Source organism: Balearica regulorum, chromosome 20 (genome assembly GCF_011004875.1).
Source record: "Balearica regulorum gibbericeps isolate bBalReg1 chromosome 20, bBalReg1.pri, whole genome shotgun sequence".
Lineage (NCBI taxonomy): Eukaryota > Metazoa > Chordata > Aves > Gruiformes > Gruidae > Balearica > Balearica regulorum.
In genome coordinates, this window is record NC_046203.1 from 12,586,923 (window position 1) to 12,856,799 (window position 269,877).

At 56.8% G+C, this 269,877-nt stretch overlaps 19 protein-coding genes across 31 annotated transcripts; 13 read left to right on the forward strand and 6 right to left on the reverse strand.

Annotated features, from left to right (window-relative positions):
* Positions 1–239: 239 nt before the first annotated feature.
* Positions 240–13,485, reverse strand: FBXW5 (F-box and WD repeat domain containing 5). Of its 2 annotated transcripts, none has more exons than XM_075772045.1 (9): positions 13,341–13,485; positions 12,875–13,088; positions 10,159–10,316; positions 9,348–9,522; positions 8,316–8,464; positions 6,568–7,048; positions 3,531–3,678; positions 2,706–2,918; positions 240–2,226 (listed from the first exon to the last, which is right to left on the reverse strand). In XM_075772045.1, the coding sequence occupies exons 2-9, from the start codon at positions 13,065–13,067 to the stop codon at positions 1,980–1,982; spliced, it is 1,764 nt and encodes a 587-aa protein (XP_075628160.1). In that variant the 5' UTR covers positions 13,068–13,088; positions 13,341–13,485; the 3' UTR covers positions 240–1,979. The 2 variants fall into 2 exon arrangements, with proteins under 2 accessions (XP_075628160.1, XP_075628159.1); XM_075772044.1 differs by lacking the exon at positions 13,341–13,485 and adding an exon at positions 13,181–13,316.
* A 231-nt stretch (positions 13,486–13,716) lies between these two features.
* Positions 13,717–17,883, forward strand: C8G (complement C8 gamma chain). 2 transcript variants are annotated; one of them, XM_075772384.1, is made up of 7 exons: positions 13,848–14,116; positions 14,797–14,936; positions 15,808–15,878; positions 16,210–16,317; positions 16,623–16,724; positions 17,045–17,083; positions 17,619–17,883. In XM_075772384.1, the coding sequence occupies exons 1-7, from the start codon at positions 13,985–13,987 to the stop codon at positions 17,630–17,632; spliced, it is 606 nt and encodes a 201-aa protein (XP_075628499.1). In that variant the 5' UTR covers positions 13,848–13,984; the 3' UTR covers positions 17,633–17,883. The 2 variants fall into 2 exon arrangements, with proteins under 2 accessions (XP_075628498.1, XP_075628499.1); XM_075772383.1 differs by lacking the exon at positions 14,797–14,936 and having other exon boundaries at positions 13,717–14,116.
* A 2,652-nt stretch (positions 17,884–20,535) lies between these two features.
* On the forward strand, positions 20,536–23,513 carry LOC104641893 (lipocalin-like). Of its 2 annotated transcripts, none has more exons than XR_012838459.1 (7): positions 20,536–20,699; positions 21,871–22,010; positions 22,133–22,209; positions 22,367–22,480; positions 22,703–22,859; positions 23,024–23,049; positions 23,348–23,513. XR_012838459.1 is itself a non-coding variant. In XM_075772047.1 (7 exons), exons 1-6 carry the CDS (start codon positions 20,601–20,603, stop codon positions 23,047–23,049), a joined length of 558 nt encoding a protein of 185 aa, XP_075628162.1. In that variant the 5' UTR covers positions 20,536–20,600; the 3' UTR covers positions 23,348–23,513. The 2 variants fall into 2 exon arrangements, 1 of the variants encoding a protein (XP_075628162.1); XM_075772047.1 differs by having other exon boundaries at positions 22,703–22,804.
* A 360-nt stretch (positions 23,514–23,873) lies between these two features.
* LOC104641568 (lipocalin-15) lies at positions 23,874–26,757 on the forward strand. 2 transcript variants are annotated; one of them, XM_075772048.1, is made up of 6 exons: positions 23,874–24,539; positions 24,885–25,024; positions 25,255–25,319; positions 25,604–25,717; positions 26,199–26,300; positions 26,416–26,757. In XM_075772048.1, the coding sequence occupies exons 1-6, from the start codon at positions 24,444–24,446 to the stop codon at positions 26,439–26,441; spliced, it is 543 nt and encodes a 180-aa protein (XP_075628163.1). In that variant the 5' UTR covers positions 23,874–24,443; the 3' UTR covers positions 26,442–26,757. The 2 variants fall into 2 exon arrangements, 1 of the variants encoding a protein (XP_075628163.1); XR_012838460.1 differs by having other exon boundaries at positions 23,875–24,539; positions 25,604–26,300.
* Positions 26,758–27,957: 1,200 nt separating this feature from the next.
* On the forward strand, positions 27,958–31,655 carry LOC104641566 (extracellular fatty acid-binding protein). Its single transcript, XM_010310249.2, has 7 exons — positions 27,958–28,179; positions 28,454–28,593; positions 29,158–29,228; positions 29,885–29,995; positions 30,539–30,640; positions 30,857–30,882; positions 31,476–31,655. The coding sequence occupies exons 1-6, from the start codon at positions 28,084–28,086 to the stop codon at positions 30,880–30,882; spliced, it is 546 nt and encodes a 181-aa protein (XP_010308551.1). The 5' UTR covers positions 27,958–28,083; the 3' UTR covers positions 31,476–31,655.
* An 11,357-nt stretch (positions 31,656–43,012) lies between these two features.
* On the forward strand, positions 43,013–44,091 carry LOC104641567 (olfactory receptor 1E16). The gene is given in 2 exon segments (XM_010310250.2): positions 43,013–43,049; positions 43,052–44,091. Coding segments are annotated over 2 exon segments (1,077 nt in total).
* A 9,619-nt stretch (positions 44,092–53,710) lies between these two features.
* Positions 53,711–78,317, forward strand: NPDC1 (neural proliferation, differentiation and control 1). Its single transcript, XM_075772238.1, is given in 9 exon segments — positions 53,711–53,882; positions 68,002–68,145; positions 73,987–74,094; positions 74,228–74,407; positions 74,534–74,600; positions 75,065–75,264; positions 75,267–75,384; positions 75,504–75,600; positions 76,599–78,317. Coding segments are annotated over 9 exon segments (1,086 nt in total). The 5' UTR covers positions 53,711–53,788; the 3' UTR covers positions 76,677–78,317.
* Positions 78,318–82,379: 4,062 nt separating this feature from the next.
* Positions 82,380–87,600, forward strand: LOC104632241 (POU domain, class 5, transcription factor 3). Its single transcript, XM_075772237.1, has 5 exons — positions 82,380–82,874; positions 84,713–84,824; positions 85,250–85,380; positions 85,909–86,073; positions 86,333–87,600. Exons 1-5 carry the CDS (start codon positions 82,380–82,382, stop codon positions 86,582–86,584), a joined length of 1,155 nt encoding a protein of 384 aa, XP_075628352.1. The 3' UTR covers positions 86,585–87,600.
* A 2,449-nt stretch (positions 87,601–90,049) lies between these two features.
* FUT7 (fucosyltransferase 7) lies at positions 90,050–93,068 on the reverse strand. The gene is made up of 2 exons (XM_075772222.1): positions 92,981–93,068; positions 90,050–91,420 (listed from the first exon to the last, which is right to left on the reverse strand). The coding sequence occupies exon 2, from the start codon at positions 91,373–91,375 to the stop codon at positions 90,344–90,346; it is 1,032 nt and encodes a 343-aa protein (XP_075628337.1). The 5' UTR covers positions 91,376–91,420; positions 92,981–93,068; the 3' UTR covers positions 90,050–90,343.
* A 4,645-nt stretch (positions 93,069–97,713) lies between these two features.
* Positions 97,714–133,529, forward strand: ABCA2 (ATP binding cassette subfamily A member 2). 3 transcript variants are annotated; one of them, XM_075772711.1, is made up of 49 exons: positions 97,714–97,987; positions 106,442–106,535; positions 108,937–109,048; positions 109,460–109,626; positions 109,842–109,969; positions 110,222–110,326; positions 110,774–110,959; positions 111,073–111,291; positions 111,876–112,207; positions 112,522–112,681; positions 112,923–113,051; positions 113,342–113,509; positions 113,816–113,912; positions 114,299–114,472; positions 114,559–114,661; positions 115,315–115,429; positions 115,774–115,964; positions 116,194–116,344; positions 116,658–116,862; positions 117,385–117,549; positions 117,846–118,026; positions 118,318–118,530; positions 118,807–119,060; positions 119,146–119,328; positions 119,771–119,955; positions 120,057–120,177; positions 120,445–120,735; positions 121,674–121,880; positions 122,064–122,166; positions 122,539–122,867; positions 123,420–123,633; positions 123,814–123,919; positions 124,316–124,427; positions 124,845–124,905; positions 125,159–125,333; positions 125,419–125,534; positions 125,796–125,943; positions 126,173–126,296; positions 127,110–127,242; positions 127,434–127,551; positions 127,696–127,874; positions 128,191–128,332; positions 128,664–128,798; positions 129,033–129,136; positions 129,423–129,515; positions 129,746–129,848; positions 130,007–130,144; positions 130,391–130,597; positions 130,845–133,529. In XM_075772711.1, exons 1-49 carry the CDS (start codon positions 97,922–97,924, stop codon positions 130,878–130,880), a joined length of 7,578 nt encoding a protein of 2,525 aa, XP_075628826.1. In that variant the 5' UTR covers positions 97,714–97,921; the 3' UTR covers positions 130,881–133,529. The 3 variants fall into 3 exon arrangements, with proteins under 3 accessions (XP_075628826.1, XP_075628828.1, XP_075628827.1); XM_075772713.1 differs by having other exon boundaries at positions 120,445–120,654; XM_075772712.1 differs by having other exon boundaries at positions 118,864–119,060.
* A 413-nt stretch (positions 133,530–133,942) lies between these two features.
* Positions 133,943–137,409, forward strand: CLIC3 (chloride intracellular channel 3). The gene is made up of 6 exons (XM_075772723.1): positions 133,943–134,079; positions 134,898–135,007; positions 135,343–135,468; positions 135,605–135,711; positions 135,953–136,128; positions 136,485–137,409. The coding sequence occupies exons 1-6, from the start codon at positions 134,044–134,046 to the stop codon at positions 136,644–136,646; spliced, it is 717 nt and encodes a 238-aa protein (XP_075628838.1). The 5' UTR covers positions 133,943–134,043; the 3' UTR covers positions 136,647–137,409.
* A 224-nt stretch (positions 137,410–137,633) lies between these two features.
* On the reverse strand, positions 137,634–140,087 carry PAXX (PAXX non-homologous end joining factor). Of its 5 annotated transcripts, none has more exons than XM_075772718.1 (7): positions 139,950–140,087; positions 139,806–139,866; positions 139,663–139,697; positions 139,400–139,590; positions 138,508–138,690; positions 138,189–138,282; positions 137,634–138,069 (listed from the first exon to the last, which is right to left on the reverse strand). In XM_075772718.1, exons 1-7 carry the CDS (start codon positions 140,051–140,053, stop codon positions 138,030–138,032), a joined length of 708 nt encoding a protein of 235 aa, XP_075628833.1. In that variant the 5' UTR covers positions 140,054–140,087; the 3' UTR covers positions 137,634–138,029. The 5 variants fall into 5 exon arrangements, with proteins under 5 accessions (XP_075628833.1, XP_075628836.1, XP_075628832.1 ...); XM_075772721.1 differs by lacking the exon at positions 138,508–138,690 and adding an exon at positions 138,753–138,824; XM_075772717.1 differs by having other exon boundaries at positions 138,508–138,824.
* Positions 140,048–141,943, forward strand: TMEM141 (transmembrane protein 141). The gene is made up of 5 exons (XM_075772722.1): positions 140,048–140,176; positions 140,292–140,358; positions 140,478–140,561; positions 140,852–140,983; positions 141,633–141,943. Exons 1-5 carry the CDS (start codon positions 140,123–140,125, stop codon positions 141,710–141,712), a joined length of 417 nt encoding a protein of 138 aa, XP_075628837.1. The 5' UTR covers positions 140,048–140,122; the 3' UTR covers positions 141,713–141,943.
* Positions 141,944–143,600: 1,657 nt separating this feature from the next.
* Positions 143,601–155,152, reverse strand: ENTPD2 (ectonucleoside triphosphate diphosphohydrolase 2). Of its 2 annotated transcripts, none has more exons than XM_075772714.1 (9): positions 154,865–155,152; positions 148,540–148,657; positions 147,874–148,024; positions 147,080–147,239; positions 146,753–146,980; positions 146,067–146,336; positions 145,751–145,870; positions 145,351–145,485; positions 143,601–144,758 (listed from the first exon to the last, which is right to left on the reverse strand). In XM_075772714.1, exons 1-9 carry the CDS (start codon positions 154,973–154,975, stop codon positions 144,558–144,560), a joined length of 1,494 nt encoding a protein of 497 aa, XP_075628829.1. In that variant the 5' UTR covers positions 154,976–155,152; the 3' UTR covers positions 143,601–144,557. The 2 variants fall into 2 exon arrangements, with proteins under 2 accessions (XP_075628829.1, XP_075628830.1); XM_075772715.1 differs by having other exon boundaries at positions 146,067–146,333; positions 154,865–155,112.
* Positions 155,153–176,397: 21,245 nt separating this feature from the next.
* Positions 176,398–188,681, reverse strand: SAPCD2 (suppressor APC domain containing 2). The gene is made up of 6 exons (XM_075772298.1): positions 188,237–188,681; positions 183,358–183,491; positions 179,594–179,740; positions 179,344–179,445; positions 178,693–178,806; positions 176,398–178,250 (listed from the first exon to the last, which is right to left on the reverse strand). The coding sequence occupies exons 1-6, from the start codon at positions 188,637–188,639 to the stop codon at positions 178,122–178,124; spliced, it is 1,029 nt and encodes a 342-aa protein (XP_075628413.1). The 5' UTR covers positions 188,640–188,681; the 3' UTR covers positions 176,398–178,121.
* Positions 188,682–194,297: 5,616 nt separating this feature from the next.
* On the forward strand, positions 194,298–214,561 carry UAP1L1 (UDP-N-acetylglucosamine pyrophosphorylase 1 like 1). Of its 2 annotated transcripts, XM_075772053.1 has the most exons (9): positions 194,298–194,631; positions 203,362–203,566; positions 205,211–205,386; positions 206,536–206,708; positions 207,482–207,675; positions 208,488–208,628; positions 210,225–210,410; positions 211,181–211,247; positions 212,218–214,561. In XM_075772053.1, exons 1-9 carry the CDS (start codon positions 194,355–194,357, stop codon positions 212,302–212,304), a joined length of 1,506 nt encoding a protein of 501 aa, XP_075628168.1. In that variant the 5' UTR covers positions 194,298–194,354; the 3' UTR covers positions 212,305–214,561. The 2 variants fall into 2 exon arrangements, with proteins under 2 accessions (XP_075628168.1, XP_075628167.1); XM_075772052.1 differs by lacking the exons at positions 210,225–210,410; positions 211,181–211,247; positions 212,218–214,561 and adding an exon at positions 208,693–210,218 and having other exon boundaries at positions 208,488–208,560.
* A 2,004-nt stretch (positions 214,562–216,565) lies between these two features.
* Positions 216,566–238,115, forward strand: MAN1B1 (mannosidase alpha class 1B member 1). Its single transcript, XM_075772534.1, has 13 exons — positions 216,566–217,057; positions 219,327–219,435; positions 220,125–220,261; positions 221,343–221,503; positions 223,252–223,361; positions 226,346–226,531; positions 228,692–228,840; positions 229,469–229,657; positions 230,655–230,845; positions 232,120–232,240; positions 234,036–234,233; positions 234,542–234,673; positions 235,522–238,115. The coding sequence occupies exons 1-13, from the start codon at positions 216,911–216,913 to the stop codon at positions 235,723–235,725; spliced, it is 2,034 nt and encodes a 677-aa protein (XP_075628649.1). The 5' UTR covers positions 216,566–216,910; the 3' UTR covers positions 235,726–238,115.
* Positions 238,116–241,605: 3,490 nt separating this feature from the next.
* Positions 241,606–265,374, reverse strand: DPP7 (dipeptidyl peptidase 7). Its single transcript, XM_075772536.1, has 13 exons — positions 265,163–265,374; positions 264,848–264,961; positions 261,149–261,288; positions 260,264–260,427; positions 258,290–258,425; positions 255,350–255,431; positions 253,457–253,623; positions 252,189–252,249; positions 244,070–244,188; positions 243,830–243,986; positions 243,462–243,526; positions 242,553–242,623; positions 241,606–242,039 (listed from the first exon to the last, which is right to left on the reverse strand). The coding sequence occupies exons 1-13, from the start codon at positions 265,236–265,238 to the stop codon at positions 241,898–241,900; spliced, it is 1,494 nt and encodes a 497-aa protein (XP_075628651.1). The 5' UTR covers positions 265,239–265,374; the 3' UTR covers positions 241,606–241,897.
* On the forward strand, positions 245,205–251,580 carry LOC142604645 (kelch-like protein 13). The gene is made up of 4 exons (XM_075772535.1): positions 245,205–246,263; positions 247,542–247,794; positions 249,637–249,797; positions 250,968–251,580. Exons 1-4 carry the CDS (start codon positions 245,205–245,207, stop codon positions 251,364–251,366), a joined length of 1,872 nt encoding a protein of 623 aa, XP_075628650.1. The 3' UTR covers positions 251,367–251,580.
* Positions 265,375–269,877: the final 4,503 nt, after the last annotated feature.

Sequence of the window (269,877 nt, forward strand, 5' to 3'; positions counted from 1 at the left end):
CTTTCCTGACACTGCTCCCCCTTCCCCAGAGCTGCCCCATCCTCCTTTGCGAGGGCAAAGATCAGGCACTTCTCTGCCTCTCCTCTCGTTTTACAGCTGGCTGCCTGCCCTCCCCAGCCCAGGGCAGGTAACTACAAGCTGGTCAGCAACTTTGGCAGCGGTACTGCAGGCTGATGCTCCTGGCCTCAGCTCTGCTTCAGTAGAACAGCACTCGGAAAAACAACCTCGCATTGCAGAGATGCTTTAGCAGAATATTTATTCAATGCCATAGTGAAGAGCAAAACTCGGTACAAACATAAACCCTCAGTGCCTTGCTCACTACTACACCGAGCCAAGGGAGAACGGACTTCACAGTCTTGGGGGAGGAGGGAGGAAGGTAGAGGCTGTTCCTTTGCCGTGTGACTGGACAGAGCTGGATGTGGACCCTGTGTGCGCACACACAAAGAGCTCCCTTGTTTCTGGAAGTCCTATGATGACAGAAAACCTGAGTACAGGGATTTTGGATAAAGCCATGGGCTCCTGCTGGGCAGAGCAGAAGGAGGGTACAAACCCTTCCGTCAGGGGCGGTTAAAGCCATCAGTGCACGTCAAGACGGTATCTGCTGCCTCCATTAAGTCTATTTGCAACCCAGGGCTGTGAGTGGCACAGACAACTGCCCCAGTGCTCCCAGGGGAGTCCCGAAACACCTCCCCAGCCCCTGGCTGGGACCTGGCTCCTTTCCAGATGCAGCCCAGCTCCCAGAAGCAGCTGCAGCTCTTGGGGTCACCGCCGGCCCCAGCCATCTAGGCCAAGTCAAGATTAGGAGCTTAATTTTAGACTCTTACATTTGGGTACCTGCTGGAGGGAGAAAAGCTTCAGGGACAGATGCAGAGTAAACACCACTGGGTTCCCAACAGCCTTGAGTGAGCCAGCTCCACCCTCGGGGGGTCACGGGAGGAGCTGAGCACCAAACCCACGGCACGTCAGCCCAGGTGGAAGGAAGCTTATTCAACTGTCACTTCAGGCAGAGGACGGCTGCGTTCCCCCGTCACCTGTGGGTGAATACCTGCAGCCACCCTTGGGTGCCTACAGCTCTTCATGGAGAACATACCACGAGAACCTAAAGTGCCACAACTTGAGTAGCATAGGAGGGAGGTGACCATGAGCCCCACCAGCCGCCCTCACGGCTGCCCCTGTGGGAAGGGGCAGCAGATCCCCCAGAATAAATACGTTACCAATGCCATAGCTTATTTAAGTGCTACTTAGCAGAGGAAGACAGAGGCAAAGCCAGCACCATGTCACCACCTGCCCTCCCCACTCTCAAGTTTGGAAACCTGTGATGCCCACACATGGTTGCTAACAGAAGGCACGGGCAGGCGTCCCCGGGGGCCGCACGAGACGCCAGCCCCAGCCCTGCCTCTCCCCCACTGCCCTCTCGCTGCCCTCTGGGGCCAAGACGCTGTGTGGGACGAGGCACTCAGCATTACCCAGCAGCCAGACAAGTTGCCCGTGGAGGTTTGGGACAAACAAACATTGATAAAACTACTATACTAAAAGAGTCCTGCAGTAAGGCAGCACAGCACTGTACGCGGCGTCTGCCAAGTGCTCTGCAGCCAGTAGCTCTCAGCAAGGCCGGGCACATCACAGGCTCACACAGTACAAATGCTGGAGACATGCCTCAGTCTGTTCTCAGAGACCAAAGCTCAGAGAGAGCTGTGACCAAGTAGCAGCGTTGGTGAGAAGCTGTGGGGAGCCCACCCCGCAGTGACCAGCTCGGGCTGCTGCCCGCCAGGCCCAGGAACAGGCCCTCGGCTCTTACATTCTGTCTTTGAAGCAGATGCTCTGAGAAAGAAGCAATTCCTGCTACCAGGGTCCCTCCTGACTCAGCAGACGGGATTGGTGGGCCCAGAGCTCGTCTCCATTGTGCAGGGCTCAAAGCTCTGCAAGCTCCAGAGGAGGTGGCCGCAGTGAGGAAGCTGCAGGAGCAGGTGTACCTGGGTTCAGCTTTTCTGGTTCATGAGCCAGGAGAAGAGCAGTTTCCTGGGCCTGGGCTTCCTGGCCTGCTGGATGCGCACGGTGCGAGGGGAGCGCCACACCTTGATGGTGGTGTCATCGCTGGCTGTCAGGAGCAGCTCCTGCTCTACCGGGCTGAACGCCACCGAGTTGACTACGTTGTCGTGCTGCAGCTTGGCCAGGCAGATGTTATAGTGCCGGTCCCAGATGTAGCCATGGCGATCCTCTGCCCCGCTGCGGCGGACAGGACACCAGAAAGCATATCACCCCCGCAGCCCCAATGACCTGCTGCTCCCAAGCCCTTCCTTCCACGCAGATGGAGGCAGAGGGTGCCCCAGCCTGGCCAGAGGCCCTAGCCTCCATCTGCAGCTCCCTCTGGGATCCAGAGGCTGTTTGAGGAGCCCCCCACTCCAACTCCCCCCATAGCACCCACTGCTCACAGCCCCCAAAGGCATTTGCCACCTGCTGCCAAACATGCCACAACCCAAAGTTTCCCCTTTCCTCACTGATTTCACAACAGGACCAGGGTGGACAGCACCCTCTGATTCACTCCCTCTGCTCTTCATAAACCTCCCGTTTCCCGCAGCGCTTACAACACACAGGCATTTCCAGCTCGCAGACCTGGCCCACTTGCACAAGCCATGCTGCAGTGCTGGCCCCCAGGTTCTCCCGAACATGGTGTCAGCACGCTGCCCACCCCTGTCACCACGCACCTTGCTACGAAGTCCTTGCTGACGTCCAGGAAGATGAAGAAGCACTCCTCGTTGGGCGTGTAGGCCCGATGTGCGCGGAGGGCTCTTTTCACCTCCTTCATTGTCTTCAGGTCAAACACGTGCAGATCGATCTCCTCAGCAATGGGGGGCGGCTGCATCGGGTCGGAGATGATGCAGTCCCGAGGCCAGGCACGGCTGTTCACGTACAGGTACCTTGGGGAGGGGAGCAGAGGGGTTACCTGCACCTCACCACACGTGACGAAGCTCACAGAGCCCCAGCTGTAAATGCACAGCGCAGTCAGGCAGGGCAGGGCCCGAGCAGTTGCTCTGGTCCTTAGCAAACCTGCAGCTCCGCTCACTACAATCCAGGCTGAAACACAGGAACACGTTGCTGAACCACATCCTGCCCTGTTTGGAAAGGCAAAGGCCACCACGAGTGGGACGGTGGGCCCTAGGGGTGAGGGTCAAGCCTCTTTAATCCCATTAAAACCAACTTGAAGGATGGTGGTGGATTGATCTGCCTCGGGAACAAGACACATCTATGTGGGCATCTCCGTCGCTCTCACGAGGCTCCTTGCCTGACCCTACCCTGAACCAGGCTCAGGGGCGCAGCGGGAGGACAGCACTCCTGGGGAGACGCTGAGGCCGTATGCACACCATCAGCACTAGGATGTAAATGGGGTGTGAAAGAACAGAGGGGCCTCGGCAGTCACCCTGCTCCATCCACTCCAGTCTTGTCTTCTGCTCACCCCACAGAGGCCCTAAGCAGCTGTTGCCCACCCCCTGCACCCCCTGAAGCTGGGACTGCCACCCCAGCACACTCACCTGTGGTCAGGGGAGAGGCCCATGCCAATGATGTGCCCATGGATGTCGATGACATGATCCAGTGAGTCAAAGAACTCATCTGAGCGCCTCTCCTCCCCAAGCACCGGCCCGGCAGTTGTCATCTGATGGGGCAGGATCCTTTTAATCCCTTGGGGATAGAAAGCAGAATCAGGCGGTTCTGCAGGCTGCTGCCAGCAGACAACAGGGCTGGCGGAAGTCCCCAGGCTTCAGGAAGGGGCTTCCCTTTGCGCTGCTAAGAAAGGAGAATTGCCTCACCTGCAGCAGAGGACCAGGACAGGGCTGCTGTCCCTGCCAGGTTCCTTCAAGCTTTCTCAAGTGGCGCTTTTGGCCAGGACACTGCCCAGGAGGGACATGCTGGCACATTCAGCCCCAGACAGGGAGATGCCCAGTGCCGGCTGGTGCAGGCACACCTCGCTCCAAGCCCCCCTCCCTCCAAGCCCAGCCTGCAGTGCACTCTGAAGCACAAAGAAGCTGCGCTGGCCCGGGAGACGCTCTGGTTGCAGAAAGGTTTTTCTCCAAAAATGAATCTTTGGGCCAGGCCCATTTCCTGCAACATCCAGCCTGGAGAAGGCCCAGACAATGCGCTGGCTGTGGCAGGGTTTTCCCCCGCCACTGTCAAGTGTAGGTGGGGGTCAGGCCCAGAAAGCTCCACAAATAGGGGTTTAAACCCAAACTGGGCTTAAGTGCTTTACAGCTTTTGAACTTCCTAAGGGAGACACATGCTACGGGTCAAGCCCTCTCCCCTTCCTGCTCTAGACAGAGGTCCCAAACACAAACCATCCACAACAACTTCCTAGGAGCCTCAGCAGCTCTTGGGCACACGTGGGCTTAATCCTCAGCAGTCCAAGAGGAGCTGGAAGATGGCCCATCCCATCGCCCCTCTGAGGAATCACTGTCCAACACTCCTGATTTTAGCCCTTTCCCGCAGACCCACGTGGTGGGGGTGACACCACGCCGTGCCTCAAGTCTGAGGCCCTTCACAACATCGCTGCACCTGAACCCGGGCGCTCAGGGCCTTTGCTCTTCCACCCAACTGGCATTGCTCGCCACATCTTTTGCCTCATTTCTGCAGCACTAAGCTCTCAGCTACGTAGCCCCCACATGCACAAGCCAGCGGAACAGGCGGCTTCGCCTGTGACTCAAGCCTGCCATCAGCACGAAGAAGTCAGGAGCTCGAAGGACACTCCTGCAGCAGTGCTTGCGTGTCGCAGATCAGGTAAGATAGCGCCAATGCCCAGCAGCCGGGAGCGTGGCTCCCACCAGCAGCCTGCGAGGGACAAGCACAACAAGCTCTTTCAAGTACCAGTTCTTTGGGGGCAGACAGCAAATGCACAAAGGCCAGTTCGACGCACAAACCGATGGGCAACCGTAACACTTTGCAGTGACTCACGGCTGGGAGAGGAGCCGAGCCAGAGTTCGTCCCTCCACACAGCCAGTCTGTGCCGCAGGCGCTGGCTGCCAGCCAGGGAGCCACTGGAGTTCAAAGGCACCAAAACCCACCAAAGCCTTGGGAGGCTACACTGGAAGTCAGGAGAGTCCAAAGGCAGACACTGCCTCTGCGCCACACTTTGCCTTCGCTTGCTGCAGGTTCCAGCCTGCGAGGCAGCGTTTGCTCAGCCCGGCGGATCAGGATGCGGCGCTGCGTACGGGGCTGTCAGGGCAGACTGCCCGCCTGCCGGCCAAGGCCCACCATGACTGTCTGCAGACACGGACAGGAGCACGGAGCAGAGCTACACTCAGCCCACGTCGCATTCCTGACTTAGGTGGGCAATATCCAAGTGACTCTTCTCCGAGTTGCTTAAAGATTTGGGAGTTGCCTTTCCCCATCTTACTGGGTTGTACTGGTGCAGGACCAAGTACCAGGAAGGTTAGAAGAGCCTGCAGCAGGAAAGCGAGGCTGTCATTGTGCAAGCAGCAAAAGGAACTGAAACTGTCTGGCTTTACAGAAGTCTTCTTGCCTGGAAGCAGCTCTCCTTCCCTCCCCACACGTCTATGGATCTGCCTGGTCCTTTCCACTGACCTTCTCGGACAGCTTTAGGGCGTTTTGGAAAAAAGGCTGCCACACTACCTGCTTCTGCTCATCACTGCACCAATTTCCCATAAATTCAGACTCTGCTAGTCCCAGTGCCTCAACAAGACAGCCCCGGATGAACACGGGAAGTCCTAACCCAGAAAAAGGTCACTGGCAGCACCATTGCCTGGCTTGTGCTGCAACTACAGCCCCTTGTATGCCACCGAGCAAGGCAGCTAGGCGCCAGCAAGCAGCCTGGCATCGGCCTGCATGGAAACACCTGCTGGGACAGCCAGTAACCCACCATGAAGCCTCTCCAGGACCAAAACAGAGGTGCCCAAGCGTCTCACTGAGGCTGAAGGGCCAACGTGATGTCAGGTGACCACACACCGGACAGCAGGGCAGGCAGGGCGGCACAGGGGCAGGCAGGGCGGCACAGGGGCAGGCAGGGCGGCACAGGGGCAGGCAGGGCGGCACAGGGGCAGGCAGGGCGGCACAGGGGCAGGCAGGGCTCCGTCTCCCAGAGCTGAGGGGCACTGCATAAGCAACATGTAACATGTGCTCCAAGCTGCCCGAACTAGTCTTGCCCCCGTGCCCTCTCCACCCCACAAGAGAATAGGACTGAAGCCCCTCCACACACCACCATCAGCGCAATCGCTGCCCTTCACATCCACCCCCTGGTGTGCAACTCATGGCTGATGTCATTAAGTCAGGAATTCCTTCTCGATCTTCTGCTCAGCCCTCGCCACAACTTTCTTGTTTGGCCACGTGTCAAGCCTAGGAGCAACAAATCAACCCTCAGGCAAGCGTCTGCAGGGTGGAACCCCCTTCAGCGACTGGGGGCATCTCAAAAGCCTCCCATATGGAGAATCCAGCAGCCTAAGCAAAGCTGCAACTCATCACCAACAGGCAGCAAACAGAACAGGTCGTTTCCAGATTCAGAGCGGAGCTGCAGCCCAGACCCCTGGAGAGGCTGGTGTGCCCAGGCTCAGACCACAGCCTTACCTATCTGGTGCGGGGAGTAGGTGAGGCATCCTGTGGTGAAGATCAAGTATTTTGTCTTGCTGTTGCTGTCCGTGGAGAGCAGGTTCAGCTCGGGCGGTTTAGTTCTGTTGCGTACAAACAGCTCAGCCACCTTTGTCTCCAACTCTGTCTCGGTCATGGCAGGCCTCACACGGCCCTCCATGATGTCATCAAAGAACTGCTGCAGCCCATCCTCTGCTGTCACACCCCCTTCATCCGGCAATTCCTGTACTGCTGGCTCCGGAGTCTGCTTGGGCTTGGCCTCCTCTTCCTCGCTGTCGCTGCCAAGATCAAAGACTGGGCAGGTGGAGGAAGCAGCTAGCTGCTCCTCGTAGTCCAGGAGCAGGTCTGGGGAATCGTACCGGCTGCAGTCAGCCACCATCACGGTCCGGATAGTGCTCGCATTCAGGTTCTGGATTTTGAACAGTCTCTTCACTACATTCACATTCTCGGACTCTATGCCCTGCAAGCAGAAGGGAGAGGTAAGCAGGAACCACCTCACAGGAGGGTCACGCCTAGGGCTCAAACCAAGAGCTGCCTGCCCAGACCTTGAGCCCACACACCAACCCCTTTCGCACTGCTATATGGAGCACGGACTGTGAGAAGTGGCCCAAGAGGCTGGCCAGCCTCGCTGCGCTCCTTCCCAGCTTGGAGGTGGGCACACCAAGACTAAAAGCTCCTGCAGGCAGACAGCAGCGGAACTGGGAAACTCCTGCCCAAGGTCATTAGCCGGTGCTGCTTGGCGCTTTACTAGAATTTCAGGAACAGGCCTCTGATAAACAAGGTGCAGTGTGAAGTGCCATCCTTCTGGCCTACAAGCGGCCAAGGACCTCGTGCCCTGAAGCCTGCCTGTCCCCTCAGCAGGACCAGCCTGGTTATCTGCACCCAGGCACCAGGTCTCTTCCTGCCCAGCTGCTCTGGCAGTCTGCGGCCGCACTTCAACACCCCCTGCCAAAGAGGGCAGGGTCCTTCCTCGCCTCTGGAGATGGAAGAGCTAACGCTGTAGTGTCAGCACAGAGGGAAGGGTCTCTGCTACCAGAGGATTTCACCCAGGGCCAGCATCAATCACGTTAAAAAACACAAAACAGCAGGATGTGCAGCTGTTACACTGAGACAGAGGCACAACATAGAAGAGGAACATGTCTGAGCATCAGAAGTGCCAGAGAATGAACAAGCAGCAAAGGAGCAGTCTAGGGCCAGCACACTCTGATCTCCAGGTCTCATCACAGCATCAGAGACAGTGCCTGGCCCACAGAACAGTCAGCAAGGACAGGCAGGGCTGAGCTCAGCCTCTCAGCTGCCTCCGGCTCCCAGAACAACACACGGAGCTGCCAAGTGGGGGAACAGCTGTTGCTCAGACACGTGCCGGACTACAGCCATCCCAGGCCCAGCTTCATACTGTCAAGGAGCTCAGCAACGCTGCTGGGGTTTGACCACTCTCCTGTCAAGCAATGCACACTCTAGGGCACTGCAGTCGAATCCTCATCCCAATTAATGGGGGAAAAGTTAATGGAATCTGGGAGTAGAGTTAGAATATCACAACAGGTACCATAACCTCACACAAGGGTTGCCTCAAGCTCAAGATCCTGAGGGCAAGTCAGGGGAGACAAACAGGGAGGACAGGAGGACTGGGGCATTCTTCCCCACTCACGCCGCCTCCTCCGCTTTTCCTCCACCAGGAGTCAACAGGAAGCTGCAGTGCATGTGGAGCCAGAACAAAGGCACCTCACCTGGAAAGCGTTGTTCAGCCACAGCACAGAACAGGAGGTTATACGCCCAATCCGATGCAGATTCCCAGATATCAAGTTGGTTTCATTCAGCCAGCAGCCAAACACATCATAGGGTTTATTCCTCACCCTGGAAAGCAGCGTGAAGTTTTCTGGAAGGGAGCAGAAACACAAGCATGAGGTGACAGCCCCCAGCAAGGGCTTGGGGAAACCCGGGCAGAAGACATGGGAAGCAGATTCAAGTCTCCACAGGAGGGGCGCTGATGCAGCACCTCCACCGCAAGCTCGGCAGACACTGCCCAACCACCGATCAGTTCCAGACACTACTATGGAGAACGGTTATTCCTCTCTTCTACAGAGATGTGCGCACAAGGGAAACCAAAATAAAAGGGTAGCCAGACCAGAGAGCAATCTAACCACGCAGCCTTTCTCCAAGCGTGGCCCAAAGCAGACACCCCAGGGGCAAGAACAGGTCAAACACGTACAGAACCTCTTCACTCCTGCCCCTGGGCCTCAGGGCCTTTCTGAGCAAGACAGCTGTGCATTTGGCAGCACTCCTTGATTTTTGGCACAGTGGGACTGGAGCACAGAGACAGCAAGAGATAAGGCAGTTGGGTTCGGCGAGTTCCACAGAACTGCAGCAGAACAGGTGAAGCAGGCCCGGACGAACGTGCCTCAAAGCCACGCGAGACCTCAGGGTGGGACCAGCACCACTCGAGTCGGAAACGGTGGGTTCAAGACAATGGGTAACACAGGTGACTCTTGCCTTGCCCAGACTGTCACTTAGCGCAGAAGTTGAGCGCGAACAAACATACCCCATGCTGCCTTTAGGTGATGACGTGGTGACCAGAGCAGAGTTAAGGCTATCTGGGAAAGTCTACCCGATGAAACTGCGATTGGGACCCTGTGCACAGATGGTGGGAGGCAGGACAAGCAGAGGTCAAGGCCACCGCACACCCAGAGGGGAAGGGAACCCCAACAGCCACCGCTTCACACCTCCCAGGAAGCCCCAGTGAAGGCGAGGGCGGCATTTACCCATGCTGATCACGGCAATCTCTCCTGACGAGGAGTTGTGAGGCCCCACAAAGACACCGGACACCAAAAGGAGGGAGTCATCCGAGTTGAACTGGGAGAACTGCGTGTAGCTCCAGTTGTATGGCCTCATGTTGGAGCTGTGCTGCAGGGAGATGTCCAACTCATTGCTCCAGATCTACGGACAGATGGACAAACAGTCAGGAAGCTGTTGAGAAGCCTGAGAGTGGTTCCACTTTATCTGTTCCACTAACACTCACCAGGACAAGAAAAAATAAAAATCAAGGACTCTAACTGCCTCCCAGTCCTGATTTCCCTGTCAATTCTCCTGACAGAAAATGGCCAACAGCTTTGGAGAGTTGCTAAATGCAGGACTGCTGCTGCATCAGCCAGTGGAGATGGTGTTCAGGCAGTGAATGGTAGCGTCACTGCTGGATTTTTCAGCATGTTCAGAGAGATTTCTCCCAAGACAACCACTCATGCAAGACAACTTCTGCAGCAGATCATTATCTCCACGGTCTCTGTTAGACCCACAGCACAATGGGACTGATTTGCACCTAGACAGCAACCAGAGCCAGGCAGGCACCTCGGCCACCTTCACATGGAGCTGGAACCCATAGCCCTCGAGGCTACATTTGCAAGAATCATTAGTTCTATGGCTTTGAGAACAGCTCAGCATCTGCAGGAACCGGCCTAAGTCCAGGGACGCCTGGTCAAACCTCTCCTCTCCACAGACTTCCTAAAGGCTGCTCTCACAGCGAAGCCCCACTAAATCACAGCTGGGAGGGTTGTGTGGGGCAGGCTGCCACTTTACCTTGACAGTACAGTCTTTGGAGCATGATGCAAACAAACAGCCAGAGTGGGAGAAGCTGAGGTGCAAAACCTGGTCATTGTGCTCCTTCAGGGCCTGCACTTCCACGCAAGGGATGGTGTCATAGAGCCTCTGGAACTCGTCATACCAGGAGACGGCAGCTGCAACACAGGAGCGGGGACACGGCACAGGAACGTAAGCAGAGGGAAGCGACAGACCCGAGTGAAACAGGGCAGCCACAGAATCAGTCTTTAATAAAGCGCAGTCTCGACTGCTGCCAGCAATGCCAGGAGCAACGCTGGGGTCGAGGTCCCTACGGCTTCGGCCGTGCTAGCAGGGCTTAATGCTTTTCTCAGTAGCTTCCCCACTCCCACAGACAGAAAATCTTTTGTTCCCGTAAACACACAACTCTGTACCATGTCACTACTTCCAAACCAGTACAGCCACTGCAAGAACATCCAGGATGTAGCTGTTAGCTATCTAACGAAAACCTTGCTCAGGACAAAACAGCCATCAGAACTGCAGACGTGCTCCAGCACAACACAAACAAATAGATCATGTGATGAGAGGGAAGCTGCCTCTCAGGGTACTCGGCTCTGCTCTGATTATCTTTATCTTGACTACCACAGAATTAAGAAGGTTCCAGAAAGGGTATGAGACCAGGAAAAATGATCTCCATGAGATAAGAGACTAGAGAAAGGAGGAGAGAAGAACAGGAACTGGACACAGCGTGCCAGGACAGAGGAGCCCTGCACTAGAAGAGCCCAGAGCACACTCGCAGAAGTCACAATGACAGCCGACAGAGACAAAAAGAGGATTTTTAATGAAGTGCCGGGTAAGGCAGCCTACGGACTTCTTGCAGCAGCAAATCCTGAGGAAGCAAAGAGGATTAGACATGTATATGGATAAGGGCCAATTTCCCTAGTTACACTGAACAGGACTGAAGGTTTTTGTGGAACTTGCTGCAGCCCAGGAGGCATCTGCTCCTACAGGCAGAGAGCAGCTTGCTGCCAGGACATCCCACTGCTCCTCACCAGGCAGGGGGCTTCATCTCCCTCTGTAGCTCTTGGTCTTGGCCTGTCTGGCTGGGAAGCAGTCTGGACAGATTCCATCAAGCCAAGCAACCCCAACATTTCCTCATACAAGAGCCACTGGATCCCATTCCCCAGACCAGAGAGCTGCCTGAGGAATGTCCCCAAACTCCTGCTTCAGCCCCTTCCTGGGCTTGTCAGCCATCTCTGCCCCTGCTGCCTCATGGAGCTGCCTCCATGAGCTCCAGAAGCGCAGCCTGGGAGGTGCCCATATATATTACTGAGTTACACTGACTGCTCAATCCCAATTAGTGCTAAAGAACAGGGCTGGCAGCTTACTAACTGCAGGAGGCTGGAAGCGAACGAGCCTGGTCAAAGAGCCTCAGATAAAGATAATGTCCTAAACCCCACAGAGCTCCAGGGTCTGCACGAGCGAAATCACGCAGGCTGAGTCATCTCCTTCACAGCTCATCTCCTCAGAGCCCTTCTGCACTGGTGTTCCCCACTGCAGGGTGACAGGCTCCCGCTGCTTGACCCTCAGCATTTCTTCCCATCCTCCCGCAGGAGCTGCGACTCAAGAGCGAGAAGCCAATTCCCCCTGCCATGGCCACCGCCGGGAGCTCCACGCGCATCCTCAGGACAGAGGACGGAGCGCAGCCCTCCCGGACCTCTGTGGCACGCTGGGAACGGGCCTTTTGGCCTCCAAGAGAGACCCATCTCAGCAGCAAGGGCTCCTGCCAGCAGGTCCCCAAGGCCTGTCTCAGGTGGTGCGACAGCGTTGGGTTACCCTTCCAGACCGCACCAAACCACTTCCAGCACCCGATACTCAGCTGAGAACAGACCTGTGACTGTACGAACGGATGTATGACTGCCGACAGCTCTACCCAGGGAAGGCCCTTTCAAGCTCAGCTGACACCGACTGTTAACGGGTCATTTTTCCACCGCAAACCGAGGCCACGACCAAGGCTGACCTAGCCTCACCAAAGTGGGTCAGCTACTGCCTTAGCACCTGCCCACTGTGAAATTCAATTGCTGCACACCCACCTCCCTGCCCAGACAGCGGGCACACGCGTTCTCCCTCCACAGCCAGGCTGCAGCTGCTGCCCACGTCTTATGGAAATAGTCTGATCAGCTAATGTGAGCTTGCAGCTCTTCCCAGTCCGGATGAGAAAGGGACAGAGCCTGGAGCAGCAGCTTGCTGTGAGGTCTGATCAGGAAAAGCCAGCAGTGATTATCATGGAAGCCAACTGGGCTGCGATGTAGCAGCGCACAGTGACTCACTGCGTCTCCTCGGGATCTCCCTCAGCGGTGGCAGCGCCCAGACAAGCTGTGCAGCAGCTACCAGAGAGAGCTCAGAAACCACCTTTCTGCGAAAGAAAAGGGAAGTTGAAGTATTTTCAACCACGGGACGGCCCTTTCTGAAGGGTTTGGGCAGCGGCAGAGCCCTTCGCCTGCACATCGCCACCAAGCCTGCCCGCTGCCAACGCGACAGGTCAGCGGCTCCCTCACCCCCAGCCCGGCGGCAGGGGATGTTCCCCGCGCCGGGAGGCTTCGGGTGCCGCTCCCCCGAGGAGCGGCCTCCCGGGGCCGAGCAGCCCCCTGGCCCGGCACCGCTGCCCCGCCGCGTTCGGGAAGGCCGCCGGCCCCGCGGGCAGCCGCGCCAGCCCCTTCCCCCCGCGGCAGCGCACCTGGGTGCCGGGGCACCTCCCGGGAGACGCGGTAGTAGCGATAGAAGAGCTCCTTCCAGAGGAACTCGTCGCGGGCTACGGCGTGCCACTGCTGGCACACCAGCCCCACCGAGAGCACGTCTACGTGGTCCAGGTAGAGGAAGATCTCGTAGAGGACGCTGTCGGGGAGGAGGGGGCCGCCGCCCACGTCCATCGTGTCATTCTGCCGCCGCGCCTGAAAGCAAATGGGGGTGAGGCCCGGCCCGGCCGCCCCGGCACCCCGCGGCCCCGCACCGCGGCCCTGCCGCCCCCGCCCCCTCACGGCACCTCGGCGGCTCCGCTGCCCCCGCCTCCCGCGCGGCGCTTCCGACCTCCCCGCCCCGCACTTCCGCTCCGGCCCCACGGGCCGCTCTGGCCGCCGCTCTCGGTGGTTGTTTCTTTTTCCTCGCCCCCTTCCCAATCACCGCGCACGCTTTCTGCCGCAGACCAGAGAGCTCGAGTCCAGAGCTCCTCACAGCGCGCTAGGCGCAGCTAGCCGAGCGCGGGCACGCTCGCTCACGATCGCCCCTACAGCGGCAGTTCCGCCCCGCCTCGCCTGATCAGACTCCGCCCTGCCCGAGCAGACCACGCCCCTCAGCGGACCTCCGCCCCTCCGGCACACGCCACGCCCCTCACCAGACCCCGCCCCTCCGCAACAGGCCACGCCCTCTCACCAGACCCCGCCCCTCCGCAATAGGCCACGCCCTCTCACCAGACCCCGCCCCTCCGCAATAGGCCACGCCCTCTCACCAGACCCCGCCCCCTCCGCGATAGGCCACGCCCTCTCTGCAAGACAGGCCACGCCTACCCCCGCGGGGCTGGACCCCCGGGACCCCCCGGTCCGTGACGGGTCCCCCGCACCCCCGGCCCGCTGCACCCCCGGCGGCCCGGCCCCGCCCGGCTCATGGGGACCCCCAGCCCCCGGCCTGCCCCGGCCTCCCCGGGCCTTGACCCCGGCCCTCGCGGCCTACCCCGGCCTGCAGGTCCCGGAGGCTCCGCCTGGCCCGGCTCCAGGCCGCGCTGCCCTCCCGACCCCGCCGCCCTCCCGCCCCCGTCGCTTCCCGGCAGAGCGGGCCCCGCCGGACCGGCACCATGGTGGCCCTGGGCGCCCTGCTGCTCTTCGGCCTGCTGCTCACGGCCCCGCAGGGGCTGGGGCGGCGGCCGCCCCCTCCCCAGAGCCCGCTGGAGAAGGTGGCGGTTCAGAGGGAGCTCAGCCTCCCCCAGGTGAGGGGCCAGGGCCGGGCGGGTCCGTGGGCTCCTGTCCGTCCCCCCAGTTCAGGGCTGCAGGCGGGCAGCGGGGGCTCCATGGGACAGGTGCGGGGCCCGGAGCCTCACCAGAGACCCCCCCATCCTGGCCGGCTGCCGTCCAGCCGGACCCCGGCTCCCACAGCCACCTCCATGCTCAGCCCCAGGGCCAGCACAGCCATTCTCGGTTTCGGGTTTGGCGCTGGCTTCCCCCTGCGGCGCTGGGCACGGCCCCCGGCCATGGCTCCAGTTGAGCTCGGGGCTCTGCTGGGGGGTCCAGACCGGGGCTGCAGGGTCTGGGTGTGGGAGCAGAGCGCTCACTGACCACACGCCCGGGGCTGCACTGGGGTCCTCGTGGCCCCCTGGCACTATGAGGCGTGGGTGGGTGCCCCAGACACCCCCTCTCGACAGCCCCCCTACTCCAGCCTGTCCCCATGCCAGGCTCCTATCCGTCCTGCTCTGTCCCACCTGCCAGCTCCCCAGCAAGGGCAGTTTTGCCCCATGGGCACACCAAAGGGACAGGCTGTGGGCAGAGGTGCCAAGCAAGGGGACACAGCACGGAAGAAGGCTGCTCGGGGCGGTGGGTGTACAGGGTAGCAGGGTGGTGGCACCCCAGGGCAGTGGCCTTGACCGACGGTGCCACCCCCTGTGCCATGCAGCTCGCAGGGAGGTGGTTCCTGGTCGGCATGGCCTCCCGCTGCAGGTACCTGGCAGAGCACAGCCACAGGCTGGAGGCCACAGTGGTGACACTGACCGTCCTGGATGGGCAGAGCCTGGCCATCAGCACCTTCAGGAAGCTGTGAGTGATGCGGGCCACTGGGGCCACAGGCAGGTTGGAGCAGGGCCAGTACTCTGGGATGGGGACGCTGCAGGCAGGTCGGAGCAGGACAAGAGCCCTGGGATGGGGATGGGGGACGCTGGACAGGATGGGGACGCTGCAGGCAGGTCGGAGCAGGACAAGAGTCCTGGGATGGGGGCGGGGGACGCTGGACAGGATGGGGACGCTGCAGGCAGGTCGGAGCAGGACAAGAGTCCTGGGATGGGGACGGGGGACGCTGGACAGGATGGGGACGCTGCAGGCAGGTCGGAACAGGACAAGAGTCCTGGGATGGGGGCGGGGGACGCTGGACAGGACGGGGATGCTGCAGGCAGGTCGGAGCAGGACCAGATCCTCTGGGATGTTTTGTGGTTGAAGCCCTGGCCACGGCAGGCTGGTACCCTGCCACCTGTACAGCCACCAGGCGGGGGGGTGGGCTTAGGCTGCCCGGGCAGGGCGGGGGGCAGCCACGCTGGGGAAACCGAGGCACCAATCAGGCACTTGGTCACTCCATGGCCGCCCAGCCAGGGCCCGGCTCTCAGGGCCAGCCCAGCAGCAGCGTGGCTGAGGAGGGAGGGTCTTCGGTGCATCTGTGGGCGCTTCCCCTGGCCCAGGGGGCTCTGAGGGGCTGAGCCAGGCTCAGAGCTGTCGGGAGGGGGCTCAGCAGGTTTTGGGGCTCTACATCTCTTGCTGTGTCTCCACAGGGTTCTGGGACATCCCTTCACAGCACCTACCCTGGGGAGAAAATTCCAAAGGAAACAGGTCCATGTGTGCCCTGGCAAGCAGGGTGGGCAGGGACCTGGGCTGGACCCTCCCCAGCCTGTGCTGACAACCTCCTGCTCTCCCCATACAGGGACGGGATGTGCTGGGAAATCAGGCAGCGCTACCTCCCTGCCCAGGCCCATGGACGCTTCCTCCTGAAGGGTGAGAGAAGCTGGGCTGGGGTGGCAGGGGAGGCTGTGGGGACTGTGTAGCTGGACCCCCTACTCCTACCCTCGGCAGGGCTTTGCTATGGGTGTCCTCCCTCCCAGTATCTCACCTCTGGGGTCTCAAAGTGCCCCAGTGCTGGATGCCATCATGGGCAGCATTGCCGGCTGATGCCCACTGGTGGGGAACGGCACCCTGTGGGGCTGCGTCTGCTCTGGCCCTGATTTTCACCCCTTCGCACCCTCGTGGTGAAACGAGGCCCCTGGATGGTACCGGGGCTAACCAGGGGTAACCGGGACTAACCAGGGCTGTCCTCTGTCTTTCCCAGGCCGTGGCTATGGCAGCAAAGTGGACGTGGTGGTGGGCGAGACGGACCACAACAGCTATGCCATCCTCTATTACCAGAAGGGCCGGAGCATCTCTGTCAAGCTCTATGGTGGGTCGGCGCCCAGGGGCTCGTGCAGATGAAGGACAGGGGCGGCAGAGGGACGGGAAACCCGTGCTGGGCTCAGCAGATGCCCGCCGGAGCCCCGGAGGATCCAGAGGCAGAGATGGGGTCTCCCTGAGGGTCCCGGTCCCCAGATGGAGAGTTTTGTCCCCAAAGGCTGCGGGGAGGAAGCTAGTAACCCGCTTCTCTGAGCTGAAAGACCCCTTCGCCCTGAGCTTTGCGGAGGGGGGGGGGCACGGGAGGGCTTTAGGGCAGAGCTTGAGGCTGCTGACAGCATCTCCCTCCCCACACAGGACGGAGCAGCCGGGTCAGCGATGCCGTCGCAGAAAAGTTTGAGCAGCACGTCAGGGCTGTGGGCCTGAGCGAAGATGTGACCTACTACTTCCCCACATACGGTGGGTGTCACTCGGTCCCCCGGGAGCTGGGGACACCCGTGGCGAGGGCCGTGCCCAGGAGGGGCCTGGCAGTGGGGGCTGGGATCCGGCCCTTCTAGTGTGGGGAGGGGGGCCACATCCACACATGTTTGAGCAGCTTGTGGCCTGGTGTCACCCATGGTAGGGCCATGTGTGGAGTCTGTCCCCGTGCTGCGGCCACCCCAGGGACAAGGATGCTGGGTGCAAGGCCTGGGCTGTGCCCCACAACATCCCTGGGGTGTGGGGCCCGGGGATCCTGGGTGCCCAGGCAGGGTGACCGCCCCAGGCTCTCTCTCTTGCAGGGTTTTGTGACTCCGCAGACGAGTTTCACATCCTCGACGGTGAGTTGCGGATCCTGTGCGATGCTCTGGCTGTGCCCTTATGGCAGGCTTGGCCCCACCTGGGCACCACATGGGTTCTCCCTGCCTGGCTGCGGGCTGGGCACCCTGGGCTGGACCCACACTGCACCACGGCCGTGTGGTCCTGCCCCAGGAGCGCAGGTGGGCTGGTCTGGCACAGGGGGTCCATGCCTGACCATCCCCCGGGCCAAGGTCCCTCCGTGCCCCTCTGGGGAGGCAGAAGGTGGCAGACCATCACCCAGGACGAGCACCAGATGGACCCTGGTGAAGCAAAGCCCTGTTCGCCCCCTACGTGGGTCAGGCTGGGCTTAGTGGCATCTGTATTGGTGTTTCCTGGGGTGAGGGCCGGTCTGGGATGGGGTATCCTGGGACAGGGATACCCCGGGTGAGGACTGGGGTCCCCAGGGACAGTTCCATTGCTTGTCGTGGGTGCTTGGGGAGGCAGAGGTGGGTCTTCAGCCCTGGTGCTGGGCTCAGACATCTCCCCAGCCCCTCGGCATTTCTCTTTCCCTTCCAGAAACGAAGCCATAGGTGCAGACAGAGTTGCCAGGAGGTCCTCAGAGCTCAGCCTTCACCTCATCCAGCTGTCCATGGCCACACAAGACTGAGCTAGGGTTTGGTCTGACCCCACTGCTGCTTCACAGCCCTGGGGCTCTCCAGCTCCTCCAGCTGTGCTGGCAGCTGTCCTGTCCCCCCCACAGCTTTGTCACCCCTCTGCTCGGCGCTCCAGTGCCTTGCAGCAGCCAGTGACACCCCAATAAACGCCTCAGAGAAGAGTTGCAGCCCTGCCATCGTCTCCCTGAGCCTCACCCGACTGTGGGATAACGAGGCAGGAATCGTGGCGGTTCCTGATTTACCCTTGGGTGCCATAGTGCACGTGGGTCTGGCTGGTTGTGAGGGAAAGCCCCAGCACAGGTGGGGAAAAGCACTGTGCCTGGTGTGGTGAGGCTGCATGGGCTTGGGGGGTGCTGGGGACCGGCACTGGGGACGGTGACAAGCCAGGAGATCCCTCAGGGACCCCAGAGGACTAATCGGCCCTATGGTCGTCCTGCTTCCCATCCCCAGGGCCTCTGGGGCAGTGAAACGCCCCATTCCTCTGCCCTGGCCCTGCAGACCGCGTTCCTGAGGGCTGCTGCCAGGGCCGGGCCCTGCCTGCCAGGGCTTCCCAAATGCACAACCAGCAGCGGAGAGCCAGGCGGGGCACGTCCCTCGCACGCTCTGAGCAGGCTGCGGGGGGTGTGGGGGCTGCGGGGGCTCGGACCAGGGGTGCAGCCAGGGGAGGGGGGTTGCAGCCCCTTGCAGGACCTCCCTCCCCTGCGTGCCGAGGCTGTCCTGCCACGCGCCCCGGCCTGGGTGTTTGGGGCGCGGTGCCAATTCCCTGGTGTGGGCTGGACGGTGGCAAGGGACAGGGAGCAGCCTGTGGCAGCTGGCTGGTACGGTGCTTCGGCCACCCCGCAGCCCCTGGGGCGGGGAGCAGCCCTCTGCCCCCAGTGCCGGCGTTTTGCAATCCTTGTGGAAACTGGTAACACATGTTGTTTATCAGGGACTTATGTAAGGGACCGCCACGTGACTCACCCGAGGCCAGCCCTGTCCCTGCTGCCCACGTGCAGGGCAGTTGTGTCCGGCCATGCTCAAAGACCCCCCCAGCCCACCCAGTTCAGCCTGGCAGAGTCGGGGTGTTATGGATTTGGCTCGCTTTCTGCACCGCACAAGTGGCTGTGCTGTGCTGGAGCTGCAGCAGGGCGAGGGGAGAGCCCTGGGGTCCCCAAGGACCACCCTGCACCCCGGTTCAGCCCAGCCTGCGTTTATCTGGCGTGAACCCGTTTCGGGGGTGCAAACGCCCGGGTTGTGCCAAGGGTCTGTGTCCAGGCACCACGGGGATCCACAGCCTAAATGCCTCCGTCCTGCCCGCGCCCCCCCAGCTCCGGCAGCAGGCTCAGCCTGCCCCACACTGCCGCCGGTGCCCCCACGTGCTGCCACGTGCCCCCGCGCTCCTGAGCTTGCACCCAGCTTCACCTCCCAGCTCCTTGCGCTGGCCCCCAGCTTTGACACCCCTAGGAGAGCTGGGAGAGTGGGTAGCCCCTGGGCACCCCCTCCTGCTGCCTGGGCAGGGCGGGGAGCCAGGGACACCCGGGCAGCGGGGGGGTTGTGTCCCTGCCCCAGCGCAGAGCCACAGGGACAGGTGTGGGCACTCGGTGCCTCTCATCCCGATGGAGAGAGCGCCTCCCAGCACCCTGCACGCCGGGGATGGGCTCAGACAGGGGCTGAGCCCCCAGCCCAGCATGTATGGGTGCCCCAGCCAGGCTCTCATGATGTTTGGTCCTGCCCAGCTCAGCTTTTGTTTTGTTTTAATAAATCCGCGGAGCTGGGGCCGGCCCGGCGCGTGGTGTGCAGGGGCAGGCCGGGCTCGCAGCTGGGTGCGGGGAAGGGAATGTGCTGGGGCGGGCAGGCAGGGTGGGCTGCCAGAGGAAAAAACCAGCTGTTGCGAAAAACACACTCCTTACGTAAAGTGCCTTGGCAGGGCCATGCCGTGGGGAGAGCCGCCCGAGTTGATGCTCTGCCCGGCGTGGCCAGCCCTGCCCAAACTGTGCCAGACCCATGGGTGCTGCTGATGACACCCAGTGTTCATCGCCAGCCCTCACCCTGCAGGTGCTCACAGTGTCCCCAGATTAAAGGGGGGCAGTTCAGGGCCCGCTGGTCAACCCCAAACCAAGGGGGAGGACATCTTCCAGCCCCTCTTGGCAAAGGGTGCAGGGGCAGCACGGCGGGGACAAAGCGCTGGGCGTCTGTCTGGCTGCCCGCTGGTCCTCGGGAGCCGGGCATCTGCCTCCCCCCCAACACCTCCAGCCCCCCAGCTCACCATCGGGGTGCACCAGAGCTGCACCTTGGTGGGACGTACCCCGAGGGGTGGCGGGGCCAGCCGAGATGCATCCTCGGGTGATGCAGGGACTTGGGTCAGGGCAAGGCGTGGGGTCCCGCAGGAGCACCCAAAGGTGTCCATGAGTCCTGTGGGTTGGATTGGGACCTGGCAGGCACTTGACATTCCCTCCACCTCGCTTGGGCCCCTCTCTGCATCTGAGTGAGGCCATCCTGCGAGGACAGGGCAGCCAACAAGCCCTGGCCCGTGGTCCTGGCCCCCTGCCTGTGCCTGTGGACAGCCCCGGCTGCCTGCACCGGCCCCGGGCTCTGCAGCGCTGGGGGCAGGGACAGCCGCCGTGCTGGCTGCGAGCTGTATTTTTGCTGTGGAGCAGTTTGGCACCCCGAAGCAAACATGTCATATCAACAGGAGGGAAACATTCACAGGTTCCCCCGCCTGCCCTTTGGCTTCGGCGCTTGCCCCTGCTCTTGCTTGCATAACGGCACGGGGGGGAGGCAGGGCTGGCCCCCCTTGGGGCCACCGCGCAGCCTGCCCATAAATAGGGGCCTGCCTGACTCTCCGGCACTGCAGCACTCTGCCTGCTGCTCCTCTCGCTCGGCTCGGCTCGACTCGGTGGGAGACATGCACGCCACACTGCTCAGCGTCCTGGGGCTGGCCCTGCTCGGGGCCCTGCACGCACAGGATGGCGTTCCTGTGCAAACCGACTTCCAGCAGGACAAGGTGACCCAGCTCGGCCGGCATCACCTGTGTGTGGGGGGGGCGGGTTGTTTTGGGGGATCCTGGCCCTGAAAATGTGCAGAGATGGTGTTGCAGGTGGATTTGGGGCCCGGCCAGCTCCAGCACTGGGAGGGGCAGGGTGGCTGGTGCACCCACAGCCCCCGGTCCCTGGGGATCCCCCAGGGCCTGGGTTTGGTTGCTCCCAAGGGGAGGCAGGACCCAGGCTCCAGCCTGTGGGGCAGGACTGAGAAAGTGTTGGGGCCGGGCCATCCGCTGTGCCATGGGGTGGGTGTGGATGCACAGGGATTTTATAGGAGGGACTGAGAAAAGCAATCTTAATTTGACAGACAGCATGGACGTGGGCTGTGGACACCCCCTCCCCAACAGAGACCCCATCCACCCCCAACCCCAGGCCCCAAAAAAAACCAAGGGCTGCTCTCCTGGGGGGTCCCATGCACCCCTCTGCCCCCCAGTGTCTGGGTGCTGGCATGCTCAGGGTGCTCGCACTCCCCTTCCTCCCCCATGATGGGCAGGACCCAGAGCAGGACAGCCCCAGCCTGGCTGCACAGTGGGGGGCCTGGCCCCACAGCCTGGGGTCCCACTGAGCCGGGGCAGGGGTCACACTGCCTGCTCCCCACAAAGGGGTCCTGGGGGACACAGGCATCCCAGGGCGGTGATGGGGATGAAGTGACATCCTGCAAGGAAGGAGATCTGGCATGTCCTGCAAGGGTGGTCTCCGCACAGCCCATCTCCAAGGGTGACAGTGCCTCTCTGGGTCCACCAAGCTGGTAGAGCCCCAGGTACTGGGCTAGGATGGGCCGTGCTGGCTCTGGGGTCCTGACCCCTCCTCGCCCCCCCAGATGGATGAAAATGGCATCTGAGAGCCAGGCAGTCCTGTCACCCCCTCCCTGGCCTTGGGGCGAGGAGGAAGGAAAGACACCAAGTGCCAGGCAGTGAAGGGCATGTCATAAACCAGGGCTGTCCTGGCCGCTTGGTTTTGTGGATGCCGAGAGCTGTCGCAGCTCCCTGGCGGATGAGAACCACGGGATGCCGTCCTGCCATGAGGCACAGGCTGGCAGGAGAGGGGGAGGTGGCCTGGGCTGGGGCTGGTGGGCGGCTGAGGGGCAGGATGGTGTCTGCGCCTGGCTGGCAACTGAGCAGAGGTTGCTTGCAGCTCGTGGGGAGATGGTACAGCATCGGCCTGGCCTCCAACTCCAACTGGTTCAAGGAGAAGAAGCACCTGATGAAGATGTGCACCACAGTCATCTCTGCCACCGCAGATGGGAACCTGGAGGTCACCTCCACCTACCCCAAGTACGGGCAGGGGGAGGGGGTGGGCGAGCAGGGGGTGCTCCCCAGTGCTGCCATGCCTGGGGCTATGCGTGGGCTGGAGAACCCCCCCAGCCCCTCTGATGTGCTGGCACTGCGCTCCCCAGGGGTGACCAGTGTGAGAAGAGGAACAGCCTTTACATCAAGACGGAGCAGCCAGGGCGGTTCAGCTACAATAGCCCACGTGAGTGCCCAGCTCCCAGCCCGTCCTGCAGGACAGCCCCCGATTTGCCCCCAGCTCCCAGCCCTGCTGTCGCCTGTCCCTGCTCCTGCCCTCGCCACAGCACCTCAGGGCTGGCTCGGTGCCCGGGACTGAGCCGTGCCCTCCCTGTCCCCCACAGGCTGGGGCAGCAAACATGACATCCGCGTGGTGGAGACCAACTACGATGAGTATGCCTTGGTGGCCACCCAGATCTCCAAGAGCACCGGCTCCTCCACCATGGTGCTGCTCTACAGTACGTCCACCCCGGGACCCCCGGGGATGTCCTTGGTGGGGGATCTCTCCCATGGGAGAAGGGCAGCACCATCTCCCAAGCTGGGGTGACCCATGGGACGGCTGGGTTGGGACCTTCTCCGTGGGGACACTGGCCCTTGCTGGGCTGCCCATGCCCTGGGTCAGCATGACCCCTTGCTGGGGAGTCCAGGGGGGCTGCCTCTCACCCTACTCTCGGCTGCAGGCCGGACAAAGGAGCTCAGTCCCGAGCGCCTGGAAAGGTTCACCCAGTTCTCCAGGGAGCAGGGCCTGACGGACGAAGAGATCCTCATCCTGCCCCGGACGGGTGAGAGCAGCTGGCGGGAGAGGCTGTAGGGGCAGCGGGGTGGCAGGGCACAGGGGTGAGGTACCCTGGGGGGCTGAGGGGGAACAGACCCTCCTGCCTTCTCCCTGCCTCCCTGTGGGGGCAGCCATGGGGTGCAGATCCCCATGCAGGGTCCCTCAGGGGGGTCAGCAGTCCCCCAGCCACTGGATGAGCTGATCTCTGCTTTTCTTCCTCCCACAGACAAATGCATGCCAGATGCTGCCTAGGTGAGTCCTGCCTGCACTGCGGATCAGACCAGTCCTGCGGGGGGATATGGGGGGTGCTCAGAACCGCTCTACCCCACAGACTGCCCATTCCCTTCCACTGGCTGCTCCTCTACCTGGGGTCCCCCTTACCCCTGGCCAGGATCCCCCACCCCGTCCCCGTGGGGTGGATCTTTTGTAGCCCTAGGCCCTGGGTGGTGGGTGCCCACCTGCTCGGCACGGGGCTGGCAGGGCCAGTGTCCCCCCCATCTGCCCCCCATCTCCACTAACTCAGCTGTGCTCGCCCCTCCATCTCTTCCAGGCAGACCCACCAGCTGCTGCCAGCCGGAGCCCCGAGAATGCCGTGAGCCGGCGGCCACCCCGTCCTGTCCTATCCCCAGTGCACCCCAGCACCGCAGCAGCCTTCGCTCCCTGGCTTCACACCCCACACCTGTATCCCCGTCTCCATTAAAGCCCATACAAAACCAGCCCCCTGCCCTTGTCTGCTGGGTCGTTGCAGGGGGAGCCCCAACGGGGCAATGGGGAGGGGGAGGCACGGCTGGTGGCAGTGGGCTGGAGCTGCTGCCAGAGCTCAGGGTTGATTCCAGCTCCTGGCCGTGGGGCCAACGGGGTGGGACCCTGTGTGCAAGCCCACGCCGTGGTGCTGCCTGGCCACCAAACCTGCCCTGTGCAGGGAGAAGGGGTTCCTGGGGCTGGGACCCACTGGGGGGATCTGCTCCCGTCTGCCCCCTCACGCACCCTGGGCTACCCCAGCCTCCCTGCCCCAGTTTGGGGGCAGCATGGGGATGGGGCGATGGGCAATCGTGGGGGGGGGGGGTGTCTCCAAAAATGTGGGGGCAGGACGGACATGAACCAGAGTGATGGCTGTGAGCAGTGGATGTGGCTCAGCCCCGGCCACCCACCTGCCATGAGCCCGGACCGTCTCCAGGAGTGAGGTCTGTGCCCACCACCAGCAGCCAACCCCTTCTTGGGGGCACCGGGCTGCGGCTCACTCCCGGCCTAAAACCCCATCCCAGCCATCCTCCTCCTTGAGGCAGGATCTGTGCCAGCACTGCCAGACCCTGGGGCTGGTGGGCAGCAGCCAGGAGTGGGGCACTGGGGGCACCCTCATCCCCTCCCCAGATACAGCACCGGGCACGGGGCACTGCCCAGTCCCCAACGTGCTCCAGGCTGGGTCTCACACAAGGCTCCATTCATCCCGGACTAGGCAATTAGAGGGGGAAGGGGCCAATGCTGTCACCTAACACGGGTACAGGTTATCCCTGCTCTTGTGTAACCTGTTGCATAAAGTGGGGGCGGGCAGGGGGTGCCGCCAGCGGCAGGGGCTATAAAGGTGGGTGTGGGAAGGTGCAGGTCCGTGAAGCCTCTCCTGCCCGTGTCCAGCCTCCGGACCCAGGATGACGGTGGTGCTGCCCTGCCTGGTGCTGGCCCTGCTCTGCCTGCTGCGGGCAGGGGCTGAGGTCCCTGTGCAGCCAGACTTCACCGCTGAGAAGGTACTGGCACAGGGTGCCCCCCAGCTGGTCCTGCTTGGCTGGAGGGGCTGCCTGGGGTGGGGTGCCCACGCTGCACCCCCAGGCACCAGGGCAGCTGCCAGGAGGATGTGGGTGCCTGTGCAAAATTGGGTTAGCCCTGGCCACCTCCTGCCCACTGTGGGCAGACTCAGCAGTGGCCCAGCTGCCACCATGTCCCCCAGCGTGTGGCGCTTCCCCAGACGCTGCGCCCACCCTCCTGGCACGGGGCAGGGCAGAGTGTCCTGCATGCAGTGGGTGGCAGATTCCTGTGGTAGGCTGAAGGTCCCCACGGCTTTCCCAAACCCCACTGGTGATGTTCTGCTACAGTTTGCAGGGATGTGGCATGTTGCAGCCACAGCTTCCAACTGCTCCATGTTTCTGAAGATGAAGGACGGGATGAAGTCGTCCATTGCCACCATCAGCTTCACGCCAGCGGGGGAGCTGTCTATGAAGCTTGTCTGGCCGCTGTGAGTGCCCACCCAGCTCGCCATGTCCCTCTTGGGCCCTGGGACTCCCCTCCCCACCAAGGCGGCTGGGTGAGGAGTATCCTCCCACAGACCCGCTGCCCCGTGGCGCCCAGTCCTGCCTGTGCCCTGGTGTGTCCCTGGGCAGGCTGGGCTCCCCCTGGTGCCCACCACCCTGCTGCCTTCCCGCATGGCATGCAGCCACATTTGGCGTTTCCATTTTCCCTTTCCAGGCCAGATGGATGCCAAAAGTTTGACCTGCTCTTCCAGCAAAGTGGGCAGGCAGGGCACTACGTGGGTACGTGTGGGCAGGGGGGATCAGAGCCATGAGCGCCTTGAAATGGAGGGTGGGCTTCACCAGTCCCCTGTGCCTGGGGGTTTGGCCCCTATGCCTCCATCGCTTGGTGAGATGTCATGCTGCAGGTGGGCACACGGCTCTGCCAGATCGCACCAGGGTTCCCTTCTCATACCCCCCTTGGGCAAATTTGGGGCTCAGGCCCTGAGCCCTGAGCCCCGTCGGGGGCCGCAGAGGTGCCTGGGCTATGCCATGTTGCCCAACCAGGCACCATCTGGGTCCTTTAGCAGCACAAGAGAAGAAGGACCTGCGTGTGATGGAGACAGACTACAGCCACTATGCCATTGTGCATGAGCTCCAGCAGAAGGGGCAGGAGACCAACACCGGGCTGCAGCTCCTCAGTGAGTGTCGGAGTGGGAACGGGCACCCATGGCTTCCCAGGGAGGGACACGGGCACTGTCGAGGGGCAGGGGCTGGGCTCCCCACTGCTGCCCAGGGCCACCAATGTCAGCACCCAATGTGCTGGCACTGAGGGAATTAATTTTGGGTTGAATGAAACCTTGCACCAAAAATATCCCCGGTTGATTGTGGTTTGACCCGAAGCCCCCTGCAGCGTGCTAGTCCAGCTGCAGACCCCCAGCCCTGCCAGCCGCCCTGTACCACCCCAGGCAGGTAGGTTGCTCATCCCAAGGGGCCTGTGACCCTTTGCCACCAGCCGAGGGCAGCCGTAGAGTGCTTGGTGTCCACCCTGCACCTCCATGGCTTCACCTTTGCCCTTCCCTGGGGTCCCGTCTCTGCCCCATGGGAGCCAGACCCCTGGCGTGGGGCTCGCTGCTGGGTCCCCCCCACTCACCAGCCCCTGCTTTGGGTGTCTGGCTGCAGTGAGGGAGCAGGACACGAGCCCCCAGCTCCTGCAGAAGTTCAAAGAGCTCATCCCCACTGTGGGCCTGACCAAGGACATGCTGGTCATCCTGCCCAAGTCAGGTGAGTGCCAGGAGGGTGGGGGGGTGGCACGCACAGCCCCTCCACGTGGGGACGCTGCGCAGGGGCTCAGGGCGCTGCCCAGGGCATGCTCACCCCTCTCTTGGCTTTTCAACAGATCAGTGTACCGAGGCCATCAGGTGAGCGTGGCGGCGGAAGCCAGGTCTCCCAGCAGGGCCTGGGCTGCGCATGGACTCACAGCCCCCTGGGGAGCCCCCCACCTGCCCCGGGTCTCTGCCTCACACTGCTTTCCCCTGCTCTAATGGCCCATCCATCTGTCCTGCCTCCCTGCAGCTGAAGGGGCCAGCACCACAGCTGTGCGTCCTCCAGACCTGGTGGAAACCCAGCTCTGCTCCCCCCTCCCTGCTGCTCCTTCCCATCCTCCCTGGCTGGGCCCTGCAGACCCACTGCCCTGTGCCACAATCACACCTCACCCTCCTAAATAAATAGGTGCAGAAGCCGCCCCAGAGCTCGGTGCTTTTGTTGGCGGGAGCAGGGGTGCTGCTGGGGTCCCCAGGCACCCTTAGCCTGGTGGTCCTGGATCCCACCCGTGCTCTCAGCACCCCAGGAGTGTTGGGGGGCTCCTCTGCGGTGCCCGGCATAGGGAGGATGGGGAGCCGAGGATGGGGAAGGTGCAGTGGGGCAGCTGCCAGGGATGTGGGCAGGGGAGAATCAAGCTGCCATGAACAGAGCTCGCACAGCGCGGCTGGGTGGGCAGCAGGTCTGGGCAGGCAGGATTAGGCAGTCGGGCTGCCCAGCCCTGCCTGCACAGGCTCTGGGTCCCAGCATCAGCTCACCCCTAGGACACCCCGTTCCCTGCTCAGTGCCTGCCCGGGGCCACCCAGGCAGGAGTGGGGCTGCGCTGGGGCTGCCCAGGGTCAATGCACGGCAGCACTGGGACCCCCACGCCTGTCTCCCGGCCCCCTTGGTGTCCCCATCTGCCCACTGACCGAGGCAGGACCGTGCTCCAAGGGCAGCCAGCGCCCTTCCTCCTTCCCCCTGCACCTCCTGTGGAGTGGAGGCAGCCCCTGGTCCCTTGGTCCCCAGCTGGGTGCGGGGCTGTGAGGAAGCAGCACGGACCTTTCAGGACTGTGACCCAGGAGCCCGTCACAGCCAGGGCACAGGGGACAGCACACCCTGGGAAGGAGGGGACACCCCCGCAGTGACAAGAACCCCCTTCTTCTGCCTACCCCACTCGGGGTGCACCCCACTTTGTGGAGCCTGTGCCCCAGAGTGGGTGGGAGACCCTGCGTGGGCACCATGAGGTCGGGTCATGCCAGCAGCGTGCGGGTGCCTGGATTTGGGCACGATCCCCGAGGCAGCGTCGGGACAGACGCCAGCCTGGCCCAAGGGACAGGTTACCCAGCCCCTTTGGGGTGACGGTGCTGCCGTGGCCCATGCCGGGAAGGACGTCCCCACTCCTCCTGGCAGCCCTCCAGCAGTCAGTCAGGAAACAAAAGCTCTTTCTGTTCTTTCACAACAACTAAAGAAACTGGGAAAATCCTAAATTTCAGCACTGATGCAACAGCTCCTGCAACTCCGCTTCTCAACCCCTTCCCCGGGCACTTTCCTTCTTCCGTGAGACCGGACATTGTTTACCCCTGGGGTGATTTCAGCCCTACAAAACCACCACCTTCCCAAAACCAACGCCGGCAGCGTTATCCGTGCAGCTCGGCACGCAGCAGTGCCGGGGTGGGCAGAGGGGGGCAGAGCACAGCCCTATAAAGCCGGCAGCCCTGGCACCGCTCTCCATCCTGCTTGCGAAGCCAGAGGAGGCTGCAGCGAGATGACGCCCGTGGTGCTGAGCCTGGGGCTGGCCCTGCTCTGCCTGCTGCGTGTGGAGGCTGAGGACCTCGGGGCTGCAGGGCTGGACAAGAGCAAGGTGATCTGCAGCATTCTGGGGAAGGGAAGGTGGGAGTGTGGCCTCCGGTCACCAGGGCGGGGGCTGGAGAGGTGTTTTGGTACTGGGGACAGCTGGGGACCCCACAGCCACTGCCTGCTCCGCTGTCACACCCGGGTGAGGGCAGTCACCCAGCTCCCGCATAGGTGCCTCAGCAGGGTGCCCGGAGGGGACGTGAGTTTCCCATGGCGTGGTCCCCGAGGGGGGGACAGCCCCTGCCTGCTCCTCCGAACTCACAGCCCGCCCTCATTGCCAGATTGCAGGGAAATGGCACATCATTGCTCTTGCCTCCAACTCTGAGAGCTACCTCCGAAAGAAGGATCAGCTGAAGATGGCAATGGCCACCATCGCGGTCCTGGGGGAGGGCGATCTGAAGGTCTCTTTTGCCATTCTCACGTAAGTGCCAAGCGCATCTCTCCACAGGCTTCACTGACGGACCTCCTCCTTGGACCTCCTCTGGTGGGTCTCCACGTGGGTGCCTCCACCCAGCACCCACCAAAGACCTGGGCAGGGCATGAGGCAGGGCCACCAGCCCTGTGGTTTGAAACAGGGACTTGGGAGAGCTGCATCATTGGGGACTCCTTCTTCAGGGCAGGCCAGGCAGGCTCAGGGCAGCATCAGCCAGGAGCGGTCCCACCATGGCGGCTGAGGCACCGCGCTGCTCCCAACAGGGATGCAGCAGGATGATAAGGGACCCTATGATTAAAGCTTTCCCAGCAGGACCAGCCTCATCCCACCAGCTCAGAGCATGTCACCCATGGGGTGATCCTCGGGTGCCAGCACTGTGCCCTGCCAACCCAGGCACCCGTTGCGCCAAGGGTGGCATCTGTCCTGGTCACCCATCTCATTCCTAAACAGCAAGTCCCACGTTTGGGGTAGTGACCCTGGAGCCAGCATCCCCAGGGGCTGGGAAGGGGGAGTCACTTCACCCCAACTGCAGCATCCTTCACTGTTTTGCAGCCCGGAGGGATGTAAGAAATTGGAGTCAATCTACAAGCCATCAGGTGTCCCGGGTGAATACTACAGCTCTGGTGAGTGGGGGGGAGCCCGGCCCCCAGGATGGGGCAGAGGCACTTCCCGTTCTCCCTGTCTGAAGCAGCTGGTTGTCTCTGAGGATGTGGCCCTCGGGGGTGCCTGTCTGCCTCTCCTGAGGTCCTGGGGTGGGACAGTCCTCTGCAGCCGGTCACCAGCTGCAGCCCAAGGCTGGTCCATGCCAGCCCAAGGCTGGTGACCCTCCAGCATGGTGGACCCCCTGCTCCTTCCCTGTGGGAAGCTGCTCTGGGATAATACAGGTGTGTTCAGATCAAGCTTAAACCCTGGGGAAAAGCAGGTTCATTCTGCAATGGGGCTGTGGATGGGTGTTTCCAAGGGATGAAGCAAGAGTGGTTTTCCACTGTCCCCAGCCCCTGACACTGACCAAGCTACTCTGCTGTCTGCAGTGACCATCTCCAGCCCCTTCTGTGCTCATGTTCTTGTCCCTCTGCTCTGCTGTGATCTGTGGGCTCCCCCAGGCTTTCAGAGGAGCCTTAGCAAGAGAAAAAAACAGGAGGGGGAGACACAGAAGACAGACATGCTGGGCAGACCTGGCCCTGGCATCCTGATTCACCACTCTTACAGTCCTTTTGCAGAGTGAGAGTTCTCAGGAGGAGGTAATTAATTTTTCTCTTTCCTCCACATCCTTTTGCAGACAGAGGCAATAAAACGGCGCAGGTGGTGGATACCGACGGCAGGACGTACGCAGTTATCTTTGCCTCCAGAGTGAAGGATGGGAAGACCTTCCACATGCTGAAGCTCTACAGTGCGTAGCCAGTGGCGGTCTGACTGGGGTGGACAGCTCGGAGGTGTTGGGGTGCTTTGCAGTGTCCTGAGAGGCCAGGAGTCAGGGGGCCTGCAGGCGAGACCCCCTCCTCACCACTGCCCTCCTGCTGGGACCTCTTGCCGGGTGCAGGAGTGGGGCCAGGGAAGGGACAGCGATTTGGGGCTGGCAGAGGAGGCTGGGGCTCAGGCTTCTGCACTGTGGCAGGAGTCCGTGGCCTTGGGTAAGTCTCTTGGTGAAACAGGGCGAAGAGTGGGGGTCCTGCTGCAAGGGGGCAGAAACAGTGGGGATGGGAACCAAGAGAGGACATGCTGTGCTTGTGCCAGGACCTCTGCTTCATCTTGTCCCCTGGGAGGGGTGTCTCCTGTGCCTGGCCACCACCGCCCTCCAGGACCTCCACCACTGCCTCCAGCCTTCTCCCAGGGACCATTATCCATCCCATCCTCACCTGGACATGTTTGCCAGCTGCCCAGGAGAGGCAGGGACAGGCCACAGCCTGGAGCTAACTCGTGTCTTTGCCTTTAGGCAGAACCCGGGAGGCGAGCCCCAAAATCACTGCGCTGTTCAAGAAGCTTGCAAGGGAGAAGAGCTTCACCGATGAGATGATCAAGATGCTGCCCAGCCAGGGTGAGCACTGCACAACCCCATGTCGGGATGGCACAGTCGATACGTGGAGCCGGCAGGGACCAGCTCAGCCCATCACTGCCACCACTTTGTGGTCTGAGCTGGCACGTCATGGCTTTTACCCTTGCTCAAGTTCATTCCTGGGTTGTCTATTTTGGGTGCTAAATGGGACTAGTCAGACCACAGCCCTGAACTCAGCCTTTCTCTTTATTTTCACAGAGGAATGCAGCCTCGATGAAGCATAGGTGAGTTGCTGCAGTGCAATGTGGTGTTTGCAATGTCCTCAGCTGGAAACTGCCCCCCCCCCCCCGCCTTGGTCAAGGGCCACCATCAACTCCCTGAGTTACTATGGGGGCCAAGTTGTTTGAAGCTGTGCTGGAGCTCACACCCAGGTAGGACTGTTCCCTTTGGAGCTGCTCTGCAGCAGGGACGCCCTGGGTGCAGCTGCCTGGCGGTGAGCAAGGGCACTTCCACCAAAACCACTGGTTCAGTGGAGAAACGGCTGCAGAGCTCATCCAGCAGCAAGGGCCAGGACACTGGCTCTTGCCAAGGGGGCCTTGGGGTTGTGGACCAGCAAAACTGGCCAGAGATTGGATTGGTGTCTCACCATGCAAAACATGGTTGTTGTTGGTTCACCCTGGCATGTGATTTCCTACCACTCTGGCACACAGTCAGTTGTAGGGGTTACCTAGAAATCCATTGCTGGAGGTGTCTCACCGTACAGTGCAGGGGAGAACTGGAAGTGAAAGCACTGATCCTGGTGGAGAGCCCTGCTGGGCCCTCTCCGTTGGCCTCCTCTCCTCAAATACTCAGCCCACCTCTACTGGATGTTTTCTAGAAGGCGCGGGCTGGCTGGTGGATGCTCCTGCCGAGCAATGCAAGACCCACTCTCTGAAGCCCCAGGCTGCTGCTCTGCCATCCCTCTTCCCAACTCAGTGGTCAAGGCTCTAACACGTCTCCTACTCGTCCAGCGTGCAGTCCCTCCTTTTTGCTGAATAAACAGAAACTCACCCTTGGAGCTTCATGTAGCTGCCTGAGGCGAACCCGGGGTGCTCAGGCACGTGGTCCCTCTGTTGTTCTCCCAGGGTCTGTGGGTGGTGAACAGCCAGGGGTGATCCTGGGCTGAACTCACACAAGTAAGGGTATTTTCAGAGCCCACCAGGATTGTCCCTCCTGGGTGCCTCCCATGGGGCAGGACCACAGCCAGGCAGAGATGACAGAAGGGGTGCAGTGAGGCTGGAAATCCCGTGGGCATGAGGGGATGGATGGAGAAGGGCCATGGGACTCGGCCACAGAGATTGAGGTTGGAGTTTGGAGGACTGCGACCACTGCTGCCATCCAACTCTCCTTCCCTCCGCTCACCCTCTGCGATTGCAGCCCCCCGCTGCCTGGAGCCCTGCTCGTCCACCAGCTCAGGCAGGGGCAAGGCTCAGCTTTGGGGCATCTCCGCCCCGTGGTGCTGCAGGGCTGGTGGAAGGTTGGTGTCTGAATCCTCCAGACCCAAACACGGAGAGCTGGTGCAGGGCTGTGTGTGGTCTCTGCCCCTGGGCACCGCGCAGAGAAAGCGACTCCAGAGTCAGATTATCTGGTGCTGGTGGTGTACATCTGCCTCCAGAGACTGTCTTGCTTTGAATTTATATTTCTGAAATCCCACTCCATCCTTCCCTTCCTGCCCTGTTCAGCTCCCCAAATCCATCTGGGAGAAACCACAACCCTCCCAGGGTAAACTGTGTCCCCAGAAAAGCCCCAGCACCTTGTGCATGCTCATCTCCAAGGGCTCAGTCAGTGCTTGCAGGCACTGAGGTCTGGCAGGGAATGAAGCAGCTTGTGCCTCTCCTGGAAAAGGAAGTTCCTCCAAAATCCTCTCGGCTGGCCTTTCCATCCTGCCCATCCCCGGCCGGCCTGGCTGGTCACCCACGTGTTCATCTCAGCCCAGGATCTGCTCTGCTGCTACGTGACGGTAGCAGGGACCCCAGGAAGGTGTCCCAGCAGCCAAGTGCCTCGGGACATTCCCAGGTGCTGGGAAAATGCATTTGGGAAACTGCCCCTCCTGATCTTGAGGATCATGAGAGCTGGCCACTGGTCAGCAGCAGAGCAGGGACCTCACTGGGACTTCCCAACCCAGTGTCACCTCCACCCTCTTTGGAAGGAGCCCAGTGTTTCCAGCAGGAATTCTCCCTGGCTGTTTGGACTGGAGCAGTTCAGCATTTCCTGCACTCCCCAGAGCACCTGGCCCACACGCAGCTTTGCCTCTAGGCTTGTTTTCGGTACATGTATTGATTCAAACGAAAACATCCTGCTGCCAGCAACACCCTTCACCAAGGGCTCTGTGTGACAGGGAGTCCTGGTGTCTCCACATCGTGTTCCAGCCAAATATTTCCTTCCTGCCATGTGCAGGCATCACCCTGCCAGACGGTGGTGAGATCATTTCTCTTTGCCACCAGCATTTTCCACACCTTTTGCTCGTCTCTTTTCTCCCCATGCCCCGGCACAGGATGTACACAGGCTGCAACTTCAGACCTCTTCTGGGAGTGAGTCTCCTCCACACAGAGCAGGCGGGGGGTCCCCACCACAGCCCCCTGTGATCCCTCAGCCCTCCCATCAAGCCTGTCCCTGCTGCTCATCCAACACTCGTTGCACCGCACAGCCCCTCTCCCAGCACCCCTCAACAACAGGCAGGGACAGGGGCAAGGAGAAGCGCACAGGGACAGGGTGAAAACAGGGTTGTACCTGCTCCCCTTTTTCCCCCCGGCAAACCTGGCCAGATGTCATTGTATATTTAATGACGTGGGACTTTTCTTCCCTGAATGTTTCCAAGAGCTTCCTGGCATGAGGCACCTTCTTGGCCCTGGTGGCATCTGCAGCGAGGAGCTTCCTGGCCCATCTCTGCACTCCCTGTTGCTGTCACGGTGGTTCCACCTGCAGCTGTGGAAGCCGGTGAGACGGGCTGATGGGAGCCGGGTTGTGCAGTGGGGATCAGCCCCAGCAGCTGGGTCCCAACTGGCCACTGGAGAGAGCAGAAGGCTGTTGGGGCAAGGGAGGTGGACCAGCCTTTGATGTGTGAGGAGCAATTTGGAGACTCACAGCCAATGGCTGTGGTGCTTGCTGGTGATGTGACACTATCTTCTCTATTAATCTTCTTTGTGCTGTTCCAGATCTTAAATCTTTAACAAGTCTCCTTGCTGTCCCAGCTGTGCCTCTCATCCTTCTCTCTACCTCCCCTGCTTAGGCCATATCCCTGCTGGGGCTGGGTGACTGGACCTGGACCTCCACCCAGCTGAGAAGCTGTGGGTACAGCTTAAATTTACATGGTGCCTTGTCCTGTTCCCTGATCTCATCCGCATGCAGCAGGTACCAAAGGCAGCAGCATTCAGGAGAAGATGTTTTACAAGACATCTGTTGGCACAGTGGGCTCCCTGGGTGATCTTCCTCCCTTTTTCTCTCTCTCAGCCACTCACTTATTGAAGTGAGGATCTTCCTCCCTGGCCTATGGCAGTTTGTCCCCCACAAGCTTTGATGAAGACCCTTCCCAGCTGACCAGGGGATGTCCAACACCCATATTTTGTTGACTCCTCCAGAATCAGTATTTCTGAGGGGTGATGTTCCTGCATAAAAGTTGGATTCAGTCTCCCCTGTGACATAATTTGTCCATACATTAACCAGGTCTGCCATTTATGACAGCTTTTGTGAGTATCTGCCCACACTGCATAGTAGATCTACTTGTCTGTCGTCTCTTTACCTCCAACAGCCTCTTTAAAAGCCAGCATATTTACTTCTTCTAGTCTTCTGGTGAAAACCAGAGGCAGCAAAGAAGAGTCTAAGCAGCAGATGACATGCTGCAGTGAAAACTGAGTTTCATACCTGATTTACTTTGACTGGAAATGTCATCTCCTCTGTCTTACTACTCACTTGCACTTGTGCATTGGTAGGACAGATTTTGTCAAGCGTTTGCAAAAGAGCCTGCAGATCCACCAAAGCTCCTCTTCTGCCAAGGCAGACATGGAATATCTTCACTTTCCTATCAGCTTATTTTCTTTAAATACTCACTCTGAATTTGACTGGCTACAGGTCAGACATTTCCTACTGTTAAACTCCTGCTCCCTTTTGAAGACAGGAGTATATGTAAGTGCAGATGTTACTCCTCAGAGTAGAGGAGCAAGGGGACAAATTCTGGTGTCTTCGTTGTTTGTCTTATATTGCCATTTAACTTGCCAAGGGTCGTTTTATTGTCCTTATGTGGATGTGGCTTCAGCAAGTTTAAGAACATTTATCTTATTTCTGATCAGCTTCTTTAAATTGATCTAATCGTGTTGACTTTCATTTAGACTTTCCCTCTGTAACGTTGTTTAGAGTTTGTATTTACTAACATCAGCTTAAGCGCTCAGAGTGAAGCTAAGCTGGTCTTTCCAGACAATCTCAGTGCCATATGTGATATTTAATCCTCTTGACTTTCCTTTTTTCCCCCTTTTAAATGTGACTGTATTGGATCGTCTCTGGTTCTAAGCGTAGCACTGGCTGTCACAAGGATGGCGTTTTGATTTCAGCCCATGAGCCAGATCCCACTGGCTGCTCAGGACCTGTGGCCGTCCCACAAACCCGAACTCATGGGTGCCCATCCAGCCTGCCTGGAACAACTCTGTGCTAGAGCCTCGTGGATGTCCCTTTGCGTGTGACAGGTGCTGGCACCACCATCACCAGCTGGTGGTAGGGTCACCTCAGCAGGAGTCACGCCAACATCATGCAGTCACCAGGTCTATTCTGTCCATCTTGGGTGATGCAGAGCAAGACCGTGGTGTGGTCCACTGCCACTGGACATGGGACCTGGCGGGTGCCAGCCCAGCTGAGTCTTTCCCCACCCTCCAGTCTCAGGGGCAGCCCCTTACCAGGATCTGGGTGATGGGCATCGGCTCTCAACAGCACGGGCAAAACCATTCGAACTCCCACAGGTCAGCAAGTCACCTCTAAATTGCCAATTACTGCTTGTAGACACCTCTGTGCTGGGTCTGAGCCTCGCAGAGGAATAAACACTGGGTTTGCTCCGTTTTGGGAAGGGGCAAATATAGCTCCTGTCTCCAGGTGCTGCAGTGGCACAACAAGCCCCCTGGAGCCTTTTCAGGAGTTAAGACTGCAGAAGTTCAGAAACTTTTAACGACACAACTGAGACCCATTAAAAGTGAAGGAAAAAATTCCATGCTGCTGGGGCAGCAAGGTGTACTTCTGGCCACGACGTCATGAGGCACTGGCACACAGAACACAACTGGCTTCGGACATTCCTGCCTCCCCCAGGTGCAGAAAGCTGATGAAAGCATGTGCCTATTTTCAACCTGGATTATCTCAGGATGAGGCGTTATACCCTGGCTCCATGACTGGCTGACCCAACACGGCTGATGGGAACTGGCTGGTGGCCTGAAGGTGGGCAGCAATCTGGCTGGGGACTTCCCAAGCTGCCAGGGTCAGCATCTCCTGAAATGCATGAAGACCATCAGTCCCAGCAATGCCCAATATGAGTGATGATGCGCAAGCTTTGGGCACACGTTGTTATGAGAGGCCTCGAGCAGCCCCCAGAATGGGGTAGCACAAACGTGCTGACATCCAGCCAAGGTGAATGCAAAGTCCTGCCGCTGGTCTGGTCTGACTCCATGCAACTGGGCAGACTGGGCCTTCAGGACCTTGCATGTCCGGTGGGCAACAAGTTGAACATCAGTCAGCAGACTGCCTTTGTAGCAAAGGCAGCCAGCTGCATCCTAGTCTGGGTTAGCAAAGGGCAGCCATCAGCTCAAGGGAGCACTTACGAGACCGTGTTGGGAGAGCTAGGTCTGGTTTAGGGCTCCCTGGTACAAGAAAGGACACAAAACTGGTCAGAGCCTGGAGCACGGCGTGTATGAGGAGAAACCGAGGGGGTGGGCTGGTCCAGCCTTCAGAAGAGATGGTGGAGGAGACATCTGGCTGCTGTCTCCAGCTGCCTCAGGGGAAGATCTGGAGAAGACGTGGCCAGACTCTGCCTGGAGCACTCAGTGGTAGGATGAAGGGCAACAGCCACAAGTTGAAACACAGCAAATTCCAGTAGGACAAAAGTAGAAAGTTCTTCATCATGAAGGTGGTCCTGCACTAGAACAGGTATCCAGAAATGTGGTTGAGTACCTCCCCATGCTTGGAGGTACCCAAACTGAGGTGGACAAGTCCCCCGGCAGCCTGATCTAATTTTAAAGCTGCCCCTGCCCTGAGCAGGGGCAGGACCAGTGACCCCTGAGGTACCTTCTAACCAAAATTCTCCTGGGCTCCCCAGACATGGAGATATGCAAACGGGACTGATAACGAGGAACCCAGCTGAGCACCAAATGTTCATAGAAGTTTTTTATTCATTACTGACTGCCCATAAATTAATTATAATTGTGGCCAATACCAGCGAAGATGCCCACTCCTAACACGTGTGCTCTCGGTGTGCACTCAGCCCTTACTCCTCTGCCCTGTGACCATCCCCAGCACTGCCGACTGCTGCCAGACACCAGTGGGCAGAGCAGGAAAAGGCCGAGGCTGCTATGGTGAAATAGAAGGAGGGAGACTTTAGGCTCCAAATCACACTTGTGTGCACTGAAAGCAGGAAGAGGGGTTGAGCTGGAAGGGCAGGGAGAAGTGCTGCATCAGGGAGAGGTGCTTCTGCATCTGGCCAGCATCCCCATCACTCTCTCCTCCCCAAAGATGTGGATGCTCTCTGGCCCCACACTGACCTTTGCAGACTGGTGCATCTGGGGGAAAACTTCCAGATTCCCAAACCTCTCAGAGGTGGAAGATCTCCAAGCAGCAATTCAGAGAAGCAGCACACCTTACACCTGCCAGAGCCCCTTAAGTCACTCTTAAATCTAGGTGAGCTTGTCTAGAAGAAGCCAAGGTTTTCCAGCAAAGCAGGAGATACATTCTTGGTTGTAAAAGTGGGGAAAACAAGCTAGAGCAGGAAAGCACAGGCTGAAGAGCCAAACTCTGACATATTCCTGGACTCAGGCTCTTGCTTAAGGGTGTCTCTGAGCCGCTTTGGCTGCAGAGCCCACCATGTTACTCCAGCTCCACTGCGGGACCACCCCTCTGAGTGTCTCTAGCCACTAAGAAGTTCAAAGACAACTTCAGACCTGCCCTCCAGTTCTGGCCCCTGGAGGTTTGGGGCCCTCTTCATGCAGATGCTGCTGGAGCACCCCTCAGGGGGATGTCCGCAGTCAGGCACTGAGCAAAGGACTCAGCACACCGTATTCCCTTGCAGTGTGCTTCCCTGCTCCCACAGCATCCCAAAGCACCATGCCCAAGGGACTGTGCGGAGCAATTATGGACTGTGCTGTATCAGGGGATCTTTTCCCAGGTGCATCCCAGGAGTATATTGAAATCACTCTGGCATCCCAAACCACTGGTGCTGGCAGATACACCTGGTGTGAAGAGAGAAAGCATCTTCTCAAGGTAAACCGTGCAGGCGCTGGGTCACCAGTGTCCCCAACATCTGTGCAGGGTGAGTGCTTGAAAGCAGGACAGCTGGAGGGCAGCTCAGCTGGAGGGTCAAGAAGGGAAGGAGCCAGCCCCATGCCAGGGTCCTGCGAGGCCAGCTCTGCCCTGCTCTGTGCCCCTCTCCCACAACCAGCAGACATGTGTGTCCTCACAGTCCCTCTCATGGCCCAGCAGCCAGATGAGTACCCGGGTGCCTGGTACACATCTCAAAGTTCACAGCACTGCAGCTCACCTGCCCACAGCATAGCAGGAGCCCTGCCCCTACTGCAAACACAGCTCTGCCCAGCTGCGGACGCATCCCTCACTCACCTGTGCCACAGCCTGTTTCTCATCAGTGTTCCCGGTCTGCCCAGGACACGGCTCTACGAACACAGCAAGGCCATGGTATTGGCCACATACTGAGCAGCACCCATCAGCCGCTCCCAAGCCTACCTCAAGCTCACTTGTCTCATTAGATCTGATTGCAAATCAAATGCAATTTAATCAGCAGAAAGGCAAACAGACACTTCCAATGACTGTCTGATCATCCAGCTAATGACTATCAGATCAGCAGTTTTAATTGCAAACCCCTACAGTTATTGGAAAATGAAATGAAGATGCCACTCACATCCCAGTTGCACACCACCTTTGACATCTCCTCCTTCCCTGGCTGATGGGCTGGAAGGCACTGCTGGGGACACACATGATCTGCCGTGCTTCATCCCTCCTGTCCCCTCCACCTCCCAGTGAGGCAACTGGTGACGGAGATGCCAAGCTGGTTTTCTGATGGCCCAGGCTGTGGCGGTACCCTGGAGAGACTGGATGCTGGGTATGCTCCCGGTCCTGGGGAGGCCATGGGGTGCAGGGAGGGAGCTGGGGGTGGGTGCCCTCCCCAGGGGTCTGATGCCAGGTTTGTCTGTGTGCCATCCTCAAGGTGAACTGGGCATGTGGTTTTCCACCTCTGCTTCATTAAACAAATGCAAAGGCTCTGTGGACACCTGCTTATATTTAGAGCAGGTTTATTTTAGGTAAAGGGAAAAGTTTTCAGTGGTGACAAAGAGATTTAGGAACCAAACTCTCTCCTGTGTTTGCCCCATGATGTGAGCACTTTGGGCCCCAAACCTCCTGAGAAGGCGCGACATGAGACCTTGGCTCCTTGTCCAAACCTTGGTGCATTAGATCTAAGGATGATTCCTGGGTCAAAGTTGTTTTTGAAATTGGGGTTAAGCTGCTAGCTCTTGCAGGCTTGCCTGTGCAGCTTACCCACAGCAGCGTACTCAAGTCTAGAGCTCTGCTCCCTGGTGCTGCAGTCATCTCCCTGTTTGGCTTTGCTTCTCCGGGCACCGTGTCCTCTCTGATGGACTCTCCCGTCTCCAGGCATCCTGGCAGCCTGGGTCAGTTCCCTCCTCCTCACGTGGGCTCCCCGCTCCCTGCGCACCACCCAGCAAGGTCTCACTAACATACCACAGCATCGTTATTTTCCCACATAGACTGGAAACCTTTCCGCTGTCCTCATGGCCAGTTTGGCACCCTGTGCCACACTTACGACTCATGACAGCCCTGGGCTGACCAGACCACTGGGTTTCCAGCTGAGGACCCTGTAGGCAGGCAGACTGCTCCATAGTCCCAGAGCGCCTGTGCCCACCTCGTTTTCTTTCTTTTTCTTTCCCCTAAAGCCTTGCAAATGCCTGGTGCTGGATTCCTCTTCTCCCACCAGACCTAGCCCCCATCACAAAGACGCTTTGCACCCTCACTGCGGGAGAAGCAGCATTCGTTCCTCCCAAATTCAGGTGTAGCCACGCTCCCCTCCCACAGCCTGCTGACACACAGCAAACCTCTGAAGAGTCTCCTCCCTCCTTGATGCCGCTGTTCCCATGCCCTCATGTTGTCACCAGCCAGCCTGCCTTTGCCATAAATTGTCTGTGTCCTCCTGGAAAACTGGGAGTGGGCGATGTCTGACCTCCAGGGCACTGAGCGGAGATGCACCACAGGGCTGTCTGTCCTTCAGCTACGCAGTTGAAGGTCGTACATTAATCTCCTCATGCTACAAGCAATTTTCACAGACCCCCCGCACTCCTTCGTCTTTCAGTGCAGACTTTGCTTACCGCTTTCAGGCTCTTTTCTTTCCTTGCAGACTTTCCACTCTTTCCAAATATCCTCCTCGGTGTATATACATTGCTCGTTTGCTAGGGGAGAAGCCGTGCTCCGCCAGCCTCTCCTTTGTGCTCGGGAGGGAGTTTTTAGCTGGGTTTTGCACCTTGGCTTTCATAAAATCCTAGCTCTTTTCTACATTTGCATGCTTGACTTCCCAAATCTGCCCAGCTGCAGTAACCAGCTCTCCTCACTTGTCCTGATTTGTGCTTGTTCACAGCCACCAATCTGCTCCTATTGATCTTCCCATTTACGCAAAATGGCATTGACTCATGCCTTCTCTAGCTGAAGTTATTTTCTCAAATAGCTCTTCTAAAAACAGCCTGTTTTTCAGGAACAGGTACAAAAAAGCCCTGTTAGCTCACTTTATGCTGTGACCTGGTGAAGAGATACGTGAGATGTCATATCTGGAATGACCATTACAGACAAAGCTGTGATTTATAACCCCCTTCACCTCCAAAGATTTAAGAATTTTTCTCCTGGGGCTTTGTCCTCACCCCAGTCTGGCTAGGGGATCTGTAACAGACTCCCAGCACCATCCTGGCAGATCTTCCTTTCCCTCCTTCCCAAGGCGATTTAGATCCAGGAAGATATTTTGATGGTGCCTTTCAATGTCTTGTGCTGTGCTACTTGCCCTCCTCGCTTCCCTTTCTTGCCATCTCCTCCTGTGACTTCCATTGCCTCTGCTCTGGTCACACCAGATATTTCTCTGACCTCTGGGGACATCTGCTGTCATGGGTGGCTCCATGTAGTAACTTGAGTTCCTCCATACCAGCTTTGCATGAGGCCACAGTCGTTTGTGTTGTTTCTTATGGGCCACCCGCTGTTCCTGAGCCAGAGGAGTCACCAGCCTTGTGCTGCCTGTACTGCTTCCCCAGCTGCTCTTATCCCTGCAGCTTCCCTTCCCTCTGTGGTTATGCCCTTGTTTACCAGCTCCTACTCTTCCACCACATCCCAAAACAGCCTTCCTTCGACCTCCATTCCGTTTGTGGTTCAAAGCCTGGCATCAGATCCCTGAAGGATTCTCCCCTCCTACTGGCACCCCTCCTTGCTTCAGGAGGAGAGTGTCTGTGGAGCATCACAGATTCACAGATTTGTAGGAGTTGGAAGGGACCTCTGGAGATCATCTCGTCCAACCCCCTGCTAGAGCAGGATCACCCAGAGCAGGTTGCACAGGATCGTGTCCAGGTGAGCTTTGAATCTCTCCAGAGAAGGAGACTCCACAACCTCTCTGGGCAGCCTGTCCCAGGGCTCGGTCACCCTCAGAGTGAAGAAGTTTTTCCTCATATTGAGTTGGAATTTCCTGTGTTTCAGTTTGTGCCCGTTGCCCCTTGCCCTGTCACTGGGCACCACTGAAAAGAGTCTGGCCCCATCCTTTTGACACCCGCCCGTTAGATATTGATAAGTATTGATGAGATCCCCTCTCAATGTTCTCTTCTCCAGGCTAACCAGCCCCAGCTCTCTCAGCGTTTCCTCATGCCAGAGATGCTCCAGTCCCCTCCTCATCCTCGCAGCCCTCGGCTGGACTCTCTCCAGTAGTTCCCTGTCTGTCTTGAACTGGGGAGTCCAGAACTGGACACAGAACTCCAGATGTGGCCTCACCGGGGCAGAGTAGAGGGGGAGGAGAACCTCCCAGGTCCCAGCTGCCCAAGCACCCCAGCCCTTCCTGTGGCACCAAGCCTTGGTCTGGCTGTCCCTCCCTCCCTCCGTCCCTCCCTGCTCACACACTCACCCCGACTGCTGGGCACCAGGACAAATCCCTGAACCTCCATGTCGTGGAGCACATCCCCAGCATGGTGGGCTTGTCCTTGTTCCCTCTTGGAAGGAGCTTGCAATGTCGTTCAAGGGTGCTCAAATCTTAGCCTGGCACCCATCTCCTCTTTGCACCTGGCAGATGCTCCCACACTTCTCCCTGGAAGGACCTGGTGAGAGCTCTGTCAGTACCAACAGCTTCTTGCATGCTTGCATGAACATCTTGCTTGATCGCCTCCTTACTGCTCTTCCTGTGGATTCAGTAGTTTTAGAGTCACACTCAAAATCTTCTGTATCTCCATTTATCCCTGAACTCCAGTTTCTCGTTGGATTCAGAGTCTTTCCCTTTTCCTGAAGGCTAGTGGCTCTGCTTTTCCATGCCACCCTCAAGCCTGTTTGAGTTACAAAATCACCTTCAGATGTCTTTCTGGTTCTCCTGTGATCTCTCAGAGGTCCCTCCCTTACATTGCTTTCTAGGTGTGAGCATGAGGCTGACACCTACCACGCAGTATTTGCTTTGTCTGTAACTTTTAACAATTTCTTTTTTCCTTTTTTCTTTTTTTTTTTTTTTTTTATGAGGGGTAAGGTCTGCTCCCCCAATCTGTGATGGAGAGGGCAGGCAGGAGATCCTTCTGTGTCTTCACTAATGGTGTAAACACAATTTGCTCCCAATAAGGGCAGCAACTCTTCAGCAAGGGTCCAACCTGTCACGTTTTGTGGGATCTTTAGACCACGCTCCAGTTGCAGCCCAGGAGACCTGGAAGGGGGAGAGGAATTGCTCTTGTCCACTCTCATTTACCAGTCCCTGGGATCCTTACTGACCACAGTGGTGAGGTTCCAGCTCTCTCTGATGCCTTTCAGGTGACACAGAGTTGAGGGTTGCCTTGAGGATTGAAACCCTGTGGGCTGAGACTTGCCACCTGCCCCCACAGGTGTGTGTCCCCCAGAGCCCCTGAAGCAAGGTCTGAGCAGTGCTGGGGCAGAGTGGAGGGCTGGTGATGCCCCATGGCAGGGTGAGCGATCATGGTCCTTCTACCTGTCCTTATCTCCTGCTTTCCCTGTAGATGAGCCCTGAATCCCTGCAGTGGGGAAATCTCAGCAGCCCCACCATGTTCCTTCTCTTGGGGTTTTCGAATGCCTACAGAGCACAGGTGACCCTTTGCCTGTGCTTCTCGCTCGTTTACCTGGTGACAGTGCTGGGGAACCTGCTCATCGTGACCCTCATCTGGCTGGATGCCCATCTGCACTCCCCCATGTATTTCTTCCTGGGCCACCTCTCCTTCATGGACATCTGCTACTCCTCTGTCACGCTCCCCAAGATCCTCGGAGACTCCTTCTCACTGCGGAAGACCATCTCCTTTGCGGGCTGCATCATGCAGATCTACTTCTTCCTTTGCTTTGGGGGCTCTGAGTGCATGCTCCTGGCTGCCATGGCCTATGATCGGTACCTGGCCATCTGCCACCCCCTCCACTACTCAGCACTCATGAGCAAGAGGAGGTGCCACTGCTTAGTGGCCATTTCATGGCTGAGCGGGTCCTTCTCATCTCTGATTCAGGCCTTGCTCACAGCCCACTTGCCCTTCTGCAAGTCCAACATGATCGACCACTTGTTCTGTGAGATGCCCTTCTTGCTGAAGGCATCCTGCAGTCCTAACGCTCCCCTCAATAAAGTTGCCTTGTATGCTTTGGCTGGGACTATCGCAATGGGCTCTTTCCTCCTTACTGTCGTGTCGTACATTCACATCATCAGGGCTGTCCTCCAGAAGGGAGCAGGGATGCGGAGGGCCTTTGCCACCTGCACCTCCCACCTGACTGTGGTGTCCCTGTTCTTCGGTGCTGGGGCTGTTGCATACCTGGTGCCTCACTCCAGTGGCTCCAAGGAGATGGACGAGGTCATCACGCTGCTGTACGCCATTGTGACCCCCATGCTCAACCCCGTCATCTACAGCTTGAGAAACAGCGAGGTCAAAGGGGCCATCAGGAGAGCCCTGCGCAGGGAGGTGTTACAGATGTCCACCAAGGGTGCAGGCATTGCCGCTGAGCCACCCCTGCCCTCCCCACGGCAGGGATGCCACTCTCAGTGACCCAACACAGGAGGGGCCTGGGGCCCCTTGTCGGGTGGTGCTGCATGGTGCTGGGTGGGGGGGGGCACAGCTGGTGGCTCCTCGCTCTCCCTCACCAACGCATCCAATGCTCAGACCCGTTACTGCCCAGCAGAGACCCAGGGGCTGGGTACCTCCTTCACAGCATCATTTCCCTTTGTGTCTGAAAGCCCCCGGCACAGCTGGCTTGAACTTGCACTGTCAGCTTCGGAAAGCCCATCTCACGCAGGTATGACCCCGGGCAGGTGAGCTGGGTCTGACCCCATCCCAGGAGCTGGGTTCCATCCTTCTGGTGTGGAGCACTGCAGAGTTCTTCACCGTCTCAGAGTGGTGGCAGAAGAATGGAGACCTGAATTGCTTTATCTGTAACTTTTAACAATTTCTTTTTGGTTTTGGAGAGGGGTAAGATCTGCTCCCACAATCTGTGATGGAGAGGGCAGGCAGGAGATCTCTCTGTGTCTTCACTAATGGTGTCAACACAATTTGCCCCCATGAAGGGCAGCAACTGTTCAGCAAGGCAGGGTCCAACCTGCCACGTTTTGTGGGATCTTTAGACCACGGTCCAGTTGCAGCCCAGGAGAGGAGTTGCTCTTGTCCATTTTAGGAGGGGATTTTGTAAAATTGCTAATTGCTTGCCCATGGGAATTCTCCCAATAAGTAATTCTGGGAACTTTTTTCCTGAGAAGTAGGTATTGCCCAGGCAGAGAAGCTGTACTGGCTGGCCACACACTGCCTCTGATGTGATGGTGCCCTCGGTAAGCATTTTTTTAATCATTTATCTACACCAGGGCTTTGTCAGGCTTTCTGGAAAGAGCTTTTATTGCTAAGCAGAGCCCTTTCTGAGGTGAAACACTGTGCAAAGCACAGCAGTGATGCTCGGCTGTTTGCATCTCCTGTTAAGTGGTGGATAATCTTGTCTGGGCTGGACTTGCAGACACTACAGAGCCGGATGTCTTTCCCTTGATGCAATAAAGTATGTATAAGAAGGAAAACCATTGTCAGGGGATTGATCTTTGTAGTTTCAGGAATCAAAGTTAATCCTGGGAACAGAGAGCTGCTTCCACATGCAAAATGGTGGTGATAAGGCAGGAAAGTGGGTGGGAGAGCAGATGAATCTGATTCATGACGTGACTTCAGGAAGGGTGCGGGGGCTCTCAGCGGCACACGGAGCTGGGAGGGTGTTACCCCGTGATCGTAAATAAAGGGGTGTGAAAGGATGCTGGGACCACTGCTCAGTGTGTGCAAGAAGATACGCCTACAGACACAGGGAAACAGGTCCTCCTTGGACCTTGGCCGAATGCTGGGTTGGGATTTTTTTACAAGAAAGACTCTGTAAGACTCCTACATAGCAGAAATTAAGGGAACTGGTTTCCTGTGATTGGAAACACCCCCATTCCTGACGCAGCCAAGGATTTCCCAGTAGGAACCCAATGTGCCTTTTCCTGCTCAGGTGAGCGTGCAGCATGTCCTCCCAGAGCACGTGGACAAGGCAGGGCCAGTTGGGGAGCCCAGTTTTTAGGACATCTACAAAATCAACAGCTCCTTTGAAACTAAAACAGGAATTTCACATCCCTTCCCACCTACGGTCCCCAGGGCAGGGTGAGCCAGAGCTATCTGCCACCCGTCTGCTCTCCCTGCTGACAGGGATACCTGCGATTTCATGACTGCTCCTGCCAGGTGGAGCTACGTTAGTATTTGGCCGGGTATGGACCTCTGGAGGTGACAGATAGGGAAAGAGGATGGGGAACCCCCCGTGGCAGGGGGACCTGGGGCGATCGTTCTGTCTCAGACCTCAGTAGGAACACACCATTTGGCTGCAGGTGAGGAGAAACCCAACTAATGATGTTATCTCGGCACTGGCCATCACACAGATAGAGGACGAAGGAGGGTTTGCTCTGCTGCCCCTGAGGATCCATGCGTAGGGATAAAAGCTCTGAGCTGCCAGTGGAGCTCATCTCTCTCACAGGTGTGCTGAAGATGAAGGTCATTTTCTTGCTCTGTTGCTGCTTCAGGCCTGGGCAAAACCCCTGTGAAATAATATTTTGATGGAGAGAAGGTAATGCTGCTGGAGGGAGTTTTCCCATGGTGGAGGATGGGGAAGGTGCTTTGCTTGGACATGGTCTCCACGAGGGAGCAGAGGTCAGACAAAACCCACCTGCCTGTTTTTCCAAGAACCCTGGTTCTGCTGGAAGTTAAAGTCCCTCAGGGCTTCTGGCGTTCAACACCACCACGTCTGGGTGCTTGAACACCTTAGTGGGGGAGTCAGTGGGCTAGTGAGGGTCACAGAGTACTTGGGTTTGGCCAAGTGGATCTTGCATCAGGTTAGCTCTTTATGGTAGACCACTGCTCTGCCTGGCAGAAGAGATGCTTGTCCACCCATCAGCAGCCTGGCAGAGGAGGGAGTGGGGCGTTCCTGCTCTATCCCTGAATCTCTCCTTGCTTTCTGTATTCATCAGTGCAGAGCCGTTCTCTCTCGCTTGCCGGGAAGTGGCATACCATTGCCATAGCTTCCCAGTCCTGCTGGATCAAAGACCTCTAGAAAAATGGGAAGATGTCTGCAAGCACCTGTGGTGGGCTGACCCAGGCTGGAGGCCAGGTGCCCACCAGCGCCTCTCTATCACTTCCCCTCCTTAACTAGACAGGGGAGAAAAGTGTAACAAAACACTTGTGGGTCGAGATAAGGGCAGGGAGAGATCACTCACCAATTACTGTCACAGGTAAAACAAACTCAACTTAGAGGAAAATTCGTCTAATTTATTATCAAGCAAAACAGAGCAATGAGAAATAAAACCAAATCTTAAAACACCTCCCCCCACCCCTCCCTCCTTCCCAGGCCCACCTTCACCCCCATTTCTCTCCCTCCTCTGCCCCAGCGGCACAGGGGGACGGGGAATGGGGGTTGTGGTCAGTTCATCACACGGTGTCTCTGCTGCTCCTTCCTCCTCAGGGGGAGGACTCCTCACACTCTGCCCCTGCTCCAGTGTGGGGTCCCTCCCATGGCGGACAGTCGTCCACCAGCTTCTCCAACGTGAGTCCTTCCCATGGGCTGCAGTTCTTCATGAACTGCTCCAGCGTGGGGTCCCTCCCACGGGGTACAGACCTTCAGGAGCAGACTGCTCCAGCGTGGGTCCCCCACGGGGTCACAAGTCCTGTCAGCAAACCCGCTCCAGCGTGGGCTCCTCTCTCCACGGGGCCACAGGTCCTGCCAGGAGCTTGCTCCAGCACAGGCTTCCCATGGGCCACAGCCTCCTTCAGGTGCCTCCACCTGCTCCGGTGTGGGGTCCTCCACAGGCTGCAGGTGGAATCGCTACACCCCCTCATCCTTCCGCCATGGGCTGCAGGGGGACAGCCTGCCTCACCATGGTCTTCACCACGGGCTGCAGGGGGATCTCTGCTCCGGCACCTGGAGCACCTCCTGCCCCTCCTTCTGCACTGACCTGGGTGTCTGCAGAGTTTCTTACATCTTCTCACTCCTCTCTCCGGCTGCAAAAGCTCCTGCTAGGTTGTTTTTTTTTTTCCTTAAATGTTATCCCAGGGGCACTACCATGCTGGCTGATGGTGGTACCCACCTTGGCCAGCAGTGGGTCCGTCTTGGAGCCGGCTGGCATTGGCTCTGTTGGACACAGGCGAAGCTTCTGGCAGCTTCTCGCAGAAGCCACCCCTGCAGCCCCTCTGCTACCAAAACCTTGCCACACAAACCCAATACAGCACCATATTTCACTGTGATGGTGAAATAATCATCAAAACTTTAATTCCTGGGTAAGTGTCAGTGCAAATCTTCTCATTCACTATGGCTTTCACTCAGGGCTCCTCTCCTTGCTCTTCACCTCAGTGAGTTCTTCAGTTCTTCATAAAACACAGAAAGGCAGAACTACATGGGTCCATGGGCGAGGGGGTTGCTTCACCTGGAATGGTGATCAACCAGCTGTAGAAAAATACAGTGGACATGGGAACACTTGCCATGTGGCTGGAGACTTGAGGAGGTGAGACCAGAGGGGCTGCTGTGCCAGAGCTCTGCACCCAGGCAGGAGATGTCTGACAGCTGCTCCTGCTGCCGATTTGAGCTTGAGGTACAGCCTAGTTTGGCAAAAATGGAGCAAGAGACTGTGCCAGGAACCCCTCCAGCCCCGGCAGGAGCTTTGCTCCTTTGGGTTTCAGGTGGCGTCAGAGAATTAATTCATCCCTTGGTGTTTGTAAAGCACCCTCGAGTGGGCAGTGTCGGGGACTGGAGAAACATCACTAAATCACAGAAATTAGACAGAAATACCTTTGTATTTGATCTACCTTTACCAGTGCAGGACTCTCTTCAATCCCCATTCTGGGAGCATGTCTGAGAAGAGAGGCCAAAATTAACCAAGCTTCTTCTCAGTGGAGATGACTGATGTGGTTTCACATGCTTTAAAGACCTGATGAGGAAATTTGTTTCTTCTTTTGTCTAGCACTGGCTAGAGGATCCTCCCTCCATTACCTCTGCATTCAGTCCAATTAATTGGGTGATGACCCTGTTCCTCCTAGTAAAGGTGTCCAGTCTTGGTTAGAAGATGATGAGATGGAAATCTTAGCATTCCCTTGACAGGTTTCTCCCAGACACCCCTGACATTGCTGATTATGCCTTGTCTCTGATTGGAACTGCCTGAGCTCAAGCCCCAGGTGCAGAAGCCTCTCCAGAAGCTACTTGGGCTGGAGCAACCAAATGACCTCTGAAGCTGCTTTTTATGGAGGCCCACTGGGAAAGCTGAGGGCTTTGCATGCCATCAACTGGAGTCCCATGGTCTTTATTTGCTCTCCAGCCCTGCAGGATGTGATGGTCCTGAAAAGACCCTGATCAACCCAGTCAATACACAAACTCCTGTAAGTACCAGGGGGAGGGAGGAGATGGGACCTGACCCAGCAGCAGGGCTTAAGTCCCCCTTAGGACAGGACCCCTCCAAAGTGCAAACATCAGTGTGGGTTATTCCCCACTGTGTAGGTGGCAGTTTCATGTACCACCACAATGTGTATCATGGGGAGTAGAGATTTCCATGCCATGTGCCCTGGGGTCCCCATACCAGACTCCTCAGATAACGGTGCCACCCCATGAACATCCCCACCCAGGTGCAGGGATGTCTGTCCCAGAGCCCAGCCCAGCCCTGCACGCCCTCCTGGCTCTCCCTGTGGAGCGTGCTGGAGGCAGTATTTGGGGGTGTTGCCATCTGGGGCAGAAAGGTCCCTTTGCTGTAGGGCACCATGGGGCCACATCGCATGGTGTCCCAGGAGAGGCAGTGTGGTGGCGGTGAGGACATGCCAATCTGGTCATTGGTGAGGGTCAGTGCTGGGTTAAATGAGGAACAACCAGGAAAAACCTCAGAGAGAGCCCCAACCTCCAGCACGTGAGATGTAGTGGTGGGGGACCCCAAACTCTCTTTTGATGCAATTGAGTCCCAGAGGGTCCCCCATGGAGGGGTAAGATCCTAAAGCTTGCAGATTTGGGCTGTTAAAAATATCCTTTGTTCCAAAGACTAAATCAACTACTTTCTCCAGGCTCATCAGGGCTTAGGAGCCCTGATGATGGTCTGGAGGAAAGAAGTGATGCTTCTCACAAGCACGGTAAGAACCAATGGCTTTTAGGGGGCTGCAGCCCTGGGTGGTCCCAGGTCCATGGGATCACCCTGAGAGGGAGATGTTCTGGCTGGGGGAGCTGGAAGTGACCGTGTCCCACAGCTGGGGACAGGCACGAGTGGTCCTGGGGACAAGGCTGTGTGCAAGGAGGTTCCATGCTGTGCCAAGGTGGAGGCGGTGGGGATGGTGGGGAGCTGGGATCTGGAGGCCAGTGGGGTGGCAGAGAGAGGGACTTCAGGGAGTCGGTCAGGGGTGGGCCAGGGGTGCACAGGAGGTGCAGGGTGCACAGGGGGTGATGAAGAGGGGTAAGAGATGTGCGAGGGGTGCTGAGTATGTGGGGGGTAGGGGAGGGGTGTAGGGGATGCCGGGTGCGGGGGAAGGGTGTGAGTTGTTAAGGAGGGGTGCAGGGTGTGTAGGGTGGAGGGGTTTGGATGCGGGGGGTGCAGAGGAGGGGTGCAGGGTGAGTCCCAGGCAGGATATGAGGAAATGTGTGGCAGGTCAGGGGTGCCTGAGGCTCTAAGACCTGCCAGAGAACCTGGAGCCACAGGCACAGGGAGGCTCAGCCTGCATCCCTGCGGAAGGTGATGTCCTGAGCTCATCCCCAAACCACATCTAGAACATCCCACCATCACCAGATGTGGCCTCATCGATCTGGACTGCGCCAGCCACAACATCCCCCAGGGTCTGACCAGCTCAGTGCTGCTCCTCTACAGGAAGTGCTGGTGGAAGCATGAAAAGGTGAAGCGATTCCCAGGCAGACAAGGGGCGTGGGAGGCAGACCCCCCAGCAAGCCCCTGCCAACAGGACACTTTGTCCTGCTGCTCTGGAGGTGTTGGGGGGCTGGGTGCTCTGGCAGGGCTGCATGGGACCCCAAAGTCATAGAGATGGCGACTCTTCCCTGTGGGTGGGTGTGATGCTGGGGAGTGCTGGAATCCTCACAGAGGTGCTTCAGGGTCTCAGACATCCCCTGTCTGGAAAGGCAGCATAGGATGGGGGGGTCCTCCCTGCCTTACCAGGACTTACAGACTCACCTGGTCACACACCAGTGCCCCTCCAGTCACCTCCCACTGGCTCCCACTGCTCTCGCCCAGGCAAGTGGCCGCAGGCTTGACACACACACGGAGAAGCAGTTGTACCACTGTCCCCACCTGCCTCCCCCACAGACCCCCTTGCCCAAGTGCCCCCGCTCAGGGCTGCCCTGGCCCCAACACTCCTGCGCTGGCCCGGCACTTGCCAGGTTTGCCTCTGCGCAGCCCCGTGGCTAGTTCCCAGCTGTGTGCAACAGATGGCTTTGCTCCTGGCCACAGCCACGCTGCCGACTTGTGGTCCAGGTCAGCTTCGTAACTCCTCACTGCTGCAGAACTGGTTCACATGGTCCTCACCCCCACCAGGAGCCAGCCCCTGGCCCCGACATCGAGAGGAGGAACCCCCAGCAGCTATGGGGCTCTGGAGAGCCCACAGTGGGGCAGTGGCACCAACCACCCTGCTGAGGGTGCACAGCCCTGGCAGGGCCAGGTTGGCTGCGGTGCTTGGGCACCTGTCCCAGCCCCACGGGTGAAGGGTCCTGACCAGCCCCTGCCCCGGAGGTGCCAAGCCCTGGCCATGCGATGCCACCCTCGTGCTGCACAAGGGAGCACCCATCCCCTGGGTGCAGCCAGAGGGGCTGGGTCAGTGACGCATGGGGACAGGACCTGGCGGGGACTTTGTCCACCAGCTGAGCTTGGTGACAGGGACAACGCAGGGCAGAAGAGGAGCTCAGGTCCTTCAGTGTATTAAAGCTACTCAGTTTATTAGGGAGTTGTATCAGCATAAGCAGGACCAGTTTGTCCCAGTAACCCTGTGGTTTGGACCAGTATCTGTCCCAATAATCCTCCAACCCCACCTTCCTGCAGGGCAAAAAGCAGCAGGATAGAAATGTGGCTGCTGGGCCGGGGGCGGGCACTTGCCCCAGTTCTCCCAGCACCATCACCTGGTGCGATTGCTGGTCCCAGAGGCACATTTTAAAACTGAGAAGCAATTAATGAGTACGGAGCTCCAGAAAATTAGAGAGCAAAGAAAATGCAGGGTCTTTCCTTTGGAAGTAAAATCCCTGACAGCTGGCAGGAGCGAAAGGCCAAGGAAATTAAGACAGACAGACAGACAATTTTAAGAGATATCTATTCTGCTGGAGGCAGATGACAAGGCTGCAAAGACCATTGTCCCCACGGCTGGCCCCACACCATGCTGTCATCCATCTCTGCCCACACCTTCCTGCGCAGCCTTGGTGACAGCAACAGCCACGGGCAGGCGGCAGCCCCTGCCAAAGCCCAGCCCGGCATCCCTGGTGCACTGCGCCCCCGTCCACTCACTCTCGGCAAACCTTGGAAAGCCACAGAGCCGGCTGACATCTTGCCAGGGCACTGCTGACGCTCTAACGGGGCTCCCACCGCGAGCACTGTCAGTTGGGGCTGAGCCCAGCCACGTGGCGGGGTGCTGGCTGTGGGAATCCCTCCACCGAGAATTAGGGACTGAAAAGGCAGCACATGTTGGCCAGCAGGATCCCGGACAGTGGATCCCATCGAACATCATGTCATCTTGCTCGTGCCAAGGTCTCAGGTCTGTGCCCAGCATATGGGGACAGAGATCAGGTGCCTGGACTTTGCAAAGCTGTCTGCCTCGGTATCCCCTGACTCCGCAGGGGAAACCCTCACGCAGCCCCGAGCAGTTCTGCAGTGCACAGGGACAATGGGGACAGTAACCTGGGACCCCTGCCAGACACGGCGGTCAGCATGACTGGGGTGTCCGTGGGGCATTCCCAGGGCTGGCAGCTGCAGAGGCACGTCTCCACCAAGCACCCGCTGTCCTGCAGCCAGCTGGGACATTTGTGCTCTGAGGAGGGCCCAAGAGCTGGAAAACAAACCTGCAGACGTGAGCCTGACCCAATGTATGTGAAGAGTGCTAGGAAGGGAGCTCACCCTGTAGGGACCTGGGGATGTGGCTGTGCCTGGGAAGGCAGGGGGTGTTTCGGCCATGCACGGGCTCTATCCAAGGCCAGAGGCTGCAGCTGAGGTCTGACAAACTCAGCACTCGCAGCCAGGTGCTGCAGCTGCCTGGCAGGCAGGGACATGGTGTCCCCTGTTATCAGCCCAGGCATTGCCCCAGCAGCAATGTGACCCCCCCACGGGATTTCTCAGCCCCTTGTCCCCAGTTCACGCCACTCCTGAGGGAGCGGTAACTGGGTCCCAACATCCACCAGCTTCCTCTGACCTCTGCTCCTTGAGCTGGCCATAAGCAGCATCTCTGCTGTCCCATGTTCCTCAGCTCTGTGCATGCAGGTTGTGTTTCTGATGACAAGATTTAATGTTATCTTTCCTGCCTGACATGCAGAGATACCACCAAAATAGTGATGCCACCAAGCTAACGAGTGCTCAGAGCCACTGTCCCACCCCAGCATTTTGGAAAACACTCGTGTTTAGAGGAGGATGGTTTTGAGGGCAGAATAAACCCAATTTAAACCATTTTATAATTCTATGATAAAAGAGGGGAGATTTAGATTCGATGTTAGGAAGAAATCCTTCCCTGTGAGGGTGCTGAGGCCCTGGCACAGGTTGCCCCGAGAAGCTGTGGCTGCCCCTGGCTCCCTGGCAGTGTTCAAGGCCAGGTTGGATGGGGCTTTGGGCAACCTGGGCTAGTGGAGGGTGTCCCTGCCCATGGCAGGGGTGGGACTGGGTGGGCTGTGAGGTCCCTTCCCACCCAAACCGTTCTAGGATTCTATGAATTTAGACACCCTCAACATCTATGGAGGGATCTGGTGTCCGGCACGCAGCCCCTCCGCCCCGCAATTTGGCCATCAGGGAGGTGGACATCACGCACCGGCCCCCTCAGAGGGCTATCCCCCCCTCAATCCCACGGGTGGGCTGCGGGGGGATGCTGGCAGGAATGGGGGCTCCGGCGGTCCAGTCACGACGCTGCAGAAGGGGCGGGGCTAGGCCCGGGCCCCGCCCCCTCTGAGCCCCGCCTCCTCCGCCGGGCCCCGCCCCCTCCGCGCCCCTCCACCGCCCGCAGCCGCCGCGGCCCTCACGCCCGCCCGTGTCGGTGGAGGATGGTGGCGGCCCGGGGTGCTGCCGCCCGCCGCGGAGCGCTGCTGCTACTGCTCACCGCCCTGGGGGCCTGCCGCCTGCGCCTCGCCCGTGCCGGTGAGTGAGCCTGCGTGTGTGTCGTGTGTGTGTCCCCCTCCGTCGTGTCCGTGTTGCTCCCCCCCCCTTGTCAGTGTGTCCTCCCTCCCCCGCGGAGGACCGTGGATGATTGTGTCCGCTTCCCAAGGGGCCCGCGGGGCCCCTCCCACGCGAACCCGGTGCGGTTGCCCCCCGTCCCCACCCCCGCGAGGGCTCCGCATCCGTGGGTGCTCAGGCTCCCAGCCCCCGTGTCCCTCCCGTGCCCACCCCGCCCAACGTCCGGGAGGGGGCCGAGAAGCCGCCGTGGGTTAGGGGCCGCTCAGCATCCTTCCCCCCGGGCTGCGTGGTCCACACGTCCCCACGGCCTGAAAGCACGGTGGGAAACGGCCCGTGGGCTCCCCCCCCCCCACGCAGCCGCACTCCCAGCCAGGCCCCGCAGTGCTCCCCGGGGGACGGGCAGTGCCGCGCCATCGCCCTCCTGCCCGCTGCTGCAGGCAGGGCCCGGGCAGCGGGTGGCACGGGCACAGGGCTGGCCCCGCAGCGGTTTGGGGTGGCAGGAGGCACCCACGGACGTGTGCCTGATCCTGGGGCGGGGGGGGGGAGCGGGGGCTCGTGGGAGCGGCCCTACGCTGTGGGCTGTGCGAAGCGCCTTTATCGGGGAAAAAAAGAGTCAAAACCAAAACCCACCCAAACAAACAAAATCTCCAGTAAAGGTGCCGTGGTGACCCAGCCGTCCCGGGGAGCTGCCGGGGCACCCCAACAGCTCACCTGCCTGGCGTCGCTCCCTCGAGGGGAGCAGCATCGTCGCACCGCGGGGCTGAATCGGTGTCAGAGGCGTTCCTCCTCTCTCCCAGGGCAGAAAAAACCGTGTGGCTTTCATTTCCCTCCCCGCAGCACCGCCTTCAGCCTTTTTACTGTTTTCCTAAGCGTTGTTTCGGGGGTTTAGGGTTTGGTTTTGTCTCATTTTTTTTTTTAGTTTTGGGGTCTAGGTTAGTGCATTTCCCCTCCCGGTGGGCCTGGCACTGGACGTGCGCCGTGTCCCCTTGCTCTGTGCCCGCTGCTGGGGTGCGTGGGGCTGCGATGGGCATAAACACCACCCCTCCAAAAACCCTAGCCAGCTCCGAGCGTTCCTGCCTGCGGGGAAACCTGGGGCTGCCCGCTCTGCCCGCACGGGCAGGGAGCTGCGGTGTCCCTGCCTGCGGGACAGCGTGTCTCCGGGCAGGTGCTTTCCGCCTCGCTGGCTGCGGGAGCGGGGAGTGCCTCCTGGCTCCCAGCATTGTTTGCCGATCCGATATTGCTCTCCCTGCTCTGGCTCACCGGAGGGGCGGACGCCGGGCAGGCAGCCTGCCATGAGCCGGGGACGGCGCGGCCTCGCCGTGCTCCCGCCTGCTCTGTGGGAGGGAGGGAAGGTGCAATGGTGGTTTTTTTTTTTAATCTCCCAGTGGTTCAAAACATCCGGGTCTCCCCATGCTGGGGAGCTGGCGGCAGAGGTGGGGATGCTCCTCTGCTCTCCTTCTCCCCGCGTGTCGAGGTGGCCTGGTCGGGGGTGCCGGTGACGCAGGCTGCAATGGGAGGAAGGAGATCCGGGCGGCTCTGATGCATCTACCGGTGATCCGGTGCAATCTCCGCCGCCTCTGAATTTAAGGGGTTGAGGGGATAAGCTGGCCTGGCCGTGCTGCTCAGGGCCGCTGTGCCTGTGGGCTGTCACTGTGCCGGGGGGTGAGGGGGTAGCAGAGTTTCCCCTTCCCTCCCTTCCCAGCCCCAGGGGCGCCGGAGACAAGGCAAGAGCGAGGGGCCTCGCTCCAGCGGCTGGGTTATCGCACGCTCTCGGCACAGGCGGGGTTGGGATGGACGGCTCAACCTCTTTCCCCCAAGCGAAAGCTGGGGATGGTTTCTTTGTGCTGTTTCCAATCACGTTGTCGTACCGCCCAGAAATGCCGGCAGCGGCATCCCACTGGTGGGAGGTCAGGTTTGTGTGGCAGGCAGCGGTGGGGAGCTCTGGGCTGGTTTCTCCTGGGGATCCCTGGGATGGCTGGGGTGCCTGGAGGAGCATCCCTGGGATGCTGAGCAGGGAAAGGAGTTGCTGTCCTGTCCCCGCAGCCTTCCTCCCCGAGCACAGTGGGGCAGGGGAAATGTTTATAATTTCCCTTCCTGGGCAGATGGGGCAGAGCTCGGCTTTGTCTGGGGACGGCTGCACGGTGGAGGCGGCAGGGCCAGGGCCAGCTCGCGCTCTGCAGCGTGCAGGTGCAGCTGGCTCCTGGCGAGGAGAGAGCTGGGAGAGAAGGTCCTGGACCACCGTACCCACGTCCTCCAGCCCCTGCGGCTTTGGCAAAGCTTCTTCAAATGGGGGCTGACATCTCCCCCTCCCTACCTTCATCTGCCGGTGCTGCAACCCAGAGGCCCCTGCAATAGGTGCCATCTCCCAGGATGCGGCGGCACATGGCACGGTGACATCCTCGTCTTGCCGAGGGCCTGATCCCAGCTGGAGGAAGGGCAGCTGCTGGCTTTGGAGGTGATGCAGCTGGTGGTTTAGTTTTGGTTGGTGCTCCTTAGTTGTGGTTTTTCCCCACGTGTGTCTATCCAGCACACCCGCAGAAATGCTTCCTCGCCTGTTTTCTGGCTGCATTTCCTGGAGCATTAGTGAGAGCCGGACTTCTCACCCCTTCTCAAGTAATTTGGTTGCCAAATTTAATCTATTATTAACAAAAAAAGATTTTCCAAATGGGATAATGGGCAAGAACCTCTGTTTTTAATAACCCTGAAAACCCCGGCCCAGCTGCCGCAGCCAGCACTTTGCATCAGAAACACCCAGAGAAGCTGTTCGGCAGAAAACGAGTGGTCCTTTCCAGTCCAAGTGACCCATTTGGCCACATGTGAACTGCCGGCTCCTCACTGCCTTTCCTCCTCATGCCGCTCCCCAGGGATGCGGGTGGGACCACGGGTGCTGGCACTGATAGCGGCTGCCCCAGCTCTGCGGTAGTGCAGGGACTTCTCGAGGTGCAGAGCTGGGCACAGCACGGCAGGAACCATCCCCTACGAAGTCCTCACGGCTCAGCCTGTGGTGGAATTGTCCGTGGCTTTTCATTTGCGTGCTTTGCAATCGCTGCACTGGGGAGGGAGCCACGGCGGGGCTGGGGGGCAGCGGGCTGTCCCCAGGGACCGCCATCCTGAACGCTGAAGCTGGGGCGGCTCCAAGCCCCTTTGGGAGCGTCGCAGCGGTGCCCAGTGCTGTGCCCGGGGCCTTTGCAGGGGAGCGGCTGCCCTGCAGAGCCTCCCAGGACCCTGCCCCGCAGGTGAGCAGGGGGTGGTCTCTGAGCCCCCCGACATTGCACGGGTCGGTCTGCAGAAAGCCGATATTTCCAGCCCCAGCTTTTTTTTGAGATGCACAGAAGGTCGCCGGAGTCCCCCGATAGCGGTGGTAATGGTGGGCAACGGTCCTGCTCAGCGGTGTACAGCCACCCTGTCGGGGTGTCCTCTGCCACGCTGGTGCAGACCAAGTGTCTCCTGCGTGGCAGCTGGGGTGGCACTCCCCTGGGAGCTGCCTGTTGCTCCCAAGTTTAATTTTCTGTGTGATTTTATTCTTGGAGATAACGTTCACCCCATGTTCTCTGGGGTTACATTTGCTCGGCTGGCTCCCGCTATGAGAAATGAGCCCTTGTGGGTATTGAGGTGTGGGGGGAGCTGGGGACATGGTGCATGAGCAGCCCACTGGGGCTCCGTGGGTCGGTGCCTGCCCCTGGGGCTCTGTCTGCTGGCATGGGGAGGGGAAACTGATGGAAAGAGAGCTCCGTGATCCCTGTGGTCCCAATTCCTGACGCAGTCAGCATCAGGGAAGAGTTTATGGAAGAAACGCGGTGAAAGTCCCTCCTCTACTTTCACTGCAGCTTGTTGGGGACCCACAAACCCATGTGAGCCCCCGCTGTGCCCTGTGGGTGCCGGCGTGGGGAGGGCTGGAGCTGGGGGTGGGAGACCCTGGTCCCGCAGCCCAGGAGTCGCTGCAGTTACACTGTGCGGGGTCGCACTTTTCAGATCTGCAGTTTCCCTGGCGGCTCTGGGTGCAGGTTTGGGGTCCCTCGAGGATCTGGAGCGGGACCCTGGCCTAGCCCCAGGGCTGCGCTGCCTGGAGGGGGCTCCCTGGGGCTGCCTTGGCCCCGCAGAGCCGCCCCCCTCCCCAGGGACCCTCGCTGCCCGGGGGGAGCCTGGGCCCTTCCGCAGCGCAGAGGGGAAGACGAGTCCAGGACGTTCGCCTGACATGTCTCTTCTGGACCATGGGCGTATTAAGGGAGGTAATCAGCTTAGCTCCGCCGCACGCTTACGGGGGAGGCTGGGGACGGGAGGGGTGACAGCGTGATAGGAACACTGGGGACAGGGAGGCTCGTGGTGCTGGGGGGACTAGAGGGGTGATGGGGATGTTGGGGACAGGAGAGGGGTGACAGGGTAGCAGGGGTGCCAGGGACAATGGGGACAGGAGGGGTCATGGGGTGGCCAGAGTGCTGAGGACAGGAGAGATATGGGGATGTTGGGGACAGGAGGGGTGACAGCACAGTGCGGGCACTGGGAACAGGAGGGTTGATGAGGGGTGCTGGGGATGTTGTGGAGCAGAGGGATTGTGGGGTGATGGAGGTGCCAGGGACAGGAGAAATGACAGGGTGGCCTCTCCCCAGGTGTGGGGTACTGGGTCCCCAGGCACTGGGGACAGGAGCTGCCATTGGTCCCATCCCTGCGTTAATCCCATGAACAGGGTGCCCTGGTGCGTTGTCCCTACAGGGGGCTCTGGGCCTGGTCCCCAGTGGGTGCAGTGGCTCTCCTGGGCCCGGTGCCCCCCAAAACCCCAGGGCACGGCCCTAGCACTGCTGCCAGTGCTGGGGCATCTCCCTCCCACGTCCCTCATCTCTGTGGCCTCGCCTGGGCTATACTGACTGCCGCTGCTGTGGGGGTGACCAGAGCACTGAATAGTGGCAGCAGGCCTGTAATTAGCCACTACGTAAGCTAATGACAATTGCAACGGGAAGAAACTGGCCATTAAGTGCACTTTGAATTGGAGGAAGGAAGCGCAGCCTGAGCAGGTCACGGTCTCTGCCTCTTCCCGTCCCAGGCACAGTGGTCTGGCAGCTGCCTGCCGAACCAGCGCACCCCGTGGCGTGTTGCTGGGGTCTCCCCTGCATGGGTGGAAGGGGGCAAAGCCCTTGCAGGAGGGAGGCTTGCTCTTTGGTGGGGGGACCCATCGCTTCAGGTGGGTGACACGAGTTGTCAGCTGGTGTGCTGGCGGAGTCCCTGGCTCACCGTGCCACAGGGGTCCCCCGAGCCCGTGGCCCCTGCTCCCTACCTGTAGAGAGGGCCATAGAGGTGGAGGGAAAGAGGTGCCAGCGCTCCTGGGGACCCCGTGGCACTCGCATGCGGGAGGAGCAGCTCTGCCCTGGGGAGCTCATGCTCTCGCATCTGTCAGGGATTATTTCCCAGCCACCCGCTAAGCCGGGAGAGAGGGCGGCCCCGGTAAGCTGTCGGTTACATGACCCATCCTGCGGCCGTAATTCTTGGCTTCCTGGCTGGAAAGGAGAGGGTTTCCCTGAGACATCCGACTCTTAGTGGGGATAAAACTAAAAGCCAAAAGAAATCTCCAGGTCCAGCTGTTTTGGCACCATCTGCAGCCCTTTTCCAGGAGCCCTGGGATGCAGCTGTCCGTCCCACGGGCCCCCCATTTTCTAGGCTCTCTGCCCCGGTGGGACACAATGTCCCACAGGTCTTCATTGCCGGTGGCTGCTGAGTCAGCGTGGGTGCAGCTGCGGGTGCAGCCCGAGTGGGGTGGGGTGAGGCAGCCCCAGCTTTTCCGCCTACCTCTCACCTTGCATGTTCATCGGGGTGCAGGCTGCCTGCCCAGGGGTCCCCGTTCACGAGCCATTGGAAAGCCATAAGGGTCGGCCCCGATAACCCTGGCACCTGCTGATACGTGGCTGTGTCCCCAAACCACCGTTTCAGGGTGATGGGCTGGTGGGAGCAGGGTGGACGGACTCCCCACCCTGAGCGAAGCCGCGTGTGCTGCTGCCGCTACCTCTGAGCTGCCCGAGGGTGTTTAATCAGCAAAATCGTGCTGGTGCATCTTTACCAAGGGCTGCAAAATGGCTCCCAGCGGCGTGGGATGGCAGCGAGGTGTGGGAGGGTTTTGGCTTTGCCAAAGAGCATCTGGCCCCAGTGGGCGCGGCGGTGCTTCACCGGGGAGCTGCCGCTCCGAGGTTTTATTCCCAGCCCGGCGGTGGGAGCGCACAGGAGCGTGCGGCTGCTTGCAGATGACCGAGCTGTGCCGGTGCAGCTGTGCCGGCCCTTGGCCTGGCAGTCCCTCAGGTGCTCAGCTTGGTGGGGGGGCTGCCATCTCCCACCTCCCTGCTGGCAGCAGCGGGTCTGCAGGGAGAGCTCACCGGTGGTGGTGGCTCTGCTCTGCCACGGCTCACCGGGCGGGCAGGTGCCCTGGCAGACCGGTCTTTGTGGGTGCTGCCCTGCTGATGGGTCGGTGCCCAGTCAGTGCCAGGAGGGCAGATCTGGAGCTGAGCCCTTCGCTTGAGGCTGCTCAGGGCTTCAGGTGGGTCCGTGCTAGGAGCAGAGCTGTAAAGCCCCCTGCACCGCAGGGCGCATCCCGCCCCGGTGCAGACGTGGCGGTGGTGCCAGGGCTGTCCAGCCCCTGCGATGCCAGCACAGTGAGGGTCTGGCACGTCGCACCACCCATTGGGGTGTCCCAGAGCAGCGTGGGGATGTGAGGAGGGGTCCCCCCTCGCCAGTGGAGCCGCCATGCTGTGCACCTGGCGTCAGCACGCTGTGCCCGTGCGGAGCCAGCCCTGGTAACCCGCTTGTGGCGGCGCTCAGACCACCGGCTGTTTCACTTGTCGCACTGTGCCAAACCTCGGAGCCCAGCCAGTAAAAAAGGAATTTAAAAAAAACCCAACCCGTGCCCCAGCGAGCTCTGGGCAGATAACGAAGCCCGTTGGTATTTGCGTGAGCAAAACCTGATAAACAAGACCGAAAGCGGGTGGTTCAAGCTGCAAAGAACAGCAAGGTGCTTTTTGGCATGGGGTGGCAGCAGGGACAGCCTGGGGTCCCCGATATGGGTGGGTGCACACCCAGCCGAGCTGGGGCTGGCAATGCAGAGCCAGCAGCAGGTTTGGGCAGACAGCACCAGGGAAATGGCATACGGCGTCTGGTTTTCCTTTTCCTTTTTTTTTTCTTTTTTTAATTTCTTCTCTTCCTGAATATCTGAAGCAAAGCACTTGTGGCTGGAGACAGCCCTGGCACCGCGGGGTCAGCCAGCACGGCTGCCCTGAGCAGCTGGAGGGGGGCAGCGAGCCAGGGCCAGAGCCGGCAGCACCCAGAGCCAGCCAGGCTGGGGGCCAGGGGGATCTCTCACGGCTCGGTGCCCCCCTCACCTGCAGTAGGTGAGGAGCTCACGTCCTCTGCTGCCTCCTGGCTCTGCCCAGTCCCTGCTGGGGTCTGGAGCTGCGGTTTGCCAGAGCTGTTTCCATCTGCCTGGCTGCCATCTCCCCTTCCTGCAGCCCCATCCATCCAACTCCTCTTCCTCTGGTGCACCAGGTGGGTTGCCAGGGCAGGCAACAGGGCGGGCTTTTCTGGCCGGTTAAGGGATTTCAGTAGCAGTGACACAAAATCCTGCTCCCTTGGCCTGGCAGAGGGAGGGTGCCTGGTGCTCCCCCTTCTCCCAGTCCAGCATCACAGGAGCAACTTGAGATTTTGGGGTGCTTGTAGGCAGGTTCTGCTCTAGAGCGGGGACGGGCTCTGGGGTAACGCCAGCTGTTGGGGATGTGAAGTGTTTGGGGTTGCCAAGGGTTTGGCATCCCCCCACCTCTGGGGAAGCCTGGCTCAGCCCCTCCTGGCCCTCCGTTCGCCCCTCGGCATTGAACCTGGAGGGGGACAAGGCTCTGGGAGCCTGGCGTGATGGCCTCAGGGCTGCAGCCGGTAGCTGCCCGCACGCGGCTCCAAAGGCCCCTGCCCACCCCGCACTCGCTCCGTCTCTTCCTGGCACTGGGTATACACCACGCTGCCTGTACTGCGGGGCTCCAGCGCGGGGAGCCCTCCCTGCTGCGCCTGCCCCTGGGGCTGGTGGCTTGGGAGCAGCCAGCAGTGGCATTTCAGCCAGGTGACTGCCTGTGGTGGCATTTTCCATTGCTCCTGGGTGGGGGACGCTGCCCGCGAGACCGTACCCTTGGTGAGAGCACAGTGCAGCTGAGGTGTTTGCTGGGCAGGCAGGGCAGGCAGCGGGGATGCTGCCGGGGATCCCCATGTGGACAACCCTGTCCCCCAGCCTGCGGTGCGGGGCTGCCGACACTGTCTCTTAGCCATGACGTAAGCCATGCTGGGGACTGTCTCTGCTGGGGTGCTGGGCCAGACCTCGGTGCCCACCTGGCTGAACCAGAAAAGCTGGAAGCTGGGACACGAGCCCATGTGGCCTCGGGGACAGGAATCCTGGTGGCGCGTGGCCTTTGCCTGAGCAAACCTGCTGAAGCAAAACACCAAGAAGCGCTTTCAGCTGCAGAATGCTCTCTGGTGGGCTGGCGCACGCCGGGGCTGCTGCAGGAGGGGGTGGCGGGGTGAGCGCCATGACGTGGCCAGCGTCCCCCCCGCTCCTGGTTTGCCGGAGTTGGCATTTGTGGAGAGCCCCGCTGTGCCGCCTCCGTGTGCGGGAGGGGTCTCCGTCTGCTGCATTTTCGGGGGCAGGAGCACGGCGGTGACGTGAGCAGCTGGAGGCAGCGGCAGGGCTCCCGCGGGGGCTGCCGAAGTGGTGGCAGAGCTGCGCTGGCCGGGGCTGTGATGCTGGTGGCTGTGCCCGGGGAGGGGGGATCGTTGCTGGAGGTACGGCCGTGCTGGGAGCCCAGCTCCCTCTGCCTGTTTTCGGGTGCAAGCAGCAGCAGGGCAGGGGGGACATGGCTGAGTCAGGGAGCCCGGCAGGACTCAGGGCCGCCGGCACGGTGTCCGTCCCGCAGTCGGCATGTGCAGCGGGAGCAGTGCCAGGCCTGGGGCTCCTGCCTGGGCAACCCCAAACATCCAGCCCGGCTTTTGCGGCATTCCTGTGGCTGCTGATCGTCAAGGTGGTGGCCGGCCTGCCGGCTCATCCCAGGGGCCGTGTCCCTGGGCACGGGGGCAGTGAGGCTGTGGCTTTTGGGTCTTCCCCTGCCTGCTGCTGGACAGGAGCACTGCCCCGGCCTGGAGTGGCTGCGGGGCAGAGGGAAGTGAGACTTCAGGGGCTGGCGTGAGGTGTGGGGCAGCACGCCTGCCTGCCTGCCTGCCTGCCTGCCTGCCTGCCCGGGGCTGGCTCCAGCCCTGCAGAGCCAGGAGCAATTTGCAGAACAAGGAGAGCCTCAGACGGTGCCAGCTCACAGCCAAAATGCTGGGAGGGCAGGCAGGCTGCAGGCAGGTCCCACAGCAGGTCCTACATCACCTGGCTGGAGGAGGGAGTGACCTTGGAGTGGAGCTGGCAGACACTGTGCTGCTGTGGGACCCGGACCGCTGCTGGCAGTCTGTTGTGCCCTCCTTGGCCGTAGTTGTCCCTCCGGCTGCAGCCGTGCACCAGTGTGCAGAGGCTCAACATGGGAGTGGAGACCCGCACGCCTGTTCCCTGGGCACCCCGATATCCCCCCACACCCAGCGTGGCCCTGTGCCCTTGCTGCTGTGCGGGGCCGGACCCCCGCGGCCCAGAGGCAGACTGCTGCTGGCAGGCAGGCCTGAGCTCTGCGCCCGCTCGTCCGCTGCGGCTGATGCCCAGTGGGCTCTGCCAGCTCATGCCGCTGGCACCAGGGTCCTGTCAGCCGGGAGGCTGGGCGTTGGCGTTGCAGTACATGGAGCGTAAGCACTCGGACCAGTGTTCAGCGCTAATTAATTATCCTCTTACGTTAACTTTTATCTCTCTATCTGTGGCAGTGACACTGCGGGAGCAGTTCCTGCCTTCCCAGCCACCCAGATGTCCTCCCTGGTGTTATTGTGGGGTTTTTTCACCTGTGTGTTTTGGCACAAGTATTGAAAAAACACCTCACATGGGGCCATGACTGCCAGCAGCTCTGTGCCCTGCCCGGCCATGGTGAGACGCTGCTGGACCCTACGGCGTTTGGAGGGGTGCAGTGGGCACCCCCTATTGCAGGCGCTCTGCTTCTGTTGGGCCCCATCCTGGGTGCCCGGCACGGCTCTCCCCAGGCTGGGTCCTCAGGACTGGGGGTGTTGTGCTGAGCTCTCCCCCTCGGATAACTCATCCGGGGGTGTGCGTGTGGAGCTTGCACGCCAGCGTTTCCTCCTGTGCACAGGGCTGTTCCCGCTCCCACGCCTCCCTGGCTCGCACTGACCCACTGTTTGTCTTTCTGTGCCGGCTGCACGTGTCCTGCTTGCCTGCTGGCCTTGGGCTCAGCTCCTGCCTGCACTTCTGCCTGCAGGGAGCCACCCTGCCTTCCCCAGCACCGGCAGCTTGTCCCAGTCCAAATCCCTGTTTAATGGGTTACCGCTGGTTGCGCTGAGCTGGGCTCACTGCCCACCTGCATGGGAGGTTTGCACCGTGGCAGCCACGGTGGGATGGAGCATCCCCCCCTCCACGCCCCCCAGCACGTCTGGGCTGTGGCGTCCCGGCTGTGCTGTGGCTGGCGCTGGCTTTGGACTCCGTGGTGTTGCACGGTCCTTTTGCTTCACCTTACAGCTGGTGTGCACCATCCTGCCAGTGGGTCTGTGCTGCCCTGCCATGTCCCCGACCCCTGGGACCAGCCTGGGCCCCTCCTCCGTGTCCCACCCGTGGCCAGGCTGTCCATCCTGCCCCAGCAGCCAGTGGAGCTGCCATGCTGGGCCGCACTGATCCAAGCAGGGGGCATGGTTGGGGCAGGGGAATCCCAAGTTCTCCCAGACTCAACAGCAGCCCCAGGGAGCAGAGGCAAGACTGAGGAGCTGCAGCCTGCAAGCTGGCACTGGCGCAGGTGGGCGGTATGGCTGTGGCACGGCCACTGCTGGGGTGCAAACAGGACCCACGTGCTGCGCCAGCCCCAGCACCCGCCTTGGGATGCATGTGTAGGAGGGGGGACCTATGGCCAGGGTGCTGTGCTGGGGAAGCCAGGTGGTAGGGAGGGTCAGGTACACCCCGAGACGGGAGCTGGACCCCACCATCTGCCTGCTGCGGCGCCGGGCAGGGTGGCATTGCCCACCTGGGACACATGTGGGTGTGCAGAGCTGAGCACGGAGGGCCAGCGAGGGGTGGGGAGTGGCAGCCCCTCAGGGTGGTGGTAGTCGGAGATGCCCCTGTGACTCCTGGGTGCCGGCACACACCCAGCCTGGCCAGGGAGCAGCTGCTGGACTTTGGGGTGGGCTCAGAGAGTGGCAGAGCCCCTGCAGGACCCTCACCCTGCAGGGTGCCCACACCCAATATCTGTTTGCTAACCACCGATTGATTACAGATGGGGAGCTTAATTAGATCAGTGCCTGCCTGTCTCGCTCTTAATCCCAGCCTGTGACAGCTGGGCAAGCACAGCTCGTTCCTCAAACAGAGATAACGACCTTTTATATATTCCAGGCTGGGGTTTATTTAATCGGTTGCTGGGCACTGGCTCGGGGCTGTCCCCTGCCTCTGCCCCCCCCCATCTTGCCTCCCACTGCCCCAAGGTGGCTCTGAGGGTCCCGCCGGGGTCTCACGGTGCTGCCTGGCTGCAAGTGCTGGGTGACCCGCACTGGGTGGCTTCCTCCCACCAGTGAACAGCTGTCAGCAGCACCTGTTTGGGGGGGACGTGTTTCCATGGACCCATGGCGGGGGTCTCTGGCATGTCCCCTGGGGATGTGGCGTGTCCCCGCACCTGGGGCTGCACAGCACCAAAACCTCCTCCTGCCCCCGAGCAGCCACAGGTTTCAACTGTTCTGTGGTTTCAAAACAACGTGGCCTTGACAGCAAGCCTGGGGCAGGCAAAGCCGGCAGCCGAGTCCGGTTTCTGTGCTTAAATGTCCGATTATTTTCCCATTAAGCATTAATTCTTCCCCAGCCGCCTGGCCGAGCCCTGCACCATCACTAGGGAGCAAACCTGGCTCCTGGGGGCATGGGTGGTCTCTGACCCCCACGCCAAGTGAATTCCCTCCAGGGTGCTGTACCTGGCACGGGGTTCAGACAGCGCTAATTGCTGCCCTAATTGCAGCTGCTAAGGAAACCCTGCCCGCAAGAGAAACCACTGCGGCAAACCTGGAGGGTGACGAATGCAATGCCCCGTGGGGTGCAGTGGGGTCCGGGCAGCCTGGGGGCCATTGGTAGGGGTCACACCCTCCGGTGAGCAGTTTTAGGGTGAAATAGGGCCCCGCAAAGGGGGACTTGTAGGTGGCATCCTGCTTGGCATCCAGCATGTGTTTCTTTGGGGTGGCATCCTGCTCGGTGCCTGCGCCCTTGCTGGGGGAGCAGAGCTGCCGTGGTGGCTCCATCCTGTGCTGGGACTCTTCACCACGCCGTGCCTGGGCACAGCAGCAGCTGCCCTGCACGCCCCCGCCGTGCTGCAGGGATGGGGATGTTCAAGATCACCCTCAAAGTCGGGGTGCCCCCTCTCGTGGGGTGCTTGGTGCCGTGCTGGGGCTGTCCCCGGTGTTGTTGCCGTCCCCGGGGGACGGGCAGATGGAGGGCGCTTTGCCCGCGGTGTGGGCGTGGGTGGCCGAGGGCTGGCGGGGATGGCTCAGGGAGCGTGGGACGGTGCTGGGACCTGGCTCCTGCCGTGACTCATCGTGGGGCCGGGGGCGGCCAGGCCTGGCCCTACTCCCGGTGAGAGCCCCGCCACGGTGCTCTCCTGCCTGCTGCTGCCTGCGGGAAAGGTGCTGGCATGGCCACGCCTGGCAAGGTGGAGAGTGGGGCTAGGGCAGCTGTGTGCTGCACCCCCCATCCAGCTGTGCAGCCCCCATCCAGCTGTGCCCAGCCCAGGACATCAGTGCACTGAGTACCTGACTCCGCACTGCCACCAGCTCGCAAGGGAGCGATGTCTGTGCTCGTGCCATGGCAGTGCCAGCAGCGTCACCGTCCCTGACAGCAGCTCCTGCTGCTGTCGCTGAAAGCCAGGACCCCAGACTGTCCCTGCAGCCCCACGCCACAGGTGAGACCTGTGTGCTGGCCCTGCGTGTCACCGTCCTGGCTGGTCACGGTTCTCTCCATCTCTGCGCATGGTTTGCCGCCATCACCTGGTCTCAGGACTCGGCTTTGCATAGGACCCAGGGACTTTGTGTCCCCCCAGGCGGCTGGCTGCCTTGAGCCAGGCTGTGGTAAGGAACTGGGGCTGCTCCTGGCCATGACAGCACTGCCACAGCGTGTTGGGTCTGGATGAGGTCAGAGCACGGGGGGCTCGTGCCTGTCCCCAGGCAGTGAAGTCTCCAGGTGGAAACAAGAATGCCCCATAAAGCCACAAAGGCGGTTTGGGGTGCGGTGCATTGCCGGGGAGGGCTGGGTCCCACCGGTTTCCCGTCATGATGTTAAAGAGATGGAAACCAATGCTGCTGCCTGTGATGACCTGTCATAGCCGTGCTGAGGCTTGGGGGGGGGTTGGTTTGGGGTGGGGTTTTTTTGTTTGACAGCTACCACAGGAGCATTGGTTTGTGTTGGTTGGATTTCAGCCATCAGCCGGCTCGGCCACTGCCTGCGTGGTGCAGGCAGGGGCTGGACACTCTCGTTGCTGCCCGCTCTGCGGGACTTGGGGTGTCCTGCAGCACCCTGGGGCTTGGGGTGTCCCATGGGATGGTGACACCCTGGGGCTTGGGGTGTCCTGTGGGATGGTGGCACCCTGGGACTTGTGGCACCCCACGGGATGGTGGCACCCTGGGGCTTGGGGTCCCATGCGGGAGGACGGGCACTGCCTGCTCTTCCCTGCACAGGTCATAAAATCATGGAATATCTCAAGTTGGAAGGGACACATAAGGATCATCAAGGCCAACTCAGATCGTTAGAGCCCATGTTTGATTGCAGTCAGTAATGGCTTTGCGAAGGCAAAGGGGGGCTGAGGGGCAGCTCTGGTGAGGCACATCCGCACCCGTTAACCACAGTGGGACCTGCCCTCCGCGGGGGCCCGGGGCAGCGGGGTCCCATGCCAAGAGGCCATGGACAGACCCAGCGGAACATTTGACCCCTCTCCTCCTCCTGACCTGTTTTCTCCTGTCCCCACAGCAGCGTCGTGTCCCCGGAGCCTGGACTGTGTCCTGCAGCGCCGGGAGTTCTGCCCGCCGGGGTCGGGTGCCTGCGGCCCCTGCCTGCCCCCCTTCCAGGAGGACGACCGCGGGCGATGCGTCCCGAAGCAGCTCTCACCCAGCGGTAGGTGCATCCTCCCTTCAGCGGCCCCTTCTGCACCCCCTGCCCTACGCTGCCTGCAAACCTGCCTGCAAACCTGCCCCGCACCTCTGCAGCTCCAGGAGGTTCCCATGCCTGGGGGGCAGCCCCCCACCCCAGCAGCAGCCCTGCTCCCTCTCACCCCAAGCCCCAGCTCGCCACAGTTGTGGGGTGGTCATGGGACTGGTGGGAAGCGTGTGGGCCCGACCCCTCTCCTTGTGCATCCTCCTGCAGCTGTGCTGGCGACCAGATGTGCCGCTGGGCCCTGCCAGCACCCAGGGGTGCCCAGGAGCCCAGGGATGGGAGGGGCCCGGGTGGCTGCGAGGGCACTCTGGGCTCTGCCTGGCCGCTCGGGGCTGGGGTCTTTTCAGAGTCGGGGACGTGGCCACACAGAGCCCCAGGCTTTGCAGGAGCGGGGTAGTGGCTTTCGACGCGCAGAGCTGTGACTCGTGCAGACCCCGTGGCTGAGGGCAAAGAGGCGCCTCCCCGGTCCCAGGGCTGAGCCATGCCCGTGTTCGGGATTTCCCTGGTTCCCGCTGGTTTGAGATGTTGGGCTGCGGTTCGAGGCTGCCATGTCCTCCCCTGGTGACATCCAGCATCCATGCCGGGAGGGCTGGAATCGGCAGCACGGGGTAAGAGCCCTGCCTGGCTGCGTGCGAGGGCACCAAGGGCTGCACCGGGTGTCATTCCCCAGCTCCCTTCCCGAGGGGCCTGTGGGGCTCTGGCAGCCTGGGTGCAGCTGTGCCAGTGGGCAGAGAGATGGGCAGAGCATCCCTGGGGAGCAGCAGCCTGTGGTCACCCATGCCACCCTGCACAGGGCTCTCCCACCCACCGTTGCAGCGTGTGGAGGGTGTTCCTGGCGCAGCCGCAGCACCTGGACCCCAGCACGGCCGCACGGCGCTGGGGGCTGGGCACGGGCATTTTTTAGGGTGACGCTCAACTCTTCGTGCAGCTCGGAAAGCTGTAGGCGGAGCTGCTTCTGTGCCCCCCACCTTGTGGTTTTTCTTGCAGATTCAATGAGCAGTCAAACTAAGACTGTAATTATGGCTCTACCCAATTATTTTTGCTTTAACTAAAGTGGAGCGTGGGGAAGGAGTCAGGACCCGGCCGTGCCCTCGCACGCTGCTCCAGAGGACCACCTGGGTGCAGGGCGGGGGCTCTCGAGATGCATCAGCATCTTTCTCCAGCCCACCCTTCTCTGCCTGCTTTTTGCTCCTGCTGCCCCCAAACCCCTTTTGCTAAGGGGGGGGTTGGTTTTGCCATGGCGGGCAGAGCCCATGGTCCCTCCTGGAGCCCAGCTCCTGCCTGTGGCATTGCCCGCCCCCACCCCAAGGCCTGGGGAGCTCCTGAAATGGTGTGGGGGGGCTCGTCCCATGCCACGTGGTGTGGCTGGGGAGGACAAGCAGTGTCTCGCCGGGCCGTGGCAGGACCCAGAGAGGTGGCTCCCCCCGCACCTGAGCCGCCACCTGCATGGAGGGGTCCTCTGGGTTTTTGGGGGGGGTGCTTTGTGTTCTGGTTCCCATGTCTTGGGCCCGCCACCACACAGCCAGAGCTGCCCTTTGCCCACGGCTCAGCCTGTGCTTTGCAGCGGGTGGGCACATGGGGATGGCAGAGCCCTTTGTGCCATCAGCCTCCTGGCAGGAGGATCATCCCTTGAATCAGAGGGGAGACCCCCAGAGCGGAGCCCTGGCTCTGTGCAGCCCTTTGCCCCTCAGGCAGAGGGGCCGGGCTGTGCTGGTATGGGGGTGATGGCAGGGGGGATGAGAGACGGGATGGGGTTTGGCAGCGAGCAGGGACGCAATGGGCAGATGTTCCCTGCCACGGGCTCCACATCCACCAGTACCAAATGGCTTTAACAGTTGTTTGTGGTTTATTTCTTAATGTGAAGTCTTGGGAGCAAATTCCCCTCTCAGAAGGGCTGCATATGCACCGGCATCTCCATAGCAGCCCCGCTCCATGCTGGCTTCGGCAGGGAGATGCAGCCATGGTAGTATCCTCTGCCGACTTCTCTGGGACCCTGGTAGTGTCCTCTCCCAGCTTTGTCAGGGAGATCCTCTGAGAGGATGCTGGAAGGATGGAGACCATCCCAGGCTCTCTCCCGGCCCTGTCTTACTGCCTCAAGCAAAGTCACCAGCTTTTGGCAGCAAAAGTGTGGGTATGGGTGGGGGGGAAAGGGGGCTCCCCTCCTAAATCCTCTGTTTTAGCATACGGGGGAGCAGTAGTGTCCTGAAAACGCCCAGCTCCTTTTGGCAGGGAGGCACCGATTTTTTCCACGAGTGCTTTTGCATCCTACCTGTACCTCGGTCTGGTGGCAGCACCCAGCTGCCTGGTGCAACCGGGGGACCCTGCAAGGATGCAGAGGGGCTGCGAGAGCTGCATTTATGGGGGGAGACGGAATGCAAACGGGGGGGGCTGCCAACGCTCAAGGATGCCTAACCCTTTAAAGGGGCTGCCCACGCAGCCCAATACAGTTAGGCATCCTAGAGCCCCTTGCGACTGCCAGTGACGCCAGTCCCGGGATCCCAGCTGCCACCGTGCTTGCTGCCGCGCCATCCCCGCAATTGGTTGCAGCTCCTGGCAAGAATGTGGGCAGCAGCTGGGGCTTTTCTCCTCTAGCGTACCTGTGCAGGCAGGCAGGTGCCAAGAGCAGGTTTTTTTGGGGTGAAAAGCAGCGTTTTGGGGGTCTCAGGAGGGCAATGCACATGAGCGGCATGTTCCTGCGATTGGTGACAGTGTGCACGAGTGTCTTGGCGTACCTGGCACAGCACCAGCATGGAGGTGAGGCGGGATGCGCGGGACCTCATGGCACGGTACATCCCACTTCAGCAGCCGGCTGCCTGCACCTCACTGGCGCTGCCTGCGCAGTGGTCTCAGCCCCTGAAACGCTGCCAGCGCCGTGGTGCTACGTGCTGTTTGAACACGCCGCCGTGGGTTTGCATGATGCGGTTTGGGCTGGTGGGTCCTGTCCCTGCTCCCACTTGATCCTGCTGGAACAGAGTCGGGGCTGAGCCCCATCAGGCTGTGGGAAGCACTTTGGGAAGAGGGGGGAAAGGGGGGGGGGGCAGCTTCTGGGCCTGAGGATTCCCCCGTCCCTGCTTGCTGTGCTGCCAGCAGCCAGGAGAACATCAGCCATCCTGGGGCAGCATTAGAGAAATAAGTAGATTTGTAGGAATTTTGTGCCCTCCTGTGGAGACTGTCAACATCAGGTTCCCTCCAACTGGGATAGAAGCTGCTCCCTGCTGTCCCCAGCCCCTCAGGGTAACAGGGGAGACCCCTGCATGCATCCCAGGGGTGAGCCCTGGGGACCCTGAGGAGGGGAAAGCCCCGGGGAGGGGCCAGGAGGGGGAGAGCGGCTGGGCTGGAGCGCTGAGTGCCACCCTGGCTGTGCCCTCCCCGCTGCAGGCGGGTGGTGGGACTTACCATGAGAGGGCACCCGTGCCCTGTGCCTGCCCAGCGTGCCAAACTCGCTGCAGGAGGGCTGGGGGGGCTCTGGGGCACCCCCATCTCCGCTCCTCTTGCAGCAAGAGCCAGGGCCTGGGGCAGCCAGGCAGGAATCGGGGCTCAGTCCCTGTTCCCTGGGGAGCACCCCTGGGCCGGCATTTCACCGCAGCGTTTCACCCACCCACGGTGCCGGCAGGGTCTGGCCATCGGTGCCAGGCTGTTTGTGCCCCAGAAACATTGTGGGGTGGCAGATGTGGCATCACCAGAGGAAACCTTGGCTGCCAAACAAAACAGGGGTGCGAGGGGGGTTAGTACTGAAAGGGAACTTGGTACTAAAGCTGGCGTACATGGGAGCAGCACGGCCCGGGTGCTGCTGGCAATTGCAGAAACCACAAATGACACAACTGCCTTGGTTTGCCTTGTGCTGCTTCGCACGGCGGGAGGCTCAGAGCTGCTCCTGCTGATTTTCCAGCTTTTTTTTTTTTTTTTTTTCCTTTTCCAATCACATCACATTCATCCTCTTGAAGTGTCAGTGGTTGCAGCCACATCTGCCCAAGGCCAAGGGGTGTCGGGGCAGGGCTGGGCTGTGCACCCTGTTACCGGCAGCACCAACGCAGCCTGTTCCCCCAGGCCTGATGGTGACACACGTGGGCATGGGCAGGGCTGCGCCCTGGGTCCCGTGGGAATAGGGACGGGCCTTGCACTGGGTACAGCAGGGTGCTGGTGCTGGGCTGTCCCCTCGTGGGCACCACGCTGTCCCCATGGGGTGCAGGGCTGTCCCCATGAGGCACCAGGATGTCTCCCTCCCGGGCACCACGCTGTCCCCACGGGGCACCGGGCTGTCCCACTCGGTCCCACGCTGCCTGCCCTGCCCAGTGGGATCGCCTGGCCCCGTGTCTGCACCCCGGCACTGTGGCACTTACCCGTTGGGCACAGCCCCAGACCTGGCACCGCCTGGCCGTGGTGCTGCTTTGCAAACCGCTTTGGGGGTGGAAATAATGGGGTGCAAAGAGATGGGGAAACCCAGGGCATGTGGGGCACTCTGGCCCCTGCCAAAGACAGGAGGCTGGGGGGGGGGCAGGGACGGTGCATTTTCATGCCTTTGTTTAAAGCAAGTGTCTCCTTTTAAACTGGTTTTTGGCTTGCATGGCTCTGAGTCACAGGCAGCTGAGGGGCCTTTGTGCCCAGCTCCGGAGGGAATTGGGGTTTATTTCCAAACCCTGGGAGCAAGGACAGAGTCCAGAAGAGCTATAATTGTTACCACCTTGAAGTGTCAGGGAACTGAGCTGCTGGTACCACCTCACCTTTGTGTGTCTCGATTTACCCCTCCAGGGCTTCCCGCTGGGGACAGCCTGAATACAGCAGTGCTGGGGCAGAGGGAGCAGGAATGGGGACAGGAACGTCTCTGGCCTTTGAAGTTGAGTTTAATCCTGTTAAAAGCAGAATGCTGAGCGTCAGAGCTGGACTCTGCTCGGTGAGCCTGAGGACAGCAGCTCCATTCCTGCTCCCAGCTGTCACCCTGCGGGTGGGCACCCCGGGCCGGGGTGGGGGTCCTGCCCGTGCCCCACGCCACAGGGGGACCCGGCCCTTTGTGGGTCCTTGGTGTGCACTGGGCACAGGCATGGGCTGGAGCAGCCACCCATGAAATGCCCAGCCAGCCCTGGGGATACCTGATGGTCCTCACTGAATGGGGCACCCCGACCCCCTCCCCAAAGGGGCCGCATCCTGCCAGGCACTGGGGAGAAACTGGCCTCTCAGCTGGAGCGAGGGTTCCCACCAGCTCCTGGACAGCCCTGGACAAGCCCTGCTCTGGGGTGGCTCCAGCCCCTGGGGCTGTACAGAACAATTTGGGGTGAAAACCAGCATTCAGGTGTCCCCTGCCTGCTCTTGAAGTGGCCCCCCGCCCACAGCAGACCTGCGGTTCACCCTGCCAGAGCTGCCCCGCACACCCTGCAGCAGTGGGGCAGCTCTGGGGTGTCTCTCCTGGTGCAGCTTGTGTCCCTCCTCGCTCAGGGCCGTTGTGTGGCCGCAGGTGCAGGGACACGGGGCAGGTCCTGAGCAGCGGGAGCCAGCAGCCTGCCTGCTCCTACAGGGCTCTGCAGGACCCACTGGCACAAGGGCAGCTGCAGCCGCTGTTGCTCCTGCAGCCTCCAACGTTTGTGGGGTAAAAAGCATCCCAAAAGCAGCGAGGAGACGTGCAGGTCCTGGGTGTCAGCTTTGTGTGTCAGAGGGCTGCATCCGAGTGCGGTTGGACTTCAAACCACCCACGTTTGCTCATGCTGGGTCATGAGCCCCTTCTCGGGGAGATGCTGGGTCCAGCCCCGGGGCTGGACACGCAGCCACATCCCGGGGTGCCGATCTGATGCCCGCTCTCCCCCCGTGCAGGACGAACATCCATTCCCAGCTTGGAGAAAGAAATCGATTTTCTGGCGGATGTGCTGGCCAGGCAAGAGGCTCCTCGCCCCCACCCGCTGCGGGATGCCAAGCCCAGGAGTAAGTGCCTGCTCCCACCGCTCTCCACAGCGGTGCTGGGTCCTCGTGGCAGCCAGACCCTGCACCCCGGGCTGGTTTGCCCTCCAGAGCTGCCTGGGTGCTGCTCTGCTCACAGCTCTACCTTCTCCTGCAGCCACTCTGGTCCCTGCCGGCAGCAGACAGCACGTGGCCAGTGGGCTGAAAGAAGGGCTTCTGCAGCGGGGTCACGCCAGCGGCAAGGCAGCTGCCACCCTCCCCACCTTCACCACTGCCACAGTCCAGAAATACCCAGTGGAGGCATCCCCCATCCCTTCAAATGATGGCATGGTGCTCGGTGAGACCCCGGGGTCAGGCGGCTCGTGGGACGGGGTTTCACGTCCTTGCTGGGGAAGCGTGGGCTGGTGGCACTGTGCCACCGGGCTCACCCACTGTCCCTCTGTCCCCCCCTCCACCTCTGCAGGGCTGATCGTGGTGTGCACGGTGGCTGGGATCTCAGCGCTGATCGTGGCTGCGGTGTGCTGGTGCAGGTGAGCCAGGGGCTGCTGGTGCCAGTCAGTCCTTCAGTGTCCTCATGCCCACGGGAGTGTGTTCCTGTGCTTCCCGGGCATGTGGCGGGGTTTGGAGGAGAGGTAATAGCTGCCCTTGCCAGTCCCATGCAGACGTGCCATGGCGACTGGGACCACTGGGATAGGACGTCTGCCAGTCGGGGCTGGAGGACAGCAGTGGGACACCCTCGTGCCCGGCACAGGCTCCTGGGAGCAGGTGGCACCTGGTTTGGGCATCACTGTGGCGCTGGGCACTGACACCCTTGGCATGGCGGTGCCTCGTGCCCAGGCCCCACAGGATGGAGGTGGCTGTGCCTGGGGATGCCGCCTGTCGTGGGTGCCATCGCAGGGAACAGGGATGCAGGTGGGAGGACTGAGACCCCTGGGGGGTTGCTGGCTCCCATATGGAGCCGGCTCCTGGCGACCGCTCTCCTCTCCCCTGGCAGGCTGCAGAAGGAGGTCAGGCTGGCGCAGAAAGCAGACTACTCAGCACAGAGAGTGGCCAGTCCCCTACCCTACGACAAGATCTCGGTAAGGCGCCCGCATCCCTCCTTTCAGGGTGTTTGGTGCTCGGGCCAGGCATGTACTCTGCTTGAGGGGCTTCCAACATGGTGGGAGACACCCGCCAGCTGGGCTGGGGGCTCTCCGCAGCCCTGCCTCCACGGCTGTCCTTGCTCTCTCCACAGCCCGGGGACAAGACGCTGGCTCAGAGTGCCCAGATGTACCACTACCAGCACCAAAAGCAGCAGATGCTCTCCATGGAGAAGTAAGCAGCTCCCGGGAGCAGACAGCAGACCCAGCCACGTGTCCGTGCCCTGCCTTTAACTGGGGTGTCATCAATCTTACCCCTGGGCTTCACACCCTCTCTGCATCCTCTCCCCCCAGGCATAAAGAGGAGCCCAAGCTGCCGGACTCGGCATCGTCGGATGAGGAGAACGAGGATGGAGACTTCACTGTGTATGAGTGCCCCGGGCTGGCTCCGGTATGGCGGGTGCAGAGCGGCCGGGGGACACCCCGTGCATGCAGGGTGGGATCCAACACATGCCCGGGATGTGCAGTTCCTTGCGAGGAGCCTTTTACACACATCCTTCATCAAACCCCGAGATGGTCCAACCCCTCTGCTTCCCCCCTGTGCCTTGGCCAGGTCCCACTGGAGCTCTCCAGTGGGCAGGAGTGGGTGCCCTGGCATGGGTGCCCCAGCACGGGCCATGCCCTGGGGAGCACTGCCCCGTGGCCCCAGGAGTGGAGAGCTGGAGCAGCCCTGGGCAGACCCAGCCCACCGTCCCTGCGGTGCCACAGACGTGGTCACCTCGGGCTCCTGGGCACCGGGACCGGGGAGCTGGTCCTGGTGCCTCCCCAGTGCCTGGGGACGTGGGACCCCTCAAAGCCAGGGGGGACTTTCCTGGTGGCAGGATACTCTGGGGAAGGGCAGCTCCTAACAGCCCTGGGTACAAAGAGCACAAAGAGACCCGAAAGGAGCCTTTCACATGGTAATGGCTGCGGAGCCCGGCCATCAGGCCCCAGATTAAGGGTCATCATTAGGTCTTTACAGGCCCATTAAAGGGCACTTGATGGCAGGCAGGCAGTCTGGGCAAGGAACCCCATTTCTGCAAACCGCCCCCCCTCCCGGCTGGGAGTCCTGCCTTGCGGTCCCCAGTCTGGGCAAGGAACGCCATTCCTGCCATCCAGACTGGGGGACCCGTCGGGGGGTCCCCAGCCAGACTGGGGGGGTCCCATCCCACCCGGGACCATGGGTTTTGCACACCATCATCCCATCCCAGCATCCCTGGGGTGACAACGGGGTCCTGGTGTGTGTCCCCCCAGCCCAGCCCACGAGATGCCCCCCCATCCTCCTTCCTTCCTGCTGGGCTGGGGTTCAGACCCAAACACCTTGGGACAGGGAGGCTTAACCCCAACCCCCAGCTGGTTTCTGACCTCCTGCCTTTTCCTTCCCCCATCCCGCTCCCTCCACCACCGCAGACCGGAGAAATGGAAGTGAGGAACCCGCTGTTTGACGACTCCTCCTTACACCCCTCCAACCCCAAGTCACACCAGTAACACCCCTTCTCTCCTCCGCCCGAGCTTGCTACGGACTGTATGCCCAATGCCGAAGCCCAGCGGGGCGGCCGCACCGGAGGGGCACCCGCAGCCGGGCGAAGGGGCGCAGGCCCTGCGCTGCCAGACTGTTCGACGCCTGCCCAATAAACACCCACTAACAGCTATGGGAGGGGGGGATCGCCCCCATTTCCAGCGTCCTTGTCCTCTTTGCTGCTGTGATCGTGTCTCTGCCTTGCCCTTGGCTCACTGCTCTCGGGGACATGCCAGCCCCTGTGGGGGGGGCAGCCACTGCCTTGGCACGGAAACTGGGGGGGCCACAGCGCTGTCTCTGCATTTGGCTTTGAGGAGAGGGCTGCCGCCCTGGCTGCGGCTGGGCTGATGCAACAGCAGCTGGGAAAGGGCTGGAGAGGGGGTTGGAGAGCGAGAGAGGGCCCAGGGTGGTCTGGGCACACTGGTGTCTGCAGGGGAAGGCATCAAGGCTGCCAGCCTGCCCAGAGCCCCCCTGCCAGGGACAGAGACTTTCCCCGGAGTGGGTAGCATCGCTAAAGGCTCTTGTGCCTGGTCAGCCCCCTCCGCCCCAGCCCAGGCAGCCCCTGGGTGCAGGGTCCCACTCCGGGAGCCAGGGGCAGGATCAAGCTCGGGCAGGCGCTGGCATCGCTCCCTGGGACGCGCCTTCAGATACCGCCCTGCACGGTGCCTGGCCAGGAGCACCTCTTCTAGGGGTGCTGGTCCTCGGGGGCCCTGGGGCGCAGACAGTCCCACTACCACTGTGGCCTGGGACCCCATGCTGGGCTGTGCCAGTGGAGGTGGAAGCTTTCCTCATGGCACCCCTGGGTGCTGTCTGGGCTCTCACCCTGGGCCTCTGTGGGGTGAACGCTGAGAAAAGGCTCAGGGTTTTGTTTTTAAGCCTGTGTGGCCGTGGGGGAGGAAGGAGCAAGACTGGGGGCGGGGGGGAGGCTCAGGAGGCTGGGAGGGGTAGCCAAGGCACAGTGGCTTTGCTGCGCTGCTTCTCTGGCCCATAGAGCCCGTGCCCTTTGCAAGCAACCCTGTGGAGCCCGGCCCAGCGCTCCCTCCGGGCATCCCCCCCGTGGCAGGGGACAGTCTCCACGGCACCATCCCGGGCACCTCCTGGGCTCCAGAGACCCCCTGCACCCCTCCACTGCCTGTGTCTGCATCCAGGCTCACCAGCCCCCACCAACAAGTCCTTGCTCAGAGCCCAGCACCGTTCCCCAAAGCCTCCCCGGTGTGTTGGCCACGACCCCTCCAGCGTGAGGCCTGGGTCATGTTTTGGGTTGCTTTTCACAGATGTGGCTTCATGTCCGGACCCTGGCACAGATCACCACAGGTGGCCTCATGAATGCATGGGAGCTGTTGCACGCGCGGGAGCCATTGCACGCTCAGGAGCTGTTGCATATGCAGGCAGGCATGGGCAGGGCAGGCAGCAGCGGCAGTGCCGGTGAGCGGTGGTGGTGTGGGACTGTCGCCGGCGGGGCCGCTGGCAGAGGCCGTCACTGCACAGATTGTTTCCCTGCACCCTGCTCCCTTACCCCTGGGCTGCTGCCCTTCTCCCCACGCCCCTTGTTGTTGTATGGATTGTAGTTCTTTTAAAAGATTTTATTAAACGACCATGTTTGAGACCCATGCGAGTGTGTGGTATGGGGCCAGGCTCCCCGCTGTGGGGCCCTCGGCTCAGAGTGCCCCTTTCAGGAGTGGGGTGGGATGGGGGGGACAGAGAGGGAGGGTGCTGCGGGTCCCCCATCCCAAATCCTTCCCCAGGAAATAGCGAAAGCAGCTGTCCTGCTGCTGCAGCTGGTGTAGCCTCTGAACCCTTCCCAAGGGTTTCCCCAGACCCAGCAAGAACCAGAGGTTTTTTTTCCTTGCTTCTCAGCATTTGCCAGGAGAGGTTTCCCCAGTGAAGGGCTGGGTGGGAGCCCCTGGCTGTGCCTGCCTGCACCCAGCCCTGCAGCACCCAGCGCCCACCCGCCCCCGTCGCCCCTCCCGGCTCCCAGGGCTGGGCCCTTCACACCTCGGCCGGGCTGGCAGATAAGGGCTATCTATGGTGTCCCCGCATTGTGTGGAGCCTGAGCTCCTCTCCCGGCCCTTTGATCACGCCAGCCCCCCATCAGGCTGATACAATCTCGTCTCCTCCTGGTTTCGGCAGCCTGGAGGGTGGGTGCTGACTCACCACCAAAGCACCCGGGCACCATCCGGCATGGTCCCATCAGCCCCACTCGTGGGTGGCACTGGGGTCTCCAGCTGCAGCCCCAGGCAGACAGCATTGCACCCCAGATCACCCAGGGCCACCCCAAGGCTCACCCCTGGGGCAACCCAGCCTTGCACACCCCTCTCTGAGATCCTTAAACTCGTCCTCCCTTTGCTCTTAGAGCCCAGCAGCTCTCAGAGCATGCTGAGGCTTTTTGGGAAGCTCTAGCTTTGAGAAAAACCCAGCTGCTCTTCCTGGGAAGACGCCCCTTGCTCAGGGTCCCCCTGGGAACCTGTCCCCCCACTGCTTGTCTGGGGACAGAAGAGTCATTTGTCCTGGGATGCTGTCTCTGCCGCAGACATTCCAGGACAGCCCGGGGCTGGGTGCAGGGTCTGTGCTCAGCCCCAGCCTGTCCGTGCCTCGGTTTCCCCAGCTGTAAAACAGCAGGGAGAACCAGCTGATGTGTTCAGGCACTGCGGTGATATGGGTGATACCCGAATTACACCCCAGGCTCTGTCATGCAGAGGCCTTTTTAATGAGGGCACAGATCTGGACCAGACCATCCTCCAGGACTTTCATCTCAGCTGGGTTTGGAAGCATCAATCCTCAATCCCACCCACCCAGGCCAGCAGCCAAGCAAACTGCGGTGCCACGGAGGAACTTTGGCGTTCCTCCCAGGGACGGGGCTTCTGAAGCTGAATTCACCACCCAGCTCTGCTCTGACAGACCTGGGGTGAAGACTGCGGTCGGCTCCTGACCATGAGGGCCCAACCTGCCACGTGCAGGGCTGCAGCCCACCAAGGTGTGACACTTTGGGGGGGGGGGGGTCCAGCACAGCCCCGATGGCTTCTCCTTCACCTGCCCCAGGACAGAGGGTGGCCTGACAGTGAATAAAGCATCACCTGTGGTTGTACACTCTCTTAAAATCTTGTCTCCAAGCCAAACCACTGCCAAAAGAGTGCACTCAGCCCAGGAGGACAAGCAGATGTGCAGCTCTGTCCCCCTCAGCCTGCTGCCATCTCAGGGAGCCGGGGAGGAGAGATGCATTTCTTTCTGCTCCCCTTTTCCTAGCAGGATCCCACCCATCCCTGGCTGGGTTACAGATGGCAGAGCCTGGAGCACAAGCAGGCTCCAGCCATGGAGGGACGCAAGCAGGAGGCTTTGCCCCAAAAGAGATGGATGGCCAAGCCCCGGCCATCGATGCACAATGAACCCGCACAATAACCGGGCACCTCACACAGCCCCCCCCAAACTTGTCCCATTGAAATGTATGGGGGGGCACACGCAGAGAAACCCCACTGACTCCCTCCACATCTCCCAGCTAAAACCATCACTGCCACAATGAGCCCCGCTCCTACAAAGGGTCCGGTTCAAAGTCAACGTCTCCCTTCCCCTCCGCCTGTATATGAAAGGGACAGGAATGCGTTTGAGGCCTTAGCGGGCTGGGGGGGCCAGGGGGCTTCCTGGGGGGATGGAGAGAAAGAGCAGGTTGGCAGGAGGAGGGGGTCCAGCCCAGGAACAATAAATCAAAGGGAAGGGGAGTTACTGCTCGGCCAAGGATCTTCTGAAACCCTGGGCCACAGCGGGAGCCCAGGAGGAGCAGGGCTGATGGTTGCAATTGGAGTCCCACAGCGAGACTTCCTCTGCCTGCTGGCAGAAGGCAGGCAGTGGGGCAGACCTGCCTGTACAGCACCTGGGTGCTGGCACCCCCGGCAGCGCAGCCCGGGGCCCGGCTCTCCCCTTGGCATGGCCGAATCCAGCACGTGCCGGGGATGGTGCCCCACTGGGTCTGGGCAGCGGTTTCCCCAGGCAGGTCCCGCAGCCGCGGTGCTCACTCAGGGCCACCCACATCCACATCAACGGGCTTTTTGCACGCTCAGGTTGTATTGCTGGGGCTGTCCTCCCTGCCCAGAGCAGTCTGGCACAGCTGGCACGGGCAGTTGGGCACATGCCCAGCCAGCGGTCAGGACAGGGCTGTAATTCCAGCTCATCCTCTTCGCCATTTTTTTATTCCTTACAGGAATATCAGCGGGGGGGGGGGGCTGTTCCACTCCCCCCGATGTGCAGCAGTGCCATGTGCTGCTCCAGGGGCTGCTGTTCACGCTGTAGGTACCAGCCCCTGGGTGCCAGCCCCTGGGTACCCGTCCCTGGGTACCCGTCCCTGGGTACCCGTCCCTGGGTGCCAGCCCTCTCAAGAGCCAAAGCAAGTGCTTCATAACCAGCGCCCACCCCCAGGCCCACCAGCAGCCCCATCCCACCGCCACGGGGAAGGCTCCTCCAGCCTATCTCTGCAGCATATCTCCAGTGCGAGACGGCAGGAGGCTCCCGGTAATCTGGGTTAATAAACAGGGAGCAGTGCTGGCAGCAGGATTGCCCCTCACCCTGCTCTGGCTGGGGTCAGAGGCTGCCTGTGCTGCCGGTGCCTGCCTGTACCTGGGAGCCGTCATCGGGCTGGTAGATCCCAGCAGAGCCTGATGTGGAGGCAGTGTCCGGCTCAGGGAAGCTCCCAGTGCTGGGGCGGGAGCGAGGGAAGAGGGAAATGCCTGGAGCTGGCCTCGATAGCACCATTGTGAAGGGCAGCTGAGAGGAAAGCTCTTTAGATAGAGAAAATATCAAGCGTGCTCAATTGTGGAGCAGATGGGCCCGATAGCCAGGGCTGTGATTAGCTCCCCAGTGGCGCACCCAGTGCTCCAGGGCCCCTCTGCCTGCACAGGCCTTCGGGAAGGACACACTCACTCCGAGTCACGGCCTTCCTCTGCAGGGTGAGGAAGAGGAGAGTGACAGTGAGGGTGTGAGGGAGCCGGGGAGCCCCAGCTTTGTCCATGAAGCACTCTGCAGGAGCCGTGAGGCTCTACCACTGGGACCACGCATTGCGAGGGACGGGAGGGGACAGCCGAGCCGACGTCCAGTCCTCCTGCTGCACGATGGCACCAGCATCCCCGGAGCTTGTCCTCTGTCCTGCGGGCAAGAGGCTGCTGCGGCCGCGGGCAGGCTGCCATCCCCGCCTGCACCCCCAGCCTTGGCTGGCACCATGGCCGCTGCGCCTGTTCCCCAAAGCAATCCTGATTCCCTGCCCGTGCCCTGCGGCGCTGGGGAGTTCCCAGGTGGGGAGACCCTGGGGCTGATGCTGCCCCCACCTTTGGGTCCCCTCGAGCTGCGCGGGGGGCTCTGCCCTTCCCGGCAAGTGGGAAGCGGGGTCCCTCTCCCGCCCGCGGCCCGAGGGAAGGGTGCGGGCGGGTCGCAGCCACCTTCCCTCGCACCTTCCCCCCCCCACCCCGGTGCCTCCCCCCCGCCCCCCTCAGGGGGGGATCAAGTTCACGCCCGACCCACCGGTGCGGGGCCAATGGGGCCGGGGCCCATTTCCATACAGCCCGGCCCGGCCCGGCCCGGCCCCGCCGCCCTCAGAGGCCCCGGCGGCGCCGCAGCAGGGAGGCAGCGGCCGGCGGGCGGCCGGGCCGAGCCCCGCAGCCCCCGCATGGAGCCCTAGGGCCGCGGGCAGCATGTTCAGCCCGGACGGGGGGCTGCCGGCCGCCCCCTTCGGCCTCCTGCCCGACGCCGGCCCGCCCTTCCCCCGCGGCGGTTTCGACGGGGCGGCCGCCCAGCCGCTCTTCTTCCCCTTCGCCGCCGAGCCCGAGGCCGCCCGCGACCCGCCGCCGGCCCGCGCCTGGCTGCCCCCGCCCGCAGGGCCGCCCGCCAAGGCGGAGGCGCGCCCGGGCCGGCCGTGCCGCCAGCCCTCGCCCGAGCCCCGCGCCGCGGCCTGCTGCGGGCCGGCCTGGCCCGCCCCGCCCTGGGCCGGGCCCGCGCCCCCCGGGCCCGCCAACGCCGCCCTGCCCGGCCCGCCCTTCCCCGGCACCGCCGCCGCCGCCTTCCCCGGCCCCCAGCTCTGCCCCGCCGCCCTTCAGCCGGGCTCTGGCGGTGTCTCCGGGCTGGGCAGCAGCGGCAGCTCCAGCGGCGCCGCCAGCGAGGGCGGACACTCCAGCGACAGCGGCGACGAGGTGAGACCCGACGGGACGGGGACGGGCTGCCCCTGCCCCGCCGCCCTCGGCCCGGCGAACCGGGCGCTCCGGCACCCGTCGCATCTAACGCGCTCCCCTCCGTGCCCCGCTGCGGAGGCGGGGGAGCAGAGCCCGGGCTCGCTGCCTTGCCGCCCCGTCGGAGCAGGGGGACTGCCTGGCGGCTCCCGGCCATCGCCGGCCGGGCCCGGGCAGGGGCAAAGCGGGGGCCCCCGCCGGTGTCGTCCTGCCCGCCCCCTCCGCCGGGTGCCCCCCGGGAGAAGCCCCAAATCGGCCCGACGTGTCCCAGCGCCGGGGCTCGTCCCGGCTGGGTCAGGTGCTCCGTGGGGTAGCGCCTCGGGGAGGCTTCTTTGGGGTGAGAAAGGTGCTTTTGGGGGGCTGGGGGCGGGGGGCGGCTTTCCCTCGTGCTGACCGGCCCGTTCACGTGGCCGGATGCCGACGCCCGGCTCGGGGGTGCTGGAGGCAGCGCGGCCCCCCCGGGCTCTGCCCCGCCGCAGCCCGGCTCCTGGCAGCCCCCTCGGCCGTGCGAGGACGGCGGCTGCTTCCCCGGCCGCTCCTCCCGGGGCTCCGCGGGCAGCCAGCCCGGAGGCGTGGGGGAGCCTCGGGGAGTGGCAGCAGGAGTTATCAGCATGGCCGGCAGCTCTATTTTGGGTTTATTTTTAATATTTCTAAAACTTGCCATAATGTAAACCCGCCCCGCCCAGGCAATCGCGCCTCGGGGGTGGCCGCGGCAGATGATGCCGGGGTTTGTCGCAGAGTTCCTGCGGGCGGCTGCGGACGTGTTGGTCGGGTTTTTGCGGAGCTGCTGCCGGGACCGTGCCGCGGGGATTCGGGGGCTCCCGCGCACGCCGAGCTCAGGGGTGGGGGCGTGGAAGGATGCGCGTCCCCCGGGTCGCAGCCTGCCGCGTTGGGTGGGGGGTTATGAGGAATGTTCTTTCCCAGCTGAGGGAGAATGAGGATTGCCCCGTGGCAGGGATGCTCCGGGCTTCTTGGTGCCGATGTACGCCAGGAATTAAAAGCCAAGACTTGGTGGTAGGAGGGACGTCTGTAAAATCCGAAACTGCGCTCCAAATGTGGAAATCTGGTAAAAGATTGCAAAATGCCCCCGCATCAGTTAAAGGCTGCGCTGCAGGGAGGAAGGGAAGCACCTGGGTAAGCAGCTTTCCAGAAGGGAAGAGGCTGGTTGTGGCAAAGAGGTGTTTGAATCCCACTCGAGTCCCGGGCGCTTTCATTGTTCGCTTTTCTCCTGCCCTGGGTGCAGGCGGGAGAGGGGCTGGCAAGGGGCTGCCCCCTGCCCGAGAGCCGTGGGGAGGTGGGTGCCCACGCCCCGCGATAGCTGAGCCCGTGGGGACGTGTCGTGGGATGCACGGGGAGTGGGGCGATGCTGGGGCCATCAGCAAATGTGCCCACGAGTGCTGCCTCTGGTCGGGCCGCGGGGCTGTGAACCTGGGGGCTCCCGGGACCGGGTGCCTGTCCCCGGGCCTTTGCGCCACCCCGGGCCTCTGCCATGTGAGCTGGGTGGTGTGCATGGTCTGGGGGGGCGGTCCGGGGGTCCTGCGTGGGGCAAGGTGGGGTGGAGGCGCTTTGGGGTCCCTGAGCGGAGCCCCTTGTTCAGGGGTTGGGGAAAACCCTTCTGCCACCAATCCCATCGCCCCAAGGACCCCAGAGGTGGCAGCGGCTGGTGGGTGTCCGCGCTGCCAAGGGCTCAGCCGAGCCCTCTCCCGTCCCCATCCCCGCCCCACGCTGCCCCCGACACACCCCGCTCTTGGCAGCCCCCGGGCGCCGGTTGTCCCCTCTCAGTTTATCTCTGCCCCTGCCAGGATGCGCCAACCTCGGAAGAGCTGGAGCAGTTCGCCAAGGACCTCAAGCACAAGCGCATCATGCTGGGCTTCACTCAGGCTGACGTGGGGCTGGCGCTGGGCACCCTTTATGGTAAGGGTCCGGTCCGGGTCCCCGTCTCCCCACCGCACCCGGGGGGAGAGGCCTGGGAGGGGGATGGAGCACCTGGGCAATGGAGGTTTCTGCTCCTTAACGACCCGCCAAGGAGGTGGTGAGCACCAGCCCCGGGGCTCCTGGGCCTCCCCAGCCCCCTGGTTAAGTACTTGATCTACCAGGAAGGGTTTGATAACAAGGAACTGGTTTAAAATAGCTACAGCTGCTTATTGAAGAGTGTATCAGTGCTTGAAATCCCTGCTGAAGCACTGAGCATTCCCTGAGAATGCCTTTCCTGATTCCCCCATCCCCAGGGACAGGGGATGCTGGAGGGGGGGTCCTGGGGGGCTGCTGGGGGCGGGAGATCCCTGGCGTGGGAGCAGGAGCAGAGCAGTGCGTGACTGCCTGCCTGCCTGCCTGCGCAGGGAAGATGTTCAGCCAGACGACCATCTGCCGCTTCGAAGCGCTGCAGCTCAGCTTCAAGAACATGTGCAAGCTGAAGCCACTGCTGCAGCGTTGGCTCAACGAGGCAGAGAACACAGACAACATGCAAGAGGTACGGGGCTGGGGAGGGCCAGGGGTCGGGGGTACCCTGCACCAATGAGCCATCAGCTGGAGCTTCCCTTCCCTTTCTACATGTGGATTTTGGGAGAGAGGAGGGGAGCTGCAGGCATGCCGTGCCATGCATAGCAGCATCTCAGGGCCATGGCTTCAGTCCGGCTGTGCAGGGAACCTTCTGCCAGGCTGGTGAGAGCCCAATTCCCCCCTGAGACACCTTGTGAGAACTGTGGCAGCTTCCATCTCAGAGCAGCCAGATCCTGCTGGAATCTCAGATGAGCTGGAGGTGCAGCTTGCTGCTACCTGGGGGGGATGCAGGAAGAAGTGTCCACCCCCCCCTGTACCAGCTGTGGATACCGTGAATGGCCCCAGCTGCAGTGGGGTGACAGTCAGTGGACAGTCACAGGGGGGCAAAGCCCGTCCCCATCCCTCCCAGACCTCTGCAGCTTTCTACATGTGTGTCCAGAGCCTGGTGGGGACATTGTTAGCCCTGTGACCAAGAATGTGTCCTCTCTCTCCTTTCCAGATGTGCAATGCAGAGCAAGTGTTGGCCCAAGCCCGGAAGAGAAAACGCAGGACCAGCATCGAGACAAACGTGAAGGGGACACTGGAGAACTTCTTCCGCAAGTGTGTGAAGCCCAGTCCCCAGGAGATCTCCCAGATTGCTGAGGACCTCAACCTGGACAAAGATGTAGGTTGGGAGGGTTCGCAGGGTGGGTGCCCAAATGACTGCAGTTCCTGAGCACCCACATTAGACTGGTTCGATACTGGAAGCTGTGGGAGAGTAGCCGGGACTGGTAGCCACCATTGGCCTGTCCGAGCCCAGCCCCAGGAGGAGCTGTGGCCAGGAGGGTGCTGTAGAGACACCACCAGCAGAAGGGTCTCCTCGTCACCTGCACAGCGCCTGGGCTTGCCTCTCTCACTCTTTTCCCATCTCCCCTCCCTCGCAGGTGGTCCGGGTCTGGTTCTGCAACCGGCGTCAGAAAGGAAAACGGCTGCTGCTGCCCTTCGGCAATGAGGCGGAGGGGGTGATGTACGACATGAACCAGTCCCTGGTGCCCACCAGCCTGCCCATCCCGGTGACGTCCCAGGGCTACAGCCTGGCACCCTCCCCTCCAGTCTACATGCCACCCTTCCACAAAGCCGAGATGTTCCCTCAAGCGCTGCAGCCTGGGCTCTCCATGAGCAACAGCAGCCACTGAACTGGGGGGGGCTGCAGGGGCTGGTGGCGGTGCCGCCCCAACACTGCGGCTGGGCTGGCTCTCAAGGAGCGGCTTCCCCCCCACTTCACCCTGAGAAGGCATGGGCACGGCCCTGCTCCCGCTCCCGGGGCCTGCCTGGGCACTCGCTGGGCTGCCTTAGGGCTTTTGGGGTGCGAGGGGCAGGGGAAGGGCTGGGAGCCTGGCACGGGGATGGTGCCCGCTCTCTGTAGTTGCTCCCAGCCCTTCCCACTTATGTGAGTTTACGGGTCCCAGCAGCATTGGCCCCTCTCCAACTGCTCCTGGGGGGCAGCTGCTCCTGCCCCACTGCACCCCACTGAAGCCACACATGCCCAGGGTGCTGAGCAGAGCTGCCTGCGCCCGGCCCAGCCAAGACGCTTTCCTGCAAAACCCAGAAAAAAAAGTATTTCTTAAATTTTTTTGAGGGGTAGGTGGGGGGTGGCTTTATTTTTTTAATGGTTTTTGGTTGTAGTTTTTAAAAAGCAAAAATCTTTGTAGTGATGACTAGTTTCCCAGGTGCCTCGTCCCTGTCACGTAGAGCAGGGCTGGGGTGCTGTGCCCAGGGGTGGGGTCCCTGGCGGCTCTGCCCACCCTCCCAGGCAGCTGGGGCGAGCCAGGGGCTGGAGCTTGTGGCTGGAGGTAAGCCCTCGCAGCCCCAGCCGCCCCTCGCCCCACGGCACAGGAGAGCTTCGCCCGTTCGTGGGCAGGCTGGCGGGGCTTGTTTAGCGGGAGTGGTGGGGGTCCTCCCGGCCCTTGTGCCCAGCATTGCCCCAGGTCCCCGTGCCCTCTCCACTCCAGCCGTTGTCCTTCTGCCCCTGCCTGGCTGCCCAGGGACCATCTTTCCCCAGGGGGTCCCAGCCCAGGGGGGCCAATACTGCCCTGTCCATGCTGCTAGCACCCCCATGCCTTTGAGCCTGCTGTAGTTGATGATGATTTTTATATTTTTTTTCTTAATCATATTCCCTCTGGCAATGAAATAAATCTCAGTTCTTTGGGGCATGAGAGCGAGTTAACCCTTTCCTTGCCTCCCTTGCATCCCTGCTCCTGCACGGTGCCAGGCAGCCCAGTGGCGCAGGTTTGGCTGCCTGTGGGGGCATGGTGGGGCTGGACTGGTGTGCACAAGTTGGGTGGATGTGTCCCCGTCATGCCAGCAACACCTGGCTCTTGGCTGCCTGCAGCCCAGCCCACCACCAGGAGTGGTAGCAGCTTGGCCCTGGAGGGGACAGCCAGCTTGTGGAAGCTGTGCCACCTCAAAGCAGAGCTGGTCGGAATTGGGGGGGGGGGGGTGTGTGTGTCACCTTCCACCCGATCTGAGCTGCTGTTTTTTCTTTAGCTGCTTTTGGGAAGGGTGAGAGTGCAGTGGGGTCTCACTTGCAGGCTGCTCCAGGGGATGGACCGAGCGGGGATGTAGCAGGAGCCGCCCAGCTCCCAGCCCCAGGGTGGACAGGGGAGAGGTATGGGAACCTGGGCTGTCCTTGCCATGGGGCTGCTGGTCCGGTACCGGTGGGCGAGGGGTGCTCCCATGTGCGTGGTCCAGCTGAGGCAGCCTCGTGGTGGCCGTGCCGTGCCGGGTGGTGCCGGCCAAGCCAGGCGGGTCCAGGTAGGCACCAGGGGCTGAGCTGCTGGGGATCGGGGTGCCAGCCCAGCCAGGAGAAGCAAGTGTCTGGGGGATGACCCCTCACTTTCCGGTGCCATGGGCTCTGCAGCCTGCTTTGCCACCAGGCTGTTCCTCCGGAGGGATTTTTCCGTGAGCAGAAGCAACGAAATGACCAAGCCTTTCGGTAAACTTCTGAAAAGTCCCTTTTTCAGCTGCAGGCTGATGGGTTTGCTCTCTGGGGCTGGCCTGCAGCCTTGCTCCTGCGGGCCAGGCGGGAGCGGGGTCACTGCAGGTAGCTGCTTGAGGAGCACCTGGGGACTCTGCAAAGGGCTGGGGTGCACACCAGGCTGGGTGCCAGCCCCATGGGGAGGGATCCCCTTGGCTCTGCGTCTTGGCTCTGTGTCTTGGCTCTCCTGTGTCCCTGCTGGCTCCCCAGTGCCTGTCGCTGCCTGCCCCGCAGAGTGGGGGCACAGCACCCGCTGGAAACTGCCCCCCAGCTGCTGCTGCCCTTTGCTGCCTGATGCTTTGGGAGTGGGAGGGTTGGAGGATGCTGCTGATGGGCACAGTGGGTAGCAGGAAGCCTGGGAAGGGCGTTGCCTCCCTGAGGTTTGCTTCTTTCCACATTTCCAATGTCTGATTTTCCACTTCAGCAGAAGGCCAGCCAGGCAGGACCCCCGGCCCCCTGTGGGACCCCCAAACCCTGCTGCCCCACAGCCCTACCCGTGGGTGCTCAGAGCCCCTCCAGCTTCATTTTCAGTTGACCCACAAGACAAAACAAGACTGAAATCGGAAGCCACAGAAATCGGAAGAGGGTGGCATGCCCGTCAAACTGCAACACAGCGAGGGCTGGGCCGGGGATGCAATGAAGTGGAGCCCGGGGCAGGAATGTCCCCTCTGCTGAGTGGGTGTCACTGCATGCCTGAGCCCCCCCGCTGCACCCCAGGCACCGGGAGCTGGTCCCGCAGGGCAGCAGGCAGCTGGTGGGGATGCAAGGGTGGCATTGGATGACTTCGGGCTGCAGTAGGGGAAACCTGTGACAAAATAAATTGTTTATATCGGGGTTTGATGGCACCGAGCCAAGGGGCACAGAGGAAGGCACGGATAGAGCAGTCACGTCCCACTCCCTGGTCCTGTCACGCACCCCTGACATCCACCACTGAACCCAGATGGGTGCTTCCCCTCGGGGTGTCTGGGCACTGCCTGCACCCAGCGTGCGGGCAGCAGGGTGCCCACGGTGCAGGGGGCGTGCTCAGTGCTGGGTGCCCACGGTGCGGCGTGTGTGTGGCACAGGGCCCAGCACTGCAGGGTGCTGGTGGCGTGGGTGCGGTGCAGTATGTGTGGGGGCTTGGCAGTGCCAAGGGTACACGGAGCAGGCTGCCGGTGCTGCAGGGTGCCCATGGGACCGGTTTTGCTCTGGGCTCACTGCAAGGCTCCGGATGCCACAACCTTGCTGGCTTCCTGCCGCAGCGGGGCAGGCGTGCTGGCAGGGGAGCAGCAAACCACAGCATCCCTCTCTGAGCCGGCCCCACACTGAGCAGGCTGAGATTGCCCTTGAGAGCATCCGGTGTCCTGCCGGTCCTCGCCAGCACGGTGACACCCATGATTCGAGGCGGGGGGGAGGAGGGGAACGGGTGCTGCTGGGCTGTGCTGGGAAGTGGCAGAGCAGAGGCCCTGCTCCCCGTCCCTGCTGCAGGGTGCTCTGAGCTCAGCCCCTCCAGCCCAGCCACCTGGGGCCTCTGCCACCGGGGCTTTGCCACGCAGCAGAAGGAGCTGGGGGGGGGCAGAGCGATCGCAGGGGAAGGTTGAGGAGCCCTCAGCCCCCCACCAGCCCCCATGCCACAGGCAGAGCCTCTACAGCACTGTCCTTTATTTCCAAAGGACCCTCTTGTCCTGTCAGCACCCTAGTGAGGTAGGTCAGTGTTAGGTCTGGGAGGGGATTTAGTCCCGTTTTGCAAGAAATTTAAGTCACATGGAGTTGCTCAAGGTCCCGGTGTGGCAACAGCCAGGCTGGGAGGTGAGGTCGGGGCTTTCACATCCCTCCCTGCCCCATGTCCTGGTCTGAAGGAGGGTGCCCCATGCTTCCCCACCCCAGTATCGTCTGCCCAGATGCATCCCTGATGGTCCCAGCACACACCAGCCCTGTGCTACGTGTTGAACCAGCTCTCCAGGTTGGGATAGACATGGCCACGGGGCAGACTGGGGTAGGCGGTGCAGATGGTGCAGATCCGCTCCCTCCAGTCGTCATAGAGCTTCACACTGTACCTCTTCTGCCAGGCGAAGAACTGCTGGTAGCGGCTGGAGTTCATGGTCTTTAGGAAGGTGGCCAGCTCTGCCAGGGAACCAAAATCATCAACGTGAATGAAGGAATCTGCAGGAACGAACTGCTCGTAGTTGGCCCGGGGAGGCCCCAGCACCACGGGCACAGTGCCGGCCATCAGTGAGTTCCTCCAGAGCTTCTCAGTGATGTAGTCCTGGTGGATGGAGTTCTCAAAGGCCAGGTAGAACTTGGACTTGGACGTCGTTGGCAAGAGGCAGTCCTTGCAGAGTGGCTTTTTGTTTGCTTTGCCATATATGTTCACATGGAGGTACCTGGAGAGGTTTTTGTAGACTTCAGCTCTTTTCTGAGTCCTGCGGTAGTTGCTGATAACCCAGGACACCAAGTTGGTCTTCACAGGGATGTTCACGGTAGCTGACCGGTTGGGCACAAGCTTGCCGTAGGGGATGAAGATGTCAGAGTCCCGTCTGTAGGTCATCACCCAGTTGAAGGTCTGGTTCCATCTTGCTAGAGCTTTAGTGTTGGAGGGGGACTCCAGGGAGACCCACACCCAGTTCTGCCCCGGCGGCCTTTCCTTGGGCAGCCTGTCCCTGCCGGACTGGAGCCTGGCGTGGGGGAACACCACCACGTCCGCCTGGCTCAGGAACTGCTGCTCTGTGGTGAGCCTGCAGCCTGAGATGCCATACAGCTCGTGGCAAACGTCCCCGCTGATGTTGGGGACCTGCTTCGAGGGCCATTCCCACACCAGGACCACCAGTGGCTCAGTGTGCTTGGGGGCTTCTCTGGAGACCTCAGACGGGTTGAGGAAGCACCTCAGGTTCCAGAGGGTGGTTGCAAACACCCCGGCTGCGACCACCACCTTCATGCCGGGCAGCCGTGGCAGTGACGATGCCTGGGGCATTGCTGCTGGGCTGGCTGTCACTTTCTCGGGTGACAGAGCTGACACCTGGGAGAGAGGAGAGGCCACCAAGGGCCATCAGCTCAGCTTGCCGGGAGAGAGGGGTGGTGGGGAGGTGCTGGGGCTAGAGGGGATGGAGACAGGCCTTCCCTGTGAAACCTGGGACCCAGCATCACCCCTGGCCCCTCTGCTGGCCCCCGTACCCCCCAGGATCCCCAGTGTATCTGGTGTCACCCCACGTTGGCTTTTGTGCCACCCTCCTGCAAGTCCCCGGTGTCCCCATCTCCAAGACAAGCAGCGATGCTGCCGGGGGGGTGGGCACGGAGCCGATGGGCAGCAGCCACCTGTCCCCCCACCCCAACTGCCTCACGCCGCTCCCTGGCACATGCACGAGGGATGTGGTCCTGTGATACTTGCTCCATGCCTCAGTTTCCCCACCTGACAAACAGCCACCCTTCTTGCTTTGCCCGGGGCAGGTGAAGCCTGAATGGCAGCCAGCCTTGCCACAGCCAGGCTTGGAAGAAAGGTGCCTGGGGATTGGCGGGATGGGGTCACACACCAAAGGGCAAGGAGGAACACCCCAGGTCCTGCCTGAATAACCGCACAGCGAGGCCCCAGCTCTGAACTGGGGTGTCCCTGGGAGTGACTGGGAAGTCTGAAACCCTGCTCAGAGCTGGACTGGAGCATCCTGCCTGAGAAGTGCCCCCTCACCCCAGCACCCACCCGCAGCGATGGCAGGGGTCTCCCCAGGCTCGGGGTGCTCTCCCCAGCCACCAAGGGCACAGGGAGCCCCAGCAGGTTGGGAGCTTGCAGCCTCAGTGCCCCAAACACTCATATTTTACTTTTGGGTTGTCACAGATGGCCAGTGCTGCGCAGGCAGGGCAGGGAGAGCAGCGCAGGCAGGGAGCCATTTGGGGCTGCTGCTGGTAGGGCTCAGCGCGTGGGAACCCCGGCCGCAAGATGCTCACCCCACCACAGCACCCATCTGCTTGCCTCAGGCCTCCACTGACGGTGCTGCACTTCAACCAGCGGTAACAGAGAGCAGTAGTGGGGGCGGTAAGGGGGACTCTTGGCTGGGCTGGGGACTGGCCACCAGCTTGAGCCCACCCGGGAGCATCGGTCCCAGGTGCAGGACTCAGTGCCCACGGGCCACCCACGGCATTCGGCACCAAAGGTGGTTTCCCTTTTGAGGCAACCTCTGAAAACACGGCTGCCCGAGCCCTCCTGCTGGCTAGGGCTGTGCCAGTTCCTCTGCGATTTTTGAGCCTCCTGGAAAGTGGTGCCCTGCTTTCCCACCCCAGCCGCTGCAGCTTTGCTGCAAAAAATCCCTTCCCTGCCTTGGCCCTCTCTGTCTGTCCTGCTAAAATACACGAGCTAAGTTTAGGCTCCAGAAAAACCTGACATCTGAAGCGGGGAGGGTTGGGAAAGCTTCGCCAGCTCCCTGCACTGCACACTGGTCCCTCTGCCCGCCAGACCCTGGCAGCGGGGATACTGCCCCCATTTTGAGGATGCTCTGGGAGGAGACACCCTGCGCTGGCAGTGCCACGAGCTGACCCGTTTTGCAGCCCCTCTCCCCATTGTAGGCAGCGGTGCTGATCTCAGACTTACCAAGGAAGTGCCGGCACAGCAGCGTGCGAGGTGCCTGCGTGTGTCTGCCCGGACAGCTGCTGCCACTGGGCTGGGGGACTCGAGGGCTTCCTCTTTTCAGTGGTTTTGCCTTGTCCCGGCCCCACAGCGGGTCCTTCCTGCTGCGCTCGGCAGCTGGCACAGCTCACTCCAGCACTTCCCCTGTGCCGTGCGGGCAGCAATGTGACCCACAGCTGGGTGTGTGCCCCAGGGGCGGGTGCATGCCCATGGCAGGGTGGGTGCCCCATGGCTGTGTGAGCGCCCCATGGCTGGGTGCTGCACGTGGCTAGGTGGATACCCCATGCCAGGGTGGGACACTGTTGCCTGGTGCGTGCCCCATGGCAGGTGCTGCCCCACAGCAGCGCTGTGCCCCCCTCCCCCAGAAAGGCTCCCGGTGCAGGTGCTGCTCACAGCTCTGTGCCCCTGCATCCTGCCCCGTCCCCCTGCGCTTCCCCCGCCACCCTCCTGCAGGGCTGTAGCTCCTTGGAGAAGGCGTGTGTGGCCACACATGGGATTTCAGTTCCCCAAAGGGGTTTCCCAGGTGCCAGGTTTGAAACTGAGCCCAAAGCGTGGCTCCTTGCTGCCAAGCGCCGCTCCTGTCCCAGCCGCCAACCAGAGCCCCCATATCCCGGTTGGGCTGCAAACCCGTCCCCGGTTTGGGGTTTGCGGGATGGCCCCGTATCCCCGCACTGCACCAGGGCTCTCCAGCACTCCCCATGTTGTCGGAGGGTCCCCTCCCAAGCTGGTGGGGACTGGGTCCATGCCCACACTGGCCACCTTCCCTGGCTTGATTCCTGGGTTCCTGCCCCCATGGCAGAGGGTTGCCAGCGGACAGGGAGGAAACACAGAGTGGCATGGAGGAGGGGACAGTGGGAAGAGATCCCTGATCCATGCTGAGCCCTGCAACCCACCCTGTCCTTGGGCACCCAGTCCGGCGGGGGGCAGGGTGGAGGCAGGGTCCTGAGCCCCAACGGGCTGCTCTGCCTGCGGCACTCCTGTCGGTACAGCGGCCTGCCAGAGCCGTGGTGGGGCTGTGCGGAGCCCATGGGGCAGCTCTCCTAGCTGGCGGCTTTGTGCCAAAGCACATCCCACAAACACTCTTACTGAGACCACTAATACATTATTATTATTATTATTATTATTATCAAAAGCAGGATTGTCAGGTCCAGCTGCACACACAGCTCCCTCTGAAGTCACCCAGGAGCAGCCAAACAACAAGATGTTCATTCGGCTTGCACTGGAACCGGTCACTTCCTCAGCATTCACTGCCACCCACGGCAGAGCTGGCAGGGATGGAGAGGGGCATCAGCCCCAGAGCCTCAGCCTGGCACTGCCACCCAGGGCCACCGGCAATTCCCTCTTGGTTGGTGCTGGGAAGGAGCAGGTGCCTTGCCTGGGCGTGTGTGCTGGGGGTTCGAATGCCCTACCTGTACTGGGAAGGGTGCAGGTAGGGCCCTGCCCTCAGCCTTGCCAAGGTGCCTCCCATGTGCCACCCACGTGCCACCCACGGCCTGGTCGAAAACAGGATGCCAGCCTGATTTTGGGTCCCGCTGACTCATCTTGAAACTGCGAGCTAAGGCGGCACCAGCAGCTCCTCAGTGCCACCAAGCCCAGGGCACCTGCCTTGCCTGGGACGCTTTCTGCCAAAAGGGGAAATGGGCACGTGTGTGCCCTGGCTGCCTCTGCACAGAGAGCTTTCTCCTGCGTCCAGGCTCCGGACCTGCCCCGTCCCCATCTGGCCACACACCCAGTTGTTGTCTTTGCTGGCATTGCTGTCTGGGCACCAAGTCTTCCCGAAAGCCCTGGCAGGGGAAAAGAGATGGGGAAACTGAGGCAGGGAGGGGAGCCCCAAGGCACACAGCGCTGTCCCTGGAGCTGGCAGGGGCACACACAGAGCTGGGCATGGGACCCCAAGCCACTCCCTGGGGGTTCTTGGGCTGCTCAAGCACCCCTGGGGTCTGCACCCCCCACTGCAGCCTTGCTCCCGCCAGCTGCCTGGATCCCGGGAGCAAGGATGGCTGCAGCACTGGTGCAAGGCAACAGGCTGGGCAGTGGCTGAGCACAGCGTCGTGCCGGGGTGTAGCAGGGCTCCGCGGTTTCAGTGCCACCCTGTGAGACCTCAGAGGCCAACTGCAGCTCTGAGGCTGGGTGTTTTTTCCTCCCCAGACATATCCCCTGTTTCCTGTTATCTTTTCTCACCGCCTTTCTGCATTTAATCTCCTGCGTGATTGAGAGCCCAGATACCAGGCGCTGCACAGCACTGTTCCCAGCCCGGCCTGCCCCAACCCCGCCAGCTGCAGGCAGTGCTCCCTGCCCAGCTGGAGCTGCCAGCATTGTCCCCGATGCTGTCCCCATCCCCCTCGGCACAGCCTGGGGACCGGGGGGACAGGGGGACAGGGCTGTTCCCCTCTGCAGAGGACAGCGTTGGGGACAGCAGCAGCCACAAGGTTTCTACTGGGCATGCAGGGTGGATGGTGGAGCAGGAGGGAGATTTTTTTCCAGCACTTGTAGCTGTCACTCCCGGGTGCTGCCCCATGACACCCTGGCAGAGGGGTGATGCCCTGGGGGGGGTACTTGCAGCTGGTGGGTCCAGGCACCTTGACCCCCACAGCCCAGGCATGTGGCAGCATGGTGCTGGAGGCTCAAAGCCAGGCTGAGAACCAGGGCCAGCTCTGCCCCGGTGTGCTGGGCAGAAGTCCCTAGTGCCCAGGGCCAGGCTGTGGGACCATTGGATAATGCCAGACTGCACCAGCACAGGGCAAGGACCTTTGTGTGGGTGGTTGCTGCCATCTGCAGATAACCCCACACAGATGGAGACGCGTGGCCACCCCATGAAGAAGTCCCCTGAGAGGTGCTCAGAGCCCCAGCTCCATGGAGAAGATGGGCACCCGGTCCCTGGGGCCATGCTGCCCCACGGCATGCTGCTGGGTTTGTCTCTTGCTGGCCCTTTCTGGGGTTTCATGGTCATGCCAAGCAGAAGAGGAGCTGCAAAGCTCACCAAGACCCACCTAGGGGCAGCAGGAGGGAGGGAGGCAGGAGACCCAGGTCAGGGCTTTGAGCCCACATTGTCCACAGCCCCACCCATGACCCTCTCCACTGCGCCCCTCCAAGCTGGGAACCCACTCTGCTGCAGGGCAGGGGTTTTTTTGAGGTGTTTCTAGCACAGGCTGGGGACAGACCACATGCAATCCCCTGGGAGGAGCCAAGGGTGCATGCATTCCTCCTTCCTTGGGGACCACTGCTGGAACAAGGTCTGGGGCTGGACAGCCCCTTGGCTGAACCCCATGGCACAGCTTACCTTGACACCAGATCTCTCTGGTATTTCAAAACTGGAGAAACACCAGCAAACCTCGGGGTCCTTCATCCTCGTGCAGCTGCCCCTGTGTTACTCCTGCCGGTGGGGCGCAGGTGGAAAGGTGCTGAGCCAGCCCTGGCCACCCCTGCCCAGCTCCTCTCAGTGCCAGGCAGCTCTGCTGCCTGCACACCTCCCAGCCCTTCCAAAACAGCCGCTCTCCCCCCAGGCACAGAGCAGGGCAACGCAGTGCCTCTCCACCACCACGTTCCCCCGGGCATCCCTTGCCCTCCCTCACCTCAGCACAATGTTTCACCCAGAAGTTTTTTGAATAATGGTGCTTTGTGGCAGGACAAGGGGAGCTTTTGTCAGTGCCTGGGCAGCTGTTGCAGAGCCTGCCCGAAACACAGTCACCCTTGGCAACACCACTTGGTGCTGGGGCGGCAAAACGAGTTATTCACAGCTCCTGGCTGCACTTGGCCCTGGCAGCAGCATGGAGACGGCGATGGTTAAAGATAGCTGCAGGAGCGGAGAGGGGGCGAAGGAGAGAGGTGGCTATGGATGGCTGGCAGGGAGAGAGACAGGTCCTGAAATGAAGAGAACCAGAGGAATGGAAAGAGGGAGGGAAAAGATGGATGAATGGATGGATGGACGGACAGAGAGCTGGCCTAGTTCAGTGCTAATACTGCTGCTGAGGGCATCCTTCCCAGCCTTGGAGTCACAGCTGGACTGGGGGTACAGCTTGTTGCAGGCAGGTTGGTCCCCTCCAAGAACACAAGTGGACACCCCACCACCTGTCTGTGGAATGAATTGGGCAGGAGCTGCAGGCAGTGAGGCCTGAGCAGGGCAGGCAGCAGCCGGCGTGGTTTGGGGACTGCAACACCTCCCTGGCATGCTGACCTCCAAAGCCACTTGCTCCCCTGAAGCAAGTCCTGGAGGGGCAACGAGGGAGGAGAGGCTCAGCGGGGTGACCTCTCTGTGTCTCTGGCTTGGAGAGGGGCGAGGGCAGCTCCCGGGGACCAAGGGTTTCCCCAACCCGGTCCCTCCCCGGGGCAGGAGCCCCGCTCCCGGACAGGCCATACCCGGGGAGACCGGGTGCCGCAGCGACCCCCCCGCCATGCCGCGAGGGCTCCGTGCCTCAGTTTTCCCCGGAGGAGCCGGATCCACCAGCTCGCCCGGCGGCAAATCCCGGGAGGCCTGGGCGGGACGACGGTGCCCTCTGGGCCCGGCAAAGCCGCCGCGGAGCGGGCTGGGCTGGGCTGGGCTGGGCTGGGCTGGGCGGTGCCCCGAGGGCCTGCCCCGGGCCGGGCCGGGCGGTGCGGGCGGAGCGGCCGCGGCCTGGCGGTGCCTTTAAGGGGCGGTGGCGGGGGACGGCCCCGGGCCGGGGGTGGTGCTGCGCAAGGCCGGGCCGGGCCGGGCGCGGCGGAGCCGGAGCCGGAGGCCGGCCAGCCAGCTCGCTCGCCCGCCCGCCCGCCCGCCCGCCCGCCCGCTCGCTCGCTCCGTTCCCTCCGTTCCCTCCCAGCCTGCTGAGGACAAAGGCGGCGGCCCGGTGGGGCATGGCGGTGGGCAGCGGGTGATCCGCGGAGCTGAGCGGGGGGAGCCCCTGCGGCGGGGCTGGGCCCGGCCCGGCCATGGGGTTCCTGCACCAGCTCCATCTCCTGCTCTGGAAGAACGTGACGCTGAAGCGGCGCAGCCCGGTGAGCGCGGCGGCGACCGGGGGCGCCGGGCCCGGCGCGGATCCTGGCGGGTTGGAGTTCCCCTGCAGCCCCGGGCAGCCGCAGCCGCCGGGGGGAGGGGACGACGAGGCCAGGCCAGGCCCCCGAGCGGGGCAGGCTCCGCGGGGCACCTGCCTGGGCCGCAAGGGAGCCCGCGGAGCCGCAGGCCGGGGGCGCAGGAGGGGTGCGGAGCCAGCCTCCCTGCCCACGGGTCGGGGCTCCCCTGGGTCCCCGGCCTGCCCACCGCTGCCCTCTCCCCTCCGCGGCCGGGTCCTGGGGTGGGCGATGTCTGCTCGCGTGGGGCTGCAGGGAGCAAGAAGCGTGGGCGCCGTCTGTGTATGAGCCCGCGGCGCGGCCGAGGAGCGCCCCGGCTGCCGGCAGGTCGCTCCCCTGCCCCGGCGTGGGCCCAGCCCCCCGGGTCCCCCCGTTGGGCAGCAACAGTTGGGTCTCTCCTGCCCCGCCCCCGCTCCGTGTCTGTGGGAGCTGTCTGGGCCTTGTGGCCACTGGAGGAGCCCAGGCCCGTGGGCTGGGTGATGTCTCCCACCAGCCCTCCACCCTGTGCAGCATCTCCATCCCTGCCATGGACTGCAGCCCTGTCCCACATGCCCCGGACACTTGCCAGCCCTGTCCCTGGTCCCCAGGGCCACCCTTCCAGGCTGGGAGAGCTTCCTCAAGCCCTCTGTATCTGCAGGCTATGAATATGTTTCCAAATCATATGTGGGTCAGTGCTGCCTCTCCTCTCTGGGCTGGAGAGCTGGTCCTGCTTTCTGGGCATGAGGCTGAGGAATGTGGGGTTCCGGGGGGTCTGGTTCCCTCCTGGGGGTGGCAGAGGAGGTAGGATGGCACCTTCCCTGCTGGGCTTGTAAATCCAGTGTAACCCTGCCACGGCCTCTTCTGTCTGGCTGCTCCTGTGCAGGGCTTGCCTTCCCTGCCGGGTCCTGCCGGATGGGCAGCAGGGATCCCCCCCAGGGAGGGACCCCTGGCCTGGAGGGACTCCAGCAGCGGTGCAGGCAGGGGGATGGGTGTGCTGGGTGCCGAGGAAGCTGGTTATTTTTAGAGGGTGGGGGAGGGTAGCGAACTGCTGCTCCCGAGCTGGCAATGCTCACTCCTCTTCCCCCTCCCAAATACCCTGCAGGCCTGATCCTGCCTGCTTTCCCTCGCCAGCAGCCTGCGAGCATCAGGCCTTGCTTCCATCCTGGCAGCCGAAGCACCAGGGACCACCTGGGAGGGTATGGGCTGAGCTAAGGCCCGTGTCGCAGGCAGGTGCCCCAGTGCCCCCAGGACGGGCAAGGGGGATGGTGCTCTTCGGCTGAGTCATCTCTGCTCCTTGCCCCAAGCAGAGCTGCATGGCCACGGCGAGGAGCTGCCTAGTGTCGGTGAGCTATGGACCCCTGCCCACGAGGGCGAGCCGGCTGGCACAGCTACGCCCCGGCATCTGCCAGCCCTTGGCAGCTGCCCTGGACCTGGCTGCCATGGCTGGTGGGGTGCATGCGTATTCTGGGGACTTGTTTTGCCGTGACCCTCCCCAGACCCGTGGGCAGCGCCGGGGTGCAGCGCAGGAAGCTGCAGCAGTAGGAGAAGGATGAGGAGCCCAGGCCCAGCCACTCTCATGTGCAGGGCTATGACCAGAGTGCTCTGCCTGCTGCAGGCAGGGTGGCAGGGGAAGGACTGGCACCTCCTTGCCCACCCGGTGATGCCACGTGTGAAGGACCAGCCGTGTGCTGGGGTAAGAACTGCCCCCAGTGCTGTGGGTGCTCGTGGATGGATTTGGTGCAGCTACTGCCCTGGGGACATGCGTGCCCTGTGTGTGTCACCTACTTCCTTATGCTCCTGCTGTGTGCAAGTCCCGTGGTCATGTCACGCTCCCCATCTGCACAGGGGACATCATTCTGCCCACTCCTAAGGGAGCATTGCCCTCTCCCAGCAGCCCAGGAGCAGAGCTGAGGGTGCTGGCCTGCTGGGACAGAGTCGGGCTCTGTGCCAGAGCCCAGCCTTGTCAGCCTGTGCCTTGTTCTCCATGGGTGGGTCTCCCAGCACAGATCTTCCCTGGCTGCATCCAGAGCTGGATGTGTCACCGAGCAAAACCAGCCCCTTGTGCTGCTGGGCTGACCCTGCTGTGGCAGAGGATGGTTCTGCCAGGGCAGGCAGAGGCTGGGGGGATTGGAGCAGGGAGGGGAGTAACATGAGACCCCTCCCCTGCTGGGGGTTCACCCTGGGGGAGTTGGAGTTGGAGGGTTGCTGGACTGAGAGGTCCCAGCCTCACAGAGGGAGTGTGGTGTGTACCCTGCCCTTACCCTGCTGGCAGCTGCTGGCAGCACAGCCCCATGCTGCAGAGCGCTGCCCTGGGGTAGGTGCTGCACCACAGTGCACTTTCCGTCTGGCAGCGTGCAGAGCGGCAGCCCCAGTACCTTAGGATGGGGAACAGACACCAGGCCCCATCCCTGGCAGTGTTCAAGGCCAGGTTGGATGGGGCTTTGGGCAACCTGGGCTAGTGGAGGGTGTCCCTGCCCATGGCAGGGGGGTGGGACTGGGTCGGCTGTGAGGTCCCTTCCAACCCAAACCAGTCTGTGATGTTTGGCTGAGGGCTCTGGCCTGGGACTCGGGAGAACTGGGGCTGGTCCCCTGCGCTGCCCCTGAATGCTGGTGGCCCTGGGAGGGTCCCCATTGTCGCTGGCACCAGCATCTCTTTGGGGAGTAGCACGGCAGTGAGGTGCAGCAGTGGTTTCAGGACAGGCTTTGTCTGCGGGTACTTGGTAAGGGCTTGGCTGGTCTGCTTGAGGACGCAGCGAAGGTGGGTACCGGGGGGCTGCATGACCAGTGGCCTTTGAGAGGGGTGTGAGAAGTGTGCTGCTGACCCACAGCGCCACATCACCCACTTCCATAACTCCCTTTGTCACCAGATGAGCTGCCTGCAGCCTGGCAAAGGCGATGGCTGGGTGCTATCCCCTGGCACCTCTGTAAAGTCTGGTGCCCAGCCTGTGGGAGTATCGGCCTCTGCCTGTCATGGCTGAGCTGTTCTGGGGGCTGCTCTGGGGTTTGGCTGTGATTTTTATTCTTCCCAGGGCAGAAATTCGGGCAGGAGCCCTGGGGCGATAGAGGTTTGAACAGAGCAGCATCAGTGGCCCCCAGCGGAGGGAAGCCAGGGCCGTGGGTGCCTGAGGATGGGCAGTCCCCTGGGGTGCTGAGAGCAGCCCTGAGTGGTGCAAGCTGTGCCGTTGTCTGCATCGCCTTGGCTCTGCTGGGCCGGGGGGTGAGCTCAGCAGTGGGCTCCCCGATGACTTTTGGTAGCTGGTTTAAAACTATGTTGGATGTAAAATGGACAGGTAATCTCCCAAAAGTTACTGCAGGTGCAGTTCAGGGTATTCGGCCCCCTTTGCCCTGGCTCTCTGTGCCTGTGCGGTCGGGACAGGAAGGCAACTGCAGCTGGAGCTCCCAGCTCTGAAGTGCCGGGGATGGAAGCGTGCTGCTGGGTTTTGTTTGGCCCTGGGGAAGTGTTGGTGGTTCAGGGCTCTTTCGGAGGAACGGTGAGCAGGAGTTGAGACTCTGGGTGCTGCTTCGGTGTCACAGCGTGTCAGTGGGGCTCCTGTGGTGTGGGCCCAGGGGTGGGGGGAAGATGCACATGGGGCAGGAGAGAGCCAGGCAGCTGTGTGGCTGCCGCACCCTGTGTGCGGTTTGTGTCTTCTGCTCCTCAGCCGAGAGCTGGGAAGCTCCCACCATGCAAAGGAGTTGTTCTGGCGGGTCTGCCCCTTCTTCCCCAGCCAACGGGAACGGAGCTGGGGGGGAGGATCTTGATGCCTCCAAAATAAGAAAAGCTGAAATTTGGGGTACTGGGGGGGCTCACTTGGCTGGTAGGGTCCTGCTGCAGCAGCGCCTGTGCCTGCGGAGGTGCTGCCAGGTCCTGCTGCCGGTGCTGGGTGGGGGCTGGTGCCGGATCCTGCAGCAGGAATTGATCAGGACGGTGCTGCCGCAGCTCAAGGTGCTCTTTGCCCCCTCACTGTTTGCAGCTGGTGGGGGGATGACATACAGGCTTGGCAGGGTGATGCTGGCGAGGCGGTGCCAGGCAGCGTCCCCATGAAACCCTGCATGCAGGGCGGCTGTGGAGGCACCTGTTGCAGGGTGATTGGTGGCCATGGTGGCCTAGCGGGCAGGTGGCCATGAGCCACTGAGCCTGCAGGGCTCTGCCTCATGCCCTGCCCGTGGGGAGAGGCTGCGGGGCAGCCAGTGTCTTCCTCCGCACTGCGGCCGCCAGCACAATCCCACCTGCTCTCAGGCCAGGCACCTCGTGGCCGTGTCCCAGTGCCGTGTGCCGGTGTGGGAGCACTGCCACGTGGCCCTGGCGCAGGGCACTGTCGATGGCGTGTCCCTCTTGTCCCAGCACGCTGGTGCCCAGCTGGCACAGCACTGTGGGGCTGGCACAGAGGAACCATGCTCTGCTCTCCATGGGCTCCTGCTTCTGCCATGGCAGGACTGTGCTCAGGGGAGGTATTGGCAAACCCCGGTGGGGATTTCCCCTTCCTCCAGCTTCCCGGAGGCGCGTCCCCAGGCTGCCATGCCAGGGCTGCGGGGCAGGGTGTGAGGGGTGGGGACGTGCCCTTGCTGGGGGCAGGTGGCAGTGGGACAAGAGGTGACAGGCACAACTTGCACTGAGCAAAAGTGTGACCAGAGGCAGGGGTGGGAGAGTCGGCAGCACCTGGGCCTGACCTTGGCCATCAAATGGTTTAAGATGTTTCTGCCAGTCTTAAAATGCTGTTGGAAAAGTTGGGGTGTTGATTCTCCAGGAGCTGAGCCCTATCCCTTAGGGGTCCTGTGGGCTGGCACCTGCTGCCTGCTGCTGCTGGCTCTGTGGGCAGCGCTGAGACCTGCAGGAGATGCTGGCAGGGAGCAGGCAGCAGCTCTCCCTCCTCCCCAGGGAGGAGCTCAGGCAGACCCTGCCCTGTCCTTTGCTGGGTGCAGGACAGGGGTTTTGGAGACCAGGCTTGCCCTGGGCTGTGCATGGTGCTGCTTCACCTGCATCGGGGCTGGTAAATCCCCCCACAGGTGCCAGGCCACAGGGAGAGGGGGGCTGGCATGGCAGGTTTGGGGTATGGGGGCATTGCTGGGGTTGCCATCTTGGGGGTCTCTGGGCAGAAGCTCCCAGCCCCTGGCTGCCCCTTTGCCATGCTGTGTTCGCCAAAGGCGATGGCTGCGGGCTTCAGGGTGTTTCTGGGAGTGGGCAAGAGGGAATAGAGCAGTGGTGACGATGGGCATAAAGAGCTGCCTCTGCCTGGCCTGGCTGCCACCTTGGGGAGCGCCTGGCTTGGCTGTTGGGGCACGTGTGCTGCTGCGTCCCAGGGACGTTGACAGAGTTGTCCGCCAAAGTCCATGGTCCAGTGCCTGTGGCTGTGCTAACCGTGGCTTCAGCACATCCCGGCTGCCCCTGGTGCTCGTTGGGGGGCGGGCACGGTGGGACTGCTGCACCAGGCTGGGATGTCTGCTCTTGTTGCGTCCCATGGAGTTCGTTGGCGCTTCTGGCCTGGCAGTGCGGGAGTCCCGCATCCCCAGTGGTGCTGCTGCCTCGCGCTCAGGCCGTGCGGTGCCTGACCCAACTTGTGCTCCTTGCGGCCCCCTGCTCCCATCTGCTGGCTCGGCAGAAGGCAGGAGCAGGCATGGAGTCGCTGGTCCACTGCAGAGTCCAGGGAGTTAAGCGTCCCCCTGGCAGGGAGCTGCGTGCCTGGGGCCAGCACCATGCTGGCAGCATCCACCAACCTCTGCCTCCCTTGCTGGGGGAGCTAGGCAGGATCCTGCTGCCCCTACATCCAGCTGCTGGCAGGGCTGAGCGTGGGATCCCAGCAGGCACGTGTGTATCCCACCGTTGGTGGTGGCAGGCAGATGCACCCAGCGCTCATGCAAACCCAAACACCACCCATGGCCTCATCCTGCTCACCTCTCTGCTTGGTGGAGGTGAACTCGTGCCAGGGGATGTATGCGTGTGTGTATGGGCTGGATCCCTCCGGCAGCTCAGCTCTGCTGCTGCTCAGGAGCTGCCCCTGGCCCCCTCAGCCGCTGTCACTTGGGCACATGTCCCACCCTGCGTGCTGCCTGACACCCCCCGCCCGCCCCCAGCCTGACATACGTGTGAGAGCCCTCACCAAGGGAGGAGTGAGGAAGGGAATGGGTGAAAGGACAGAACAGACCATGCTGGTCAGCGCAGGCATGGCCAGCTGCTGGTGGGCACTGGCCCTTCTCCTCTCTGTGTCCCTTTCCTTCTCCCAGCATTTCCTTTCCCACCGCTCGCTTCCTCCCACAATCCCAAAAAATCCCCTGGTGTCCTGCACCTGTAGGCAGGAATTCTGCCATCCCCAGGCCCTACTGGCATGGGGTGGGGGTGCTGGGTGCCCCCACAGGGGGTACTGGGGCTCCCTTGGGACAGTTTCCCTCCCCCCCCGCCGTTGCATGCTGCTGCCTCTGCCCCACTGTGGGTGTGGGGCAGCCCTGCCCCCCCCGTGTCTGGGGTCTGAAGGGGCAGGATCAGTCCCAGAGGCACGGGCTGGTGAGCCCTGCTCTGCTGCCATGTCTGCCCATCACCACGTCACCCTGGCTGGGGGACAGCCCTGGTGCTGGGCTGTGCAGGAGAGGCTGGGGACAGGGGGGGTCTCTGGGGAAGGAGATGAGCAAAAGGTCAATGACCCACTTTAAAAAAACAACAACAACAAAACAAGCAGGTCCCTCCTGTTGCCACCAAGGACCTGACAGTCCCCAAGGGAGCCTGGTACGGCCCAGTGTGGCTGGGGGTGGGGACGGTCCCACAGGCGCCTGGGTACAGAGGTCTGATTGTGTGCCTGGTAAACAGGCAGGGGGGCGGGTGCAGGCAGCGAGTGGCAGGGCAGGAGCCACGGGGAAGTGTCCCTTGCCACCCACCCCCCCACCCCGCTCCGATACAGGGGCGGTGACATCAAGGACCGTGCCTGGGACCAATGGTGCCAAAAAGGTGGGAATCCCCCAGCCCTGGCAGCTCTCCTGGGGTGTCTGTCATCCCTGTCCCTTCCATCCAGCCCTTCTTCCTTCAGTCTCTGCCTCCCCTAAAATCAGCAGCTCTAGGGGTGGGGAGGGCAGCACTGGGGGGCACCTGTGTGTGCAGCCCTGCCCATCCCGCAGCCCTGCCCATCCCACAGCCCTGCCAACCATGGTGCCCACAGGAGTGCCCTGGCCACGCGCTGTTGGGGGTCCGTCTGCTCGCCCCCATTTGCTGGGCTGCTGTGACTTTTTGGCAGAGCGTTTGCAGCCCCTGGGTGAGGCCAGTGTGGAGGTGACGCTGTTGGGGACAGGAGGACCTGACCCTGTCACCTGCTGCTGGCTGTGTCCTTCCAGGCTGCGCCTGTCATGTCAAAGCCCTCTCTTCGTGTCCCTCTGGCACCCGGTGACTGTGGGTGCCTGGGCTGGTGTGGGAGGGGGGGTGGCAGGTGCTGGCACTGTAGGTAGCACCTTCCCAGCAGCAAACTGGGGCTGCCCTGCCTGTGGTGGTAGTGGGTTCCGGGGTCTCAGCGCCAGCCTCGGGTCTGATCTGGCCCTGAGGCAAGCTGAGCTTGGCTCACCTCACCCTGTGCCTCAGTTTCCCCACTTACAGTAGTTCCCCTCGTCTCGGCAGCAAGGGCAGTGGGGCTGTGACGTGGCCTTGGGCACTCCCTGCGCAAACCGGCAGCAGCTGCGCTGGCAGGGGGCCGGGTGCCCGCTCCTGCCGGTGGCTGAAGGCACTGGTGCCCATCCCCAGGGCCTCTGGGCACGGAGCCCAGCCTGGGCCACCTGCAAGATTGGGGTCAGGGATTCCTGGGGATTTGCTGTGATTTACCATATGCAGTGGTGGAAATCCTGTGCAGCTGTAGCCTTCTGGGAGGGCACAGAGAGGGTGCCAGGACCCCCCGTGCTGCCCCCCAGTTTCACTTGGAGCCGGTACCCAGGCCTGGCTGAACCAAACCTCGCCCTGATGGCACTGGGGTCTGTCCCCTGCATGGCCCCGCGGGTGGGACCTGGCGGTGGCACAGGTGGCAGGAGGATGTCACGCTGGGCAGCTGCCAGCTGTGAGGGCACTGCCAGGATGGGGACCTGCGGCTCTTTGCTGGCCATAAGGACTTGGGGTCATCTTCTCTGGGCAGCCCCAGCTGCGCTGGCCTGTCGGGGCTGGGGTCAGCCCCAGCGCCACATTTGTGTTGCTGGACTAGGGGTCCATCCCCTCTGTGGTACCCTGTCCTGTCCTGAGGTGCCCCCGGGCAGGGTGGAGCGGGCAGGGTGCAAGCAGGAGCGAGCAGGAGATCCTCGGGTGCCCCTGGCTGAGCTATGACAGTGCCACCAGCAAGATGCGGACATGGTGCCGCATTGCGCCAGTGCCCAAGGGACCCCCATCCTTCGTAGCTGGGTTCTGTCTCCAGTCATCATGATCCCTCTGCTTTGTGTTGTCCCCAGTGGGTGCTGGCCTTTGAGATCTTCATCCCCCTGGTTCTCTTCTTCATCCTCCTGGGTCTGCGGCAGAAGAAGCCGACCATCCCTGTGAAGGAAGGTGAGTGCCAGCAGGGTGCTGTCCGGGGCATCTGCACCTGGGGGCACCCAGAGGCTCTGGAGAGCTGCTCCAGCCCCCCAGGGACAACCTAGGGGTGTGTGGGGGGGCCATGACAGCTGTTGGGGAACCAGAGGGGCCTTTGAGGGACGTACCGCTGGGCAGGGGCTGCAGCCGAGGGCTGGCAGGGCAGACACAGTGGGTTGGAGGGGCAGAGTCAATCCTAGCCGGGGGGGCTGCCTGGGGGTGGCAGTGCCAACCAGCTTGTGGCTGCCATCAGCAGGAACGTTTTGTGGGGGGAAGGGAGAGATGGAGCTGGATGGTGCTGGGACTGCCATGGCCCCCCTGAATGCTCAAGAAGCAGCTGGGAAGGGCTCCCCAGCTCCTCGTGGTGCTGGGGGGAAGGTGTGCTGTGTGGAGCCCTGTGTCTGGCTATGGGGGGGTGACAAATTGATGGGACTGGAGCTGGGGGCTCCTGGAGATGTGCAGCTGGAGCTCTGGCCAGGGCTGTGGGTGCCGGTGCCTGTGGGCTGTGCCGCTGGGAGGAGGCGGTGGAGCAGAGCTGCCAGCTCGCCAGGGCTCCGTGTGGCATCCTGACACCCCGTGGGATGCCCACCCTGGTGGATGCCCTTACACAGGTGGCGTGGGGCCAGGGGAGATGCTGGGAGCTGGCAACAGTGGTGACCTGGTGTAATGATGGTCCAAGCCTGTGTTTCAGTGTGTGCCAGCGAGGGAGAGCCCAGCTGCAAGCGCGGGTCCGGCTGCGGGTGGTGACGGGCGCTGCCCTGGTTCCTGCCCTGGCGCTGATGTGCACTCTGTGTTGTGTAGTTTTTTTGGTTTGGTTTTTCTTTCTTTTTGCTCACGTTTTCTTTTTCTTTCCCACCATCTCCCCTGCCCGCCTGCCCTCCATGCCTCTACTGCATGCGCCAGTCTGTAAGTTGGTGGGGTGGGTGGGCGCCTCCCCCCTCTTCCCCTGCCTATGCCGGCCACGTATTTTGGGGAGAAAGAGCCTGGTTTGGATCAACTCACTCTGGCCTAATCTACACCTCTGTAACCCCGTTGCCTTCCTCTGCGGCTGGTGAAGATGAGCTTGGGCAGCACAGCCTGGCCCCTGCCTGCTCCTCCCCGGGGGCTGCCCAGTCAGGACCAGCCCATGGTGGTGTCCCCACTGGGTTGTTGGTGTCCCCACTGGGTTGGTGCCAGGTTGCCCAGGCGCTGGGGCCACTGGCAGCGATGTCCCTGGCTCCCTGGGCTCTCTAGGCCAGGTGGAGGCTTGTCCTACTCCTTGACTCCCTCCTGTGCAGACCCTGCTGGGTGCTGGCACCCACATGGTGGCCTGTGGTCACCCAGTCTTGCCTGTGTGCCCCCCAGGCTGGTCCCCAAGGGTTTGGCAATAGCTCCCTCCCTTGCACCACCACTGGCTCCCTGTCCTGGCCCCTTGCAGCTGGGACGAGCCAGGATGTGGCACTACCAGGAGCCCAGAGGCCTGCAAGGTGCCACCCTTGTGCTGGTTTTGTGACCAAAGCGTGGTATGGCCACAATCATCTCTCCCACCACCTCAGCAGGCTAGCTCATCCCATGCTAGCTGCCCTGGGCTGTCCTTGTCCCTGCCAGAAGCCCATCTTCACCAGCCCCTGCCCGTCACGGCCGTGCTAACAGCACTGACCTGCCTCTAACCACGGGGACACTGGCCGGGATGGTGAGAGCAGGGTCCCTGCCCGGCACTGCCCAGTGACAACCTCTGGTCACCTTTGGGCAGGGCCCTTCTGGGCTTTCCCTGCCCCGGGGAGGACGTGGAAAGACCCCGACAGGAACGAAGGCTCGGTGCTGGCAGAGGGGGGGAAGGTTTGCTGTCCCCTTGCTGCTCCTCATTTCTTCCATTTCCCCTCACCGTGTCTCCATGTCCACCCACCTCTGGCAGCCGCACTTCGGGACAGCCAGGCAGGGGGGAGGCAGGGGCTCAGGGAGCTGTGGGTGACAACTCTATTTTCCCTGTTGTGTTCTTCCTCCTCCTCCTCCTCTTCCTCTGGAATTCCAGCGGTGCCGCTGAGGTTACTAACAAGAGGGGCTGAGAGGCTGGGGGAGGTTGGCGGCCATCCTGGGGGCAAGCAGCAGAAGTTGGCATCGTCCTGGGGTGGGAGGGATCCGTCACCCCAGGGGAGTGGGCAGGGGTAAGAGGGCAGGATCCAGGGTGGCAGGAGCTGCCACCACCCGGGGACAGCCTCGGTGGGAAAGCTGCAGACTTCTGACCTTGGCTGCCAACCTCCTGCGGGGCTCACAGGGCCCAGCGCGTGCTTCTCTGAACTGAGTCTCTGTCTCTCTGGTGGCCCCCTGCCTCCCCCCGCCTCTTCCCTCCCTGCCCACACCTTCCCTGGCCTCTTCCGTGGCCTCTTGCTTGCTCCAGCTTTCTACACGGCGGCTCCGCTCACCTCGGCCGGGATCCTGCCTGTCATGCAGTCCCTGTGCCCTGATGGCCAGCGCGACGAGTTCGGCTTCCTGCAGTACTCCAACTCCACGTGAGTCATGCCCTCACCGTGTGCTTCCTCCTGCTGCCCCACATGCTCCCACACTCTCCCATGCACAGCCTGCCCCTTCCCACACCAGCACAAGCCTGCGTCCCCCAAAATGCTTGGGTGCTGAGCGCCATGTCCCCAGGGTGCAGGGGACATCTCAGCCCATTCCCCCGTGGGCTCTCAGGTGCCCAGTGCTGGGAGGAGGACAGAGGTGGCCCCTGGTGACACCTCAAGGCTCTGGGGCTCTCCTCTGCGCCCCTGGCATGGTGGATTTGGTGCGCAGGTGAGGGGAGCTCCTGGGGCAGCAGTGCCCCATGGCAGGCAGCACTGCTGCCCCGTGTACCCGAGGGGCTCATCCCCCCAGAGCTCTGCGGAAGGTGTCCCTGAAGCTGTGGCGGTGCTGGGCTCTCGCAGGGTGACGCAGCTCCTGGAGCATCTCAGCGAAGTGGTGGAGCAGAGCAGCCTCTTTGACCCCCAGCACCCAGGGCTGGAGGAGGAGCTGGAGTCGCTGCGCCAGCGCCTGGAGGCACTCAGCAGCAGTGAGCCCAGCTCCATGGAGACCCACTTCAGCAATCGAGCAGGTAGGCTGTGTCCTGCCTGTCCCCCTGCTGCCTGCGCAGGCAGGGATGGAGATGCCCACCTGCCAGGCACCCAGTGATGTCATGGCGTGTGGCAGTGCTCTGCCACTGTCCCACATCGCTGTGTGCCGGGCAGGGCCAGCTGTGGTATGTCCCCGTGTGGGGCCGTGCCATGTCCCCGCCGCTGGCGGGCTGCTCTGACCCCCCTGCCTTGCCAGGATCCGGCTTCACACTGGCGTGGGCAGCCAAGGACCGGGGCGAGCTGCACCGCTTCCTGATGCAGAACCTGTCCCTCCCCAACAGCACGGCCGAGCTGCTGCTGGGCTCCAGCGTTGACCTGCGGGAGGTGGGTGACAACCTCGGGGAGGTGGGTGACCGCACGGCGCTGCAGGGCTGGGCTTTGCAGGGGTCTGCACTGCGTCAGCAAATGGGCATGTCCGACCCAGACAGCCCTGACCACCAGACCCCCAGGGTGGGCATCAGCAGGCACCTGGCCAGGACTCATCCTGCCCTGCCACCCTGTGCTGGGGCATTGCTGGGCAGGTGGGTGCCTCGGCTCCCGGCGCGCTCGGCAGCCCTGCTCCCATCCCCGGTGCAGGTGTACCGCCTGTTTTTTGGTTCCTTTCCTTTGGCATCCGATGAGACCCATGAGCGAGACCTGTGGGATGGGTTTGGCCCCAGTGAGAAGATGATGCAGCTGGAGGTGAGGAGCGGTGCCGAGTGTGGGAGACATGGTGGACTTGTCCTTTGTGTCCCCTCCATGGGCGATCTGGGTTGTCCATGCCACAGAGGGGATGTGATGGGACTGTCAGGTGGCCAGAGCAGCAGCAGGGATGGCTGGGTCCTGTCCTGGTACTGCCACTAGTTCCCCCAGTGCTTTGAGGCACACCAGTGCCTGTGCCTTGGTTTCCCGTTGCAGTGGGTTTTGGCACTGCCTGGATGGTGGCTGTGAAGGGAGCAGGGGAGATTGTTCCCTCCTGTGGCTGGGCTGCAGTGCTTCCCCCATCTGCGCATCCCCTTTTCTTCCCCTCCCCATGGAGACCGTGGATGTGGGTGCTGTGGGGCCATTCACGTGTGCTTGGGGACACACACAGAGGGGGACCCTGGGGAGCCCCCGTATGACCAGCCACCCCCATTGCTCCTCTTGCAGAAGAGCCTCCCCAGCGGCTGGAGGAGCCTGCGGGAAGGGCTGGTCCGCAGGGCACTGCGGGACCCCGCGGCAGCCCCACGCCGGCCAGCGCTGCTCCGCCTGCTCTCCCATGCCCTGGGCCTTGCCAGCACTGCCCCGGCACCCACCACCTCCAACAGCCCCCAGGCCTTCGTCACCGAGATGGAGGTGAGCGCCTCGTGGGGCGAACCAGGGTGCACGGGCAGGTGCTCTACCAGGGCGGGCGCTGTCGCAGCGTCCCTGCGCCCGGGGCTGCACCCCCACGGCTCCCTGCTCTGCAGGGTGTCCTCTTCACCGGGCCAGTGCTGGAGCAGCTGACGTGTGAGCAGAGCCTGGACGTGCTGCGCCGCCTCCTGCACGTGGCCCCCGGGCAGCAGCCGCTGCTGCAGGCGTACCGGGCGTTGGCCTGCAATGGCAGCCGGGCTGCCCGCCACGAGCGCTTCGCCCAGCTGGCCACCGAGCTCCAAGACCAGCTGGACACCCCGAAGATTGTCAGCAGGGTGAGAGCAGGGCTGATGGACGTGCCTCCCACCGGCCGTGCGGTGGGCTCTGGGGCAGGGACAAGTCCTAGGCAGGGTTGTGTGGGGACAGGGAGCTCTATTACATGGCCCGGCCCCTCCTGATCCCCCCTTTACCCCACATGGGCACCCCCCACCCACCGGCTCGGATGCTGCCCATTGGATGGGGCTTGGTGTCCCCAGCATCCTCCAAGTATGTCCCCGCAGGCTCCTCACCCCAGGACTGGCATTGTCCCTGGTGGCACAGCTCGTCAAGGCTGGCTCTGAGGTACCCCTCCTTGTCCCTCCCGAGTCTGATGTGACTGTTGCAATCACAGAGGACCACCCTTCCTGCCTGAGGGACATCTTGTGTCCCCCAACAAGACCCTGCCAGCATTTGCCTGCTTTCCCGCTGCCTGGTAGCCACGGATGCATGGTGATGAGTCCGGGGCCTCAGCTGGGGCACAGCTCTAACCTTTTAACCAAGAAAGTGGACATGCCACTGCTTGGGGTCCCCCTTGGTCCCCTCCCACTGGTGAGCAGGGAGCCCCAGCCGCAGGTAACCCCTTGCCCACTTGTTCTTGCAGCTGAAACTAGACGAGGTGAACAGCACAGCCGCCCAGCACCGCCTCCGTGCCCTCCTGGAGGACCTGGTGGAGATGGAGAAGGTTCTCCGCGATGTGGACATCCTCTCAGCACTGGCCAAGCTGCTGCCCAGGGGAGCCTGTGCCAGCAAAGCCCCACTGCCCACTGCCAACAGCACCAGCTGGGCTGGCACCAACACCACGGCCAGCAATGCCACGGCAGAGGAGGAGGGTGCCAGGGGGGCCCCAGCCGTCGGCGACAACCCCCAGGGGCAGTTCTCTGCATTTGTGCAACTCTGGGCTGGGCTGCAACCCATCCTCTGTGGCAACAACCGGTAGGAGCCCCCAGCGAACGGCCGGTGCCAGGTCCAGGTGCTCCCTGGTTGGGACAGGGCTGTGGGAGAGCACACCCTGCCTCTGCCAGCGGCCAAGGGGCCCGGTCGTCCCTCGCTGAGCATGTGGGAGATGGATGCAGCACTACATCCTTGTGCCGCAGCCGGGGGAAAAGCTCCCTGTGCTGGGCAGCACTGTGCCAGCACCGCGCTGGAGTGGGAGTCAGTGTGAAATCCTCCCGGGCAGGGGTGGGCGCTGCCCGCTGTGAGGGGCACTGGGGCTGGAATGGAGTTGGCAGCCTGAACCCCCTTTGCAGGACGATTGAGCCCGAGGCACTGAAGCAGGGCAACATGAGCTCACTGGGCTTCACCAGCAAGGAGCAGCGAAACCTGGGCCTCCTCGTGCATCTCATGACTAGCAACCCCAAAATCCTGTATGCACCTGTGGGCACTGAAGTGGACAAGGTCATCCTGAAGGTGAGGGTGCAGAGGTCAGGACCCCTGTCTTTCCCCTCCCACCGGCCCCACACTGCAGGGACCTTCTTGCCCAGACGGGCTCAGTGGTGCCAGTGCTGCCAGAAGCAGGCAGCTGCCCTGGGCCCTGTTAGGGTGGAGATGCCTGCTGGGAGGCGGGCAGATACCTCCATGGCTGCTAGCCATCCCAGAGAGCAGGGAGGCCCCTGCCTCCTCCCACCGTGTCACCTTCCTCACCCCCCAGGCCAATGAGACCTTCGCCTTCGTGGGCAATGTCACCCACTATGCCAAGGCGTGGCTGAACATTTCCCCCGAGATCCGTGCCTACCTGGAGGAGGGCAGGCTGCAGAGGCGCATCCACTGGCTCCAGCAGGTAGGGTAGTGCAGTGGGGAGCAAGCCTGCCTGGGCTTTACTGCTCTGGGGGTGGGAAGTGGGTGTCCTGCCCCCAGACACCTTGGAGCTTCTTCATGTGAAGCTCTCAGGTGCTCCTGGGTGCCCACCCTGCTCTTGTGGGGACCAGGCTGGTTCCTGGTGCAGGGTGGACGCTGTTCCCTGGTCTCAGGAGGAGCGTTGGGTCCTGTCTGTGTCCATGGGGAGGACAGGGGGCTGAGAGGCAGGGCATACCCCAGCTTCTCCCTCCTGTATCTCCATCTCTGTCCCAGTTCACCGCTGACCTCCACAAGCACCCAGAGATCCTGAATGTCTCTGACAGCGATGTTCTCCACAACTTCCTCAATGGCAACTTCTCCCTGCCCAACACCAGCATCCTGCTCCAGCAGCTGGACACCATCGACAATGCTGCCTGCGGCTGGGTCCATTTCATGGCCAAGGTGAGGTTGTGCCTGCCTGTGGGAACCTGGGTGCTGGAGAGGCACCTGCTGCCCGCAGCTGGGCTCTGTGGGGCTGAAGAGGGGTCAGGTCTGCTCAGACCTCCTTAAGGCCTTGAGACGGGAGCCCTGGAGGAGATAGTGGCTTCTGCAGTGTCAGGAGCTTTGGGGTAGATGGAGGTGCCCATCCACTGAAGGGTTCATGGGCTTGCGGGGTGGCTGTGGGTGACACATGCTGCACTGTGTGCAGGGTCTGTGTGCTGGACCCATCGGGACACTGGGATATCACTGGCCTTCCACTCCCACTAGGTCAGCGTGGACATCTTCAAAGGCTTCCCAGATGAGGAGAGCATTGTCAACTACACGCTGAACCAGGCCTACCAGGACAATGTCACGGTCTTTGCCAGTATGTCCCTGGGAACCAGTCCCTCGCAGGGGTCCCCGAAGCCATGTCCTTCTCCACCTGTGCCACTGGCTTTGGGACGTGGCTCCCTTGGTGTATGCGTTGGGTGGATGAGCGAACTAAGCATCTCGCAGTACCCATCCTCTGTCCCTGGCCAAGCCCTGCCGGACACAGCACCCTGCCCCTGTCCTGGCTCTCCCACCACTGCCTGCTGTCCTTGTGCCCTCGCATCCCATGCCGGGGCTGTGCCCACCCTCCTCATCCATGGCAGCCCTTCTGGTGCCCTTGGCTGGGACATGCTGAACCCCTCTGTGTCCCTTGCTCCGGGACGGATGGTGTGGCCATCTCCTGTGGTGCCAGCAGCTCCCTGCCTCTCCTGCTGCCCACAGGTGTCATCTTCCAGACCAACAGGGATGGCTCACTGCCCCCGCACGTCATGTACAAGATCCGGCAGAACTCCAGCTTCACGGAGAAGACCAACGAGATCCGGCGGGCATACTGGCGGCCTGGCCCCAACACCGGCGGGCGCTTCTACTTCCTCTATGGCTTCGTCTGGATCCAGGGTGAGTGCCAGCTCCCTGCCACAGCTGCCTGCGTCCCCAGCCCCTGCCCACGCTGCCCCCTCAGCCTGGCCTCTCCTCCTCCCCAGACATGATGGAGCGCGCCCTTATCAACACATTTGTTGGCCACGATGTGGTGGAGCCTGGCAACTATGTGCAGATGTTCCCATATCCGTGTTATACCCGGGATGAGTGAGTAATACCCGCATGGGCAGGGTGGGCAGGGACAGGACATTCCCTCTTCTCCTGTGCAGGTGAGGACATTTCAGCTGGGAAAAGGGGAAAGGTTTGGGGGCCTGAGAGAGGTTGGTGACATTGAGAGTGATGGGCAACCAGTTAAGCCCTGTTCCTTGGACCACCAGGCTAGGCAAGCAGGGGAAGGATTTTATGCCCAATTTGTAGCTGAAGTGAAGAACTCGTGGCTGTGGGGTGTCTTGGAGGCTGAAAGACTGTGGGAGAACAAGAGGAGCGTGGTAAATGGATGGCACATGGGTCTGCCAGTGATTATTGAACACAGTGCTCTGGAGGAAGCACCCAGAGAAGTCCCAGACCCACTAGCCCTGCAGGGCAGGAGGGTCAATAGGGCCCAATCCACACCAAGGTAGACAGGGCACCAGGCTGAGCCCATGGCTGCTGTCTGCCAGGACCTGACAGCCAGGACACTAGATTGTCTTATGGGCTCATTGGAGAAGCTCTTTCAGGGCAATAAGGAGCTGTGGGACTAGAGGGCTGGTTGTCCCCAGGTGGTGGGAGAGCCCTTCTGCTGCCCTGTGCCCCAGAGTCTCCTTGGATCTCTGCTGTGGTGCCACCATCCAGCTCTCGCCTCTCTTCCTCTACCCCACCAGCTTCCTCTTTGTCATTGAACACATGATGCCCCTGTGTATGGTGATCTCCTGGGTCTACTCAGTGGCCATGATGATCCAGCACATTGTGACAGAGAAGGAGCATCGCCTGAAAGAGGTGGGGATGGTGGGAGAGATCCCTGGGGAGGAGCTGGCATCTCTGAGCTCTAAGTTCTGTGCTGCATCCATGGGCACCTTCCCCATGTCTCCAGGGTATGTGAGTTGGGGTGGGCGCAGATCCTACATCCCTGGGCTGAGCTGGTCCTTCTGAGTGTCCCCGGCACAAGCCCTGCCTGGTGCCAGAGGGAGCTGAGCCCACTGGCACCCTGCCCAGGGTGCTGTGGCTGCCCACTCCCAGAAGCCCCCAGGGACCACCCGATGCTGCTCGGTGCTGCCAGTGAGTGAGGCAGCAGTGATGCACAGGGTAGGGGACAGCCCTGCTGAGCAACATCGGCCTTGCAGGTGATGAAGATGATGGGATTGAACAACGCGGTGCATTGGGTGGCTTGGTTCATCACCGGCTTCGTCCAGCTCTCCATTTCAGTCACAGCACTCACCGCCATCCTGAAGTATGGCAAGGTCCTGATGCACAGCGATGTCCTCATCATCTGGCTCTTTCTCGCCATCTACGCAGTGGCCACCATCATGTTTTGGTGAGCTGCCTGGTCCAGTCCATGGGGTGAGGGGGCACGGGCAGCATGGGGGTCCTTGTGCTATTGGGTGAGGGTACTGGGAGCTGTGTGCGAGGGCCGGTGGAGGGGCACAGGTCCCCCCAGCAGCTGATTTGAGGGGCCAGTTTATCACCTCAACACCGACAAAATCAGACAGTGTGGGGAAAGCCCTGATGGGGAGGGATCTGAGGTGACACTGTCCTCCCTGCAGCTTCCTGGTGTCGGTGCTCTACTCCAAGGCCAAGCTGGCCTCTGCCTGTGGCGGCATCATCTATTTCCTCAGCTACGTGCCCTACATGTATGTGGCCATCCGGGAGGAGGTGGCGCATGACAAGATCACAGCCTTTGAGAAGTGCATCGCGGTGAGTCGGCTGTGTCTGCTGCGGAGGTGCTTGGCCCCAGGTGTGCCCCAGGCAGCCCATGTCCAGTACACAGCCACCAAGCTGTCACCAAGCCCTGGGTGAACCTCTGCCTGTATGAACCAACTCCCCATGGGGCTTTGGAGGCATCTCCAGAAGGTTTGGTGCCTCCCAGGACAGGGACTATGTCCACGGGGCTGGGTGGGGCAGCACCGGGTAGGAATTCACCCCAACCTGTTCCTCCTGAGCTGGCCTGTGGTTCCTGCTGACATCCCCATCCCTTCTCTTCCCTTCCCTTCCCTCCACCTATCCACAGTCCCTCATGTCTACCACGGCCTTTGGGCTGGGCTCCAAGTACTTTGCGCTGTACGAGGTGGCAGGCGTGGGCATCCAGTGGCACACCTTCAGCCAGTCACCCGTGGAAGGAGACGACTTCAATCTCCTGCTGTCCATGATGATGCTGATTGTGGATGCCGTGGTGTACGGGGTGCTCACGTGGTACATTGAGGCCGTGCACCCGGGTACGTGCAGGCAGTGGGGCACGAGGGCGTCTCTGATCTTATGGGAGCCTCCTTGCTGGGGACGCTGCTGGTTCCTGGTGGTGCTCACCCCTGACACGGTGGGATTTGGCACAATGTGCCTTCATGGTCCCCTGTGTGTGTCTTGTTGGGGTTCCTTGAAGATCTTCAGTCACATCTCAGTTACTGGCCAGCTGTAGCAAAGCAAGGTGTCCATGGCTTATCGCCTGCTTGGGGAGGGGTCTCACCCGCTTCCTTTGCTTTCCTAGTAAAACTGATGTGCACCAGGCCCAACCCAAACCCCAAAGGACTTTGCTTCCTTGCACAGCCCAGCAGTGTTGCCCTGAGCCCAGCTGGCCAGGGTGCTTGCAGCCCGCACCCCACAGTGATGTCCCTGAGCTGGGGAAACCTCTAAGCCCATGTCTGTGCCCGTACCCACGCTGAGCTCTGCCCCGGCCCTTGGCTGGCTTCTGTGTGGACACGGGTGTAGGGTTGGCCCTGACTCCGTAGGGGTTGTGCTTGCAGGCATGTTTGGCTTGCCGCGGCCCTGGTACTTCCCCTTCCAGAAGTCCTACTGGCTGGGCAACGGGCGAGTGGAGACCTGGGAGTGGACCTGGCCCTGGTCCCGCGCCACCCGCCTCAGCATCATGGAGGAGGATCAGGCCTGTGCCATGGAGAGCCGGAGGCTGGGTGAGGGCAGACAGGGGTGGCCTGGGGATGGCCCTGGCTCTGCTGCAGGGTCCTGCCCGGACCTTTGTGTGTCCTCTTGTCGGGGCAGGATCCTGGGCCAAGTGCTGCTGCTGGTCTGGGAGGTGCTGCCCGTGGTACGGGAGGGGGGAAGCTGACGAGAAGCAGAGGGAAAGGGGCCACGAGCCAGCACAGCCACTATGGGATGGAAGCAGGGAGGTTCATCCCCTGGGGGATCCCACTGCAAGCCTGGCTTCCCTGCCACCCCCTGGCTCCTCACCATCCCACTCTCATGGCAGAGGAGACACGGGGCATTGAGGAGGAGCCGACCCACCTCCCCTTGGTTGTCTGCATTGACAAGCTCACCAAGGTCTACAAGACGGACAAGAAGCTAGCGCTGAACAAGCTGAGCCTCAACCTCTACGAGAACCAAGTGGTGTCCTTCCTGGGGCACAATGGTGCGGGCAAAACCACCACCATGTGAGTGCCCGTCAGGGCGGACATGGACCATGTGCTGGCCAGCTGCAGTGGGTGGGGGAGATGCTGTGTGATGTCCTTGCAGGGCCTTGTGGCAGCTGGTGCCATGCCCAGAGGGCAGCAGTGTGGGGGTGGGGGTGGCACAAAAGGGGAGACAGGCAGTAGGCGCATGGCCCTACACTGATATTGCTCTGCCTGGGGCCCAGCAGATGCTCCTGGAGGTGGTGGTTGGAAGTGGGACCAAATGGAGGCATATGACATCCCTCACCTTGTTGCCTTTCTCCATCCTTCCAGGTCCATCCTCACTGGTTTGTTCCCTCCAACCTCGGGCTCCGCTACCATCTACGGCCACGATATCCGGACAGAGATGGACGAGATCCGCAAGAACCTGGGCATGTGTCCCCAGCACAATGTGCTCTTCGACAGGCTGACAGTGGAGGAGCACCTCTGGTTCTACTCGCAACTGAAGAGCATGGCAGAGGAGGAGATCCGCAAGGAGATGGACAAGTAGGCACCCTCCAGCTCCTTTGCCCCATCTCCTTTGCCTCCAGCTCCTTTTCCTTTTGTGTGAGTGGGTCCCCTTCCTGCTGGCTGTGCTGTGGTGGGTGATCTGGGAGTTGAGATGTTCAAGCTGCTCCAGGGGACAAGTGTTTCCCAAAACTTGGGGTATCAGGCTGTGGAAGCTACCGTAAGATCCTTCTGTAGCCTGGCTGCAGCTGGGCTGTCCCGGCAGCTGAGAGCCACAGGTGCCCTGGGAGAAGAGGTGCCACGTGCTCCCTGCAGGCACCCAGCACTGATACAGCTCCCCCGGCATCCCCAGTGCTTCTCCCCTGTCCCCAGGATGATTGAGGACCTGGAGCTCTCCAACAAACGCCACTCCCTGGTGCAGACCCTCTCAGGGGGCATGAAGAGGAAGCTGTCAGTGGCCATTGCCTTCGTGGGTGGGTCACGGGCCGTGATCTTGGATGAGCCAACAGCTGGTGTGGACCCGTACGCACGCAGGGCCATCTGGGACCTCATCCTCAAGTACAAGCCAGGTTAGCGGAAGTGGGCTGAGCCCAGCATTGCTTCTCTGGCTGCAGCGGCCCCAGCCCCTCCACTGAAGCTCTGTGCCACCATCAGGGAGGACCATCCTGCTCTCCACACACCACATGGATGAGGCTGACCTGCTGGGTGACCGCATCGCCATCATCTCCCATGGCAAGCTCAAGTGCTGCGGCTCCCCGCTCTTCCTCAAGAGCACCTATGGTGATGGCTACAAGCTGACGGTGGTGAAGAAGCAGTCGGATGCCAGGAATGGCACAGGTCTGGGGGCAGCGGGACCCCATGTTTAGAGGAGTAGAGGGGACCAGTCCTTCAGCCCAGGAAAGGAATGAGAGATCAACACCCAAGTGCTCCCACCTCAAGTCTCCTTAGGCCAGGTGGAGGGGGACAGGGCAGGGGGTGTAGGAGGTGGCATCACTCAGCCTTGATTTCTGCCATCTGGGTCCCAGGTTAGACCCTACGTGGTGGCATTTGCTTCCACGTGCTGGTTCTGTCTGGTCTGTGGGCTGCCTACCGAGACGTCTGGCATGGGCCATGGTGCAGAGCACAGTCCCTAGGCCAGGCAGGGCGGCCGGGGAGCCTCCAGCACCCTGCGATGGAGGCTGGAGGAGCCCCCGTGGCACTGGGGTGTAGTGTGGACATGGCGGGTCCTGGTGGGAGGCTGGGTAAGAAGTGACTGGCTGGTGCTGCCCCTCTGCCACAGAGCCGGGCCAGCCGCACAGCCCCCCAGCCCACTCCTCTGTCAGCCCCTGCTCCGAGCCCCGCGTCTCCCAGTTCATCAAGAAATATGTGGCCTCCTGCCTCCTCATCTCAGACACCAACACTGAGCTCTCCTACATCCTGCCCAGTGAGGCCGTCAAGAAGGGCTGCTTCGAGAGGCTCTTCCAGGTACCCGCAGGGGCTGGTGAGGTGGGCAGGCAAGCAGTTGCGGAGGGCTGCAGTGCTGTGGTCACCTCCTGCCCTCCTCATGCAGCACTTTGCTTCTGCAGCACTTGGAGCAGAGCCTGGAGGAGCTGGACCTCACCAGTTTTGGTCTGATGGACACCACACTGGAGGAGGTCTTCCTGAAGGTGTCTGAGGAGGACCAGTCTCTGGAGAACAGCGACGTGGGTACGGGTGGTGGGGGGACACATGGTGCTGCTGGGGTTGGTGAGGGGCTGCGTCCCTTTGCGTGGCCTTGGTGGCTCCTCTCCCCTTGCATGTGGCCGCAGGAGTCTCCTTTCCCAAGGGGAGGAGTGGTCTCCAGCGGAGCCCATCCTGGCCCAGGGCAGCTGGCCTCCACTCCACTCTGGATTTGCAGAGCAGAGACGTCCCCACTCTGTGCTACACCGCGGTGAAGGGTAACATGGCTGGTGGCAACCCCCCTTCTCCTTCCAGACATGAAGGAGTCCAAGAAGGATGCCCAGCAGCCACCCACCCCTGAGCTGGGCCCAAAGCCTGAGGCCAACGGGGAGCCCCTGGCCGAAGCGGCCATGCCAGAGAAGCCTGAGGTGGAGCTCAGCAACCTGGTGACCTGCTCCAAGCTGGCGCAGTCGCAGGCATCCCTGCACTCGACCTCTTCGGTGGGCTCCGTGCGGGGTGACGAAGGTGGGGCTTATTCTGAATTCTTTGGGGATTACGCGCCCCTGTTCGATAACCGGCAGGACCCCGATAACATCAGTCTGCAAGGTTCGTGCCGCCAGCCTGATGATGCATCCGCCGATGCTGCGCCCAGAGAACCGCAGCCTGGGTTGGGGAGGGCTGGGAATGGGTGCTTCCACCGGTTTGCACCCCCAAACTGGCAGCATGTGTGTGGGGGTCCTGTGCTGAGACACAGAGACAGTGGGCGTAGGCGCAGCTGGCATTGGCACTGCCCTTTGCCTCCCTCGAACCCGCGAATGCTGCCCTGCAGACTGGCCCCACTAACGTGCTCGCTCCTCGTGCTGCTGCCCGGTCGGGTCGTCTCCTCTTGGCTCTTGGGCATGGAGTCGTCTTCCAGCTGGTGCCTTGGCCCTCTGTCCCCTGGCCCAGGCTCGGCGCTCTCCCTGCTGGGATGCTGGGATTGCTGGAAGACAGAGGGTGCAGGCAGGTGCCCTGAGGCTGCTGCTTTATTCACAAATCCTTTTCCAGGTTCTCCCAGCAGGTCTCGTCCTGATTAATTCAGGGATGTGCCACCCTGGCTCCCCGGCCGGGAAGCCTGAGCGCTGTGGTTTGGGTGGTGAGAGTCGGAGCCAAGACAGTGCTGTGGCAGAGCTCCCTGAGCCCTGGCCGCGTGCCCGCTGCCTCGCTCAGTCCCCGCCTCCACATCCCGTCCCCCCTTTCTGACTGCGCTGACCCCTCACCAGCTGGGAGAGCTGATGGGAAAATGAGGGAGTTCTGCCAAAAATCACTAATTGTTTTTTTAAAACTATTGTCTAAATTTCCCATTTGGGGCCAAGAGGAACCCACCAACCAGCTGCCTCGCTTCATGCTGTGTTGCCACCATGGCTCGGTGGCTATCGGGGTTGGTTGCTGCCCTGTCCTTTGGGGCAGCTGCGCCCAGCTCGGTGCCCAGCTCAGCTCCCTGGGAGCCAAGGTGGGCGCGGGAGCGGCCATGCCAGGGGCCTGACATCCTTCTCCCCTCCCAGAGCAAGAGGCAGAGGACGGCGACCTGGCTGGGCAGGGGAGCTTCAAGCTGGAGGGCTCGTGGCTGAAGCTGCGCCAGTTCCATGGGCTGATTGTCAAACGCTTCCACTGTGCCAAGCGCAACACCAAGGCCCTCTTCTCACAGATCCTCCTGCCCGCCTTCTTTGTCTGCGTGGCCATGACAGTGGCGCTCTCTGTGCCCGAAATAGGTGCGTGCGAGCCATCCGCCTGCATGCTGGGGGCTACTGGTGGCCCTTTCTGCCCACCCCGGGACGGCTGGTGGGGACACTGGCTAGGGGGAGGATGAGGACAAGGTTTGTGGGCATTTGGCCAGTCTGCCTGTGCAGGGCAGGGCTGCAGACGTGAGTGGGTTCCTGTCCTTGTCCCCACAGGTGACCTGCCACCCCTCATCCTCTCACCATCGCAGTACCACAACTACACCCAGCCTAAGGGAAACTTCATTCCTTATGCCAATGAGGAGCGGCGTGAGTACCGGTGAGAGCTGCCGCTCCCCATCCCTGTCTCCATCCCTGGGTCTGTGATGGGGGGCAGCAGGGAGGGCAGACCGCAGCGGGGCTGGTTGCAGGGCTGGCTCAGGCTTGGAGCAGAGCCTGGCCAGCCATGTCTCCTTGCAGAAAGCAGCTTCTATCCTCCCCAGAGTGTCTCTGGGAGAGGTGTGAGCCCTGATGCTGGCCATGATCAGCAGCTTGGCTCATGCCAGGCACGGGCTGTGTGTTCCCTTTAGCCATGCCTTTTCAGCCATGGTAAGTGCCAAGGCCTCAGGGAGGTCCCAGCAGAAGATGGCCAAGGTGGTGAGACCCATGTCTCCTGCTCCTTGCTCCCCCTCACCTGCTGCTCTCCCCACAGTATCAGGCTGTCTCCCGATGCCAGCCCCCAGCAGCTGGTGAACACCTTCCACCTGCCCTCTGGTGTGGGGGCCACCTGCGTGCTCAAGACAGCCTTCAACAACACGCTGGACCAGCCTGTGCAGACCCTCAACCTCAACAGCAACGAGTCCAAGATGCTGGCAGCCAAGTACTTTGATGCCATGTGCATCGACTCCTTCACCCAGGGCCTGCCACTCTCCAACTTTGTGCCACCGCCTCCATCCCCGGCTCCCTCTGACTACCCCATCTCAGTGGATGAGGACCTACTCCGTGCCTGGAACTCCACAACCTTCTCCTCCACCGTCAAAGGTATCACCTGCACTTGGTGCCCGAGTATGTCTGGGCCTGGGATTCATCTCCAGCAGGGAGATATCTCCCCCGCAGAAGCAGCTCCAGGCACCCCTGGAAGTTCCTACCAGTTTGCTCTGGCCACAGCAGAGCATTCCATCACTGGGATGAAGTTCTGGCCCAGGGCCAATGCTGGCCATGGAGCGCTGCTCCCTGTTCAGCCCCGCAGTGCCGGTGGAGTTCCCTGGGATGGTGGCACCATTGAGAGCCCTGTGGCCAGCCTTGTGTCACCCTCGCCGCCTGCGGTCCCCAGCCATTGCCTTCTCCAGCCACACTTCATGCCCCCTCTCTGAACCATTTCCTTCCCCCAGAGTTTTTCCCCACGTCCATCTCTTTGTCCCTCTCGGTCACCAGGACACAAAAGCCCTCTCACAGACCAGGCTCTGGCCGTGGGGCAGAGCGCTCCCTCCCTGCCCGGCTGGGACCCCTCGGCTCAGCCTCGTGCCCCCATGTTGTCCCAGGCAGCCGGGGCAGGCAGGAACCTGGCTGTGAGCTGCCCTCTCTGCTCCTCAGAGACCGTGACCTCGGCCCCTGCCCTGCCCCGCATCATCCATGAGCCCATCAAGTGCACCTGCTCCATGCAGGGGACTGGCTTCTCCTGCCCCAGCGGCGTGGGGGGCCACCCCCCGCAGATGAAGGTGGTGACGGGGGACATCCTGGCAGACATCACAGGGCGCAATGTCTCTGAGTATCTGCTCTACACCTCAGACCGCTTCCGGCTGCACAGGCAAGAGGGAAGGCTGGGAGGGTGGGTCAGCCCTGTGCCCTGGAGCAGGGGTGAGGGACTGGGGACTTGGGGACACCTGCCCAGGGTGCTGACGGGAGCTGGGAGCATGCTTGAGCATGGCCCCACTTCTGGTGGCAGGGGACAGCGGTCACAGCTTCTTGGTGGTGCCTTGTCCCACAGGTATGGGGCACTCACTTTCGGCAACGTCCAGAAATCCATCCCGGCCTCCTTCGGGGCCAGGGCCCCTGCCACTGTGCGCAAGATTGCCGTCCGGAGAACAGCCCAGGTGGGACTGCACTGTGCCCTGAGGCAGCTGGGAGAAAAGTGCACAACAAGAGCCATGGCATGGGTGGGGAGAAGGGGGCAGGCAGCACTGCCTGCATGGCAGGGACCCCTGCCCACAGCTCTGCAGCAGTGCTTTCCACTGAGGAATCTGGTGGGGCTCTTCTTGCCCCATGGGCTGCTTAGTAACTCCCACCCCAGCGGGTCTGGCCCAGCATGGTCACCAGTGGCGTGTTCTTCCTACAGCCGTGAGCATAGGAAACCTGCCCTGTGGCTGTCCCATCTCGTCCCATCCCTTCCCACCCTGCCCCATCCTGTCTCATCACATCCCTCCCTTCCAGACATCTGCCATGGGCCCAGCTCTCTTGCTACCTCCCACCACTCTTCTCTGCTCCTCCAGGTCTTCTACAACAACAAGGGCTACCACAGCATGCCCACCTACCTCAATGCTCTCAACAATGCCATCCTGCGAGCCAACTTGCCCAAGAGCAAAGGCAACCCTGCTGCCTACGGTGAGGGTCTGGAGGCATTTAAGGGCAGGAGCACGTCAGGAACAGCTTTAGTCCAACCACGCTCTAAAGTACAATGTCCACTCTTGGACCAAGCAGGCTAGTGCCCTCTTGGGACAGGGGAGTCGCACACCTTGGCTGTGAGGTCTGGGCTAGCCAGGGTCTGGGCTGGGGCAGAATGTCCTGAGGTGCTGCCTACCGGCTCCTGGACTTGTAGTGTTTCTGAGGACACTGTCTGCCAGCCGGTGAGGGAGGGTTTGGCCCTGAGGCACTCGGTTGCTTCACGCAGCTCAGCTCCTGCCAAGCTGCAGGGAGGAACCTGTCCTCCTGCTCAGAACCAGGACCAGGCAGGCTGGGGGCAGATCTTCTGTCCTGAGCCAGCTTTCATGTTCCCGTGCTTTTTCTTGGGCCTTCCTGCAGGCATCACGGTCACCAACCACCCCATGAACAAGACGAGCGCCAGCCTATCCCTGGATTACCTGTAGGTCCAGAGAGTGGGTTTGAGGGAGGGTGGCCATCCCATGGAAGGGAGGGACTCCTCACTGCGGTTTGCAGGGGAATGCCGAGGCTACTGCCATGCAGGCTGCATGGGGGGGGGGGGGGAACCAGGTGGCTGCGACGTGGGGGTCCCTGTGCCGTGCCATGCCCTGCACACAGCAACTGGCCCATGCCAGGACGGGCGGCCCTTCCCTGGACAACTGAGGGTGACGCCGTCCTCCTTGCTCCCCATGCAGCCTGCAAGGCACGGACGTGGTGATTGCTATCTTCATCATTGTGGCCATGTCCTTCGTGCCAGCCAGCTTTGTGGTGTTCCTGGTGGCCGAAAAGGCCTCCAAGGCCAAACACCTGCAGTTCGTGAGTGGCTGTGACCCTGTCATCTACTGGTTGGCCAACTATGTGTGGGACATGGTGAGCATGGCACATGGCCCCACCAGCCAAGCCCCCAGGGCTGGGTGGGTGGGTGGGCAGTCACAGAAGTTTCTGTCTTCTCCAGCTGAACTACCTGGTGCCAGCCACGTGCTGCATCATCATCCTGTTCGTGTTTGACCTCCCGGCGTACACTTCTCCCACCAACTTCCCCGCCGTCCTCTCCCTCTTCCTGCTCTACGGGTATGTTGCTCAGAGGGGTGGTCAGGATGCACTGGTGGGTCCCTCCAGTGCACCATCTGCGCTGTGGCTGTGTGGGCAGGATCTGGCCTTGGGGCTGCCCGTCTGGCGGATGTTTGGGAGCTCCTGTAGCTGGTGCACTGCGAGGGCTAGGGTGGAGAGCCCAGGGAGGATGGGGCTGGGAGATGGGCAATCCCAAGGCTGGACAGTTGGCACTGCCTCTCCTGGCACGCTGATGTGTGCTCCTGCCGCTTGCCTTCCCAGTTGGTCCATCACCCCCATCATGTACCCTGCCTCCTTCTGGTTTGAGGTGCCCAGCTCCGCTTATGTCTTCCTCATTGTCATCAACCTCTTCATTGGCATCACAGCCACCGTTGCCACGTTCCTGCTGCAGCTCTTTGAGCACGACAAGGTATGGGATTCATAGCTCTGCCTGGGGCCACCAGGAAGGGAGAAGCTGTCACTGGGTCATGGGACAGCTCGGGCTGGGAGGGACCTCAGGACTGCTCAAACTCCTGCTCCCAGCAGGGTCGGCTATGAGTCCTGACTGGGCTGTGTCTTGGCAGGGATCCTGATCCTACCACGATTGCTGTCCTCAGGGGTGTTTCTGATGGTTATGTCCTCTCTGCCCATCCCCACAGGATCTGAAGGTGGTGAACAGCTACCTGAAGAGCTGCTTCCTTGTATTCCCTAACTACAACCTGGGCCATGGCTTGATGGAGATGGCCTACAATGAGTACATCAACGAATACTATGCCAAGATCGGTATGGCCTCTCGTTCCCTCCTTCCCTTGCTCCAGCGCATGTGGGGCTGGGGGCGACACAGTGCTGGCACATCCCCCTGCCCTGTGGGGCTTCCCGAGGCCCAGAGCAATGTGGAGCAAAAAGCCAGGGAATATGAACCAGACTGGGGCGCAGGATGAGACATGGTTGAGGGTCAGCTGTGGCGTGGTGCCAGTGATGTTGAAAACGGTTCCTTGGGCCATCCTGAATAGCAGTGCAATAGGGAGAGGAAGTTGTGAGCCCTGGCAGAGTTGTGCGTTTCTGCTGCTGTCGCACACTGCCTGCAGCGGGGCCATGGTGGAGCCGTGCTGTGATATGAGGGATGGGGACTGCAAGGGCTCTTTCCTTCCAGATGTGGTCTCCTGGTTGCAGGACTGCACTGCCCAGCCAAAATGAGCCTTTTGCTACTCACAGCTTCAGCTTGGCCTCAAAAAGCTCTTGCTGTTCTCTGCTTCTCAAGCAGCTTCAAATATATAACCCAGGTGCTGCTGGCATCATGAGGCAATTTTGGGGCAGGATCTGACAAATCCATCCAATACCCGTTCTCACTTGGGTTGATTCATCCTACTGAGGTTGAAAAGTTGCAGGAGGATTTCAGCAGCACACGTGCTGTGAATGGAAAGCCTTGTGAGCAGCCCTGGTGCCAGCAGCACCAACCAGCCCCAGGCAGCTGCAGCAGGGGAGGGAACACAGGAGCAGGACAGAGTCATTGTTACAGGCCGGCTCAAGACGTATGACCAGGTTGTCTCCATGAGAAGGTGTCCCCAGCCGCTCTCTCCTCTTCCTCCCACTCAGGGCAGTTCGATAAAATGAAATCGCCCTTCGAATGGGACATTGTGACACGGGGGCTCGTTGCCATGACAATCGAAGGCTTCGTCGGCTTCTTCATCACCATCATGTGCCAGTACAACTTCTTCCGGAAGCCTCAGTGAGTGTGGCCAGGGAGTAGGGGGGCAGGCTGGGGGGCTGGCCACAGGGAAGAGCTTTGCCGTCAGGACCCCTTAGCTCAAGGCTGCCCCTCTGGTGGGTGTGAGCTGGGGAGCTGCCCATCCCTGGCAGGGTGCGGGCAAATGGCCCCCATGCCGGCATCCCCACCTTGCCCCCTGTGCCCTCCTGCAGGCGGCTGCCCGTCTCCACCAAACCCATTGAGGACGACATCGATGTGGCCAATGAGCGGCACCGTGTCCTGCGTGGTGATGCCGACAACGACATGCTGAAGATCGAAAACCTCACCAAGGTGCAGCAGCAGGGTGGCAAGGGTGGGAGATGCTCCAGGGCTGCGAGGAGACACCTCAGAGCTGTCCCATCCAAGGGATGTGGGTCGGGGCTGGGGGTCTGGGTGCCTCCTGGTGGGCTGAGCCCCCCATCCCCTGCCCCCCAGGTGTACAAGTCCCGCAAGATCGGGCGCATCCTGGCTGTGGACCGGCTGTGCGTGGGTGTGCGTCCCGGCGAGTGCTTTGGGTTACTGGGCGTCAACGGTGCAGGCAAGACGACCACCTTCAAGATGTTGACGGGGGACGAGAGCACCACAGGCGGAGAGGCCTTCGTTAATGGGCACAGGTCAGGGAGCGTAGGTTGGGTGGGAGGTGGGGGCTGCCTGCTGTCCTGGGGACAGGACAGGGTCTGCTTGGGGGTCTCCAAGGATGAAGCAGCGTGAGTCTGCCTGTGTGGCTCCATGGAGCTCTGCAGCCCTGTGTCCTGCTGGGCTGACCATCATCTGAGGAGTGGCAAGTGATGCCAGCTCAGCCAAGGCTGCCTGTTTTGGGTTATCTGGTAGAAGATTTTCTAGTAGAAAGGCATATGAAAGGGGGGTGAGCAATGGGGTGCTTCTGAAAAGCAATTCCTTCTCCCCACGACCCCTCCTCCTCTCCCGCAGCATCCTGAAGGAGCTCCTGCAGGTCCAGCAGAGCTTGGGCTACTGCCCCCAGTTTGACGCACTCTTTGACGAGCTGACGGCCCAGGAGCACCTGGAGCTCTACACCCGCCTGCGCGGCATCCCCTGGAAGGATGAGGAGCGGGTAGGGCTCTGGGCGAGCAATTGCCAGCACCCATGGGCTGGTGTTGTGCCACGGGAACGGCATCTCACTGGGCACCAGTGGGGACCTGAGCCAGTGCTGCCCTCGTGGCAGTGCCGCCCCAGCGGTGCACCCACATGGGGGACTGGGCACATGCACGCGCAGGCCCCCACCGACACTCATGGCCATGCCAGGGGCTGCTGTGGGGTTCCCCTGACTGGCACACTGCTTGTGGTCCCCTTGGCAGCTGGCCCATGCCGCAGAGCCTAACCGCTGCCAGCTCTGCCAGCCCCGTGGCCTTGGCAGGGTGACGGCAGCCCCCCACGCCTTGCAGGTTGTCAAGTGGGCACTGAAGAAGCTGGAGCTGACCAAGTATGCTGACAAGCCTGCCAGCACCTACAGCGGAGGCAACAAGAGGAAGCTGTCCACAGCCATCGCGCTGATTGGATACCCAGCCTTCATCTTCCTGGTGTGTCCCAGGCTGCAGCCCCCTGCCTGCAGCCTCCTCCTCCCACCCTCCATGTCCCTGGGCTGGTGCCAGGCTAGGGTGGAGAAATGGCCCTGGGTGGGAGCTGCCTGCCCCCGGCTCTGCCATGAGTGTCCTGGGGTGTGGGATGGTGTGCTGAGCCAGGCTCAGGACAAGAAGAGGGTGACAGGGTCACCCCAGGGCCTGGCATGTCTGAGGGTGCTGTCCATCCTGCAGGATGAGCCCACCACAGGGATGGACCCCAAGGCACGGCGCTTCCTCTGGAACCTCATCCTGGACGTCATCAAAACGGGTCGCTCCGTAGTGCTCACATCCCACAGGTCTGGGGCGGGGGGAGGCTTCTGGCTGCATCTGCAATGCCTCCAGGCACCTGGGGTGCTGCGTGGGTGGGATTGGGCTCTTTGGTCCTGGGGGATGGCGTTCAGCAGGGGCATGGGGAGCAGAGGGAACCTGAATGCCCTCTGTTGCCTTCTCCCATCCCTGGTGTGGTGGGGCCACGGCACCCAGGTGATGGCCTGGGGAGCTCGGCTCCCCACCTGCCCTGGCTGCCGCCCCTGGCACTGTTACCTCTGTGCCACCCTGCTGAAGCTCACCCTGTCTCCCCAGCATGGAGGAGTGTGAGGCGCTCTGCACCCGCCTGGCTATCATGGTGAACGGGCGGCTCAAGTGTCTTGGCAGCATCCAGCACCTGAAGAACCGGTAAGAGCCCAGTGGATGCACTGCAAGGTAGGAGGGGGCCGGGCCCCCGCAGCTGGGTGACGGCATGGCACCCTTTATGTGGGTGCTGCTTTGGCGAGTGGGCAGCGGATGGGCTTACTCAGATGGGTGCAGCAGCTGCTGGAGAGCATTGTCCCCTTCCGTGGGCTCAATGAAGTGCAGAAGTGCAGGCAGGTGGGCAGGTCCTCACGGGGTCCCTTGTCCCTGCACAGGTTCGGAGATGGCTACATGATCACGGTGCGCACCAAGTCCAGCCTCAGTGTCAAGGAGGTGGTGAGATTCTTCAACCGCAACTTCCCTGAGGCCATCCTCAAGGTGAGCTCCCTGGGGTGGCCGTGGAGGCCCCTGCTAGCCCCTGCCTTGGGGTGCAAACAGCCTTCATCCCTCAAGAGACACATCTGTGGGACCCCTCACAGGGTGATGGGAGGGGGTCGGGGAGAGAGGGCTTGGGGTCACCTCCACGTCCCCTGCAGGAGCGGCACCACACCAAGGCCCAATACCAGCTGAAGTCGGACCAGGTCTCGCTGGCACAGGTCTTCAGCAAGATGGAGCAGGTGGTGGATGTGCTGGGCATTGAAGACTACTCAGTCAGCCAGACCACACTGGACAATGTGAGACCGGGGATGGCGTGGGCAGGTGGATGCTTGTCCCCAGGGATGGTGGCCGTGCCAAGTGCCTGGCAGAAACCACCTTTGGGAAGGGAGGTGGAGCCAGGTGGGGGGCACGGTGGTGGCCACAGCTCGGTGGGATGCACTGGGGCCTGTCTCCAGCAGCACGGAGGGCAGGCGAGGGGCGCGCAGGGAGTGGAGGCGCTCATGGGGGTCCCTTGCAGCCTCCTGCCCCTTCCCCCCCTCCAGGTGTTTGTGAATTTTGCCAAGAAGCAAAGTGACAACCTGGAGCAGCAGGAGACGAGCCCCAGCTGCGCCCTGCAGTCGCCCCTGGAGCGCATGCTGAGCCTGCTGCGCCCCCGAGCTGCCCCCACGGAGCTGCGGGCCCTCGTGGTGGAGGAGCAGGAGGACCTGGAGACTGACGATGAAGGCCTCATCAGCTTCGAGGAGGAGAGGGTGAGTGGTTGTCCCCAGATCTGGGTGTCCCTGGTCCCAGCTGTGTCCCTGCTGTGGGGCACTAGGGCTGAGCGCTGCAGCACTGTGTCTCATCCAGGGAAGGGGGGACAGTGGGGCCAGGGATGGACCAGACAGCTCTCTGGGAGGGGTGGCTGCTCCCCCCCAGGCCGGATCCTGGCCCTAGCAGCACTGGGTGTGCTGGGCAGAGCAGGCAGCCCCTGAGCCCTGCCCATTTCTGTGCCTGCAGGCTCAGCTCTCGTTCAACACGGACACACTGTGCTGAGACCCCCGGGGGCAGACACGCTCCCCGGCTGTGAAGACACCGAACCCTTTTGGCCTCTCTCCTCTCTTCGTCCCGTCGAGCAGAGCTGCCACGGCCAGAGGCACATGCCAGGGAGGATGCAGCGGGTACGGCACTGACCTGGACAGACCCCGCAAGCCACTGGCTGCCAGGTGGCCTTCGTCCCCTTCAGCTCTGGGGCAGTGTCACTGCGCGGTGGCAGGGACCACTGTCCTTGGCCGGCTTGCCCAGCCAGTGCATGCCAATGGACAGAGACTGCGAAGAGAAGGACACGGCTTGGCGCCAGTGCTGCCGGCCCTGCACGCTGTGTGGCAGGGACGAGCCTGTGAGCGGTGCCTTCGGTTGGACACCCATGTTGCACCCACCCCAGGGACCCCCAGCCGCGGGGACGCGCCCCTGGCACCGGCACCACCTGAGGCCTGGCCCAGGCAAGGCCAGAGGAATGACGGCTGCTTTCGCCTTGTTTTCATCATCCCTGGCTTGGTGCTTGCCCTTGGCACTGTGGAGGGCATGGGGGCAGGAGCTCTGGGGCTTTACCCATGAGTGATTTCTGTCACTGATGGGATGTCACCAGTGACTTCTAGCCTGCCCGAGGTGGGGACCTCAGCCCCACTGATGCGTCCCGCCTGCCCACGCTGCTGCCAGCTGAGGGGTCCAGCCGCCCCAGCCTTGCCACGTGTGCGCTGGGCACTCGGCACTGTCCCTGGGGCTGGGCAGCGGCACCCCTGCAGAGGGGCACGTGGTGGGGGAGAGGGGTATTTCACAGGGTATTTCACATGCTGGCACCAGCTGTTTCTCCCCTCTGCCCCCAACCACGTCCCTCCTTGCAAAGCCCCTCACCCTGCCTCCTGCCTGCCCTCACCGCCCACTTCCTGCACCACAGGCCATCCATCGCCGTGACTGTGCCACTTTTCTGCTGTGTCCCTCTCCTTTTCCTCCCTGCCCTGGCACTCACTGCTCAGCGTCCGGCCCTGTACAGGAGCCATCTGCACTGATTTCTTATTGTTGGGTCACTGGTGGTACTGGGAAGGGGGTTGCTGCACCCCAGGATGGCTTTAGGGGTGGGGTGGCCAAGAGAGCCTGGCTGGGCACCAGCACAGCCTGGCAGCGCTGCCCCGGGTGGTGGGGAGGGGAGGATGGGCTGCGGCAGTGGAGCCAGCAGCGTCACCAGGGCCAGCGACGTCACCTGGGGCTGGCAGTGTCACTGGGCTGGCAGCGGGTGCCCCCGCAGCCAGCAGCGCCCCTCCTTTCTGCAGAGGGTCCTGCCGCCTTGTCACCCAGGGGGGCCATGCCCAGCACCCACAGCCTGGCAGCACGCCCTAGCCCGCAGCGCTCCAGTGACCCACAGTCGTGCCCAGATAGAGCATGATGGCAGAGCTTGTGGCGCTGACCTCAGCCACCCACCCCATGGGTGCCCCAGGCTTTCACAGCACCCCAGGGTGGCCGTGCACAGTCCCCTCCTTCCTGGGGAGCTCCTAGGGCTGGGCTACCCCCATACCCCTCCCCCCAGCTGCCCTCCCTGGCACGACCCCAGGCAGCCTGGGCACCCTGGCTCGCTGCCGTGGGGCCCCACACTGTGTGGGGAGGTGGGTTGGGACCAGCCTGGGCCCCACTCAAGGACACAGGAGCAGGGACAAACCCAGGTAGCAGCAGACCCTCTGCTGTCCCCATGCCCCTAGTCTCGCCAGTCCTGTATGCCACCTGCTATAGATTGTGATAAAATATACAGTATTTTCAATAGGGGAAAAAATTGCCGGGGGGGGGGGGGGATATAAGCTCTATTTTCAGATTTTTTCAGACCCTATTTTTTTTTAGCGGCATACTGGAAACTGACTGGTCCTGAAGGGGGGATGGCGCAGGTGGGCAGCCCCCACCCAGGGTGCCCCTGCTCCGTTGCTGGGCCCGCTCTGCCTCCCCTGGTGAGTGCTGGGGGATGAGCCAGCTTGGGGTTAGCCCTTTGTCACCAGAGAGAGGGGATGGTGTCACCCATGGGTTCCCCCAGCTGTGATCTCCGCAGTGGCACCCTCAGGGCAGCCCAGGGCGGGCATGGTGCTGTGCTCTGGCCAGGGCTTCGTCCTTGCCCTGTGCCTGCCCCACTGCCCTGTTGCTCAGGGCTCCGGGAGGGCACTGGCACCCTGGGCACAGAGCAACCCCCTCCCCACACCCCCCCCCCACAGAGCAGTCCCCACCATCCCCATGCCCCGTGGCTTTTGCTGGTCGGTGGTGATGTTTTTGTGCCCCCAGGGTGGTATGCCCAGCGTACGTTTGCCAGCACAGCCTGGGTGGCTGCGGCAGCCTCCTGGGCTCAGGGCTGTCCAGGCACAAACCCTGCTGGGGGCACCCCAAGGGTGGCAGCAGGGTGGGAGCGGGAGGGCATCGCCCCAGGGCAGGGGTGGCCTCTGCCTTAACACTATTTGCTTTGTTGAGTTTGGCCCCGCTTCCTGCTTCGCCTCCTTCTATATGCCCTTGGCCACCAGCTGCAGGCACGGTGCCAGTGCCATGCACGGCCCCAGGCACGGGGCACCCTGAGGGGTGGAGACGCTTTGGAGGAGCCTGTACATTGCTAGCAAAAGAAACAAAAAAGATGAACTGTGAAAATAATGATAATTTTAAATAATAAAAAAAAAAAAAAAACAAAACTGGATCTGGCATTGTTGCTGGTGGGCAGGAGTGCCAGGGCTGGGTGCCCAGGGAGGGACTGGGCTGGACAAGGGCTGAGGCAGGGAGGGGCTCACAGTGCCCCAGGGTGGGGGTGCGGGAGCCTGCCCTGGGCAAAGGGAGCTGGGCACAGCATTGGGCCATCCCCAGCACTTGGCACCTTCCGGGGGGTGGGGGGGGGTGGGGGGGTGGGGTGGGGTGACATGCCGCAGGGGTGCAAAGCTGTGCAGGGCACAGGTGGCACAGGAAAGGTGCCCAGACCTGAGCCGCTGCAGCAGGCAATGCTGTGAGCTGCCCTTGCCGGACCCATACTGGCAGCAGCAGCAGTGGCCAGGGCCCCACAGCAGGGCGTCCCCAGCTGTGCCGTGGGGCCAGGCGTGGGTGGGAGCGGGTGCACCCCGGGGAGGAATGTAGGCTGGGAGGGGCCGTGGCTCCAGCACAGCCACTTGCGGCACAGCCACCACTCTGCCGGCAGCCGCCACCCAGCATGGCTGAGAAACCCCAAATCCAGCTCTTCGTCAAGGTGAGTGGGGTCATGGGAGCCCGGGGTGCCTCAGGCTGGTGGGCACCTCTGGCTGCCACCCAGGCATTGCCTGGGCTGCGGTGGCCCAGCCACCCCTGCCCACCACAGTGCCCAGATGTGGAGCCCTGGGCAGGCAGGGCTCAGGGCTCTTCTCCAGGGCACAGCATGCTGCTGCCTGCCCCGTAGGCATTGGGGGGGGGGCTGTGGGTGCTTGGCCTGGGGTGTTGGACTGGGGTGCCCCCCCACTCCCAAGCCAGAGCCCCTTGCCCAGCAGCCCAGCCACCGCAGCATCTGCCTGCCTGCCCCTGCGGGGCCCTTCCCAGCCACCGCCTGGCCTGGGCAGTTTGTCCGGCTGCACAGGACAGGGCCTGCCTAGGGATGACGGGGCCACCAGCGTCGCCATCACCTTCCTCTGGCACAGTCCCTCCCACAGCTGCCCCCGGTGCCATCGTGATTGCTGCCCCCAAGCTCGAGTCCCCTCGGCACTGCAGGGCTGGGGCAGCCTGTGGCCCCCCGGTCCCCTGGGGATGCCAGGGCCAGCACCCGCCGTGCCACGTGGCCTGCCCTGGGGTGGGGCGTGGAGGCCCCAGGAGCAGGCAGGGGCCAGGGGCTGGCACCCTGCCCCACATAGCAGGTGCCACGTGCTGCCAGCACCGCTTGCCAGCCTGCGGCCAGCCTAGGCTTGGCCGGAGAGGGGGGTGGCACCATGCACCCTGCCACCCTCAGCCCACACCCACCAGGGCTGCCCAGCCAGCACTGCCCCTGCTGCGGCTGTGCCGAGGGGACGGAGTAGCTGAGCTCTCCCTCTCTGCTCACAGGCAAGTGAGGACGGGGAGAGCGTGGGCCACTGCCCCTTCTGCCAGCGGCTCTTCATGGTCCTGCTGCTCAAAGGGGTGCCCTTCACCCTCACCACCGTGGATGTGAAGAGGTGAGTGGTGCCCATCCCCAGGGGCTGCCAGCCAGGGCCAGAGGTGGGACAGCCTTGCCCCCAGCACACTGATGGGCGTGTCACACCTTGGGAGGGGGCGTGAAGGGACTGTGGGACACATGGAGCCTGTTGTACCCCCCAGATGCCCACCGCTGCCTGAGGGAGGTTGGTGGGCACTTTCCAGGGCAGAGCTGCCACGGGGACACACTCAGGCAAGAGCAGTCCAAGGGCACCACCTCGTCCCTTTGCCCAGGACACGCGCGCGCGCACACAGACACGCGTGTGTAGTGCCCTGGGCACTGCTGGGCATCAGCATCCGTCCCCCTCTCCCGCAGGGCGCTAGATGTGCTGAAGGACTTCGCGCCGGGCGCCCAGCTGCCCGTTTTGCTCTACAATGGTGAGCCTAAGACCGACACCGTCACCATCGAGGACTTCCTGGAGGACAAGCTGGGCCCCCCCATGTCAGTGGCTGGTGCTGCCCCAAGAGGGGGCAAGGGGGCACAGAGGGGCAGGACAGGCTGAGAGAGGGGCAGGCAGGCAGCACATGAGCTTGCCAGCCCCTGCCTCCTTCCTCAGCTGTGCCTGTGTTCCCCACAGGTTCCCCAGCCTGGTACCACACTACAGGGAGTCAAGCCTGGCCGGGAATGACATCTTCCACAAGTTCTCCACCTTCATCAAGAACCCAGTGCCTGCCCAGGATGAGGGTGAGGAGCTGGGTGGGGGGACACCCCATGCAGCCTCTCAGGTGCCATCCCCAAAGCCCAGTCAGGTCACCCTGAGCCTTTCTAGCTCTCCCCTGCCCCAGCCCTCAGCTGGGTCTCCGGGCAGCGCCCCTGCCCACGCAGTTCAGCATGGCCATGCCAGGGCTCTCTTGGGAGGGCAGGGGCAGGTGCTGGCTGGAGCAGGCCATGCCCTGACACAGCGGCGCTGCTGCCCTCCCCACAGCGCTGCGGCGGAGCCTGCTGCGGGCCCTGCTGAAGCTGGACGAGTACCTGAGTGCCCCGCTGGAGTACGAGCTGGCCCATGACCCCCACCTCCAGGCTTCCCAGCGCCGTTTCCTCGACGGGGACCAGCTCACATTAGCCGACTGCAACCTGCTGCCCAAGCTCAACATCGTTCAGGTGAGCGCAGGCATCCCGGCACCGTGTCCTTCCCCTTTCCCTGGCTTCTTGATGCTGCTGGCCCCATGCTCTCACCTCCCACTGGGTGCCTGCAGCAACCCCTGTACCAGCCCAGTGCCCCCCCGGCACCTCCTCCCCACGACCCCTGCCCAGCACTGTGCCTTCCCACCCATCTCACTCCCCTCTGCATCCCCTGCCACGTGCCACCCCTGCAGTGCCAGGGATGTCCCCTGACCCCCTGCCCTCCTTCGTGGCTGGCTCCTGCCCATGAATACCAGCACCTGGCTGCGGGGCCCTCCTTGGCACACTGCAGGGACACAGGGCCGGGCCGGGGCTCACCCCATTTCTCCCCGCAGGTCGTGTGCCAGCATTACCGCCACTTTGGGATCCCCAAGGACCTGTGCGGTGTGTGGCGCTACCTTAGCGGTGCCAACGAAACCAAGGAATTCAAATACACCTGCCCCAACAGCGAGGACATCATACAAGCCTATCGCTCCGTGGTCCGGTCACCGCAGTGAGCCGGGCACGTGCCCAGGTGGGCGCAGGGCCAGGGTCGGGCAGCAGGCCAGTGCCCGCCCCAGTCCTGCTACAACCACCACAGTCCTGCCTGCACGCACTTGGGAAGGCAGAGAGCATGAGCTGTGCCCCTGACACCCAAATTCCCCCAGCTGGCACCCCTGCCTGAGGTGCTGGCAGCAATCTACATCACACTGAGCCCACAAATGCGTTCTTGCCTCTTACGCCACCCTCCCTGCCTGGCCAGGACCCCCTGGACCTGCCCTTAAGCATCAGGATGGGTGCAAGGGGGCCGCAGCCACTGTCTGTACCAAAGCTGGGCAATGCTGAGGGCAAGGGAAGGAGCTGGGAGGGAAAGCTGCCCAGAGCAGAGGGCTGCGGAGCACAGAGGGCAGGCACTGCAGTGAGCATACCTGCAGCCTCCCTTGGAGGCACACCGTGCCACCTGCCAGGTGAGTGAACAGAGGCAGGGCTGTGCCAGGGCAGCAGGCACCACAGGATGCCCCCGAGGAGCTGCACCGGGGAGGGGAACCAGCACAGCCTCTGCAGAGCCCTGGGAATGGAGCCGGGGGACGCTGCAGGTCGTGGGCACTGCCTGGCCCCCGTCGCACTAGCTGAGGGGAGTGGAGGACACCGTCCCCCCAGAACCCACCGTTAGGAAGCTCTCAGGAGCAGATTTGGGAGAGGGATGGGGGTGAAGTGAGGCAAGTCCAAGCCACGTATCAGAGCTCCCAGAAATCAATAAAGGCTTTGCAAGCGAGACAAGCATGAGTCTGGAGTGACCAGCCCCAGCAGCTCTCATCCCTTGCAGGACTTTGCACCATCCTCCCAGTCCTCTCCTAGTGCCTAGCAAGGGCTGGGCCCATTCTCCCAGCTCTCCAGGGAGCTGGGGAGGCTCTAACCACTCACCCACCAGCCCACTGGCACAAAGCTGGCAGGAAAGTGAACTCCTCTGAGCCCCTGACCCTCAAGGTTCCCCAGAGACCGGCTGGTTTAAATCAGCTTTACTGGCAATAAGTTAAAACACAGGCAATCTTTTTGTTACATAGCAATATAAAAAGTTCTTTAAAAACCCCATCAATTCATGGCAAGCAAGGTACAGAGGCAGGCCTTGCCAGCAGGGAAGAGCTGCAAGGGAAAAAGCCACCACTTCTGTCACCCCTGCCCTGTCTGTCCCCCTGCAGAGGCCCTGCCACTGCACCAGCCAAGGACCTGCTGCCCTGCCAGGCGCTGGCTCCAGCCCTCTGAGTCCTGTTTGTCCCATCTGCCTCCCTGGGCGCAAGGGGCTCAGCAGGCCCAGGGTGCAGTGAAACCTCCGCCAGCAGCCACAGAAGCAGCTGACAAGGCTCCAGCAGGGCTGTCATCAGGGGATGGGACAGCACAGGTCAGGAGTCCTCAAAGTCCACTCCAGACGGTGCCTTCTTGCTAGGAGATGGAAGGAGCATCACAGCCCAAAGCCCCACACCCTGCTCCCATGCAGCTACAGAGCCCACTGGATCTCTGTGCAGCTCAGTCCCAGCACTGGGCCCGGGAGCAGTACTTACCTTTTGAAGCCAGGGTTAATGAGAGACTCTCCCGGGATCTTCCTCTTGGCTGGGAAAGCCAAGCCAGCACCCCTGTTCTTCCTGGGGCTAGGGTCTGCCTCAGTCAGGGACAGACAGGATGGGGATTGCAAAAGGTCAGCTAGCTGCTTTGGCAGCCCTGCAAGCCCCTCCATGCCCAAGGTGAGCCTCCCGCAGCTCAGCCAGGCTGGCCCAGTATCTGTGGTGGGTGAGGAAGGGCCAAGCCTGGTCTCCTCTCCCAGAGGCCCCCAGTCTGGAAGGGCAGCAAAGCCTGACCTCCTGAGGCTAGCGAGCAACCTGCCTGGTGATGCCCGGCATCTGACCTGAGCACAGTGCGCCCCAGACACCCTGAGAGGCACCATGCTGAGCCCTGACCCCTTCTGTGCTGGTAAGGGCACCAGGACAGCAGGGCAACTGACAGCAGCCACAGCCGAGGGGACTTGGAGTGTCCTGGAGAGCACATGGGCACAGGACTGGCAGCCTCCTGGGGAAGAGAAAGCAAACAAGCAGCAGAACCAGGGGAGGTGCCCCCTGGCAATTGCCTACCTGGCAGAAAGAGCTGCTGGCTCTGGGCAGTGTTCTTCTCAGGGCTGCAGGAAGACGCCAGCGTCTCCACCACTGCTGACACAGGAATCAGAGCTTGTGACAATGCACCCCAAGATGGCACGCAGCACCTCGAGCTTCCCCAGCAAGCTTCCTCCCCTCCACATCCAAACTGAGCCATGTTCTCCTCCCAGCACTCCCACCTTGCTGCTGCCCCAAGATCTTCCTAGACCCCTGAAACAGAGACCTCTGTAAGGCAACTCCCACACACAGAGGTGGCAGTGTGGTGCTGGCCATGGGGACAAGGTTGTGTTTCTGCTCAGAGACACAGCACTGCGTCCTCTGGTCCCACAAAGGATCTCTTCTGCCCAAGGTGGCCAGATGCAGACCCTGGCCAGCTTTGGGAACTGACCAGCCCAAAGAGGAAAAAGAAGGCAGCACCTCTGCTGCCCAGCCCTCCTGGCCAATCCACCCAGGCCCGGTGAGGAGAACCCACCAGGGCCAAGGCCTCGGAGGCACAGCTTCCTCCTGCTGCTGGCTGAGCTGGATCATTCGGGCACCTTTGGGTGGGGGGGATGATACTGCGAAGGTGGTGGGGAGCTGCCCGCCTTCCTCCCGCCTTTCCCCCCCTTCCAGATCTCCCCACAGACCTTCCAGGCGTCTCTCCAGGCTCTGGACACACCCCGCCATGCCAAACACCAGCGCCTGGAGCTGGCTCCTCGCCTCAGTGATGGGCAGCTTGAAGAGATCCAGGGCCGCGCACCGGGCCTCCTCCCGCAGCTGCAGCGTGGCCTTCCCTGGGCCCAGGCTCAGCGAGGCGGCCCCCCGCCCCAAGGCCTCCCTGCGCGGGCGAGGCTGCGGTGAGGAGGGGCCCTGGGCGGAGGGGCCGGGTCCCCGCGGCTACGGCACCCACCTGAGCTTCGTGCCGTGCTCCTCCGGCTGGCACCGCTGAGAAGGAGAGTGGCACGTCCCGAAACGGCCTTCCCCGGCGCCCCCCCCCCCCGCCGCCCCGGCTCACGCCCGGGCCTTTCCTGCCGCCCCGGCCCCAGTACGTACGCAGCCGAGCGGCGGGCGGGCGCCGAGCTCCCCGGCCCAGACCTCCAGCGCGTCGGTCACACTGCGGGAGGCAGCGGCAAAGGGCTGTGCCGGGGCCGCTCGGCCCCAGCCCGGCCCCGGTCCCGCTCCCGGCCCCGCACTCACTAGACAGTGCCGCCGGGGCCGGGGCCGGGGCGGCAGTAGCAGAGGTACCGGCCCGGCCCCGGCCCGGCCCGCAGCAGGTGGAAGGGCCCAGACGGCTCCGCCATGGCGGCCGCGCCGGAAGGGGCGGGCGAAGCCGGAAGGTGCTCCCGGGCACTGTGGCCGCCGGCCGCGCCATGGTCAACCTGGGGCTGCGGCGTGTGGAGGACAGCGTGGCCGCCAAGCACCCGGTGCGCTCTGCTGGGGCCGGGGCCGGGGCCGGGGCCGTCGGGGCTGCCGGGGCTGCCGGGGTCGAGCACCGGGGCCTGCGGTTGCCGGCGCTCCGCGCTGAGTGTGTCTCCGCAGGCGCTGCAGCAGTACGCGGCCTGCCAGTCCTACGCCTTCCTGCAGGGTATCGGCACCTTCCTGGCAGGTACGGCCTGGCCTGCCCCGGCTCCTCCCGGCCGCTCCCCGGGGGGTGCGGGCAGCGGGGGCGGGGGAGGGCGGCCCGGGCGGGGGCCGGTAACGGCGCCCGGCCCCCGATTTCGGCAGGCAGCGGGGCCGCCTTCGCCGTGCAGAAGCTGGTGAACAAGAAGCTGCCGTACAGCCTGCAGTGGAGCCTGCTGCTGGCCGGGGGTGAGTGTCCTGCCTGGCCCTGCCAGTCCCTGCCCCGTCTGCAGGCAAGCCCGCGGGCGGGCAGCGGCAGGAGCAGGGCCGTGTTGCAGGCAGAACGGCTGCTTGTCCTTATTCCGGGGGATTTTCTCCCCTGGCTCCTGTCACATCACTGCTCCCCACGGCCCTGGGGGCCTCAGGGACGGCTCGCAGGCAGCCGCAGCAGCTCATAAGCTGGCAGGTGCTTTCCCCAGCACTGCCCTTAGCAAATGCCCTTGCTGCCAGCGCTCTCGGGAGCATCTTGGGCTCTTCAGCTGCAGGGTCCCTCGCCAGCTACGTGGTAACCAGAGCCGAGACACAGAAATGCTCCGATTTCTGGATTTACCTGGAGACAGGCAAGTCCCCACAGGAGTTCGCCAAGGCTGGTAGTGTTTCTCAGCCCGCAGGTACGTTCCCATCTCTCCCTGTTGCTTTCCCTGGGCTTGTCACACCTGGTTCTTCCCTGCCGCAACAATTTGCTGTTCCTGCCTCATAATTGATAACTGTTTGTGTCATTGCCAAAAGTCCCCATATAAGTCCCATACTGGCACCCTGCAGTCGAGGGATGGGAGCAGCTGCCTGGGGAGGCAGCAACGCTAGGGAGGCTGGAGCTCCCTGCTTGCTCTCGTGGCTCCCATGTCTCTCCATGGTCTGGGCCCACCACCTGTGCCGCAGGTACCTGAGCAAGGCTGGTGGCATGGGGTGGGAGCGCTCACTTCTGCCTGCTGCCCTGCCTGCTTTGTAGATTCACGAGAGCCAGTGTGAAGGGTGTGTTTGCTGGAAGAGGAAGAGAGTAGGGGATGGAGGGAGGCAGTAAATGCCTCCACAGCTTGGTTGCTCTGTATGGTGGGCAGAGCTGGAGGGGCACCAGAACAGCCACTGCTGGGCAGTTCCCACAGCTGCTTGCTGCTTTCTCCCACTGGTACCTTGAACTCCCAAAGATGCGTCCAGCTGAAGAGGCTTTAAATGCTTCACCAGGGCTCTGTGGTTCTCTGCCTGCCCCTGGCAAACATGCCAGTAGTTGGGGGTCCAGGGAGCTTGTTCTTTTTGTTGCAGAAAATCTGCCCAGCCCAGAGGACAGAGAGAGCACAGCACCACCAGTGAGGAGGAACAAATATGGGGACGTTGTGGAGTAGTCAGCAGACCACAGTGCACTGTGCCTGTGTTCTGCTTCACCCCTTCCTGCCTGCCTGGCCTGCCTGTGCCTGTGCTGCTTGAGAGACTGGTGGGCTCTGTGGCACTGCCCGGCAGCTCGGATGAGTTGATCCTGCAGTGAGAGCGCGGTGGAGGCACCGTGGGGATTGCTGCCTCCCAGGTAGCCTCTGAACGTTGCACGTGGGGGGTACAATAAAAGTCAAGAGCTGAAAGTGCACGTTGTGGATGAAGTGAAGGCTGGTGGTGGGCAGGAAGAGCTGGGGTATGGGTGGTGAATGTCACCCTGAGGCAGCCCCTGCGGTAAATGTTGGAGCAGAGAGCTCTGGTCCCTCTGAGGCCACAGCACTCGTGTCTGACAGCGCAGGGCTGAGAAGTGACTGCAGGCACAGACGGGTCTGAGCTAAGATGTGTAGGAGCAGAGCTGTTGCTGTGCACTCTCCAGTTCTTGAGCCTAGCTGGTCATAGTGTCCCTGCCCCCGTAACAGCAAGGCTTTTCTCGCCAGCCCCAGTGGGGCTGAGCTGAGCCCTGCAGCTGCACGGCCTCTGGGGGTGTCCTCTGCCCCTGCCAAGGGGTGCCCACCTGCCCAGAGCCCTCTGAGTGCCCTGCCTTCCTCTTGGGGCACATCACCCAGCCAGTCCCAGGCTCTCCATCCAGATCAGTAACCAGCCGGCAAAGGAATGGTACTGTCTCAAATCCCACACATACAGAGGGGCCCATGGGAAGATTAAGAAGCCTCTTTTGCTTATTTTTTTCCTAATGGCAAACTCCAAGTCATGACTAGGGCAACCTGGCTGCTCTTGGTGAACGTCCAGCTCTGATTCAGCTGCAGCTGAATTTCTCAGAAGGGAAACCCCAGCCTGGGTTCTGGAAGCTAGCTGGTTTCTTAAAGGAGAGCGGCAGCGTTTTAGCTTCAGAGACCAGAAATGCCTCCTTCCCTGTGCGAGCTGGAGATGGGCCCCGAGCCTCACCACGGGAGGGAGTCCCTGTGCTGGGGCGATGAGGGGCCCGGGGAGGAAACTGGGTTTGGGGGCTCAGAACATCATCTGAACTGGCATCACGCTCAGCCTGTGCCGAGGGATGGGGAGCAGCTGCCAGAACAGCTAAAAGCAAAGTGGCTGCAGGGAACAGGCGGGTTAAGCCAAGCACAACTTACTGGGAGCTCAGGCAGAGCGAAGAGCAGCATTTGTGCTGCCTGCAAGGGCAAGGAGGGCAGCGAGACACCACAACTCTCGCTAAACCCGCTCCTCTCCTGGGGCGTGCGGAGGGACACAGTGGGGCGGGAGGCTCTTTCCAGATGGAGTTAACATGTTGGGACTGGCCCTGCGCAGCTGCCCGGCAGCTGGATGCACCCCACCGTGGCTCTGAGCTGCCAGTGACTGCACGAACAAATCGCCAACCTTGTGGGCTGCTCTCCTGCCCTGCTTAGGTACCAGACTGGTCTCCTGGGAGCCGAGGCTCCCTCTGTGCTTTCCTTGCATGGAGGCTGCGTCTGTGAGCACAGCAGCGAGTGCACGGGGCAGTCAGCTTGAGCACTGCCTGCTCCTGCCTTTGGGGTGACTGGACCTCTAGCTCTTGGGAAACCTCAACTTTGCAACCGTGGCTGGTTGAAACTTTCCCACCTCTGTGTGGCCTGAGTCTGGAGTGAGGTTTCAAGCCCACCTTGGTCCATCTTGGAGGAGTTCTCCAGGCTGGTAGAGCATATGGAGCCATGATGGTGTCTCAGCACTGGGCAGGCTGCAAGGGATTGAGACCTCCAGGCAGAGTCTGACCTGCGGCCGTGTCTGAGTTGACCCTGTAAGTGGCTCTATCCCTGTGGGACAGCCAGGCTCGATCAGCCTGTTGCTGGTCAAGAGCCACAGAGCCATATGAGTGGTTACAAAGATTTATTTCTGATTATAAAAAAACCAACCCAAACCTTCTGCATGTTTGCATGTCCCTCTTCTTACTTGACTGGAAATGAAGGCGCATCCTCCCAGCTGCCTGCCATGGGGTGATGCAGAGCTCAAATCCCAAACCAGGGCAAAGCCCCACTCCCGCAGCAAGCCTGCCACCTCTGTGCTGGCATGGCCATGCACCAGGGAGCCACGGGGGCTTTTTGTGCCATTGCATGGGGGACGGAGGAGGCTCTGACTGTGGCAAAGACGAATCTGGCTTAGGAACCACAGGAATGGAGGAGGCACCACATCTGGTTGCTGAAGCAGGACCTGGGAAACTGCCTGCTCCCCACACCTGGTTGTTGCTAAGCCCCTACCCAAAGCCCCTGTGCTGGGGCTGGTGGAAGTCCTGGCCAAGATCTGGCCCTCAGGAAGGTCAGTAGGGTTTATGCATCCACCAGAAAGACAGCGTGGGCCCTGGGCGATCCCCAGAGCTCCTCGGGAGGCAGGGCTGATGCTCCAGGGACGGGCTGGAGAGGTCAGCTATGAGGACTAGTGTAATAATACTCCCCACCCACCCCATACACATGTGAATAAATCCTGCTGTTGTCTGGACTTACTGGCCCAGTCCAGCCCAGGTCTGGTGGCAGAAAGATGCCCCAGGTCTGAACATCCAAATCCTGATCCTGCTCCGGGGCCTGTCCCTGAGTGGCACTGGAAACCGTTAAGCCATCCATTCTCCCACAGGGCCAGCGGTCCTCTTCTGGCCCCCCCCCCCCCCCCCAATTCTGCAGCTTGAAAGCAAGGAGAGGGCAAAAAGGGACAGCTTTCCCTCTGGGACAGGCAGTGTCAGTTTTTGGAGGAGGACATCTCCTAGCACTTGATGCATCCCAAGTGTTCAGGCCATGGAGACTCCAGCAGGAAGGATGGTGCTGGGTCCTGTCCCTGCCGTTAGATTGCGCTGGACTTGCTGTGCCGAAGCAGGCAGATGGCAGTCACCAGAGACATCAGGGTGGTGACCACAAAGAGCAGGATGAGGATGACCCAATAGTTGTACATTATGCTTTTGTGGGAAGAGGGCTTCTCTGCTGGGATCATGTTGGTGAGGTTCAGCATGTAGCCCAGGGCCCAGCCGATGGAGGTTTCTCCTGCCTGTGGAAACAGCACGGCATGGTCACCACCCCAGTCAACCCAGCTCCACAGGCCTCAAGAGACCTTCCAGGGAGGACCACCTCAGTGTCAGCCCAATGGAGAAGAGGGGTGTGGGGGAGTCCACAGCACCCTGAGCCCCCCCTTGCCCACCGGTCCAGCCAGCCCAGGGGCAAAACAGTGACCATCTTGTGGTGAGCTGGGTTCATCTGATGGGAACAGGATCTCATCCATTCAGGTCAGTCCTGATCTCACTGCCCATCCCATGGCTCATGTAAGTGAGGGCACTTGGCAAAGGTGGGATCCTGCCCTGAGATAACTTCCCAACAAGCCTGAGCAAAGAGTTGTTTGAAATGGCTAGTGTCTTGAGGGCCACTGAAGGACTGGTGGACCTGACTCCATGACTACCTTACAGTCAGCTCAGCTCATTTTTTTTCCACCTCCCAGAAGTTCCACCCAAAAACTGGGAGTTCCATTCTGCCTCTGTTGCCTGAGATCTTCCTTCACATTGCTTGGCTCTTTCTTGGTGTGGGATCATCTCTGCTGCAGGGCTTTTTGGCCTAACTCCAAACATACCATGGCATGAGCAACCCACCTTCTTCTGGAAGGCAATGTTGGGGAAGGAATGGTCGTTGAAATTGTAGCCTTTGGTGGTGAGCAAATAAACAAATATGCTGACAGCGCAGTAATCCGACAATCTCTTCTCCAGCTTAGGGGCCTTCTGGAGCAGCTGGGTGGGATGCATGGAGGGATAGAGAAAAGGGATAAAGTCAACAGGGTCCAGGCTTTGTTTCTGTGGCCTGAAGCGCTGGGTGGTTGCATCTGGCTGGCCAAGGCACTGCCCACACCCACCTGAGCCTCTCCTGGTCCCATGTGGGAGCTGTCACCCGCCTCCCCCCTACTCCATGGGTGCCAGGCCACCCAGCCCCCTCCAAGGGCTGCTCTCGGAGCCCAGGTGATGCCCCACATCTCCCCGCCATGCCCGAGGAGCCCACCTCGCTCCAGCTGGTGGCACAGATGGTCTCGGCAGCATCCTTCAGGTCGCTGGGCAAGTGTACACGTCTCCCCATCACTGTCTGGATAAAGTCCACTGTGTAGAAGAAGGCAGAGAAGGCCTGACAGAGGAAAGGAGGCAGCTGTGGAACAGGCTGGGAGCAAACCCTCTTGCCACGAACAGCCAGCTTGTGCTGGGCACAAGCCACTGCCCTTGCAGATCCGGGGGTCTGCTTTGCCGCCGCATGATGTCTTGGGGCCAGGGACACCTGCCCACGCAGCGGCCAGGCCACCACCCCGCTCCATGCCAGGACTTACAATGAAGTTTCCTGAAACCTCTGGCTGGAAAATGCCGTTGAAGGAGCAGCGGGAGAAGGAGCAGGTGGTGAAGTTGAAGAGCTTGCTCACGTGCAGAGTGCAGAGGCTAGCATTTCCAGTGCCAGCCATGGTGATGGTAGTGTTGAGGGCAAAGCTGGGCCTCTCCTTTTCCGTGCAGGGGCTATCGTAGATGCTGCTCAACAACAGGTTCTTGTGGTAGCCCGTGGGCCAGCAGGGGTGGGGGATGGTTGCTTGGTAGCTCTTAGCCTGCTGGAGAAGCGATGCACAGGATGCATGAGCTGTGCTGTAGCCCCAGCTCCCCTGGCGCTGCCTGGCAGCCCTGGCACCACTGCCTGCCTGCCTGCCTCTGCTTCCCTGCTGGGGAGATGCAGAGGAGCTTGGGCAGCGGGACGCAGAGCTGGCAGTTGCCACAAGCGTCTCGAGATGACTCAGGATGTGTGGGCTCGAGCCATGGGGTGCAACACCTTATGGAGAGGGTAGGAGGAAGCCCTGGGACCACAGGAGAGGGTTGAGGGGAAAACGCAAGAGCTGGCTGGGAAAGGTGTGCAGCCAGCCCCACAGGGCTGTCCTAGAGCCGAGGCTGGTGACACCCCTGTACAAACACCAGGGTGAGGGGGCAACCGCAGTCATAACAGCCGGCATCCCCGTTGAGCACAGGCTGGTACCTGGAGGAGCTTCGAGAGCAGCCTCTTGAGGACTTGGTCCCTTCCGTAGCAGAGGAAGCTGTGGGTGTACACTTTGTACTCCTGGCCATACAGCTTTAGCATCACCTCATTGCTGGGGTCTTCGATGGTGTCCCTGGTTTCAAAGGTGATCTGTGTGGAAGCGCCCCCAAAGTCCATGGCCCCCAGGGTCGTCTTCTGGGGCTGGATCCATTCCCCGAGCCACCCGCGCTGAGCAAGGAAGACAAGAGCAGGCGTAAGGACGCGATGAGCTGTGGGACAGCCTGGCCGCCGCAGCATCCCCAGCGGGCACCACGCTCCCCTGCCTACCTTGATGAAGTTCTCCAGGAGGTAGTTTGCGGTAACCCAGCCGAAGACACCTTCCTCTTCCCCCGACAGGATCTTTGCACCCCGAAAATTGAAGGGGTACGACTTCAGCGTGGCTGCTACGGCACTGAGGACAGCGTCCGAAGCCTGCAGGTTCATGATGCTGCGGGCCAGGCAAGAGGGTAGAGTGGCGGGGCTGCGGCGGGGTGCCACGAGCGGAGGCCCCACTGCCCACGCAGCCCTTGGGGCCCAGCCCCGCCGCAGCATGCAGCGCAGGAGGCACGTGGGTCCTCGCCCGGGTACATGTAGGGATGTCCCCCAAAAAACTCCAGCTAATTCCCCTTGTCTCTGCCAGAGAAGGTGGCAGAGATGGAGGTATGCTCCCACCCCCTGAGCTCTGTGGTGGGGTGAGAGGGGGCAGGACTCCCTTCTCTGTGGGGTTTTTGGGGGGGGAATTCTCACTGCATCCCATCAGGCTGGCAATGGGTGCAGGGGGACTTTCCTGGCTAGCCAAAAAAGACTGGGTGGGTGATCCTGGTGCTGGCCCCATGCCAGCCCCTTTTCAGCCCTGTGCCCTGAAGAGCATCTGCTGCTCTGAAAGGCAGGACCACCTCTGTAAGGGACGTGGAGCTGGGCAGCTGGGAGGGTTAGGAGTTTCTACTGGCAAAGGGGAGACATCACAGCTGTCCTTCACCAGCTTCAGCCCTGCCATGGGTGGCAAGATGGCAGGTTGCATGGCAGGGCCCCCCCCAGGCAATGTTTGGGGCCAGGCTGGCACGGCCAGAGCAAGCACTCACTTGAGCAGGCGCATGCCAGCTGTGGCACCCAGGTAGAGCGGGGTGTCCGCATGCTTCTCCTTGGGCACATCTCTCAGAGCCTGGTTCAGGCAGTGTAGCAAGCTTGTGCCGGCGGCCGGAGGGTTGGACCTGTAGCTGGAGATGCCAGGACCTGTGGAGAGGAAACAGCATTGCTCCCTGCAGGTGGTGGGAAGATGCTCAGTGGGAAGATGCTCGGTGGGTAGCTTTACCCCTCCCAGGCTGTTCAAAAGGCAGGCGCTGCGGGTTTCTGTGGGCATGGGGCCAGCCAGAGTCCAGCCACATCTCCCTGCCTGTGCCACATGCCCCGCTGGCTGACAGCCAGGGAAGGGTTGCTTAAATGGAGAGTGGAAAACCATCCCTGACTCCTTGCTGGGCTAAGCAGGGAGCTCAATTGTTTCCTGGCATTTCAGTGCATGCCAGGAAAAGATAAACCACAGGCATGCGTGGCTGCAAGCCTTGGGGGAAGATGGGGGAGATTTTGGGAACAGAGCAGGACCTCTTATAACACCTCACTGCTCTGGTGAACACACAGGGAGGCAGCTGGGCACGGCAGGGGCATTCACACCATCACAGTGCCCTGCCCATAGGGGACGTGACAGACCCTGCTGCCAGACACTGGCCCCTGGGGACTGGGACAGTCCTTACCCTCCACATCGCACATGCTGTGCTCGCTGACCACCCCAGTGTCGTTCTCCTTGTCTGCAGGCCACTTGTAGACGAACATGGCCGTGTGGGAGGACCCGGCGTCCAGCACGATGCCATACTGTGGGGGGGAGGCAGCAGGTCAGGCCAGAGGCAGGAGACACCCTGGCTGTCCCTGGCCACCCTGAGAGAAGGTCCTGTCTGGCAGCTTCAGGAGCGTCGTCTGGCAGGGGGGAGCGCTGCTCAGCCCAGCATGGGCATGGTCCTGCCCACATCTGCCTGCACGGGGCCCTGCCTGGGATGTGGCTGGGAGTGGGCGCTCTCCCCAGTCGGGGACACTGGCACAGCACAGGGACTCCGGCTTTTTAGGCATGGGGACCCCCTTGCCTCCCTGAGCATGGAACAGGTGTTGTGTTCCCCCCACACCCCTTCTCCCATCTCCCTGTGCCGAGCCATGCCAGGGGGTGCCTGGGGCCAGTGCGGGGGGGGACACCTGGGGGTGGCCCCTCAGGGATGCAGCTCACCAAAGAAGGGCAGCCAGGCACCTCATCCCTTCTGCCCTTGTATGGCTCGGCCATTCTCCGGCTATAAATAACCCTGTTCCCTCCTGCCAAACAAGGTTACCCAGTTCCCAGGGATGGGCTGCCCTGTGCTGCCTTCAGCCCCCCGAGCAGACCCCTCTGCCTCACCCCCTGCCACCCATGGACTCGGGGCTGCCTGCGCTGCCACCCCCCGCCCTGCTGTGACCCCGCCGGAGCTGCTTCGCTGCCAGAGAGGAGGCTGCAGGTCTCGGCGGGGGAAAAGCAGCTGAGCATCTCTGAGGTGAAACCACTTAAGGCTTAAACCTGGCTTGTACAAAGGCTCCGTCTGTTGCCTGCCTTGCCCGGACCCAGGTTGAGCCCCAGGGCTGGGGCAGGCAGCTCTTGTACCTGCCTAGCACCCAGGAGCCACCCCGGCCCTGGCTGGTGGGTGCGCCGGGGGCATACACACCTGTTTGGACTGTGGTCCCATCCCTGTCCCCACCAGCTGCAGTGGGCTGCAGCCTGGGTGCCTGCAGGGTTGGGTTTGGCCAGCTCAGGCAGCAGAAATAAGTGTCAGGGCACAGGCAGGGGCCTGGGGTCCCCACTTAGAGGCAGCCCCCACGTGAACCCATGGCCCCACACCAGTGGTACACCCGGCTCCTCCAGGGAACCATTTCCAATGGGTGACCCCCCCCCCCAGCCTCCCCTGGCTCCTGTTAACTGTCAGCAGCTTGCCACATGCCATGGGCCAAAGCTACGAGCCAGTGGAGAATCTCCCTCTGTGGCCAGACGGGCCAGCGTGCCATGGCACTGGTGTGGGGGAGCAGCTCCTGGGGATGCCGAACCCTGCAAGGAGGAGGTAGGGGGCTCTGACAGCCCTCCTCTTGCTAGCTCCTGCTCCAAAGCACAAAGTTGGGGAACAGGACTCCCAGTTTAAGCCATTTCTGGGTTGGGTGCTGGGGCCATGCACCCCCTGGCACTGTCTCCCCCAGCCCCTTTAGCACCTCTGCCTCGCCTGCCCGCCCCAGGACCCCGTGGGCAAACCCTGTGCCGCCGGAACGGCAATCGCCTGCCAGGCACAGGCACAAGCAATAAAGGATGCCGCGTCTGCCCCAGCGAAGCTGCCTGTCCCAGGGGACGCCCACTGGCACGTCACCACCTGCTCCCAACCCCACAGTCCCCTTGGCACGTCCCCTTCGCTGTCCTGGCATCCCCGTGAGTGGTCCCCAGGGAGGGTCCAACCCCAGAAGATCCCCCTGCCCACCGCTGCCACATGTGTGCCCACGTGCCCTGTGGCCACCATGCAGATGTCCCCATTGTCCTCGCGGGGCATCACACCACCACAAATATCACCTGAAACGACATTGGCATTAGCCGGGTGACAACACTCCCCAAAGGGAAAGTATTGACAGGTCACCCCCAAACCTGAAGCTGAGCACAACTTGGACCCCAGGAGCGGTTTCCAGCCCCCGGATGATATGGGGCTGCAGCCCATGGAGGGGGACGAGGCGAGAAGATGGGGATACCTACAAGGTGGCAGGGAGCTGGAGCAGGAGGCAGCGAGGATGATCAGCAGAGCCAGGGCCACCCCATGCCACACACCGGGGATGGGGACAGCCCACTCTGGATGCCAGACCGACTCTGTAACTCACGGCAGGAACAGACGTGGCCAGCCACACGAGTCTGGACACACGGCTGGCCCCGGGGTGGGCAGGGGAAGCCCCATGCACCTGTGGCGGGGGGGAAACCTAGTCCAGGGGATTTCCTCCTACGGTCACCAGGGCTGGCTCGGCTGTGCCGTGCTTCCAGTCCCATCGAGAGCTGGCACAGGGGTGTGCACATGGGGGAGTGCACACATGTGGGTGTACACGGCACAGATGTGCATGTATGGGGTTGTGCATGCATGTAAGTGTGCATGTAGTGTGCCTGCAGGTGTGCATGTGGGGGTGTGTGCGCACGGACATATGCACGTGTGTGCAAATTTAGGCATGGAGGTGTTGGGGGGGTGCATGCATGTGGGTGTCCACAGGTGGGGTGTACACGCACACAGGTGTGCCAACATGTTTGTATACATGCGTTTAGGTGGGTGCACGTGCATGGGTGTGTGTGGGCACGCATGCAAGAGTGCGCCCCTGCAGGCAAGTGAGTGGGTGTGTGCGGGCCTGGGGCAGCCACGCTGCCTGCTCAGGCCCAGGGAACAGAGCACACGTGGCTGCAACTGTGGCTCTGCCGCCTGCACAGGGCGGTCGGCAGCAAGAGGCAGCACCGACCCCGCACCCAGGACGAGCCCCATGGGGAGGTGTCATGTTGGGGGTGACAGTGACACTGCTGGGGTGACAGAACCAGCTGCCCCACACAGGCGCATCCCTGTGCCCTTTGATACCGCACCGGATGGTCAGGGTGGGGTTCATCTTTGCAGGGCAGCAGCAGCCCCAGGACTTGTGAGTGAGGGATGGTCCACGGGACCCTCTGACCAGTCCTGGCCTGGCCCCAGCAGTGGAGGCAGGAGCACTCAGGCCCAGCCAAGGTAACGACGTGTGGCAGCACGAACCACTGCAGCATGGTGGGCACTGCCAGCTGCAGGGAGTGCCCGGCGCCCAGCCAGCTGCTGACGCCACAGCTCACTCCCTGTCTGCCCCGGCATGACGGGAGCCACCGTGGCCTCGTGCCATCCCCCCTCTGTCCCACTCCTAGGGGGCAGAGGGTTTTGCACCCCAGCCTGTCCCCGTGGAGGAGCCGTCCTCCCCGGCAGTGCTGGTGGCAGGGGTGGAAGCCATGTGCACAGGTGTGTGTGCACCAAGGGGCTGCGGCAGACCTGGACAGTCAAGAGGGTCCCCAGGGATGAAGGAGAGGTCTCGTCCCCTCCTCCAGACCCGGGCGTACACACACGCCTCCAGCACCTGCAGGGGAATTGGTGATGGGGTCACCCACAGTGGGGGCTGCGATGGTGCCAGCCCATCCCAGCTCCTGTCCCTGTCCCTGTCCCAGCCCATGTGCCGGAGCATGGGAGCCACTGCATGCCCCAGCACAGAGCGAGCCGTGTGGGGGGCACAGGCATTTTGCAGGGACCCTGCAAGACGGGAAGCCCAGGAGGCAGAAGCCTGGCTGAAAGCCCATCTCGTTAGTGATTTGCAGCATAAGCACTGCCCTCAGCTTTTCCAGCCGAGGTCTCCTGCGCCTGCCAACGAGCAGGCTGGAAATGAGGGCTGGAAGGACACAAGGATGCCCTGGCATGCTCCCATGCTGGTGCCTGGCTCCCGTCATCCCTCTCATCCACCCCAGCATGCTCGGCTGCCAGCACCCCAGGGCTTGGCGGGGCCTTGCACATGTATTCGTAGCCCTGGCCCCAGCCCTCGGGACAGGCCCCAGCCCCAGCATCTCCTGGTAGCACAGGGATGACGGATATTTTCTAACAATAGGATCCCTGACCAGGCCCTGGTGATGGGGGACACGGGGGTCCCTGGCATGGCCCCACACTGGGACAGTGTCCCCATGCTGCCCCTGGCCCTGCTGCCTCCTGGGTCACCCACGGCCCTGCAGGCTCTGCTCCACTGCAGCATCACTCAGCCCAGCCCGAGCCAGGGCTTGGGGATGCAGAGGGCAGTGATGTCCCCAAAGGGCACAGGGCAGTGAAGACACAAGTGGGGCTCAGGTCTCCTGGCGAGTGCATGGCTCTGCCCAGAAACATCCCACACCCCACGGGAGGAGATGGACGGGGGACACTGAGAACTGCCTAACTTGCTTCAGCCTGGCACCATGGCCCGCGGCTATGCTCGGGCCTCCAGCCCCCCACCCCACAGGCTCTCTGGTGGCCCCACGGTGCAGCGGGGGCTCAGCCTGGCCCCACAACATCCCACCTCCCTCAAGGGTGGTGAGACCTGTGGGGCCCCCAGGTCTGTGGTGGGTTATGACGGGTTTCCTTCTTGCCATGGAAGCTGCAGCTCCCCTGGGATGGCTGGCATGGGAAGAGCCTTGCAGGCTGCGTAACAGCCAGTGAAGAGATTTGCCAAAAGAAGGAAACAAAACCTTGCCAAAAGACAGCCGTAATCCCTGCTGTGGACCCGCAAGGGAAGGGGAACACTGCGCTCCTGGGATCAGTCCCTCCAGCAACAGGATAACTAATTTGGGGTATTTTTAGGTCTATATTCCAAGCAAAGGAGCTGGAAAGGGAAGACACGGAGCCATAGCTCAGCCATGAGCAGCACTATCACCCAGCAGCTGCTGCTGCTAACGTGCGCTGAGCCCGCAAGGAGCATGTCTCGCCCAGGCAGGTGGGGAGGACGTGCCCGGGGTCCCCCACAGCAAGACCAACCTCCTCTAAATTATGTCTACATTTTTTGGGCAGAGTTAGACTAAGACAAAGCTTTGCATCCCCAAAACAGCCCTGATCTTTGTGCAAAAGCATACCCCTCGGTGCCTGCCTGGAGCCAGCCCCACGGGAACAGGCACTACCATGATGCCAGTGCCGAGCTCCGGCAGGCAGCGCCTCACCACACGTGCTGTGCTGGACCTCACATGCACTTGGTACATTCAGGAATGGTGCAAAGCCCCAAGTCCCTGGACCGGGCAGTGCAGCGCAGCCTCGGGCGGAGCTGGACCAGGACCCGCGTGAGTGTTGGGGGATGCTCAGCCCCAAACGGCAGCACCGCCTGCAGACTGGAAGGTGCTACCACCCGGAGAGAGAAAAAGCACAAAAAAGCTCAAAAATTAAATTTCTGGGAATGCATCTGGCTTAAAAGCAAAGCTCCAGCTTGGAACCAGGAGGAGAAGAGGCTTCTCAGGCTGACCCAAGTGCTGCACATAGGGGTCTTAGCGCTGATCCGTCTTAATTCCCCCATGTCCAAAGAGACAGAAATCTGTTTTGAAACCAGCTATGGACACTGCTCAATATGGTCCAGCACGTGGCAACAGGTGGTAAAGAATGGTATCACAGGGAAAGAGCTAATAACTGCTAGTTATACTAACAACAGCGAATATCATCTTGACTAAGCCAGTTCATTTTCTCAACTTAATTTTCATTATATCTGACAAACCCGGAGAGAAGGCAACACATCTGGCATTCAGACTGGCTCAGAAAGTTTCCAGGGAAATTGCTTGGGATGAGAAAACGGGGGATTTTGGATGAACCACTTTCCAGAACAAGAGCTTTGCTTCCCACACAATGGTCTGTCACCAAAAAAAAAAAAAAGGGACTTTTTTTAAAACAAAAGACTTGGACTGCAAAAGAGTCAACTGGGGGGCTTGACCAACAAGAAATTGGTCGGGAAGTTCTTTCAGCATCTGAATTTACAATGAAAAAGAAAAAAAAAAAAAGCTCATTTTCACAGGAAACTGCATTTCTTGTCTGGCAGCGCTGGCTCAGGCCATGCAGCTGGAGCCCGGGAGTGCCAGGCAATGCTGGGGTGCGCAGGGGTGCCCCTGCCCCAGACTGAGCCGCAGGAGCAGATGCTGACACGGCTGTTCTGGCCTGCGGGGGCATCCAGACGTGCCACCGCTGTTTTTTTAGCGTGTCCAAAAGATTCCTCTCCCAAAGTGCAGGTCTGGGGTTCCGGGGATGGGCGGCCAGGGGTCCCCGCAGCCGGGTGGGCTGGCTGCTCCCTGCAACCCCCGCCCCGCAAGTTCGGGGACCCCCAGCCCCGGTGGCCTCCTCTGACGCTGGGGATGCCCTGGGTGCCGGAGCCCCTCCCGCAGCCGGCATCCCGCGGGCTGCCCCCCCCCCGCCCCCGGCCCCGGCAGCCCAGCTCTCCCGGGTGCCCGCTGTCGCCGTCCCGTCGGTGCCCGGTGCCCCCGGTGCCCACCCCGCTCACCTTGAAGCCCGGCGGGCCCCGCGTGTCCCCGGAGCCGAGGCAGAGCAGGAGGATGCCCAGCAGGCAGGCGAGGGCGAGGAGCAGGAGGACGGCGGCCACACGGCGGGCCATGGCGGGCCCGGAGCGGGGCAGGTGAGCGGCTCCGCGGCGGCTGCGGCGGCTCCTGCTGCTGCTGCTCCTCCCCCGCCACCTCCTCCTCCTTCTCCTCGCCCGCCTCTCCCGGCTGAGTCACCGCCGCCCCGGCCCACCCGGGCGGGACACCGGGCTCCGCCAGGCTGCGGGGGGCCGGCCCCAGGCTGCGGGTCCCACGTCTGCCCCTGCCCCGGGCTCGGCTCGGTCCGGCCCTCTTGGCCCCCCCCGGCCCCGGGCTTCGCCCCTGCCCCGGGATCAGCCCAATCTACCCCCCCACCCCCCGCCGGGCATGGCCCTTGGCCCAGGGTCAGCCCCATCCCGGCCCCCCGGCCATCACCCTCCTCCCGGCATCAGCCTTGTCCTGTGTGTAGTCCCCCCCAGGCACCACCGTTACCTCGGGGCCTGTCCCTGTCCCTTCTCCCAGGCACGTCCTCTGGGACTCCATCTTCTCCCCCAACCAGGCACTGTCCTTGACCCAGGGCTCAGCCCCATCCTGCCCCCCGCCCCCCCCCAGAGATGGGTTTGGTGGGAGGTGGGAACACCCTGAGCAATAGAAAAGCTCTGAGAAAGTGTCTCACCTACCATGGTTAACTACAAATATATTACTGCTTTTAATCATTACAAGGAGTTTGTGACAGCCCTGAGGAGCCCAGACATATATTGAGATTGTTTTAAATATGGTCACAAGTGAATAATGTAATGCGTTTCCACATGGAGCAGTGAGCCAAGAAAGGTTGGGCCCCTGCCTCTGAGAAGGACATTTTGAGCTTGCTTACACAGTGGGATAAAACAGTGAACAAAATAATAAACAAGGAGATATCACCAAGGAGAGGAGGCTGAAGGAGGACGCGGCTTCCAGCCCAGCTGGATTGCAAGCTGGAGGGTCACACTTCAGCTCCTCTCAACGTGCCTCACTGAATTTTTTTCGAAGCAAGCCACTTTTCCTGCTGCTTACAGTTACCCTGTACGTAGCACGCATTGCACCAGCTCTGGGGTTTCTGCAGAGCTTCCAGTCCGTTGCTCAGAGGCAGGCAAGGGGCTCAGCCTCTGTCAAGGGCTTGTGGTCAGAGGGCCCTTTGTCCCGACGTGCCAGTGTGTCGCAGAGGTTCTGCTGCTGCAGGCGATGGCTGGGGATGAGCTCCAGCTGTGTGCCATGGAGCACTGACCAGCAGCAGAGTCTGCGAAAGAGAAGGGCTGAGCAGGGCACCGTGACCCTCACCCGGCTGGCGCCCACCGCTGCAGTGCAGGCTTCTCCGCAGGACCACCGTGGTCAACCTGTGAGAGTTTGCAGCTGTGTCTACCCCCTCACATCAATTCTTTAAGCATTTAACCTCTGGAAAACCTGTGTTAATCAATTCCAAGACATTAATATACTGATTTACGTGAAAAAAAACTTCCCCTTTGCTGCTGCTGCTTATACCACAGGAGACCATAGCCTTGGCTCCGAGGATTAGCAGAACATCATTTACTGCTGCCTTCCTGCATCACTGCTGACTTTGAGGCTGTTCTCAAGTTTCCACGGGGAAATACCTGCCTATTCCCAACTCTTCTTGCCACCCTCCTCACCCAGTCAGTATTTCTGAGGCACACATCTGCGATCCTCATAGGTGCAGCTGCACCAGGGATTAACACAGGTGCAGAAAGATCTTTACTGGATTGAAGTTAATCCCTTAATAGGTGCCAGACCTCCTGTTTCTCTTTCTGACTGGCCAAGCAGTGAGAAGAGGTCTTCAGAGACTGAAAAAGAACCAAGAATCTCTTTTCTGAACGGTTGCGACCAGAGACGGGGTTGGGAGAGCCCTGTGGGGGTAGGGATGGTCCTTTCTTTGCTCCTCATCCTTATTTTGCTTTTGGGGACTTTGGAGCAAGTCCCTTTCTGGTGGGCAGTTACTTGGTGTGGTGGGACCCTCCTAGGATCTGAGCAGAGATGTGAGTGTCTTCCACACCTTGGTCTCACGCAGGCTTGGCCACCCTGTTCCCAGGTTGCCCGTACGTGGCATGGAGCAGGGGTTTTGCATCCCTTTCCGCTACAAGAGGGCTGCTCCTCTGTCTTTGCAGGGGGTCATGTTTGCCACTGTCTGTTTGCCCAGCCCCCAGCGATTGGGGGGGCTTCAGCCAAGGTCTGAGGGAGCCATTGCCCAGCCCTGGCCAATTTCTGGTGTCCCAGGAGACTCCATCTCCAGTGCAAACAGGGAGGCACCGAGAGCTGGGACATGCTGGGCTGGAAATGCTTCCAACCAGGCAAGGGGGATGACAGCCATGAGAACACATGAATAGCCAGAGAAATGTCTCTGCGACGGTACATTCAGGCAGGGAGCATGTCAGCGCTGCTGCCTGCGCTCAGCCTGGCTGGGGTCAGGCACAAGGGGAGGCTCCCATGAGCTGTCGTTTCTCATCGTGTCCCATTCACAGGAGGCACCACAGGCGAGGAGAGCAGGGCAGGGAAGGGTGGCAGTACCTCTGCCCGTGCCGTGCAGGCAGCTGCGGTCACTCGCAGGGAGAGCCCAGACACATCCCTGGGGGGGGAGTGGGTGCCTGTGCTGAAGTGGCCACCCCAGGTGGGCAGTGCCTGGCAAGGAGCATGAAATAAGCTCCAGGTGTGAACAAATTCAGTGGGAGAAAGAAAGCGAGGGGCAGGGGGACTTTCTCCAGGATGGAGGATGGAGCAGGTGATCTCCTGATGCTGTGGGAAGGAGAGCACAGCCTTGTTTGTCTGAGGAAACCAGGGACACATGGATTGTGGATGCCAGCAATGCAATGCTGGCACAAAGCTCACCTCTGCGGGACTCCAGGTTGTGAAGCAAAGGATCTGCCTGAACGACTGGGTTCAATGCACAAGCAGCTGCACGGGGAGCCAGCCCAGCACAGCCTGCTGCCCTGTCACCTCTGCTGCACAGTTACGTCTGCTGCCCTGTCACCTCTGCCATCCTGCCTCCGCTGCCACACCCGGCTGGGTGTCACAAGAACAGAATAGAGGGGGAGAATCCCCTCCCTCAATCTTGCTGGCCATCATTCTCTTGATGCAACCCAGGACACAGTTGGCTTTCTGGGCTGTAAATGCGCATTGCTGGCTCACGTCCAGTCTTTTGTCCACCAGCATCTCCAAGGCCTTCTCCACAGGGCTGCTCTCCATCCCTTCATCCTGCTTTGACCATCCCCAGGGACAGAGGCACACGGTGAAATTTTAGGGGGCCTGCTTTGATAGCAGGAGGGACAGAGACCCTCAGCATGACCAGACATGGTGACCTCAGATAACCATCCATCAGGTGCAGGGCCAGGGTTTGCTGTGAGCCAGCAGTGTGACACAGAGTTTGCTGTGTGACTTACGTTCCCCATGATTTAACGCCAATTTTGCATGCTTACAGCCTGTGTATGGGGGTGTCACCTCCGTTATGGGGCCCAGGCAGAGAAGGACCAGGCGAACCTGTGAGATGTGGCAGGGTAAGGGGGCCCAGAGGAGTGGGTGGATGTCACAGGCAAAGGGGGTCCAGATGGGGAGCCCTGACTCCCAGTGGTGCTGGTACCTTTGCTCACACCACACTGGGTAAGCACTGAGAGCTGCGTCTCAGGTAAAGCCGAATGAGGATGTGCCACCAGCACGCCTGAGGCATCTGCAGGCTCTTGGCATGTATTTCTACATCACCTGCAGCTGATGTGGACACTGACTTTAGCTCAGGGGTGTGGGGGAGGCAGGGCTTTCCTCCTCCTGCTCCAAGGAGAAGCACAGGCTCCCCAGGAAAGACAGGTCCTGGTGGCATCCCTGTCCCAGCTGGGCAGCAAAGCCTGTCCCCACCCCGGCACACTGGGGACAAACTGGCAGGTGGGGAACAAAGATGAGAAGGCGTGGAGTGTATTACCCAGCAGTGCAGGATAACCGCTTCCCAGACAAAGGAGAGAGGTTTTTCTAATACACTTCTTCCAACAAAAGCATCTGACGTGGGGCCACCTGGGCAAGGGCTGCCTGGCTCAGACGAGTGATTAGGGGAGAAACTGGAGCAAGAGAAGGGACTTGCTGGCTGGCCCTGGGGAGAGGTGCCTGGGGATGATGGGGTTTGCTGATGGTGGGGCTCAGGGCTTCTTGACGTCTTTAATTAAACATGGATGAGCACATCTGGGAGCACTGGTGGGCGGCACTGCAGTTCCATATGTGGTTGGGAAATAACAGGAAGAACAAAATGAGCCTGGAGACACTGCAATGGGCCAAGGTCCAAAGGGAGGGATTAGGGACAGGGTTTTCTGCTCCCATCTGCAAGCTCCTCAGCCAACAGCAAGTGCAGGGGAGATGCATCCAGGAGCATTCAATAATCTTGGGATTAGGATGAACCACCAATATGGGCCAGCCATGAGCAATGCACAGGCAGTCCTATGATGCACTCAAGAGCTGCTGGAGCAAAACACTGATCTCAGCCCTGATGGGAGCCCCGGGGTGGTCCTGACCTGCTCCCAAGGGAGCACAGGAGGGCTGCAGTTACTCTGCAGACAGCCAGGACAAGGAACAGCAGGCAGAAAGAGGGGCTGTTTGGAGAACAGCATGGTCCCTGTGGCAGCCAGCAGTACATTTGGGATAGTGTGAGGCTGTGAAGGTGCTTGCAGCAGGAGCACAGCCCCTGTCCCATTGGCAGCTCTCGAGCAGTACACAGAACGGGCAACGAGGGCAGGGACTTGCTCCTTGATCACAGGCTGGGCTGAGACTGCTCACAGGGCCATGTGCTGTTGTCCATGGAAGAGGGAATCCCCCAGCCCTGTTCTCAATCCCAACCCTAATCCCAATCCCAGTCTCAATCCCAATCCCAGTATCAGTCCTGCCTGGGAGTAGTGCTGGGTCCGCAGCCAGGGACTGGAGCTCTAACCTGCTCCCAGTCCCCAGGGCCATGTGCAGCCCGGCCGAGCTCTGCAGCTCTCGCTGGGGTCAGGACCTGGACTGACCCAACCCTGGGCACTCAGCTGAGAAATCAGGTGTATTTTTCAGAGACTGCAGGCCAGCACAGGCCAGCCACCCTGCAAGCCACCCCCATCTCTCCCCTGGGGACCTCCAGGCAGGCTGAGTCCTGCACCAACCAAAGGATTTGGGTGTCTGGGCTTCCCAAACTGCTGGTGCTGACTCGCTCACCAGTGTCTCATTGCCTTGCATGGAGGAGTCCCAGAATTGCACAGGGTACTGGAAAACCTCCCAGCAGCCTGTCCTGCTGGGGGGATGCATCCCTCAGCCCAGCGGATGTGTGTCCAGATGGAGCCAGAATGATACTTTTGCCCGGGGTGTGCTCTGGGGGAGCAAGCATCTATTGGGAAATCGCTAGGTGTGCTCACACCGGTCCCAGCACCGAGCAAGCCCACAGCACATGTATGCAAGGCATTTTTTATTTCTTTTTTTGTCTGTGGGCAACGAGGCTGCAAATCCAACCAGTGTTGCTATTGGTAGAGGAGAAAAATAAGGGGTTGCAAAAAGCCAAAGTGTGACTGAGGGCAGCTCCCGCTGAGCCAGTGGCTTTGCCTCTACACCCTGTGGGTGGGAGCTCCTGATGCACTTGAGCCTCGGCTTCAAGCCCAGAGCTTTTCTTCCTACAGGCACTGAAGGACTGGAAAGACCCCAGTGTAACCAAGGTTATAATCCCCCTCCTGGCAAGGACACTTGCCTGGAAGGAAGATCAAACCCAAGCACAAATCTCCATTCTTGCCTTACTTTCTAAAACCTTTTCTCCTTCCTGTTTCCCAGGGCAGCATCTCTGTGATGCCAGTCCAGGAAGGGGCTCCCATGGGCAGGGATCTGCTCCCTGTTGCCCCAGCACCGAAGCAGCCAGGAAATAGGTGGCTCCTCTGGAAAAGCCCCACCAGTTTCTCCCAGCTGCCTTGCCAGGAGCCCTTTCGGGACCAGGCAGATGGCAGGGAGGTGTCCAGCCACAGGGCAGGCATTGCAGCGAGGAGCCACTGCGGGCTGGCAGGCATCCTGCGCCGTTAGCTCTGCTTGTGCGGCTGGGGCATGGTGCCTGGCAAGCTGTTTCCCCAAGCTCATGGTACGAAGCTGTGGATCCCAGCATGGGACATGGGACCCGCTGGCAGAGCATCCTTCCCCACATCCTTCCCCACTCAGTGGCCCCAGGGCAGAGGTGTGCTGGCACGTGGAGCCCTGCAGCTGTGGTCACATCCCACTGGCTCTGTGCAGCTGCTGTGGGCTCACCTTTCCCTAATCCTGTGGGATGGGGTGTGTGTCCAGGAGGAAAGCACATGACATGAAGGAAGGGAGCAACACGCGCGGGCAGCCTTGCTCATGGGGCTGATCCCCATCCTCAGCGTGAGGGAGGGAATGGTGGCAGGGTGGGGACAGAGCTGGCAGGACAGCGGGGAAAATTATGTTCTGCTTGGAATAAAGGAGGCAACTGTTCGTCACTTTTCTTAAAAACTGACCAATGCTACCCAGGGCCTCCAATCACAAGTGAGAAACCACATTTTGAATGACCTCGGCTCACCACCATGAGCCCAGCCTCACGGCCAGCGCCAGCGAGCAGCAGGGTGACGCAGAAGCTGAGCCCTTGCCCTGGCTCTTGGGGCGGGGGGCTCGGTGCAGCAGCCCCATGCACCGGGTGGCCCATGGCCACCATCACGTCCTTATGTAGAGCCGCAGCAAGGATGGGCTCCCCTGCGGGATGCTGAAACACCCAGGCTATCCCCGCTGGGCCCTCACCAGAGCATCAAAAGGCTCTGAACAAGCAGGGGCCTGTTGGGGGCAGCTGTGTAGGACTCCACACCAGGGCTGCTGCTCAGCTTCCCGAGGACCAGAGGTGAGCAGGGCCACAGGGATGCTGCAGATGTCCCCCTGTGAGCAGCAGTAGGCAGCAGGAGAGGCAGCAGCGCAAGGGGCGGTAGTGTGGGTGTGCCCATGGCTGTACCTGCTCTGCCTGGGGTGAGTATAAGCACTGCAATCCACTTTCCCCCAAACCCACACCACTTTCTGACTTGAAGTGGGCTCTTATTCCCCAATTATCTACATTTATCCCAGTTGCATGAGGGATTTTGCCCCTTGAAGGTCCAAATAGGACCTGTTTCTCCATTCTCTGCTATTGCATAGATCCGCAAGGAGAATTCAAGTAACCTGGAGGGACTTGGTTTGTGTTAGCCCCTCTCCATTAGCTCTCCTGGGCAGTGAATTTGCTCTTTTCTCATTGCTGTTGCACGGAGAAACTCTCTGCTCTGAGGTTCCCCTGAGTCCCTAGAGGTGTTAAGGACAAAACTAACATTTTAGGAGGACTTGAGCACCAGAGGGTTCTGTGCATCCACTGCCCTCCTGCTGTGCCACAGCAGCCAGTTCAGGAGGTAGGAGCACCTCTATTAGGGCATAAGCCACCTGCAGCTATCTGTTAGCATGCCCCAGCCCAGCAATGTGTCCCTGCTCCAGCACCTCTGTCCTGAGCTCTGGGAAGGGATGCAGGAAAGTGTCAGTTCACCCCAATCCCACTTTGCACCGAGCAAGATAATTTTGCTTCCCTCTGATGCCTGCAGTTGGTTTTGAGGACCAGCATCCCATGGAGAGTTCCTACTTGCAGAGGCATAATCACATCCCGCAATGCTGTTGTGCAGTGCTGTGGCTGAAGAACCCGTCCTGTCCCAGGACCACTGCTCCTTCAAATCTTTGGAATCAAACTACGCTTGTTTGATCCAAGTCCTCACACTGGGAACTCAACCCGAGGGAAAGGAAGGTTCTCTCCTCTTATTTGACAGGACTTTAAGAAAAACTGGATTCCCAATGCAGACTGGGGCTCCCCCAGAGGCCATCCCATCTCCTGCCCATGCTACAGTGCTTCCAGGGTGTCCCATCCCACTCAGGGGATTAGGGTGAGGTTAACTTTTTAATTCTCTGTGCAGTAATCAGGAGTAATGACAATTACTTTAGAACTACAAAAGATAGAGGCTTGGCAAAAGTCATGACAATGCTCAAAACTTAGCAGAACTATGAAAGCTAAGGGTTTAGTAAAACGTGATGATATTACCCTAAAGTGCCGAAAATTAAGTTAGAGACAAGCAGAGTGATAGAGAGGAAAAGAAAGAGAGAAAGAAGAGAGAGAAAAGATAGCACCCCCCTTGGATCCAGCGATGGTCTCTGCTTGCAGTTGTAGTCTTCAGGTGGTGGGTGTGCACAGAAAACTTGTGTTTTCCCTTTTTATACCCGATGTGCCTGCCTCATAGGTGGGGGTCTGTCATCACTGAGCAGGCGCAGTATGTGCTTGGGAATGTTCAGAAATGTTCTAGAAATGAGTCGGTGGGTTCTGGGGGTCCTGGGGGTCTCACTACCCCCCCCCCCCTTCATGGCTGACAAAGTGAGTGGTGATCTGTCACAGGCACATGGTGCACAGGGCACAGATGGTCATTGTTTATATGTTTCAGGAATAGAGGAGTGGTCTCACAAGACGTTATCCTGCCTCCGCAGGCTCCGTTCTTGTTCAACGCTCCCTCGTCATCATCAGCCCATTCCTGTCCACGTCAAGACGGGTGTTTGCGACATTCACTTGTTATCAGAGCCTTACACAGGGAAAGCTCTGCACCGGGGGAAGCATCTCATCTGGACTCCTGGCTCTGCCAATCCCTTTTCCCACCATTTTCCAGCAGGAGCAGTGAGAGCAGCCCCAGCATGGTGGCTCAGAGCCCCCAGCTTAGCAATCTCTAAATTTAAGTGTATCATCAGTGTTGTTTCTCACCTTAATAATGGAGTTCCCTTTTGATACTGTCTCTGCGTAAAGGCACATGGCCCTGAGGATCACCCTCCAGCCAGCGAGCATGTTTCCAGTCCTTTCCGCATCCCAAAAAGCAACAAGAAATCTCTGGAGAGTTGTTTCCTCTGCCTGAGCACCAGGGCTTGCTACAGCCCCAGTTGGGCGTGACACACTTTCTCTTCCCAGCCTTAGTCCCAATGGCATTTTCCCATCCTCTCCCCACCAAACTGGTTCATGGGCAGCCAGATGCTTCCCTGCCTGGTGGGCTTCCAGCACACAGCCCCAGCCAGCCAACTGCTAGAGGGGATAAGGTGACTTGAAGCCACCCATGCTGGTTCGGAGACTGGGAGAGCATCCTTTGTTCCAGGACAAGGACTTCCCACTGTCACACTCCTGACTTAGCTGAAAACCTGCTGTGCTGCCCAGCAACACCAGGGCTCAGCTCTGAGCTGTCATTTCTCCCACGCTCCCAGAGCTCTGAGTCCACGGTGGCGAAGGGAGGAGCACAGACCCCCTCTGAAGGGGGGCACTGGGGAGGTGATGGGCTGCTGTTATTCCTGCCTCAAGTTGTCACTGCTTCTGGCAGCGGGACCCCTCGTGTCCAGCAGAGCAATGCGAGCATGATGGCACAGGCAGGACAGATGTTGGCACACACAGAACAGATGTTGGCACAGGCAGGACAGATGGTGACACTTGCAGCACAGATGATGGCACACACAGCACAGACTTCATTTCCCACTGCCGTGGCAGGGAGGGCAGTGTGAGGCTCCCAGAGTAGCTTGGGATGCACCTGGACGGCTGCATGGACCTGTTTGCAGAGATGGCAGCAAAGGGACTCGCTGCAGCACAAGGGCAGGAGAGCAGGTGCTGCAACCCTTTGGCCAAGGCTCAGCCAAGTGAGCCCTTCCTCTCCCATACCACTTTCCAGCCCTGGGTGGCTGCCCTGGGCTGCCTGCAGGCAGCAGTCCTGCCTGCCCCGCTGCCCTGGCCCTGCAGGATCCCAGCCCAAACCCTCTAACATCTGGGCACAGGGTAGAAGGTCTCTCCCAGCTGCTGATGGTTTCCACTTTGGGCAAACATTGTTGGGAGTTTGCTTTCCTGGAGACACTCCCTTGGCATCCACCTCCGGGCAGCCCTCCAGCATCAGGGCTTGCCTCCTTCCGGCAAACCCAGCGCTCCCAGGGCTGCCCGGGAGGTAGGGATGAGCTTTGTAGAGCCGCTGTGAAATCATCTGTTACTGAGATCAGGCTGTTGAATTGATCCATACCCAGGCCAGGGAATTAATCAGCTTTAATTGGTTTATTAAATTCATTTTTTTCCATATTTAACCCTCCTGCTTCACCACCATTGCCCACCCTCGGGCCTTTCATATGAACCCTCCTGCTGAATTCCTGGTGCTCCCCTGGCTGTCCCAGCTGTCTTTAGGTTTTTTTTCTCAAATGACTGAAAACTCAAAAATGGGAGTCAGACAACCCAAAATCCTGACATTTAGAAAAAGAAAGTTTGTGAGCTGCAGAGATTTTCATGGTTACACTTTTTAGTTTTTGAACATAACTGTGAAACTGGACTTTTATTTGTCTTTCAGGGAGAACTGGAGCTTCTGAGCTCATCGTGGGATGCCACCAGCTGCAATATGTGAAAATCATGTGCTGTGAAGCTCTCAAAAAGCCCTTGAGAGCCACATTCATTTCCTCTTCCTCCATACGCTACAAACCAGTATAATTTATGAGCAGCTGGATGCTCCTGAGGGTGCACAGGGATCTCTCCAGCTGCAGAGGGACACCCTCCAACACACCCCAGTGCTGAAGGTTACCTGTTCTGCCCCAAAACAGACATCTCTGTGGCTCTGCTTCAGGCCACGTCAGGCAGGTCAGCTGGCTTGGTGCAAACCTCTGAAAAATGAAGAAAGAGTAGCTTCAGCATGAAGCAGGTCAGGGACTGCTCCATGTCCCCTGCCCGGCCTCGACATCACAGCATCTCACTCAGTGGCAGGGTCTCAGCCTCAGCACAGGGTCCAGCCTCCCTTCTGCACCAATGTATGCAAAATATTTTGAAGAAACACAAGGATTTTGTGTGCTGCACACAATCCTATGAAGGATTTTGGGTGCTGCAGGACAGAAGAGCAAGCAGGACCCACGCCTGCTGCGGCAGCAGTTAAACATATGATCCTGAGGCTGAAGAACATTGCAGAGGTGATGACGTCAGGAGAAAGGAGATGGAGAATAGCTATGTCCTGGGATAGTCTCTGAGGCCTTCAGGGCTGCTAATGCTTCACTCAAAGCCACCACCCTGCCCTTTTAAGATATGTTTGTGCTTTGTAACTGGGACAAAAGGAAAAGAAAAACCCACCCAGGTTCATTTGTGGGAAGCTGGCAATGAGACTTCCAGGTGCTCCTCTGTGCCTGCGGCGATGGGGCTGTGCCCGACAAGGGCATGGGAAGGATGGGAAGGATGGGATGGATGCTCATCCCACCTTCAGGTTCACTCCTGCTCTCAGGTTTCAGCAGGTGACTTGAATGAACCTACTGAGTGTGATTTTTCCAGCTTCAGCTAGATTTTGCTTTTTTGTGGGGTGGAAGAACAATCACGTGCTGCTGACAGGAGCTGCAGGAAGACACTGCCCTGCCATGGGGAAATCTTTCTTTGCTGGAATGATTTTTTTTCAGCCTGAAGTCCCCAGGCAGGGTTGAAGTTAAACTCTCAGTGCAGAAAAATAGCACTTTGCATGAGTGTGAAATTTGGCAGAGAATGGGGCGGCTTGCCAGAGGCATGAGCAGCAGCCAGCAGCCACTCATCTCCTTTCCAAGGAGCAGCTGGCGAGGTCCAGCTCCTGAAACACACCCTGCGCCGGGTGTCAGAGGAGCTGCCTAGGATGGTGAGTCCTCAGGAGAGCCAAAACCAGCCCAGGCACGTGGGAAGCTGCTGGCAAGGCAGAAATGATCCTGCCCAGTGTGCATCAACCAGAAAGGAGCTGGGCAGAGGCTGATGTGGGTGAGCGACCACATCCTGCTCCCAGCACATCCCTGCTCTGCTCCAGCCTGGTCCCCCCTCCTGCCGGTGGGACATTGTGTCCTTGGGTCTGTACTGGGTTTAGATGGCAAGGGTTTGGTAGCAGGGGGCAGCAGGGGTGGCATCTGTGAGAAGGCACCAGGAGCTGCCCTCATGTTGGACCCAGCCAGCTCCAGCTGGTTCCAAGATGGACCCACCATTGCCCAAAGCTGAGCCCAGCCGCAAACATGATTCCTCTGTGATAACATTTTTATCAAAGGGTAAAAACTGCCATGCAGCAGCTGGGAGAGAGAAGTGAGAAGATGTGTGAGAAACAGCCGTGTGACACCAAGGTCTGTGCAGATGGAGGGGGAGGAAGTGCTCCAGGCGCCTGAGCGGGTTCCCCTGCAGCCCAGGGGAAGGCAGGCTGTCCCCTGCAGCCCGTGGAGGTCCACGGTGGAGCAGATATCCACTGGCAGCCCGTGGAGGATCCCACACCTCTGCCTTCCTGTGGCAGGAGCCTGCTCAGCCTTCGAGGGCAGGATTGAGAGCCAACCTGCAGCCAGGAACCTGCCTGGCTGCCACTGTGTCCTGTCCCCACCTTGTCATGCAAGGCAGCTTGCATGTACCTTGCTAAATGATTCAGCTTCCCTTTCCAACATCCCCCACACGCCTCTCTTTGGAAGGGAGCCCTGGAACTGGTGCTTTCATTTCTCTTGTGGTTACCTGGGTGCCCAGGACTTCCACAAACTGGGGCCAGCACAGCTGCCAAGGGGCTGCCATGCCCCAGCTGGTCCCAGCCAGAGACCCATGGGTCTGAGACGGAGACCCTGAGCCCTGTCCCAGGCTATGGATGCAGCTCAGGCTCCTCTCATCACCCTGCCAGTACCGTCATGCCTGCGGGGTGGGGGGGCAGCTTGGAGGGGAGAGGATGGACATTGGGTCCCGCGGCTTCAGCAGCAGGTGTCCCTGCGAGGAGCCATGTTTCCAGTGTCTGGAGCAACTGGGGTCCCCTGGGAGCCGTGGGGCAACTTGGGGTAAGGCAGCTCACCAGGGAACAAGGCACTCAGAACATGGCCAGCACACACCTCTCTGGAGCCAATAAGCCTGGGAGCAGGTGGCAGTAACATCGCTGTGATGTCACCACCGTCTCCGCCTGCCACCCTGTGGTGTCCCGGGATGAGTAAGATGGCAGCAAGCAGACATGGTATTTCCCTTGAGTCCTCTCCCAGTCTCCAGCTACTCCTGGCTCGGGGGATTTCGAACCAGATGTGATTTCCTGATTTCTCTGTATTTACACCCTTCAGCAGATCCCTCCTCTTTGGATTTGTCAAAACCCCCCTCCCTTTGGGCGCAGGCAAACCTCCAGCATCACACCGTCCCTCACCAAGGAGCTCCTGCCAGCCCAGCAGCACTGCCTGTTTCTGGTTGGGCTGAACCTGGCTCCCACCTTCACCTCATTCCTGCGCTGGAAGAGCTGGTGGCTCCGTCCCTCCCTGGCCTCTCCAGGACAGTCCTGAGTTTCCAGGCCCCCAGCTGTATCTTCTCTGGCTGGAGGGTCCCATCCTGCTCAGATAGGGATGTCCCTTCCCTCAGGAGTTTCTCAGGGAGCCTACGGAGACCACTATGCCTGCAGGATCAGCCCCTCACGGTCCTTGCTACTTCACTGACTGCACCCCGCAGCCAGCACCCACATCCTGCCCAGGGGTGAGCGGGACATTAAATATGGGATGGAGGTATGCCGTTATCCCTCAGGCTGGCCCAGACCTCTTGGATTTTTCCTCCAGCAATGTATTTTCCATTGCATTTAAAAATAAAATCCCAGCAATAAAAGCTCCAGCTAATTTTATACCCAGACTGTTTTTCCCAGGCTCCTGCAGGACAAGGTGCCTCCCCTGGCCTCGCAGTGCTCATGCAGCCGGGATGCTGTCACACACGGGCAGGGGTGTGTGGGTGGCTGTGGGGTGCGTGGGTGGGCTGGAGTGGAGGACGTCAAGCTCCAGCAGAGCTTGCTGCCCACGGATGGGCTCCTTCCTCTTTGCCTTGCTGGAGAGCCAGAAACTGAGTGGGGAAAGTGGGGGCCTCGGTGGGCAGGGCAGGGAGCACAGTCTGGCGTGGCATGAGCACAGGTCATGGTGTGTATGGCCCCAGGCCAGCCTGGCACAGCGTGAGTGTGTACACCCATGGGTGTGCTGTTGTGTCCGTGCCTGTGCCAGCCCGTGCATCCATGGTGGGGGGTTTCTCCAGCAGCACCTGAATCCCTGGGTGTCTGCCGGGAGCGGTGCTGGGAACGCTGGCACACTGGTGCCTGTGCTGGTGTCTCCCCCCAGCAGCCCCCTGTCCGCCTGTCATTTGGGGGTGTTCGTTAGCAGGCTCATGGGCTGTGCTGGAGCATCCCAGCAGCTCTTGAGCTGCAGCAGTGGTCTGCAGTGCCGTGCACGTGGCCGGGCCAGGAGGCTGTCACAGCCTGACACCAACACACGGCGGGGATGGGGAAAGCCACCTCCCAGCCCTGCACCTGGGGCAAGCGGGTGCCCCTGGACAGCACGGCCCTCATGGTCGCAGCAGTGGGAGCTGGGTGCCAGCCCAGTTTGCAGGGGGCAGGAGGAGCCCAGAGGGTTGGAGACCTGGGAGAATAGGTCCTGCAGACCCACATCCCAGCTCTGCCATGCAAATGCCCTGTGAGCGGGGAGAGCCACCAATCCAAGTGGGGGGGCAGGAGGAGGAAAAGCAGCTCACAGCCCCTGGAAAATGGTGGAGATCCAGGGGGATTGGAAAAGCCACAGGGAGCAGAGACGAGCCCCAGCGCAGCATGGGCAGGTGGGCTCTGAGCTCCCACTCTCCCCAGGACATGGTACAGGCATGGTGGGATCTGTACCCCCCCAGTGCCTGCAGGCCCTGCCAGTGCAGCTGTCCCACGGGACATGAAGCAACCGTGGTGTTTCTGTCGATGTTGGATCCTGCCGGGTGAGCTGCTCCCAACCTTGCAGCCCTAATGGCCCCAACAGCTTTGCCTTTCCTCTTAACCAAATAAAGTCTTGCAATATTCAGGTTTTCACAGCTCCTTTGGTTTCATAACATCCGTCTCCCGCTAAAGGCAGGCGTTGCAGGATAAAGCTGAGTGAGAGGAGCAATGAAGGCTGAGAACCCTGGAGAGGAATAAACGCCCTATCCTAGAAGTACTGTTTACAAAAGCTGCTTTTGTTTTTTTTCTTCTTTTCCCCTAATTTAATGATTTTAGGAGGGCCAGGGAGATTTATGACTTTCTGGGAGCTGGCAGCGGTGCAATAGCCTACTCATCAGAGGAAAATGTGAAAAATGGCTGGGCTGGAAAAACCCCCTTAGGATTTCAGACAGAGAAGCGAAATGAGAGCTGACATGTCCAGGTGTCCAGGGTGGTGCAGACACAGAGAGCAGTGGGGATGAAGCTGCCCCTGCAGAGCCTACCAAGAACCCCACCAGGATCGGCCAAGTGTCTCTGGCCGCCCTGGCTGCAGGGATGTCCCTCCTCAGGGCAGCAGTCCTGCTACAATGCTGGGGGTGCTATCGGGGTGCTGGGCTCATCAGTCCCTGTGGGACAAGCCTGGCACAGACCCATGGCTACCTGTGCTGCCCAGCCACATGGCCACAGGTGAAAGGGTGTTTGCATCTGTGCAGAGCACCAGGATGTCTCTCTCAAGGCCAAATTCTCTTCCTAAGCCACTCATATTTAATGATGAAATTGTTACATGATTTGGTTATTTTCTTCCCGGCCCATGCAGCTGAGCTCTCTGCAAGCTGGCGGGGGCACATCCCTCGTGGGGGACGGGCGCATCGCTGAATCCAGAGCCCCATGTGGCTCCTGGCCCAGCACAGAGGGACATCCAATCTGCTCGTGGGACCAGGTCTCTCCCAGAAAGTGTTTCAGCCTGAGGACTAATGGAGGTTTTGGAAGATTTTAAGATCTAATGAAGATTTTGGAAGCATCCCAAAGAAGTGGATGCTTTCTGCATGGCAGACCTCATGCCCCAGGACAAGGCCATTTCTCTGTCTGCTACTTAGAAACGGCTTTTCCATTTCAATTGGTCTCAATACAGAAGGGAAAAGGAAAGTGTGTTTAAAAAGCCCGAACTGAACTCAAACCAATACAAAATATTTTCATTTGGGGCTTGACAAAACCGTAAGGGGCTGAGGCGATGTCTTTTGCGTTTCTTTGTTTAGTCAGTAGGACAAAAAAGCCTGTTTCTTTCCCAGTTTCACCAGCACTGCATGGGAGCCGTTCATCTTCAGCAGGGATGGAAAAGCCATTGTGGTTTAAGAGCCACTCGGGGCCTTTGTAGAAATGAAATGACACAAAACGCTGCGCAAGACCCTGCGGATGGGAACGTTGCTACTGCAGGCAGAGCCTGCCTGCACCCGCAGCACACGCCGTGTCAGCCCCTTCCTTGCAGAGCCCGGCACTGCTCATGGCACAACTCATCAGGAGCTTCCCTTCACCCCCTAGCTCCACAGCGAATCGTAGTTTGGGTTGGAAGGGACCTCCAAAGATCACCTAGGCCAATCCCCCTGCAATCAGCAGGGCTGCTCAGAGCCTATCACACACTTCTGGGGACCCTGAGCAGTAAATACAAATAAATATTTTGCCATGCATGTGTGTGCAACATCACAAGGGGGAAAGTCAGCACATGCAGCTGGGGCATGCTCTCCGTATGGTGTGGCTGAGTTTCTCTTTCCCTTGTTCCCCTCCCTTGCAGACCTGTCTGCATTGCCCACCCGTGACGCTGCCACCTGGTTCAAGTGTCTGCCTGGACCGCAGTGGTGTGGTGGGGAGGAGCCCAGGACTGAGACAGAGCAAACTCATGTCACTTGTGACACCCTAATCACAGGCAAGGAGAGGTATGGCGCCTGTGCAGGGTTTGGCAGGGCCTGACCAGCACCAGTGGCTCTGTCCTCATTGGCAAGGAGCTGGCTGGCGGCTGGACATGGGTCCAGGGAGCTGGGGCTGGGATGTCCTGCTTGCATTGGGCTGTTGCCGCTGTGCCTGAGCTCTGCCCTGTGGGTCCCCGTCTGTGGGACACGCAAACATGGCCATGGCCGTGACCCTTGCCTGGGGGTGGCTGCAGGATGCTTGACGAGAAGATTTGATAACAGTTTCTTTTTTTTTCCTCCAAGGAAAAGGGCCGTGGAACATCGCTACAGCCACCATGTCCCTGCCTGGTGTCTTCTTGGGCTTGTAGATACCCTCAGACCTCCTCCATGGGCAGGAGATCATTTTCAGTAGCCAAAAGAAACTACACCTGCCTGTGTGGACCTGTCCAGGGATGGGGTGTCCCTGGCTGCTGGCAGCAGGGGACAGCACATTTGTGGGATCCCTCAGACCTTTGCAGGGATGTCTTGGGGGGAAATGGAGGGCATGTGCCCAAGAGAGGCTCTGGGGCAGCAGGACTCAAGTTCATCAAGACCAAGTGCAAGGTCCTGCACGTGGGTCGGCGCAATCCCAAGCACGACTACAGGCTGGGCAGAGAACGGATTGAAAGCAGCCCCGAGGAGAAGGACTTGGGGGTGTTGATTGATGAAAAGCTCAACATGAGCCGACAGTGTGCGTCTGCAGCCCAGAAAGCCAACCGTGTCCTGGGCTGCATCCCCAGCAGCGTGACCAGCAGGTCGAGGGAGGGGATTCTGCCCCTCTACTCCACTCTGGTGAGACCCCCTTCAGTGCTGCATCCAGCTCTGGGGTCCCCAGGACAAGAAGGACATGGAGCTGTTGGAGCGAGTCCAGAGGAGGCCACGGAGATGATCCGAGGGCTGGAGCACCTCTGCTCTGGAGACAGGCTGAGAGAGTTGGGGTTGTTCAACCTGGAGAAGAAAAGGCTGTGGGGAGACCTTAGAGCCCCTTCCAGTCCCTAAAGGGGCTCCAGGAAAGTTGGAGAGGGGCTGGTGACAAGGGCAGGGAGTGACAGGCCAAGGGGAATGGCCTGAAGCTGAAGGAGGAGAGATGGAGATTAGGTGTTAGGAAGAAATTCTTCCCCATGAGGGTGCTGAGGCCCTGGCACAAGTTGCCCCGAGAAGCTGTGGCTGCCCCTGGCTCCCTGGCAGTGTTGAAGGCCAGGTTGGATGGGGCTTTGGGCAACCTGGGCTAGTGGAGGGTGTCCCTGCCCATGGCAGGGGTGGGACTGGGTGGGCTGTGAGGTCCCTTCCAACCCAAACCATTCTAGGATTCTATGACTCTCTACTCCCAGCACTGTTCCCTGGATCTGGCTGCAGGGCAGGCAGGCACCATGTGTCCTCCCTGCCCCACCTCCATGGGGCCAGACTGCAGCGAGACGTGGGAATGAATAAAGGAAAGATGGTTGGTCGTTGAAATTGAGCAGGCACAGAGAAGACCAGGCTTCCTGCTACAGGGATGTGCTGGTCCATGTGCCCAGTCCTTGTCTACAGCTGGAGAAACTGAGGCAGAGCAGTTAAATGGTGTCATTGCATAGGTGGGTTCTGACTGCTCCCTGGGATGTGGCTGCAGCCCAGCCTCCAGAGCAGGTTCTCTGCTTGTACAGCAATTTCTGCCCCTTTATCTGCCTGTCCCTGTCCAGGGCATGGCCCAGCTCGGCACGATCCCCTTTCTTAGGAAGGGCAGCCAGAGGTGCCCTGATGACAGGACAGGAGGAGGAGGCCACTTCCACTGTATCTGCACCCACTGCCACATCCATGTCCCACAAGGGGATGCATTGGATCTAAGGGCAACCACACAGCAAGTGTGGCCCCCCCAGGGTGCTGGCCAGGACCCCAGTCCCTGCTTTTGTCCCCAACAGCTGCTTCTCTGAGAGTGAGGAAATGGTGGATATCCACCACGGCAGCTGCCTCTTTATGTAACGGGGGAGTAAAGTCACAGTCCCCATGGCACACAGCTGCAGAGCAAAGCAGGAATTTTGGGGGCCCCACCCCTTCCCCTTGCACAGGGTCTCCCTGGGAGGGAGCATCTGGCTTCAATCAGCTGTGCCTTGGAAGAGGCTCGGTTGGCTGCGCAGGCAGCGGTGAGCACCCGCGCCAGGCTGGGGTCACGGCCACCGGGAGACATTGGACCTAGCAGGGCCCTGGCAGGATGCTGGAGCAGAGCCAGGATGCTGTGCTTGACTGCCCCCACGATGGAGATGTTGGGGCACCTTGCACAGCCGTGGCCCCAGTGTCCCCCCCAAAGGAGCCGGGATGGTGTGGCAGAGGCTCACCCGGCACTGCCCCTGCCGTACCCTGCAGAGGGGCGGGCAGGCGTGGGCCCTCACCACCTGGGAGTGGGTCTTTGCTCCACCGTGCCTCAAGTGTCAGAGGAAAATACAGCTCTCCCATGGCTGCAGGCAGGGAGGAGGAACGGGGAGCACTGAGCATGTGGTGTTAATGCTGCAGGAGGCAGTTTTATCTCTGCCAAGACGAGAAAAACAGCGGTGAGCTGGAGCCTGGGATACAGACAGGGCTGTGGAACAAGGCACAGGGATTGTCTGGGGCAGGAGAACACCCACAATGAGAGACCAAGGGTACGGGCAAGAGGTACCGGGTGCCAGCTTGAAGGTCTGAGATGCACCAAGCACCCCTCAGCCAAGACAGTCGTGCATGGCCCAGCTTCCCATCCTGGGGAAGACCAGGACCCAGGGCCTTTTCCAGGCCAGAGCATCCTTGGTTCACCTCGCAGGGGTTTGCGCTGGCAGGCCAGCAGGTGCAGAGCGCACAGGCTGACAGCACGCTGGGCACCGGAGCTGCTGCGAACTGCTCAGGGCAGCGAGGAGCTGCAACAGGCAGAACAGTTCCTGACCGTGCAGCAGGGAAGAAAAGCAAAAAGCACAGAACGTATGGGCTGGGGGGCCAAGATGCGGCTCTTCCTGCTGGCATTTGGGATAATTGCTGTGCTGGGAAAGCAGCCCTTCTCTGAGGGGGGCAGCTGGGCATGCAGCCCAGCCTCCAAGGGCATGAGAAGGGCATGGAACTGGGCAGGAGAAGAGAGAAACTACAAATAGACCTTGGTGACCGGATCCTTCCCAAACCACGTGGCTGAAGACGCAGAGGATGAGGTCCTGCATCCCTTGGGGCAGCTTCGGGGCTGGGCACATCGCCAGGTTCAGTCCAGGTGAGGGCCAAGCACACCCTGCTGCTGCTAACAGCCCCCCATCACCAGGCTCTGCCAGTGGGCACTCCCCATGCCATCTCACCCTGGTATCTCTGATAAATGCCTGGTGACATGAGTGTTCACTACATGGTGTGGCATCTTGGTTTGACAACGTCAAGCACAGAGGGGCTGAGGTGAGGTGGGTCAGCAGGAGCTGCCCTGACTGAGGACAGCAGAGACCTGCTCCAGCTGTTCCCAGCGTGGACTGCAGCTTCACACAGCTGTTTCCAGATGTGATTAGAGCCCTGGAGGTGCGTTTGTAGATCTGTGCAAATGCAGCTTTAGCAGGAACAGAGCCTGAAGAGAAGGGAAGATGTTCATCCATGTCACCCAGCGCATCACTTACAGACCTGTCCACAAACCCAGGTCTCGTGGCTCCCAGACCACCACCGCAGCGGTGCCAGCCCCAGTTAAGGGTGCCAAACTGGACACAGCCCAGACATGCAGATGAAGGTCAGGCATGGGCCAGACCCACCAGTGACCCAGGAACAGCATGGCCAGGCCAGGCCCAGCAGCTCGAGATCAGCCCCACAGGTCACAGGGGGACCCTGGTCCTAGGAGGCCCATTGCACTTCCAGAGCTCCCCTGCCACCCCGGCAGCAGTCCCGCGGGAAGCTAGCCCTGGGGCCAGCACTGCCGGGACGTTCCCCCCGGCCCGGGGCAGTGGTGGGCAGGAGGAGAGCTGCCCTGGCTCTTTACAAAGCAGCACTGAGGTGGGGACAATGATCCTCTCTTTCCTTTGAGAGACCTCATGGGCTCTGCATCCAAGCAAAGGCACGAAATGGGAACCGAGGGCAATTATCACCTCCCCCCCTCGCCCTGCCCGGGACTCGTGGCTGCCCTAAGCGCCACTTGAAACAGGCTGCAGCAAAGATCCCTCTCCCAGCCGGGGGGACTTGGCCCAGGTCCCCGTCCTGACTCCACTCCCGGCAGGGGAGGCATGGCCAGCTGACCTCTGGAGGGCTCTGGGGGTGCAGGGGGCCCCACTGACCCCACAGCCCAGCTGTGGCAAGGGCAAAGGAAGGTGCCTCCGACCAGCATGGAGCCCCAGGTTCGCCCTGCGCGGGCGCTGCCACCCTCAGCGCGGGGCAGAGGGACGGGTGCCACAGCGTGCAGTGCCGGCGAGGTGCCCTCTGGCTGCCCAGCAGGAAGGAGTTACTGCAGAGCACCACGGCCACCGCTGCCACAGCCACGGGGGCCAGCTCTGAGGGAGGAGGCTTGAAAAGAAATTAGAGGTGTTAACTAGCCCAGCACCACCTGAGGAGTACGAGCTCCCAGCACAGCTTCTGGGGGAGCAGCCAGATGAAGCTACAAGCACTGGAAAGGGGTGCACGTGGCTTTGATGACCCTGTCCCACAGCAGCGAGGAGAGACAGGTTCCCCAATGGCAGAGCACAGGGAAGCCCAGAGGGGCCTGGAAGGGCATGGGAACAGAGCCTGGAGCACAGACCCCCTGGGCTCTTTGTGTTCTGGCTACGATGGTGCAATCTCAGCTCATGCCACATCCCGTGGGACAGGACAGTCAGGAACTTGAAGGCTCACAGCAGCAGATAGGCTGACTTAGGCAGAGAGACAGAAGGATAATTAAATAGTTCACCCCATTTTATTATCCCTACAGACAGGTGACCGTCTTTATAAAGAGGGTCACTTTTAATTAAACCTCAGGCAAAACAGGCACTGGACACCAGAGGTGGCATCATGACAGAGATGTCAGGCACTGATGCCCAGGGGACAACTAACAGACTACTCCTGTAGATAGGGGCCTTGACATGCCGTGGCCTTTTGCCTCTGCCTGGCACTCTGCTGGTCCCCACTCCAGCACAGGGCAGCAGGGACAAAGGCAGAGCAAGGATTCATGCCTTGCAGTGAGCTTCAGGTCAAGATCAACCTCAAAGAGAAGAGTTGGATGGGACAGACAGCACTGGACAGATGAAAACAGGAGTGAGAAAGGAACTGGGCCCTGTGGCACCCAGCCCAGGGCAGAGCAGGTCCAGCACCTTCTGCCTCAGTGCATTGTGCCACGGCATCGTGCCAGGAGAGTCAGAGCATGAAACAGCCCTGGAGAGAAAGGTCCCGGTCTTGGAGCTGCAGAGGGCCAGGCCTGTGCTACAGGGGGGTTCACAAGGGTCTCCTATGAAAGTACCATACATACCAAGTACCAAGCCACAGTGGAAGACACCATTCAGCTCAAGCATCATCACTCAGCTAGGTTGGAAGGAGGAGGTATCCTGAGATGCACCAGTCTAACAGGACCCACACCTAGACCACCCGAGAGACCTGGAGAGGGGTGCAGTTCACATTCGGGATGTCACCCCAGGGAGCCAGCGTCCACCACCAGAACAGGTAAAGCTGCCATTTCTCTACTTGGGGGTGTGCAAATGGAAGAGCCCATCAGCTTCTGCTCTATCACCCATGTTCAGTTAAATACAAAATCTTGTCCTAAAGCCCCTCTGTGAAATCAGTCTTGTGTTAGCATCTTCATGCTGTAGGACATCACCTTTCCTTTTAGAGTCATCGTGAAAAAAATGTAAGCCTGGCAGTCATAAGGGCACATTTGCCAGGTCAAGCCAAATGAAGGTGTGTAGAGGTGTCTGCCTCAATCCACGAACAGCCTGAAAGAGCAGCTCAGAGGTACGGGCTACCTTGTTTGGGTCTATGGCTCATTAACTACAGGAGCCTGCAGATGTGTAAACAGCGACTATGGCATCACTACCACAAACTGGAAAGAGGGATTTCCCCAGGAGGAGCACCAGCTTGGGCACTGCTCTGGCCCAGCATAGTGTCACTGGCAGGCAGAGCTCAGGCAGCAGGGATTCCCCCTTGGATTTTCAATCTTGTCCTCCAACAGCAGGACAAGCAGGGGACAGGCCACACTTCAACGGCCAGGCTTGCCTGGAGATGCCAGCTGGAGGGTTGAAGATGCATCATCTTTTTCTGAGAGCAACCAAAATTCACCCTGTCAGCCCAAGGGCACAGCAGCTCCCCCCTGCGCAGGCAGCACGGGCAGCGGCCGTTTCCCCCGGCATGTTGGGGATCACGGGGCTGGGTGTGCAGTCCCTGCAGCCTGCTTAGAGACAGAAAAGGAGCAGCTTGAGAGCAGCGCAGCTGGAAAGCCCAGCAGCAGAGCAGTGTGGGGATGCTCCCCAGGCAGGGGCAGGAAAATACATTCCTGGCTTCCTCCTGTAGGGATGCCACCAGCAGCTCCAGACCTCCAGATGTGACACCTGGAGCAACAGGTGCGATGGCTTTTGGGCGAGTCCCGCAAAACCCCTAGGGAAGCTGAAGGATGGGGAGCAGGGAGCTGGGCACTAGATGAAGGTGGAGTCCAGCTGGCTCGTTTCATGGTTGTTACGGGCATGAGCCTCAAAGAGCTGCTTGATCAGGGCAGATTTCTCCTGCTCCAGCTGGGTGATGCGTTCGCTCTTGTCGGTCACCTCCTGCACAGGACAGAGGAGGAAAATGCTGCTCAGAGGAGGAAAACGCTGCCGTTTGCTGGACTGTGGGTGCTGGGATGTGAACCCCAGCAGTGAGCCCAGCCCTGGCAGGGGCATCACGGGTGCCCCTTCCCTAGCAGCCCTGCTCGCAAACCGCAGCTGCAGCCTCTGCGCCCTCTCATGACTGGCATTTGTCACAGTCTTTTCCCTCTGTCAGGGATGCCCCATCCCTGCTCAGACCCTCATCCAGCAAACAGCTGGACACAGCTGCATAACGGGGGGGTCTCCAGGTGAGCCCACACACCCTTCTCTGGGATGACCAAGGTTGGCCAAGCTGAAGGAACATTTTCCACTGCCTCATATTCCTTCCCCAGCCCCATCCCACCCAGCCTCCTCTCCCAGCTCCCCCCACAAAGGGATCTCCTCCCTCCATACCCCCACTCACCTTGGTGAGAAGCCGGTTTTGCTCCTTCAGCATGTTGATGGCTTGCTGGGAGCCTGCGGAGGCTGGGGACGCCACAGGGACCAGCCTGCTCAGAGCTGAGGTGGGGTTCGCTGGCTGCAAAGATGAAGGGAAGGGATGAGACATTGAGCCCCCGTCCCAGTGCCCCCCCCAGCCTTTCCCGAGGCCAGAAGCTGTTTCTGTGGCACACGGGGAACTGAGAGAAGCCCAGCACAGGATTAAGACCCCAGCACAGGCCATCACAGGGTCTCCAGCAAGGCAGGCAGAAGTGGGAAGCATTCCTGCCAGCATGCCCAGCTCCTGCCAGGAGCCTGACAGGACAGTCAGCTCCAAGGAGGCTGACTCAGCACCTCAGCAGGATGGTTTCCTTATTCAGTTGTCAATGGCTACACCTTTTTGGGGAATCTCCTTTAGTTCCCAAAATGCCTTGAGCATCCTCCAGCCCAGCTCGGGACCAGCAGTAGTGTCCTCTTGGCCATCCCCCATCCTCGATCTTGCTCACGGAGCCAAGTCACCTCCCCAGAGCCTGGGGAAACTCTGGCAGCTCTGATGTCAGCCCAGCCACCAGCATAAGGTGAGGGACAGGATGGGTCCTCACACAACCAACCACAAGCTGCTATCTGCTGCTCTCACCTTGCTGGCAGTGGAAAGGAGGTCACCCAGGCAGCGGTTCACCTCCTGCAGCTTGGGGACCAGGAGCCCCAGCTGGCTCTGGCTGCTCTCAGCAAGGAAGTCCTGGGATACAGGGAGGAAGAAGAGGCTGGGGGTTACCATGAGGCTGGCTCCAGGTCCAGCCAAGACCCAGCCCAGTCCTCCAAACCCACAGAGCAGTCCCAGACCCTCCCAAGCAAATGGGCACCCCAAGAACAAGCCCCAGACTCACAGCATTGGTTTTGTTCTTCCCCAGGAGTCTCTGGCGCTCCTGCATGAGCTGGATGTGCTGGTGGTACCACTCCCGGGTGCGCTCTACCAGCTCCAGACCCTGCAGCAGGAAATCCTTCTCCTGTTCCAGCTCCTTCATGTGCTTCAGCTGCAGGATAGAATGCACAGAGGTGTCAACCCCTCCCCACCAAGGCCTCATCAAGCACCAGGAGCTGGTTTCTTCATGGGGAGCAGAGGGATATGGATACGGGCAGGGGTCTCAGCCACAGAGGAGTGGGATGACGGCTGCTGCACGATGCTGCTTTGGAGGAAGAGTTCTCTGGTTTGGGAGAACAACCAAAGCAAGTAAGGGACAGTCAGGCCACCTCCACCCTCCTCTTCCCCACTGCAGAAGCAGGTTTCTCCACCTCGTACTTAACCAGGGATGCAGCAAGAGCAGGTCTTCCAGCCACTCCCCAAATCCCCCCAAGACTGTGAGCGTCAGCCAGCAGCACAAACACACATGGCTTTCAGCGAGCAGCAAGCAGCTGAGCTAAACGTGCAGACTGGAAGCCAGGGGAAAACCTGCAGCCCTGTTTCCACAGCACTCTGCTCCCCCCCCGCTTTATCCCTCTGAGACACCTCCAAGCTGAGCAGAGCATATCTTTCTGACAGTCTTTCAGGTTCAAGCACCAGCAGGATCTGGAGAGGGACGCAGGGACCTTAATGTGCCTGGAGGGCTGCTGCGATGTTGCCCAGGGCTCCTGCCCCCAGACCAGCTCCCAGGACCAGCAGGACAGGACCCCGCACCAGGTTGTGGCGCAGCCATGGCTGCTGCAGGGCAGGCGGCTCAGCCCCTCTGCTGACAGCAGTCTGTGCCCCAGGGGACACGGGGGCCCCTGCTCTGCTGCTGCCACCTTCTCCTGCTGCCCCTTGGCACTGCACTGCCACCGGCAATCGAGAGGTAGCCAGAGAAGAGGGGACATCCCTGGGGAACACAGCAACCGGTGCAGCAACGCTTTCATCAGCTCTCATCCAGTGAGCTGAGGGCTCCTGCTCCCCTTCTCCTGAGCTGTGCCAACTGGCTTCCTCAACTCCGGTTCCCCTGTCTCTATGCCAAGAACACATGGAGCTGCCCTGCCTTGCTGCCTCTGCCTCCTCTGCCACAGCACAGCCTGGCCTCCACCACCCACGGCACAGACTGGGCTCCAGGAGAGTCTTCTCCAGGCACTAGTGGGTGCTGGATCATCCAGAAGCTGCTGGATGCTCAGGAACCTCTCCTGGTGCTTCAGAGAGCATCCGGAGAGGCATGATTCAGCTCAGAAATGACCCTGAACAGATCCCCGCCCCCAGGGACAAGTGAGACCATACCAGGACCTTCTTCCGGCCGCCAGCACTTCCCCACCCCCACTGTCAGCCCTGAAGCCTCCCAACCGCCCCACACCAGCCACCCTTTACACCTGGGCTGCTCTTGCTGCCACTGCTCCTGGAAATGCTGTTTGCAACACAACAGCCCCCTACCCCCCCATGCACACTTGGATGGACAGACAGACCAGAGGGGACGTACCCACAGGAAGAAGCACAGAGCCTTGGTGCTACGCAGGCTGCTGCTGAGGGGCACGAAGAAGGTGCTGTACGTGGCAAGGACGTCCACCCAGCTGGGGCTGCAGCCCACGACCGCCTGGCCTGCCCTAGTCCTACCAGGCTTGCTGGCCAGCACAGTGACTGGAAGAAAAGGCAGCACCAGCTCTGCCGAGTGTGGGGACAGACAGCATCTCGCTACGGGTGGGATGCTCTGGGGACAGAGACAGCTTCTTGTGCAGAGGAAGGCAGAGCACTGGACTTGGCTGGTGCTCCCCGGGGTGGGAGGGGAGGGGACAGTGCCCTGGGCTGCCTACAAATGAAAGTGCTCAGCCTCTCACAGAACGTCTCATCACAGCTACCCCTGTGGCCATGGGGAAATCAGGCCGATCAATGATGGACTGGCTGAAAGACACCAGCTGAGCAGACACCAGCTGTGGTAGTGCAAAGGGTCCTGGGGCTGCAGCACAGCCCCCCGCCTCCGCTTTGCTGCTCAGGATGATCCCTAGCGCACCTCGGGATGCAGGACAGATGTCAGTGCTCCTGTCCCCCCTTGGGCCTTAGGCAAATTAGCCTAATCACAGCTGAGTGCCTTGCCACTCAGGGGCCCAGCACGCTCCCAGCATCAGCGGGGAGGTGACAGCACCATCCTGCACAGGGATTCGGTCCTTGCTGGACTCAAACCTGTTCCAACTGTCTCTGTATGCTCATAAGCGGGATCAGGACCCAAAGGCTCCTGCCAGGGTGCAGGGAAGGCTTCTCAGCTGCGGGACAGGGACAGACATCTCTTCCCCAGGGGAAGGGGCATGCAAAAGGCAGTGCAGCACTTGGGTACATGGGGAGGGGGTAAGAAAGGCAGAGGACCTCCCTCCCCCCACCCCAAAAACCTGGGGAAACAGAGGCAAGGGCAACACGAGCCCAGAGCCAGAGTGCTTGTGGCAGAGCTAGGAACAAACCCCAGCTCTCAGTGAGACATGCTGGCCACCAGCCCCTGCTCACCAGTAGCAGACAGGACCATCATGGCAGTGATGAGCTCCAGCCTGGGGCTGCATGCACAGGAAGGGCCTCACCAGGGAAGGAGGGACCTTCCCCTCTCCAAAACAATTCCCAGACACCAAAACCCTGAGAACCAGAGACCCCCATCCCCAGGCGCACACATCTACATTTATTAGTCCTTGCTAGCATCTCTCAGCAAAGACCCCCCCTCAGCCCAAGAGCACCCCAACCCCTTGCATGGCCGCAAGCCCAGCAAACCACGTGTGCACAAATCCGCCCTCCCCAGCCCAGGCGTTGAAGCGTGTTATGTCACCCAAGGCCAGGTCAGGCTGTAATCGATGCTGCCCACACCGCTGGTCAGCCCCACTGGGCTCGGGGGGCCAGGTGACACGGGAGTGCGAGGGTTGGAAGTGCAGAGGTGACAGTCGCAGCCTCGGCAGCAGCTCTGACACCGGCCAGAGCTCATCCTGCCCATCACTCATCCTGCAGGCTGGGTTCTGGCTCTCTTCCCAGGAAAATTTAGCTTGAGCTTGTGGCCAACACGTTCAGGCAGCTCCGCTGTCCCACTGGGGAGCAGTGCAGATCCCTTCATCCAGGCAATCTGATCATGCCTCTCCACCCAGGGATGGAGAGAGGGGAGCAGATCCCTCTATCCTGGGCTGCTCGGCTCAATTCAATGCTGATTTCACTTCATTATGGGCAAAAAGTCCCTCAGGAGCATCAGTAAGCTTGAGCCCCAACCTACAGAGAACATCTGGCAAGGGACACTGCCCGGCACCACCGCCTGCCAGCGCAGAGCGTACTTGACCTTTGACCTTTGCTGGAGTGCTTGAAAGGCTCAGAGACTCACCTGCTCCTACACCTACACGTTTGCCTTTCTCTGCCCAAGTGTTTGGCCACAGGGAAGGCACCCATGCAGCCAAATGCTGGCTCCACGGCTGACCCCACTCTGGGGGAGGGCAGAGGAACACGTGCCTCCTCCCTGTCCATCACAATTCGGGACAGAAAGCACCTTGGAAATAATGGCAGGACCTCCACGTAGATCAACAGGGCTTTGTACCCAAAATACCAGGATCTGCCCAACACCCCACAGCTCAGCATGTGCAAAGTGGGAAGCCAAAGTCCGAACAGAGCCGGGTCAGCAGCAATCCACCTTCCCCAGGAACCACGTGCCCCTTCCCTGGAGCCATGACAGGGCAGTCCCCTTACCATGCTGAAGTCTACGCCATTGGTGATGGTGTGTCTCCGGTGTTCCGCACGTCCCCTCTGATGCCTCTTAGGGTCTCCAGACCCTGGATGGCTGCCATCTCCCTGGGACTGCCCTGCAGCCTTAGCATCACCACCTGTAACAGAGGAAAGCGTGAGGCAATCAGCTGCTTGCAACAAAAACCTCCCTGTGGCCGCTTCTATGGCACTATCCGCAGGGTGGTCTTGCAAATGGACGTGGCAGGGAGCAGCTGAGCAAAGCATTGGCACGGGTACCCGCTAGCATCGTTGTATGGGCAGGGCAGGCTTCAGCAATGACTTACTTGACTGTGCCAGGCTGGCAGCTGACCTCAGCGGTCACCTTCTGCAAAAAGCAGGCAGCTTCCAGGCAATGCTGTTTTAGCCCTGGCACAGGCAATTAAACCATTAGTGATATTCGCTACCCTCCTCCTGTCCTCAGGGGATCCCTGGCTCCCGCGTGCATGGCGCAGGCTCGGCCAGGAACCTGCCATCTCCTGAAGGCAGCTCCTGCTTGGTGATGGGCTTGGCCATGCAGATGTTTCCCCCAGACCCCGTGCCCATGGTCTAACCATAGAGTAAACCAGGCTGTAGGGTTTTCAAAATTTTATTAAAATCCAAACAGCCTATCTTGCAAAAGAGTGATCTACTACAAACACATGACGCTGGTGCAAATCCATGCATAACCTCTTTTTGCAGATTAAGTTCATACTGGCAGGTTTGAGACTGGATCAGACACCTCCTGCCTGTGCTGCCTGTACACTGAAGCAGGTATTGGCTGAGCACCTGCAGAAAAGTCAGTACAAGCCCCACACTGCCTGCCCTGACGAGCTCACCAGAAACGCAGCCCTGCGGCCATGGCCAAGCCAGCTCAGATCCCCTCTTCTGGGCGAGCTGGCAGAGCACCGCCCCAAACTGCAGCGCCAGGGCAGCCAAGGGTGCAGCCAGCACCCTCCCCAGACATGCCTGGGCAGCGAGCCCGCTGGTACCTCCCTCCTTGCCCCAGTCCCCTGCCGAGTCCCCAGGAGACCCTGCCGCGTGCTCAGCCCCTCGCTGTTGCGCCTCACCTTGTTCCCTGCACCTAGCCTTCCTCGAGAGTTTGTTTCCCAATCTGGCTTTCAAAGGCAAGCAAAGGCAGCTGGGGAAAACATCTCCTCCTCAGGGCCGTTCCCCACATATCTAGCAGTCACCCCCACCCGTCGCCACATCTCCCACGGGCTGGGCACATGCCGGCTCCCAGGCGCCAGGCTGCCCGGCACAGGTGTAGTGTTTTCCCTGCTACACCGGCAAAAAGGGCTGTGAGTGCCGGGACAGGGTGCACGGCATTGCCTGGGCTGGCACATCGCTGTGCCCTGCTCCACAAGTCTTCTCAGCCAAGCAAACAGACACAATGGAAGAGGGGTATGGGACAAAAGAGGACAGCCATGGCCACAGAAGCCACCCTTCACCTTGATGGCAACGAGGTCTGGGAGAGTTGCATCATACTGGGGTGCACACAGCGCCTGTGCTGCCACATTCGCACTGGGTTCAGCAACGGGAGCTGGACTCGGGCTCAGGGGGCAGCAGGCAATGTTACACAAGCACCTTGCTCAGCATGTCATTTTGTGTCACTGGGGAAAGAAGCTGCCACGGCACGGGAAACCTTCTGATCCATCATGGCATCCTGCTTCTCCTACCAGCAAGTGCTCTGGCGTAGATAGCTCTCCAGCACATCAATAAACACAAAGCCTTTGATATCACCCATTCATCTGTTTTGCCAACTGTCTTTGGTTTCATACACCTATATCTACCCAGGAAGAACCCAGCAAGACCAGTGTAACCATGCATATGTTCTCCTAGCAGACCTGTAGCACATCCTGCTTGGGAAGCTGAGGAGCAGCTCCAAAACCAAGGGTAAGCAAAGCCAGGAGCACCTCTGGGAAGCGCTCAGGGTAGAAACATGTTAAGAAGTTTTTTTTGCTGCTGTTACTTCAAAGTGCCAGGTTGAGCTGAGCTGAAACTGTGATAAGAAGGTGCTCCCTGGTCAAACAACTGAGCTCTCTGCACCTGAGCTTGACAATGTAGTGGCTAAAACAAGACCCCTGCTAATGAGCTCGGATCAGTTCTTCTTAGGCAAAAAGCAGGACCAGCTCACCAGGGTGGAAGAAATCCTGCCATGAGATCTGCCATGAGATATGGGATGGCCTCCTCCCTCCCAGAACCCCTCTGCCCCTGCAGGGCAAGAGCCCAGCGTTCGCCAACCAGAGCAAGTGTCCAGGACGGAGCAGACAGCTCCTGGTCATTGTACACATTTACACGCCCATCCTTGGCAATGGCCCAGACAGTAACAGCTACCTACAAACCATCCCTCCTTCCTGCCAGGGCCACCGGCTCTCCGGGCAGCTGCTATAGCCAGGCCACTCCAGCAGCAGAGGCAAGCGCCGTGCTGGGGAGGAGCACAGGTCCTGTGCCCAGGACCACTGCACACCTCCCGGGCAAGGCACTTTCTGCTCTGTGCCTTAACTTCCCCAGGTCTCAGCTCTCAGGGGAACCACAAGGGTGAAGACCATCAACACTGAGATGCTGGGATGCTGCTGTGACAGGCCATCTAGGCACCAGTGGGAGGGAAGCCGTCATGGCGATTTCTGTGCCCGGTGACTTGTTCAATATAAGCCTCACCAGCCTTGCGTCCAGCAGATGCTGTTGGCTCCCAAGAGACCGTGCGTGCTGCCCAGCAGTGGCTCATGGGCTGCCCCAGCACCGCCAGGCTGATGAAAGCTTTGCAGAAGCTGGAAGCTGACTCTGAGCAGGAACCTCTTCAGAAGCACTTCTGCTCATATGCTAATAGTGGTTAGTGGGGAAGCAGGGACAGAACGGCCGTCCCACTGGCTTACGGCACCCCTGGGTGTGCCAGGAGGATCACCCGGCCCCAAGCTCTGCCATCTTGCCATGATTTGCATCCAAATCACTTGACGCATGCAGAGACCCCCGGACCAGAAAGCAGAGCTAGGGTGGCATCCTGTGAGCACCTTCTTTCCCCCAAAACGCAGGCAGGGAGAGTTTTCTCAGACTCTTGGCAGTTGATGAGCGCCAATACACCATTTCACTGCACGCGGTTGGGTTCTTACAGAAGCTGCCTCATGCAGCTGGAGGCTCAGAGCAGCCTTGAGTCCAAAGGACTTAACGGAGACAGGGCTTCCTGCACCCACGGGCAGTTCTGAGCACCCAGCGTGTTTCTCCACAGCAAGAGCAGCTGCGTCCTGCCACAGCAGTGCCCAGCTCCCTCACATCTACCTGTTTAACCAGACCCTGGGAAACCCTCTGCGGTAGAAGGGAGCACCGGGCAGCTGTGCAGGACCTGGAGCTAAAAGAGATACAGTAACTCTGAGTTAGAAGGTTTGCTAAGCTGCTGAATGAACCTGAAATTCAGGCCAGTTGCCAGAATATGGCCCTGCACTGCAGGAAGCTGGCAGCAAGGGCTGAGGCACTAACCCTGCCTGCAGGCTCTGGACATCAGTATAACATCAGCACATAATGATCCTCAGCAACCAGGAAGTTGCCATAGTCATCTGCTCACTCCTTTCCAGGGCAGAGCTTTCAATTTGCTGTTTATTTGCCAAGCAGGATTTTTTTCAGGTTTTTCCACATTTACACTCTTGATGATAGAAGAACCAGCCTGCTTAATAATATTTTCTTAGATGAAGCTCCAGTGATTAGACTGGAGGCAAAATGGAAAGTAGAGAACTTCAGCCACAGTTAAAATTTCTTCTCCACTCAGCAGAAGGGATGGGGAAAGAACGGGTGGGAAGAGAAGGGAAACCAGCCCAGACAACTTTCCCAAGGTAGAGGAAGTCATCACACTCAGGTGTTGCAATAACAAACACCAGCTCTGCACACAGACTTTTAATGCACTTCATAAATCTAGATAAAGAATTATTACCTACACCAGATAAGTCCAGAAACCTGGTTTTCTTCTAATGTCTCCTACTGACTAGCAACAAATGACAATGCCAGTGAAACAGCCTCCCCCTCGCCAAGGCCAGTGTGCCGCCAGGGCGGGGGCCCTGGCAGACCCAGCACGGGGACCCCAGGCCCTGAGGAAGGGGCAGGGTCCACAGGGACCTGCTGGTGGGCTCTGCAGACAGAGACTGCCCACCCGGACAGCATTTGGGGACAGCAAAGCAATCTCCCTGATGCTGCTTTCCCATTTAATTATTGCTTAATTATTTATTATTGTAAATAGTGCTGCAGAATTATCCAACAAAAAAGTTGGATCAGGTTTTGCCTTTTTTTTTTTTTTTTTGTCCAAAATGTGGATGAAATAACGAACCGAGCCTTTCCGAGGGCACACCCCCGGCATGGAACCCCCCCCAGAGCACAGGGTGACTCTCTCTGGCGAAGCTGCTCGGCTCTCGGAGAGCCCAGGGCCCAGCGACTCTCCTAGATGACCAGCTGCACTACCCACCCCCCAGGGAAGGTCACCTACAGACTTTGTGCCAAGGGACAACCACGGATACCTTACGGTAAAGCCCTTCATTCTTCTTGTCACCACTACAAACAGACAAGCACCCACGCAAGGACAGACGTGAAGGGAAGCACAAACCCAAGGCGGAGAAGGGAGCAGCGCACTCTCCATCCCGGTTTACGCACAGCTTGGACCGAAGCCCACCAAAGCCAAAATTCAAACTAGCAGCAACGTTTGCGGAGTTTTCCGGCAGGCCTGCGGGAAGAGCTCGCTGCGGGTTCCAGCCCAGAAGGAGGGCCAGCCCTGCGCTGCCTGAGGCCCGGAGCGGCCGCAGGGCCCGACCCGCCCCTGCCTAACGCCAGTCCCCGGCAGCGGAGCTGCCCGCCCCGAGCCGGGCACGTTCCTCCCCCGACCCCTCACCTGGGCCGCGGGGCTGGCTGTGCCCCGGCTCCCGCTGCCCGCGGCTCTTCCCGCGCCGCTCCTCGGCACAGCGCGGGCTCGGCGGCTTCTCCGCGCTCCGCCGCCCGCCGCCGCTCTCCAGCGGGGGGTCAGCACCGGGCAGGGCGGCGCGCAGCCCCAGGACGAACCGCTCGAAGGTGAGGTACCCGCTGGCCGGGGCCGCCCGCCGCAGCCCCTCCATCACCCCGGCGGGCAGCTCCCGGGCTTCCGCCCCCCGCCAGCGGGACTCGATCTCCCGTAAGTGCACGTAGCCCCGCCGCCGGTCATCCAGGATATCGAAGAGGGTCCGCAGGCTCTGCAGGAAAACCCTCGGAAGACCCTCGGTACCGGCGGGGAGCGACCGGCCGCCGCGCTCCGGGGCCATCACCCCTACCGCGCCGCTCCCGAGCGTTACTCGCCGCTCCGGCCCCCGCGCTCCTATTGGTTGTTGGCGGGAGGCCCCGCGCTCTCATTGGCTGGTGGCGGGCGGTGGCGCTGGCCATTGGCTGAGGGGGAGGACGGCGGTTTGAGTTCCAGCGGGGCGGGCCCAGCCGGGGGCTCCTCCCCCGCCCCGCACCCGGCCCCCCGGTCCCGGCTCCGGGACCCCCGGGAAGAGCCGCGCGGGCCGGTGTCCGTCCCCCAGGCACTAATCCTCGTTGCTCGCAGCGCAGCCCCGCACCCGCTGCTCCCGCAGTTGCAAATTTCCCTGTTTACCGGCAGCACTTGGGCACCGCTGCCTGCGCCCAAGTGCAATGGGTGCTTCCGATGCCGGTGGTAACAAATAGCTTCGGACAGCTGGATTTTTGCACCTCAGAGACGCCGTAACCTTGAGAAAGGAAAGCGGATCTCTTTTTAAGCAGAGATACCTGAAGACTTTACATCCCTAAAGACTTCAGAGCGAATGTGATTAGCGAACAGGAACAAAAAACCCCCCAAACCTGTTGTTCACTCTCACCACCAGCTTTGCAAACACAGCCAAGAAGTGTCGGCAGCGTCCCCCCAGAGAGGGGCTCTTTTGAGTCAGCGTGGAGAGGTCCTGCGTGCCTGCCTTGCCTGGTTCCGTGGGGGAAGCAAGTGCTGACAGCGGGAACTGAATCCGGGCAGCTGGTGCAGCACCAGCGGCCACCAGCCAGCAGGAGCTGTGACAGGGGCCCAAAGGAACCACGGACACAGAGAAAGGAAGGAAAAACAAATATATCAGTGTTGACAAATGTGAGAGAAACAGGATTTGGATCGTATCTCTCATAAACTTAGTATGTACTGGCATTGTTAAGAAAATGGGTTTCTCTGCTTTACACTGAAATTTGCTGCGTCTGTTAGATCCAACAGCATGTTAGCCCTAGTGAAAGGTGCTGCCCTCCTCTGCAAACTCCCCCTGACAGACGGTGTGTTGCAACAAAGCAGACCACAAAGCCCTGGTGTCACGCTTCCCATGTCACAGGCACCACATCTCACTCCAGAGGCCCTGGGCAGCCACCTGCCGGCACCTCCAGAGCCCCCATCCTGGTTTGATGCTCGTGATGCTGAGAGAAGGAGCATCAGGGAGTGAGCGTGCTGGACAAGGGTGACGGCCTGAAAGGGTGACTGCCCAGCTGCTCAGCTTGAGAGGCTGCCTGTGCCCTGGGCACTTCCCTGTGCCACATACCAGGTGCTTTTTGCCTGTGCCATGTGCCAGGGGTGATTTCCTTTAGTTCTGAGTTGGCTTCAAGGCAGAGCGTGGAAGGTGCTTGGCCCTCAAGCCCTCCCATCCACGTGGCCCTCGCTGCACTCGCCTTGCCATCAGTTTCCTGGCCAGGCCAGGCACTGGGACTCCACCCTGCGTGTCTTCAGCACTTTGGTCCTGCTCCTCGTTTCTTGTCCCATTCTCCCCGCTCCTCTTCTCCATGGAGTTTCTTGGACCTGTCAAACCCAGGCTGCCAGGTAAATCACAGCAGCCTCTGGAGACACTCATTGGGCTTTTCTCTATTAAGGACCTGCTCTGGCTGGTCTCCTCTGTGCTATGGCTGGGCACAGCCTGCTCTTCTTTAAACCATTTCTTTTCATAAATTTCCCAGACCTGTCCTACCTGTTTTGAGATCTCTGCTTGGCTTAGCCATGTCTGACTGAACAGGTTCGCACCTGCGTAGGATACAAGGAGAAGGAACCAGTGTGTCACCCCTCCCCTTTCTGCTCCAGAAACAAGACAGTGAACGTGACGCTGCTCAGCTCTGGCAGCATCAGCACATGGGCAGTTTTGCCCAGCAAAATCTGCAGGAAAATGAGTTTTTCCCTAGGTTCTGCTCACATCTGAGCTTGCTGGAACAGCCAGAAATAATAGGAGGAATTCAAATGAGCATAGTGTCTCTTGTCCAGTTTCCCTGCCTGGCAGGTCTGTCCTACCAGGAAAGTAATTCGGAGATAGCAGAAACAATTCCTGCCATTGACTGTGTCTGATGGTTCAGCTGAAAAACTCTCGCTCCTCCCTGTGGCACTTTCTTCTCTGGCAAGATGGAGCTGGGACACAACTGCCCAGTGCAGCTCTGGTCTTATGATGCTTTCTATACCAAAATGCCCTCAAGAGGCTGCTGTAAGACAGGACAATGTTTTCATCCTCGGTGTGGTTAGGGAGATTCCTGGGAAAGGCTTTTGGGGGTCTTGGTTTTTTTTCTCTCACTGAAGAGTTTATCTTGATTGACAGAGCCATCTTTGTGTTTTGGTTTGGGGGGGGGGGTGTTGGGTTTTTTTTGTTTGTTTGTTTGGTTGGTTGGTTTTTTAAATATAAACAATGTAGTTATTCAGTTCTCCTTCCTCTGAGCTACTGGGAAGCACCAGCTGCCATTCAAACCTGGCCCACCCTCCCTCACTGCTGGCCCACAGGCACTGGCGATGGCACTCACAGCTCTGGTGTGGTGGCACCAAACACACCAGTGCCCCTCTCTGGGGAGGGCATGTGGTGTCTGATGTCCCCTGGAAGGCTGGTGGCATGCCAGCATGTCCCACCAACCAGCGTTGTGTCCCCTGGGAGGAGAGGTTGCAGAAGCTGCACCAAACCCCAACAGAGCATGGGTGGAACAGGGTTCTGGTGGTGGGGACTGGGCCACCTTCCTACATGCCATTGACCATCCACGGGCGATGCTGGGTACCGTGGCAGTAGATTAAGCCCCGTGCTGACTTCAGCAGCACGTAGCTGTTCACATGTGAATCTTGACTCTGCAGAGTCATGTGGTGACCGCAGCTGTGAGGTTGTCTCCTGATCACCATGTTCAAGCACATGCTGTGAGCCCCTGCTCCTGTGTTCTCCTGGGCGAGAGCAAGGTCTGGTGGGGGACCAGACGCACGTCCGTGGGCTCAGCATGTGCATGCTGCTGCCTGGCACACAGACCAGCCAGCACGGCACAGCCCACCTCTATGTATTGCACTGCCAGTCAAAACAGCGCTGCATCCAAAGCGAGTTGGTCCCCGGCCAGTGCAGGTTTCCAGACCATACCCAGGAATGGTTGGGGCTTGGTTAAAACCAGAGCAGGAGCTGTGCAAACAGCAGTCCAGATGCCATGTTCTGGTGCTCCCTGTCACTGTCCAATTCATTAAGCGCAATTGGTGTCAACACCTCCTTTCAGCCCCAAAGCTGAGGGGGTGCAGGGAATCGCTTCCAGTGGGGTACAAAAGTGTCAACCCAGAAACGCATTTGTCCCCAGAAAACCTCTGGGCAGAGGCTAAAAATGGCGAGACAAGTGTGGTCGGGGAGACGCAGCACATTTTCCCTTGGGAGAGGGCTACCTTGTTTGATCTTCCCAGTTCAGAGATGCCATCGTGTTTTCCACCTTGCTGCGTACAACGCCATTTGAGGACATGCTCTGTTTGCTTTGGAGGAGGCTGGGCGCTTCCCACAAAGTTACTTTTCTTTCCTCCAGATTGTTTTTTTTCTTGGAGGGATGGCAAGCAGGAAGTCTGGTGGCTGCCTGGCAGCTCGCAGGCTGTCACGAGGGCTGGGAGAACTGTGGCGGGTGGTAAGCTAAAATAAACTGTCCGGGGCGGGGGTGGGGGTGGTTTTATTTGCTTGCTCTGTGACATGTCCAGGTCTGCAGAGCAAGAATTTGTGTTGGTAGGAAATGGCAGTGTCCAGTCTCACCCCTCCTCCCTCTGGCTGACGGGGTCTCAGCCCGACGAGTTTAAATACAGGGAATCACTTGGGGTGTAAATGAAAGTGCTGTAGGTGCTGCAAGGCCTCCTGCTAGAATCCATCGAGCAATTGCTCTGTCCTGTTATCACAGGAGCGGCTAAGGGCAGCGTGGAGTAACGGTCATGCCATAGCTGTAAACTACCCAGCCTTCCATCTTATTCAGGGAACAACTGTAAAAACCACATTTCTTCAGAGAACATATTGATGGATACTTATATATTGAAGCTTGAATCAAGGCCCTAAAAATAAGAAGCTCTGCCTCTCTCCTGGTAGCGTATCTTACCCCGATGGAGCAGTGTTGGCCGTATGTCTGCTTTTGGGGTGCTGGAGCTTTTTTAATGATGAATTTCCTGTTCCACCTGCATGTTTGTGTTTCCGTTGGCCCAAGTCTATCTCCTTCCTGCTCTCTGAGGTTGTCCTGCCCAGCATATCTGATCCAACCTGCTTTCATTGCTTTCATTGCTTTACAGCAGAAAATTTCTACCCACACGGGTGCAATGGGTTGTGGAATCAGCCCAGAGGACTCTGTGCAGCAGGCCAAACCTGTTCTGGTGGATGGCTGGACTTGAGGGGTGGGAGTGCATTCACCAGCAGCAGCATGACTCACTGTGGTTCTTCTAGGAGAGCCCAGATCCCACGGCTACGAGATCCCACAGCTATGAGATCCCATGGCTATGTGCTGACCTTCCTTCAAGGCAAGGCAGCAAGGGCTGCACGAGTTCTGCAGGAAAAGGAGGGCTGGATTTATAAATTGGATCTGACAGAGCCTTTTCTGGTTAGTAAGGGTTGATGGTTATGCAGGCACCACATGTTGGAAAGGACCTGCACACACACTCGCGGCAGGCAGGGGATGCAACCATGGCAGGATGAGATTTTGTGTAAACGGGAGCAGAGCGAGGAGTTTTTGAACCCCAAGCCTTTGCCCAAGCAGGAGCTGTGACAGCTCTCAGGGATTCTGCCGAACCTGATCATCACGTCCAGATGGGGTCCAGCTCCCCTGACTGCGGTCACACGCAGGGAGGTGGCTGTGCCTGAGCAGCTGTCTGTCCGTCTGCTCACGTCCTTCCACCCAGCCGGGCTCTGACTGCAGAGGATGACTGGACAGGGAGTTAGCGCCAGGCTGCCCGGTGACAGGAGTGGACTGAATATACCGGGGGCTCGAGAGCAGGAGCGTAGGACGTTGCACCATCCCCAGCCTCAGCAGCCTGTGACCCGGCGCAAGCTGCAGAGGAGGCCGCCTCTCTGTGTGCCTTCCGGCACCTCGTGACTGGCCCAGCCTTCGTCTTTGGGTTTTTGTGCCTAGTCACTTCACTGCTGCTGGTGATGTTGTCTCTGATGGGGAACTGGAGTTGCAAGCTGGCGGACCCGACCCTGCAGCGGGCATCGTGGCCAGGCAGGTGCAAGAAGGGGCGTGAGACCTTCCCAGGTGCAAAGGTCCCACCACGAAGGCCCCTGTCCCGCTCAGATACATCTCCGCAGCCAAACCCATCACGTCAGCCAGCACAGACCACGGCAGAAAGGTGCCTTGGCCAGGTGCCGGCCTGCTGCACCCAGACAAGGCTCTGGGCTCTGAATTTGGCCGAAGGCAGCCTGCCTCGCCGGGCGGGGCAACGAGCAAGCACCGCGCAGGGACTCCGCGGCGGCGGAGCACGGCAGGGTCCTGCGGCCTCGAGCAAGGAGCCGAACTCGGGCAGCACACGTTGTCGGGCCGCTCCCGGGAACGGGGCGAGAGCGCAGGGCCGAGCAGGGAGCACGCTACAGCCCGGACCCACTCCAGCCCCCGACCACCTCCACCCCCGGGAGCCACGGGGAAGCTGCTCCGGGCGGGAGGGCAACACGTCACCGTCACGTCACCGCCACGTAGCCCCTCCCCGGGCCCGCCTCCGTCTCGCCCGTTCCCCCAGTGCCGCCGGCGGGCAGAGGTTGGCGGGGCGCAGCGCTATGGGGCCGCCGGAGGAGCTGCGGGCGCGGTTGGCGCGGTGCGGGCAGAGCCACCTGCTGCGCTTCTGGGCCGAGCTGAGCCCGGCGCAGCGCGGGGCGCTGCTGGCGGCGCTGCCGCCGGGCCTGGACGAGCACTGCCGGCTGGCGGCGGCGGCCGGAGCCCGCCAGCGAGGCCCGCCGGAGCGCCTGGACGGCCGGATGGAGCCGCTCCCTGCCCGGCTGCTGGGCAGCGTCCGCCGCAGCGGCCCCGCCGCGCTGGAGCGCTGGGAGGCGGAAGGTGAGCGGGGCGCGGGGCCGCCCGCCCGCCCGTCCCGTCCCGGGGCGGGAGTCTGGGGCTCTGGCCCTGGGTACGCCCCTCCGGCCCTCGCCCGTCCGCCCGGGGACTCCGCAGGGCTGAGGGCCCTCGGGGGTGGGGGGCACAGGGGCGTCTGTCCCAGCGCCGCCGGCCGCTTCCGGCAGGTTCCCCAGCGGGGCCCTCGTGTGGCTTGGTGCCGAAAATACCGGGGCTTGTCCTAAGAAACCCCCGGGGCTGTCCTAAACCCCAGCGAGCGCGGCCCGGCGCCAGCGGTAGCGGGCTGGGCTGGGCTGGCTGGACCCGGCCCGGGTCTGGCCCTGCTCCAGTGTTCGGGGGGCACATCCACCCCTGCGGGGCCCGCAGAGCCGGTGCGGAGCCCGGGGCAGTTCCAGGCGGGGTCCCCGGGGCAGAGCTGTGTCCCGCAGTGGTGGGGGTTGGTGTCAGGGGAGCGAGCGGGAGCCCAGGGAGAGGGTGAGGCAGGCAGGGCGGGCAGAAATTTGGGGTTATGGCAGTAACGCCAGGCCCCAGACACAGTCAGCTGATGCCCAGTGCACGGAGGGGGTGGTGGGGGCACTTTGGGGCTGAGACATTGAATTTTCACTCTTAACTGAGGCTGGAGAGTGCGTGGTCGACAGGACGTGGGATAACATGGTGCCTTGCGGGTGGAAGTGAAGCCCCTAGGGAGGGTGGGAGCAGGGGGTTTGCATTGCTGCTGAAACAGGGACCTGCACCGGGGCGCACGGGTGGTCTCCCAGACCGGGTGTTGTGCTGTTGTGGCAGCTGGTACGGAGCCCCGTCTAGGCTGTGCCATGTGCAGTGCCGGAGGGAGATGAGATCTGAGAGCAGAGCGGACGGGTAGTGTGGAAGAAGGCCAGGGAAGCCTGACATCCATATTTTTTGTAGCCCGGTAGATACTGACAGCTTTCCCTGGTCACCCTGTGGGCATGTGAAAGATGGGAGTGATGGGGGAGGCGGTGGCTGGATGTGGGGTGCTGTGCTCCCCCCACAGCATGTGTGTCTTACACAGACATCCTGTGCTTTTTTCAAAGTGTATGATCTATTTCATTTATTTACAAATGTTCAGATGTGTCTCCCCTCCTTTATAAAATATAACAGCACTGTTAAAAAATAATCATAATAAAAAAAGGAAGCCAGAAAAAAACATCTGTGGTTGGAGAGACACTTGCCTAAATTGTGGCAAGTGTCTGCACAGCCTCGACCCAAACTTACCAGCAGAGAGGTGGGGATATGTGGGCAGGGGAGTAAAAATTTCCAGACAAAAACAAAAATAGAAGAGGCAGGGTCACAGGGCAGAGGAGCTGTTCTGCCGCGTCAGGCCCCACTGACAGGGCTGAGTGGTGACGGAGAGAGCAGGAGGAAACTGGTGACCCAGTGGCCACGTGCGCTTGGTCCAACCGGGGTTTCCACCAGCCATGCTCATGTCTCCAGCCAAGCAGAGGAGGGTGTTAGCACCCAGCTGACCCACAGCAGCTGCCCAGACATAACCAGTGGGGTTTGGTAGGGAACTCGCTCTGATGGTGGTCACTGCCTCTTGCTTGAGGGTGTCGTGGTGAGGAGGAAGGGCACCTGTGAACGCTAGAGGCAGATGGGTCTAGGTCTGTGCGGTTAAACTAATCATTTTACCAAACTGGGTCCTTCACGATCAGCCCTGCCAGGCTGGTGAGGAGCCGGTGTGTCTGCCTCATGCTGCTGCCTGCAGCAGGGTAGGGAAGGCGATCTGCGCAGGGCTGGCCTCGCTCGCTGCGAGCAATGCTTGCAGGAGTCCAGAAGGTCCGGCGTGGTTGGGACCACCTTCACCCGGCCCTGAAGTCCAGATGAGCCATGTCAGTCCTGCAGGTAGCATTTCTTAATTTCTACCACGAGAGGGGGACACGGCTCTTCGGTTTCCCTTTGGTTTGTTTTTCTGATCCAGTTTAATGCTGGAGATGGGAATCAGCCCTCGGTTTTAATTCCTGGAGGAGTGCAATCAGGAGTGAGACTTTGTGCTGCTGAAGCCAGGCAGTGCTGGTGTGCCACGTATCCCCGCAGATGTGGCCTCGTTCCTGGGAGCATCCCCGTGCCCTGGCATGGCATTTGCCAGAGGAACGGCTGTTACTGGCACGGGCTTTGTGGGGACTGCGGGTCCGTGAGGGCATGCAGGCTCCGAAATGCTCATTTCCAGTGAGCTGCTCGTGATGTTGAGTTGGACGAGAGCAGAGCGAGCTGTCCCGACCCGCTGCTTGACGTCCCTGAGGCCACGCGGCTGATGCGGCCGTTGGCTGTGGGGTGAGGGTCACCCCTGAGCTGAGCTTGTCCGCGGGTGTCTTGAGTTCCCAGCAGCTCCAACCAGCAGCGTGTCCTCTGCAAAGACTGAACAGCTGAAATGATGTCTCCCCCTTTCCCCTTCCCCCTTTTCTGTGATAAAAAATGATGGTTAAAAAGAACCAGGCAACTCAAAACTTAGTCTTGGGAACACCCAAGATATTTTTTAATAGTTAAAAAAATATATATCTCATTGGTATTATCTGTGAGATGATAAACCGTGGCTTGGTCAGATTTGCTTTCAGATCTTAAACACAAACACTAAGCAATCACATTTGCTAGGCAGCCTTTGGGATGATGGTGTAAATCGGCCCAGATGCTTTTACATTCTGTAAATGTTTTATTAATGAAATGTAACTCTGGGGTATGGGCCGCAGCATAGCTCCCTATTCCTAGAGGCTGGATCAGGGACTTTGATGAGCCATTCTGGTTATCTGACTGCTCTGCAGAATTAAGGGTTTGGTGTTTTTTGCTTTATTCTTCTCTTACTGACAGCTGTTGTAATCAGGCTGATGTGCATGTTCAGCAGGAGAATTCAGTCTGTTCTTACAAGATCAATCTGTTCATCCTGCAAAATTATTTTTGTTTTTTACTTTCTATGCAGAATAAGACACTGCAGCATTGGTGGGTGTCTAACAGCCAACACATCTTCCCTTTTTTGTTTGTTTGAGCTGTTTGTATTTCGTATGCTGCAGAAAATATGGTGGACATTTTTTAAGAGGGATAAATATTTACTGCATTTACTGCAGGAATGTGCAGCAGGATGAGTCAGTTGTTACGAACTTTAGTCCTGAATATTAGTAGTTTTACAGTTGGGAAGTCAGAGTGGACCTACTTACTCAGATTTCTGGGATATTTGTTTTCATGGCAACCTAAGATCAGAAACTTGGAAAAGCTCTCTGGTAGTTGTAGGGTTGTACTGTAAATACAGGGAACGCCATAAGTGACAGAAAGGAGAGTCCCCTTGCTGGGTTGTTCACGTGCACTGTGGTCAGCCCTCTCCCGGGAATATGGCCCTGTCAGTCTGCTGGATTTTGGGAAGAGAAAAAGAGAATTACACTGTTGATGTTATTAGTGGATTTGCTTTGGACTCGGGTTCATCCCGCTTAGGTTGCGGTTTCAGTCCCCACAGTGAGAGGCCCCTCTGGGAGGTGGATGTGAGGTGCCAACTCATCCTTGGGCAGATCCCATCCTCTCGTCACTGTACGGAAAACTGAAAACTGCCACCTCCCCTGGGATGTCCCCATTTCCAGGGTGATACCAGCCCTGGCACCCTTGAGTTGTGGCTGGGGACCGCAGCTGCTTGTGCTGGATGCTGCACGACTAATGGGACCTCACAGGCTTTTTCAATACAGCATTCGCTCCAGAGCTTCGTGTGAGTGATGCCCCTTGGTCACAGTCTATTGCTTAAACCCCTAATCTGAGATCAGCGGGATGTGGTCTGTCACATCAGGACCGGAGTATATGTGTTGATGTGAGCCCGACAGTACCGTGGCAGGGATGGAGTGGGGAGAGTGTGTGACTTGGTCCACTGGTGGTTGAATCTCAGTTGCACCCCAAAGCAGCACCCACCATGCTGCAGCAACTGAGACCAACAAATGCTGAGTTGACACCTCAGACAGCTTTGTTTTAAATCAATGTGAAATACTTCACCTCAAGCAGTGTCAGTTCTAGATTATTTAGGGTTTTTTTTTAAATTTTTTATTGCCTGTTTGAAACAGAACAGTTTGGAAATGTCCCACATGGGAACTTTTTTAGATTTTTTTTTTTTTTCTTTTTTTTTTTTTCCCCCTCCATAAATTCTTCCCTCCCATAATTTTTCTTTTTCCACTGGGACGTTTTGGGTCAGGTTTGGTGGAAGGAGCCCATGGATGGTGCTGCTCCAGTGCTGCCCCGCTCACATACATGAGGTCAAGCAGAGAAGCGCTGCCTGCCCCAGCCCTGCAGTAAGGCTTAGGTGAGGGTGGGCACTAATGAGTGCTTGGCTTTGGAGCACAGGGGAGTGCCGTGTCGATGGAGGTAGGCGATGAATGTGCTGCAGCTACACCACATCTCAGTGTCTCACTCAGCTTGGTTGGTGTTATCCATGCAGCATCCCTTCCTGGAGTGGTCCTGAGTGGGATGTGGCTGGGTACTTTGATTTTACTAACCACCTGCCTTAGTCTTCAACTTCAGTCTGAGTAGACATCTTCAGGTTTGCTTTCTTGGGTTGTCTTCATGCCAGGGGAAGGTTGTGTGTTTCTTTTCATGCTGCTGTCCTTGTGACCCGCCTAACTGGCGCTGTGGGACACCAGTGTGGCACAATTGATGCAGCTGTGAATGAGGCAGGTATTTGCTTGCATCCTGAGGAGCAAGGAGCTCGAGCCAACTGGATAGTGACACACACACACACACACACACACCTGTCTGTCTGTGTATCACCGCCTTAGCTCCTCTGCCCAGTAGGATGTGCTCACTGGGCTTGCTGGTGCTGCACAGCTGCACATGGTGGTCTCACGCTGCTGTCTGGTGGTACTCGTTCAGCGCTGGGCGGCTGTGGCATGGTGACATTCAGAGCCATTCCCACCAGGTCTCCAGGCTCCGTGTCCATCTGCTGTGGGTTTTAAATGCAGTTGGGAATCACTGGAGAGTGACTCATCCAGTGTCGTCCTTGGCCATGGGAATGACAGCAAGTACACTCTTGCCAGAGTTCATGGCCAAGGGCTTTTCTTTGCTCAGGCACTGCTGTTTATCTTGCTTTATGAGAGGTTTATCATTACTGTGGAAAGGCCAGGGTGAAGGTTGCTCAGGGCTAGATTGGCCAAGGAGGGGCATGTCCTTATAGAGTGGTGAATCAGCTCACGGCACTGGTTGAGCTCAGCTGGACCATGACAGTTGTTTTTCCTTTTCCTGGGATAAAGCAGGGGAAGGAAATGGACAGGATCTGTGCAACCACATCCTTGCTCGTGGTAGCACTGCTCACTTCTTCAGCTACAACTGTGCCTGTCCTCTCTCCCTGCCCTGCCCCAGGACGTGGAGTGGCTGCCACGACAGAGTGACCCGAACTGAAGAGTTTGGCTCTGGTTTCTAACTGCAATCAGTTTCACTTCCCTTCCCCATTGGTAATTTTGTCATTGCTGCTGGCCCCTTGTCCTGGTCTTGGCTGAGATAGAGTTAATTTTCTTTCTAGTAGCTGGTACAGTGCTGGGTTTTAGATTTAGTATGAGAATAATATTGATAACACATTGATGTTTTTAGTGTTGCTAGGTAGTTGTAGTGTTTACACTAAGTCAAGGATTCAGCTTCTTACACTCTTCCAGGCGCACAAGAAGCAGGGAGAGCACAGCCAGGAGAGCTGACCCAGGCTGGCCACAGGATTGTCACAACCACACAACTCACATCCCCAGTGGGATGGGGGAGAGAATCGAAAATGCAAGGAAAAAGAAGTAAAACTCATGGGTTGAGATAGACAATTTAATAGGACAGAAAAGGAAGATGATGGTGATAATAATAATATACAAAACAAGTGGTGCACAGCACAATTTCTCACCACCTAAAGCCGATGTTCAGCGAGTCCCCGAGCTGCCTGCCTCCTGACCAACCCCCCCCCACTTATATATGGAACATGACATCATATGGTACAGAATATCCCTGTAGCCAGTTTGGGTCAGCCGTCCTGGCCGTGTCCCCTCCCAGGTCCTTGGGCACCCCCAGCCTTCTCATTGGCAGGGCGGGATGAGAAGCTGAAAAGTCCTTGACTGCTTGGCAACAACTAAACCATCAGTGTGTTATCAACATTATTCTCATCCTAAATCCAAACCACAGCACTGTACCAGCTGCTAGGAAGAAAATTAATTGTATCCCTGCTGAAACCAGGACAGGGATGTTCCCTACCATAAAACGTCATGCTCCATATGTAACTGGGAAAGCTAGCCGGGAGGCAGATTTGCTGCTCGAAGCAGACATCGGATTGTTTTACTTTCCTTTTGCATGTGGTGAGCAACTGCATTTGTGCATCACTTGTGGTGGTGGTGGTGTTATTGTTATTTTCTTCCTTTGTTAAACTGTCTTTATCTCACCCCACAAGGGTTTTTTTTCTGTTCTCCTCCCCATGCCCTTGGGTGGCGAGGAGTGGGCGAGTGGCTGCGTGGTGTCCAGTTACTGGCTGGGGTTAAGCAATGACACACCTCTACTGGTCTGATTCCTCCCTGCTCCATCCCTCGGCTGTTGCTCCCAGGCACCAGTGCAAGCAGAATCCTGGCAGGGATGGGGACTGAAGGGTCAGCTGGGAGCGGAGCGCCCCTGGCTAGTCTGGTGCCGAGCTCTCTGTCGGTGTGCTGAATATCTGTCTCTGTGTGGGGAGCAGGGAAGGGAGAGCGGGCTGGTAGGACAGGTTTTACCCAGGTTTGTGTTCCCCAGGGCTGTGTGGCTGCAGTAGCCAGGTTTGTATGCAAAGTGCAGGTCTTGCCCGCAGGCTTCTCTGCTGCCCGAGTTTGCTGCCTCTGCACTGGATCCTGGTGGGGGGACAGCCACCACCCAGGCCGGGGCACTGGGAGGCCTGGAGCCATGCTCCTGCGGCCCTTTGCTTGTGTCCGTGTCCCACAACGGTGCCGTGCACTGGCAAACAGCCTGCCAAGCACATGGCAGCAAGCCATGTACCAAGGACCGGAGCAAGTAATAGTGCCATATCTGATACCTTAGACCCCCTGCTCTCTGCTTTAAGTCTTGCAATGGGAAGTTCAGTAAAGACACAAAGGAGGCCATTAATTGCTTGTGGCTTGTTGCATAAAATTATACTTCTTTTATTTGCATTGCCCTACAGGTCACTCAGTGCTATTGTCTATGCCTTTTAAATTTTAAGTTTAAACCCATTCAAGCTTCTCCCTCTATCCAAGGACCTCCTGAAACTTTGAAATCCCAAGAGTTCCACCTTCAGCACAGGTTTCCCTCTCTACTTGGAGTGGGAGGGTGCACTGCAGATCTCCAGAGGTGGCTTCCAACCAACACTTTTGTGGTCCTGTGAGCTCAAAGGTTCGCTCCGCAGCAAAGCGATGTCAGGGCTCCATACCCGGCTTCCTTCGTGTGCCTGAGCAGGCATTGTCAGCCTTTTTGGAAAGGGTATATTTAGGCAGAAACAAGGTGTTACTGCCGTGGTGGGACTGAAACTTCTAAGCATGGGGAGGTCAGTAGTACTACCGCAATGTCATGGATAACTTATCTCTGATTTAATTGCTGAAAGCTCGATTTTTTTAACAGAATTAAAACCAAGCCAGGTTGTTAGAGCAGCAATTAGTATTTTTCCCTCTATTGCTCATTTAAACTGACAATTATTTGAAGATGAGCATAAAAACAATCCTGTTTTTCTTCTGATTCAATATCTTTGGTCCCTGTGTCTTTCAGTCCAAGGCAGGAGTATTTTAGTCCCAGATGTGTTTAAAAGTTGGGTGTTTGTCTTCTCGGAGGTTCTGGTAAAGCATGGGCTGTCCTGGACCACAGGGAGCAGTGGCAGGCACGGCAATGTGCTGTAGACTTCTTGCTTTAGGTTGCCAAAGGCTCTGATAGCTACTGTACAGCAGCAGAGCTGTGGCTTTTGACCTAGGCAGCTCACTGCATCTCTGGAGGATGCAGTGATATTTCCCTAAGGAAATATCTTTCTCCCAGTTGTCAGTCGTCACTGTGATGCTGGCTTGAGAGAAGGCAGGGAACAAAGACTGTGGACAAGCTGGTTGTTTATTATGTGGTCTGGTTCTTCACCAAGTTCTGGACTTTCCTGGTTTGTCAGGAGAAATCATAGTGGTTTTAATTAGATTGTGGGAATTGTGGCTTCTGCAGGCTTGGCTGTGTTGTTAGTCCTGACTGCAGCTGAGCAGAAGCTGGAGCACAAGTACAGATAGTTGATAAGGCAGATTCCAGAAATGCTCATGCTTTACTGAAGATGACAAGACTTTGCTTCTTTGGGATGTAGAAATGGTGACAAGGGACCTCTGGAGGTCTCTAGTCCAACCCCTATTTGGAACAGGACCGTACCCACCCTAGGTCAGGTCAGTTGCAAACCCCAAGGGAAGGACATCCCCCAGCTCTCTGGAGATCTTTTCCAGTGCTGCACCACCTTCCTAGTAAAGAGATTTTATCCTCATGTCCAGTTTGAACCTCCTAAGCTGTGACTCATGGCTGTTTCCTGTTGTTACATCATCCACTGCTTTAGGTGAGGAAACTGCTGCATCAAAGAAGTGAAATGAATTTTCATATTGTGTGCAGCATCAAATTTCTCTCTGAACTACCAGCAGTGGGCATTGAAGCAGCAGCTTCTGGCTGTTGCCTGAGCTCTGCAGAAAGGTTCAGGAGAAGAGCACAGGATGTTGATTGCTTTTGTGGTTCTTATGTTCTCTTGGGCTTCTTTCTCCTGATCAGGCTTGCATCAGATCTCACAGAATAAGGTGGCGGTGTTGCTCCTGGCTGGAGGACAGGGAACTCGTCTGGGAGTGAGCTATCCCAAGGGCATGTACAATGTTGGGTTGCCCAGTGGCAAGACCTTGTATCAGATCCAAGCAGAAAGAATCCGCAAAGTGGAGCAGCTCGCCGGCCAGAGACACCACTGCAAGTGTACCATCCCCTGGTAGGTGACCTGGAGCACAGACCTTCTGTGCAGGGGTCTTTGCGTTGCAGTCTTGCCTGTCTTGTCTTCTAGAAGCACTTTGCTGTCTGCCATAGAGAGATACGGCAGGATTTGTGATGCCAGCAGCTGGAGGAGGGTGCACAGGGATGGGAAGCGGCAGGTCCATGTCTGCAGACCTGAGGGACCGGCACTGCCCTTGCATCATCAACCACTACCCTAACTGCTGCACTGTGCTGGTTTTTCAAGTACAGCCCCTGACAGCACTATGAACAGCACTTCTCAGTGCCTGTTTCAGATGTTTTGCAAGAGATTTCATCCATTTGTCCCGTGCTTTCTCAGGTTCCTGCCTGGCAGGAGAGGTTGCCTAGAGCTCACCCTCTGCCTCCCACAGTTTCTGCTGCAGCAAAAAACTCTTCCTTCCCCTCGCAGTAAATGCTTGTCATGCTCCATTTTCAGGCCACCTCCTGCTGTCGTTGTTTACAGCTAGCTGTTGTGTCTTCTGGCTGCTCCCAGCTTTCAAAAGCCTCCAGGCTTCAAAAGAGGCTAGCTCTGTGCAAGGTGCAAAATATGAATTCCCTATGGATGTGGTGGGTGAGAGAGAGGAGGCACTGCGGCATGCTTCTGGGAGTGTTTTTGGCTAAATTTTCTTTGTTAGACTATAAAGAGATACCTTTATGAAATCAGTCTGGTCTGAGCCAGGGTTTGGGAAGAGTGAAAGAGCACGTGTCTGAGGCCTGAAGACCTCAGGGTAGCCTGTCTGTATTGTATTTCTTTCTGAAGCCATGCATACATGACCTGAATTGCAAATGCACCTTCCCTGGTGCTGCTGGAATCCAGGATGGGTTATTTATATGGTGCAACATCTGCTGGTAATGTTTACAGTTCCTCTCTCTAGGCTGAGGAGAGTTGGCTGCTGCAGTGCACCAGAGGCCAGGCGATGCTGTGCTGCAAAGATGTAAATCAGGGGGTGTGAGGTCCAGGCTCTCTTGTGCAAGGGGTTGATACCTCTGGCATGTTGGCAGAGGACCCCCTGTACCTCTGCCAGTAGTATTTGAAGTACTTGACAGGTAGATGACAAAGATGACACTTAGCCACTGTTGAAGAAGGAAGATAGTGGAGGGAGAGACAGCAGCAATGTGGAGCTGGAAGGAGAGGAGGATATAGAGAAACTTAAGAGAAAAACAAATCATGCAGCCAACATTTGAAAAGGCTGCTGTTTGTCTTGGCACAAAAAGCCGCGCTGGCCAACTGAGCTGATGGGAATTCATAGCTCGTTCTCAGCACCTTATGCTGATCAGTGCTTCTTTAGACACTTTAACATCAGTTTGAATCGAGGGTGAATGAGGTGTTTGTACTGTCCTTTGCCTTGTTTTCCAGCTCATCCAGATGTCGTTCACATTTAGGAAAAGGCTCTTCTGTCCTGGCTGGAGCTAAGCCTGTGGGTAGGATCGTGCACAAGACCCTGCGCAGCCTTCCTGTGGGATGAGTTCTGGAGGAGAGCTCTCCTGCTCAGTTGCATACTGCAGGATACTGTAGTGTCTGTCCTTTTACACTCTCGGGTTTCCTCCCTTTTATGTTCCGTTTGTAGTTTTGTCTTTCGCTTGTGCTTTTGTTGCTCGTTGCTCAGCACCCATCCCTACCCAGGTACATCATGACAAGTGAGTTCACGCTGGGGCCAACAGAGGAGTTCTTTGTAGAACACGACTACTTCAACCTGGATAGATCCAACGTGGTCATGTTTGAACAGAGGATGCTGCCCGCTGTTACCTTTGATGGGAAGGCCATCTTGGAGGAGAAGGGGAAGATTGCTATGGCTCCAGGTACCCTGCTGTTCACCCTTACATGGTACAGTAATGGAATAGGTGTTGATAATTGCTATGAGCCATCAGTCAGCCTTGGCACACAGAGCAGTCTTTGGAGGTCAATGTTAAGCTTCTAATTAGTATGAGAGGGTTAAATGATTCAGGCTGGTAATCAAGAGTGTAGCAATCTCTGCTTAGTTCTTGCTGGAGTCTTGCCCACAGCACATGGTTTTATTAAAGCCTGGGAGTATTGGCAGGATTAGGAGCAGGGCAGCTGCAGGTTAGGAGCAATGTGCATCGGCAGGGCTGTGCGTGAGGTCCCTGGGCTGCGACCTCCCAGGGGTGAAGCTGTCGGGACCCACATGTGCTCCTCACCACACACTGTGCCTGCGTGGAGCAGAGCGATGCTGGCAGGCCAGGGAGGAAGCTCATCTGGCTCATTCAAGGCTGATAGCTGGAAATGGGTAAAAAGGCAAGAAGATGAACTCTTTCCAAAATTATTGCAATGTCTCACCTAGTAAAGTTCTCCTCTTAAACAGGACATGGTAAGAGACTCAGTGAAGGCAGCCTGGTCGGGACCATGTTGCAGTGATGTGGTTTTGTGGCTACAGAGTGGTTTTCCTGAGCTGGCAGCAGTGTCAAAGGAGGAACCACGAAAGGGTGGTCTGTGATGAACAAACATGCAGGTGTCTTTTCTGCAGCTGCGGTTCAAGCCTTTAAAAAGACATTGGGAAGCTGCAGAAGAGAAACAGAAAATAAGATTTATTTTAGTCCTTTTCTCCAGGCTGAGTTTTAAATGTGCTTTTGCTCTGCACTGGAAGAGAAGAAATGTAACAGGCTTTTCCCACCCTCTGCATTATGTTTTGCCCTTTTGTGTTTTCCCTCTGAGGATCTTGCAAGGCTTCGTAAAATCTCATAACACTTCTCTGTGAGGCTGGTCTCCATGGTCCCACTCTGCAGGCAAGGGAGCTGGGGGGTGGGGGGGGAACAGGCTTGTCTGAACTGTGTGGCAGAGCTGGAAGTAAAATCTGGTTAGCACTGACTCTTGGTCAGAAAGCATTCCCTGCTCTGCTGTTAAAGAAAGGTTGTTCAGGACTTTCAGCTTTTGCTCTGTTAGCTGCAAAGTCGCTAATTAACCAGAGCTTTCTCTTTTCTCTTGCATTATAGATGGCAATGGTGGCTTATACTGTGCTTTGGTGGATAATAAGATCTTGGATGACATGAAGCAGCGTGGAATCCAGTATGTCCATGTATATTGTGTGGACAATATCCTTGTGAAAATGGCAGATCCAGTTTTCATAGGCTTCTGTGTTTCCAGAGGGGCAGACTGTGGTGCAAAGGTGAGGTGGTGCTAATGCCGGGCCATTTTAGGGTCTGATTACTCTGGGAAGCTGTTGGCTAGGGTGAGCTTAGATGAACTGGAGTGTTCAGACCTCTATCCAACAGTGGCTCACTCCAAGCAGATTTAGAGGAGCTGCTCGCTGCCTGCATTGCATTCAGAATCCCTGTCTGTGGGTGACCTCCTCCCCTTTTCCCGGAGTACTCTGGACAAGAAACTGCAATTAGAGCAGGGACTGTAACTGCACGGGAAACTACAAACTGGAATTGCTCCCCTTTCTGCAAAGGCACTTGGGCTATCTAGAAGCTGTATTGGACTGGGATGTGTTTTACAAATACACCTTTAAGTCTAATTGAGGCATTCCTTATGCCCCTCTGTGGGGAAAGCCCATCTGGTTTTGTCACCCTAAAGCAGCAGGTACCCGAGGAACAGGCAGACAGGGAGCTGAAGGCTAATAGCTGCAAATATTTTTCATTTAATGCCAGGTCCCAGTCCTTGATAAGAAAAGTGCCCCACAATATGCTGATTTAATTTAACTGGTTTGTCTTTAGAGCAACTGTGCAATTAAGTGGTCAAGTGCTGGCTTTTATGCCTGGTTGTTGGGCAAAACGTGCCTCCAGGCTACTCTGTGCACCCAGCACTGCCCTGCCTGTGCTCCTGAGGTGCTCGGGGATCCGTTGCGCAACAGTCCTGTGGGATCGTTGGTGCGTGGGAGATGGAACAGTGCTGGGATTTTCTTCCTCCTCGTCACAGCCCTCTGTCCTGTGGCTGCAGGTGGTGGAGAAGGCCTACCCCACAGAGCCTGTCGGGGTGGTGTGCTGTGTGGATGGGGTCTACCAGGTGGTGGAGTACAGTGAGATCAGCCTGGAGACTGCACAGCAGCAAAGCCCCAGTGGGGAACTGATGTACAGCACTGGCAATATCTGCAACCATTTCTTCACAGTTGAGTTCCTGGAGATGGTGGCCCAGTAAGTTCCAGCAGACCTGCTAGGCAGCTGTGCAGCCCAGAAATGCCTCCAAGAGTGGGTGTTCCCATTTCTCATTCTGTAATTTCAGTTATGGTTACCTCCTGCTCTGCTCTTCACTTCCTCTCTCCTCCAAACAGTTCAAAACAGCTGTGCCCACTTTCTGACAGTCCCAGCGTGCTCTTCATGCCTTACCCAATGAAGAGGTTGCATGCTTTGCTGTAGATAAATCAACTGAGATATACCCGTGGATGACCTTCCTGGGCCTGCAAGGGTGAGCAGCCATGTGGGCTGCAGCGTGGTCAGTGATGCAGCCCCATGCTGAGGATTTTCAATGGGAATGTCACCCATGCCATCCTTTGGGACAGCAAAGGTTGGGGGAGAGGGTGAAGCTGGGGGAGGACTCTGCACCTTGGTGTTGGGAGATGGGGATGTGATGCTGAGCATTCAGTGAGCAGCCGTATGACTTTCCTGAAGAGCTTGATCCACCCTCATGTGAAGGATGGGCTCTGCTCCATTGTCATCCCAGTCATATAACAATTTGGGTTACCTTTTTATCTCTACCTGCAATTTCAGCTGGATGCTAGGTCCTCCCTCTTCTCTTGCTTTACTCTGCAATGTCCCACCAGTGCAGGGAGTGCTGCTGGCTGGGCTGCTCTGCTCAGTGAGGTGTTTCCTGAATGTGACTTGGGTCAATGTGGAGCGAGCAACACCCACAACAGTTGAGATGACCTAGAGCAGTGATAGGCCATCTATGTACTTCTTTTTTCTAAGTGGGCATGAAGTGAATTAACTTGTTTCTCCTTCTTTTGCAGGAAATATGAGCCGCAGCTGAGGCATCATGTAGCCATAAAGAAGGTGCCCTACATTGACGAGGAGGGAAATCTGGTAAAACCGCTAAAACCAAACGGGATAAAGCTGGAGAAGTTTGTGTTTGATGTGTTCCAGTTCTCTAAGTTAGTGGCAGACATGATTTTATTTTCTTCCTCCCCTTCTCAATGTTTGTTTGAATGACTGTAGGTTGTAACAGACCTTGCCAGGGAGCACACGGTTTGTGGGCGGCTTGTTAGAAAGGCTGTTGGATCTACACCAAGCTCCAACACAACAGTAATGCTGCAGGCTCTGAGGTGCGTTCACAGGGCACTTGGCAAAAGCTGGGCTTGCTCTGACTGTGCTCCCAGAACTGTTCGTTCTGCTGAGGATATGTTGGCTGGCCTGGCCTCTGCCAGCCCTGTGAAAGAAAGGACAAAAAAAAAAAGGAAATTGAGCGCAAAGCCAATGTTTAACATGAGCCCACGTTGGGAGTATTCAGACTCACAAAAATTGGGTCTTTCAGAGTTGTGGCTTCCATGGCAACTGCAGCTCTGGTCACGTTTTTGGGGTGTGTTACACCAGGGCTCAGCTCACACCCTTTGTGCTCAGAAAACAGGTTGCTTAAGCACTGGGGGGCCAAAGTTACTGTTGCTGTGGGAGCTGTCAGTGTTGACTTGCCAAGTTCTAAGACATACCTGAGAGCGCTGTGCCATAGTGTTAGCGCAGTCAGGGGTACTTTGTGTTTAGGGAATGTGGGACTTAAATTATTAATTTAAGAATTTAGCATAAGTGTTCTTATAAAACCTATTTCCGAGGCCTCGAATTCAGCTGTAAAAATTCTGTTTTAGGCTTAAATAAATGGGAAAAAGAGACCTCAGGCAAACTGAATTATCTCTGGGGATAGTATTTTTGTTTTTAGAGGGTTTACTTCATCATAGAGAGCTCGAGGTTTGAACCAGTCTTCATTTCTGGACATGTGTTCAATAAAGAAGTATCATACCAAAGGCAAAACCAGTGTGATGGAAACAGCGCTGAGTTCTGAGCTGTGAAAGGACTCATTTGCAAGCAGTGATTCCTTGTGCTTTTTTAACAATACTGCAAAACCAGCTTGGCAGCTGCTCTTCACATGTGAAATGTAGAAATGCACAGATGCTGCTGTGGGATTTCTTAATTTGCATTTTCATTTCTGGTAAACAGCTGTACTTAACATGCAACTGTAAATCCTCCCATATTGCTTATTCATCCCTGGGAACTGGTGTCCTCAACTGATCCTTGCCTATAGCCTCCCAAGTGGAGCGGGGGTGCGGCACTCTGAAGTGAGCCGCACAGCTCAGCGCCGTATCCAAGCTTCAGGCATTGCTTCTCTCCCCATCCCGCTGTGCTCTTAGCTGAGACGTTTTGTCCATGAGCCTCCTAGTGCCTGGGGAGGTTTCTGTGGGATCTCTGCAGAAGTGTTGCTTTTCCTCTCACCTGTGCACAGCTCTGGAGGGTCACGAGGCTGCTGTTATGTTCCCAAAGAGACCAGGCTTCTTGTTTTGTTTTTCTGTCGTGCAGCCCTGGTACTCCTTTGCTCTTCAGATGGGAGGTGGGCTTTCCTTAGCTTGACTGCCTCAGGCTGCATACATTGCTGGTCCCTAAAATATATATGAGCCTTTCCCCATCCAAGTTGTTGTTGCATCAACAGGGCTGATGGCTAGCTTTGCTTTTCATTATCATTGTTTTCTCCCCTTTGCCGGTAGGAATTTTGTGGCATTTGAAGTTTTGAGAGAAGAAGAGTTCTCGCCACTGAAAAATGCAGACACAGCTGACAAAGACACTCCTACCACTGCTCGGCAAGCCCTCCTGGCCCAGCATTACCGCTGGGCTCTCAAGGCTGGGGCCAGATTTCTGGATGAAAATGGTTGCAGGATACCGGAGAAACTCAGGTACGAAGCTCTGTGACCTTCTCTGCATCTTCTCTGCCTGTGGCTGCCCAACTGTGCCAGCTAGCTAGTGGCATGTACTGTGCTCTGCAAAACGGGGCGTTAGTTTGATCACAGGGTGACTTGGCATGATTTTCATTCAGCTGGTCTTTTCTGACCATGCAGAGCAATGTCTGTTACAGCTCCTGCTCCATTAGTGATTGTGGGTGCTCTGGACAGTAGTGCACGGTGCTCTGGCAGAGATCCCTGCTCATGGGGTTGTGAGATGACTCCTCCTGTAGGAACTTGTAAGGCAGGGGCAGCCTTTTCCATCATTCTAGATTTAGCCAGCCCAAGCAATTGTAGTTTGTACTCCTCACCAGCTTTTCTGAATATGGCCCCAGTGCTTAAAGCCCAGCAAGATTCTCAGGTGGGCTTAAGGATCAGCTGTTACAGCATTTACCAGTTCAGATACTTCCTGCACCATGGTGAATGAGAAGCTGCTTTTACTCCGTGGGGCTATTATTTCATCAACTCACAGTTTAGTAAACCCGCAAGCTGTTCATTTTACTTGAAAAGCACCTCTATAAAAGCGGTGTTCTTGTTTTGATGAGGAATATTTGGGACCCGATAATTCCGTTTTATTTTCACACTTTGTGTTTGAATAATGTCTGGTGCATGTGACTATAACACATATTTTATCCTTCTGGATATCCTATTCCTGATGATCTTTTGAAGAAGATGCACTGTGTTTTAAGCATAGCAAGAAATTAATCCTGTGTTCTCTTCTCTAGTCTCTCAGGAACTGAAGATCCACCAGCTGTGTGTGAGATTTCTCCATTAGTGTCTTACTTTGGAGAGGTGAGAATAACTACCTATGAAGGTATTTTTAAGTCTGTGCAGGTATGCATCTGATTTCTGTCCAAACACGGGGGATTTCTTTACCCTAACTTGCTGAGAAATGGTAAGATCAAGGGAACTAGGACTTGGGCTCTGCATTATGTTTGTGTTCCACTATGGTTTACTCTTCAGTGGTTTGTTCACTCTCAGTTTTAGCCATTTGTAAAATGAGATTTGCAATGGGTCTGCACAGTTACATTAAGACTCACAAGTACTTTGAGATCTTCTGAATGAAGAGTGCAGAATATTCAAATTACAAAATCCGTGGGGGTCACTGTATTCAGTTGTGTGCTAATTTGTGCCCATCTCCCACAGTGAGTGAATACTGAATGAGAAGTGTGATTTGTGCATTGGCTTTAGAGAAACCACAGATTTCTCAAGTTTGTCCCTCTGAAAATAAGGTCCTGAGACAGTTGCTTCCATTTAGTAGTGAGGAGCTGCCCTGAGCTGGACAGGCAGGGTGAGGAATAGTGGATTGCAGGAGGATACGTGGGCACTGTGGGGAAGGGTGTTCATGAAACTTTACATCTTCACTAGCTTTCTGTGTGTAGGTAGCAAACTCATCACAACTGATGCATTGTAAGAACAAAATGAAATGGAGGCAATTGAAGTTGACCTTTTTTTGCTAGGATTATTCTAACGTGAGTTAAGGACACACCTTCCCATGCCTGCCCCTCTGCTGGAAGCTTGTTTCTGAGATCCGTTGTTTTGCAGTTCATTGGTGCCTCTCCTTTGTGAACCCCAGGCTTGGGGCTGAAATGCTTTCCATCTCTGTCACTGGGGAGTCTGTTGCTGTTGTCTGTCCTTCCCATGACCTTTTAACTTTGGGTACTCAGTCATTCTTTGAGGACATTACATAGACTTAAAAATAGTGCAGGTAACCAGTCTGATGTGTTCATAACCTAACAGTGCTGTTTTCACATGTTCTCAGGGTCTGGAGGTGTACATGAAGAACAAAGACTTCCCTTCTCCCTTTGTACTCGATGAAAACAAAGCAAAACTGCTAGGAAATTCTTGAAGAGGAGGGAGGCTTTTCCCCCTCAAATCAGATACCTATCTGTCACATCCTTTATAAGAGCTGATATTACTAAAATGTCAGCTATGAAATGTGTTATAAAAAATATTGCTTTCCAGTATCGAATCGATGCCAAATCCTTGCAGCAGTTGTGTTTACACATACGTGCGTGCTCACCAGTTCTGTTTGGTAACTTTGAAGGCAATGCCTTTTACCTCAGTCTGTTTTGTAGACTTGGATGTGAATGAAGATTAATACCTTCTGGATACCAAACAGATTTTATATTTCTTATTTGCTATGCATACAAATATGTAAAAGAGCCAGTCAGGGCCTAATAAATCAGTTTTGCATTCAAGATTAAATCTCTTCAGTGCCTTGTTAGGTATCTTGTTTGTGCTGGTGGGGTTGGGGTTTGCTTTTGTTTTGCTCTTAAATTGTGTGCACAGCTGAAGAATCAGTTTGATCTGTCTTTTCCTTAATCCTGTGCTGGTTAGAAGATCCAATTCAAGAGCAATTGCATCCTCTAACCAGATCATACAGAGTCGTCTGCTGTAGGTAGGGATGCTGCTGCATGTAAACATTGCTTGAGGTTTGGACTCCAAAGCAGAACAGACTCATTTGCATATCTAGGCTTATTGGTGGCATTCCAAGAAAACATAAGTAAATACGCAGTTTAGACTGATTGCTCTTTACAGCTGTAGTAACCTGGGGTTTTTTCATTAAAAAAAAAAAAAAGAAAAAGATGATGAGAAACTTTTTCAGAACAACCCTCTGCTCTTACTGTCTATAACAAACATTTATTTTCTTTTCATTTTCCTGTTTAATGTATTCCATATCCCTCTAAGGGGACTCTTTTAAAGTACCTGAAAGTACTAAGCGAACAAATCCTAATGGTAGAGTTTAAAGCTTAACCAAAAAAATACTTAATCCCAGCATAAACAATGTACACAGTAAAACACCAGCCTCTGCTTCTACAGTTTCTGGCCAGGTAGTTTTCCAGCATTCTTTTACTTACAAAATAATTCTTTAGATGCCTTCCTTTTACATGTATTACTAACCATAACCTAAAGATAGGTATCAGCTAATTAAGGACGCTAATTCCCAGAACATATGTAGCATTTGAACTCAGCCCTGGCCAAGGGATCCCAGGGTGGCTGTGATCCACAAATGATTGTTCCTCTTCAGCCTTGGGATGCTGCCCCGGTAAGCTCGTGCCAGGCGGAATATATGCTGAACACACCGAAGTTGTTTCACCCTGGGTGAGGATGCTTCGGGTGCGCTGCTGGGTGGCCTTTGCTGGAGGAACACTCTATGCTTTTCCCCTAAATCAAGTGGTGAAGAAGACGCCTCATCTGGAATGTTATTTCATGCATCTGCTTCTACTGAGGAATTGTCGATGCTATTTTATTAAGCATAAATCTTTTAAATAACTTACGTGGCTTTCTGTAATTCCTGATGAGAGGCTGTATTCAGAATGTTGGGGAAGTATAAAAATGGCTTTGAGAGTAAATACAGTTTGTAAGTAGGCTCGTTTTCCAAAGAGAGCATCTAAATGTCGATGGTAGAGTTTTCAGGTGTAAAGTGTATCTGCGTACACGTAAGTAACGAGCCTTTTGCACATGCAAACCAGCTAATGAAAGTTCTGATTACCTCAGTTTGCATGTGCAGCCAGTAATTCCCATTTTTAGTATAAATTAAGCATTTGTCCTGGACATTCAATTCTGGTTTTGGTGGTTTTGGTTTGTGGGGTTTTTTCCCCCAATGTTTTATGGGTCATTCCATTCCTGTCAGTCAAGTTTTATATCTGAGAACAAATTGTGTTGTATCTTTGTGAGTATTGCTTGTTGATTCAGGCACATACTTGTTTTAAATTGCACTGTGCTATGAAGAAAGAATATTTCTTTTGTTCTTTCTAAAGTGCTTTCTCTTTTGAAACTTCAGTTCCAGAGTGCTTTAATCATGTGTACAGTGAGCTGCCGACATGAGTTTTAGAGGTTGTTTTTAAGGAGAAGCTGAATTAGAATCATAAATGCCTTGTCTGTTGAGGTTTTTTTTTTGTATGACTCCTCACATTTTAAACTGGAACATAGCAAGAATTTCAAGAGAACTTTTAAAAAAAAAAATCTGTCCTGTATGTAACAGAGTAGTTCTAGTATGTACTATGAAATGAAAAAAGTACAAATGAAACAAAGAGAGGTCCCTTAGTACTCCGTAAACTTTTGGACACCTAAACAGTTTTATAATAAAGATGTTACTGTGATTTCTATGTGTCTGTGTTTCTTGTTCATGAGGAAAATACACTTGTTGTCTTTGTCCCTACATGTCATGGGTGTTGTCACCACAGCTGCAGGACACTGAGACAGTGTCACTGATGGCATGGTTGGAGGCTGCAGTGCCCACATGATGTACCGGGGGGATGTGGAACTCAGCAGAGGGTAATCCTGAAGGGGGTTGACATTGTAGGATGTATTTTTTCATCAGAAAACAGAAGACTCTGTTCTTGCCTACAATCCCATTTTTTTGTTTTTTTTTTGTTTTTTTTTCCCCCCCAAGCTTTTCAACTCATTTTACTGAGGGGAGGGAGTTTAATTGTGGGTGGTATGTGTTTTTCTTTTATTTAAAGTAGATTTGAGTGATCTGGATCTGAGTCAGGCTTTTGCAGCTGTTGCGTAGGTAATGAGCACTCACTGTGGTGCTACTTTTGCTTGGCTTCCCATTGACAGGCACTTTTTAAACAGCGCTCCATTTATAGAACAATCAGCAGGGAAGTTAGTAATTTTTCACAAATGACAGATGGTCTTCTCTTTCGGGAGTTTAGTGCTGAACCTAGCAAAGGTCAGAGGTAGATATTCTTCCTTCCTTACCTATTTCACCCCATGTTTCTCCCTTGGCACCCATGTGAAAGGTTGCTGAGGGTTTTAATGTGTTTTTAAGCTACGTGAATCAGAAGTTTCCTGTGATAGGAAAATAAATACTAAAAATGAAAGCGTGCTTCAGGCTTCTGTTAAATTGTTCCTCTGCTTGTTTATGTGGAGTGTTCATATCTACCAGAACTGTTTGCTTCCTTAGTTTTGGGGTTTTTTTTTTAATCATGAAATGCTCAGAAAACCACCCAATTTCCAGTTTTATCTGGAAATCTAGTGTGAGGTGGATTCCAAATTTAAAGGCTCAAATGATGCATGTTAACTGAATAGTTAGGCACAGCTGAAGGTGAATTCAGAACCAGTACTTAAAGTAGTAGTCTTAAAGCAGCTGCTCCAACACTTTCCTGTTGGACTACGACCATGATACAGAAATAATGGTTGTGACAAAACCAGAGTCATGTTGTGGCTCTGAATGTGTACATGATGAAACAGCACTCTTCCCTATTCCCCTATGCCCACTGATAACCTCCCTCCTCGTCCCCAGCGAAGAAGCAGCAAACTATAGGCACAGGGAGTGATGAAGGGGTGGTGGTCTGTGGAGAAGCCAGTGAGGGAAGGAATTGAGTCAGACAAGTGGATCCTGCTGAGTACCAAAATTCAGTGCCAGATCTTATGGACGAGGTTTTTTTATACAAACTGTTTTAAGTTGCTTTTCACCTACTCACACACATAGTCTCACTGATTTCAGTTGTCTGCTCCCAGGCCTGTGTTCTCACGCTGTCTGCCCAGGACTATGGGCATCTGATGCAGAGGATGAAGGATGCTGGCTGTCAAATGTGTCTCTGGGGTTCTCACTGGCAGGTGATAATGACATTAGAGAGCTCTTCTCCATCCTCTGGGAGTCAGCAGTTGGGGTTTTCCTTTGCTGTGTGCTTGCAGGAGCAGCAGTGGTGGCTGGGGCTTTTCCAGTGCGGTTCTCCAAGCGGGATGGGAGCTGCGCCTTCCTGAGCTCAACTGATAGGCGTGTGCAGACCCTTCTGTTAATTGTCATTGCATTGTTTTTCCTGATGACCTCCCACATGCCCATTTTCATTCATGTTTCTTTCACACCAGTATTTTTCTGACTGTTCTCTGTATTGTAATCTCACAACAGAGAAGAAAAATGAGGGCTCCCAGCCTCTCCTGACATCTCATTTCCCACCCAGGTAGCTGAAGTCCTTGCCGGGCAGGGCTTGGCTCCACGGTGAGAGCTGGTAGAACGAGGGGCAGCCAGGGGAGACAGCGAGAGACGCTCAGCCCCAGGACACCACCAGCCCTCTGCCCGTGCCAGGATGACTGGCGCCTTCGCTCTGGCTCGGAAGAAGCCCACGCCGACAGCTCCGTGTCCCCGCGGCGGGTGTCGCGGGTGGGCGGCGCGGGCCCCCTGCGGCACCAGCACTGCGTGAGGCGGTGAGAGCCGCGGCTGCCGCCGCCCCGCCCGCCCGGAGGCTCCATGCTCCCGCCGCCCGCGCTGAGGGCGCCAGAGGCCCTGCCTTCCCGCGGCGGAGCGGGCGCGCCCTGTGGCTGCCGTTGCTAGTGCGCGGCGCGGTTGTTGCTAGGGGCGCCATAGAGTCCCGGAAGTGCTCTCGGCTAGAGCGGCACCCGGAAGCAGCTGTTCCGTCGCGCTCTGTGCAGGGAGGCGTGGGATCATGGCGGCGGGCGCGCAGGGTGGTGGGCGGGTGGACTGCGGCCTCTGAGGCGCCGCCATGTACTCGGCTGCTGCTGCCACCACCGCCTCCTCCTCCTCGCCGCCGCGACGGGACTTCATCTCCGTCACCCTCAGCCCGGAGGAGGCGGTGGGGGCCGGCGGCTACAATAACAGCAAGGCCTGGAGGCGGCGCTCCTGCTGGCGGGTGAGGGCGGGCTCCGGGCCGTGAGGAGACCCGAGCAGCGGGGGGCTCCGGGCCGTTAGGGGAGGACCCGGCCTGGAGCGGGTGGGGAGCTGTACGGTAGTGGCGGGTACCCCCGAGCTGGGTGCAGGAGGCACCTGATAACGGGGGAAGCCCTGTTGGACTGGGGAGGGCCGGGCTGTAGGGAGCGGGCGGTGAGTGGTGGCCCTGGGCTTGGGTGCAGCTGTGGGTTGGGGGTCTTGGCTCGGGACGCCTCATTCCGAGCTGGGGAGGGGATCTAAGCTGTGGGCATCTGACGATGGGGATGCCCTGGGCTTTGGGGAGGGGTGGCCCCGGGCCGGGGGCTCTGAGAAGTGTTCAGGTGGCAGCTCTCCCCCTGGTTAGAGGTTTGTAGAGTGCAGGGTGGCTGAGAGTGCTCTAAGTCATATCTTAATTTTTGTGAACAAAGCTGGGGCGGGGGGATAGGGTGTGCACTTGAAGGGAATCCTACCCTCTGCATTTGGGGGGGCAACACTGTGCTCTCTGGGCAGGAATGGAGGTGGGGGGAGATTTGGCTTTGGTGTCTTTGCCCGCTGTTTTAGGGCTTGAAGGGGCATCCCTGTCCTCTGCCCTAGGAGAGTGAAGGGAACCATTGTGCTTTTTGTGGGAAGGCTGAGTGTGAAAAGAGGGGTCTCTGGCAGAGCTGCGTCTGCTTGGGGGTACGGAGTGGGCAGGCAGCTTTACTGGGAGTGGGAGTCTTGGGCTGGAGAGGCAGGGTTGTTGCAGATAGGAGAGGAGGTATAGCGACCTATAGAGGCTTTACAGGTGGTCAGATGAAGTGTATGAAAAACTTGTTTAGGGACACAATATGGCAGCTTCTCTCATATTAGCAAGTAGGGAAATGTGGGGATAGGGCACTAGATGTTTCATCCTTCTTCTTATTCTTTGTCAGAAAAAACAAGTAAGGTTGTGAATGCCCTCGCATATTCTTGTACCTCAATCCTACCCATCCTACAGTCAGTGCCTCTTTTCCCATCCTGCCCTGAGGAAACACAGGGTTGCTGGGTTTCATGCACCCTTCTGCAACTGGGAGGTGATGATACAGCTGGCCGTGCAGGTGGAGCTGAAGGTGAAGGAGCGGGATCAGCATCTTGCGGTGTGCGTAGGGAAGGGTGTACTGGATTGCAGTACAGGGTTACTGTACTGTCAGCAGTGTGGGAGAAGAACAGGAAATGTGTGCTCTGGGGCTCAGCAATGTAAGCACATTGGCAGTTCTTCACTGAAGTTACTGCGGCCTCTGGTAGAGAATGAGGACTACGGGAAGTGCTGTGGGGTGTAGAATGGTTTGTAGGAAACTGTGGGTTGTTCCCAAGTGTAGCATTGGCACTGAAGCACCCTCTCTGTATGCCAAAACCATTAATTAGAAGCAAAATGCTGCTCTGGTGAATTTTGATAGGAGTTACAAAACTAACGAAGTTAATGTTTAACTCTATCTGCTTTCTCTCTAAATGGAGGAAACTTATCTCTGAGGTGAATGTAGCATTTGTCCTCTGACTTTTAGTGATTTTTGTTGTATATACTTCATTTTTAAAAACACATTTTTGCCCAGGACTAAACTTGAAAACATTGTGATTTTTGTCTTGTTCGTTGTTCTGTTGGTTCACTTCATTTTCCTGTCGCTGCGGGTTGGTGACTTTATTTGTGGTGGCAGGACCTGTTCTGTGTGACAGTCCCACGTATGTTTGTCAGAGGCAGGATGCCTTTCTTGTCCAGTGACTGGTGCTTAGCTGATGTTGAGCCTTTCTTCTTTGTTGCAGTAATGTTTTTAGTTTTCCTATCACTTTCTTCTGTTTCTTGTTTTCCATGTGTGTTCTGTAGTACCTCCCCAGCCGGAAGGGAGGAAAGAGGCTTTTGCTTTATTTCCCAGTTGACATCTGGGCAGATGCACAGGTCAGCCAGCGCAGGTTGTGATGAAAGTACACTGTAGGTGTGCTCTCTGGGTGATGCTCTCTGGGAATCTCGGCACTAGGCAGTCTCTGAGGTTCTTGCAGCAAGTAGCTCTGGTGTTTCTCTGAGCCTGCTGTGCCATATGCTAGCATGCTATATTTCTATTTTCTCTGTCATCAAAGAATGTAAGCAATGGATGTCTGCAGTTGGAAACAGACGGTAAAATTAAACCTACTCAGTTTTGTGTTTCTTGCTCCGAATCAACCAATCAGAGTTTATTTTTGACCGAGTAGGCTCTTAATGTCATGCTAAATATTCTTCCTCTGACTTATTTTCTCTCCTAAAGAAATGGAAGCAGCTGTCTCGACTACAGCGGAGCGTAATTCTCTTCCTGTTTGCCTTCTTGGCGGTCTGTGGAGTCATTTCATATGCAAGCATGGGGGAACCGTGGAAAAGTATGTGTTCTGTATAACTCAGAATTATTGGAATGTGATGTTCTGTTTAAGAGACTATTGTAGTTCTTATAACTAGCTTTAGTTTTTATTGATAATGACTGGGTGTATCCATTAAAGTGCAGTCGTGAGATGATTTTATGTGACATGTTTCAATGACTTATTTCTGCTTAATCAGAAATATTTTTCATATACCTTTTCATTGTTTATCTTTACTAGAGCAACGTTTTGTTTTAGTTGATTTGGAGGCTGTGAGTGTTGGGTTTGGTTTTGGGTTTTTTTTGGGGGTGGGGGTTTTTTTTGTTATGTTTGTGTGTAGATATTGGTAACCTGAACCTAAACAGTAGAATAAGATAATCCTCTCTTGGTTTTGATTGTCCATCAGATTAGAAATTCCAAGTTTTTCTACAATACAAAGGCACATTTACCTTTGGTATTCTCTTACTGTCTGTATTGAGAAGCTAAAAGAATAGCAATTAAAAAAAAGCATGTGCCTTTTAGCATCCTCCTTGTATATTAAGGAGAGTGTTAATACCAAAAGACATTTTGTAGCTAATAATTAGGTGTGTTTATCAATGTTTTGTGAAGGGAAACACTTTTTGGAGGTTCATCTAGTATTTGAATGCAGTTACAAATTTCTAGCTGGAGCCTAAACTGTTGATTCCTTGTGCTGAGCAGTTTTGTGTGTCTAGGTCTAACAAACAAATCCTTGGATGATCAGAGAACAGAACCAGAAATTCCTGGATTAAAGCTGGCAAATCCAGTCGTTCTACCAGCACCCCAGAAAGCAGACGCCAATCTTGGAGACTACCCAGAGCTTTCACCGCAGGTACTATGAGAAGAAATGAATTTTATAAAGCTACCAAAGAATTTGTGAAAGCTCCAAATAGTGCTTGGTTCTAACAGTTGTTAAGGAGAAAGGAGTTATAACTTGTAATAGAAGTCTGCTCTGGGTGGAATGCCCCCCTCTCAGGAAGGGCTTTGGTGTAGTATTTCTTGTCTTTAGCTTTTTTATTTAAGTGTTCGGTATACTATTTCTTAATCACTCTTAAAACTAAGAGTGCCAGGACTGTAGGTCACAGTGACCTCTTCTTACTTGAGGCTTCACTTTCCCACTATGATTAATTTGTTTGGACTTGGAGTGCTCTGGACGTCAGTCTTGCTGTTGTGAGGAGCCTAAATAGACTTGTGGTTGAATATGAGATGTAGAATACAGACAGTGTCACACTGAATTGGAATAACTTTTTTGGTAGCTTGAAAAATAGCAGCAAACAGAACAGATGTTAGCAGGTTTTGAAGGCTTACATTTGTGGGCAATGTGATGGGAAAGAAAAAGGAACTGATTGTGTGTATTAGCGGAGTGGAGGAATACTGATTACTGTGTTGCTCTTCATGTATTTACTTCATGTATTTTGGGATTTCCAGTTAATGAATATGAAATTTCGTATTAAATCTTTCCTTCGTTGTGCATAAATATACATGTATTACTGTATAGTAATTCATGGTATTATCTAACACTGGTATTTTGTAAAATTTTTTTTTGCATACTTTTTGCTAATTGTAATAAAAATTTACTGTGCCTAGTAAAATTGAATTAAATATCTTTACAATTCTTTGGCAGTGCCATGTGTTAAATTAATACCTGGTAGCAGTAGAGGTAGTTTAAAGGTAATTTATCAGTGTAAACTTAAGAACTGGATAATTTTACCAAAAGTTTAAAACAAACAAAAACCCAAGGTCTTCAACATAGCTTCCATTCGGGGCAGAAATTGCATGCTGATGTGATATCAAAGTAATATTTATCTGAAGTTATATTTAACACTGGAATACTGTTGATTTACAGTTCGAAATGTTACCATCCCTGCAACATACCAAGCACTTTTTTTTTTTTCCCCCTCTTATATTCTCAGAAGCCGCCAAAACTGCCTCATGCTCGGCGTGGTCCTTCTAATCTTCAGATCAAGCCACCACGGAGGGATGTGAGGCTGAAGACCCAACATGATACCAGCAGGGTTGTAGAAGAGCCAGTCCAGGCTGACAGAGAAGAGAAAACAGAGAAATCTGTAATCAGGTAGTAATGTTTCCAGCAAGTTACAGCGATCCCCTCCTCACCACCACCACCCCCAAGATCCATTGCATGATGGAGTGAAAATTGTAAGGGCTTTTTGTTGTCTGTGTCTGAGGTTGCTTTCTTTCCTTACATATACTTGTTCTAGGTCTGGCCTGACAGCTGTTGATATTGCTAGGCTGCTGTATTTAATTTCGGTGAATGTGCAGATTTTCTGTTTTTACTGTTTGCGTCATAGAACTGCAGAGGATTTGGAGCTCTACAAGGCTGTCTGTGTTTCTTATGCACTTAGACACTCTTTATGCCCATGAGACTTCTCAGTGTCTGCAGGTTTTTGCTGTTTGTTTTGTAGTAAATATTGATGTACCAGTATCAATACAATAATACTGTGACAATTGTCTTTGACCTGGGCCAGACTTAGAAAATTATAGCAGTGTCAGTGGTATGATGCCACGAAACACAGTAAGCCCAAGTTGAACTGGCAGAAGTTGCAGATGTATATGTAGGTGTGTGCATGTAACTGTACAAGATATGCTTACCTCTTTCTTACAAAAGGTTAATCATACAGTTCAAAGACCCCCTTATGCAGATATAGTAACATGTTTTACAGAGCGTCTGTGCTGCTATGATTATAGCACATTATTCCTTAAGATATTTTTGATTGAAATCTTTTGATTTGGGAAAAACTGAAGGGATGTAACTTGGATATAGAAAAGACTACTATAAGTTCAGCAGAGGTTCTTAAGATTTGGAACACTAGACTTTGTTTTTTTTTATATGTTTGTGTCATTTTCAGCACCGGCACAGCTGAGCTGATCATAGTATCAGAACTGTGCCTGCATCAGCATTTTGGCTGTTGATATTATCTGAAATCTCTTATAATGCTTGAAGTCTTTCATTCTTGTGCTTCCACTTATGCTATAACTCAGAGTTAAACAGGTGGTAACAGGAAAACTTAGGAGAGCAGTGAAAACATAGTGAAGACTTGTTACAAATTTAAAGAATGAAAGTAAGAAATGAAATTATGGGATTTATGTAAGTCATAAGGTATGCTGACTGTAAACAATATAAACTTTAAAGGTCCTGTAAACCTGGTTCCCTTAGGAAGCGTATCATGAACTCAAAGGCAACATATCTATATATTAAACAGCATGGTCACGATTGATTGAGCTTGATGTGAGTTTGGCTTGACTTAAAGTCCATTCTGAAAGACTTCTCCTTCAGGAGATTGTTAATAAAAACCTGTCAAAACTGATTTATGCATCTGTGTTTGTAGGGAAGGTTTGTGAACCTCTTGGTAGTAAAGCAAGTACTTTAAGTGGCTAGTCCTATGTGCTTATTCACGATTTTCTGATGATCATCGTTTGTGTGGCACTATGTAGTGTTAGTGGCTCCTGTGATTATTTCAAAACTGGTAGGTAACAAAATACTTCTAATGCAGCATTCTCAGGTGTCTTAATTCTTTTTAGAATTTCTTTATTAAATTCCATTGCTGAGAGATTTAACAAAATTTCAAGAGTCTGTAAGACACACTTTTTTAATCCAGTAAAATTTCTCTGATGCAAATTACTTTCTTTGAACAGAAAAATTACCTAGTGGACAACGTAGTTGTTTTGATCCTTGATAGGAAATCCAACTCCTGTTTTACCAAAGTATTGTGAGAAAAAGGAAATGCAGAGATAAGACTTTATTCATTTGCATGACTTTCTGTGATCAAATTAAGTCTTAATCACAATCCTTTGTATTTTCAGCTGGAGAGGAGCAGTGATAGAACCTGACCAAAGCACTGAACCTCCGTCTAGTAAAATAAAGGAACCAGAAAAACCTTCATCTGTGGAAGCTGAAGACCAGAAGGAGCCAGGTAAATAGTACAGTTAATGGTACCTTTATTTCTGTTCACTTTGGTGGTTGAGGTTCTGCAATTCCTCCTCTCATGGTTTTACACCAGCTGGCAACTAAGCCCCACGCAGCTACTCGATCGCTCCCCCCACAGCCGGATGGGGAAGAGAATCGGAAGAGTGAAAGTGAGAAAACTTGTGGGTTGAGGTAGACAGTTTAATAGGTAAAGCAAAAGCTGCACGCACAAGCAAAGCAATCCAAGGAATTCATTCCCAACTTTCCATTGGCAGGCAGGTGTTCAGCCGTCCCCAGGAAAGCAGGGCTCCATCACACGTAACGGTTACTTGGGAAGACAAATGCCATTGCTCTGAATGTCCTCTTCTTCCTTCTTCTTTCCCCAGCTTTATATGATGGGCATGACATCATATGGTATGGAATATCCCTTTGGTCATTGGGGTCAGCTGTCCTGGCTGTGTCTCCTCCTGGCTTCTTGTGCACCCCCAGCCTACTCGTTTGTGGGGTGGGGTGAGGAGCAGAAAAGGCCTTGACGCTGTATAAGCACTGCTTAGCAGTAACTAAAACATGCCTGTGATATCCATACTGTTTTCAGCACAAATCCTCTACCAGCCCTCTACAGCCCTCTACCAGCTACTGTGAAGAAAATTAACTCTATCCCAGCCAAAACCAGCACACCTCCCCACACACATCTATTTTATTTATTTTAATTAAACTAAATTAAAAAGTGTAGGAAATATTATTTACCTAGAACATCCAAGCCTTCAGTGTCCTTATTCCACCATGACAGCCTTCAAGGTTATTAGCCTTCAGAATTTGAAAATAAATTTTAGTGATAAATCTTTGAAATATAGCCTCTGGGAGGAGGCAGACATTGCCATTCTTCCAGGAAAGGATAGTCTGGAGAGGGCTTGAAAAGGACAGCTTCCTTTTCCAGCAGTGGTTTTCCTTTTGTTTTGCAAATACAGGGAGAGTGACTTCCTCCCTGAATTAAACTGAACTATTTTTAAGGCTCACCATAAAGCTGTAGAAGTTGTTTTTGCAGCTGTCCTTGTGGAGTAAAGAGCCTGTTGTTCTGCTTTCTGGGTTCATGAGAGGAAGTTCTGATATGATAAATGTAGCATATTACAGTGTGATATATTTGGCTTTTGCTAGCTTAGTATATATGGGTTGTGTTGGTTTTGTGTGGCAAGGTTTTGGTAGCGGGGGGGCTACAGGGGTGGCTTCTGTGAGAAGCTGCCAGAAGCTTCCCCTGTGTCTGATAGAGCCAATGCCAGCCGGCTCCAAGAGGGACCCGCCACTGGCCAAGGCCAAGCCAATCAGCACCTCTGTGATAACATATTTAAGAAAGAGAAAAAACAGTTAGAGAGAGCTTTTGCAGCCAGAGAGAGGAGTGAGAAGATGTAAGAAACTCTGCAGACACCAAGGTCAGTGCAGAAGGAGGGGGAGGAGGTGCTCCAGGTGCCGGAGCAGAGATCCCCCTGCAGCCCATGGTGAAGACCATGGTGAGGCAGGCTGTCCCCCTGCAGCCCATGGCGGAAGGATGAGGGGGTGTAGCGATTCCACCTGCAGCCCGTGGAGGACCCCACGCCGGAGCAGGTGGAGGCACCTGAAGGAGGCTGTGGCCCATGGGAAGCCCACGCTGGAGCAAGCTCCTGGCAGGACCTGTGGCCCAGTGGAGAGAGGAGCCCACGCCGGAGCAGGTTTGCTGGCAGGACTTGTGACCCCGTGGGGGACCTACGCTGGAGCAGTCTGCTCCTGAAGGTCTGCACCCCGTGGGAGAGACTCACGTTGGAGAAGTTGGTGAAGGACTGTCTCCCGTGAGAGGGACTCCATGCTGGAGCAAGGGAACGATGAGAGGAGTCCTCCCCCCGAGGATGAAGAAGAGGCAGAAACAACGTGCGCTGCACTGACCGCAACCCCCACTCCCCGTCCCCCTGTGCCGCTGAGGGGGGAGGAGGTTGAAGCCGGGAGTGAGGTTGAGCCTGGGAAGATGGGAGGGGTGGGGGGAGGTGTTTTCAGATTTGGTTTTATTTCTTATTCCTCTACTCTGTTTTGCTTAGTGATAAATTAGATGAATTTCCTCTCTCAGTTTAGTCTGTTTTGCTCGTGAGGATAATTAGAGAATGAGCTCTCCCTGTCCTTATCTCGACCCATAAGTTTTTTTTTCATTGTACCTTTTCTCCCCTGTCTAATGAAAGAGGGGAGTGATAGAGCGGCTCTGGTGGGCACCTGGCCCTCAGCCAGGGTCAACCCACCACAGGGTTTAGTTATGCTGCTTGGTGTTTCCCACTCTAGAAATCTTTGTTTATAATTTTGCAAATTTTCAGCTAACAGGCTTGAAATTTTTCATGTTGAATGTGTAACACAAGCTCAACTTTATGGCAAATTGTGAACAAAAATTTCAGTTGAACCATGAAAAAAGATATGGCTTTGCCCAAGACGGGAAATGTAAATTTTCTTCCTTTTTTGTATTAAATGAAAAGTTCAAGAGAGATAATTTTGTATAACTGATTTTACATTTAGCAGAAAGCAATGAATAAGACAGGGAAGATGTAGGAAAATATGCTGTGTGGTAAATCAACCAAGAATCATATTATTAAGCATATACATTCAGCAGCTGAATTACAGTTGGTTAAGCAATCTTAATCCTGGTATTTCCTGACTTTCTGGTCTTTGAACTTTAGTGATACTCACCTAACAACTGTGCATGTGATTGTTTTAATGTTTTATTTGCAGAAATGACTTTTTTTTTTGCCAAGGAGAAATCGCCATTTCCATTTGACTGAATTGCTGGCCAGAAACCCTGACTGGTTATTCCGCACAGGAAAGGCTGTACTGAAAACAATAATCTGAGGATGTTTTCCATTACACTGATCATTTAGTTTGGAAGAAAGTTTACTTTGGGTAGAATGCATCAAAATGCTGTTCATTTTAGCTGCATAACTCCCCTGCAGGAGTATTGAGCAAGGTGCTGTTTTCCTTTTGCAGTGCCCATAAACGAACGTCAGATGGCTGTGATAGAAGCATTCCGCCATGCATGGAAAGGATACAAGGATTTTGCCTGGGGCCATGATGAGCTGAAGCCTTTGTCCAAATCCTACAGTGAGTGGTTTGGACTTGGGCTTACCTTAATTGACGCCTTGGATACCATGTGGATTTTAGGCTTAAAAGAAGGTAATTTTTTTTTTTCTCCTCCATTTTTTTCCCTCTAAAACAATTCCTTATTTTCTATTCAGGCAGTACATGTTCAAGAATCTCTGAGGGGAACATTTATTATGTGTGGTCAATAAGTTTAGTTTTCCTGTGAGGGTAAATACATGTGTATATATTTATAAAACCAATATGTATAAGGATAAATATTACAAAATCCCAACTATATTAAAGGACACCATTTTTCCTGGAATATTCTGCTATTACATATAACAATGGATATGTCTGCTAGAAACTGGGGAAGGGATTAGTAAGCCTTCCGATTTTTGTTTCTGTACTAAAGCCCTAGTGCTACCTTTGTGCCATTATACAGCCACTGTAGGCTTTCGACCCGACAGTCTTAGGGAGTTAGCCTGAACACTCCTAGATTGTGTTTCATCACACCTAGTATCGGTGTTTCATATCTGGAGTTAAGAAGGTTGTTTCTGTAAGAAATCAATGGGTGGAGAACGGAAGTGTTCAATACCTCCTTCCTGAATGGATCTGCTGTCTGTATTTTTTCACAGTTATTCTGGAAGTGACTATATTAGTTTTTAAAATGTTTGAAAGTTTTCTAACAAAAAAATTCTGCAATTCTGTTGCAAAAAGCTTGCTTAATCAGTATTTAAGAGTTATTTTGTGTGGTTGTTTTGGTGGGTTTTTTTGTTTTGTTTGGTGGTTTGGGTTTTTTTTTTTGTGGTGCAGGGTTTTTTTTTAGTGGTAAAAATTTCTGGAACTATTTAACCTTGGTAGATAGCCACCTTTGTAAACTTACCCGTCATGCAATTTTTTTGTGTCAAGATAGGAAGAACAGAGCTGCTAGTAAGGGGACAATAAGCAGTGAAAGTCTTCATGGTTCTGGCTCTTCTGCCTTTGAATTTTGTGTAAAATACTAAATCAAACAAAAACTCCCTGTCATGTGGTGGCAGCAGGCCTGAGCAGGCTGCTTTGAAGTTTCATCAAGTTGACAGTGTGCTGCTTTTTTCATAAAACATTAATTGTGAACTGCATAGAGTTTTTAAAATAAATTATTAGTAATTTATATGTGTAAAAAATGGGTTCTTGGTGAAGGCTTCTTCATATTTTATAGCAGTTCTTTTGCTGATTGCCTTAGAAAGCTCCTGGGGTTTCTTCTGAATAACAAATGCCGTATAAATGAAAGTTCTGTTTGAGGTTGCCAGTCTTTCTTATGAGCTGATGAAAGCTAACACTTCTGTGAAAGAGGACCTTACCTTATCTGTTGTACTGCTAGATAGTGCTAATATCTGACAGGGGAGATTTTTTCTGTGCTTCTTCTAAGCTTACCCAGCATCCAAGACGTTTTTTCTTGTGAGGACACAGAGACATTCTTTTTCTTTAATCTCCTGTGGAATACCTTCCATTTCTGGGAAACTGATTGTGTTTCTGCACCCGCTCACAAGCGGGAGTTTCTGGAACGTGTGAGATACTTTGAGGTAGCTCATGCCCTAACTGAAGGCTAAGCTAACTCACATGCACCATGGATTTAGACCCTGTGCAAAAGCAATCATTGAGTGATGCTGCTGATAAACTGACAGCTGAATCTAAATTGGCTTTTTTTTTTTAACATCCTTTTTGAATTAGTATTGTGATAAACCACCATTTTTGTTTCTGTGGAAAAAATTGAAGACTGTCAGGATTTTATGGGTTAAGTGGTCCCCAGGACATTGCTAGACTAATGGCTTAATGGCTATTAACTGCAAATGTTATCTGTTATCTTGGTAGATAACAGCTTTGGTTTAAAAAGATTTAATTCAAAAGTTCTGAAGGCTCTTGTGGAGGTGTAACATTGTCTGATAGGCCAAATGGGTGGACTTAAAACATCTCAATTTCTGGACTATTTCAATAAAAATTCCTCAATTTCTTCTTTATTTTAGACTATTAGGAACTTTTTATTTTGCTGGGAATTTCTGTCTGTATGCATCTGTGGTGCATGCTGAATAAGAATTAAGCCAATGTAGTCAAACTTCTCCCAGCATGTGTTCATAGTTTGTTTTCCACCTAAAATTACGATCTCTGTTTACAGATATAAGTAACTGTCATGGACATATGTGGTACTAATGTCTCTAGTCTAGTTGTTGGAACATGCCAGAAGTTCATAACTGAACTACCTTTTATACTTTGCAGAGTTTGAAGAAGCAAGAAAATGGGTAGCAATCGATTTAGTATTTGATAAAAATGTGGATGTGAACCTCTTTGAGAGCACTATCCGTATCCTGGGGGGCTTGCTGAGCACCTACCATCTCTCGGGAGATAGCCTCTTCCTGGAAAAAGCTGTGAGTGACTGGTCTTACAAATAAAACCGTATTATGTATTCCATATGGGACAAAGTTGAGGGAGGATTCAACAGAAAGTTAAATGTTGCTGGTTTTTAACACTTTCATAGTTAAAGTGGTGGGAAAGGGATTTGCTGTTAATCCTTTAAGCCTGCACTTCTGTTTGCTCTCACTGTGCTTTATCAGGTATTCTTATATGCCTGTTCTTCTGTTGATGAAGAGCTGACCATAATAAATTTCATGAAACAAAAGAGAAAATAAATGCTTGGAAAAGAGTAATAGTTGTCTTTTGTTTGCCCTTTCTGTGTGTCTTGACAGCATCAGCCACCTTTTTAGATTAGCTAGATGCAGTCAATTACTTTGGAATTACATCATGTTGCGTAGGGATTGCAGACTCAAATGAGGCATGCAATACTAGGAACAAAGTAGAAACTCTGTAGTTGTTACTATGAATAAATCCATGACCCTTTTTCATGCTGGGCTTTCTTGCACCATCTAAAACTAAGCTGCTATTTTCTTTTTTTTTTCTGTCTGCTCGGTGAAAGAAAATCTAAAGGGGTGTGTGTGAGTGGGTGTATATTTAATTTTTTGTTCCTTGTTTTGTCCTGTGCTCTTGGGTTTTCTTTAGAAAGACATTGGGAACAGGCTTATGCCAGCATTCAAGACCCCCTCCAAGATACCATATTCTGATGTCAACATTGGCCGGGGCACTGCACATCCACCTCGCTGGACATCTGACAGCACTGTGGCAGAGGTGACCAGTATTCAACTGGAGTTTAGGGAGCTCTCTCGTCTCACTGGAGATGAGAAATTCCAGGTGTGGAAGATTCGGTCAATGTTCTTCTCTTTTTCCACCTCTCTACAGCACCACCACTGACTCTCCATCAATACATGTAGTCTCTGTAGTCTCTAAGTGACGTTAAATGAGTTGTGAAACTCTAGATGAGGGAAGGAAAAGAAACAAAAGTAATAGCAATTATTTTCTTAAGTACCAAAAAATAGTTGTGGAGGTGAATAATTATTTTTCTCCCTCAGAAACAGCTTTTGGTTTAAAAAAACCAAACCAAGCCACAACAAAACCAAAACAAAGAGCATCCTCACCCTCCCCCAACTCCCTAGTTTTTATCATTGACATTTTTGTTTGACACTAGGTTATCATATTTTGAAAAAAAATTAAGCTAAACAGGGTCTCTGAAACTGTGCTTAATGTTGTTAGAATTGTGTGTGTGGTTTCTTGATGTCATTATCTAAATGCAAAGAGCAAAACCCTGGAGTTGCCATCCAAGGAACTAAAACGTGACTCATTGGATAAGCGTCTGACAGCAGGTCACAGTATAAGGAAAAGTTAGTTGAAATAAAAGTAATTCCAGAGAAAAGAATATTTTCCACTCTTTTTGTTTGGCAATGTTGTTTTAAACTGTATCCGCATCTCAAATTTTAAAGAGGGCAGTTAATTAAATAAGTTTTAGCTATTGTGTGATTCATGTAGTTGTTATGTCAGCTGGACTTGTATTTTGCAAATATGAGTAAATCAAATCATAGTCCTATGCCATAGGCTTTCGAGTGGGCTTACTTGAAGGAAGGGCAATAGTTATAATTATTTCAGAGTACTGAAATGTACCCAGAACATCATGTTTTGAGACTCAGAACATTTGAAATCCTGTATTTAATATATTGGACGAGCTGAACTTGATGTCCCTGATGTTACTTTGAGGAAGAATAGTTAAACGTTTGTTATCAGCCTGAAGTTACTAGACACAGTTTTCTGCATTATTTATACCTGTATTTTATGTTCGCTATTTTCTTTCTTTTAGAAAGCAGTAGATGAGGTGATGAAGCATGTTCACACTCTCTCAGGGAAAAATGACGGACTAGTGCCTATGTTCATAAACACCAACAGCGGGCAGTTCACTCACCTGGGTGTCTATACTCTGGGAGCCAGAGCTGACAGCTACTACGAGTATTTGCTCAAGCAATGGATTCAGGGCGGGAAAAAAGAAAACGAGTAGGTTCTTTCCACTTCTTATAGTGGTGTGAGAATTATGTAAGCTGTAAAACTTGCTGTTGTAGTTTGTTGTTTAAAGAAAAATAACATAAGTGCCCAACAGTTGACTGAAAATACCACTGTTTTCAAAAGCAAGTGTCGTGGTTTAATCCTAACCAAAAACCAGGACAGCAAGCTAAGCAAGAAAGAGGACTTGTGGTAACTTGATGTAACAACAGCGTGAGAGTTAGGCTTAGTCTCAAAACTCCTTATCAGAAAACTTTTCTTCCTCAGCGCATCAGGTGTGAGGAGTGTTACAGACAGGAGAAGAGAATTAAGTCTTTACAGTAGATATGGAGCATAATTAGACAGTTCTGAAATACTGATCATGCTTCATTTCACCAGCAATGTCTGTGTTTTCTCTGGGTTTGTTAGGGAAAGGTGAATCCTAGAAGATGTTTGAGGTGGGAGATTTAATCCATAAGGAATAACTTTTCTTAGAAAAAAAGAGACTGAAGTTTGATGTTTGTGTAAATTTTGCTTTAGGTCTTGTATGTTTTTCTTATCTGCACTGGATAAGTGGAAGAGAATGTTTGCAAGGAGCAGAGGAATTAGAGATGTTGGAAAAGATTTCCTGCAAAACAAGACAAAAAATCCAAGCAGTTTTTATCTGCTTATAAACTAATTATGTTGGACTTGTTCATGTCAAGGGATTGAATGCATACAGAGCAGCAATGTGCCTCTCTGAGGCATTTCTTTATATCGGAGCAGGTGCATCTCTACAAAGAAGTTTGCATTGCTGCTTTTTCCAAGCCATGCTTCGCTGTAGACGAAGAACTGTTGTCTTTGGGACCGTGAATGATGGCATTTTGTGAGCCTCAAAATGGAAGTATTCAGCAGTTTTTCCCACATGAAAGTACTTTGAAACAAGGGAAATTCCAATTAAATACTGTGAAACAATGTTTCACAATAAGAGTGGTCAAACATTGGAAAAGATTGCTCAAAGTCATTGAATCTCCATCTTTGGATGGAGATACTACTAAATGCTTGGATGGAGATACTAAAAAAATTGCTCGGATAAGCCCTCAGGCAAACTGATCTAATTGAATCTGCTTCAGAGCAGAAGGTTGAAGTAGAGGTTTTTCCTGTCAGTTTTCACATTTGGTTAAATATTGTTCTTTAGACTGAAATAATGATCTCCAAAACCGTTTGCTGATTGTGCTGAATATCGACTATGATTAAATGTGTTCTCAATGTGTGTGTGTGAGCCAACTGGGAATTATTTTAATTCACAGACTGTTGGAAGACTATATGAGAGCCATAGAAGGAGTGAAAAAGCATCTTCTTCAGAGATCGCAACCCAAGAAGCTTACTTTTGTAGGAGAGCTTGCTCATGGCCATTTCAGTGCCAAGATGGTAAGAAGTACAACTGCGTTTTAGAAAAGCAACACCAAAAGAAAACAAAAACCACCACCAAAAAAAAAGAAAAACCCCAACATTTAGACAGGCAAATGCAAACCTTCTGTGCTGTCTTTCCCCTTTATCTGCTCTAAAGGAAAAAAAACAAACCCAAACAAACAAAACACCAAGACTCTGTGTGTGTGTGTGTGTATATATATCTCTATATATATCTATCCAGGGTGATGGCATTACTGAGTAACTAGTTCTCACCTGTGCAAACCAGGGGCCTTCTCTTTGAGTTACTCTAGTAAATATGTTTATATTCCTGTAACACTGAACATTTTGGTGCTGGCGATAAATTTTCTTTTTCTTTTTCTTTTTTTTTCCCCTGTTTCGGTCATAAAATTCCAGTGTCTGAAACACTTGAGGCAGTGCCTATTTTATGTATTATTTATTTTCCATAATTCAAAAATATATGCAGACACTTGCACACCTGGCTTGTCAGGTTTACCTTCAAAAGAAGCAGGAGATCTAATACAGTGTTACTGGATCAAAAAAGAAAAAAAATCTGATAACTTTGGAGGGTTCTGTCCATTCATGACATTTGTTTCTTTTCCTACGTGCATGGTTATTGAGTAAAACAGTATGCTGTTTGCTGTAGGGAAAATTGATCTTAACTCCCTGCTCTTAATTTGTACATCCATGCTCTTTAAAATGCATTTTAAGACCTTTCAGTTAAAGATCTCATGCAAGTGCAAGTACTGTATGTTTGTGTGACTTTTTTTTTTTTTTAAGATGAGTGGTATATTATTAATGTATGTGTAGCCTTAACACATACTCTTGTTGTCCTTTGAACAATTGTTTACTGTAGCAAGTAAAAGCTAAGAAAGAAATGTCCCTGCAGTCCTGCTGCTTTGTCTTGGGGAAAGCAAGCAGGAATGCTCTTCACATGATCATCTTCAGGTGCCTCTTCCATACCTACACGAAGAGCCAAAGGTGTTTTGTACAGGTGCTGGGTATCTGTGACATTCAGATGGCTGTAAACAAGAGAATAAATCTAGGAGAGCTAGTGGTGGGAACAGGAGCCAGCAGTAGCCCAGACTCTCTAGAAAAATGGTGCTCTTGGCATCTTTGGTGCTCTGTAGACCTGATGGGTAATAGCTGTGCGTTACCGCAAATAACAAAGTTGCAAGAAAGGGGCAAGTTTTCAGGCAGAAATATGCTTGAAAGCTTATCTGTGTTTTCCAGTTGTACCAGTGGATCTAATGATCTCTGCAGATGTTGTCTCTCTTACAACAATGCTAAGATGATTATTTCAGAATGATGAAAATCTCCTTCAGCTGACGTCTCCTCCTTCTCCAAAGCTTTGTTTTCTGTGGCTGACTCCCATCTCCATTCCATTTTAAGTTTAAATTCAGATGATTAGTTGGTCCCTTATGTTGTCCCTTTAGTTGTCTCTATTGAGACACCTTGAGGTGATTCTGCCCACCCCCTCATCACGAGTTGGTATGAAATGTACACTTCTGATAAGCCAGAAGACACTCCCTTCCCCCTTGCCCTGACTTCAGACCTTTCTTTCAGAAACTTGACATAAAAACACACAGGCTTGTATACCTTCCAAATTAACGATGTCTCTGTAATAATGCTGTCTGCCTCGTGCTAGATTAGATCAGATTATTAAAAAGTTACCTTCAAGTTCTGGGTACCTGAAATGTATTTTGAAGAAGAGAATAATAATAATAATAAAGACATGCGCATAGGGACACACAGGCATGCATACCTCCCCAGTAAGAGTTGTCTTGTCTTGCAGGATCACTTGGTTTGCTTTTTGCCTGGTACTTTGGCACTGGGAGCTCACAATGGATTGACTGCTGATCATATGAAATTGGCTGAAGCCCTTATAGAAACCTGTTACCAGATGTATGCTCAAGTAGAGACAGGCCTGAGTCCGGAGATCGTGCACTTCAATCTTCATGCACAAAAGGGCCAGAAAGATGTGGAAATCAAGGTGAACAGCTAGCTTGCCTGAACTGTAATTTGATGATTCTTCTGTATCTCTGTTCTGCTGTTGAAACTCCCAGTCGGATATTAGTGATGTGCTCTGTTGTGGAGCAGCTTTTCTTTTGCTGCTTCGCTTTCTAGGTGTACCCTAGCCTTTGTTTTTAATTAACCCAGTAGTTTATTTAGAAGCTGTGTTATACATAATAAACTCTTTGGGGTAGATGGAGATGGGAATCACTAATTTTCTTCCTGCATGTGTCCTTGATAAAATTCCCTGTCTGAATTATTCTTGCCTTTTTTTTTTTTCTCTTGCAGCCTGCAGACAGGCACAACTTACTGCGACCGGAAACTGTGGAAAGCCTTTTTTATATGTACAGATTCACCGGTGATAAGAAATACCAAGACTGGGGCTGGGAAATCTTGCAGAACTTCAATAAGTACACACGGGTAAGGTCAGCTTATAATGACCTTGTTTTGTCAGGACTTTATTCATTCACTTTCTCTCTAACAAGAGCTCTGGAAACCTACTATTTTTCAAGAGTCGTCAAATACCTGTGGGGAAATTCATAAGAACACACAGAAAAATTCAGTTCATGCAGTGCCTTAAAGTTTGAGATACAATACTTAGTATGTTCAGGGAAATAACTTGTATTACATTGATTAAAAGGTAAAATTCAGACTCACAAAGTGTCTCTACATCTTGGAAGCTGTTAAAATCTCTACTGCAATCGTTTTTAGAATTCAGAAGTTGAGAAAGACCTGGCTGGATTGAAAGAACCCTTTGAAGTTGGGGGGGGGGGGAATTGCCACAAAATGACATTAATGTTTTAATAGGGCGTTGGGGCATTTCTGTATTCATTCTGATGACAGTGCTCATGGAGATATCACTCTGATGTGCTGTAAAAGTGTGGCCCAGATGCCAGTGGTCATTAAATATCCATGTTTGTTATTAAGAAAATAGGTATGGTGCTTTGACTAACTCTAGTGTAGAAATTGCACTAGTTACTTTCTGTACGCTTGTCCAGAAACTTCAAAGGGATGTTCTTTGTCATACCTCTTTAACTTAAGCATAAATGGCCACTGTGCTTCATTTTATCCTTGTGGTTTCTTTTAAAATGCAGTGAGATTTTTTTCATAACTGAAGTTTTATATGTAAATGAGAAACAAGTATGAAATGAAAAACATGCTGATCTGTTTCTTAGTACTTATTTTCTCCAAGTGTATCAGGATGTCAAGAAGTGAAAACTATTTTGACTTTTTGAAATGTATAAAAATTCCGCTTTTTTTTGGCACAGGTTCCTACAGGTGGTTATACTTCCATTAACAACGTCCAGAATCCCAGTAATCCAGAGCCACGAGATAAGATGGAGAGCTTCTTCCTTGGGGAAACACTTAAATACATGTTTCTGCTGTTTTCAGATGACATTGACTTAATCAACCTTGACAAATACGTGTTTAACACAGAAGCTCATCCACTCCCTATCTGGGTGCCAGCATAGACTGGGTGCCAGCAGACATTCCAACGGTGGCATTTTTATCTTCAAGTCACTTTACTTTTCAGGGTTTGAGGAGAGATGCTATATTGCACCTTTTTTGTCTTAAAACAAACAAACAAAACCTTTGGGAAAGCATCTCTGGTTTGGAGAAGTCATGTCAGTCTTAAATCTAATCCCTGGTTCTGGGATGGACAAACTGTGCCATACTAAGCTGCTTTTCCTGGTATTGGTGATGAGGTTCAGAGAATAATTGTAGTGTGGACCATGACATTCACGAGGCTCTGGTGAACCAGAACTCACTTATGTCAGTCTTACTAAAGGCTCATTAAATATCAGGAATGCAGCAAGTTGTCTTACAGCACAGGATTGTCCCTGGAGAGAAGGAATAATCCTACAGGTTTCTGGTTTATTCTGGATTCACTGAAACACTCTGTTACAGCGCCATTCCTTCACATGAACATACAGTGTTTCAGGTGGTACGTGGAATAAACAAAGAACTGTAACGTTGTCCCAGGTAGAAGCAAAGCTGTCAGTATTGCTACTGATACTCTGATCTCATTCCAAACTACGGAGCTATGCTGCATCACGTTAGAAGGAGGAAGTGGCAGCAAAGCATCTGTTGTGCGGTGTCTTAGTTTTATAGAGCACTTTGAACAACCTGTTCAAGCTGTGGTTGAAATGAATGATGGAAGAGAATTTGCTGCTGGTTTGGCTCAAAGCGGTATATAATTTTGTAGAGGTATTGCAGTTTTTTAACTTATCTGCAGGAATGCAGGAGATAATGTGAAACGCAAGTGAAACTACATATGCATTTTATATATTATTTACATCAGTTAGACTCAGGTATTCTGACTGAAAGCTGCTTTCTGAGGTTGGGCACTGGGAAAGCTTGTGAGCACATTAGTATAATTCTAAGTCAGCCTCCTGCCATCCCTTCCTGTCCAGATATTGCATTTTAAGGTGTTCGTTGATTCAAACCAAGCTTACACTGTACAGCAAAGTTCATGTTATTCATCATTTTTTGGACTGTGGAGAGATTGTCACTTTTTTTGTTCCTTAGGAGTACTTTGGGTAGAAGTATTGTCGTTAGTAGTATTGAGAGCAGACAGTCTAAATGTATTACAACAATTCTTGATCCCAGTAGAATTAATGAAATCTGCTCAGCTGCTTGAAGACAAAGCAGACCCAGTTTTTTTTAAGAATCTTATGGGAACCCTGGGATCTTTCATTTTTATATGTGTAAATAGATTTTAAACCATGCATTTGGAAATCAGCTTTCTGTGGTGCTTTTCCTTTTGGTTTTGTAGCTACTTGGACAGTCCTGTATTCACATATAAGTTCTCAGAAATGTGCTTGTTCATATTTCTTAAAGAGGTTGTTCTCACCAAAACGTCCTTTCCGCTCACATTAACAGTGAGGTACAGTCCCCTCTGAATCTGGGGCTGCTAAATGGAACTAATTAAATCTGACTGTAACAGTTAATGTCCCAGTCGCTATGGGGGGTATGTGCATTTTATAGTATTTGTAACCTTTGATTTGTAAAGTAAGATGCATCTTTATTTGTCTTACGCTGATCAGTTCTGTGTGCTAGAGTCAGAAGTTATCCTTGGGACCACTATTTAAGTCTTTTAAAGGATATTTATCATTCCATGTACTAATAATGGTGTATGGAAATGGAGAAATTTTACAAATTATTTAAATGCACCTTTTCCTGTTATCAAAGGGACCCTGGGATTTGCAAGACATGACAAGTTAGTGCAGAATGTTAATGTTCCTCCTGTTCACATGCCACCAAGAACCATGGAAATTAGTTGCTCACATGTGCAGTGGAATCCAGTACCTGTAGCCTTTGTCTGCACAACTGATTTGCTCCTAAGACTTTTGTTTTCTTTGACGTAACAGCAAAGAAGGAAAATGCTGTTGAAATGTGGGAGGAAACACCTTCCATGTTTTTGTTTGTGGAGCAGGTTCATGTTACTGAGGAGCTGAGCTTTGGCTAAAAGCTGAAGATAAAAAAAAAATAAAAATTCAGTGAGACTACCCAGGCCCTGACTTGTGTTGCTTGGGCCTTGTGCCTTTGATTGTAGCTTTGACTGAACCTGTGAGTAATGACTTTGCTATGGATTGTAAAACTTCCAGAGTTTGGCATTTCACCTATACAGCAGTCTAGTGAGGAAACAAAGATTTCTAAGAAAGTGGAATACATATAAATGCTCACCAAAAATCTTCCGTTGTTGAAGTCTTATACCAGTCTTAATATACTCACGTCTACAAATGGGACTGTGGGAGTCTGTTGTAATTTTTTTGTTTTATGATTGGCTTGAGAGTAATAATCTGTTTCATAATGAGTTAAAGGAAGGCGAGAAGAATAAATTGTCACTTTCCCAAACACACTTTGTGTCTTTTAGCTGAGTCTGTTGGTCCAACTGATTTCTTTTCTACCTCATTCTTCCTGGAAAACTGAATCTTTTTGCAAAGTGTGGCTTTCCTGTCCTCTTAAATCTGAAGTTAAGATTGTTCAGCTCTCTACCTTTGAGAACAAATGCTGGTTTTGGACTCGTATATCACATGTGAAATGGCACAAACCTAAATAATCTTGTAAAACCTTAACTGCTGCTTCTTGTTCTTTTGCAAAGGTTACTTTAATTGCTTATTTATTTTTACTTCCTTAACGTAATATGTTGTGTCAGATTAGTCTGAGCTTCACAGCCCATCTCAACACCACTGTGTGCTCCCCCAGCACAACAGAAGTTTTGCACGTCTTTGAAAAGTGTTCTTTTGAGAACCCTGTGATTCTTTGCAGGGTCCGTAATCCAGTTTGGTGTTTCAGTGTATTGGTACACTTCTGATGCTTAAGTCAAATGTTGCAGAAAGGCCATCTCTTCAGCCAGTGATTCTGTCCTGCATAAAGAGCTGCCTTGGTTTCTCTCTAAGAGAACGAAAACCAAAAGAAACCCCAGCCCCATCCAGCTGTACTGTTCACTTATGCTTTCCCTGAGAAACAGAAATGGGTATGGGCATAGCTGCGGAGTGCTGCACAGCTGTACGACTTGGAAGTCTCATGCTCTGGGCTTTAAGCCACAGCTCAGGAAAAAATACAGACCTGTTTGCTTGAAGAAAATTCAATAGATGGATGGGGCCACAGCATCTCATCTCTGAGCTTTTTGAGAACTGAAGTCTCACTGCAGGTCTTGGAAACTGGTGGTTTTGCAAGGTCCATGGTACTGGCTGACAGGGGCCCCTCTGTTTCACATGGCTTTCCATTAAACAAGATTTTCAACATCGCATGCTCAGATACAGCTGTATTTACTCCTCCACATGGCAAAGAATCCACTTTGTTTCTTGTTCGATACCTGTGTGACATGGCAGTGATGAGGGATGTGGACAGGAGGGGTTTTTGCAACTAACATGGCTATAGTTTTGTGAATTTCTGCTGTTTAAGACTACTTTCATTCTGCTGTGCACTCCTAGAAATAACCCTACGGCAACTCAACTCCCAATTCCCAGTGCCACACGCAGGGTATTTAACAAGACCAGTAAAAGTGACGTGTCAGGGTAGCTCCGTGATGCTGTCTAGCAAGGTTGTTGCTTCAACAGAAGGGTTAAGAGTTTCCTGACTTTGGATTCAGAAAGAATGGCTTGGGGTTTTTTGTCTCTTAAGTATTGCTATAACTTACTGTCAAAGTCTGGAGACCGCAGCTTCCATTAAAGCCCAGTCCTGAGTTCTTCAGAAATGGACAACTTGTGCTTGCCAGGAAAACCTGTTGATTTGCATGATCAGTTTTCAAGTTCTGTCTTAAAGGCATGTGACCAGAGAGACACTTACTGTTTTGTGCAATGTTCCCATCTTGGTCGTACTCATGCTGGGAGGTGATGACAGAGTAGATAAGCATTTTCTCAACAACTGGAGCACAGGGGCTCCACCCATGAACAGTGCTCTGGGTCGCTTACTCTGCTTGTGCTCTGTTTTCCTTTTGTGTTCCCTGAAGTCCAGCCACCAGCAGTGTTCCTGTGATACGTGGTGGCTGCTGCTCCTCCCTTCAGCTAAGACAGCACCACAAGACCAGGGTTTTCCACTTAGATCCCATCCTTCCTTGCCCAAGGCTTCAAGACATTATGGACGTTTGTGGCACTGGCTTCAGACTTCTGCCACGGTTTGAAGCCCTTTTTTGAAATAATCTTTAGGGCTGCTCATCTATCATCTGCATGGATGTCCACATGTATCTTGTTTATCCCTCTGCCATGGCACCTGAAAGCCTTCCATATAAATCAAACTATTTGTGTCCCTCGCATTCTGTGGATTCCTTTGGGGCAAGTACTGTCTGCAAGAGGAAGAGATCTGTATAGTCTGTTGTAAGAGGATTAAAGAGCTCTTACCCTTCTGGAAGGTCTTAAGACACCTCTGTTCACTCAAAGGCACAAAAGCCACTGGCCAAAGGCGGGAACTTGCAGGTTACTTTCCAAAAGACTCGTACTGAACTTGGCTGCTTTACTGCACTGCTGGGTTGGTTTCATTAGGGTGCCTGCTTGCTGGGAGCTAAGGGTGCTGTTAGAAAGGTGATATAAGCCAGGTGGAATCCTCTCTCTGCAGACACATCCACCGCTGTCTCCTTTTTTTTTAATGTGGTGCTAGTCCTGAATAATTGCTGGGGTACAGCAAATCTAAATTCAGAAAAGTCAGGGGGTCTGTGAGCATGGAGGGTGAATACAAGACGAGGCATCTCAGCAAGGCTGGAGTGGCAGTGTGGTATAAGCCGCGGTTTCAGCAACAAACTTGAAGCCTGCCTTCAGTGTAAGCAAAAGGGAGACTCACAGCTCCTAGCAGAGGTGTAGAGGTTTTCATCAGCACAAACAGAGAAGATATGGGTCTACTGAGGTAATTCACTAACAGCCTTAAAGCGTTTTTCTTTGGGGGCTGGAGTTTGACTAACCAGGTCTTCTATGTGTTGTCCTTCTTTGTACCCTGAAAGATCTGATAATGGACTTGTCTGTCCCTGCTCTTCCTGCCTCCCCTCGGCAGGGGTGGTGGGGAGCAGAAGCTTTGGCCTTTTGTGCTTAAGAACAGGGAAGAAGTGGGTTGTATGCAAAAACCCCTTTTGTGAGCACCCAAATATTGTGAAATAACATCAATGACTGACAGTGTAGCTCTGGGAACCAGTCGTACTGTGATGGCAGGGAGGAGCCGGCAGTGCAAATACTTCACACAAAGCCTTGTGTTTGAGCAGCATAACAGAAGTTGAAGCAATGCTGCGACACTGCCCACGTAAGTAATGGAAGCCTCTGATGACCTGGGGGGCTTCTCTGCTAACTCATAAAATCATTGTAACTGGATCAACTGAGGCATCCAACTGATTACCAGGATTTAATATTTTTGCAATTATGCTAGTATTTATTGGTGCATAGTAATTCCAGTAGGTTAGAATCCACCTGTTTATGTGCAAAGATGAGTTTATTCCACCTGGAAAGGTGAGAAGTATCCTTTCTTATCTCCTTTGGTTATACTACCAAGCCATGAAATTCTCACATGCTTTAATAAACTTGTAATTTATTTTAAAAACATCTGAAGATGTCTCAAGTGGAAGTGTGCTTTACTGGTCACTAATATGCAGCTCCTGAGTGACACCAGGCTTACTTTGTATAAAGCCCCAGCTTAAGAGCTCTCTTGTGGAAGTTAAACCAAAAGCCAAACAAACCCCAAAACGCACAGCACCGGATGAGGCAGACATGTAACTGGTCACTAGTGGAGTCCCCTGTGAACCTGTGTAAGTAATAACCATACCTCTGCTTTTCAACTAGTCATCTAGTATTCACTTTTTGTCTGAAAATAATTTAGCTTCAACCTTAAGGTGATTCTTGCAACCATACTGTTCAGGACAATGATGATTCTTGGGCCTCCTGGTGAGATTTTATTATTTCCACCATTTATAATGCCTTGTCATTCTGAGCATGAGACCCACACAATGTGGTTTTGGCTTCAGTCAGCGATTTGTCCTTTTGCTTTTCTTTGGGTGCTTGCTTAGAGGCAGGTGGGACACTTCAGAAAGGTGGACTTCCACCATGACGGTAGAGGAGAGGACACTTTCTCAATCAGCACAGGAATGGCTCAGCCAGCTGCTCCTCATCTTGTGTCCTGGTGGTAGCCTCGCACTGCTGCGGGAGGCTGCAGGGACGGACATCACAGCCATCTGCCTGCTGAAACTCCCGAGGGCTTCTCCTGTGCTCCTTCCATCCGTGCAGATTTTACCCAGCCATTGATGATGCTCGCTTCTACCCGGCGCACCTCTGTGACGGATGGGGGGTCAGCTGGATTGCGTCCTCTAAAAAACACAGAGCAGCATGAACTACTCAGTGGGCAGCAGCTCTCTGCCTCTTGCACAGGGAACTGAAGGACAGATCATCAGTTTTGTACTTCATGTTTATGCATCACACCCACCAGGAGGTTGGGAGGCAGCCTGGAGCCCTGAGCTCTCCCTTGCATCAGTGGCTGCTGCCCTCTCCGCTCCCGGCCTGAAGGCTGATGCCTAATGCCAAGAGATGCTGGACTACGTTGCGTGAGTGATCCCTACAGGCTTTCACGCACTTGTGCCAATCCCTGTACAAATGTTCTAATGAAAGTACGTCAGCTTAGTGGCGAGTTCTGCACAGCTGCCTTCCCCGAAGGCTGTAGGAGCTCTGTACTGGGGAAGCTGGTTGCTCTTCCACAGTTGGGCTGCAACTGATATCCAGTCTCCTTCAGTAAAGCATCTCCTGGTTCTTTGGACTGTGGTGAGCTAAGATCAACTGCCCAGGGCAGTAGGATTTTGTTGGTCCAAGGAGAGTTCAGTACTTACCGGAGATCAAGGTGATGAGCACCTCCTTTAATCGTCAATGCAATTAGTGACGGACTGAGGCTGCTATTTATCTGGAAGGAGAAGGAGCAGAGACAAACTCTCACCAAGTTACCGGGCAGATCTGGACATCAGTTCTGAAAACTGGAAGACGAGCTGGGCAGGACTGAGGAAAAGCATGGGAAGAGATCCCTGGTATGGCTGATGTTGTGTGCATGGCTAACAAACAGTCCTAATGAGCCAAATTGTCAGTCTCAAATGAAGTGAAGGCTTCTCCCAAAAGAAAAAACTGTCAGCCTAATCCTGTACAGGTGGTTTGAAGTAATGGGTTCCTTTGGGCCCTAAGCAGCCTGTTCCTCTTGCAACTGGGATTGCCAAGCCAGCCTAAACCACGGAACTCCTGCATTACAATCAGGAGCTCAACTAACTCAAACTCTAGTTCTGGGTCATTTTTTGTTTTAAAGTAGAGCTCAGCCACCACTCTGAAGTTTTGTTAAACCTAAGCCAAAACATGCCCTGGTTCGAGTTGCTGCTTACAGCAACCGCTTGGTCTCCTACAGATGCTGAGACTGGAGAGAGCAAGGAGCACTTGGCTGCCAGCACTGAGGCCAAGTCTCGACACAGAAACATGATGGGTTCTGGTTCAGACCCTGGGTGTTGGGTAAGAGGTTCCTGCTGGGTCTGCACTAGTGAAGCCATCTTTGCTACATCTGTGCTCCTGGCTGATGGGCACAATGTGTCCATCATTCATGTCCTGAGGCTCCCAATGGTTCAGCATAAACCAGCCCCCTGCAGAAACTCAAATGGGCTAAAGATGAATTTGCCAGTGCTGCTTTGAAAGGAAGAGGGGAGCAGTGTATCACCTGGAAAGGCGTCTCTCTCTGCTCGGTGTGCAGGAGTGCACATGCTTACCCCGCCTCCAGCCCACGGGTCCAAGTCTCCATTTGAAAAAATGATGTTGCTTGCACTTTTCAGGTCTGAAATTCAGAGAGATGACATTTGAGAGGCCTCCTTCCTGCCCGTTTACCCAAACATGTTTGGCTACGGCAGCAAACGTGACCAAGAACAGAAAATACAGGAGAAAAAAACTGCCAAGAATTTGTTTTAAGGTTTTCCACTTCCGTCTGAAGGAGGCACAGAAAGGTCTGTTTGGCTCAGGTCAGTGCAAGGCTGTGACTTTCTGCCAGGACTTGTTAGTGTGCCATGCGTGTCCCCACAGAGCTCAGCTGGGCAGAGGGGGACAGGTAGACAATGACAGGGTAATGCAAAGCACAACTCACCTCCTCCCCAAAAGTTTGTCTGCAGCCAGTGTGCTCGTGGTTTCACGTGCCATTTGCTCTGACAGTACTGCTCTCGCATGGTCTCCGTGAAGGGCATCTCGGGGAACATATCGGTCACGTTGTTGCTGTTGAAAGTTAGGTTGATCTCTGTACAAACCTAAGAGAGGTACAAGAGCTGTCATGGGGCGGGGGAATGACCAGGGCAGCAGCTGAAACCTGTTGGTGTCTCCACCACCTTACCTGGTAGTCCCAGGCATCAGCATCTGAGCCGATGCCGCAGCCAGTGGGGTCAGCACAGGACTGGTACAGCTGGTATATGTCATAACACTGGGCCAAGCCGGAGGAGTTGTAGAACACCCCTGCCAGGTAGGAACACAGCACAAAGCCAACCTGTCAGCACGTCTCTGCTGTCTCACCCACTGCCTCCTGCACAAGCCTCACGGCCAAGACCAAGCAGAGGGGCAGCTATCCTGGGGCAGAGCTGGCAGGGGCTGCACCACTGTTAAGTAACTACCCCAACTTTATGCCAAAGCTTTCACATGGTCTTGAGCCTGATTGTGTGATACTCTCTGCTTCTGCTGTATCCATGGGGAGGCAGAGGCTCCCAGGTGCTCTCTGCTGTCTCTGCTCGTGCCAGAAACCAAATGACCAGCCAAAAGCCAAGTGACCAACGTCCTCGGGAGAGCCCTAGCCTCCAATCCCGAAGGCCCCCCAGAAGCAGGCTGTGTACACGACGTTAGCTGAATGCTTCAAACCGAGCAGCACACAACTGCTGAGAACGTCCCACTCCCCCCCCCCCCAAGTAGCTGTTGTCTGAATTGAGTCAGAGGGCCAAGGCTGGCACATCACAGACAGGATTTTGTTTGACTTGCTCAAGAAGGGAAAGACGGCATGTACAGGCTTGCCCAGATGAAAGAGCACCTGACCAGGCGGCACAGCAAAGCATAGCTGGGGAGCTGCCGAAGAATGAGCTGCTTTTTTGTGCAGATGGGTAGTTACCAGATAGCAAGGAGGAGGAATGCAGTGATGCTGGTGGCCGTCTGCTGCTGCCAGTGTCACAGCCCACAGGCAAAACCCACAAACACTGGGAGTTTTGTGCAAGAACACGCACCAAGAGCTCCACTTGTAACCACCCCTGCACGGCTCTACAAGGCACACGATCCTGTGCCTGCAAAGCACAGGGCAGAGGCCGCTGAGGAGGAAGGCTGCTGCAGCTACTGCTGTTTGGATGGCTCTGTGGGGCAGACAGCACAGCCTCAGCTCCCTCGAAGCATGAAACCACTGGTTCAGCTGCAAAAAACTGCCCAGGAGATGCACTGAGATTGTGCAGTGAGGAGTCCTGCGGCTGCTCCAGAGCTGCACACCCTTCAGAGCAATGCTGCTCGGCTCGCAGGCCAGCACAGCGAGGCTCAAGTCCGACACCTACCTGGCAAAACTCCTGGAAGGGCTGAGTAGCCTTCGCTCACAGAGCATGCTGTGTGATGTGATGCTGGAGGCAGAAGGGGTTTGCTTTCCAGCCCACAAGATCATTTTAGCATCAGCAAGTAATTATTGCAAGATCCTGTTTGTTGGAAGCTTGACAAGAGCAGGGAGCTTGGATAGTAACATCCGGCTGGAAGCTGTCAGTGCTGCCGGGCTGAGGAACGTTCTCGACTTCATTTACTCCAACAAACTAGACCTCTCATTAGAGAACATTGAGGAGACCTTCAAAGCTGCAGAAACCCTCCTGGTTCGGGAGGTGCTCAAGCTGTGTTTTCACTTTCTGGAGGATTGCTTGAACCGTGAGAACTGCATGGATGTTCTTAACATTGCTAAAAAACTCAGCCCAGCAGAGCTGAGGCAGAAAGCCATGTGCTACGTAGGGCAGCGTTACAAACAGATCTTGGCTGATCCTCAGTGCTTGAAAGACCTGGACCGAGGAACCCTTTGTGAAATTTTAGACAGGACCAACATTGAGGGCTGCAGCGAGCTGGAGCTGTTCAGAGCCGCTGTGAGCTGGCTGCAGCATGACCACACGCGGCTGAAAGATGCAGCAGATATTTTAAGGCGCGTAAGATTCCCTCTCATTCCTTTATGGGATCTGCAGAGATATGTCCAGGAAACGCCTCTGATGAGGCTGGATTCAGGCTGCCACAGGTACCTGCAGGAGGCTCTGAATTACCACTCCCAGCTGTATGCGCAGCCAGTCCTGCAGAACCGGAGCACGGGCCTCCGCTCCGGTTCCACCATGCTGCTTGTCGCTGGCGGCAGAACCACCAACAACTGCGTGTGTGGAGAGATGTGGGCTGCAGACCAGAGCTGCAGCGCCTGGCACAAGGTCGGGGACCTCTGTGTGCCAGTGTACAATCACTGTGTCGCTATCATCAATGACTTCCTCTTTGTCATCGGAGGACAGTATAAATTTGATCCCATGGGAAAGCAGCCATCAAACGAGGTAAGACACAAGAAAACTTTAGCCTTGGAAAAATGGCAGGGGGAGGGAGGGAGTCATTCCTCTTGCCCACCACAGATCTCCCACCTCTACATATTTCTCAGCGCTCCGTGCAGTACTGAAAGCCCTTGGGAATACAGCTTCCAAACTCTCTGGGAAGCAATCAGGTCCTGCCCTGGTCTCACCTTGCTTCTACTGTAAATTTTCATCCTCACCTGTACGCAACTTCCACAGCAGACATTCAGCCAGGTCCATGTCAGTCAATCAAGCAACCCCCACCCCTGTCCCCACTGTTGCTGCCACGGGACTCGTGCTCGGGAGACATGGTTAAAGCCTACCACTTCACTTGGTTTTTGCTCTTGAAAGGCAAATCTTCTTTAGCTCCCAGGACCTTCCCCTTCTGCCTGCAAAGTGAAAAGACTCATGCGGGATTTTATGTTTTCCTAGATAGCTTCAGTGAGCTTGCTAGAAAAAAGCAGCATGTTTTTCTTTCCCACGCTCCCAGGGGGCTTATTTTAGCATCATACTTAGTTCAGCAGTGCCACTGCAAACAGCAGCTCTCTTCCACTGCCCTGAAGGCAGGTGGCAGCTCAGCAGCAGCGGAGCTGAGGATGCTGAAGCAGCAGGGTCATGGCACTGGCTGCTGGGCTACAGCCCAAACCCAGCACTCAGCACACGTGGTTCTGCAGACACTGCCCTTGCTCGGTGACCTGGGCTTTCTAACCAGGACTGACAAAACAAGCTTGGGGAGGTATTTGCTACTGAACAAGATGTGACTGGAAGCCCAGCCTTAGCAGAGGTGCCATGCCACTGTGGTGATGCCACCAGGTAGGAGGGGAGGGGAAGCCACTCCTGCCTTCTCCTGGGTGACAGCGGTGGGCAAAGCTCAGCTGCTGTCTTTACTACACACTCAAACAGTAGCTGAGATGCAAAACGTGCTTGTTTAAATCTCACTGAAAGAGTTTTCGGCTGACACATGCTAGCTGGTGTTCAAAACAAAGGTATTTCATTAAACCAATGTGTTTCACCTCCTGCTTGCTGCAAGCTCAGAGCACCACCTGTTCCCAGACCCCCCCTACCTGCAGAAAGGCTGTAACTGAGCCTCCAGCTCCCCTGGGGAGGTACTGCTGGATCAGCTGCCTGGCACTGGAAGTTGAACCTGTCCGGCTCTGTCCGGCTTTCCTCAGCCCAAGGAAAATGTTTATCAGTTGTCGAAGCCACACGAGATGCAAGCCAGCCACCCACCTTCTGCTAACCACCATCCCTCTGCTGTGATCCTAGGTTTTCCGATTTGATCCCCGAAACACTTCCTGGCTCCGGGTCGCAAGCATGCTGGAGAGGCGGACACGCTTCCACACGGATGTGCTGTCTGACTGCATCTTCGCTGTGGGTGGTGGGACACTGCTGGGGACCCTCACTCGCACCGTGGAATTGTACCAGCCCGCTGACAACAAGTGGGAGTTCGCAGCTCCTTTCCCCACGCCTATTGCTGATCACGCAGGCACAACCCACAAGGGAATCCTCTATATTTCAGGTGATAGAGCCAGTAGGAAGCAGCATATTTTCATACAGTGTTGTTGATTTTTTGCTGGGATCTTAATGTCACAGTCCTAGCCTGCACCCACACCAGTAACACCCACAGCTGCAGCATCCCTCTCCTGCTGTGTTAGCACAGCCTCACTGCCCTCCTGAATGGCAGGAGTTATCTTCTTTCCAAGACTTCAAAGGTGACATCATCAACTTGCACTCCCGGCTAAATCCAAAAGCTTTGCTGTCTGAAGAGGTAAACCAGGAGCAGGCTACCATAGTGTTGGGGATGGGATTAAACCCCAATATTAATCTGAATGGAAGATGTGGGACTAACGCTGCTTTGTTAATTTGTACAAAAAGAAGTACAATGCAGAATCTTACCCACTAAGCCTGTACAGCCCTTGCCCTACAAGGGATCCTCAGTCTTTACAGGGATTTTTGGTAGATGGTACAGGATGTTTAACAATAAAGCAGCATGGGTTTAAACACTTCAGGAAATTGTTGTAGGATCTTTAGCTTTTGTAGCTACTAATTTGGACTTGAACGATAATCTTTGGTTTGTCCTAGGAAAAGTACTGTGTTGTTTGTGCTGTTGCCTCTGCAGTTAAAAGTCCTGTGCCAGTCTGCCATCACCGTAGGCTCCCTGCTTCGTAAACCAGCTATGGCCAGCTGGGATGATGGTACTGAGCTACTCCAGATTAACTTCAGTTGCAATGAAGGGAATTCTCTGTGGTGGCTGTTCACCCGAGGCCCCAAGGGCAGGGAGGGCAGCACACAGGCTGTCCTACCCTGACATGTGCCCAATGACACAGGGCTCCTGCGCTGGCAGCAGAGATGTTCAGAAAGGAAGAGTAATGGTTCAGCTGGGAGAACGGCTGAGGCTCAGGTTCAAGTCCCTGCTTTGACTCAGCTGGCCCATGCTGCCACAGGCAGCTCATTTCACTTCTGTTGGTCTCAATTCCTACCAGATAACAAGGACAAAATTGCTTGACAGAGCTTCAAACATCCCACAGTGATCTAGGCTGGGTAACACTATACCCCTTGTGTGTAAGATCTTACCTACCTGTAGCATTCATTTCCTTCTAAACTGGAGGGGTACCTGCAAATTTGACTTGGCCAGCCTATGGCACTACCCAAGCAAACTGAAAAAATTAAGATCGTTACTTCAGTACAAGACTTAAACACAAGCTCCACGCAGACAAAATGTCCCCGCACAGAAGGCATCAAAGCCCAGGTGACCTGGGGCTTATGGCCAACCTGAAATATCATCTTCCTTGTTTGCAAAGACTCTCTGCAGGCTGGAATTCAACAGGCAGCTGGAGGCATTTACCCTTCCATAGCAGTACCTTCCTTCTGCAAGGAGCCTTTTACAATGCACCCCTGAAACACATGAGTGCCTAGTAAAGAGAAAAACTTGACAACAGCACTGGCAGACTGGCTCTGACCTTCTGCTGAACAGCCAAAGTTCAAAAAGCTTTGAACACTTTTCTTTCAAACCACCATTCTGTGACTGCACATGCTGGAAGCACATTCCCTAATTAAAGCTGTTCCTGGTTACACTTGAGATATCCCAAGAGCTTTATTCAAAAATCTTTTGTGGAAAACTATTTGCAGAAAGAGCTGGAACTGGTTTGTCGGGGTTTTTTTCCTCTTTAAAATACCTACGAAGCGCAGGTTTTAAATTTCACCCTGCATCAGCTCTGCAGAATGGTGTGAAATTTTAAGCCTCAGCTTCTTAGGTATTTTAAAGAAAACAAAGAAAAAATCATCTCTGCTGATGTTTGCAGCAGGTTTGCTGGATGTCAGAGAGGATGACAGATTCTGAAGACTTCTGCTTTCCTTCTAGGGGGCTTCTCTGGGGGCAAAACCTTACGAGACACTTACAGCTACCTCCCTCGCCTCCGACGCTGGATTGGCAACAGTGCCATGGCTTTCACCCGCTGCAATCACGGGATGGCTACAGTCAGGGACAGGATCTTTTGTGTTGGAGGAAGGACGCTAAAAGGAGTAAGTTCATTTGCTCTTATAATCCTAGATCTGATCCAAAATGGGGTCTCTGTATTGCTAGGCTCTGTTTTATTCCAACAAGTTGACCATGAACTTCATTATTTTTGGTCTCTTAGTGGACTGGCACAGTTGCAAGTCAGGCCAATAAGCTTCTGAAAACGTGCCTCCATTACAATCGTGCACAGCAGAAGCTGCCCTGTTGTCACACTCTTATTTGCTAAAGTACAAAGGCTATTTAAAGCATCTTTTTTTTAATAGAGAAAACATATGGTGGAGGCACAGCCTGCTAACGCAGGAAAACCCAAGTGTGAAACTAGGCACGTACCTGCCCCAAACACACTGACAGCCTGATTTTCCTTGTTCGAGCTGAGAGGGGGCAAATCACTGGCAGACGGGAATAGGACTGGACTGCAGTGAAGACACTGACCTAGATTTTAGGAAAGATGGGCCTCAGTCCTGGAATGCAAATGAAGTCTCTTTAAACCTGGATTTCTCATCTCTGAAAGAGGAGGGAAAGCACTGCCCAGCCTTCTGGGGAGGGCAAGCTGGAAGAGACCTGACAGGGACTGAAAGGACCACTTTAGGAGAATCCCATTCCCTGAAGCCAAGAGAACTGAGTTTTTAAAGATCATTCAGCAATTCCCATTTGCTCAGGGCCTGGCCCCATTTTACCCTGACGGGTACGGTTTGTTTTGAAGGAATGAGGGTGTCTTAGAGTACTTAATTCCTCACTGAAGAAGGGATAGAAACATATAAAGAGAAACTGCACACCAAGGCTGACATCAAATTCCTCCAGATCACACGAACTTAATTATTGTCCACACCTCAATGCAATATAGCCCTCTTTAGATGGTTTCCTGCGTAATGTGTTAAATGTCCAGACAGCAGGCAGGACTTTGGCTATGCCAGTTCCAGTAGGTCCCTTGCTCAGCTCACTCCTCTGATTTGCCAAGAACAACAAAGCTCCTTTAAAGCCGTGCCATTCTGGTATTTTATTCAGTTTCTTTGGAGGCTCTAATTGCTAAACGTGTATCGAAAAATCTGGCACCTTGAGCCCCACAGTATTCAAATAGATGTTGAGACACTGGTTGAACCAAGTGAGCCTGACGTGACAGTGATGCCCACTCGAGGCGTGTTACGGTGGGTGAGTGTTGGTCTGGTTCTTTGCAGGTGGAAGAATGGATTCATGTCAACGAGACGGAGTATTATTGTCCTGGAAGCAATCAGTGGACAACGCTAACGCTATCCCCATTCAACTGCTGCCAGTTCAGCATCACAGCCCATGAGTCTATGCTCTACCTTGCAGGAGGTGGGTCGCTGCAGCACATGCAGAAAGGAGACAGTGTGTTCCTGTATGACACAGAGCAGCAGGTATGGAAGAAAGCCAGTCCCCTGCCTAAAGCTCTGGTGGATCATGCCGCTTGCATGATTAAGCTGTCCCAAGTGAATGCAGTTGGTGAGAAGGGGAGAGGCACAAATTGCTCCCCCGCAGGCAGAAGGAAGAAATCTACCCTCAGCTTGTTCATCACAAAGAAACAAGAGTCCCACTCTGCCTCAGAAAAGAAGTAGGATGTGAATATGTCAAGCAGATCTGACATTGTTTGCCAAGACATTAGTATTTTAACAACTCTTCTAGTTGTCAGCCAAGCATCTTTTGCAGTGGTTTGGAACTGGTATGTTTCTGACTTGATGCGATCTTGGTGACATGCATAATTTGCAAAAAAAAGAATTAGTTCCCAATCCTACTAAGCTGCATTAAACCTATAAGAATTCCTTAAATCAATTTTTTGTCATTCAGAACCTGTTTTTCTAAATAATAACCTATGTAGAACTTATTTTTAATGAGCAACTTGAAAGATTTTATGAGGAAGTCTCCAAAAGATCTTTGAATTCTATCTCTAATAATTTCCTTACAAACACTGCAGGCTGACAAATTAAGTACTCAGAGACAAATATACACAATGTATTTAAGGCTGTCTTGCCACTAGTTTAAGAGCATAGGGCACTGTGATGACAACCTTGTCCTCAACAAGCAGACCTTCCTTCAGTGAACGTGCAGTGAACCTAGAACTGGTTGAGCCAGTGCGTGGGTAAACTTTTAGAAAAGAAGCAAGTACCTTAGAAGTCCACATCTCACAGACAGTCAACAGGCTAAGGGGCTGCGATAGCTGAAAAGCCTGATGATGATAAGTTTGGAAAGGTGAGAAGATGAACCCCTGGGCCACCACGGGACACCCCGACAAAGCCAATATGAGGCAAAACGTCCCACTGGGAGACTGGAGTCGTACCAGCTCCGACCATACACAACCCACACAACCAACAGCTCTACCTACAGGTGCGTCTAGAAAACAAGGCATTAAATAAAAGACCAAACTGATACTATTAACTCACCAACAAGCGCAGCCAGGCCTCGAATCGGGTCTGCGTGGGCAAGGATGCGTTCACAGCCAACCTGGATGAGACACATTACAGGCAAATTGCAGACAGGACAGTTAAGAGTCTGCTCCGCAGAAGGGCTAAGCAGGAAGATTCATTGAAATTATCACTTACACATTTTATGGTTCAGCAGCTTTCGAAAGGCCTAATGCAACAGGTTTGGAGTTTTTTGGTGTGGTTTCCCCCCCCTCCCTTCTAGCAAGAAGTTACACAGAAACAGGGACACAGGGCTAGGACGAACAGTTCCTTCACCAATCCAAGCAGCTGTGCAGAGGCCACAGTGATGCACAACAGTTCCTTCCTCCTACAATTTTAATGCCCTTCTCAAGGTGGGGCAGAATAATTATTTCCATTTTGCAGGTTGTTAAAGAGACCCTAGAAGGGAACTGGTTGCCCAGTGCAGCATCTCTGAGCCCCAGTACAGCGCAGCCTGCGTGACCTCTTGCACAGCTCGTGCTGTGCTCCAGGTAGGACTCGAACCAGAAATGCCACAAGGCCAGAGGTAAAGAAAGTCCCGTCGGCGTGGAGTGCATGGGGTGCTGGGGCGCAGCAGGGAACGGCAGCACGAGGCTGATAGCACACCAGAAGAAACCAAGAATTGCAAGAGCAACTGGTGATCCAAGCTGGGACCTTTCAAAAGCAGATGGGGTCCGAGAAGTCTTTGTAACTCCCTGAGAACCAGGCCCCTTTCCCACATTTTGCCATCTCCGACTCTCTTGACAGTCTCCAGGTTTTCCAACCCCTACAGCAGCAGCAACTTCTCTGCATTATACTCTGAGGTATGTCATCTTCCCGGGCGATACTTAGAAAGGAGCCTGATTATTTGATCTCCATCCCTGCCCACCAAGAAAAATACATCTATGAAAGCGTGTTGAGGTGGGCTACAACAAAACTACATTTTTTTAAAAAGCTACAGGTTTTTAATGTTGAAAAGCTGCAGTCAACAAGCTTGCACAGGCCTTTGTGTTTAAGGTGAAGGCAGAGAAAGGCTCCAGCAAACCTTCCCCGACGTGCCTTATGGCAGTGCATTGCAAACACAGCAGTCACTGTCACAGAGAAGTTTAAGATGTGTAAATTTACTGCCAGAGTAGAAGGGCTGCAACACTCACCACCACCTCCCCCTGCCAGCATCACCGATGGCATGTGCCTGACAGCATCCCAGGCTGTGCAGACACTGAGGTGCACATCAGAAAATGCAACTCTCACCGTGTCCTGGTACTCACCTTCACTGGATTGGCCGGGAGGTGACCCATGAAATCAGTTTTGTAAGGGTAGTCCATCATGGCCATCATGGTGAAGGCATTTCTAGCAAATCCAAAAAGCTGGTAAACATCCTCCTTGTTAGAGATCTTATTGCATGTGGCCATTTTGCTGCTGATTTCATCATAGGCTGCAGAAGGAAGGAAAACGAAAGACACAAACTTCAACAGACGAAAATAATACCAGACTTTGGTATCTTGTTTCACGCAGGAGTAAGGAGATGCCGTAACACGCAGATGAGGTTTCTAGTGGGAAGGACACATTACACCTAAATTTACACCCAGGTGGATGTTCAGGCACAGCCTTCCTGTGCAGCATCACAACCCCGCGTGGCCCACAGCCCGCTCTGCCCCTTGCAGAGCCACCGACACTTCCCTGGGGAGCTCAGGGGAATCAGTGCCCACTGAGACAGCAGCAGTCCCAGCTGGCACAGCGTGAAGGGCAGCTCGGTATGAGTCTGTCCTTGCTGGTGCCTGTGCGGCTGCCACCCCCTTGCCCCTGCAGGCTCCCTCCCCGGGGCTGCTGTGCCCTGCAGGGCAGTGTCCCCAGGCAAGCTCTCATGCAGGAGAGCAGGGTACAGCGTACAGGTCCCACTGGGATTCAACAGCTGGAAGAACTGCCGGGGGGGGGGGGGGGAGCACTCCTTGGAAGCTGGGTGTATTTGTAGTGAGAACTGCCAAGTGAGAACAGTCTTCACAAAGAACTCCTGAGATGTGTCTTCAAACTTCAGTATGATGCAGAGAAGTCAGCTAGAGCCAGGAAACCCATCTTTGAAGACATTCCTTTAAGACACACTCCTATACCTTTACATTTCTGCTGGGGAAAGCTGCTCCCTTCGTTTCATCCTCCACATTTTGGCGTCACAGTTCCTGTCCGTTCCCATCATACTCTACAAGCTGCCCACTGGAGCCTGGCTGTCTTTACTTGGAAACCCAAGGCCTGGGACCTGCCTCTGGATACTCACTTGAGAGCCTAAGCCTGAAATGTGACCACCTTAGCCACCCTGCTGCAGAAAGTGTGGCCCCAGGCAGACCTCAAAGACCTTGGCTATTTAATGGTAACGATTTTTCCTGCTGTGACCTAAATGGGGTTTTGGACTCCCCAGGCTTCTCTGGGCAATTCCAGGACCAGCTCCTGCAGCAAGGCAGCGACAGCAGCCATCAGAGGCATGCAGCCCCTGACGCGCAGCACCACAGACCAAGCCAAGCCTTGAGACAGGCCAAGAACCCCCCACAGCGGTTCCAGCACCATGCGGGGCTCCCAGGAGATGCTGCATTGGCCCATGATATCTGGTCTGACCTTCTTGGGAGGCATTGCAGAGATCTTCACCAGTCTCTGTCCGTGACTTCACCTAACTGTCCAAGGGTGGAGATGAAAGACACTGTAATGGCTGCTTCAAGACCTAGATTGCCTTCCAAATATTTCTCAGATATGTCCAGTGAGCTGAGCCACGCAGTTGTCATACCCACCTTGAACAGTTCTCAACAGTGCGGGTATTGAGGACAAGTATCTGGTGAAACATGAGGCTTTATGAACGTAACATGCAGATGTCTTGCACCTGCAGGTGTTTTTGCACTTTGGTGCAGAAAAGATGGTTTCATGAACACTATGCAAGCCCCCACATAGATGCTTTCATTTTGGTGTCGGTTACTAATTTTAATGCTAATTGAAACTGTTCATTAAATAAAAAGTCAATTGTGCAAGCAGAAAGAGGCAGCCAGGTGGGCATTTGCATTGATTTAGCTGAACCAATTGAAGACCCAGCTGAAGTAAAACTGAACCAACTTTTTTCCCCATGGCTGGGACTGCCTGCTTGCTGCCCTTGGGATGCTGTCTGCAGGGCTGTCTCTCCTTACCTCCACTGAGGCACAGATCCTTAATCTGCTGGAAGGCTTTGCGGACAGCTGTGACACAGTCTGGGCTGGACTTCTGAAAATCCTGAAGGGACAGAAAAGGCATGGGATTATGGTTGCACAGAGGAGATACATGTGGAGGCTGCGCTGGGAAGAACTGCCAGAAGCACCAGGAGATGACAGAGGTTACTGGCCCACTGGTCAGAACCTCATCTGCATCTCCAGGGGAGGCAACACCAGTGCTTCTGCCTTGTCCTCCAGACAACCAGCAGACACCAACATTCTGCACAGGCTCAGCCCAAGCAGCAACTGTTTCCCCAGGTCTCACTGGGATGACTTTGTGGAGCCATGAGACTGAATGTGAAACAGCAAGAGGAGACACATGCCTTGGCCAGGACATGGGTGCCAGGCTGCTAGGCCCCAAAGTTTTCTGTTGTTGTTTTGGGGTTTTTTTTTTTGTTGTTTTTAAAAACACAGTAGAGTCCTTCCAATTGCACTGTGTCTATGAGAAGAAGCCATGGAGTTATGCATGGGGGGCAGAGCACTGGTTTGGGAACCAAGACCTGCTTTTCTTCATAAGCCTGCCAGATGATGAAGAAGGCTACATCCTTTTTCTTGGGAAAAACATTACTGATCCTGAAATAGCACTTTACGGTATGTTTGAAGAGCTGTGGCTGGTTACACTGTGAAAGTTGTTTCTATCACTGAAGGCTCTAGCAACCCAAACTGTTTCTCTTCTGTCAGCTTGTAAGGTGGTTTGAGATCTGCTGGCAACCAGTGCCTTGTAATAATAAGAATTATTAGGGCTCTTTTAAGATCACTTTACCCTGCTAAAGCAATGGTTAAATAACCACAAATCACTAGCTAAGCATTTTTCTTAAAGACCCAGCCTCAACTCAAAACAGATCTGAGACCTTTCTTTTATTCCTAACTCTGCCTTTGTCTGATAGTTAAGGTTAGAGTAATCACTATGGAGTTTTCCACAGTTTACCTGGGCATCCCTTTAGGGTTCCAAATCTCCTTCTGGATGTGCTTATTGATCTTCATCTACTAATGGCTTTAATTGGAGTGCAGGGACAGATCGGCCTGGGACAGAAGAGCAAGTCTGCTCCAGCTGCCGTGACAGCTAAGCTCCACACCAGGCAACGCTGGACTGCTGCAGCACAGCGCCCAGCACACTGAGGAACCACCCCCCATTCCATTTCTCCCCTGCAGACCCAGCAACGGCTCAGCTGAGCTGTCACAGAAGCAGGAGGCATTACAGCCATCCCAAGGAAAGCTGTTCCCCCTCCAGGCTGCCAGCTTTACTCTTTTGAATCACACCTAATTCAGATGTCTAAACCGACCTGAGTCGATGGCCTGAGCAGCCCCAGAAGCAGTAACCTTTTGGGAAGCACGCACATGGTTGTATGTGTAGTATCCACACAGGGGCTTTCTGCCCGGCAGCAGCAGGGCAGTTGGCACATATAACCTAGTCGTATGCAAATCTTTATGCAAAATCAACTTTCTGCCCTTTGCTCACTTCCCCTGTGAGCTGGAGGCTTATGAAATGAGCTGGAACAAGCTCAGTAAAAGTCACAAGAAAGCTGCTTTGAGACAATGCACTCTGACTCACAGGAAGAGAGAGCTCCTGCAATGATTTATGAAAGGTTTGTGCCTTCATTAGTATTAACAGCTCTCAGGGGTGTTCTCTCACCAAGAAGAGCAATTGAATTCAGGTTTCAGATGCACAGATTGCTTTTATGCAAACACACTAAAGGTGGAAGGAATTACTTTGAAACAACACAAAGTACCTGCCTAGAGGTTGGCTTACCACTGCAGAGAGAAGATATTTTAAAATTAATTGGGAAGTTTTTTTCATGTTTAAAGGTCAAAGCCCTAATTTCAGGAGTGTGTAATGACTCACAGCTTGCTGAAGCAAGACAAAGCTATCAGCTGAACAGGGCTTCTGAGAAGGAATTAGCTTTAACCAGGAAAGAATTCCCACTGCAGGGCTTGTTAAATGGTTATGTGGTATTACATTTTTTGTTTTATACATTTATACATTTTAAGTATAATTTTCAGACAAGATGTCTTTTTTTCTCTTATACACTTAAAGTTTCAAATGCTATTGTGTTTATGTTCATATGATAGTCTCTACACTTAGTGGTAATGCTATCTGTCCTGTAAGTCTCTCCCTTGAAATAAGGTTCTCATATATGTAAATAAGAGCAAAAAGACCACAACTTTCATACACAAGCAGTTCATGCAAAGCCATCTGTGTTGCCCAGATCTAGAAATTCATGTCAAAGAGGCAAAACAGATACCATCGCAAGATTTCAGTGCTACCAGGTAGTACATTTCTTTCGTTACAAACGAAATGTAAGTCAGTTCTAAGCAATACCACCTTCCTATGGGTCCTACGTCCTCAAAACGTGAAAGCCACATTTAAATGTTGGTTTTAAGTTAACCCAGGACACCTTGCATATTTTTAGTTAGTGAAATGAAGATTTCCAAGCTCTTCATTGAAATGCAACCATCTTGGGACTAAGAAGCTGCTGTGAATCGTTGATATCAATAAAAAATACAGCATTTTGGGAGGGGATTTGAAGGATAAATCATCCAAAGGGGGTTCAGCCAGGTACCAAGGAAAACTTTCAGGGTGTCATATAGTCAAGTCACTAGAAATGGGAAAGTGAATCCTTAGTGGTACTAAAGGTGCTGGAACCAAGTTGTGCTGCTCATCAGAGCAGCATCTTTGGGCCCTGAGCTGCCACAGCTTAGGCAGTGCTCAGCCATCACCTCTGCAGCTACTGCTTTTCCTTGAGGGTTCCAATTTCATTGCATTCCCTGTCCAGCACTGATGCTGTGAAGACAGATGTCAGTCTAAACACATGGAAACGGAAAAGAATCCAGCCTTCTTAAAGGAAGAAAATAACGCTCCTGAAAAGAGATGCTACTTACTGCTGTTACATCTCTGAAGAACTGGGTGGGGTCTCCAAGCCCAGCCACAGACAACAGAGGAGCACTGGCAGCTAATGCTCCGGCCACAATGTTTGGGTATTTCATTCTCATGTAAGCACTCAGCATTCCTCCATAGCTGCCGCAGGAGACACAAAAGAGTTACTTCCTTTAACAGATAACTTGTAACACAGTAGCTTAAAAGTTTAGGCCAGCAGTCACAGGCTCACCTAATCCAAGGCAACAAGAATGGATATGGATATCTAGCTGATACCATCCTCATGGAAAAAGATCCAGTTATGGTCAATGAGCAGCACACAGTGTGTTCTCACTGGCCTCTCCCCAAACGCTCGCACCAACTCTGGTGGGAACACAGCAGCCCAGTTTGCTTTAGCAGCCAAATGTAAATCCTGCTGCAATATTTAACTCTGCACTATCCTCAGTGTATCGTGAGAGCTTCTGTGCAGAACCAAGTGGGGCTCGAGTGAAAGTGGCACCGTTCAATGGGGGAAGGAGACACACTTTGCATGGATTATAAAGACTAGCTAGGCTCTTAGCAAAGGGTGTCCCTGAACACTACAGAATACGCAACCCTCTCTAGTGCTGGGAGGTGGAGAGTATTCTCCCTGGGCACCCTAAATAACAGCTGCAGAGAGTATCAACACACCTATAGGGAATGGGAGACATGAACAAATACCACACTAAAACTCAAAGCCACCTTCAGTGCCAGGGCCACAATCTGCAGATATATCAAGGGGTGCTAGATAAACCCAAGGTGACAAGAGTTACTCATGTGCCAATGTTTAAGGAGTTACTCTGAGGTCATTCCTGAGGGTGGCAAATGACACACCTAAAACACAGGTAACACCCAGTCTAACTCCAAGCTTACAGGATTTCCAGTCTCCCTCCCCACCACCTCAAGTGGTTGGGGTAAATACCGTTCCTACATCACCCACGTGTAAAGCAATATGCATTTCTCTAACCCTGGTCCTGGAAACAGGCATTAGCTGAAACCTGCCACAAGGAATTTCAGGTTAAAGTTCGGCAAAGTTATAACCAACAGAAGAGGGGTTTGTTCTGTTTTCCCCACAGAAAATGCTGCGCTGTATTTCAGTAATCTTCATGTGGGTTAAGTGCTGTTCAGGGCTGTGGCAAATTGAACTCTGATTTACACACACAGAGCTGTAGTGTGATATGCAGCCCAGCTAGCAGGTCTTGCTGAACCCCAGGACAGCTCCTGGCCCTTTTCACACTAGCTACTGTCCCGACAGTCACAGTACAAACACCCCTGAGATCAACAGTTAAGCGACCACCATAGTGAGCTGGAAGCCTAATGATAACTGTCAGGTCAAATGCTTTTTAGCTCACTGCAATGAATTAGAAGCCCTGTACTTGGTGGAAGCTTTTTAAAGGGAAGCATCCCTCTAATACAAGTGTGGGGAGCCAGTCAAGAGACAAGGACATCACACAGCTGCAACAGAGCAAACACTTTGGGGAAGGACTTCTGCTAGGAAGCAAGGCGCAACCAAGCAGCAGGTTGCAGAGCAGAATTATAAAGAGTCTACAATGAAAATAGCTGGATGTTGTTAAAGAGGCTGTTTAATAAAAAGCTGGGTGGCCCCTGGAAAGAATATTTTACCGCTTACTAGTTTTCTGTATTTCCAATGTAAAATGTTCTTATCCTGCAGGAGGAATTTCTCATTTTCTGCAGTTCTGGATGACTCTTACATTGAAGATGCCTAGAAATATCCAGTCAGTGGTGCTTCTCCAAAGCTATCACAAATTGAGACTAATTCTTGATGGAAGAGCTGATTAGGGCTTGGTGATTTGAGCTTGGGAGCTCATGCACATCTGCTCTCTATCGGATAGCTTAAAGCTCTGCCTTTAGAACTTGCTTGGGAGCCAAACAGATCTATGAGAACAGCACAACTGTGGCTGGGAAAGGATGTAAAGAAGGGAAGGACACACAACCTTTACCTGCCTCCAAAAGCAATGACAGGACAGTCTGCAGCACCGTACTGCTGCTTAAGCTCAGTAATTAGCACTGCGTAGTCAGCAAGGGCTTGTTCCACGGTAAGCAGACCAGTTTTCTTCAGCTGTGTTGACTCAAGTCCAAATGGAAGAGACTTCCCATAGTACCTCTGAAAAGAAAAAGATATGCTGAGGAAATGGGGGTGTCAAGGTCTGGGTCTTCTCTGTTCTCACTATAGAGCTGGGATAAGTGTGCACAAACAGGAAGCGATAATAGAGCACGTGGTGTCCTTCAACTTGTTTGTAACTGAGGAAGTGCCTTGTCTCCTCCATCTGATAAAGTGAGACCTTTAGGACACATTGTGTAGAGGATGGACAGTCCATGACAAGCTACTTCGGTGGGTGCAGAGTGGGCCCTTGACATGCATCTCTCCTGAAATCCCCAACTAGAAAAGGGAACAGGGTAATCCTTTCATGCATAAATTGTGGAATAATAGATTTAATAGAGTGTGTCGGAAAGGTTGGCTTGGGACTTTGCAGGCTACAGAGATTAAATATTATCCAAACAAAATAACTCTGTAGTCCTGTGTGAAGATCAAGGCCCATGGAAACTACTTACAAAAGCACTGGTCTAAAGCAAATACACCATGGCATAGGTTTTACTGAAAGAGCAGCCTGTATCCTGGATTGCTGGTAGGCATATTAAAAAAAAAAATCAGAAGCCATGGTTAAGTAAAGAAGAGCTGCTACCATGAGGAGAAAGCTTACAGCAGGTATACCTCAGCTTCATAGTAAGAAATGTTCTTATTTTTCCAGACCCCCAGAAAGCTGATTTTGGTAATACCGAAGAGAACAAGGCTCTAGAGTATGCATAATGACCAAAATACTCACATGCTCAGCAAAAATCACAAGTGCTTGCTGTTCCTCTGCTAATTCAAATATGAAGTCAGAGTTCTGAGCAAAAGTCCAGATGTCACCTTCATTGCCAGTATAGAAAAAGATAGGTCCAAATCCTTTCTTCCAGAACTTTGCTGAGACAATTGCCAGAAGCAAATTAAAAAAAACAAAACAAAAAATATGAGCATGAAATGATTCTACATTTGGTAAGTTTGGGCAGGAGCTTATCAAGGAAGAACTCTGTGAACAAGCTGATCCCTGAGACCTGAGCTGGGGAATAAAGGTGTTAGGCCAGGCTACAGAAATCTCTCATTTGAGAGGGGGTAAATAAGAGCTTCCATGAGATCAGCAGATGGCCTGGAACTTCCACTTCTGCCCGAAAACCCCCTAAAATCTCAGTTCTGCAAGGCATTTGGAAACAGCTGCCCCCCAAAAGTGTGATTTCCCATTTATATACCCTTTTCAGCCCAACTCATCCCAAAACACTTGCACAGATCACTTTTTCCACAAAATGGACTTTAGGGAATCACCTGCATCTTTCTGCCACTGTGATGCATAACGTAGAGGCAAGCTGTGAATCACATATCATAGAATGGTTTGAGTTGGAAGGGACCTTCAAAGGTCATCCAGTTCAATCACACTCCCGTAGACAGGGATATCTTCCGCTACATGAGGTTGCCCAAAGCCCCATCCAGCCTGACTTCAAACGCTTCCTGGGAGGGGGCATCCACAGCTTCTCCAGTATCTCACCATTCTCATAATAAAAATGTCTTCCTTATATCTAGCCTGAATCTACCCTCTTTTAGTTTAAAGCCATTACCTGTTGTCCTATCGCTACAGGCCCTACTAAAAAGTCTGTCCCCATCTTTCTTATAAGCCCCCTTTACATATTGAAAGGCCACAATCAGGTCTCCCTGGAGCCTCCTCCAGGCTGAACAACCCCAACTCTCTCAGCCTGTCTCCATAGCAGAGGTGCTCCAGCCCTCGGATCATCTCTGTAGCCTCCTCTGGACTCGCTCCAACAGCTCCATGTCCTTCTTGTCCTGGGGACCCCCGAGCTGGATGCAGCACTGCAGGGGGGTCTCACCGGAGCGGAGTAGAGGGGCAGAATCCCCTGCCTCGACCTGCTGGTTACAGTGCTGCTGATGCTATGCTGATGTATGTTACATATATAACACACACACATATGTATATAGATGATACAGGAAGATGATGTGCTTCATCTTCTGAAGGCAAATTGAGACTGGCAGGACAAGCAGACCCATGATGTCAATACTTGCTTATCTACCAAACAGTTGCTTTAATGCCTGCTGACTTTTAACAAACATTTAACTTAATCTTAAATTGCAGAGGAATTATGAGGGATAATAAATAGCTCTCTTGAACAACAGACCTCGGACTGTCAGTTAAGTGTTGATTTCAACACACTGCCATATCACCCAAAGGGACCCTCCAACAGCAGTTGTCCTACAGATGCTGCTGCACCGTGTCACACGAGGCCATTTCCATTAACAGAAAGGTTGAAGTTAATTCTTGGCATTCTCAACACAGACTTGAGAAAGCAGAATTTGGCTTGGAAATGGGTTTGAAACCTTTCATTAGTGAAACTGCTGCTCTTTGTTAGCAAAGAAGCTGATTCTCTTTCTGTGTTGCATTTGCTTTGGGTATCAGGTAGGAAACTGAAGTGCTATCTTTACTGTGGCTTTTCTTCTGACATGCTTCATGGTTCCTGGAGTAAACATTCACAGGAGCCAAAAATCAAGTTGCTTAAAAAGGTATCTATTTTTAGACTGAAACCCTGGGGAACTGCCAGCTAACCTTGAGACAGTCAGATGCCTGGTTGTGAAATAATAATCTCCTTCAAGTTCTCACTGATAATCTGAAAAGTCTTGTATTGCACAAGAAGCAGTAGAGGGGAAAGGAACTACTCACAGGAATTTTGAGTAAGAAACTATATAATCCCACAAAACTGCAATGTTAATGTTTTGTTTCTCACAAATATTATTCAACTCTGCCCTGGACACACATATAAAACTGAACACTTTAAAAAGAAAACAAATAAAAGTTATGCAATGCTTTAAACCAGGTGGCCCAAAAAGGGCCACTTAATTAGTGAAATTTCAGCCTTGGGTGCGCTACCAAAATTCACTGGTGTTCCCATATCTTTGGGCTGAACCGATCCATGAATTCGCACTTATTGAAATGTATATGACTAGGTGCAGGCACTAAACACGCTGCAGAGTAACAGGTGATGTGAAGAAGGTGAGATGCCGCAGATGCAGGCAGCCTGTGAGGCAGCAGCAGGCAAGCACCAGGCTGGGCAGCGCTCTGGGCCAGTGCTATTCACAGCTCCACCTTTGTTCTCTCCCTGCAAATCTCTCCCCAATTCCTCCAAGCAGGCAGGATGGAAAAACATGTGATGCTGGTTATTGAATCGGTCTTTTTAGTCAAATGCTGTTTAAAAAACCCTCCTCTCTCTTACTGTCTGTTGCACAGAAGATAACTCATTATTTAGCTAGAAAAAAAAACCCCTGCTGCGTCCTTGCTGGAAGCCCTCATTGTTCAGCATGGCTTAAGCTATCTAAAGTTGCAGGGTTTTAAATAACTCCTCTTGGGTTGATGTTTTGGGTTATTTTCACTCACAAGAATGATGGGTACAGACTGCAACATTTGTGTCACTATTTGTTTTTCTTGCTGCGGTTCAGAGCACAGAGTTGCACTTGTAAGAGATGCTGTGCACAAGTATAAATTGGGAGAGGAGTGGCTAGAGAGCTGCCCTGCAGAAAGGGATCCGTGAGTGCTGGTCGGAGCCCAGAGGACAAACTACATCCTGGGGAGCATCAGACACAGTGGGACCAGCCAGTCAGAAGAGGGGATTGTCCTGTGGTGCCCAGCATTGGGGTGGCCTCAACCTTGAGTCCTGTGTGCAGTTCTGGGCCCCACAATTTAAGGGGGATGTGAAGGTACTTGGATACGCTGAGAGGAGGGCAACAGGGCCGGAAGGAATGTCCTGTGAGGAGTGGGGAGGACTTTGGGCTTTTCTGGTTTAGAGAAAAGGAGGCTGAGGGGTGACCTCATTACTCTGCAGCTTCCTGAGGAGCGATGTGGAAAGGAAGGTGCTCATCTGTTCTCCCTGGGATCCAGTGACAGGATGCATGGGAACAGTTCAAAGCTGTGCCAGGGGAGGCTTAGACTGGACAAAAGGAAGCATTTCTTTACCAAGAGAGTGGTCAAACACTGGAACAGGCTTGCTGGAGAGGTGGTCAATGCCCATGCCGTTGTAGGTCACTTCCAACTGAAATAGTCTATTCTATTCTGTGGCCAGCTGAAGGCACACATGCACAGAGCCAGCCCTGGTGCAAGCCTAATGCAGCTGCTGGTTCTAGTCTGCTCTTGGTCCGGAGAAGCAAATTCCCCGCCTGCACCCCAAACCTCACAGCCAGAACGACAAACTGAAGGAAGGAGAGGAGGATATGGACAACATCGGGGGGAACGACTAGCTCACAAAGGGCTGTCACTCCTTTCAAACTGACTCCTGGCTGCTCAGCACAGCTCTCTGCGCACCAGAGAGGCTCCCTGCCTCACTGCAGGAGCAGTTAAAGCTTAAGCAGAAAGAAATTCAGGCCTGAGCCATAGCAAAGCCCTGCCACAGCCATGCCGGGGCTGGGAGCACCTCCCCCCCCCGGGACCTACCTGAGACCAGGTACCGCTGCGGGAAGGTCTCGTTGCCGCAGGTCTCAAAGCTGAAGTGGTCCCGCACCTGTTGGAAGAGCCGCTCCTCCAGGCCAGGCCCTGCTGCCCGGGCAGCTGGAGGGGGTCCGTCAGCACAGGGGAAACCGGCAACCGGCACCGCCGCCCGGCCCGGCCCGGCCCGACCCCGGTAACTGGGGCCCAGGGGAGCCCGGGGCACCCGCCCAGTGCTCCCTAGGCCAGTTGGGAGCTCCCGCCCGGGGAGGCCGGATGGAGGGGAGCAGGGAGACACACGTGAGTCCGGCTCCGGGCACCCACCGGGAACGGCACCGGCCGGCGGCGGCAGCAGCAGGAGGAGGAGGAAGAAGAGCAGAAGCGGCAGCAGCGTTTCCATGGCAACGAGCTGGCTCACGCCTCCGCTCCGCGCACACCGGACACCCTTCCCGCGTGGGAACCCCGGGCATCTGGTCACATGACCGTAGGGCTTTCGGTGTCACGTGGCGACCTCCCGCCCCCTCACGTAACCACGCGAGAGCCATCCCCCTGCGGCACCGCCATGGCGCCTCAGAGGGCGTTTCCTCGCAGGACCCGAGGGGGCTGCGGGGGGGGTGGGGGGGGAGGAGTCAAGGCAGGCGGGACCGGTCCGGTCCGGCCCGGCCCGGGCGTCGCCTCCCGGGCCCCGTGGAGGGTGCAGGGGAGCGGGACAGGAGCCTCAGCGCGCACTCAGGGGTGCTGAGGCAGGGCAGGGCAGGGTGGCAATGCCAGGTGGCGGTGTGGCTGGCGGGGGCGCGTGTGCCCCGCAGCCGTCGTGCTGCCCGTGCTGACTGCCCCCCGTGGCTCCGGCCTCGGCGCCGGGAGCTCAGCTCGTGGCACCGGGACGGGAGGGTGGAAGCCAGTGAGGCTCAGTACTGGCGCCCGGCCACCACGCCGTCCCCGCAGGCCTGGGGGGAGCGGCTGGGCCGGGGTGTCTGCACCCTGGCCTCGCTGCTGGCTTTTGCTCTTCAGACCTCTGCCGCATTTGCCTCCTGGGGCCTTTTTGAGGACAAGTAATGGCACCTCAGGTCACCTCCATAATGTGTTTGCACGAGAAGGAAGAGCTGGGGAGGAGTGAAAGCCCAGCCAGCGTGCAGGGGCAGCTCAGAGCAGTACCCAGTGGAGGTAGCACAGGAGGAAATCAGTGTGAGGATGAGCCTTGTTGGCTTGTGTCCACCTCTCCGGTGAGGAGTGCTGGGTGAGGGAGCAGCAGAGGAGAGGAGGTCTGGAGGATGCCCCTCACTCTCGGCAGGAGGATGTGTGTGTGTAACAGGAGTGGAGAGTGTCCCTGCGGTGGTGATACACTGGTGACCCTGTGGTTGAGCATACTAGGGAGAGAGGAAGCTTATAGTGCTCTGAGAGCAAGTCAGGGGCAGCATGGTGTTGTTTAATGGGTGATTTCTCTAGGTTTTTGGCTCCAGAGCAGACACCCCAAAGGGCACGTGGCCCTGAAGGAAAAGGGGAATGGAGAAAGTCGCATTACAAACTGGGCAGGGCTGAAGCTGCTAGTATGGCTGTAAGTAAACTCAGCAGTACCAGTGATCTAGCTTGATCTTGTTATGCCGACTGCTGTATAAACATGCAAAAAAAGGCCTGGTTTTACTCCAGTCCATACATTATCAGCTTATTCAAAATGATGCAGACAATTTACAAGATATTTGTGAATGTTGTAGAAGTTTATATTTTGTAGAGGAAGGGGTTTAGCTTACTGGAGACAAAAGGAGCTGTTAATAGGAAGAAAATTTAAAGGATGTGGTCATGGATGGGAAGTTGCAGAAGTAGAATTTTCACATCTACTATTCATAGAATCACAGAATCATAGAATGGCTTGGGTTGGAAGGGACCTCACAGCCCACCCAGTCCCACCCCTGCCATGGGCAGGGACACCCTCCACTAGCCCAGGTTGCCCAAAGCCCCATCCAACCTGGCCTTGAACACTGCCAGGGAGCCAGGGGCAGCCACAGCTTCTCAGGGCAACCTGTCCAGGGCCTCACCACCCTCATGGGGAAGAATTTCTTCCTAACACCTAATCTCTATCTCTCCTCCTTCAGCTTCAGGCCATTCCCCTTGTCCTGTCACTCCCTGCCCTTGTCACCAGCCCCTCTCCAACTTTCCTGGAGCCCCTTTAGGGACTGGAAGGGGCTCTAAGGTCTCCCCGCAGCCTTTTCTTCTCCAGGCTGAACAAGCCCAACTCTCTCAGCCTGTCTCCAGAGCAGAGGTGCTCCAGCCCTCTGACCATCTCCGTGGCCTCCTCTGGACTCACTCCAATGGCTCCATGTCCTCCTTGTCCTGGAGACCCCCAAGCTGGATGCAGCACTGAAGGGGGTCTCACCAGAGTGGAGTAGAAGGGCAGAATCCCCTCCCTCGACCTGCTGGTCACGCTGCTGGGGATGCAGCCCAGGACACGGTTGGCTTTCTGGGCTGCAGACGCACACTGTCGGCTCATGTTGAGCTTTTCATCAATCAACACCCCCAAGTCCTTCTCCTCGGGGCTGCTTTCAATCCGTTCTCTGCCCAGCCTGTAGTCGTGCTTGGGATTGCACCGACCCACGTGCAGGACCTTATACTTGGCCTTGTTGAACTTCATGCGGTTTGCACGGGCCCACCAATCCAGCCTGTCAGGGTCCCTCTGGATGGCATCCCTTCCCTCCAGTGTGTCAACCACACCACACAGCTTGGTGTCATTGGCAAACTTGCTGAGGGTGCACTCAATCCTGCTGTCCATGTCGCCAACAAAGATGCTAAACAGTGCTGGTCCCAGTACCGACCCCTGAGGAACACCACTCGTCACTGATCTCCACTTGGACACTGAGCTGTTGACCACAACTCTTAGACTGCAACCGTCCAGCCAATTCCTTATCCACTGCGTGGTCCATCCATCAAATCCATGTCTTTCCAGTTTAGAGACAAGGATGTCATGCAGGACAGTGTCAAATGCCTTGCAACAAGTCCAGGTAGATGATGTCTGTCGCTCTTCCCTTGTCCACCAATGCTGTAACCCCAATCATAGAAGGCCACTAAATTTGTTAGGCATGATTTGCCCTTAGTGAAGCCATATTGGCTGTCACCAATCACCTTATTTTCCATGTGCTGGAGCATAGTTTCCAGGAGAGTCTGCTCCATAATCTTGCCAGGCATGGAGGTGAGGCTGACTGGCCTGTAGTTCCCCAAGTCTTCCTTTTTTCCTTTTTTAAAAATGGGGGTTATGTTTCCCCTTTTCCAGTCAGTGGGAACTTCACCGGACTGCCACGACTTCTCAAATATGATGGAGAGTGGCTTAGCCACTTCATCCACCAGTTCCCTCAGGACCCACAGATGCATCTCATCAAGTCCCATGGACTTCTGCACCTTCAGGTTCCTTAGATGGTCTCAAACCTGATCTTCTCCTACAGTGGGCAGTTCTTCATTCTCCCAGTCCTTGTCTTTGACCTCGGCGGTGTGGCTTGAGCACTTGCCAGCAAAGACTGAGGGAAAACATTCATTGAGTACTTCAGCCTTTTCCATATCCTGTGTAACCAGGTCTCCTGTTTCATTCCAGAGGGGACCCACATTTTCCCTTGTCTTCCTTTTATCACTGATGTACCTATAGAAACTTTTCATCTTGTCTTTAACATCCCTGGCCAGATTTAATTCTATCAGGGCTTTGGTGTTTCTAACTTGATCCCTGGCTGCTCAGACAGTTTCTCTGTATTCCTCCCAGGAATACCATTTGCAGCCACATAGTGGCAACCACAGCATGGGACATCAGTCCGGTTGAGGCAGTCACAAGGTAACAAAACCAGGTGGAAGTCAGATCTAGCCTGTCTTGGCTTGATGAAAGAACAGCACCAGGCTCTGAGGATGCGTGAGTGGCTCTGGCCAGGGATTCTCTAGGGCTGATTTTGTACTCAGGTTCCCATGTGAGGAGGTACAGAGATCCTCTCTACTTCTTGTCTGAAACTTGCATAAGATTTATCCCTGATAGACTGGTCATTTGATTGAAAAAAATGTTTTTTAGTGTGTTAGGACTTAAACAGTATTATACTTTATGAATTTAATAGAATGAAAATATTAGAGGAGTTCAGAGCAGTATTTCAATTATGATATTTTTTAATTTATTTCCTGCACTCCCAGGTTTGTGCTTTCAGTAAAGTGTCATTATAATTAAGGCTTTGAAATCCCTGATTTTTTGGGGGCCGTTGTTTTTAAGATTGTTTTGACTTGATGCTCCTGAGCAGGATTATTTCTACAATGGATGAGGCTCAGGCAACTTTCTTCCCACCTCCCCAGAGAGGAGGAGGCTGTGATACAAGAGGCTCTTCTACTTCATAAACCACTGGATAGTCTTCAGATGTTAGTTTAAAATGTGAACTGATACAAAGAAAACTAAACACTTTAGCAGGGAATTGTTTGCTTTTGCAGTGGAGAGGAAGTGGTCCTTGGAATGGGTCCTGTGTGGGCTCAGGGTGAAGGCTGTGCTGCACACAGCAGGGTTAAGATCTTGGTTTTAGACTACTGCTTATTTAAATTCTGTCCCAAAGAGCTTTGCAGAGTTAGACTACAAGTAGTGGCTGTGAGGCGTGTAATCCAGGGCTTTAAGGGAAGACGAAAGGCTCTATACTCACTGCTAAGCTTTATGAAGAGGTTAGGGAAATCCATGAGGTGACATGGGCAAAGACATTTGTCCTGGGGTGAGGAAAAGGTTTTTCACCAAAGCCTTTTGTGTAAACCACTCCTAATAAAATAATGTCTTTAAAAAGGCTCTTAGTATCTTCAGAAATGAAAATACTTGCTGGTGGATGGGACAAAGAGCCAAGGGCTTTCCGAGATCTGAAAAGAGAAAGAAATAGTCTGGTTTTGTCCCTCTCCTGTCAATAATATTAAACTCATCCAAAGTTACTAAACTGAGAAGGCAAGTCCCTCTCTGGTGGTACTTTCAGACTGTCAGCCCTGGGCAGCTCCAGCTGGACAGGCTCCTTCCAATCTCCCTTGGTCAGATCCTTGGCCTCAGTGGGATAAAA

Coding starts and splice junctions, on each gene's coding strand:
- FBXW5 (XM_075772045.1), bottom strand. CDS start 13,067: ATGGACGTGGGCGGCGGCCCCCTCCTCCCCGACAGCGTCCTCTACGAG. Junction 7,049..8,315: donor GGCTGAACAACGCTTTCCAG/GTGAGGTGCCTT, acceptor TTCTGCTTGCAG/GGCATAGAGTCCGAGAATGT. Junction 2,919..3,530: donor GGCCTCTCCCCTGACCACAG/GTGAGTGTGCTG, acceptor CCCCTCCCCAAG/GTACCTGTACGTGAACAGCC.
- C8G (XM_075772383.1), top strand. CDS start 13,797: ATGGGGACCCCCAGCCCCCGGCCTGCCCCGGCCTCCCCGGGCCTTGAC. Junction 14,117..15,807: donor GGGAGCTCAGCCTCCCCCAG/GTGAGGGGCCAG, acceptor CTCCCCATACAG/GGACGGGATGTGCTGGGAAA. Junction 15,879..16,209: donor TGGACGCTTCCTCCTGAAGG/GTGAGAGAAGCT, acceptor TGTCTTTCCCAG/GCCGTGGCTATGGCAGCAAA.
- LOC104641893 (XM_075772047.1), top strand. CDS start 20,601: ATGCACGCCACACTGCTCAGCGTCCTGGGGCTGGCCCTGCTCGGGGCC. Junction 22,210..22,366: donor GTTCAGCTACAATAGCCCAC/GTGAGTGCCCAG, acceptor TGTCCCCCACAG/GCTGGGGCAGCAAACATGAC. Junction 22,805..23,023: donor CCTCATCCTGCCCCGGACGG/GTGAGAGCAGCT, acceptor TTCCTCCCACAG/ACAAATGCATGCCAGATGCT.
- LOC104641568 (XM_075772048.1), top strand. CDS start 24,444: ATGACGGTGGTGCTGCCCTGCCTGGTGCTGGCCCTGCTCTGCCTGCTG. Junction 24,540..24,884: donor CAGACTTCACCGCTGAGAAG/GTACTGGCACAG, acceptor GTTCTGCTACAG/TTTGCAGGGATGTGGCATGT. Junction 26,301..26,415: donor GGTCATCCTGCCCAAGTCAG/GTGAGTGCCAGG, acceptor GCTTTTCAACAG/ATCAGTGTACCGAGGCCATC.
- LOC104641566 (XM_010310249.2), top strand. CDS start 28,084: ATGACGCCCGTGGTGCTGAGCCTGGGGCTGGCCCTGCTCTGCCTGCTG. Junction 28,594..29,157: donor GTCTCTTTTGCCATTCTCAC/GTAAGTGCCAAG, acceptor ACTGTTTTGCAG/CCCGGAGGGATGTAAGAAAT. Junction 29,996..30,538: donor CCACATGCTGAAGCTCTACA/GTGCGTAGCCAG, acceptor CTTTGCCTTTAG/GCAGAACCCGGGAGGCGAGC.
- LOC104632241 (XM_075772237.1), top strand. CDS start 82,380: ATGTTCAGCCCGGACGGGGGGCTGCCGGCCGCCCCCTTCGGCCTCCTG. Junction 82,875..84,712: donor CCAGCGACAGCGGCGACGAG/GTGAGACCCGAC, acceptor TGCCCCTGCCAG/GATGCGCCAACCTCGGAAGA. Junction 86,074..86,332: donor ACCTCAACCTGGACAAAGAT/GTAGGTTGGGAG, acceptor CCTCCCTCGCAG/GTGGTCCGGGTCTGGTTCTG.
- FUT7 (XM_075772222.1), bottom strand. CDS start 91,375: ATGCCCCAGGCATCGTCACTGCCACGGCTGCCCGGCATGAAGGTGGTG.
- ABCA2 (XM_075772711.1), top strand. CDS start 97,922: ATGGGGTTCCTGCACCAGCTCCATCTCCTGCTCTGGAAGAACGTGACG. Junction 97,988..106,441: donor CGCTGAAGCGGCGCAGCCCG/GTGAGCGCGGCG, acceptor TGTTGTCCCCAG/TGGGTGCTGGCCTTTGAGAT. Junction 113,510..113,815: donor GGGTCCATTTCATGGCCAAG/GTGAGGTTGTGC, acceptor CACTCCCACTAG/GTCAGCGTGGACATCTTCAA.
- CLIC3 (XM_075772723.1), top strand. CDS start 134,044: ATGGCTGAGAAACCCCAAATCCAGCTCTTCGTCAAG. Junction 135,469..135,604: donor GACAAGCTGGGCCCCCCCAT/GTCAGTGGCTGG, acceptor TGTTCCCCACAG/GTTCCCCAGCCTGGTACCAC. Junction 135,712..135,952: donor AGTGCCTGCCCAGGATGAGG/GTGAGGAGCTGG, acceptor CCCTCCCCACAG/CGCTGCGGCGGAGCCTGCTG.
- PAXX (XM_075772716.1), bottom strand. CDS start 140,053: ATGGCGGAGCCGTCTGGGCCCTTCCACCTGCTGCGGGCCGGGCCGGGG. Junction 139,867..139,949: donor GGCCCCGGCGGCACTGTCTA/GTGAGTGCGGGG, acceptor TGCCTCCCGCAG/TGTGACCGACGCGCTGGAGG. Junction 138,283..138,507: donor CAGATGCCGGGCATCACCAG/GCAGGTTGCTCG, acceptor TGACTGAGGCAG/ACCCTAGCCCCAGGAAGAAC.
- TMEM141 (XM_075772722.1), top strand. CDS start 140,123: ATGGTCAACCTGGGGCTGCGGCGTGTGGAGGACAGCGTGGCCGCCAAG. Junction 140,359..140,477: donor TATCGGCACCTTCCTGGCAG/GTACGGCCTGGC, acceptor CGATTTCGGCAG/GCAGCGGGGCCGCCTTCGCC. Junction 140,984..141,632: donor TAGTGTTTCTCAGCCCGCAG/GTACGTTCCCAT, acceptor TTTTTGTTGCAG/AAAATCTGCCCAGCCCAGAG.
- ENTPD2 (XM_075772714.1), bottom strand. CDS start 154,975: ATGGCCCGCCGTGTGGCCGCCGTCCTCCTGCTCCTCGCCCTCGCCTGC. Junction 148,025..148,539: donor CAGCATGTGCGATGTGGAGG/GTAAGGACTGTC, acceptor TCCTCTCCACAG/GTCCTGGCATCTCCAGCTAC. Junction 145,871..146,066: donor AGGTTTCAGGAAACTTCATT/GTAAGTCCTGGC, acceptor TTCCTCTGTCAG/GCCTTCTCTGCCTTCTTCTA.
- SAPCD2 (XM_075772298.1), bottom strand. CDS start 188,639: ATGGCCCCGGAGCGCGGCGGCCGGTCGCTCCCCGCCGGTACCGAGGGT. Junction 179,446..179,593: donor GGAAGAACAAAACCAATGCT/GTGAGTCTGGGG, acceptor CCTGTATCCCAG/GACTTCCTTGCTGAGAGCAG. Junction 178,251..178,692: donor AAAACCGGCTTCTCACCAAG/GTGAGTGGGGGT, acceptor TGTCCTGTGCAG/GAGGTGACCGACAAGAGCGA.
- UAP1L1 (XM_075772052.1), top strand. CDS start 194,355: ATGGGGCCGCCGGAGGAGCTGCGGGCGCGGTTGGCGCGGTGCGGGCAG. Junction 194,632..203,361: donor GGAGCGCTGGGAGGCGGAAG/GTGAGCGGGGCG, acceptor TCTCCTGATCAG/GCTTGCATCAGATCTCACAG. Junction 205,387..206,535: donor GAAGATTGCTATGGCTCCAG/GTACCCTGCTGT, acceptor CTTGCATTATAG/ATGGCAATGGTGGCTTATAC.
- MAN1B1 (XM_075772534.1), top strand. CDS start 216,911: ATGTACTCGGCTGCTGCTGCCACCACCGCCTCCTCCTCCTCGCCGCCG. Junction 220,262..221,342: donor ACCCAGAGCTTTCACCGCAG/GTACTATGAGAA, acceptor TTATATTCTCAG/AAGCCGCCAAAACTGCCTCA. Junction 226,532..228,691: donor GATTTTAGGCTTAAAAGAAG/GTAATTTTTTTT, acceptor TATACTTTGCAG/AGTTTGAAGAAGCAAGAAAA.
- LOC142604645 (XM_075772535.1), top strand. CDS start 245,205: ATGCTGCTCGGCTCGCAGGCCAGCACAGCGAGGCTCAAGTCCGACACC. Junction 247,795..249,636: donor GGGAATCCTCTATATTTCAG/GTGATAGAGCCA, acceptor CTTTCCTTCTAG/GGGGCTTCTCTGGGGGCAAA. Junction 249,798..250,967: donor GAGGAAGGACGCTAAAAGGA/GTAAGTTCATTT, acceptor GGTTCTTTGCAG/GTGGAAGAATGGATTCATGT.
- DPP7 (XM_075772536.1), bottom strand. CDS start 265,238: ATGGAAACGCTGCTGCCGCTTCTGCTCTTCTTCCTCCTCCTCCTGCTG. Junction 255,432..258,289: donor TCTTCAGAGATGTAACAGCA/GTAAGTAGCATC, acceptor CTGTCCCTTCAG/GATTTTCAGAAGTCCAGCCC. Junction 244,189..252,188: donor AGGCCTGGCTGCGCTTGTTG/GTGAGTTAATAG, acceptor CCTACCTGGCAG/GGGTGTTCTACAACTCCTCC.